General features: G+C 44.1%; 3 protein-coding genes across 8 annotated transcripts; all 3 read left to right on the plus strand.

Annotated features, from left to right (window-relative positions):
• Positions 1-2,381: 2,381 nt before the first annotated feature.
• Positions 2,382-41,163, plus strand: gphna (gephyrin a). 3 transcript variants are annotated; one of them, XM_079752502.1, is made up of 25 exons: positions 2,382-2,528; positions 6,513-6,591; positions 11,676-11,733; positions 12,404-12,496; positions 12,701-12,795; positions 17,709-17,775; positions 18,349-18,744; positions 20,181-20,282; positions 22,050-22,187; positions 22,469-22,511; positions 23,082-23,219; positions 23,773-23,865; positions 24,395-24,450; positions 25,659-25,778; positions 32,961-33,019; positions 33,372-33,525; positions 34,893-35,014; positions 35,549-35,636; positions 35,776-35,849; positions 36,162-36,226; positions 37,013-37,105; positions 38,765-38,868; positions 39,236-39,332; positions 39,747-39,881; positions 40,377-41,163. In XM_079752502.1, the coding sequence occupies exons 1-24, from the start codon at positions 2,465-2,467 to the stop codon at positions 39,878-39,880; spliced, it is 2,532 nt and encodes an 843-aa protein (XP_079608628.1). In that variant the 5' UTR covers positions 2,382-2,464; the 3' UTR covers position 39,881; positions 40,377-41,163. The 3 variants fall into 3 exon arrangements, with proteins under 3 accessions (XP_079608628.1, XP_079608629.1, XP_079608630.1); XM_079752503.1 differs by lacking the exon at positions 37,013-37,105 and having other exon boundaries at positions 36,162-36,229; XM_079752504.1 differs by lacking the exon at positions 37,013-37,105.
• Positions 41,164-42,452: 1,289 nt separating this feature from the next.
• Positions 42,453-92,512, plus strand: pals1a (protein associated with LIN7 1, MAGUK p55 family member a). Its single transcript, XM_079752505.1, has 17 exons — positions 42,453-42,593; positions 66,812-67,106; positions 67,509-67,680; positions 70,729-70,829; positions 72,234-72,341; positions 72,723-72,800; positions 75,419-75,559; positions 75,878-76,039; positions 81,614-81,691; positions 81,798-81,981; positions 83,480-83,551; positions 83,643-83,714; positions 85,780-85,947; positions 86,028-86,117; positions 90,321-90,433; positions 90,537-90,647; positions 90,826-92,512. Exons 2-17 carry the CDS (start codon positions 66,924-66,926, stop codon positions 91,000-91,002), a joined length of 2,010 nt encoding a protein of 669 aa, XP_079608631.1. The 5' UTR covers positions 42,453-42,593; positions 66,812-66,923; the 3' UTR covers positions 91,003-92,512.
• A 25,241-nt stretch (positions 92,513-117,753) lies between these two features.
• Positions 117,754-201,408, plus strand: ccdc88c (coiled-coil domain containing 88C). Of its 4 annotated transcripts, none has more exons than XM_079752495.1 (31): positions 117,754-118,188; positions 119,703-119,815; positions 120,529-120,637; positions 130,908-130,977; positions 132,487-132,545; positions 132,701-132,784; positions 137,565-137,708; positions 138,617-138,849; positions 140,214-140,295; positions 145,866-146,024; positions 147,176-147,322; positions 148,744-148,903; positions 149,324-149,505; positions 155,766-155,903; positions 167,841-168,125; positions 172,479-173,261; positions 174,247-174,374; positions 175,049-175,190; positions 175,893-176,045; positions 181,223-181,384; positions 183,647-183,924; positions 184,659-184,802; positions 186,478-186,664; positions 186,938-187,083; positions 187,826-187,915; positions 191,627-191,886; positions 197,979-198,062; positions 198,279-198,377; positions 199,622-199,759; positions 199,907-200,151; positions 200,327-201,408. In XM_079752495.1, the coding sequence occupies exons 1-31, from the start codon at positions 118,129-118,131 to the stop codon at positions 201,128-201,130; spliced, it is 5,868 nt and encodes a 1,955-aa protein (XP_079608621.1). In that variant the 5' UTR covers positions 117,754-118,128; the 3' UTR covers positions 201,131-201,408. The 4 variants fall into 4 exon arrangements, 3 of the variants coding, with proteins under 3 accessions (XP_079608621.1, XP_079608622.1, XP_079608623.1); XM_079752496.1 differs by having other exon boundaries at positions 148,759-148,903; XR_013812475.1 differs by lacking the exons at positions 199,622-199,759; positions 199,907-200,151; positions 200,327-201,408 and adding an exon at positions 194,877-195,324 and having other exon boundaries at positions 198,279-198,316.
• Positions 201,409-288,358: the final 86,950 nt, after the last annotated feature.

A 288,358-nucleotide genomic window follows, 5' to 3' on the forward strand; every position in this document is an offset into this window, starting at 1 on the left:
ACCTTTTATCTGAAAAATTATCGATAAAAGTTTTTAACCAATTAACTGCTTTTCTATCGTCACATGGTTATTTTGATGAGTATCAATCTGGCTTCCGTATTAACCATAGCACAGAGACAGCCCTTGTAAAGGTGATAAACGACATTCGTCTGAACACTGATGCAGGCAAAACAACTGTCCTGGTACTACTGAACCTCAGTGCAGCATTTGATACTGTTGATACTGAACACCATACACTACTCCATCGACTGAAGCACTGGGTCGGTTTTTCAGGTACTGTCATAAAATGGCTACAATCTTACTTACAGGGCAGGAGCTACTTTGTTGCCATAGAAAACTACACCTCAAAACCAGCAACCTTGATTTGTGGTGTTCCTCAGGGATCGATCCTAGGCCCCTTATTGTTTAATCTCTACATGCTCCCACTCGGCCAGATCCTCAGGAAAAACTCAATGTGTTATCATAACTATGCAGATGACACTCAAATTTACCTTGCTCTGTCTCCAAATGATTATGCACCCCTGGATTCTCTCCATCAGTGTCTCGACCAGGTTGACAAAAATTTCTTCAGTTGAACACAGACAAAACTGAGGTCATTATATTTGGGAACAAAAAGCAAAGATCCAGGGTTGCAACTCTACTTGGCACAAATGGACTTAAGGCAAAGGATGATGTAAGAAATCTTGGAATCATCATTGACAGTGATTTGAGCTTCAATAATCATTTGAAATCAGTCACTAAAATCAACCTTTTTTCACCTGAAGAACATTGCAAAATTGAAGGACCTTATGTCAGAGAGTGACCTAGAAAAACATATTCACGCTTTCATTTCAAGCAGGATAGACTACGGTAATTCCCTTTTAACTGGGATTCCCAAAAAAACTATAAAGCAACTACAAACTATACAAAATGCTGCTGCTAGGGTGCTAACTAGGACTAAAAGGAGTAAGCACATCACCCCATCCTAAGGTCCTTACACTGGCTTCCTGTTATTTATAGAATTGATTTTAAAGCTCTACATCTTGTTTTTAAAGCACTTAATGGCATTGGACCAAACTATATACATGACATGTTCATATATACACTGAGGTCTCAAAACAAAAATCTTTTTGTTCAAACCAATGCCAAAACAAAATGTGGTGAGTCAGCCTTTAGTGTTTTTGCAGCTAAACTTTGGAACAAACTGCGCGAAGAAATTAAAAAAGCTGCCACAACTTCTATTTTCAAACTAAATACTAAGCTCTTCAGTGATGCATACTATTTTACATTTCTAATGTTTCCCTTCTCTTTTCTTTTATTCTAATCGATTTATAGTTTAATGTCGGATTCATATCTGAAAGGTCTGACCTTACTGAAGGTCTTTTAAACTTTTTTATTCCTTTTTATCCCTTTATTTTTTATAGTAGGCCTACATGTGTAATTTCATTAAAGGATGTACTTGTTTGCATGCAATTCTTCACAATAAATGATACTGTTGTCTTTTTCTCTGTAAAGCACATTGAACTGCTTGATGTAAGAAATGCGCTATACAAATAAAATTGCCTTGCCTTGCCTATATTTGTATTAACCTTTTGGTTTATCATTTGCGATACACTGGGGAACATGCAAAAACAAGCCATCAGGAGAGAGAACACATTACACCAAATCATGCTTTGTTAATATGTCTGGAGCACCCAGGTATACAGAACTACACTGTGTTCTGCAACAAAGGCTGTCCACCCTTGGGATCAATTATGTCACGATGGGCCTCAAACATGCATCCGGCTGAATGCTAAGCTTCTGCAATACACGATGTGTGGATCTCCAACAGACCTGACTTTAGCTGATATCTAAAGATGCACAGCACGCTGTTACTCCCCTGATAGCCCCCAGCAACTAATTTCTGACATCTGAATTGGGGTTATATATATGAACAAATGTTTATCGGTTGATGTGAAGTGACTGGTATGGGGATAGCCTGACGTCACCAATACCAACCATGTAGCGTCCTATTTACCTCCTCTTCTGTGGGCAACATGGAAATGACAATTAACACACACATCTATTTGACCAAAAACATACAATCCTATCATTTGAGAGGAAAACCATTAGGGACTTCCCGACACTGATCCCATTCTCTCTTTACCGTCAGGTGTTGAACCTATAAGACATATTGTCATTGTCATGTGAGATTCTATATATTCCGATCATCTGCCTGCCTCTCACAAATTGCATCTGGATTTCCTTTTCATTCCCTGCTCCTCTTATTTAGTAGTCATACGTGCATAAGAGCTGTGCGAGTGTGCACACACAAGCGGTGCGCGTGCACTCCCTCCCCAGCCCCTCCTCCTAAATGTCTTTTATATTCCAGAGGTGCAGCAGCAGCAGCAGCAGCGGGTCCACAGAGCAGTAGCTATAGCCCGTCCTCTCCGCACGCTAGCTCTATGTAGCTAGTGGAGCTAGCAGTACAGAGGTTGGTGTAAACATGGCGGCGGACGGGATGGTCCTCACCAACCACGACCACCAGATCCGAGTCGGGATTCTGACGGGTAAGGGAAACGTTTTCTGGACTGACATCTCTTTATGTTTTCAGGCTTTTCTTTCGACTGTCACGATGCTACGAGCTGTCTCTGCTGCAGAGCTAACGTTAGCCAGCATGATAATCTACGTGAGCCTTAGCATGCTATCCCGTTAATGGCCGGTTGTCGTTACTACGCTGCCTTCACTGGGTTGTACATTTAACCAGAACCAGTGTCCAGCCAGTGAACGGTATACTACTATAGTATGCACCTTTCAAAACCCGTTGAGCTGCAACCATATATATTTACGTGTCATATTTGCATCGAGTACCGATGGCTTTAGTCGTTTTAACCCCCAAATGAACAGTAACAGTGATAGCCCAGTCAGCGTTAGCGCTATCCTACACCAGCTGCATTATTCATGTATTCCTCCACATCTGCTACATCTGGTTTGATCTGATCCACATCTGCTTCATCTGGTTTGTAGTCCTCCTCCACATCTGCTACATCTGGTTTAGATCTGATCCAGCCTCCTCTAAATCTGGTTTAGATCTGATCCAGCCTCTTCTAAATCTGGTTTAGATCTGATCCAGCCTCCTCTAAATCTGGTTTAGATCTGATCCATCCTCCTCTAAATCTGGTTTAGATCTGATCCATCCTCCCCCACATCTGCTACATCTGGTTTAGATCTGATCTATCCTGCTTGAAATCTGCTACATCTGGTTTATAATCCTCCTCCACATCTTCTACATCTGGTTTATAATCCTCCTCCACATCTGCTACATCTGGTTTAGATCTGATCTATCCTGCTTGAAATCTGCTACATCTGGTTTATAATCCTCCTCCACATCTTCTACATCTGGTTTATAATCCTTCTCCACATCTGCTACATCTGGTTTAAATCTGATCCATCCTCCTCGAAATCTGCTAAATCTGGTTTGGATCTGAACCATTTAGTTGTTTTGTACCCAACGTTAGGTCCATGGTGCTGTGAAGTGGCAGACCAATGGTAACACAACATGGAGTTTATTTGTAGAATGATAAATGATTAGTCCTCCCTATTCAGGTTTCTTCACTAACAGTGAGTAGATTATGTTAGGTTATGGTTCATCCATTTGGTTGTGTAGAGGTTGGCAGAGTGCATGGCCTGGGAGTCAGACACCATCAGCAGGGATGGCTCAATGTCAGGAGGTGAAGGGTAAGGAGGCGTCTCAGATACAGCTGGCTGGAACATTTGTCATGGGGTTATTGTTTGGTTAGGGTTTGATCTGAAAACATTTTAAGTGAACCCTTCCAGCTTCAACACATGATAAACAACAATGTCCACCCATCAGAAGCTCCCAGACCATCAGCTTCAACACATGATAAACAACAGTATCCACCCATCACAATCTACCATGTCAACTTTTCACACACTGTGGACCAGGTAGTACAGATTATAGCAAATAAAAAAATATTTGTTTGTCTTTTCAAGGTACAAAATGTACAATGAACAACATATATTGTATCTTTATCTACTTCAACATTGTAACCATAGCCACTAATATCCAACATTTTCAAATATTTCACAAAGTTAATCACTATTATTCACGTAGACATACATATTACGTACATTCTCTTTTGCTCCCTTTCTTGCTTCCTCGCTCTCCTGAGTTTCTTCATCCATGTTTTGAATGTTGTTATGCAGCCGATGGTCGTTACAGAAGCCTGAGGTCGTTATAACGGCCTGTGGTCGCTATAACAGCCTGTGGTCGTTATAACAGCCTGTGGTCATTATAACAGCCTGTGGTTGTTATAACGGCCTGTGGTCGCTATAACAGCCGCTGGTCGTTATAACGGCCTGTGGTCGCTATAACAGCCACTGGTCGCTATAACAGCCGCTGGTCGTTATAACGGCCTGTGGTCGCTATAACAGCCGCTGGTCGTTATGACGGCCTGTGGTCGTTATAACAGCCTGTGGTCGTTATAACAGCCTGTGGTCGTTATAACAGCCGCTGGTCGTTATAACAGTCACTGGTCGTTAGAACAGCCGCTGGTCGCTATAACGACCTGTGGTCCCTATAACGGCCTGTGGTCGCTATAATAGCCGCTGGTCGTTATAACAGCCTGTGGTCGTTATAACAGCCTGTGTTCGCTATAACAGCCTGTGGTCGCTATAAGAGCCGCTGGTCGCTATAAGAGCCGCTGGTCGCTATAAGAGCCGCTGGTCGCTATAACGGCCTGTGGTCGTTATAACGGCCTGTGGTTGTTATAACAGCCTGTGGTCGCTATAACAGCCGCTGGTCGCTATAACAGCCTGTGGTCGTTATAACAGCCTGTGGTCGCTATAACAGCCGCTGGTCGCTATAACAGCCGCTGGTCGTTATAACAGCCGCTGGTCGCTATAACAGCCTGTGGTCGCTATAACAGCCTGTGGTCGCTATAACAGCCGCTGGTCGTTATAACAGCCGCTGGTCGTTATAACAGCCGCTGGTGGTTATAACAGACTGTGGTCGCTATAACAGCTGCTGGTCGTTATAACAGCCGCTGGTCGCTATAACAGCCGCTGGTCGTTATAACAGCCGCTGGTCGTTATAATAGCCTGAGGTCGTTATAACATCCGCTGGTCGCTATAACAGCCGCTGGTCGCTATACCAGCCTGTGGTCGCTATAACAGCCGCTGGTCGCTATAACAGCCTGTGGTCGTTATAACAGCCTGTGGTCGCTATAACAGCCTGTGGTCGCTATAACAGCTGCTGGTCGCTATAACAGCCTGTGGTCGCTATACCAGCCTGTGGTCGCTTTAACAGCCGCTGGTCGTTATAACAGCCTGTGGTAGTTATAACAGCCTGTGGTCGCTATAACGGCCGCTGGTCGTTATAACGGCCGCTGGTCGTTATAACGGCCACTGGTCGCTATAACGGCCTGTGGTCGTTATAACAGCCTGTGGTCGTTATAACAGCCTGTGGTCGTTATAACAGCCGCTGGTCGTTATAATAGCCTGAGGTCGTTATAACAGCCGCTGGTCGTTAGAACTGCCTGTGGTCGGACTTGTTATACAGCATGTAGTTTTTATGCAGCATGCGGTTTTTATACAGCATGTGGTTGTTTTAGAGGCTGTGGTTGTTTCTCTTTTCATCCATTTGGAGTATTATGATCTACTAGATAATTTTACAGCCTGGTTGAGTACTAATAAACATGTTCTTCCCTCCTACTAATTAAATGAGCATTGCAATGGTAGAAGGGCATTTGAGGTTGATAACTCCATGAGAGATAACTTGCGTGATCAAATTAAACATGATTAATGAATGTTTGCAAAATGTTATATGTGCGCTCATCTCTTGAGAAATGCAAGACAAAAATTACATATGTAAGATGCGTTTGTTGGTATGTCTAACCACAAAGCAATTTTAGGACTAGTTTTGGAGTTAGTCAGCATAGTGTATATAATTGTTTTAAAGGAGGATGAAAAAAAAAGGCAATATCAATGCGTTTCATTTTTTGCCAATACCATTTATTGTGTATCAAACTATCGTCAATATCTTTTAGACAACTGTTTGTTTACATCCATGTTACAGCAACAGCTTAAAGTTTAACAACATTTTCTCTCCTACATGAATAACTCTTTGAATGTCTTTAACTTATTAATAGAATATGAATATACATAATATTTTATTGTATGTAATGAACATTACATGCATACAATAAAAAACATCTGTCATCTGTCAAAAAACTGTCAAAACAAAACTGTCAAACTGTCATCATTGGAAGGTAACCCTAGAATATGTCACCCAAATGAAAAAAATAATTACATTTGGTCCAATAATGTACTAAAGAGCGTTGCCTCTTCACAAGTGCTTCTCTTTTATTGTCTAGTTGACTATGATTGATAATCTTATGCAAAAACTGTATTTACTTCCGAATTCATGCGACAGCATTGCAAACCAATCAACATTGCACTGCTCGATAAAGGGAGCGACAGTATTTCCTCAAAATTCTCCTTTTCTTTCTTTTTGTTGTATCTTTATATTCCAGTCAGCGACAGTTGCTTTAGGAACTTGGCAGAGGACAGGAGTGGCGTCAACCTGAAGGATCTGGTCCACGACCCTTCACTGTGAGTTAATACCTACCCACCCTCACCAAGGGGACTCCGTTATGGAAAGATATGAAGGATGAATATAGGAAATCAAGAATCAAAAGTACTCTGGGAAAGCATATATCCCTCAACACAAATCCATCATTTTCTGCAGTAGAAGGCATGTATTATTTACATGGCTAACTTTGTATTAAGGTTTAATCTTTTAGTTTTTTTGGACAGATTATATGCAACACCACTGAGCAATATATTGACAAATTAGCTTATGTTACCTGGGCGAGGAGAGAGCTCTTTATTATATATGGGGTTACCTGGGGAAGGAGAGAGCTCTTTATTATATATGGGGTTACCTGGGGATGAAGAGAGCTCTTTATTATATATGGGGTTACCTGGGGAAGGAGAGAGCTCTTTATTATATATGGGGTTACCTGGGGATGAAGAGAGCTCTTTATTATATATGGGGTTACGTGGGGAAGGAGAGAGCTCTTTATTATATATGGGGTTACCTGGGGATGAAGAGAGCTCTTTATTATATATGGGGTTACCTGGGGGAGGAGAGAGCTCTTTATTATATATGGGGTTGCCTGGGGGAGGAGAGAGCTCTTTATTATCGGGATACAGGAGGTTACCTGGGGGTATTCCATCAACCAAGGTAAAGGCAAAGCCGGGCTTATTTTGCTTAGCCTCGTTACTTTCACATAGAGTTGCGTTCCATTAACGTGACTTATGGGAATCTCCGCTAAATAACCAGGGCAATTTATCCGACCAAACTAACCTGGTCGGTACCAGGCTAACTGTCAGGCTTACTTGATCAGTGTTTCAGAGAAGTTCATCTGTCGGAAACAAGTGTACCATCAGAAGCTTCCGCCAAGCCTAGTCCTCACGGTTTTGTCATAAATTTACATATGAAGTACAAACAGCCTGTATTTTCAATAAGGGCCAAAATTAAATGATGCAAATAAAATAATTTAATTAATTGCTATCTACTGTTATCCAGGATATCTTCTCAACACATTTTTAGACAAATGTATGGGAAACAAGCAGTTGGGTGAGTGGTCTAGCATTAGCCATGTAGTACGGGCGACCCGAGTTTGCGTCCTGAGTGTGTCGTTGAATTCTTGGCGTTGGCTTATTTTTGTAATTCCCTTTATACCAGAGAAATTAGGCCTAACAATTGACTTTTTATATAATAAATATGTCTTACAATATCCCTAGAACCAAAATCGAACTTGCAAAAACCCATGGTAAAGTTAATGTTAATATGAATGTTACTGATAGTGAATCCTTTGTCACAATGACAAAGACACTGCTGCATGGGAAATTGCAGCCACATAAATTCCAGAGTCCACCTCTATTGAGATAAATACTATGGTCAGTCAATTTAGAATATTCAAAGAAATGGATAATAAATGGCATGAAACGTTTTCTGATTTCTCCAGTAATCCTTCCTAAATTACTAATTAGGTGGGGATTGAACCCCGGACGACCAGGTGCAAGTCCGACACGTTACCTCGAGATTATCTCCCTGATTAAAAATCTACGGTCAATATTAAATTTAAATATGTTACGCTTAATACTACTTATGCATTCAAAAGATCAGCGATTTTATTGCCAGGCGGCCTCCCTGTTTTTATTAATGGTTACGGTGTTCCCTTTTTGAGTAATTATATGCTTGAATTCCTCATAGACCTCAACAAGCAGCATCTGTTCGCCGCTGGAAAAAAAATCTGCGCTGTCCTTTTCTGACATTTGATCCATGATTCGACATTCACGGTTCTGGGCTGGTTACATATCTTGTGAGCGCACTTTATCCACGATAACGTTAGCCTGGCTTGAACTAACCTGAGCAAGGCACGGTTGAACTACGTTGATGGAACGGCTTTAGCCTCAAGTGGAAGTTGGCGTTAGTTCTAACCGGGCTTAATCAACTAAGCGATGATGGAATACTCCTCTGGCGAAGGAAAGTGCTCTTTATTATGTATGGGATTACCTGGGGAAGGAGAGGGCTGTTTACTATCGGGATAGAGGAGCATTCACAAAAAGTTTGGTCATTTCATGAGCATGGATGGGTCAAGGTTCCCAACTTTGTCAATATTTTGTGTTGACTGTTTTCAAGGTTGTCGTATTGGTTTGTTTTTGCACACTGTCCAAACGTTTAGGGATGCATGGTAGGTAATCGGAATCAACACTTGAAGTAATATCCACGATTTGAGTTCTCGACAAATGAATTTAGAGAACTATTGAATAAAAAATATATGTCAACAGAAAACATGTGCAATTTGAAATGTATCAAACTTGGTCATTTTAACCAGGCTTCACTTAAGTGTTTGTCAATTTTATATTTTAGAAATCAATAATAAACTCGACCTTTTTATAGATAACCCTATCATGGTAAAACAAATAGTTTTAAACCATCTTTACAAACATTGTTACTAGAATGTATTGGAACATAAAAGCTTATGTTTTTTTTGATGTCTGTATGGATGTATATATTCTTCTAAGACATGATGGGCCTTAAATATATGGAAGTAAATCAGTCATCGGATTTTGAAAATAAAAAGCCATTGAATTCTAAGCACTGAATATTTATGCATTGAGTTAACGTATCTGGATTCTTTGCCTCTGAATTTCACTCAATATATCATATTCAGCTTTATTTTTCAATGTTAAAAAATTCCAAATCAAATATTCAACGTTAAAAAATTCAACGTAAATATTTTCAACATCCCCAAATTCAACATCCCAAATTCAGCTGCAAAATTCAATGTCGGAAAATTTAGTGTTAACATCCGGGGACCCAAGGAAGAGCAATCGATCCTAGATACTAGATCGCGGTCAAAGAAGGAGAGCGGGAATAAGAGCGTCACTCGATTCTTCTTTCTTGATAGAAACGTTAATTCTAAACAGCGTTTTACACAGTAGCCTATAATAGGAAATGCTCAAAGGTAAATCAACGTCATTAACCACTGACTGTAGCTTTTTATGGGGAGAGAAGCCACCGAAAAGTGTGACCCTAGGGGGACGTGTTGCACATTTTCTGCAACATGCACTAGTTTGAAGCGTAGACAGGCATGAAGTTGTTCACGTGCAGAAACATGCTCAAGCTTAAAACTTAACGTTTGTATCTTCATCGATCACTCGGATTGGGGGTATTCTTTTTGTGACACCGGATGCACGTTAAGTGGCTGGAGCAAAACGGTTGATATGCCTCTGTGGTGGCATAACAAGAGCGCAACGAGCGCGCAGAGCCAACACTATTCCTCACCGAGTGACATGATACAGATATGAGGGTGACAAATTAAAAGCAGGTTGCTGTCGGGCGCCTCTTCCCGAGGCACGCCGTGCTTGCACTGGAACTACAGGCTGCTGCCGCTTCAGTTGCACAGTAGTGTCGGCTCTGCTCTCGTTCCACAGTGGGCAGCGGGCTTCAGCATCACATCACAGATCGCCCCAGCATCACACCAAGCGTAGGCAAAGTGACCTCGGCGGATTGCCCCAAATTGGTGCCCTAATAAATTGGGCTCCTTGACCCACTACAATTACTCTTATGTTGCATGCAAATCCAGCCAAGTCACTGCAGTCACACACACACTTCACATACAGGCATTAGTTCATCGTTTACTTCATACTGCAGTAAAAAAAACAAAACGGTGTGCATTATAGCAAAAACATAAGATCCTCCCCCCTCACCTTGTTATTAAATGTGCTTAATAAATACATTTGATTGATTTGATTAGCATTTTACAGGCCGATACAATGGATAGGGCGTTCAGTAAGGTCCACCACCGTTGCTTCTCTCCCCATAAAAAGCTACAGTCAGCGTTAAATGACGTTGATTTAGCTTTGAGCATTTCCTATTATAGGCTACTGTGTAAAATGCTGTTTAGAATTAACGTTTGTATTAAGAAAGAAGAATCGAGTGACGCTCTTAATCCCGCTCTCCTTGCTTGACCGCGATCTATCATCTAGGATCGATTGCTCTTCCTTGGGTCCCCGGATGTAAACACTGAATTTTCTGACATTGAATTTTGCATCTGAATTTGGCATGTTGAATTTGGGGGCTTTGAAATTATTTACGTTGAATTTTTTAACGTTGAATATTTGATTTCGAATTTTTAACATTGAAAAATAAAGCTGAATATGATTTATTGAAAATTGTAAAGAGTTAAATTCAGAGGCAAAAAATCCAGATACGTTAATTCAATGCATAAATATTCAGTGCTTAGAATTCAATGGCTTTTTATTTTCAAAAATCCGCACAGATTTACTTCCTTACAAATATGCGTCCGGCTTTATGGTTAGCTTCTGCAGTCAACAATTTGTGGAACACATTGAACCTGATTGAGCTTGAACTTGGAAAACCCTCAATACTGCCTCTTTTCGACCTATAGTAGCAGCTCAACTCCCCACGACGTAGCATGGAATGACTTGGTTTGGCTCCATGCACGTCGTGTTTCCGTCTAGAATCAAGTACCTCTTCAACGTGGGCGGGTCGTCATAGTACGCATGTACTGCAGTGACGTACTTATCCACCCGACACATTAACAGACAGGGTTACACACAGGACCGCTCCACCTGTGGCACGGTCCACGGCGTGTTCTTGCACGCTGATCCTGCCATGTTCAATAGTCAGTCACTATTGTTGACTGAACGCTGATGCTAGTATTTAAAGATGCTGGATGTCAGGTGTCAGGCTCGGACGTCTTGTCGTCCAGTGGAGTCCCTCTCTGGCTGATCGGTGGCCAGCAGCCTGTTAACGTCACACAAAAGGATCAGAGCAGCTCTCTTGGAGCTTCGACGGATGTGAGACTGAAAAAGAACAAAGTGCCAGGTACCAGATTTTGGTGATCGAAAGAAAAGGCGGGGCAAGTTGAGCTGGTACTGTCGGTGGGAAAGTGGCATGTGCCAGTACATATTCAAATTGTTTCATACTGAAGTTTAGCAGCAAAATGGGACTCGTGTATGAGGGTTCTACTGAATCCCCCCTCCATGGTACTAGTGTTCTCTCGCCTGATTAGACATCATTTCTCATGTAAATTTATGGAGACACGGAATGCACATAATTCCGTCAAACCAAAATCTTCTTCTGTCTGCTGGGACAGGTTAGGAGGAGTTATTGCGGCCTACAAGGTTGTTCCGGATGAGATGGATGAAATTAAGGTGAGTACTTGAGCAAAATACACAAAGTGGTAGGCTGTATAGTTTAACGCTAACGGAGGTTATAGAGGTGAATGGCTGGACAGGGTCCAAAATGTACTTTTCTATTCAAATATGTAATATATTTATAGGCTTATATTTTTGTGAGCCGTGTCCAGTGTGTTTTTTTTAAATTTATTTTTAAGTTACTGAACAGTTCAACCCACTGTTAATTACATAGTATTGCAACTGCAATATTTAAAACAATCAGGCCCTTCAGCCTGATAAAATAACCAAGTATTGAGGTTGCACGTCAAAGAGATTCATAATGATGCATGAAGCAGCAGCAATAGCATGAGTTACAGTGCGTGTACAGCATGTTTTCAAATTTGCTCAAACCAGTAAGCATAGTTCTCAAAGACGGGACTTACGAATATGAACCATTATTAATCAATAACTGGCCAGGCGACCCCTGGAACACTGTAGGACAGCTGTGTCATGTGTGTTTATGACAAAGTTGTTGAGTTTGCAACCTAATTGCTATGCAAATATTTAACATCACCTGATAGCCTATCGGAAGGTTCAGGTGATTTTTCCTGTGTTTTTGCTGTACTTTTTACTCAGTTTAATGTTCTATAAAGGATTTGTTCACTTGTGATATTGTTCAGATCCTTCAATGTTTAAATTTGTGCAGGACATTCTTTTGGACTGGTGCGACGAGCAGGAGCTAAATCTCATCCTCACTACTGGAGGGACTGGTTTTGCACCGCGAGATGTCACTCCAGAGGTACACTCACTCACTCACTCACTCACTCACTCACTCACTCACTCACTCACTCACACTCGCTCTCTTTGGTTGTCATTTTGGCCCGATAAATGTGCACATTATTCTGTCTCCAGTAATGTAACGGAAATTTGTGAGCCTATTGGATTATTTTTTTCAACCTAAATAGATTGTTGGCTGTGTTGATTTCCCTGAACGTTTCCCTAGGCTACCAGGGAGGTGATCGAGAGAGAGGCCCCTGGGATGGCCCTGGCCATGCTGATGGGCTCGCTCAACGTTACACCTCTGGGCATGCTCTCCAGGTACTCCTGTTTTCATACCTTCTGCTGTTCTTTAAAAGGTCTGTGCCACTTTTCCAAATGTATTGCCCCCATTCAGAAATATAAATGCATTGTTTTAAATAGTAACTGTTTTTAAATTGTAGTCAAGCCAATAAGTATTTGCAGCTGAAATTTCTGTTCAGTTGTCATCTCGTATCAAGCAGTCCTACTATAGCCACCTTTCAAGCGAAATGACCCAGAACTCTCAGGAACTACCATTCATGGGATTAAACGCTTCCTTCAGCCCCTTGTCTGCGTTTCCATCGCGTTGTAAAGACCCACGAAGGTTAGGCCAATTAAGGTCTTTTTACATCAGGCAACTACCGAATTAAGGACATGAAAGAGCGAGAAATACTGAGATAAAATCGTGGCAATGCAAAAGACGGATGCATTTCCATACAGCCGGTGAATACCAGCGTATGCTCTTCTATCCAAATATCCACTGTATTAAGAGCAGCGGTTCCCAAACTCTTTTTCCTGCGCATCCCCTTCTACGTCCCAACGCAACAAAGCTTTGTTTTATCGCCACATGTTTAATCATGCGCAAATAACTAGAACACGCATGACAATAACAACATCAGCAAAGTTTCAATATAACGCAACAAAGCTACGCACAAGCTTCCACTTTTAAGAGGATGAGTGACAGACACAGGCTCAGTAACAGAAAGCACGGTTATTTTCAGCCACGTAAAAGAAAAATTGCAGCAATAGGCCTATTAAATGACCGTGGAGCTAGCATCATCATCATAACACAACGGTTATGGAAATTAGAACGACAGTACATTTCATTAAATTGCAATGAAGTTACAAACGATCCACAACATTAAAGAGAACAGGCTCCGAAACAGATAAAATAAATAAAAACGAGGATCAATCTGAAACTTTTCAAGTGCGACAATGAAATTAGCCTACACACGATCCACAACATAATCAAGCAGCAAAGAGCATAGGCTCAAACATAAAATAAAAGACAAGAGAAGACGGCTTCAGACATCTGTTTGCTAGAACCTCACTGCACACCACGCACTGAGGCTTGGGGCAATCTGTATCGCCGATCCAAGCGAAGCCCAGACCCTGATTATTGTCATCATATTTCCTTATTTTTTTCCCCGTCTGGTGTTCACCCTCATCACCTCTTTTTTGCCATCTCCTTCCCTCCTCTTCGGTTTCCTCCGGCGCATCGTCTGACTCTCGCTAATTTTCTTTCTCTATTCTCTCCGTCTCTGTTGCCTCCAAATCCTCACTCTCTTTTGGTCCCTCTCCTCCTTCGTGACTGTTTCCACCTTACCCAACACATTGACTTCCCCACCCATACCAAAGGCCATATCCTGGACATAGTCTGCTCCGCCTCCCTACCCGTATCTAACCCCCATCCTATCCCCTTCCCACTCTCTGATCATCTCTGCATGCTTCTCCGCTCCACTACCTTCACCCCATAGTCCCAAAAAGGGCTCCAATTCCAACCGCAGCATCAAATCAATCAATCCATTCTCATTCTCCCAGCTCATATCATCTGCCTTCCCGCCTGACTTTGCCCCCTCTTCCCCTGATGACTATGCCATCATGCTCAACTCCATCCTTTCCGACTCCCTTGACTCCCTTGCCCCCTGGAAAACTTCCTCCGTCTCATTCACCAACTCCGCCCCCTGGTACACCCCGGAACTCCGCACCATGAAACAGACTGGCCGCCAACTCGAACGACTGTACACACGAACCTGCCTCACCGTTCACACCGAAGCCTGCAAACTTCACATCTCCTCCTACCGCGACGCCCTCCGAGCTGCTAAATCCGCCCACTTCTCCACCCTCATCAACAGCACCAACCGGAACCCCCGCATCCTGTTCTCCACCGTCAACAAACTGCTCCAGCCGCCGGACATCAATCCACCCTCACATGACCTCTGTAACTCTTTCCTCCTCGCCTTAAACAATTAAATCTCCCAAACAAACAGCTCCCTGACTGCCGCCCTCAGTAACCCTTCCACCCCCACCATTCCTGCCCTCCCCTCCTCTCACTGCCTTCTCCCCTGTTGACTCCTCCCACATCTTGGACATCATCACTGCGTCCATGACAACCACCTGCTGTCTAGACCCCCTTCCAACGACTCTAATCAAGGCTTGCCTCCCTGTCCTCATCCCCACCTCACCACCCTCTTCAATCAGTCTCCATCCCTTGGTCATGTTCCCTCTGTCTACAAACTTGCCTCCATCACCCCCATTCTCAAAAAGCCCACCCTTGATCCTGCCGACCTCTCCAACTACCGCCCCATCTCCAACCTGCCGTTCCTCTCCAAAATACTGGAACGCATTGTCGCCGCCCAACTCCACACCCACCTCCAGTCAAACAAACTCTATGAACCCCTTCAGTCTGGCTTCCGCCCACTTCACAGCACCGAAACTGCCCTGGTCAAAGTCACTAACGATCTCCTCACCTCTGCAGACTCTGGTGCACTCAACATCCTGCTATTACTTGACCTCAGCGCAGCCTTTGATACGGTCAACCATTCGGTCCTCCTTAAAAGGCTGCGTCAACAGGGTTACTGGCTCACCTCCTACTTGACCGACAGGCAACAGTTCGTCTCGCTCTCTGGCCACACATCCACCCTCTCTTCTGTCACGCAGGGGGTCCCTCAGGGCTCAGTCCTCGGCCCCCTTCTTTTCATCTGCTACCTCTTCCCCCTTGGTGACATCATCCGCAACCTCAACCTGGACTTCCATTGCTACGCTGACGACACCCAGATCTAACCCACCCAAAATCCTCCCCTCACCCAACTCGAAACCTGCATCTCTACAATAAAAGCATGGCTGACCCTCAATTCCCTCAAACTCAATAGCGACAAAACAGAGCTCCTCCTCATAGGCACCAAATCCACTCTCAAAAAAACTGGACCCATCTCCTCACCATCGACACCTCGACCGTCACTCCCTCCCCCCTGCCCCTCAATCTTTGTGTTATCCTGGACCCCACCCTCTCCTTTGTTCCCCATGTCAGCTCCATTGTTAAGACCTCCTACTTCCACCTCCGCCGCATCGCCAAAATCAGACACTGCCTGTCCCTCCCTGCTGCTGAATCCCTTATCCACGCCTTCATCTCGTCCCGTCTTGACTACTGCTACTCCCTCCTCACTGGCATCACCTCTCATTCCCTCCATAGACTCCAAATGGTCCAAAACTCTGATGCGCGCCTTCTCACTCACACCCGGTCTCGTGAACACATCACTCCTGTTCTCTTCACTCTCAACTGGCTCCCCATCAAACAACGCATCAACTTCAAAATCCTCCTCCTGACTCTCAAAGCTCCCCACCACCTGGCCCCGCCCTACCTGTCTGACCTCCTCATCCCCCATCGCCCCTCCCGAACCCTCAGATCCTCCTCCACTCTCACTCTGACTGTCTGACCATCCAATCTTAAAACCTTTGGTGAGAGAGCCTTCTCAAGAACACCCCCACTCTGGAACTCTCTCCCCCAACCTTTCCGTGACTCTCCCTCGCTTCCCATATTCAGATCCTGTTTAAAAACCTACCTCTTCTCCCAAGCCTATGACCTGCCCTACCCATAACCACCCTTATCCCTATCTACCATCACACTCCACCTTGCTTCTGTTGTGCTGTCTTCCGCTTGTCCCCCCTGATTGTCACCTCCCTCTTCGTGTTTTATGTTAGCGTCTTTGTGTCACTGAAAAGCGCTAAAGAAAAATAATGAATTATTATTTTATTATTGACAACTGTATCATAAGACGTCCTACTTGACAGTTTCTCTGATTTCAGCCAGTTAAGCATATTTATATGCTTAACTGGCATATAAATATGCTTAACTGCATATTTATATATGTATAATATATAAGGAATGAATGAAACGAGTTGGCGTGCATATAGCCTAGCCTGCAGTGCGTAGAAGAAGACAGCAGCTTTCTATTTCTACGTTTCTATCAAAAACTAATAAATTATAGTTTTTTGATTAAAAGAAAAGGGATAACAAAGGAAATGTTTACTGTTCATGTTTTTTTATTGTATGGAAAAATCCCACTTAAAAAAACAGCACTGTAATTGTGTAATATTACATCAGACCGCCATTACATTTTTCATCTCGCGTACGGCTGGTGGCAGCTAGCGTACCCCTGGGGCTGCGCGTACCACACTTTGGGAATCCCTGATTTTGAGTATTATGGAGTTTGATTTGTAATCCAAGTGTTAAATAATGTAGCCAATGTTAGTTCTTGGTTGAGGGGGAATGAGATAAGTGGGTGTGAGATAAGTGGATTCTAAAAGTAGGCTTTCCCTCTTTTGGAGGAATTTGGTATCAAAAACAACTGCGGTCAGGTTATCCAAAGCATCCTGTATTTACATCCCGCAGTGCAAGTAAACATCGGCTTATAGCACTGACTGCTATCGAAATGAATGATCAAAACCTATAACAGAGAGTGATAATTCTATGAAAGAAGATAACCACTATGTATGCAATAACCATGTGATTTACTGCAGCTGCAGAGGTTGAGATGGCTGAAATATAATGTTTTGAGTACTTGACCAATCAGATATGGTTTGCATGAGTGGATAAAGCTCTCAGAAGGGTATTTTAATAACTGCAGATTTACATAGGCCACTTATTTAAAAACTTTACAGACACTTTTTTACAGTTTTTCGACAGATGGCCTACTTTTTGTTCGCCAATTACGTGTTTACCCCCCCCCCCCAGCAACACAAATGTCCAGAAACACCATTCCCTCCAAAAAAAGTGAAAGAAAGTGAAATGCCCCTTTGACCAAGAGCTCCCCGCCGTCAGATCTCGGAACTTAATCTAAAGTATGATTTGGTCGACTAGTTCAGTTTTAATACACATTTCTATTGGAACCAGAGTGCAGATACAATAATCTGATGTACTCTACCCTCCACAGGCCAGTGTGTGGTATCCGTGGCAAAACTCTGATCATCAACCTCCCAGGTAGCAAGAAGGGTTCCCAGGTAAGGCTGCCTGAGGCTTTGGCCTCAGTTGTAAGCACTCCCTCTTCTGCATCCCCGGGTTGAATGGGACTGAAATGATCAGGGTTTTCGGTATTATCGCGGTTAGTTAAAGACTGCGTTCTCCGACGTCTCTGGTACTTCCACAACAAGTACTCGTAGTGGTAGTTATCTAGGTCGTAGTTGAGAAGGAATTGGGGGAATAGAATTTTGGCTTTGAATCCCCGAATTGAAGAAGGAAGGGATTGTTGCCGTTTGCGTGCTCCCGGGCTCTCTCCGGAGCATAGCTCCGGGAGTACGCAAAGTGACAACAATCCCTTTCTCCTCCATGTCGTGGTTCAATCCGGACTTCAGATTGATGTGCAACAAAACGGTGCCTGCGCGGCAACTTCAGGGTACTCGGATGAAATTGGGAAGGATTAAACGCACGGTTTCCACATCGCGTAATCCACCAAGATAATAATATTTATTTGAAATGAAAACAGTAGTTGTTATTGTCAAATTTGAATGGGGGTTCACCGTTACACCGGTAACATCCCCAATACATTGTAAATAGTATTTAAACGATCACCCCAGGAGTGCTTCCAGTTCATCCTGCCCGCCCTGCCCCACGCGGTTGACCTGCTGCGGGACGCCTTGGTCCGCGTCAAGGCCACGCACTCGGCCCTGGAGCAGCTGCCCTCGCCGCCGCCCGGCCTCTCCCAGCTCACCAACTCCCACAACATCAACAATGTCACGCACACCGTGGAGCAGGGGACCCAGTGTGAGGACGAGGAGGAGGAGGACGAGGAGGAGGAGCGGCGGCGAGGAGGGGGAGGAGGAGGAGGCGGGCGACACGCTCACAACCACCACCACCACCAGCACCAGCAGCAGCACCACCAGCAGCAGCAGCCACCACTGCCGCCGCAGCACCACCACCACCACCACCAGCACGGATCCTCCCACATCACTGCCGCAGCCATCGCTGCCAAGGTGACCGCTCGCCGCAGGGACACGCTTACCACGCAGGGTCTGAAAACCAGTCAGACTAGTGATGGGGTCGTCTTCACTTCAATGTGCGATTTAAAATCATTATTCAATTGCATTATCGCACTTGGAATCAGGGACACATGATGTGGAATAAGTCTTCCCTCGGAGAGGAGTTGTTAGGGGTAATGTTGAGGACTACATTATATAGAAACATAGACAAACATAGACTATGTTTGTACTATGTGAACCCACTACTATTTCTGCCTTATTCCACAGTAAAAAAAAAAATCCCCTTGCCAGTGTCGACTCAATCAAAATCCTTGTTAGGGCGCACTCACACTAGGCCATCCGTACCGTGCCCAAGTCCGTTTCACACCTGTACCGTGTTGAAGTCTAGATCGTTTGGCTAGTGTGAGCACGCCAACCGTACTCGAGTACAGTTCAATTCCGTGGCCTGAGCACACTTGGGAGAGGTGTGCTCAGGCCACGGTACAGATGCTAATGAGACGACACGCGCACACGCACGGCTACGCAACCTGAGCTGGATGACGTATAGTCCATGCGACCCATCTTTCCCATTAAACAATAAACATGACGGCAAGCAGTTCACATTGGTGCGATAGTGAAGTTGATGTTTTTAATAAAAAATCCCCCGTTCGTCACGGTGCGGGCTTTCTTGGTCCACTGGAGAAGGCGGGGCTGTGCAGAGTCTAGACCTCTTTAGAATAATTTGCATACTGTTTATATTTTTTTATGAATGAAGACAGCCGCATGCAAGAATAAGTTCACGTCTGAGTGTAGGTTACAAACGTGATTAACTTTTTACAAGTGCAAAAACGCCCAAATATTCCTTATTTTACTGAATATTGCTTATTTTACGGACAGTTCCTCTGCGTCTCTCGCGTAGATCACACCATCTTTCAACGTCTTGGTTTAATACTGCATCACCTTCTGGGGGGGGGGGGTCGTACTTGAGCACGGTACAGGTTGGAAACGGACTTGGGCACGGTACAGATGGCCTAGTGTGAGTGTGCCCTTATTCTAGCTACAATGCGGCTGTATAGTATAATGACTATCACAAATAATTATTTAATGACCTATTTACTTATTATGTACGACTTACTATAGAAACTATTCTAAATTCACTTGGATCAAATGGATTGTTTTCAAACTGTAGTCTTCACCAATGACAGAAGAAAGGCGTTTCCTTCCCTGACCCTAACCCTCTCATGGGTCAGCTCGAGCTGAGGCTGCTTGGTGTCAGAAGCTGCTTTGTCAACTATCTTAAAAGAGGTTGAAAGAGTCATGTAGTTTTCACCTGTAAAAGATCAAACCCATCATCATGTACATCGATATCATTTCATCTGTCTCACATGTCTGTCTTATGTGGACATGTGTGTCTGTGTGTCTGTGTGTGTGTGTGTGTGTGTGTCGATCAGACCAGTCATGCTGTGGTCATGGCTAAGGGGGCACCCTACCTACCCGTCACCACCCCTGCCCTCCCTGCTCATTTCACCTGCTCCTGTAGCCATGACGACCAGGTGAGACCCCCGGCCATCGGCCTTCCCCTCCACCTCATCCCTTCATGGAGTCTGTCCTCATCACCCATTGCCTCTCGTCCCCGTCCACAGGAAGGGGTTAACATTAGACCTTGATTTATAATGGAAGGATGTTCTCCTTTTTATATATTTTTATTTTTCGTCCCGATGGCCACCTTTTGTTACTCCCAAGTGCCTGAAAGGGAAATGTGAGCACAAGGTGGGAGAGGATGGAGACGGTGGGGCTGTCATCACATTCTGAGGTTTCTCTCCTTTGCCATGGGAGGTGGAAGTCTAGCTGCATAATACAAGTTAAAGAATAACCAAACACGCCATAGTATACAAGTCAAAGTGTCACCAAACACGACAAGCAAATGAAAGTTTCCTGATCTGGGTTTTGGGTGTTCCTGTCTTCTGTGGTGGGTTCTGAGCGCTTGTGAAACATACTGGGGACACTGGATGTTTGCATTAGCATTTCATGCTTCCTCCAAAAGTTGTAGTGCTGGGTTTGTTTTTATTACTTCAGCATCATCTGCAACGTCAAAACACTACAGCTGTTTTTCAGTTGATGTTGTACTCTTCACTAAACCAGCCTCACTGTTGTTAATACCCTATTGTCTGCTTTATATTTTGTTTAAACTCTATATGACTTATGAAGCACCTGAAAACAATGAGACATCTATACAGATGTTAACATTCTGTCCCAAGTTCATATCAGTGATTCAAACGGCAATTAAACCTACACTTTTCTACTGCAACTAATTACAAAAAATATCTGAACTAGAAAGTTTCTCAAGAATAAAAATGTTGTATATTGAAATGGATTTGAAGTTTCTTCTGAAAATGTTATAGCTAAAACTTTAGCTCCAAATCTAGCCACTAGAGATTGCTAATGGTAAAACGTTCTTAGTGCAGATTTAAATGTAAGAATATAAAACCGGATAGAGCGCATACCATGTCTTCCCCTCTCTCTCCCATACCTTCCTGTCCTCACTTAACAATAAAAAGGATAAAACCTTCAAAAATAAATCAGAAAGAAAGAATGTAAAATCAATCATTTTAAAGGTCGTGTAGGTAAGATTTGAGTTGTAAAGAGAGAATAAAATGGAATGGAAGATATCAAGATTTTAAAACAACAAGGATAGAACACTTGATAAGATGCCTCAGAGTGACGGACAGTAAGGAAAAATAAAGTGATTTGAGTTTAATTTAAAGAAGGTTTCACTATTTTTGCTACAACTTGCGTTACGATGCAGTTACATTAATATATCTAGTGAGTATGATGGGTCTCTCATCACGACAACAAGATTAGGAAAGGGTCTTTATAGAATACAAGGGTTAGAGATCAAATGGTTTGAATTGTGATTCAAACATTGGTCTTCTTCAATGAACGATGACAAGAAAGGGCAGCCACTCCTTTGGGTGTAGGCCTGTCTGCTGTCTAACCCTAACCCTTCTGATGTCTGCTGTCTAGCCCTGACTCTTCTGCTGCCTAACCCTTACCCTTCTGATGTCTGCTGTCTAACCCTGACTCTTCTGCTGCCTAACCCTAACCCTTCTCTTGGAATCGGATGAGCTCCCCTCAATGATTAAGGACAAATTTCCATTTGTCTTTTTTTATTCATTTATTTTTATTTGTATCACTGATTCTATTCCCTCACTGTGCACGTTGAAACTCTTTCAACATGCTCATTCCGTAGGCATCTGTCAAACCTACTGAAATAATTTCAAATAATGTGTGTCTCTGTGTGTCTTTGTGGTGATGAGTAGATTCCGGACTCCATCATCTCTCGAGGCGTTCAGGTGCTTCCTCGCGATTCCGCCTCTCTGAGCTCCACTCCCTCCGAGTCGCCACGGGCAACGCAGGCCACCTCCCGTCTGTCCACAGCCTCCTGCCCTACGCCCAAGGTCACACACACACACACACACATGCACTCGCGCACGCCCCAGAATCTCTGATACCACGGTGTCCGAGCTCACCTGTATACAACACATTGAAAGGCATTTGGTGGTACAGTTGTTCTATATTCACACAAAAATATCAAAAAAATGGGGAAGGCAGGTTGACGCGAGATGATGCATCTGCAGAGGCTAGCACTCCTGGGTCTGCCATTTACATGCTCATGTAGACCCTTCTGTCATCTCTTGATATGTATGCTATCTTCTCTCCTTTCGTCTCCTCTATCCAGGTGCAGTCGAGGTGCGGCAGCAATGAGAACATTCTTCGAGCCAGTGAGTTGTATTTTTAACCCTTTAGCCCTTAAACAGTGTATTTCGACCACTAATAACGACACCCTGGGGCACCAAAGGTGTTTCCCAAGTGGCAAAGAGTGCTGTACAGTTTATATTAGCGGTGTCAAAATGAGCGCATAATAACGCGTTAACGCAATCTTATTTTAATGTTTTAGTTAAATTAATAAAAAATTACGCATTTACGAACACTCTTTTATTTTTTATTTTTTTATGTGATTTTGAAAGGTTTTGCCCACAGAATGTCGACATTCATATCAGAAATCGTTTTTGTTTTTAGTTACACTTACATTCAATTACACTTGCAGTAAGTGACAGCCTGTTTACAATTCCCAAATATTTGGTGCTACTTATTTGAATTTAACTACACTACAGTGACTGTTGGTTTAAAATTGTACTAATTAACTGCCTACAATCCCCAAATCTGTGGTGCTTACCCTTACGCGCGTGTGTGTGTGTGCGTGCGTGTGTGTGTGCGTGTGCGCGTGTGTGTGTGCGCGTGTGTGTGTGTGTGTGTGTGTGTGTGTGTGTGTGTGTGTGTGTGCGCTCCAGGCCACAGTGCGGTAGATATAAGCAAAGTGGCACGACGTCATCGTATGTCTCCCTTCCCGTTGACATCGATGGACAAAGCCTTCATCACGGTTCTCGAGATGACCCCCATACTGGGAACGGAGGTCATCAACTACCGAGGTCAGCGCTAAGGGCTGGGTTGCTCATCATGTTTCTGTGTGGGTGTTTGTTTTTAGTGGGTGTTAATTATGTTGGAAATGACCAAAATAAAAATCTTTTGTTAAAGGATTGATGGATCAATTATACCAGGGGTCAGCAACCTTTTCAACATGCAGTGCCAGTTTGAAAAAATTGGTAGTAATGATTATGCTGCCGCATTGCAGCGATGAGTTTTTAATATATTTTTTCAAGTGTGCCAATGATTATGGTGCCTAGGGTTGGAGACCCCTGATTTATACCATCCGGTGTGTCAATATAACTATTTAAGTATCTGGCCCTTTCCCCCTCGTCCACTCTATGTTGATGGAGTCTTGACCATAGTGATCACCTTCTCTCAGTGGATCTAGTAGATCTTGTCAAAAGTTGACATTGGGCGAACGCACACAAACACATTTGGCTTCCATGTACCATGCCACTAAAAAATGCTGAGGCATTTTGGAGCATTGAAAACTGATTTAACTTCCAGTGGGTGCTGACTGTGATGTGTGTGTGTGTGTGTGTGTGACTCCCCCAGACGGTATGGGTCGAGTGCTTGCTCAGGACATCTATGCCAAAGACAATCTTCCTCCGTTCCCGGCCTCGGTTAAGGACGGTTACGCCGTACGAGGTGACTGTTTCTTTGCTTACATGCTGTCTTTGTTGTGCACAACCAGTGCTTATATTACACAGAATCATATTTTTCTGTCTTTGTGCCTATTTCGAATGCATATTCGAAGAACGCTATTACAGTATGTTATTAGTTTTCAGACACGTGTTATTTTAACTCACTATACTGGGATGCCGGTATACATTTGCTAGTGTCAATCCGTGTGTAATTTTTTTTATATACTTTTGATAATTGCCCTGATAGACATTTTTATATCGTGCTTGTTTAGACAATCAGCAACAAAGTTGTCTGGTGAATGAGTTAGTCTAAATTAACATATTAAAAATATCACTTACTCATTCAGTTGTCATTCAATACTTAAGTATTGTAGTCTGTGTGGAAACTCTTACTGTAATTGGCATCTGAATGATTTAGATTTTTTGTGCAGGTAAGACGCCAGCTGATGAATACAAATTGTAGGAGATATATTATCTTATGTTCACAATGCTTTATATTCTCGACTGATCGATGAACATGTTGTCATTAACAGCTGCTGACGGCCCAGGTGATCGCTTCATTATGGGAGAGTCCCAGGCTGGCCAACAGGTCAGCAGCCCCCCCTCTGCCCCGCCCAAAGCTCTAGTAGCCACGTAGTAATACTAATACTAAAGCGTCCTTGTAGGGCTGCACAATTAATTGTATGTTAATCGCAATGATGATATCTTTTTGATGGTGGCCGGGGGTGGTTATGTTTTTTTTGTTACTTTTTGTTATTCAATTTGTGACAAGGTGTCTCCAAATCAGAACAAAGGTCAAGTGTATATAAAAACCTTGCTCTGGTGTTAACCCGGAATAACCTGGGTTATTCAATATGTCTGACCAATCACAGGTCACACTACTGCAGGGAGGCTACTGTAGGCTCCTCCCAGCGAAATTGAATACCTAGGCAAAGAGCTACGATGGACAAAGTACAGTTCGTACTGTTTTGGAGGAGCAGAGGAAGGCCAAGGTTTAGTGCTAAATATAATAATATATATAATAATAATAATAATATAATAATGTAATGGGAGTTACTTCAAAAGTGGAATTACCACTTTTTTTTCATAGGTTTATAAAATACATTATTGGCGTGAAGGTAGTTTTCTGCTCAGTAAAAGAAGTTCCCCAAAATGGAGGAAAAATCATGATCACATTTAAGCCATAATCGTGCAGCCCTGAATCCTCGTAGTACAGATTACAGTACAGAGAACAGATTTAAGTGTCCAGCAACTATAAAGTTCTACTTATAATACATCTAAAATATCTAGCAGCCATGTAGTACTACAAATGCATCTTAAATATCTATCAGACATATAGAAATACAAACATTTCTAGAAGCCATATAGTACTACAGCGGAAATCTCAGTATAACCATGGAAGATATGTCTTTTGAATTGCTGTTTAGAAACACCTTAATAAAACCAACACTGGCTGCACCATTATACATTTATTTTTCTACACTCATTTACTTACATTTGCTCCTTTAAACTCCTTAAACCCACCTTTCAGTCTGGACCTTACTCCTTAAACAAACCCTTTAAGCCTTCCCTAACTTCTAAAACAAACCCTTTAAGCTTGACCTAACTCCTTAAAAGATCCCTTTAAGCTTGGTCTAACTCCTTAAACACACCCTTTTCCCTCGGCCAAACTCCTTACAGACCCTTGACTCTCGGCCATTGGAGGTTTGGTCATCTGAAAAATGTTAATAGTGACCTAGTCAATTCACAACAGCTGTTGTTCACGTTCTTTCTTTTCTGTTGTATCTGTGTGTTCAGCCCAGTCACACGGTGATGCCGGGCCAGGTGATGAGAGTGACCACCGGGGCTCCCATCCCCTGTGGAGCAGACGCTGTGGTGCAGGTGGAAGACACCGAACTGCTGCGCGAGTCTGAAGACGTAAGGTTTCTGAGAGCTTAAGTCAGGCCTTAGAGGGATACTTCACCGGTGGGGATGTGAAGGTTATATGAAGTAAATAATCATATGTATTATAGATGTGAAATCGGTTCATCCTAGCCTGAGAAAAGGCAGAAAGTGTCTCTGGCTCAAAAGTAAGAAATCCTCCAACTCCCACAGTGCATTGCGCTCGCTGCACCGCCCGCCTGTTTCCGTTTGGAGGGGGAAGGACCCATGGTCCTAGCACGAGAGGTAGCGTGGGCAAACTGTAAACATATCCCCGTGATACGTTGACTAGTTCTGCCCTCGCTTTTTCAAACGCATCTTTTGTATATTACTGCACGGCATAAAAACATTTGCTAATTACAGTAGCTCAGCATATCAAGTATTTGTACTCAACTTTTTCTCCCCAGTTGAAATAAGTGTTTATCTTATTCAGTAGGCTACTTTAGTATAACAGCACTTGGGTTAGTAAACAAATCACAACAACCATCATGAAAAAATTAGAATATTTACAAAAATAAAATGTGTAGTGTGCGTTTGGTAGAGTCAAAATAGTCACAGCTCATCTTGAGCATCTACTGTCTCCTGGTAGCCACGGTACTGCCCATCTTGTGCTGGGTAATTAGCTCTGATGGCCTGGACAACACAGGTAGCCGATACTGTCTAAGAAAGAAAGAAAACAACATTAGCAAAGCAAAATAAAAATTATGCCTCGAGTAGCCTATACAGCATTACACAGACTTCAAGCTAACGTAACATGGCCTATGCTCTGCCAATAAGATCGGCTACTTTCGGATAGCTACATTGTCACGTTCCCCGGGACTCAAAACTATTGTAGCCAATGTGTTAGTAAATAAAGAAACACTTACTATATGCTCAGACGTCTGTTTCTCCCGGCGGGGTTTGGCTGGCGTTTCCAGTTCACTTTCTGGGTCCGAAAATATGTATCCAATGCCTAACTGTTCAGATGAGGCGTAAAGCCTGGGTGAGAGGTTACACACATGGCCCCGTCCTCGCCAGATTCAGCCATTTATTCTAGAAGAAACTGGCATCGCTGAAATTCGCTGCAGCACAGGGACTCTGTGTTAGTGTCTAGGCGAACAGAGCAAACCGGCGCGCTCTCTGCAACAGGCAAGGCTTATTCAGCCGCAGCAGCCTGCTCCTCTATTTGTGTCAATTCTTCCTGGCTGTATTCTGGCTCGTACTAATAGCCCTGAATGTCCAAATCCAACAGTAGATTTTCAAAATCCACTTCGGCTGTTTCACATTGCAAATTTGTTCGTGCGGTGAAGAAACATGGCGGACATTGTGTTTACATCTCATACGCGAATTCCCACCCCCCCTCGTTCCTTATTGGTGGGCTCACAAATTTGCGGAACCAGTGGTTTGTAGTCCTCAGCCCTTCTAGCAGGCAAGCAAAGTTCTACCGAGATGACGTCAAACCTGTCATTTGACGTCTTCTCAGGAGAAAATTAGATCAGGAAAGCTGGGCCAAGGGAAGACTGGGTTAGACTGAAGGAAAAAATATTTTTTTTTATATTACAATAGCGATTTTATAATAATAGAACGCCGGTTCAGAATGGGGGAAGTATCCCTTTAATGTAGAGTGAAGCAAAATCTTTTAACAAAGATGAGGGTACCATTAAGATCATAATATATTTCTTTTTTTTTTCATTACATCGTCTGTCACGATGTAATGTCATCTGTCATGTTTTTAGTTGTACAAAAATAATTCGGAAATTATTACTGTAGTGGTCCCAATATTTTTAGCAACTTTAAGGTCTGAAGAAATGATGCAAACCCAACTTCTTACATTTTTATGAATCTGCTTCCACCACATACATCATGTTGTCACCAGAAATCGACCAACAATATCAATGTACATGAATTGTGCCACACCAATTGATTAGTATCCTAATGGTTCATTCGTAGCTACGACTAGGCAATTCCTCTGTCCCGCCACCGCTGGGTTTGCTAATATGATGAGGAAGAAAAGAGGCAAACGTGCCTGGATCCTATGCAGAGCTCAGACGAGACACTGCAATCTGCTGTTACCAAGTGCCTGGACGATGCAATGGACGATCTACACTCACGGATTAACTTCCAGCAGACATTGCCAACTGCTGCATGCTTGCGCTTATTCACGCCTCGCTAGACCCGAAGGCGCCCGACTTGGCCACTACCCTGGCTGGATTTTCTGTCTACCCACAGGACCGACCTAGGAGATCAGGTAAAGGCAGAAGTGTTGGGGTCTGCATTAAGGTTGCCTCTCGCTGGGGTTCGGAGGGAGCAGTATTTAAACCACACTGCTCACCAGACCTGCAGCTCCTAACTATAGAAGTCGGCCCTCTAGCTCTTGGGAGTTTGGCTCTGCTTTAATCACAGCGGTCTACATCCCCCTGCAGACCGATGGAGCGAGCACGCTAGAGAAACTTTCCAGATTAGTGAATGGACCCTGATGCAGCATCTGTGGTTGTTAGCCACTTCAATAGGGCTAACATGAGGAACGTTTTGAATATCACCAACACATGAACCTTTTTTACTTGTTATGATCAGACTCTTGATCATTGTTGTTCTCAACAACAGGACAGCTTTAAACCCCTCCCCTGCCCTGCATTTGGTCAAGCAGATCAAATGCCCAAACTTTCATCCTACAGACGACCGGAAGAAAACGCTTCTTCTGGCAGTTCAGCACTGGAGTGAGAAATCCAATGCCACTCTCCAGGGCTGCTTTGAAAAAAAAAGAGACTTACAGCTGATGGGGACATGTATAGTCAGACTGTCTCAGCCTAAATCCTCAAGTGCATTGATACTGTCCTCCCAAAAGTCAATGTTAGGACTTTCCCCAACCAAAAGCCTTGGGTTAAAAGGTCTGTCTGATTGGGTACATTTATGGCCTCAGCCTTGTAAATCCGCCATTTACTTGTTAATTTGGCTGTTTATAAGTAACAAATATCTGTTGGGAAATATGTGGGAGATTGTACTGAATAGTAAAACTGATACTAACGTTAACATTTTTAACCTTTGACGTGATGAAAATATAAATGCCGCAAGGAATTAACAATCAGAATCAAAGAGAAATCGGAATGATCTGAAATCTCTTCAGAATTACACACCGGATTGTCCCCGTAACAAAGAAACCTCCCATCACCTGCCAGTTGGACCACCATCTTGTAGCAATGAGATCCATCATCATGAAGTCCTTCAAGGGATTAGTCTGAACCAACATCTGCTCTGAGCCCACCTGGATGAGATGCACATACCTCTTCCCAAGGTTAGGATCCTGGGTGTTAACACTTCCCTTTGTAACTGGATCCTGGATTACCTTACGGGCTGACCCCATAAGGAAGTCCTCAATGATGACCTCACCTTCTCCAGGCAGACTCGGCAGTAAAAGCTTACCAAAAACACTGTTTCGACGAGGGTGTCATTGACAGCATCCACAAGGAGGCTCAAACAAAAGGTCACAGATGAAGAAGCTGGCTGTTCAGAGTGCTGTATCCAGGAATATTAGTAGAAGGTTGAGTTGAAGGAGAAAGGGAAGTAGACAAAGGTGCTCAAGCAAAGGCCATTAAAAACGCTGTGGGTGCTTCACAAGGAGTGGACTGAAGCAGGAGTCTGCATCAAGAGCCTCCACCCACAGGACATGGGTGGAGGCTCAGGACAAGCCACTCCTGAACCAAGTGTCTTACCTAGGCTAAGTGAACTGGTCTGTCGCTCAGCGGTCTGTCACTCATTTTATTTGGAAACCAAGATCCCAGAGTCTAGAGCAGGGGTGTCAAACTCATTTTCACCGGGGGCCACATCAGCATAATGGTTGCCCTCAAAGGGCCACATGTAAATGTAAAATAGTATGTAACCAAATATAATGTATAATAAATGTAACTACTCCATAACATATTGTTTAATTACCTTCTGCATTTATTACTTATAGAACTTACAAACATAACATATGCATAGATGAGAAAAAAATGTTACTATAACAATAATCCTTTAAATTTGTCTGGTTAAGAAACCCACATTACTCCATTGATCAACGATCAAACTATTCAAGTAAATAAAGAAATATATTATCAAAACACAAGTTATGACATTTACTTTGTTTAACTTTTTTTTTTACACAGTCGGGAGGGTCAGAATAACATACAACCAACAGTATTGAGCTACTAAGAACATGTGTGACAGATGTAGTATTTTACAAAAATAAATGGCTGCACACAGCCTTGCAGAGTAAACATTTGTCTGTCTTATCATAAACACATACACCTGTAAACAACAAATACATTGCTACACATAAAGTAGTATATGTAATAAACTGAAAATAACAAAATAAGTTCACAACTATGAGTCGGAAATGATGAGGATATACTGCCTGTCCATGAACACACCAAGTGGATCCCCTCTCCACCATCCTCATCCATTGATCATGTTCTGAAAACAACAAACACACAAAAAAATGCAAGCACAATCATTAAATTGCACTCAGTTTAACTATTATTATTTTTGATGGAAATACATTTTATTACCATATATTTTAATTCGGTTTTAAAAATGCTTACCTATCTGTTTTCTGGCCAGATATCAGACACCGTTTTCCTTTGACCAGTGTGTCGATGTCTGGTTTTAGCTGTTGTGCTGTGGCAATCCGTAAAACAGCGTGGAGGTTGTCATCAGTGATGCGTGATCTGTGCTTGGTTTTATTTAGATTCATTATTGAAAACATCTGTTCGCACAGATAGGTGCTCCCAAACATGGAGAGAACACGGGCAGCATGAAGTCGAAGCTGTGGCATCTCACCAGGGGGCAGTAGACGGTAAAAGTCCTCGATTGCGGCATCCTGGAACTTTGCTCTTAGGCCACTGTCGCTTTGAAGCTCGATCAACTCCAGCTGAAGGTGATGGGGCACACTGCTGACATCGGTGGTGAAAGGACTGGGAAAGATGGCAAAGCCCGACTGCTGTGCTTTGAAGTCAGAGAAGCGCCGATCAAATTCATCCATTAACCGGTTCAGTTTGGTAGCCAACTTGGCACATGAAAAAACACCGGGAACTGAGGCAGAGATGTTCTGACAAGCAGAAAACTGGGCAAGATTGTCCTGTTCCACTTGGCACTTCCATAAGTCAAGTTTACGCTGGAAACATTGGATCATGTCGGACATCTGCGTGATGACATGGTTGCGTCCCTGCAGCTTCTTATTCAGTTGGGCGAGATGCTCACTTATGTCACATAACATAGCAAAATCAAACAGCCAGTTTGGATCCGACAGTTCAGCCAAGGGTTTTCCTTTACTCTGCATGAAAACAGCAATGTCTTCCCTCAGCTCAAAAAATCGTTTGAGGACGTTGCTCCTACTCAGCCACCGCACTTCTGTATGGTACGGGACGTCTCCGTGCTCCGAGCCCATCTCCTGCAAGAACAGCTGGAACTGCCGGTGATTCAGGCCACGCGCCCGAATGAAGTTCACTGTTTTCGTGACTGTGGTCATTATATTATCCATCCCCAGCACCTTCCCACACAAAGCTTCTTGGTGGATAATGCAATGATAACTTATCAGAGGCGTGTGACAGTTACTTTTTTGCATTTTCTTCTTCATTAGTCCAACCAAGCCCGTTTTTACTCCACACATTGCAGGTGCACCATCTGTAGTTAATCCCACCAATTTTTCCCAGGGCAATCCAGTTTTACTCACAGACTTCACCACCGCTTCATAAATATCCCGTCCAGTTGTGGTCCCATGCATGGCAGCTACATCCAAGAGCTCCTCGGTGACAGAGAGGTCCGACTTCACGCCTCTAATAAAAATGGAAAGCTGTGCCGTGTCCCTGTTGTCTGTGCTTTCATCAACAGCTAATGAAAAAGCTGTGTAACTGCGTGACTCTTCCGCCAGCTGATCTGCTAGGTTTCCTGCTAGCTCCTTGACTCGGTCCGCGATGGTGTTTCTTGACAAACTCACATTTTTAAAAGCCTGCATCTGGTCGGGGCACACCTGCTCACACACCTTCAGCATACACTGCTTCACAAAGGCACCCTCTGAAAAAGACTTGGAAGTGCGGGCGATTTCTTCAGCTACAATAAAGCTAGCTTTCACAGCCGCATCGTTTTTGGCTGTGGCTTTTGTGAACAAATTCTGTTGCGATCGCAGGTTGCCTTTTAACTCTTTAACTATCGCTTGTTTTTCTTGAAGGCTAACTTAACATACTTGGCTCCGTGTTTGGTTTCATAATGCCGACGTAGATTGTACTCTTTGATGACCGACACCGACTCAGAACACAAAAGACATACCGGTTTTTCTCCTTGTAGCACAAACATATATTCGCCTTCCCATCTTTCATGAAACAACCTTCCATCTGCGTCAACCTTTCGCTTCCTGGACATTTTGGGATCATGTGTGGATATTTCTCATGGATATTTCTGCTCAATCTCACTTGTCGCATTAATTAAACACTGTTGTGGACACAGCGATCTAGTGGCAGAATGCCGTCACTTCGCGGGTAAAATATAAAATAAATAAAACAACCTTTTTTTTTAACGACGAATCAAGCACTCGCGCGGCAGACTCGCGGGCCACATGAAATGACGTGGCGGGCCACATGTGGCCCGCGGGCCTTGAGATTGACACATGTGGTCTAGAGGAAGGATGGAGTAGTTATGGGTCGGTCGCGAACGAGCCGGTTCAAAGAGCCGGCTCTTTTAAGTGAACGATGGGAGTCGGTTCCCGACCGCGAGCCGTTTCTTATGGATATATTTTTTCATTTAAAGTTTGCCTAGGCAGAATGATATGAAGATCTCGGTGCTGCAGATGCTCCGTGCATGCTATGTGTGTGTGCAGTGACTGACTGTCACGTGCAGGCATGCAACCAATCACGTGTGGACAGACAAGGATCATGCCATTAAAAATGTATTGATGTTAGAAAAGGTAATTTTTACTTTTGAATACTAATAGGATGTATTGAATAATTTAAGTGATATACAGGCCTACACATATGACTCATAAGTCAAAACGGGCTACATTTGGCTGAATTTAAAAGGTATAAGCGGTAATATTGAAGAGCTGTTTGGGAGCCGAAAGAGCCGGCTCTTGTTGGTGAGCTGATCCAACTGATCCAGCTCCCTAAAAAGAGCTGAAGTTCCCATCATTAGAATGGAGATGCACAGAATCCAAGTGTACTTGTACTTTCCCAGGGCACAGAGGAGCTGGAGGTCAGGATCATGGTGCAGGCCCGACCTGGGCAAGACATAAGGTGAGCTTTAACAACCTGAAGGTCTGGTCCATGAATGAACCTCTTCTGATGTGGAAAGTTTGCCAGTTTTACACAGTGAGGCAGGGATTTTGGCACTTCTGGTATATCACTTAGACTTAGTTTGCACCTAGGGTGCCATCAATGATGTATTTTGCATCACTTTGCTATGTTGTCGGTTGGCGGTAGGAAAGGCATTTTGCCTGATGTTATTGTATAAAGATCATAATCCTTTACGACTGCTTGACATTAAGGTTCAAATACATTTTGGCATGACACCAATACATTTTACAGCTATTTATCCCAAAATAGAAGAATTCTAACATCCCTCCTGTACATTTCTGCGCCGTCACAGACCAATAGGTCACGACATCCGGCGAGGGGAGTGTGTGTTGGCCAAGGGCACCCACATGGGCCCTTCCGAGATCGGACTCCTGGCCACGGTTGGCGTCACCGAGGTCAGCGTTCACAAGTTCCCCGTGGTGGCCGTCATGTCCACTGGGAATGAGGTACGTACACAAACGCACGCACGCACACAGCGAAATGTGAAGCATCTTTAACCACTCATAGAAAACCAACCACCTATATTTTAGCTCTCCCATTACCAAAATATTAAAAGTATGACCCCATGGCCTTTCTGCCTTTCACCACCTGTGGTAGACTGGGTACCCCCAGCCCATTCCTACAGCAGCGGCTGGAGAGAAGCAATACTTTTCTTCCTGTTTCCGATCCGCCTTTACTGGAGCCAATCACCAAGCTGGCTTTTCCCCCTGGTGCGCTATTGGCTGGTTTAACACTATGCCAACAGGGAAGCGATGGCAAGCAGCTTTTTGTCTATTCAACATGGCGTACACCGAAGTGCTGCAACCGCAAGCCTTTGATGCCGCTGACACTGCTGTTTTAAATAATTTCAGTGAAAAGATTTCTTTGAAAACTGAGCAGTAACGCAGCAATTGCAAATTCGTTCCGATTTGCCCGACTCTCGCAAGACCGTCAACCCTATGCATGCAAACCTGTCTGCGATTCGCATAGGCTTCTTAACTTTAAAGTGTAATTCTGGCGAAAATTTAACCAAGTGTCAAGAGGAGACATTGTTAAGTAAAAAATGGTGGCGTCTCTATTATATTATTTACGGTAGCCGGTAATCGACTTGTGTAGACTTCCTGGAAACATGGACCTACCGGAAAGGCACAGAGTTGCAAAACAGTCTATTTTTAATAAACTCCCGGTACGCTAACTAAGTTGTTGCTGATTCATTTTATGTGTAGGGAACCTAGTCATGATACTGCAGAGGTTTGGTGCTATTTTGAGCAATATTAGTAGTTAAAATATTTCGATTTGGAAGAGTTCACACTACCCCTAGCCAATAACATGGAGGCAATTTGGGCTGTTACATTGCTCCGGGCATTCTGGAGGGCTTATTTTATGGGTCTTCATGCCGAAAAAGACCCTGGGTTAAATTTTTGCCGGAATTACACTTTAACAAAAATATTGCTTGAGTGACTGTATATACCCTCCACTTTCATATTCATTTTGTACAACCTGCAAAAAAGGTTTGCTGCCATTGCCACCCCATTGTGCTACAAAACAATCACATTTGTTGACACCTGCCTGGAGTTTTCTTGTCACTCTGCATAGTATGTCATCCGGATCGTTGGTCTGATTGGTTGAAGGAATATCCAATTGTGTACAGAGTCAATTGAACTACGCCCAGAGGGCCCAGAGGGCCTGGATCACCATACCTCACTAAAATGAGGTTGTTTTTCCTTCAAAGTATTGAAACTATGAAATAAAAGCACAGTGGCCTTACCATGGTTTGACCTGAGGTTGGGGTGTCCATTTGGTACAAGGTTCTTTCTAAAACTCTGTTCCCAAGCTGTTGAATCCAGAGGACGACCTCCATCCAGGGAAGATCAGAGACTCCAACCGCTCCACCCTGCTGGCCACTATCCAGGAGCACGGCTACCCCACCATCAACCTGGGCATCGTCGGAGACAAGTAACACTGAGATTTAAAAAGAAAATGCCTTTTGAGTTTGAGTTGGTTGAGTTTTAGGAAAGATTTGGCGTGTAATCCCCATGGTAACGACCTACGGCAACTTTGTGAATCCTTTATAGAACCGTCGTTGTGTACGAGCTTTATAAGGAGCGATGTTGTACATGAATTTTCACCAAACACCGTAGAGTCAAACCAGACGCGGCATTATATATAGGATAGTATATTATAAATATAGCAGAGTAGAACTTCCACGTAGTGTTTTGGGGAGAATGGCAAAAACATTGGAATTTACACCTTTTTTCTATAAATTGGGAACTTATTTCAGTCACGGTTATAAGATGGCATAGATAACTATGTTAAGTACTAGACAAATAACCATGTTATACGAAAACAACGGTTCTGAGCGAAACATCATCTATAATGGGGTGGAAGAACAAAAATGCAGTAATTGCAGATTGTGGATTTGGACGCTGGTACAATATGTGCTAATGGTGAGGTCCATGCTCATAGTGACCATTATGATTCTGCTTTCAGTCCGGACGACCTGCTGTCGGCTCTCCACGAGGGAATCAGCCGTGCCGATGTGATCATTACCTCAGGGGGGGTGTCCATGGGCGAGAAGGTAACTACTAGCCCCTGGTGTTTCATTGGCAGTACAAGGTCTTCAGTTTAGTGCAACTTGTCGACGGTTATGGTTAATATGCCAATCAATTGAAATCAAGGGTCTCTCTCCTTCTCTTTTATTTCCTGACTGCCATCAGGATTATTTGAAACAAGTGCTGGACATCGACCTTCACGCTCAGATCCACTTTGGGCGCGTCTTCATGAAACCAGGGTGAGGTTTGGTCTGTAGGATTAGAGCATGACTACATGTTTCAATCAGTTCCCTCTGGGGGGCACTAATGCATGTGTTAATGCTATAGTGATGTATTACTTTTTAAACTTTGAGGATGTTGGTACAGAGTGCATTTGTTACTTTGGTTATCACTGCAATAGTGCACTGTTATCCTCATATTGGTGTATTTATTGGATTGTTAAAAAAACATTACATGGGAATCACTTCAGAACATTATGCAATGTTGTGCAGAGGAAAATGAACAGGTTCAAATAGTTTCTTTAAAATGTTGTTTTTGTTTTTCTCTTCTAGTCTTCCTACCACATTTGCCACAGCAGACATTGATGGGGCACGGAAACTCATCTTTGCTCTGCCAGGTAGTGTGTGTGTGTGTGTGTGTGTGTGTGTGTGTGTGTGGTGTGTGTGTGTGTGTGTGTGTGTGTGTGTGTGTCCAGCGGACTAATGGCTTAAAGCAGTAGACATCATGAGGGTGTTCAGAGGGGCATCCTCTGTCCTCAGCATGTCTTTGACAGCCTAACAGAACCAGATTAGGTGGAGAAAACCTATCCAAACATTGGAGTTGAATGGTATCGCCTCTGATTTGGGAGTGGTGGGTTGAAACCACACACAATGTCTGGGAGGTGCTCAGGGAGTCAAATGACCAACCAGTGATCATGTATTTTTTATAATAAAAAAAGAGAGTTTGAGACATATTTCCTGCCCTTGTCCCTAAGGCCTTTCTACCAGTCTCCTGTCCTTGGTTGACCAATGTTGGCTCGCAGAATACATTCTTTGCTCTTTTCTTTGGCGCCCTTCTGTCAGGCTCTTTGCAGTAACTCAGTTGTCATATGTGGTGAAATGTTCTGGACAATCTGACAATAATGTCCTCAAGGTTTTGAATGGGACCCTCGTTTTGTAAATTCAGGATGGTCTGTCTTTACTCATCCCAAAGAATAAAAGTATGCGGTTTGCGTGAACGCTATAATAATTAGACGAGTGCGGTTCCCTTTGACGGACAAACTGAATAGAAAGGGCCTGTGATCTTGAAACATAGGGCGCTCGGGCCCTGGGACCAGCAGAGAGCTGCGGCTCGGTGACTGAACGCGGTGCCACTGTCCCAGTATGTGGTCCATGTATCCCTGTTGTTGTGGTTGTTCTTAAAGGAAACTTCAGCTTCAGAGACTCCGGGCCCCCTCTACAGGAGGCTGATGCTGTGAGCGAGAGTGAGGCCAAGCAGCCACTGTCCCATAGAGGAAGTAGGTTTTAACCTTCGACCACTGGAAGACCCTCCTGAAATGTTTCTCCCCCCCTCTCTCCCCTCTCCCTCCCCCCCCCTCCCCCCACACACTCATCCTAGAGAGAGTAACTTAACATAAAAAAAAGTTCTCTTTTGCCATGAGTAAAGTGCAGCTATTGGTCATGAAGGTTGAATCCGCCCTCCCTCATTCCTCCTGTGCCTACACCTTAATGGTGAAATGGCTGACCAACCCCTTTCCTTGAAAACCTTTTTACTTGAGCCAAGACGGCTTCAGTAGTCCTGACAATAGGAATCCTGATCCATATGTCCCCGATCTTTGGGAAGCTTGACAAATGCATACAGACTCGACAAATTAATAGGCATCCTGCCATTTTGTCCATCATTCTGTGTAGATATGGGGAGAAGGTTGTATGGTTTTGTCAAACACAAAATGGGGCAGGATTTGTCTGTGTGCCGACAGAATTGTCCCTACTCCCCCCGAAAGATGTTGGTGCCAAAATGTCCTGCTCAATGTAACACATTTGTTTTGAGCCGCTCACAGAGGTCGCCATTGTTCTAAAGCCTCATTACTCTCCAAAACCCCAAACCCTGGTGATTACCAATGACCTGCCATCCACAACTCAAAGGCTTAGTCCTTGAGTCTTGTTCTGTGTCCCAGGCACACATTAACACATGTCTTCATGAGGGATTCCTGATCGCATGTAGCTCGCCATATAAACCGGACCAGCATTTCACTGTTGGTTTCTAAAGCGTTCACAATGTGAATAGACTGTTGTTGAGATGTTCACTTTGACAATTAATTAAAATTTAAAAAATATATAAAAAAAACAGGAGGATATTCTGCCTCATGTGTCCATATAACACCGGTATAACTTGTTAGTTGAATTAGTTCAGCAGTAATGTCGTTTAGCTGTCCACCAAAAAGGGATTAGACATGTGTACCTGCGTCTCTTTACCACCCGTATTTTTTGCTGTCTGGATGTGATCTTGTCACACCTTAGACATGTTTTAATGCCAGGTGTGTGGACAGTTACATTATGTTTACATTAGAGGGATTACAGGATACAGCTAGAGGGATTATTCCATACTTTTGATAAAGTTTAAAGGTGGGAATAGCACAGTTTACCACTGCTAAAATGCTTAGTCATGTAAGAAGCATATTTTGTAACACATTCAAATATGGTTAGCTGTCCCCATTTGAAAATTATCATAACATCAGTTTGTTAGATTAGTTGACTTTGAATGTAATTGTTTTTGTTGTGGATGGTACTCAAAAGGGGGTTTGAATTCAAGGAGGTGTCACGATTCCTCTTCCATGTATAAAAATGATTAGTCTGTCCGGAGAAATCGAAAATAATAATCTGTTCAAACCAGTCAGGAATTAATAAAGAAAGTTTTGTCATTTTTACAACCATTTTTCACATGGTAATATTATGGGCCGTCTTAAGTTATAACATTTTGACTACTAGGTCTTACTAAAAGATTTCAATTACCCTTTATCATGATATGATCTTGTTTCTTTGCATGTGTCAAAATCAAAAAGCGAGCGCTGGAGAATGAGCTAGAAGTTAAATACCTGGCTGTGCTATCCTATTCTATCTGCTCCATCGCTACTCACCCTATACAAAACCCAGTGTTGTCATGTGCCGTTTCCTAGGTAACCCGGTGTCTGCAGTGGTGACTTGTAATCTGTTTGTGATTCCTGCTCTGCGGAAGATGCAGGGTATTTTGGACCCAAGGCCTACTATAATTAAAGCAAGGGTAAGCCAGTGTAAGATTTGTTCTGTATGTAGAAGTAGCCGAGAATTAGTGGGCATCTCTTCTAACTTCACTAAGATAACGTGAGTACGCCTTGCCACAAACATAAACGATTGTGTTTGCAGCAATTAGGACATTGATTCCTAAAGTTGAAAGTGCTTTTGTTTGCATTTGTGGTGAGAATGTCCTCACGGTAAATGTTTTTGACTCAATGCTATTAAAGGCTATATACCCAGACTGGTGTGCTCCTTTTTAAGTACTTTGAAATGTCTATCCCTTAAACAAGTTATCTGAGACCATCGTTCAAAAAATGCCTATCAAAGTGGTATCTTGAACGCACTAATGATTGGTGTGTGTGTGTGTGTGTCAGTTGTCTTGTGATGTGAAGCTAGATCCCAGACCAGAGTACCATCGCTGCATCCTCACCTGGCACCACCAGGAGCCGTTGCCCTGGGCCCAGAGCACGGGTAACACCAGGAGCCTTGATTTAACCTCCTTTATTTATTCACAAAGCAACCCATCACACACATAATGACATGCATTTATACATTACCCAACAGCAAGCTCCACATTTAGACCACGGTTTGTGTTTATTCTGTATCCATGAGTCCTCACGCCACATATTGCATATCGCATGTCAAAGACCTTTGGAACCTTTCGAGCCTCGTATCTCGTCTGTTTGGAAACCTTGTCTCATTTGACAACAATCAATCTAAATACCAGGATGGCTGTTGAGGGTCGGTCACAAGTCAAGGTTGTCAGACTGCTGTTCAGAGGAGCACACACCTTTTCATCTTTCTCCTCCTCTATATCTCCACTCACTCACTCACTCACTCACTCAGTGTATTATGTCTGTAAACAGCTCTCTGTTCCACCTCCAGGTAACCAGGTGTCGAGCCGGCTGATGTCCATGCGCAGCGCCAATGGCCTCTTGATGTTGCCGCCCAAAACGGAGCAATACGTGGAGCTCCACAAGGGAGAGGTCGTGGACGTCATGGTGATAGGACGGCTATGATGCAAGTACCTTTTATAAAGAGTTTTAAAGAGTACCTCCCCTTTTCCTTATCAGTCAAACTTTTTTATAGGCGCCATGTGTTTATCGCGGCCCATGCTCGCGGCGTGTCATCCGCCTCCTGGATTTGTTTCTTCAGCTCTGCAATGCGCACACAGCTGTCAGCAGCAACATGAAGGCCTTAGCTGATCTTCAATGCGGACTCTATACTATACTGTACTATAAATCCTCCTTTAGGTTTCTGTCATCCAGCTTTTATAACAAGACTGTATTGCTATGTTGCTGTAAACAAAATATATTGAAACCTTGATTATAATCTAAAGGCAAAGAAGTTTGGTAATGTGTAACTATACGTCATCATCACAATCTATTTACTACAGAATAAACAAAAGTTTTTTGTTAGTAACCAAAGCCTTAAGATGGAGGTTCTCCGCAGTTCATTGTTCTGTAGTTTGTTATGTGTTTTAACATTCTGCTCCTGGTTTGTTTGCGTTCCCAGGTTACGATGTCACTCGCTACTGATTTACCTCGGCAGCGCCAGGACTTCCTGTCCGGACAGGGTATCGGCAGCAAGAGCAGGAAGTGATGCATGTCTACCGGGTCAGCATTAGCTGTGATGTCATATGCAACAGCCAATTAGAGCCAGTGAAGGGTAGAGAGCTGCTCCCAGGAGAACACTGGACTCAATGAAGAGAAAAAAAAAAAAACTATATGAAATGAGATTTATTCTGTAATATTATTATTATTATAATTATCCTGCAGATAATGGTTATTAATATTCAAAATTATTATTCTATTATAATTCTTACTATGGTTAAAACGATCATCTCTGTTGTCATCGTGACCTTCCCTGAATCATTGGTACGTCCCTGTAGATATCCATGTGGCCCTCCCCACTTCTTATAGCCCTTGATTCTTCACCTCTCCTCAGTCTTTCATCTCCTTCATCACTCGCCGCTCCCTGCCCTCTCCCTCCTCCTATGTTTCCCTGCTTTTATTCTTATTCCTGCTGTTTATACTATTCATCCTGCTCATTCTCCTTTTCTTCTGTCCCCGTCTTCTCTGACATCAGGCACTTTGTTCTCCCGCTCATATTGGCAGCACTCTGCCATTCAATCATCATATTAATGTTGTTTTTTGTCCTTTTCTTCTGTGTGGTTGTGTGTGGTTGTGTGTGTGTGTGTGTGTGTGTGTGTGTGTGTGTGTGTGTGTGTGTGTGTGTGTGTGTGTGTGTGTGTGTGTGTGTGTGTGTGTGTGTGTGTGTGTGTGTGTGTGTGAAAAATATATCCTGCAACACTGTTAACCCTGACATTACAATCACATTCAGGTGCTCCTTGTAAGCTCGCTTACAGCTTGTAAACTGACACAGGTCAGCTTTCAGGTGGTTGATGAGGTCAAAGGTCGAGAGGTCACCGTAAAGTAGACTATTTCGCGCAAAAAAACATGTTTTTTAATGTACAGGAATAAAATAGCCCTTCTGGTGAGCAGAAGTATATATCAGGGCTTGAAAATGAGATCAGGCCTTCTATTTTTGGTGGTTGGATAACGGATGAGGACCGGTTCTAGAGGTGAGAACCTGCACTAGTGGCATTGTCATGTTCGCTCTCTCGCTTCTAGAAGTTGACATGCTTGGTGCCAAAAGATCCCAGTGTGGGGAGAGGGGGATGAGACCCGACCCGACCCTTGACCTTCAACTTAAAGGGTGTGATCAAATATTAAACACATTAACACACACCCCTGCTCATAACTCTTCCCATATACCCATTCCCGTGGAAGGGAGGAACGTTTGGGCACAGCTACTATTGAAATGGGGTACGTGTTTAACGCTGTTTAAGATGGGCTCATCATTCACTCATTAAAAATCCCTGTGCCAGAGCATGGATTTTCCCAAAGCGGGTGAATTTAAGGGAGGCTGGTGGGGGAAGGGGGCATCTCAAACCATTTTCATTTCATTTGAGTAAAAAGAAGCAGATGATTTGATGAACTGCCTTTGTATTGACTTATTATCAACACTGAACTCGGTGTCACTGCACAGACTTACAACATTATGACCAGCACTTGTAACGAAGCAATGACACAACATTCTCCTACTAGTACTACTGTATAGATATATAACGAAGAGGATGTTTTTCGTTAATATTATTGAAACTGAAGATGAATTATTAAAGATGCTCCAGATTATTCTCTACCTTCATTTTGCAGCGTCTCTATTTATCCAACTCTAATCCATATGTACGTATCTATTCATCTGTCTCTCCCCAGCTTTATTGTCAAGTGAATCATTCTAAGAGTCACGTCCAAACGTGCGTATGGTCACGCACGTACATGTATGTGTGTATATATATATATAATTGTGTATGTGTGTATTTGATAACACTTTGTAATGTTGTTTCGCCATACTTAAGTTTCGATTTTTGTTCTGCAAGAATGGCTGAACACCGCCCCCTGGTGGTATGAGGTAGTCTTCTGATAGAAGGCCTGATTTGATTGGCCCAGAGAGCATTCCTTCCACGATATTAGCCAATCACACGCATTGTTTCATCTGCGAAAGGGAAAACGACCCCTCCCCCGAAGTTCGGGTATAAGTGACAGACGGAGAAGGGTGAGGTCTGCTGTGTTAACCCGTGTAAATACACTCGTAAGTGGATTTATGAAACCGTTTATGACCCGGATCCACAGGTTTAAGGGCCATAATAACGGAACATCAGGCAGTATTGTGAGTATTTCGTGTGTTTTTGTCCGAAGTGTCTTTGTTATCAACAGGTACGTGTGCTGTAGCCAGTGTTGCCAGATTAGCCAACTGCACCCTGCGCGCTACACCCTGGCCGCAGCCAGATTAGGCGGGAAAACAAGCCCAATCTGGCAACACTGGCTGTAGCCCGCTAGCTGGTTAGCCGCTAACCATAGCATGTTACTAAAATAACACTATAAAAAACAATTTTCGTAACTCGGTTCGGATTTTTAAGCGAACTATTACTTTATGGTTGAGCATTTAAAGTAGTTTTAAATCTAATTATCGATGACTACAACAGCAGAGGTGCTGAGCAGGAGCTCTACTAGCTAGCTGTCACTACCACTTGTGAGTGTTTCAATACTTTGTAATTTGGTGAAACGTCCCACAGGTGAACCCTGATCTAGTATAATGTGTGTTTTAGCGTCAGTATGACTTTATCCCCCAGCCAGAGAGAAGAACTGCAGGGTGTGTATAATCATACATACATACATACATACATACATACATACATACATACATACATACATACATACATACATACTATAGGCATCCACATATCAGTGTATAACCACCATCATACACACTGACGGGGGGCATCCGCAATATATCAGTGTAACAATGATGTTGCTGATGTTCACAGATTTAGGCATCAAAATTCAGTGTGTCAAGAGACGACTGCGTTAAAACAATTGTATGAAGTAAGTCCAACAGTTGGAAACAAAATGTTTCCTCAACGACGGTGGTTCAATAATCAAATTATTAAAGGTTATTTAATCAGACATGGTTCATTTTAAGCATGACCACTGGAATTAATCAGTCAAGCATTACTATTGTGACATCAACGTCACACTCTGTGCCAGGTTTTGTTGAGGTATTGATGTGACTTTATAAGAAATGTTTGCTTTACATAATAGATGTTGAATATTCTCAGAATAGTGGTTATTCTATAGAAGGCTAGGCCACTAGTCCTGTTTATTTACTCTGAAGTGTAAATTAAAATGATTGTCAAGACAAAGTGATGAACTGTAATGTGACCAAGTTAACAGTGAAAACAAACTACAAGCAATGCAGTGTCTCTTATGTGTGTCTAGAGATGTCAATAGAGCAATAACACACAGGTGTGAGTGTCCCTTATTAATTCAAGACTGTACCACCCTTTGATATGGGCATAAATCTGTGCCCCAAATAATCCTTTTTTTCAGGGGAATTGGGTCACACGAGACATTAATGGTGGTATCACATTATCAAACGTGGGGAAATACAGTAGTGAAGCCGAGAGGTTAGGAAAGGCACAACACAGTTGTTCTCTGTTCTCTGGAAATTTGTCTCTCTCCCTCAATCTGTCAGATATTCCTCTCCAACTTGTACCGCCGACTAAAGGACAGTTGAAATGCAGGTAGGTCTAGCAGGAGCGGTTAACTGATTAAATGCAGGCCAGACTATTGAGTACACCCTAACCCTAACACCCCTTACCGTAACCAATATGCACAGGAAACTAGAGCCAGATTTTAGGGGTCTTTCTTTATTGCTTGCTGTATTGAGGCGCTGGTGTGAGTGCTATATTTGAAAACTCGGCCCCCTTAAATTTCAATCAAGACTGCTTTGATCATAAAAACGAAAAAAAGTCTTGTACATTGTGCAAGGTTTCAATGGAATTGCACAGCAGCATTAACGCTTTTCAAGAAATGCACTATTCTGGATGACGGATTGCCAGAAATGACAAGCCAACGTGATTGGATTATATGACCCAATTGGCAGCCTGTTGTTGTTACTAGGTGTTTGATGTAGCAGGAGCACAAAGACTTGGGCTGTGAGGAAAGAGATGTCTAGGTGCTGGGCGTACAAATGGACTCCTATGCAATAAAAACATTTTTAAAAGTATTTAAAGTGAATCTGTTCAAATGAATGAACAGCTGGAACATGAAAACATTTTCACATCTAATAAAGGCTGCCACCAAATGTGACTCTTGAGCCCTGAACCAGCCCGATTCTCCAAATCCAAACAAAAGGTTTAAACATTTAGTAGGAACCAAGTATTCATGTTCTGTTAGTTTCTTCTGGCATTTTGTCCTCTCTACCTTGCTAAGATAAAGACTGGTACTGTGTGGGCGTAGGTGTGGAATGTAGAATAGATAAGAGTCGGATTAGCTTCTCAGAAGGACAACACACACCACTTCACTGCAGTTCTCAGTGTCAAGTGTGTCACATGATCTATTTTGTTTACATTAGTAGTTCCCGTAGCTGCACTTTTTACATTCCTCACTCTTTTCCTCCCTATCTCACTTGAGACCATGCAGCTTATCATTTCAACCATTGTCCGGAATTAACTTTTTGGCTCACCTGCCAAGGGGACTGGTAGATCAAATAACGAATGGCCAAGCAAATTCTTTACCAGCCATAATTAATTGCCTTTGTTTTGTCACAAATGCATGTGTTTCAGTACATCACATTGAGGAGTATTGTTATCATGGATTTATCATATTCTGGATTGCTTTTTTTTGGTTTTCACACTAAAGGGTTGGTTTATGCTTATTATTTCTGAAGGAGTATTTGGCATTATGGACTACTTTTAGATAATAGCAAGCACAGATGTGGTCATATTGTTTAGTTGTGATCGTTTTAGATAACTTCCACTCGATGTTGGAAGACTCAATGGTGAAATGAAAGGCAGGAGGCGGAGAGCTACGTTCCAATCGAGACTACGTGCGCTCTGTTTGTACAGTAATCTCAGATCTACCGATGTCAGGACCGCAGAGTCGCTCACCAGCTTCCGCAAAAGACTCAAAACTCACCTGTTCAGAGTTCATCTCGACTCTGCATTAAAACCAATGCACAGCCACCATTGAATGTTGTACGTCCTGGCACTTGTACATTGCACTTATTCAAGGTACTTAATTGTGTAGCATCTACAGTAGCTGCTATCGTTGCTTTACACGGGGAATGGGTTAGCCTAGCGATTGTAATACTTGCACTTGGTTCTATGAACATCTTTAATGTACCGACAGCGATATATTGTTTCACTTCTTATGACAAATGTACTTATCGTAACAAATGCACTTATTGTAAGTCGCTTTGGATAAAAGCGTCTGCTAAATGCCCTAAATGTAAATGTAAATCTCTACGACCTACGTCGTACATTTAACTAACCGCATTTAGAGGTTTCCGGTTGCTAGTCCCGTCGATCAGCACGAGTGACGAGTGGATTTTAAAACCAGTGAGACATCTCTTTTCCATGGGTCTGACACCCTGTATCTCCGTTTCCATATGCCTGCGGCTCAACGAGAGTAGTTAACGTTATGGAGAGATTTGTATTGTGATATTAAGGATAAGATGATGTCAAACGGAAAATTCTGCAGTGATATTGTCGCACCGATCAGTTTTTTTCTCATCTTTTATAAATCTTTATACGTAACTAACTGTATTGCTTCCAATTTAGGTAAAAACTCCCATCCCCGCTTCTGCATCCCCCACCTCCCGGCTTTCGGATCAAATATTTGCAATCTAGAACAACTACGATTGGACAATATGTAAATGGAGACAATCGCCCAACCGGCAGCTCTTTAGCTGGTGGCCAGGATTTATGGAGAACTCTGATATAGCACAGTCAAGAGACAGGATCTTTTTGGGGTGCTTGCCCCTTGAGGGGCCCAGGAGGAAAAAAATTCTGCGACTGCAGCCAGAGTTGGTCTTTCCAAAGTCAGTCGACGGAACTGTTTCGGTTGCACCGATCCGCAATGTTGAGGTTAAGCAATGCTGACAGGTTCCCCCTTGAAGAAATTAACTTCAAACAACAATTATGCATTTATTCATAAGAGACATTTCGCCTCTCCTTTATCTTTGGCTTAACTGAAATGTAGCCAAGCATTTGACTGCTTTTGCGTTCAGCCATCCTATCAAGCAGCCTAAATGACAAGTAAGGCTCTCCTGTTTCTCCTTTTGGTTAATGTATTTTGGAAGCTGACCTAATATATACTGTGGATCTAGGGAACACTCCAGACTGTAATTAGAATTAATGCAGAAGTCTTTAGGTTTTGCGCAGAGGGGTCCATCGGGACCCTCGAGGCAGAGCCTTGGATATTCTAGATATTCTTATTTTATTCATTCAGATTTTCCCTATCTAAACAAAAATGTTTCTGAGGAAATTAACCCTTTTTTGAGAGTCAATTTACTCATTTGCTTTTATTCGCCAAATGCATCAATGGACACACAGGAATTTGACTTGGCATCCAGCGCTTAACACAAAACTAGACAGGCGGAAGGAAATAAAATGAATAATAAATAAAGGAATAATAAAATGGTCCAATTCAGACTCCTGTTAGAAGGAGGGGGGAGGGGTAGCAGTCATCGATTAATGAGGGAAAAAGGGCCTTAGGGAAAAAGCTATTTAGGTGGCGTGAAGTCCTTGTCCTGATGACACGTTACCGCCTACCCGAAGGGAGCAGCTCAAAGGTGTTGTTTGAAGGGTGAGACTGATCAGCAGCAATTTTACCTGCCCTCTTCCTGACCCTTGCCTCATGTAGGTCACTGATTGACAGCTGCCTCTGTCCAGTCAGCCTCTCTGTTGTGCACACGATATGTGCTGAGGCAAACCACACCGAAATGACGAATTCAGAAGGTTTTCCACAGTGGCTCTGTAAAATCTGGACCGAACACAACTGGAGGCACTCAGTTTCTGTAGCTGCCTCAAGAATAACATTCCACTGTGCACCCTCTTAATGATGGAGGAGGTGTTTTCCTCCCATTTCAGGTTGTTTGTTATTGTGGTGCCTAGGAATTTAATTGACTCCACAGCCTTGACACCAGAACTATTGATTTGTTAATGGGAGTAGAGGGGAGGGGGCACGGCAAAAGTTTATCAGCATTTCCACCGTCTTTATTTTGGGTTGAGTTCCAGGTTACGCCAAATAGCCAAATGAGACACTTCCTGCCTATAAGCAGACTCGTCATTGCCCTTGATAAGGCTGACCCAAGGTGGTGTCTGCAAATTGAATCAGCTTGATGAAGTTGTTGTTGGAAGTGCAGTCATTGGTGTACAGTGAGTAGAGAAACGGTGACAGCACGCACCCCTGTGGTGCTCCGATGTTGGTGGACTTGGGATCAGACGTGTTGAAAATCCATAATCCAGTGCCAGATAGTGGGTTCCACCCCCATCAGTGACATCTTCCCCTGCAGCTGCTCAGGTATGATTGTGTTAAAGGAGGCACTGAAATCCACAAACAGAATCTTTACATAAGAGCCAGGAAAATCGAGGTGGTCCAGAGCAAAATGCAGACTAAGGTTAATGGTCCCTTGGCATGAAAATCTCACTTTATGAGGATTTCTAACATTAATGAGTTCCCCTAGCATGCCTGTCATCCCCCAGTGGCTAAAACTGGAAAAACAATGGAAGCTTAGGCGCACTGATTTGGAATGTGGCCCCATATGTCGTAATAAGGGGCCAAGTTACTTCCCCTTTCTCTGCCTTGCCCGCCTAGAGAATTTGGCCCACCAATGAGACAATGAGCTACGACCGTCCGAGTGCCACGTGTGTGTGTGTGTGTGTGTGTGTGTGTGATTACCCACAGTGTAACGCAAGTGTTGTACACTTCTTTGTTATTTGGATAACCGTTCTGCTGTTGATGTTATGGCACATACCACGTCGGTTCTTTAACGTCTCTGGTTTTTCCACAATGAGACTGTAGTTGGGGTTATCTCAGTCATGGTTGAGAAGGAATTGGGCGAAAGGAACTTTGGCTTTGACTCCCTGAAGTACATGAACTGCGACATTGAGGAGAAACGGATTGTTGCCAGCGGGCAGCTGGCAGCTGGCAGCGGGTAGCGCGCTGTTCAGTCTACTTCAGATTGATGATGAAGTGGAAGAAGGAGAAAGGGATTGTTGCCCGCAATTGTCTCCCGCTTGAGCCCCGCTGCCTGCTGCCAAGGGACCACCGCCTCGGCGCTGCCCGCTGCAGGAGTCAGTGGTGCCTAAGCGCTGCCCGCTGCCGAGGCGGTGGTCCCTCGTCAGCGAGGCGGGAGACAACCATGGTCAACAATCACGGGCAACAATCCTTTTCACCCCCATGTCGTGGTCCAGTCTACTTCAGATTGATGTGGACGTGGAAGAACCATTTACATTTACATTTAGGGCATTTAGCAGACGCTTTTATCCAAAGCGACTTACAATAAGTACATTTGTCATAATAAGTGAAACAATATATCGCTGTCAGTACAGTAAAGATGTTCATAGAACCAAGTACAAGTACTAACAATCGCTAGGCTAACCCATTCCCCGTGAACAGCAATGATAGCAGCTACTGCAGAAGCTACACAATTAGGTACTATGAATAAGCGCAATGTAGATTAAGTGCGTACATTAAGTGCCAGGACGTACAACATACAATGGTGGCCGGAAGGGGCTGGGTAGCTATGCAGAGTCGAGGTGAACTCTGAACAGGTGAGTTTTGAGTCTTTTGCGGAAGCTGGTCAGCGACTCTGCGATCCTAACATCGGCGGGGAGCTCGTTCCACCACTGAGGTCCGAAAACAGAAAAGTTGTGACTTTGCTGATCGACCTGCCGATCAAGTCGACCTCGACTTGCTCTTAGCGGTGGCGGTACCAGACGTCCAGCTGAGGTAGTTGAGCGAAGGGATCAAGCTGGGGTGTGTGGCTTTACCAATGCTTGGAGGTAGGCAGGGGCAGTTCCATCGACTGCCTTGTATGCCAGTACCATCATCTTGAATCTGATGCGAGCTACTACAAGGAGCCAGTGGAGGTCCTGGAAGAGGGGGGTCACATGGGAGAACTTGAGTAGGTTCTACACGAGGCGCACTGCCGCATTCTGGATGCGTTGCAACGGTTTAATCGTAGAGGCAGGGAGTCCAGCCAGGAGCGAGTTGCAGTAGTCGAGGCGGGAGATGACCAGTGATTGGACTAGAAGCTGAGCTGCTTCCCTTGTGAGGAAGGGCCGGATCCTGCGGCTGTTCTGCAGGATCGGGATCCTGCAAATCTGCAGGATCGGGCCACCGCAGTGATATTTGCGGTGCAGCATAACTGATTGTCCAGTACCACACCAAGGTTTCTGGCAGTTGGAGAAGAAGATACAGTGATGTTCTCAACAGTGACCAGTAAGTACGTGTGTGGGCAATCTTTCCCTGGCATTAGGAGGAGCTCAGTCTTGTTGAGGTTAAGCCTCAGGTGATGGGCAGTTGTCCAAGTGCTGACGTCTGCCAGACATTCAGATATGCGTGCTGCTATCAGGGCTTTGTCAGATGAGGGGAAAGAGAGAAATAGCTGAGTGTCGTCAGCATAGCAGTGATAGGAAAAGCCGTGGGATGTAATTACAGAGCCCAGAGATCTGGTGAAGAGGGAGAACAGAAGAGGTCCCAGTACAGAGCCTGGAGGGACACCAGTTTCAAGCGTGCAAGGTTTGGACAAGGAGCCATTCCATGTTACCTGATGAGTGCGATTCGTCAGGTAGGATGTGAACCAGGAAAGAGCAGATTCAGCAATGCCAAGTTCAGCGAGAGTGGCAAGGAGGATCTGGTGGTTCACCCTGTCAAATGCTGCAGAGAGGTCGAGGAGAATGAGAACCGATGAGAGAGACGAGGCTCTGACAGCACGGAGGGACTCAGTCACCGCGAGGAGAGCCGTCTCAGTGGAGCGTGCCTTCTTGAAGCCTGACTGGTGAGGGTCAAGCAGGTTGTTAGATTAGAGATAGGAGGACAGTTGGTTAGCGATGGCACGTTCCAGTGTTTTAGAGAGCAATGAAAGAAGAGATACCGGTCTTTAGTTCTGGATGTCGGTGGTATCAAGGGTGGGTTTTTTGAAGAGAGGATTTATTCTGGCAGTCTTGAAAGATGCTGGAACAATGCCTGAAGTGAGGGAGGAGTTGAAAGGTGCGGTGAGAAATGGCAGGATGTCGCTTGAGACAGTCTGGAGGGGAGAGGGATAAATTGGGTAAAGACAGAGGCGGGGATGGAAGGAGGGAGGATGGAGGCAGGGATAAAAGAGGAGCTAAGGTCCTTTTACCTTCTGGGTAAAGTAGGTAACAAAGTCATCAGCAGTGAGGCAGGAAAGGATGGAGGTGGAGGGGAGGGAGGGTTGAGGAGGGAAGAGAACAAGTAAAACAGTTTCCTGGGGTTTGAGGCAGAGGAGTTGATTTTGGTGGGGTAGAAGGCATATTTGACTGTTGACACAGTTGAGGTGAAATCAGAGAGAAGGAAAAGATAGTGAGATAGATCATTAGGAAAGTCTGATCTCTTCTCTTCCATTTCCTCTCAGCTGCCCGCAACTCTGCTCTCTAAGTCCGCAGAGATTCGGACAGCCAAGGGGGGATCGCGCAGGTCTGGATTGGAAGGGACAGAGGGAGTCCAAAGAGGAGGAGAGGGAGGATAGCAGAGTGTCAGAGGATTCCTCGGTGGATAGTTGAGAGAATCGTTCGACAGAAGGTAGTGAAGACAGAACAGCTGAGGCAAACGTAGAGGGAGATTTGAGGTTACGGCGGGTGGTGACAATATGGGGACTAGAGATGAGGGGGGAGAGGACTTCAAGGGGAGAGAAAGAGAGAGAGTGGCGTAACAGAGAGAGCAGAGGTGCCGCAGGACCTTGTGAATATCAGGTCAAGTTGGTTCCCGGCCCTGTGTGTGGGAGGAGAAGGGGATAGTGTTAAGTCAAAGGTGGGAAAAAAAAAAGGTGGCAGGATGTTGAAGTCGCCAAGACACCACTCGTTACCACGATAACGAGTGGTGTGCCATTTTCAGGAAAGCAGCTGAGAAGGGCGTCCATCTCGTCATAGAAGTCACGACGGGGACCTGGAGGACGGTAGATCACCACAATGAATAGCTTGATAGGAATGGTGACAGTGACAGGGTGGAGTTCAAATGCAGATCTGGCCAAGTGTTCTAGTGGAAGGACCTGGTAGCACAACTTTGGCGAGATGAGGAGTCCGGTCCCTCCTCCTCGTCCGGTGGAGAGGGCAGCAGGGGTAGCAGAGTTCTCTGGAGTGATCCAAGTCTCTGTCAGGGCCAGGAAGTGGAGGGTCATGAGGGATGCATAGGCCGAAATGGAGTATGCATTCTTGACCACTGATTGGCAGTTCCAGAGTCCTCCCATCACTTCAAGGTCAGTGTAGGCAAGGGTCGGTGGATGGCACGGATTGGATGGGTTGCTGCGCCGAGCAGAGGATCTATGGTGGCGTCGTCTATGAGTGGAAATCCTGACGATGAGTGAAGTACGTCACATAGCTACTATAGGGTGGCTTCCCTGGTCTTCCTCGAGGGACTCCCACAGAGAGACTCCCTTAGTTTTTGTTTCCAGGGTCCTGATACAGCTGACGCGAATAATAGCTAGCCTTTAAATGCTCAAGGTAGCTCAGGCAGCCTAAGCTCCGCCCAGTAATCAAGCCTATTGTTGTCACCTTGTGACTGAAACTAGCCAGAGAACCAGAGACGTTGGAGAACCCGACGCAGTCTTTTGAGATTCATAGTATCGTCGCTAAAAGTAGTGTGCGCCTCGCCATTGCGATACATCCACTGTAAACAGAGCGCATGGTACCGTTGTCGCAAGCTGCTCAGGGCCACACCCCCAGCCTCCTCCTTGACCCGCCTCTTTCCTCCTCATTTACATTAAAGCTACAGACAGCGAAACTGCGCATTTTTGGAAAGCTCAATGTGCGACTGTTTCGTAGTGGCTGTAATTCTGCACCGCGGCTGAATTTCGGGAACGTCTTCAATTGCTGCGTTAGGGGCCCACTAATACCTATATTAAAGCATCCTTAAAGTAGCATGCCATGGGACCTTTAACTGCAACTGGTCCTGGGCCCTGCTCTTCTTCGGGACTGGGAAAATGATGGAGGATTGAAAAACGGGCAGGAAACTTGGATTAAACAACAGACTGATTGAAAATATCTGTAAAGACTGCAGCAAGCTGACTGGCGCAGTGCTTCAGAGTGGCAGGCGAGATCCCATCTGGGTCCCCTGCTTTCCCTGCATTCTGCTGGCTGAATAGCCAGTGTACGTGTATTCACCTCCATGCTTAGGTGGAATCCACGGCTATGGGTCTGTGTGGAAACGATACCCTTATCCAGCCTGGGAGGGGAGGGGGGGGAGGAGAAGAAGACCTCTCAATTCGGGTATAAAGTGCATTAAAATCATTTGCCAGTTTAGAAGATGGGGTGGCTGGTTGTGTTTAATTTTTATAGCCTGCTAAGTTCTTCAGTGACCTCCAGGCTGAAGAGGAGTCATTGGTGCTAAATTGTTCCTCCATCGTCACCTTGTAGGTAGTTTTTGCTTACCTAATGCTAATTCTCTTGCTTTCCTTTCCCTAATAACTTTGTTAAGCTTTTGTTTGGCAAGTAGGGGTGCAACAGATCACAAAACTCACGGTTCGATCGGGTCACGGTTTTTGAGTCCGGGTCGGATCATTTTCGGATCAACAACAACAAAAAAGATAACAAGACAAATGTGACTTTAAATAAAATTTTCAAATGTGTAAAAACAAAATAAAGTTAAAAAAAACTAAAACTAAAAACTAAATTTGGTAATAATCCTGCTTCCTTTCCGTGTCCACATAAAATAAAAAATTAACTGAAGATGTCCTTGAGTTAATTTTTTTAGAACAATTTATAACAATATAAAGTGCAAACTGAGGCATTATTCCTTCTTTTAAACATGGATAATAAATAAAATAAAAAACCTGTGTCCAAAGGAAGCACAGCAGACCTGGATTTACAACTTTAAATTCAGGATGTCTGCATAGCCTGGGGAGAGTTGAGTCTACACTCTTCCCAGGCAATGCAGACATCCTCATCTTTTTTATTTTTTATTTTTTCATTTCAAATGTCCTAACCCTGTCGTGGCATTTTGTAAATCCATTGATATCTGTTGGAAGACTCAATGCTCGTTGACCGGAAACGGAAGGGGGCCTAGAGTTGTAGTCTTTTCGCTCGGTTCTAGCCCTACTGGTGATACGGAGAACCGAGCGAAAAGACTACAACCAAACATAAACAGCCCCCTTTCCGTTTCAATGGGATTTATAAAATGCCAAATAAAACACGACAGAAACTGTATTTCACTACGATACTTGATTAGGAACATCAACAAACACCACTAACCAGTCGGTGAGTTGCACATTTCTGAAAACGAACGTTTAAGGTTGTTTTAAGGACAGGTTTGTGAATGACCATAGCCAGCCCTTCTGAAGCAGGCAGGGGCGATTCGAAATGAGCCAAATACCCAAGACCGGACCAATAGTCAACATTTCTGTGTCAACCACTATATTTCATCCTAGACAAACCAGAAAGGGGGCTCAATGTGCTAAATACCGGAATTGTCCTTTAAACATGCGCTGATCACGTGAACGCACAACTTTCTTCTTTTCAGCCGATCCGCGGATCACTTGCGTCCCGAACAGTGAGGGCTGATCCGTACGGATCACGGGTAACGCCTATATTAATCTCTATTCCCCTCTCTGTGGGCTCCTTGGTTTACCATCCTTAGTGATTCTGTGAACCAGGGCTCGCTGTTATATTTCACCACAGTTTTGGTGGGAATACAGGTTGCTCACAAAAAGAAATGTATGCATACACAGTGACTGTGTATCGGTCAATGGAGTCACAGGTGCGGGCTGTCACTTTCGCGAAAAATCTAGTTTGAATGGATATCTAATATCAAGCAATGTATTAGAATATACAGTATTATTATTACCCCCCAAATTTTTTTTTTTCCTCAAGGCTAATTTGATAAAAAGGTGGCCGAGAGCTACGCTTGTTTTATATTATTCGGAACATGTTTTTACATAGCTGATCTCCACCCAGCCACATTTTGTATCAAAACATTTAATTCAGTATCACATAATCGAAACATAAAATAACACTTGACATCATCACTTTCCTTCGCTTCATTGTCTGTAGTTCACATGCATTCAGTCTTTTCTATAGTCAGTGAGACGAATGGCACTGCATGCAGTCAACAAGAGAGGTGTATGCTGGAGTGTATCAACTCAGGTTCACACTCATGGACTCATTTAAATGTTCAACTTCCAGACTTGTTCTGAGCTTGATGTCAGAAAAAACTGCCTCACAAGTAGGGTTGAACGATTTATAGTTTTCTGATCGAAATTGCGATTTCAGACAACGCGATCACGCGTTTTTTCCCGTGTTCCTGACTGACCCGAGATCTGTTGTCAACTATTTTACACGTGGCCTGCATACCGTCCCCCTACCATCCTGCCAACCAATCAGAAGCGGCTTGCTGCTCGTGGACAGGTCATGCTAACCAATGAATCAGTATAACCTGCTCCACCTGCTCCTTAATTTCTGAAATGGCTTCAGCTGGACCAGAAGCAGAGTTAGGGGATTTAATCCCGAAGAAAAATAGCACGCCGGTCATTTGGGAGTATTTCGGGTTTGAGGCTGCCGACGTGCACCAGAAACACGTACTGTGCAAAACCTGTCGCGCTAAAGTTACAACATCCAGCGTAAACACAACCAATTTATACCGGCACTTGAAAAATCACCACAGGCATTTGCACGACGAGTGCATGACGAAAAAGTCTGGTGAAAAGTCTAGCGGAAAGGATACGCAGGCCCATAGTAGCCAACAGACTACAATTACAGCGTCTTTTGCCAGTGTAACGCCGTATGATAAGAGCAGCCGAAGACACCAGGAGATAACGACTGCCATAACACACCACATTGCCAAGGACATGGTGTCCATTAACACGGTCACCAAAGACAGATTTAAAAATCTCCTCCGCACGCTGGACAGAAGAGACGCGATCCCCTCCCGCACCTACTTCAGTCAGGTTGCCATCCCAGCTGTACGCAGAGTGTAAAGAAAGAGTGGAAACAGAGCTGAGGAGTGTGGAGTATTATGCCCCAACTACTGTTATGTGGTCCAGCAGAACGACCGAGCCGTATCTTAGCCCGACTGTGCATTTCGTAAATAACAACTTTGAGTGGAAAAGTCGCTGCCTGCAGACAGCATACTCTCCCACTGACCACACCGGAGAGAATATTGCGCTGGGATTGAGAGAGTGTCTGTCAAGCTGGGGTCTGAAAGAAGAGGACCAGACGTGCATCACAACCGACAATGCAGCAAACCTCATCAAAGCTGTGGAACTTAATCAGTGGACCAGACTTCCATGTTTTTGACACAGGCTGCATCTTGCAATTGGTAAGTGTCTGAGTGTGTGTGTGTGTTTGTGTGCGAGTGTGTGTTTTGTGTTTTTCTTAATTCATTCATTCATACAGATTTAATCTGTGTGTGTGTTGTCTTCAGTATAGTCTGCATAGTTTTTTTTGAACCCCTTACAAATACCTAGTTTGAATAATTAATATTATAACAGATTATTTATCATCAATGGTAGATAATGAATACTGTGTTATGTGCTTTTGGTAATCGATTTCCTTACTGTTGTCTGTAATATGGCTTTCTTGGATTTACTTTGTTCTCTTGCTAGAAAATCTGCCTTGCAAAGTTTAACATTATCCTTACATTTTCAGCCTGTAATTCTCATTTAATGTTATGTTCTCTTTTTTTGTCCAGAAAATGCTGTTAAAGATGACACCAGAGTTAAACAGACTTTTTAAACAGATGGTTGGTGTCTTCTCTCACAGCTGGAAAAAGAAGACGCACTGAAAAAGGCACAGTAAGAATTACATTTTCCAGAGCACTCACTGATAACAGAGAGTCCAACAAGATGGGACTCAAGGCAAAAAATGATTGGTAGGGTGTTGGAGCAGAGCAAGGCGTCTCAGGTTCTGTCTGAAGACAAGAAGACACGTCACCTGGTCCCCACTTGGCAGGACACGGATGTCCTAGAATCGATAAACAACGCCCTTGGTCCTCTTCAGGAGTTTACAGATGCCCTGTCCGGTGAAGCCTATTTAAGTGTGTCATACCTGAAGCCAGTACTCCATCTCCTGAGAACATCAACCCTGACTACTCCTAATATTGACGGAGAGGAAGATCCACTGGCCTGGTGGAGAGTGCACCATGTTAACTTTCCATGGCTGAGCAAACTGGCTCGTAAATTCCTATGCATACCAGCTACCAGTTCGCCATCAGAGAGATTGTTTAGTGCTAGTGAAAATGTTGTCACATGTCAGCGCTCATGTCTAAAACCATCAACGGTTGACATGCTGGTTTTCTTGATGAAAAATCTGTAAAGAGTGATGTAGAGATGTCAGGGAAGCAAGTGTTATTGTTGATTTATTACTTTTGAGATATAATTTGTTCTGCACTTCACCCTGACTTGTGGTGTCAGCCTTTGTTCAAAAAAGACATTTGCTATTTTTTGCTATGTTTAATGCTATATTGTTTACAGAATAGATGTGCAATATTTGGGTGCTGCTGAGCCATAGCCCACCTACTTATGTCTGACATATTTTTCAGAAGGGAAGAGGTAGGTTCATTTCATTTTAGTAAGAGTTTCTTTTATTACCATTACTTTTCAATTTCATTTACTGTAAGGTTTCTTTTGTATTTTGTTTAACTTTTTTAACTTTTTTGCTGTACTTTAAGTTAAGACAGTCAAAGATGGCTCTTTTAGTTCTTCAGTTGTAACAACTGCCGTTGGTCCAGGACTTTAGTTTACATGCATGTTTCTTAATAAATACATTTGAAATCAATTCTTAACTTTAGGTTTCATTCCTGCATGAGAGTAATGGCATTTAATGTTTTAATGGTATGTCATGTTTGTAAATATTACTGTACATCGTGAATATTGCACTTAAGCTTGATTTGAAGAAAATCATGAATCAAATCGAAATCGCAATATCTGCCAGAAAAATCGCAATTAGATCTTTTCCTGAAATCATTCAGCCCTACTCAAAAGGTATTTTGACCCAAACAAAGCAGAAATTTTCAAAGGTGCTTCGTGAAGGTTTTTCTTACTTTTATGGTCCTTGAATAGCGTTTCAGCCACCGCAGTCATCTTATGATCCTTCCCTAGTTGAAGGGCTTTTTGTGCCTCACGTGTTAGGATGTGCGCCTCTTTGAAGGAAGCCTCTGTTTCTGCGTTGGCCTTCTTCATCGGTTTGATGAACAGAGACTGTTGTCTTTGTTGTTTCCAGCTCCTTTACCTTCTCTGTACGTTCACTTTGAAGTGCCGCTCAATGTAATATCGTTTTCAGACGGACAGCTTGTACCGCAATCAGACACAAACACAAAAAATCCTTGTCTCCCCTTCTTCATGGAAATAATGTTTTTAGCCTTTAAATTGCCTGGCTTTTTTCCGTGGTCATTGTCAGAGCTGGTGTTTGCCTGCTTGCTTGTTAGCGGACCTTGCCTCATTCGACCGTTAGCAGCGTAACTCCTTTAATTGACAGCTGTATGGAAAATATTAATTTGTGTCAGAAGGGGGCGGGATGTCTGTGAATTTGATTGGATGGACTTTTAAAACAGGTTTACCAAATGACTGTTACCAAATTGATGTACTGGTAAATACTCTTTGAACCTTTAGCGAGCTACTTAGAAACGGGCAGCGAACTACTTGTAGCTCACGAGCGATGTGTTGGAGATGGGGGTAATCATCACTTTTATCCAAGTTATCTACTTCTTCTACTCTTGTGCTATTAACTGGATTGGGTCATATGAATATGACCCTGGATTGGGTCATATTCATATATATATTAAATAGGTCAGTTTGTGAGAGTGAAAGACCATCACTCACAATCTCTTGGTACGCCTATAGGTGTTCCACAGGGCTCCATATTGGGTCCGATCTTATTCTCAATGTAGTTAAATGATCTACCAACTGTCTGATGTCAATACTCAATGTATGCAAATGACAACGATGATCATTGTGCACGGTAGCAGTGCAGCTCAGGCCGCATACCAGCTAACAAATTGAATGCAACATATCACTGTATGGTAAAATCAAAATAGTTTACAACTGAATCCGTCCAAAAAATTAATAACAACCGGATGTATTTGTGGCAGGAGAGAGACTGCAAGTAGTCTCAGAGTTTACGTATCTTGGAGTGCGTATTGATAATTAGCTATGATTCGAAGCTCACATAAAAAAGGTCTGTCAACGAGTCTAATTCAACCTGGCAAATTTCAGACCCATCCTCAAATGCGTCTGCAATCATGTACATGCACTCAATGATTTTCTCCCACATTACATATTGTTGAACAACTTGCTCTCAGGCAGGTTGAACTTCTCTTATTTATATTCACTCTTTAAAAACGGACACAAAAAGCAAAATTTCATCACCACTGTCTAATTTAAAAAATATATTAATTGCTAAATTGGGGAAATCTGGTCAAATACACAGACTCCTGCTTAGTGTATAAAATCAACGATCTGGCTCCGCCAGTGTTCAGTCAATATGTAAATACTAATCCAGAGAGAATCCAGCTGAGAAAGAGCAGTTTTGACCAATCAGATGCAGCATTTTCTATTAGAGCTGCACATGAACACAATCTTACATTAGAGAAATTGAACTTTCAAATCTAAATAATTGGCTCATTAGTAACCAGACCTATCAACATTGAACAAAATAACCACACCGCTCACATTAGCACACACTACTATACTACTCAATTGTATCTGGTTACTGTCATATTTACTCCATCCCTGCCCCATACTGCTTTCTTTCATTTTATTTTGGCTGATTTATTTTGCTCACTTTCAATATATGTTTTATGTGTAATGGGTCATTGAATCTTGACTTTCACAAAGATGTGTGCATTGTTGTTTTAGTTCTTGTGTTTATAATTTGTTTTGTTGCATCTGGCCTGTTGACATCGACCCATAGACAACAGCTGCGAAATAGCCATTTTGGCTATTTCTGGCACATAGACATTTTTCATGTTTATCAATGTGCACTGTCCATCTAAATAAACGTTATGTAACCCTTTTCTCACTGGGTGGCAATGCCAAGCAAAATTAAATCAGGAAAAGCCTAATGCTACCAGTTAGTAAAATATTACAAAGCAAACACTGTGGCGAAACAAAATCCTGAGTTCTCAGTGGTGATATGGTGAGCTGGCTGACCCTCCTGTGTACTAGTAGGCTAGTGCCGAGGGAGAGAGAGAGAGAGATCGATCGATAGATCTAAACAGGCTGGTGCTTGCAACCCAACAATCAATAAACCTCAACTATTAACAGTTAAACTGTGACATACATGAAAAACCCACACCCAAAACAAAGAGGGCACTCAACTTCACTCAAGGTCTGCTCTCAGTGGAGAGAACCAGAGTGCCTCAGTTGGCTACGATGCCCGTTCAAATGTCACAGTCCGAGGGTGATACTGTGTGTGTATGTCAGTATACACTGTGCACAATTATTAGGCAAGTTGTATTTTTGAGGATTAATTTTATTATTGAACAACTACAGTGTTCTCTGTCAATCCAAAATGTTAATGAACCTAAACCTGAATGTTTAAGAAAGAAAAAGTGAGGATTTGAGGATTATATGTGTGCACAATCATTAGGCAACTATTAGTGTGCAGAATTATTATGCAACTAAATGAAGAAACTGACATTTTCCCATCTCACTTGTTTATTTTTTCATCTGTTAAAGTAAGAATAATAAAACAACTCGAAATTTACAAATAAACCTTTGACATGTCCAAAAAAAAATCAGTGACCAATATAGCCGCCCTTCTTTTCAATAACTGTCACAAGCCTTTCATTCATGGAGTCTGTCAGTTTCTTGATCTGTTGACGATCAACTTTTTGTGCAGCAGCAACCACAGCCTCCCAGACACTGTTCAGAGAGGTGGACTGTTTTCCTTCACTGTAAATCTCCCGTTTAAGCAGGGCCCACAGCTTCTCAATAGGGTTTGGGTCAGGTGAGGAAGGGGGCCATGTCATTATTTTTTCATCCTTAAGGCCTTTACAGGTTAGCCATGCAGTGGAGTACTTCGATGCATGCGATGGAGCATTTTCCATACAAATCATGGTCTTCTTGAAAGATGCAGACTTTTTCCTGTACCACTGCTTGAAGAAAGTGTCTTCTAAAAACTGGCAGTAGGTTTGGGAGTTGATTTGGAGGCCATCTTCAACCCGAAAAGGTCCAACTAGCTCATCTTTAATAATACCAGCCCATACCAGTACCCCACCTCCACCTTGCTGGCGTCTGAGTCGAAGTGGAGCGCTGTGTCCGTTACTGATCCAGCCACGGGCCCATCCATCTGGTCCATCAAGAGTCACTCTCATCTCATCAGTCCATAAAACCTCTGAAAAATCTGACTTCAGATATATTTTGGCCCAGTCTTGACGTTTCAACTTGTGTGTTTTGTTCAGTGGTGGTCGGGTTTCAGCCTTCCTTACCTTGGCCATGTCTCTAAGCACTGAACACCTTGTACTTCTGGGCACTCCGGGTAGGTTGCAGTTCTTGAATATGGCAGCACTTGAGGATAATACGCTTCTTTTCTGTGGTCACACCCCAATATCTTAGCAATTTCAAGAGTGCTGCATTCATCTGAAAGACTTTTTACAATTTTTGACTTTTCAGAGTCCGTTAAATCTCTTTTTCAGCCCATTTTGCCTGAGGAAGAGAAGCTGCCTAATAATTATGCACACTTTGATATAGTGTTGATCTCCTTAGGCCACACCCTCATTCATTACGCAAATACACATCACCCGGTGTGCTTAAATACAATAAGCGCTCAAGTTTATACAGCTTGATGTTGGAAAACATGCATAAAAATTATGATATGGCCAAAATACTCACTTGCCTAATAATTGTGCACACAGCGTAAGGCCCAATCCCGTTACATCCCTTGTCCCAAACCCTTAACCCTACCCCTCAACCCTTCCCCTACGAAATTGGAGGACAACCCTTCAAGACCCAGTTACAGTACGTCATTAGTAGTCGTTGACAGGGTTTTGATCTTTATTTTATTTTTATTTTTTGGATCTTTTGATACAATATCTGTCTCTGGAATTTTACTGTATAGTTTGAATGTCTTAGGAATGCAAACTTACCCTCATGGAAAAACCCGGTATGATTAGATAAGAATATTATTCATGCTCACAATCTGTTAGAAACTGCAATATTGCACTTTATTTTGGGTCAAACATTATACAAGATCAAAATATATAAAACCAAAATAAACATAGAACTTGAGGTAGTATGCCATCCATGTAAAACATAAATATCATACAAACAAGAACCAGTGATATAATTGAATTATTATTGCACCTTACAAAAATGCAATTCCCCAATCACATTTTATCAATAACTTTTTCAAAGGGGCCCCAAAAACTGTTGGTTTTAAACCATCAGTGATTGGTCAATCTTTCTGTCTTCCTGGGGGTTTGGGGACTTAGGGCTACCAATGCAGAAGAGGTGCTTGAGGTGGAGGGATGGGCTCTGTGGTGGCAGCCGCCTCAATGATCTCCTGAAAGAGCCCGGCTCGCGGCCAGGGGCTCCCCGGCCCGCGGCTCCCCAGCCAGAGGCCAGGGGCTCCCCGGCCAGGGGCTCCCCGGCCAGAGGCCAGGGGCTCCCCGGCCAGGGGCTCCCCAGCCAGAGGCCAGGGGCTCCCTGGCCCGCGGCTCCCCAGCCAGAGGCCAGGGGCTCCCCGGCCAGGGGCTCCCCGGCCAGGGGCTCCCCGGCCAGAGGCCAGGGGCTCCCCAGCCAGAGGCCAGGGGCTCCCCGGCCAGGGGCTCCCCGGCCAGGGGCTCCCCGGCCAGAGGCCAGGGGCTCCCCGGCCCGCGGCTCCCCAGCCAGAGGCCAGGGGCTCCCCGGCCAGGGGCTCCCCGGCCAGAGGCCAGGTGCTCCCCGGCCCGCGGCTCCCCAGCCAGGGGCTCCCCGGCCAGGGGCTCCCCGGCCAGGGGCTCCCCGGCCCGCGGCTCCCCAGCCAGAGGCCAGGGGCTCCCCGGCCAGGGGCTCCCCGGCCAGAGGCCAGGGGCTCCCCAGCCAGAGGCCAGGGGCTCCCCGGCCAGGGGCTCCCCGGCCAGAGGCCAGGGGCTCCCCGGCCAGGGGCTCCCCAGCCAGAGGCCAGGGGCTCCCCGGCCAGGGGCTCCCCGGCCAGGGGCTCCCCGGCCAGAGGCCAGGGGCTCCCCGGCCAGGGGCTCCCCGGCCCGCGGCTCCCCAGCCAGAGGCCAGGGGCTCCCCGGCCAGGGGCTCCCCGGCCCGCGGCTCCCTAGCCAGAGGCCAGGGGCTCCCCCGGCTGCAGGGCCCTCGGCGTGAGTCCGGGAGTTCTGCTCCAGGAGTTTTGGTGGTTGTGCTTATAAAGAAAATGCCTATGCAACATTCAAACGGCATAATGATAATGCAATGGTCATCATCATTTATTTAATGATTATTAACATAGAAAACACTTACTTTTGTCGTTTTCGATCCTGTCGCATCTTTTCACTTGCCGTCTTGCCTAGGATTTTTCTTGATTTTCCATTTTCCCGCAATGTATTGCGGGAGCAAGTCTCAACTGTAGCATTGCAAGGGTGCCCATCGAAAATCGTAACTTTAAGGGAGATGTTAGCCCTCCCCTTACCCCACCTTAAAATGGCTTTCGGGACACGCCTCGCTGCGCGTGAATGCCCAACAGCAAGGCGGAGGGTTGAGATTTTGGTTGGAGCAAAGAATCGGGATTGAGCCTGTCTATGTCTACTCACGATCCATCGGTAATGAGTACTAGAAACCTGTGCGATCCCAGGCGTTGTCCTGAAACAACTTGGTCCCAACCCGCTGGCTAACAAATCTGGCGATGAGTCTTCCTGGCCGATGATCCCGGAGGTGGAAATATCACGCAAGCGGCAGTCTCTAGCGATACGGGTCCCACGTCCAACCCAGCAAGAAAGCGCAGCTAGTGTACTACTATCAGACACTCAGCCGTCCGTGGGCCTAACACATAACACTAAATGGCAGAAAGGCCGGCACTGATATAGAACAAGGCAAGGACCAGGATTTGGCCAACCGCTCTCACATCGAACTCCGGAGACAGACCGCCCACAAAAACTAGTAGGGTCTGGCTGCAGCCTGTAGGACATGGCTATCCACATCCAACTGCTACGTCACTCACTCCCGTCCAATTGCCACGAACACTGCCGTCACTCTGGCGAGGCGTGTAACAACAAGTATGGATGCCCGCAGGGTCCTCTTTGCACTTCTTTGCTGAATCAGATGAATCAGTTATTAGAACTGCTTGCGATGGTTGAACATGAGCAAGAATTTATCAGGTGATGTTTAAAAATTTAAGCCATACTGTATCGTAATACAAATGTAAGAATGGGTGTTAAGTTCGCCTCTTAGTGCTTGCTGCAAGTTCCCTTTAGTCTTTCTGAAGATGAGGTTTTGGGAATGCCTAAGTGCTGGCTTGAGACCAATTGGGGTGTCGGTGAGAACACAGGCTTACAGCTCTACAACTGCCCACCAACATGTAAATAAAGATACAAAGAATCAATACATTATATTATGCCTGCAATTTCCGAGATTATGCCCGCGATTTGCTTTGTGTAGGCACACACACGCGACTGTGACTGACTTGATTAAACCATTTCAAACTTTATCAGAACAGCTCAGCTATTCTATATTTGGGGTTGACACTTAGGTTTCAAAAGCACTTGCCCATCGGGCAAGTACAGGTCATCTTCAACTTGCCTGAATGTGATGTTCACTCAACCAAATTATAATCAGAATCGTGAACGGGCCTCTTTTTGCCAGGCACCCGGCCTGGTTTTGGGGGGGCTCAGAAAACTCATCCTAGCTCAGACTGAAGCTGAACGTTAGCTTCCACACATGTTGTGTTTAAAAATTAACAAACTTCTCTTTGTTTACTTATTTATCGAACGGTCACATCGTGCCATTAAGTAAATTCAGTCCACCGTTGCAACCTATTAAAGCTATCGCCCAGTTATATGTAGACCTGCATGATTTTATGCAAATGTACATAACTAAATGTCCAAGGTAGTAGCAAAGATATGTCTTTTTAAACTTTCACGTTTCTTGTAGCTCGAACTGAATAATCACAATCGCGTTTCTAGTAGTGTTGTCAGTCATGATACTGGATTTTCTAACTTTGATACTATACCTGGTAAAATATCGATATTCTATACCATTTTCGATGTCAGGGGAAAAGTTTTTTTCAGAAAAGAACGTACCCAAATTAAATAAGAGTAAATCTCCACAACTGCAAGCGCGATAATGTCATCTTTGTGCCAAAAGAAAGATTGTTGTGCAAGTGAAATACTCAATGTGATAATACTTAGTTATAGTGAATAAAGCCATGGAACACAGCATAAGTGGAAGATAACATTTCCACCTGAAATAATTATCAGTTGGTCGTTATCAGTTGGGAGCGCCGTCTTACTATGAGCCACAAATAAAGGTAGATATCTTACAATTTTGATACTTGACACCTCTATCTAAAGTTCAGGGCAAATATAATCGAATGCACCAAGCCAAACACTCGCAAATACACATATGGCCAGTAGATTGCGCAGAAGAACATGTGTTCTGATTGAAGGCAATTTACCTTTTTCCTAAGAAACCTTCTCTTAGTCATTGATTGTAAACACCATGTTTAGTTGCAAAATTTGGCCCAGACACTGGATTATCTGATTATGGTGGTTTTATGCGATCAGAATCAACTCAAGGTAAAACATTTTTGGTTGTTAAAAGAAAGGGGACGTTTCTTTTTAAGTTGTTATATGCAAATTTTTGTTACAGAATGATATGGTTTGGACTGTCGGAATAAGTGGAGGCTCAGCTTTCACTAATATTCAGAGCTCTCAAGTCTCACGCATTCGGCGTGAGACACACGCAATTCAACCCATGCCCACGCTCACACACCACACTTCGAATTTCTCACACAGAGAAATTACCAGGATAACGCCCACCAATTCGGGCCGCTATTTAACAGCGGAACAGGTAGGAATCAAATGGGTTTCCCGTACGTAGGCTAACCAGACGTCCTCTTTTGCCCGGACATGCCCTCTTTTTGAGACACTTTCAAAAAAATGTGTGGCGGAATTTCAAAATCGTCCGGGATTTTATTAAAGCCTCATACATGTTCAGATTGAATTTGCGTTGCGTTTCTCCGGGTCGGTCACAAACTAGTTAGGTTACGCCCTCCCCTACTCAGCTCTGTTCGCTTTGCATTGGTGGAGGTGAGTAGGGGGAGTGGTTAAGTAGAGCCTTCAGATTGGACGGTTTGACTTTAGAGTTACCGTCATGTTTTGAATTTTTTTTTTACCATTATTGTTTTATGGGGACAAACATTAACACGTTTCTCCTACAGGGGATTGATAAAGTTCTATCTATTGAACAGAAAGAAGCACTAGGTCATACTTTACACACTTTACCACAGCATTGGCCTACTGAATGCCACAGATATATTTTAAGCATTGGACTGAATGCCACATAAATATATAATTATGTTTTTGCACGTTTGCAACGTTTAAAAGTTCAGGGAAAAGTATATGCCTCTACTGGTGTTGCTTAAGCCAATAGCCTTTTGAGGCAGTGTTGTTTCTGAATATTAGTGTTAATGGCCAATAATGCTTACTATCATACATTAGTCACCATGTCTGTGGACACATTTATATGCAGTTACATGTTAACATATAAAAAAAAAAGAGGACGTCTGGTTACCCTACGTACGGGAAACCCATTTGATTCCTACCTGTTCCACTGTTAAATAGCGGCCCAAAGTGGTGGGCGTTATCCTGGTAATTTCTCTGCGTGAGAAATACGAAGTGTGGTGTGTGAGCGTGGGCATGGGTTGAATTGCGTGTGTCTCACGCCGAATGTGTGAGACTTGAGAGCCCTGTATTAACATCCACCCAAAATCCACTTACCCGTTCGGGCAACCAGAAATTTATCTCAACTTGCCCAAATATTACTTTTAGTTGCCCCGGTTTAGTTGCAAGCGGGCAACCATTAGTGTCAACCCCTGAAATTTTCTGTATTCAAACTTTATCACTCTAGCTATTTAACTCTTCTCTTTATTTGTTTCCAACCATTTAAAAAAATAAATAATGGTGTGCATGTTTACATCGTTTACTCCATTTAGACCTTGAACTCTGTTGCATATTTTCAACCTCACTTTGCACTACAGCATTCCTGCAATACTGCAGGAAATGCATATTCTAGTTTTTCTCTATTTCCCCAATGACTTCCTATTGCCTTTTACTACTATATGTTGTTGCTTTGTGCAGGCATTTGTGTCAAATGCATTTGTCTGCTTTGATTTTGGTGGCTACAGAACGGTCCAAGGCTAATAAATGCATCATGATTCATGTATTCTATACTTGATGTGTTCTCAGGTGTTGTGCAGCTGACCGTGCCATGGCCACCCTGTTTAAGGAGCTTCCCTCCTAGACACGCCCAGTTACATAAGAAAAGCGCACGCACACAAACACGTGTGGGTTTGCGTGTATGCATGAGATGACGAGCTCCCATCTTAACGGTCACGTTGGCGACGGGGAAGGCGGAGGAGAGGATGAGATGAGGGGAGGGTCTCAGCACAGAGAGATGGCAGTGGACTGTCCTGGGGAGCTGGGAAGCAGGACCCTGCCGGTACGAAGATCTGCTCAGCTGGAAAGGATAAGGCAACATCAGGTAGAGTATGGTTATTTGGCTCGTGGGCAGACTTCCAATAGGACAGGGGAAACCTTTTCAGCTAGTGTAAACAAACAATCGGGTTAACCTTCTTTGAGACTCACAGCAGTGCTGTTATTAATACAGTGCAACACTGGACTCTGTTTGGGTTGAGTGAAAGGACTTTCTTTTCTGCTTGACCCCCAATGTTGAAACTGTGTAAACAGCAGTAAGGTTAAACATTCATATGATGAGTGAACATTTGGCCTGACTTCTCTGCCTTGCTTGGGTCAGACATTTTTGTGTCTTATGACCGAATATATCAGGATGTATGTTCTTTCAAGTATTAAGGGGGGGGATGTCGCATTTCCGTGTGACGAGCACACCATCGTCCTGGTAACTGGTGCATGTTTGTGTTGTCAGGAAGACCTCCGACGACGCCGTGAGGAGGAGGGGAGGCAGGTGGATCTGAAGGCGTCCCTCAGGCTCCGCGAGCTCTCCCAGAACCCCCCCGTGGGGACCGACAACCCCGCCTTCCTGCAGGACTCGCCCCAGCAACCCGCGCTGGGAAGCCAGCACGCACAAACAGTGTTGGGTAAGGCCCTGGCTCCTCCCCCTAACCCTAGTCAGTGTTGGGTAAGGCCCTGGCTCCTCCCCCTAACCCTAGTCAGTGTTGGGTAAGGCCCTGGCTCCTCCCCCTAACCCTAGTCAGTGTTGGGTAAGGCCCTGGCTCCTCCCCCTAACCCTAGTCAGTGTTGGGTAAGGCCCTGGCTCCTCCCCCTAACCCTAGTCAGTGTTGGGTAAGGCCCTGGCTCCTCCCCCTAACCCTACACAGTGTTGGGTAAGGCCCTGGCTCCTCCCCCTAACCCTAGTCAGTGTTGGGTAAGGCCCTGGCTCCTCCCCCTAACCCTAGTCAGTGTTGGGTAAGGCCCTGGCTCCTCCCCCTAACCCTAGACAGTGTTGGGTAAGGCCCTGGCTCCTCCCCCTAACCCTAGTCAGTGTTGGGTAAGGCCCTGGCTCCTCCCCCTAACCCTAGTCAGTGTTGGGTAAGGCCCTGGCTCCTCCCCCTAACCCTAGTCAGTGTTGGGTAAGGCCCTGGCTCCTCCCCCTAACCCTAGTCAGTGTTGGGTAAGGCCCTGGCTCCTCCCCCTAACCCTAGTCAGTGTTGGGTAAGGCCCTGGCTCCTCCCCCTAACCCTAGTCAGTGTTGGGTAAGGCCCTGGCTCCTCCCCCTAACCCTAGACAGTGTTGGGTAAGGCCCTGGCTCCTCCCCCTAACCCTAGTCAGTGTTGGGTAAGGCCCTGGCTCCTCCCCCTAACCCTAGTCAGTGTTGGGTAAGGCCCTGGCTCCTCCCCCTAACCCTAGTCAGTGTTGGGTAAGGCCCTGGCTCCTCCCCCTAACCCTAGTCAGTGTTGGGGTAAGGCCCTGGCTCCTCCCCCTAACCCTAGTCAGTGTTGGGTAAGGCCCTGGCTCCTCCCCCTAACCCTAGTCAGTGTTGGGTAAGGCCCTGGCTCCTCCCCCTAACCCTACACAGTGTTGGGTAAGGCCCTGGCTCCTCCCCCTAACCCTAGTCAGTGTTGGGTAAGGCCCTGGCTCCTCCCCCTAACCCTAGTCAGTGTTGGGTAAGGCCCTTGCTCCTCCCCCTAACCCTAGTCAGTGTTGGGTAAGGCCCTGGCTCCTCCCCCTAACCCTAGTCAGTGTTGGGTAAGGCCCTGGCTCCTCCCCCTAACCCTAGTCAGTGTTGGGTAAGGCCCTGGCTCCTCCCCCTAACCCTAGACAGTGTTGGGTAAGGCCCTGGCTCCTCCCCCTAACCCTAGACAGTGTGAGTAAGAGGTTGCGGGCGCACAGCTTAGGCTGCCGGACGGCGCTGCAAGGAACTTTTATAAACGCAATATTGTTATCCCGCAGTGATCAGCCCGGCGGCCCCAAAGCGTTAACGGCCCACCGGGAATTCTCCCGACTCTCCCGATTACCACTCCGCCACCGTGTGTGTGTGTGTGTGTGTGTGTGTGTGTGTAGGCATTATTCAATAGCCTGGTAATGTGTATAGGCCTACGTACCGTATATTCATACTGGTTTAAATAATACATTTTATAGTATTTCCCATCTTTGCTGAGCAAGAGTTTTGTTCGAAAGTTCAGTGATTGAAACAAATAAAAGCCTGGGCTATTGAAGTTTTACGGTAGGCCTACCACTGTCATGCACCTACCCGATGTCAAGTGGACCGGGTTGAATTCACTACGGGTCTCTCTTCTTATATCCATTTTACCAAATATTTTATTACTGTCCTTCTCAACACTCTCTGATCTCACTAGAAGGCTAGCAGCACGAAATCAAGGGAAATTTAGAATAGAAAAAAATGTGTGAGTTAACTGACATTAATCGCGATTAAATATTTTAATCACTTGACAGCACTAAAGTATATAATAATGTAAACCATCACAGTAATAATATGATTTTGTGTGTCAGAGTTCTGACACACTGGCCTCCTGGTCCTCTTAGAAGAGTGCAACCATTTGGCGTCTGCTTGGCTAGGGTTGCATTGCTTGAGACTGGCATCTCAAGTATTTCAGCCAAGTGCAGGAAGCAAGCTAGTTAGCTTTCAAACGTGAGCAAGGAAAATTCCTTTTCCACTCTGCGCGAAAACTGTACATTTACGCCCTTTGTTTGAGTCAGTCTTATTCGCGGGCACATTCTGGGTTTTGGTTTAATGAAAATACAGCTTCATCTTCTCGTTATTCAAATTGGCGATCAACAAAGTATAAATCCTGTTTCATAATGTCTATAGGGATTTTTCGCTTTGAATTGTGGGATTTGGAGTTGGAAGTTATGGATTCTTCATAGGCAGGGACAAGGTTTTTAATTGCATGGAATAGTGCTGTGTCATCCATTCACCTCACTCTAACAAGTGGCTCTCTCTCACATATCTGTATCGCATAGTTGCTATTGCAGAAGATTTTCTCAATGCAAAGATTTCTTTGTGGCAGCCCTGTACAGTGCACTGTGACCAATTTAGTCTAGAGATAACCTGGATATGTTTTTGAATATATCTATTTCAAGCCTGAATGTGTCCATAAAATACACATTTCCTCTTCCAGTAGTTTTGCAGAAATGGTTGCATGGAAGTTAGGTTTAAGACACAGTGGAAAACAGGGGACATTGATGGTAAAGATGAAGGCAATGTATGGAAAAAGAAAGTAAAATAAAGGTGAGATCAAGAGCGAAAAAAGTATTCAGGAAAGGGCTTTCTGCAGTCCAATTAATTTAAACTGTTTGGGATCACCATGAAACAAATACACATCGATGCCTTTCGAAGATGTAGTTGCAATCAGTAGGGAACACATTGTTCCTCCTGCGGCTGCCGTTGTCTTTCGCAACTAAAAAAAAGTTCTGTAAGATTTTCCTTGATTGTATTACTGAACACAAGGTGACCTGTGACAAAGTGTTCTTACACCGAACCATACGCAGTTAAAAACCTCAACCATATCGATGTTTCACAAATACCTCTGAGAAATTGCTTGGGTATAGGTTTTTAAATTGATTATGTGAGGCCTCATCTTCACACCCCTACGTCGTACTGAACTATTTCTTCATATGGTTTGATTTCTCTTTGCCTCTCTAATTGTCTTGTCTGTATTTTCCAGAGCTGGAGGAACTGCTTCAGTCCCTCAAGCAGGTGAAGGGCTGCCTGTCTGACCCCCAGAGTCAGAGAGACGTGGAGCTTGTGCTCTCACTGCTCCAGAAGGTAATGTGAAGAGGCTTGCTTATTACCACGTTGTTATTACAATGAGCTGGTGAACCGGCTCGTGAACCCTTTAGTGGTCCACTAGTCTGGTAGACCTTTGTTCTCCTGGGTCTTTAGTGATCCACTAGTCTGGTAGACCTTTGTTCTCCTGGGTCTTTAGTGATCCACTAGTCTGGTAGACCTTTGTTCTCCTGGGTCTTTAGTGATCCACTAGTCTGGTAGACCTTTGTTCTCCTGGGTCTTTAGTGATCCACTAGTCTGGTAGACCTTTGTTCTCCTGGGTCTTTAGTGATCCACTAGTCTGGTAGACCTTTGTTCTCCTGGGTCTTTAGTGATCCACTAGTCTGGTAGACCTTTGTTCTCCTGGGTCTTTAGTGATCCACTAGTCTGGTAGACCTTTGTTCTCCTGGGTCTTTAGTGATCCACTAGTCTGGTAGACCTTTGTTCTCCTGGGTCTTTAGTGATCCACTAGTCTGGTAGACCTTTGTTCTCCTGGGTCTTTAGTGATCCACTAGTCTGGTAGACCTTTGTTCTCCTGGGTCTTTAGTGATCCACTAGTCTGGTAGACCTTTGTTCTCCTGGGTCTTTAGTGATCCACTAGTCTGGTAGACCTTTGTTCTCCTGGGTCTTTAGTGATCCACTAGTCTGGTAGACCTTTGTTCTCCTGGGTCTTTAGTGATCCACTAGTCTGGTAGACCTTTGTTCTCCTGGGTCTTTAGTGATCCACTAGTCTGGTAGACCTTTGTTCTCCTGGGTCTTTAGTGATCCACTAGTCTGGTAGACCTTTGTTCTCCTGGGTCTTTAGTGATCCACTAGTCTGGTAGACCTTTGTTCTCCTGGGTCTTTAGTGATCCACTAGTCTGGTAGACCTTTGTTCTCCTGGGTCTTTAGTGATCCACTAGTCTGGTAGACCTTTGTTCTCCTGGGTCTTTAGTGATCCACTAGTCTGGTAGACCTTTGTTCTCCTGGGTCTTTAGTGATCCACTAGTCTGGTAGACCTTTGTTCTCCTGGGTCTTTAGTGATCCACTAGTCTGGTAGACCTTTGTTCTCCTGGGTCTTTAGTGATCCACTAGTCTGGTAGACCTTTGTTCTCCTGGGTCTTTAGTGATCCACTAGTCTGGTAGACCTTTGTTCTCCTGGGTCTTTAGTGATCCACTAGTCTGGTAGACCTTTGTTCTCCTGGGTCTTTAGTGATCCACTAGTCTGGTAGACCTTTGTTCTCCTGGGTCTTTAGTGATCCACTAGTCTGGTAGACCTTTGTTCTCCTGGGTCTTTAGTGATCCACTAGTCTGGTAGACATGGTTACCACCTGTGATGTTAACCACTACGTTACCCTGTACCTCAGAGTTGGGCTTTAGTGCTTAAAGAATGTTGATTCTTTTGACACCCATCTCCATGTCCAGGCTGACTTCCAGTCTGCGCTCAGGATCCACAATGCTGTGGCCAACAGCATGCACCGGGCCTCCCCGCCATACCCACACACACACCAAGCGCTGCAGCTGACCATGGAGGTAACAATCACTTCCTCATGCACACGCAAGAACTTTGCTTCTCTTGCTATTGTTACTAAGAATGGAAATAGTTGAGAGCAGTGGTTCTCTTTATTACACGTACCACCTCAGAATTATTATTTTTTTTGTAAATATTATACAAAAGTAAAAAATAATCTAAACTTACTGTAATTTGGGGGGTTAATATCCCTTCATTGTCTCGAGTGCTCAAAACAATTATCCATTTAAGTGTACAGACATACATAGACAATTAAATGCACTTTACAACCTACTTTGTAGCTGTAGGGTAAATAAGAATCCCAGACTTACGGCACCAGCCTAAAGGTAAGTGTCTTTCTGTGTATTCTGTTATTGTCTACGGTTTGTCTCCGTTGGTAACAGGTGGAGGGTTTGGTCCAGTCCAGTCAGAATAAAGATGGCTTAGAGCTGCAGAGTCTACTGTCTGACACACGTGTGCAGGTAAATACTCACTCACTCACCCACTGACACTCACTCAAGCACTCACTCACTCACTCACTGACACTCACTGACACTCACTGACACTCACTCACTCACTCACTGACACTCACTGACACTCACTGACACTCACTGACACTCACTCACTCACTCACTGACACTCACTGACACTCACTGACACTCACTGACACTCACTCACTGACACTCACTGACACTCACTCACTGACACTCACTGACACTCACTCACTGACACTCACTGACACTCACTTACTCACTCACTGACACTCACTCACTCACTCACTCACTCACTCACTGACACTCACTCACTCACTGACACTCACTCACTCACTCACTCACTCACTGACACTCACTGACACTCACTGACACTCACTGACACTCACTCACTCACTCACTGACACTCACTGACACTCACTCACTCACTCACTCACTCACTGACACTCACTCACTCACTCACTGACACTCACTCACTCACTCACTGACACTCACTGACACTCACTGACACTCACTCACTCACTCACTGACACTCACTGACACTCACTGACACTCACTGACACTCACTCACTCACTCACTGACACTCACTGACACTCACTGACACTCACTCACTGACACTCACTGACACTCACTCACTGACACTCACTGACACTCACTGACACTCACTTACTCACTCACTGACACTCACTCACTCACTCACTCACTGACACTCACTCACTCACTCACTCACTGACACTCACTCACTCACTCACTGACACTCACTGACACTCACTGACACTCACTCACTCACTCACTCACTCACTGACACTCACTCACTCACTCACTGACACTCACTGACACTCACTCACTCACTCACTGACACTCACTCACTCACTCACTGACACTCACTCACTCACTCACTGACACTCACTGACACTCACTGACACTCACTCACTCACTCACTGACACTCACTCACTCACTCACTGACACTCACTCACTCACTCACTGACACTCACTGACACTCACTGACACTCACTCACTGACACTCACTGACACTCACTGACACTCACTCACTCACTCAAGCACTCACTCACTCACTCACTCACTCACTCAAGCACTCACTCACTCACTCACTCACTCACTCACTCACTCACTGATTCTCACTCACTCACTCACTGACACTCACTCACTCACTCACTCACTCAAGCACTCAAGCACTCACTCACTAACTCACTCACTGACACTCACTGACACTCACTGACACTCACTCACTCACTCACTGACACTCACTCACTCACTGACACTCACTCACTCACTCACTCACTGACACTCACTCACTCACTCACTCACTCACTGACACTCACTGACACTCACTCACTCACTCACTGACACTCACTGACGCTCACTCACTCACTCACTGACACTCACTGACACTCACTCACTCACTCACTGACACTCACTCACTCACTCACTGACACTCACTGACACTCACTCACTCACTCAAGCACTCACTCACTCACTCACTGACACTCACTGACACTCACTCACTGACACTCACTGACACTCACTCACTCACTCACTCACTCACTCACTCACTCACTCACTCACTGATACTCACTCACTCACTCACTGACACTCACTCACTGACACTCACTGACACTCACTCACTCACTCACTCACTCACTCACTGACACTCACTCACTCACTGACACTCACTCACTCACTCACTGACACTCACTGACACTCACTGACACTCAGACACTCACTCACTCACTCACTCACTCACTGACACTCACTCACTCACTCACTGACACTCACTCACTCACTCACTCACTCACTCAAGCACTCACTCACTCACTGACACTCACTCACTCACTCACTGACACTCACTGACACTCACTGACACTCACTCACTCACTCACTCAAGCACTCAATCACTCACTCACTCACTCACTCACTCACTCACTGATACTCACTCACTCACTCACTGACACTCACTCACTCACTCACTGATACTCACTCACTCAATCACTGACACTCACTCACTCACTCACTCACTGACACTCACTCACTCACTCACTGACACTCACTCACTCACTCACTCACTGACACTCACTCACTCACTCACTCACTGACACTCACTCACTCACTCACTGACACTCACTCACTCACTCAAGCACTCACTCACTCACTCAAGCACTCAAGCACTCACTAACTCACTCACTGACACTCACTGACACTCACTGACACTCACTCACTCACTCACTCACTCACTCACTCAAGCACTCACTCACTCACTCACTCACTCACTCACTCACTCACTCACTGATACTCACTCACTCAATCACTGACACTCACTCACTGACACTCACTCACTCACTCACTGACACTCACTCACTCACTCAAGCACTCACTAACTCACTCACTGACACTCACTGACACTCACTGACACTCACTCACTCACTCACTCACTCACCCACTGACACTCACTCACTCACTCACTCACTAACTCACTCAAGCACTCACACACTCTCTCTCACACACACAACCACACACACACACACTATACTAGACCCATGAACTCAAACACTGTTCCGTTCAAAGTGTATTGTGTGCTTGTATGTGCAGGCTCTGCTCCTGGCTCATGACGGCGTGGCAGAGAGGGAAATGCAGCTGGAGCCGGTGTCCCCTGCAGGGGAAACTCTGGCCCAGTGGGGCGGGGAGACAGTGAAGATAGTGCGCATTGAGAAGGCCAGGGACATACCACTGGTAAGAATGTGTGAGGGTCGAGGCTGCTGAGCCTTCAACACACTTTGATACAATGGCAATACGCAGAGCTGATGGCTGCTATGTGGAAAGCCTTCGGAAATCAATTCTGACACATAGCATTTGGGCAAGGCTCCAGTAGGTTTGTTGGTCACTGGCTCACACTCACTCTTTGGCTGGCTGGATCATTTTAAAAAATTGAAGTTAAATACATAATTCATATGTATGGCACAAAATACAAATATTGTATAATATCATGTTTTAACATAAAAACAAGCTGGTCTGTTGTTTCAGAATGGTTGTTTGTGTTGTGACTCCCAGGGTGCCACGGTGCGTAACGACATGGACAGTGTGGTGATCAGCCGTGTGGTGCGCGGAGGAGCGGCAGAGCGCAGTGGCCTGCTGTCCGTGGGCGACGAGATCCTGGAGATCAACGGGGTGGAGATCCGAGGGAAGGACGTGAACCAGGTGTTTGATATACTGGTGAGAAGGCTGGCTTATTACCACATAAAGCACTGACCTGTTAGTGGTTAATGTCCATAATGGTTTATTAGTGTGGTATACTGGTGAGAAGGCTGGCTTATTATCACATAAAGCACTGACCTGTTAGTGGTTAATGTTCATAATGGTTTATTAGTGTGGTATACTGGTGAGAAGGCTGGCTTATTATCACATAAAGCACTGACCTGTTAGTGGTTAATGTTCATAATGGTTTATTAGTGTGGTATACTGGTGAGAAGGCTGGCTTATTATCACATAAAGCACTGACCTGTTAGTGGTTAATGTTCATAATGGTTTATTAGTGTGGTATACTGGTGAGAAGGCTGGCTTATTATCACATAAAGCACTGACCTGTTAATGGTTAATGTTCATAATGGTTTATTAGTGTGGTATACTGGTGAGAAGGCTGGGTTATTATCACATAAAGCACTGACCTGTTAGTGGTTAATGTCCATAATGGTTTATTAGTGTGGTATACTGGTGAGAAGGCTGGCTTATTATCACATAAAGCACTGACCTGTTAATGGTTAATGTTCATAATGGTTTGTTAGTATGGTATACTGGTGAGAAGGCTGGGTTATTATCACATAAAGCACTGACCTGTTAATGGTTAATTTTCATAATGGTTTATTAGTGTGGTTGCAAAGCAAGCCACACTATTGTTACCTTGTGTCTTATTATTTTCCTTTCTCTTCTTCCCTATTTTTCGTAATTATCTACTCCAACTTTTACGAAGGACCCATAATGTCCTTCGGGATAGATTTCGCTGTACCATGAAAGTTTTGGAAAACCCCAAACTGTAAACCAAAATGACCAAAATAATATTATGCCAATTAGCTTCCAGTGTTCAACTCATCACAAGTCCGCTTCAGAGAACTCCAGAGGCCTAATCAAGACAACCCCCACCCCCCTTAGGGAAAGTGAAAGGTGTTTGATAGCTAACAAAATTACGTCACTGGGTCAATTTCAAATACCCACTGTTGGTTAGTTTTTATATTGCAAGTCTATTTGGGAAAAAACGCTTACTTCAACCCTGAGTTGTTGGCCTTTGGAATGGTTGTTTAAGTGGGTAAACTAATATAAACCGCTCGTAACCAGGCCTCCAGAAAGAAAAGGACCTCTTAAGCCACAGGGGGCGATGTGCCACGGTCATGTTACTGAACACTCGCTCACTAAATAACGAAGCCCTACTCATTTCTGATATTATTTTGGATGAAAAGCTTGACTTCCTATGTCCGGCAGGACTTTGTGACCCTCAACCAAGCCACTCCCCCAGACTATGTGTACATTCAAAAACCCTGTAGCCTCGGCCGTGGTGGTGGGCTAGCTGTCATTCACAGATCTAATTTACAGGTCAAAGAATTCCCAGTTAGCTCCACTTGATTTGAGTGTCTCCATTTCGCACTGACAGGTGCTACACAGCTTCAAGTTCTGCTCATCTACCGGCCCCCTAAAGCCTCCACCCGCTTCTTGTCAGAGTTTTCTGGGTTGCTCGCCACCATCTGCCCTTTGTACCCATCCACCATTCGGTTGGGTGACTTTAACATCTATGTAGACTCGCTTAACTGCCCCTTTGCTTCTGATTTTATGTCACTATTGGACTGTTGTGGTATTGCCCAACATGTGCTTGGTCCAACTCATACCAAAGGGCTCACCCCCTGTCATCTCCAGTGTGATGACCTTCCTATATCTGACCATCTTGCTATCTCATTCTCTGTTCCTGTGCCCCTACCCAGTCAGCCCAGTAAACAAACCATCACATTCCGGAAAACCAAACAGGTGTGCGCATCCCTGTTGTCTTCCACCCTAGCGACCCACCTGGCCACCCCTCCTAACACCTCCGTGGATGTCCTGGTGGAACATTACAATACTGCTCTCTCCCTCAGCGTGGACTCAGTCGCCCCTCCCATAACCTGACTGGTCTCCTTCCCACGCCCCGCTCCCTGGTTTACTCCTGAGCTCCGCCTCAGGAAGGCAGCTGGCCGCCGGCTTGAGAGGCGCTTTAGGACATCTGGCCTCACCGTACACCATGAGGCCTACAAAGACCATATCAGGGACTACAAGGAGGCTCTGGCTAAGGCAAAGACACTCTACTACTCCATGCTTATTAATAACCAACAAAACCACCCCAAAAAGCTTTTCAAAACCATCAACAGACTCATGCGCCCACCCGATGCTCCCCAACCCACTGACGCCGTAGACCTGTGCTCCAGGTTCTTGGATTTCTTCCAAAACAAAGTGGAATCCATTCACAAGCACCTTCTGCATCACTCTACGCCACCCTCTTCTACTCCCCCCCCATCCTGGTGCCGAAGCCCCTACTCCCTGTCCTCTGCAGTGCTGTTTCTCCTCTTTCACCACACTGGACTCTGACCAGGTGCTTGACTTGGTGTCCAAAGCTAAGACCTCTTCCAGCAAGCTGGATCCTATGCCTACCACCTTGGTGAAGACCTGCCTCCCTGTCATCTGTCCCTGAATTGCCACCATCATCAACTGCTCGCTGGACTCTGGTAAGGTGCGTTCAGGCTTCAAAATAGCAGCAGTTATTCCCACCCTGAAAAGGCCTGGTCTGGACCCTGACGACCCAAACAACTATCGTCTGATCTCCAACCTTCCTTTTCTAAGTAAAATCCTGGAAAGAGCAGTGGCTTCCCAGCTCCAACATCACATGTCCCACCATGAGCTCTTTGAACCCCTCCAATCAGGCTTCAGAATTCGACACAGTACTGAGACCGCCCTCATTTAAATCACCAACGACCTTCTCACTGCCGCCGACAATGGCCTCATCTCCATTCTCATCCTCGATCTCTCTGCAGCCTTTGACAAAGTGTCCCATTCCATCCTCCTTACCCGTCTCTCTCAGCTCATCGGCCTCAGGGGCTCAGCTCTCCCCTGGTTTCAGTCCTACCTTTCCAACCGCTAACAATATGTCACCCTGAAAGATGCCAACTCCACCCTGGCTCCAGTCAATCATGACGTACCGCAGGGATCTGTGCTCGGCCCTCTCCTCTTCACCAGATACATGCTCCCCTTGGCCGAATTATTCGTCACCACAGTCTCAGTTTCCACTGCTATGCTGATGACACTCAACTATATGTAGCGGTTGGGTACTCTCTGTCTCTCGTTGCATCGTGAATGAGACGATGAAACCATTGGCAGCCAGCTGTTTATTCTGGTTGTATTTTCAACAGGGGAAAATCATGGATGAGAACCCTTAAAATGGCAGCTTCTCCCAGCCAGGGTACACGTTGACTGACCATTTGCATGAAAATAAATGCATCACACTAAACATTAAACAACCCAATAAATATATATAAATGATATGTTTATATCTTCTCCTGGAAGTGGATGGCTGCTCCATCACTCCATCACCCGTCTGACCTCCTCCACCCCTACAGCCCCCTGCGGTCCCTCAGGTCCTCTGACAAGGACCGGCTGGCAATTCCCCGCACGAGACTCGAGCCCTCTGGGGACAGGGCCTTTTGCGTGTCCGCCCCCACTCTGTGGAACCAGCTCCCTCCCAACATCCGCTGTGCCCCTTCCATGGACACTTCCAAAAAGTACACGAAAGCACCCCTTTTCTCTGAGGCCTATGGCCTCTAACTCATGACCCCACCCAGCGCCTTGCGCATTTTGCACTCTCACTCAGCTAAACACACACCCTCACCTCGCACTCTTGTGAAGCGACCTTGAGTATCCTGAAAGGCGCTATAGAAAATCAATTTATTGGGGGTCAAGAAGCGAAGCTGCGAGACAACCTATTGTTTTAATATGAATTCCTATTATTATTATTATTATTATTATTATTATTATTATTATTATTATTATTATTATTATTATTATTATTATTTTACCTCCATGGGAGTCTATGGCAGCCCATAGAATGCCTTGGTCAAAATTTGTGAAATTTGGCACAGATTCAGGACAGTTACATGATCCCATGAAGCAAATTTGGGGTCGCTATCCCATGAGCTCTAGCGCCACCAACAGGTCAAAGTTGGACATGCATTCATGTTTATAACTTTTGACCCATTCGTCCAATATTCACAGACATAAACCGCCATCTTGGTTTATTTCAAAAACCTTCAAAATGCATCTACTATCACAAATTTTGTCCAATCATCGCAAATCTTGGCAGACATGATCATCAGGCCATGCTTGATAAAACATATTGGACTGATTTATCAAATTCAAAAGCGTTTGGCCTGGACAGCCAATCAAATTCGACGCAAAGCTGCCAAACAGGAAGTAAGCCAATATCTCAGCAGCCCTTTGACATATCATGACCAAACTTGGTACATAGACCCATGACATCATCATGGAGACTTAATTAATTTAGTGACCGTCGACCTCTAGGGGGCGCTGTAATTAACGAAGATGTGTTTTAACTCCTCTCTCTTCACATGAGTATATTTCAAACAAATTTCCAATGTCTGGTGATACTATCAAACCACCCCATGTAGCTAATAAAATATTTCCAATGGCAACATCAGAATTTGGCCGCCATGTTGAAAATTGTCAAAATCAATAGTAAATATGCACAGGACACAAATTATGTCCAATCATTATGAAACTTGCCATATATGATCTTCGGACCAAGCTGAACAAATGTGCAAAACAGCTTTCTCAGATTCAAAACCGTTTGGCCGTGACAGCCAATCAAACTTGACGGTAAAGCCGCCAAGCAGGAAGTAAGCCTGTTCTCATCATCTCGTGGTTATGGCATTACAACTTTGCTCATAGTCTTATGACCCAATATCATCATGTAGCCACCTAACCGATGACGTCTGTCCAGCAAAATTAGTTTATTGTGTTCCATTCTGCTTGACCCCCACATTGCTGCTCGCAGCTATATTTATTATTATTATTATTATAATAACTCACAACCAAAAAAAAAACAATCATTGTTCAAGCAATCTCATTTCTGCTTCAAAGCGGCCCAGGGACTTGAAACTCGGCGTGCTCGCTCATTAGCCTTGCTATTATTAGCACGTCAGCATGCTCACTGAATATTACACACACGAGTTGGCAGAACCACACACATTTTCTTGCACACATTTCTAGTTACATATGTTGCCCTTGAAATGTTGGTGGACAATGGGGTGGTTCGTACCCTACACTACTATGATGTTAGCTTAATGCAGAGAAGGAAGGACATAGCTGACGAAGCAGTATAATAAAATGTCATACATTTTTTGACATACAAACATGTATCTTAGATTTATCTTCACGTAAGCAAAAGTCCCCAACTCCATGTATCAGAAAGAAGCAATGGCGTCGTACTTTGAAGAAAGGAAGGGGAGAGAGTTTTTTTATCACGACCCGACGTTCACGACTTTGGAACATTTTGAACCACTACCTACGAACAGTCTTTGATAGTGGTCTCATTCACATTATACGATAGTTTCAATCAGACATTTTGAAAGCAACTTGTAAGCCTTTGTTCTGCAGACAAAATATTGTCTGTAGAATAATAATTGGTTGACTTCAGGTGTTCAGTCAGGTTGGTTTTGAAGATCCAGGGTACATTTGAATACTGTCCCGTGTGTCTCACAGGCTGACATGCACGGCATCCTGACCTTTGTGCTGATTCCCAGCACAGAAGGTAAACCCCCTCCCATCAAGGAGACAGTGGTGAGTTTACAACCGGCTCTGAAATGTCTTTAAATCGGTGGCCTGAAATGTCTTTAAATCGGTGGCCACATCTATATAACCATCCCTCTTATATCCCTTTGCCCAGATTCACGTGAAGGCCCATTTTGATTACGACCCCTCAGATGACCCCTACGTACCCTGCAGAGAGCTTGGACTTTCCTTCCAGAAGGGAGACATCCTCCACATCATCAGTCAGACGGATCCCAACTGGTGGCAGGCGTACCGTGATGGAGACGAGGAGAACCAGCCCCTGGCCGGACTTGTCCCCGGTAAGGCCACGCCCCTACAATCAGAACGCCAAATCTGGGGTCATTTAGCTGACCTTAAACTGTGCCATCAAAGAAGAGAATACCATTTAGAGGCATCAACCAGGGCATTATGGAAGGCAATAGTGCAATATGGAAATATGTTGAAGAGGGAGCAGTGTTTGTTTTATTTTATCATTAGCATTATACTGTCCTGTAGCGTGGAAAAGCAAAATTAGACTTTGTACTGTTGAGCTTTCTTTTACACACCTTATTACAGTTTTTCTCAGTCGCTTAAGTACATTTCTCAGATCAGAATTGAAATTTGCAAAAAAGTAAGTGCATTTCTCAAAACAATTCGTACAAATAGCAAATCACCATGGATTACCTGCAAAAGCCAGTCGCCTGCTCAAAATCCTTAGTGTGTTTCTCAAAAGTAAATATCTGTGTCAATAAACATGTCAGTGCCATCAGAATGACAAGTCCTTGTGTCATTGTGTACGGATAAGACAGTCAAATTTCGTAGTCATGTTGTCAATATAACAGTGTACTCTGGAGGGATGTTCTGATGTAAACTATGGCTAAAGTTTTGAAGACAATTATTGTAAATTGTAAGTTACACCTTAGTGTATGTGGGAGATTGATTGCAAGATTCAGATTGCATTGATTGGACAAGATTCACATTTACACTTTGACTGTTGGTACTGTAATTTGTTGACAGACCATGTCGTTACTAGAAATGTGAACATAGGAAAATCTCCTTAGGGTAAACTGTACATGCATTGCTGTAGGAATTACAGTGCAGTCTTCCTACACCTCCTGACGTTCCTGTCTGTTGGGCCACAAATTCTCAGGCAGCCTCACTCCTCTTCCTCTTCTTCTTCTCTCTGGCTTTTGACCCCGTCCAATTCCTTGTCCTTCCATTGTCAGACAATGTAAGAAAGTCAAGATTCACCTGGTAGCAATTTACCAATTCAGGGCAGATTTAGAAAAAAAGTTTAATGGAAATGTATAGAAATATGCTTGACATATTATGACAACTTGTTCAACCATTTTGCATGTAAAGACTTATGCAATGAACTAATGCCTAAATGTTGTGGGGGTCAGAGTATTCAATAGAGACCCATTTCAATACATTTTGATCAACATGACATAAGCAATTGATAATGTAGGAAAGAGCAGAGAATTGTACATAATCATTTGCATGAATGGACCAAAGCATTTGCAACTTGTTCAAAGCAATGAGAAACTGTTTTTTTGATGTGCACAAGTGACACAATGATGTGAAGATTAAACGGGTAGTTTTGAGAATTTCAATTCTGATCTGAGAAATGTACCAAAGCGACTGAGAAAAACTGTAAAAGGCCCCAGTTTCCTGCTAAACGTGGTATGTACCAAAGTATGTACTTTGTAGTATGTACCAAATGTGTTTCTGTATCTGTAAGCACCATTTGTCTCTTTGTTGTCTGCGTTCACCAACACAACAATGTGACTGTATGGTTTTGCTTTTCCGTTGATGTAGGCAAAAGTTTTCAGCAGCAGAGAGAGGCAATGAAGCAGACTATTGAGGAGGACAAAGAACCAGAGAAGTCTGGTGAGTTTTAAAGACAAACCATTCAACTGATAATAATACTAATAGATATAATGAATGAAGTAAGTATGTAATCCATTTTGGGATCCTATAGGAAAGCTCTGGTGTGCAAAAAAGAACAAGAGGAAGAGGAAGAAGCTGCTTTACAATGCCCACAAGAACGAAGGTATGTCTGCTGGCTCCTTGTGTGGCATTTCTTGTTCCTTGTTTCTAAAGTTGTCATGTGCAACATTTCAACTAGCTCATAGCTGCAAGTAACCCAAACATATAAATAGTCAAAGCTAATTGAAGGGGAAAATGGGAATACAATTCACATCCTGTCCTCACATCCTATCCAGCTGATTGGATTAGTTTCAGCCACTCCTATCCAGCTGATTGGATTAGCTTCAGCCACTCCTATCCAGCTGATTGGATTATCTTCTGCCTCTTCGATCCATCTGATTGGATTAGCTTCTGCCTCTTCGATCCAGCTGATTGGATTAGCTTCAGCCTCTTCGATCCAGCTGATTGGATTAGCTTCAGCCACTCCCATCAAGAGGGCCGTACTCCCATTAGCAAACTTGTCTTCAAATAAGAGTTATTGTAGAAATGTAAAATGGCATGGCCTGTGGCCTGTACTACGAACCTCGATTAGTGGGTTAGCGAGGTACGTTGCGCTCAAAGCCTGGGTTAGCTGGGACACGAAAGTTGATCTTGTTTAGCGTTGCTGTATCACCATGGTGACTTATGCTCTCAACCAAACCTGGTCGGGAGCAGGTTTTCAGCTAAGTCAGCTTCCTAGCGCCTCCTCTGACAATGTTGTCACTATTTGTGGCTGGTCCCGTGGACCTCGGATCCCGTATCGTACAGGGGTCTCTCCGATAGAGGCTCTTTCGGGACCGATCCCTTGGCGTTGCCTGAGAATATTCTTTATGAGAGAGACAGGTTCTCATTAGAGCGTATTTGCTATTTGATCGTCCTTGTTGGACCTTATGTAGACAATGCGTGTGTGGAGGTAGTCAATCTTGAATTTCTGCGAGGGGGGCTTCGACTCCCAAGTGACGCATATATGTGAAGCTTAAAAAGTCCTAATTCTCATGCATATGGAATACTTATTCACTAAAGGTTATGGAATTATATTTTTGTGCTTATTTCGAACTTGAACCCATATTTTCAAGGCCGTGCTGGCACCACATATATGGGGGGTAAAAGGCATGATGATAGACCGGCGAGATTTGAACCCCGGTCGTTGGCGTTCGGGTCTTATACTAATCCACTACGCCACCACTGCTACCTTTCAGCGGTTGAAAACATATGCAATACATTTCTTACATAGGGTGTATTTAAAGTGAATTCCCTAAATTATAGAATAAGGCAGGTTGGACGTTAATTATGCATTTTGAAATCATCATTCTATTGGGTTTAATGGCGAACAATTCTGAATTTGGCATAGTTATTTTATAGACAACATGCAGAATCTTTTCACTTATACGCATTTATATAAACTGCTTGGGCTATCCAGTTTGTAAAGTAAGTTGAGTAAAATGACACGATAAACGCCCCTTTCACGTGATTGAACCTAAAGCGGAAAACCTGGCTCGACTAATCGAATCCTAAGTGAGCTTCATAGTAGCATTTAACTCTGATTGCGAGTTGCGCCTCTTGTCGACCCAGGCTTTCCCAAGAAAGCCTGGGTGTGTTCAGCAAGGTTCGTAGTACAGGGCACTGGTGTCATCATCTATGTAAACTAGGGTTCCCTGATTGGCCGGCTGAACGTTGTTCAGAGGTGCCTTTTCCAGCATAATATCTAGAGGCTAAAGGCCAATTTCCACCAGAGCCGTCACGGCAGCGAAGCGGCTTTGTTCGTACTGCAATCCCCGCTAGAAGCGGTCCAGACTTGTTCCGGCTGATGGTTCAAGACGTGCATGATTATAAGAATGTATGAATTGTAAAAATAAGTATCGTAAACAAAGTGCCGGTTTTGGGACGGTTCCGTGCCGCTACCGTATCCAGTGGAATAGCCTACATTGACTATAATTGTTTCTCTTGTCTTCGGGGACCGTTTTACTGTCGTGACGGTTCTGGTGGAAATTGGCCTTAACTTGGCATGGTTGAGGGTTCTGAATGGGAACAGCACATGGGTAGCTCTCCCGGGTCTGCTTTAATTCTACTTCTTTATATTCCTTCCTTTAATTTCTGTGCCTTACTTTGTTTTTGTTTGGATTTTAAATTACATTTTTGTTACATTTTAGATAATGACATTGAAGAAATTCTCACCTATGAGGAAATGGCCCTGTACCATCAACCAGCCAACAGGAAGCGGCCGATTGCACTGATTGGTCCACTGAGCTGTGGCCAGGCGGAGCTTAAGCAGAGACTGGTCAACAGCCAACCAGAGCGCTTCGCTGGGGCTGTCCCTCGTAAGAAAAACAACCAGATTCTTTTCAAGCTTTAACTGATGATGTCAAAATAAATTGCCATTTTGTTTTGTATGTTCCAGACACTACAAGGAGTCGTCGCGATGGAGAGTCGGGTGCGCGAGACTACCATTTTGTGTCTCGTCAGGCATTTGAAGCGGAATTAGCCGCCGGTAAGGGCAGTATGCAATTTAGATAATAATAATCTCATTGGTCGAACTCATAGTAGTAATCTTTGTCAAAAATCTCAAGCTATTATTTTCAATGTAAATTTTGTTACACACTGACCGCAGAGTAAGATCCCGCATGATATACGTGTCCTGTTTGACGTGAGGAGAGAGGTAGGGACAATAAAGAGCGCTGGGGTAGCGTATGATGTAGGCGCGACTTCAAAAAAGAAAAAACTAAGCTTTTGCCGTTGTCCAGGATACCAATGATCTCCATCATTAGACACGCCATCCAAGTTCAGTTCCACTACTGCCGTCCCACAACCCTCTAGTGTGGAATTACTCCTGCTCAACCACGGCGCACTACAGGGCACACTGCAAATCAAGGGTTTTCTTTCATGAACAACAATTGACACGAGGGTCACCGGTTTAATCTGGGCCTTCATTGGGACCTATATGGCTTCCCTTCTTACAATAAAACCACTTGGGCAGATCAGAAGCGTAGTACGGTGTATGTGCAGGGTTAGGTCGTACGTGCCTTACCTCCGGGGAACGGGGTAAAGTAGAACAGTGGCCGGGGCTCTCCTTTTCTTCTGTTTCTTTGTGGACCAATTCGTAATCAGCTTCCACCATACCTTTTCTCAGGGAATACATTCTATTAGGGGCCAGGGTACCGTTTTAATTAGCTGTTTTCACAACATCATAATCAGTTGAAGCTTCTTCTCCTAAAGATGAACACTCCTCTTGAGCCTGTCCGGTAACACACTCAATTAAATACCTAAAGATGAACACACCTCCTAAACCTGCCCGGTAACACACTCAATTAAATACCTAAAGATGAACACACCTCCTAAACCTGCCCGGTAACACACTCAATTAAATACCTAAAGATGAACACACCTCCTAAACCTGCCCGGTAACACACTCAATTAAATACCTAAAGATGAACACACCTCCTAAACCTGCCCGGTAACACACTCAATAAAGGACCTAAAGATGAACACCTCCTAAACCTGCCCGGTAACACACTCAATAAAATACCTAAAGATGAACACACCTCCTAAACCTGCCCGGTAACACACTCAATAAAATACCTAAAGATGAACACACCTCCTAAACCTGCCCGGTAACACACTCAATTAAATACCTAAAGATGAACACACCTCCTAAACCTGCCCGGTAACACACTCAATAAAGGACCTAAAGATGAACACACCTCCTAAACCTGCCCGGTAACACACTCAATAAAATACCTAAAGATGAACACACCTCCTAAACCTGCCCGGTAACACACTCAATAAAGGACCTAAAGATGAACACACCTCCTAAACCTGCCCGGTAACACACTCAATAAAATACCTAAAGACGAACACACCTCCTAAACCTGCCCGGTAACACACTCAATAAAGGACCTAAAGATAAACACCTCCTAAACCTGCCCGGTAACACACTCAATAAAGGACCGAATTGTTTGGCTCATTCTAACTGAACACTTTTTAAATTCTAAAGAAGACGGCCAGTCCCTGCTTGTTTAAATGAGGGACCAATCGAAGATCACGCGCTGAATCAAAACCCATCGCAGACGGTTTTCTACTCTACTCAAGGGCCCTTATTTCCCGTTTGTGATGGAGATTACTTTTTTTTCTCAGAATCTTAATTTTGTCTATTTATATAGGTATTCACTGCAACTTTGGATACCTATTGTTATTGTAGGAATTATTTTTAGGTATTCACAGTTTCACTGAAGTTGTTATTGACAGGATTCTTCCTATTGGGTATTCAGTGTATTTTTTAACATATATTATTAGAAGAATTATTATTAGATAACATATTATTGTCAGGATTCTGATTTTTACTTTAGAGAGCACATATCCCAGCGGAATGTTAAAAACATTCACCAAAAAGTTTATTGCCGAAATTTCCAGGGGGGCAAAATAAAACGATCAGCATGGCTCCCCCGATGGATTCAAAGAAACTTGGTTTTCACGCCTTATTTTGCATGCTGAACGTGTTTGTATCTTGGAACCATAATGGAGTGAAGGATTCATGATCCGGCCCCACGAATCGCTTTGAAATGGCAGTCGCTGGCCTCTGCTGTGCGTTGGCTGAGAATACCTTGTGTGATTGCTTGAAATCCTTGTTTTTATATGAGAACGCCCAAATCGCAGCGGTGGAATGGTAAAAATGAAATTCCTCCACCATACTTTTTTTACCAGAAGTGCTCTCTAGGTCTCTCTGATGTCAATTCGCTTATTTGTGGTCGAAGTCAAACGATTAGCCCCACCGCCTTGATTGCTTAAAGGTGACATATTATGAAAACACTTTTCCTTGGAATTAGGGGTTTTGTTTTGGATCTCTGGTGCTCCCACACGCATGCAAACTTTGAAGGCCAAAGTTCCTTTCCCCCAATTCTTCTCAACCATGGCTGAGATAACCCGCACTACAAGTCTTTACTTGTTGTGGAAGTACCAGAGACGTCAAACGCATTCTTTATGATTCATAATATCATCCGTGATATTAGATATAATACTATATAAATACTCATATATAATATTATATTATATAGATATAGAGCTCCGGGAGTCCGCAAACGGCAACAATCCGTTCTCCTCCATGCTGTGGTTCAGTCTGACAGCTCATTGGTCAATGGGCAGCAGCTCATTGGTCAATGGGCAGCAGCTCATTTGCATTAAAGCTACAGACACCAGAAACAGCGCATTCTGAAGGGGCTGATTCAGAGAGGAATAGCGGTATGTGAGAATTTCTTTACAGCTTCAAAAAAATGTTTTCTGGAACACAGATACTATGTTTACTTGTTGGGAAAACATAATTTGTCTCCTTTAATGTTATAAAAACTTTTTGAAAAATGTCCCTTCTTGGATCAATAATGTTCGTCTGTTTTTATCTGTACAGCAACAATTTTCAAAAATCTTTAAAAGGTTCTTCTTCAGTTCCAAAGCTTAACATTAAACACAATTTGCTACAAATGATCTATGGACTTCTCAGATCTTAAATTTAGTCAATATTTTTGATAGCATAAAATAATGGCAGATTTATGTGGAAATCTAAATCTATCAATATTCAATCAATTACACTCTGTCCATCGCACATCTAGGTGGACACGCCTACTTTGTGATGTCGGAAGAAGCAGATTTTTGAAACGGCTTGTTACGACTAATCTCGCTCACGCCTGGTGGTATAATAGGTCACCTTTAACACGTGGATAAAGTTTTGCATCAATATCCAATTTATGACGTCAATGTCAATTACAGTATTTGCCCTTAAGTGTAATGCAGATCTTAACCTATAGGGGTTGACTCATTCAACGTGACTCATTCGCACTTTGAGTACAAATGCCCTCTGACTATAGGAAATAAAGAGTGCTGGAGAAGCATATTATTGTGCTACTCACCAGGCGTAGTCCAGCTCTCTCACCAGGGCTAAGGGGTGCAGCTCTCTCACCAGGGCTCAGTGGTGCAGCTCTCTCACCAGGGCTCAGTGGTGCAGCTCTCTCACCAGGGCTCAGTGGTGCAGCTCTCTCACCAGGGCTCAGTGGTGCAGCTCTCTCACCAGGGCTCAGTGGTGCAGCTCTCTCACCAGGGCTCAGTGGTGCAGCTCTCTCACCAGGGCTCAGTGGTGCAGCTCTCTCACCAGGGCTCAGTGGTGCAGCTCTCTCACCAGGGCTCAGTGGTGCAGCTCTCTCACCAGGGCTCAGTGGTGCAGCTCTCTCACCAGGGCTCAGTTGACCTGGTGAGAGAGCTGCACCACAGCTGCACTGCACTCAGTTGACCTAATTTTGCCATGTTTATCTACGTGTACAAGAGTCCTGCCTTGGTACGTGTAATCATTTCGGTTAACTGTTGATCCTCACCAACACCCAAACACTGTCAAATATTAGTGTTCCTCTAAATCCACTCGTTACGATTAGATCCCATAAGGTAAAGACCAGTTTAAAATGAAATCGTTCCAACAACACATCCTCCTCTCTCTGTGTCAATACTGTCTTTGAGTTTGATTCTAGCGCCAGGAGGGTGAGTTCAATCACTGGATCCGTCCCATGGTGGATCAGCCATTCCATCATCGCTGTCATTTAGTCATACACCACATACTTATCCCCAGTGTTCAGATAGAGTAGAATGAAAAGAAGGAAGATGTTTTTGGACAATAGCTCATACCTTATAACGATTTCAATAACCTCCTGAATTCCAGGTAAACTGATAGAATCTGGCGAGTTTGAGAAGAACTTGTATGGGACCAGTTCGGACTCTGTGAGACAAGTCATCAACACTGGAAAGATCTGCCTTCTCTGTCTGCATACACAGGTTGGTCTGATGGTTCAAGACGTCATGTGGTCATGTCATCACGATCATTGGCTGATTATGACTACTTTGTGTTTATATATTTTTTTTGCTCTTACTTTCTCAGTCTCTGAAGATATTGAGGAGTTCAGACCTGAAGCCCTACATCATCTTCATTGCCCCACCTTCACAAGAGAGACTGAGGGCCCTCTTGGCCAAGGAAAACAAGAACCCCAAGGTAGCCGTCCGTCAGTGTGGCCATTTTCATCCTCCCCAACTCTAGTAGAAAATGCTCTGTCCTGTATCAGGAGACTCTGATCCACTCATGAAGTGTCTCCTAATTATAAGATGTCCAGATCTAAATGTGAGTGTAAGACGTCCATTTTAACACGTTGTCTGTGTTGTGCGGCCGGCAGCCCGAGGAGCTGCGCATCGTGATCGAGAAAGCACGGGAGATGGAGCAGAGCTGCGGCCACCTGTTTGACGCGGTCATCGTCAACACAGACCAGGATAAGGCCTACAGCGAGCTGCTACGCCTCATCAACAAGCTGGACACAGAGCCGCAGTGGGTCCCCTGCTCCTGGCTCCGTTGATCTCCTCCTGCTGTCCAAGCATCTATATATATAGATATATATATAAAATACACACACAGGCTGTCCTATTTAGATCAGGAGACTCGCTCACTTCTTTGAGTTGGTTTGTACGGAGATGCACTTGGCCATTGAAGCAGCCTGCTTCACGAGGGCTAGAAGGACCGACCTCAGACTGATGTTAGACGACAGCAGAGGGCCACGCTGCCCCTTTAGTTATCTTGTTGCCCCAGGAAGAACCGAACAGGGTGTTTCTAATGCTGACCGTTTGAAAGAAAACGACGTGATGCATTTTCACTTCAAATTGAGGACATACTAGAAATACTTTCTCAAATGATCCTCATTTCCACTGAGGGAGTGGCCTTATCCTTAACTTTGCGTCTCTGAAATAACTGTTTTCACGTTAGCACACAAATATTGATTTGATAAAAATGTAATGCCTTTAGTGTTACTTCACTTCACCTTTCTATTTTAGATTCACAGACATCTTAAGTCGCAAGTAATCTTTGTAAAATCCAATTTCTTTTAAAACAATATTAGTAATTACAACGGCAACCTGGATTTATTCCACATTGTTGGGTTAGTCTTCTCCATAAAGAGGCCCTGTAGTGCACAGGAAATGTGAAACTCTTAACTCACCACTTTTTTGTTTTTGTTTTAGTCTGTTTTGTGGAATGAAAGCAGATGCTGCTTAATCTGTGAATACACAGTGTTTGCCGGCATGTTGCTGGCATGCTTGTCAAACCCCTTATTACTACTTGCATAAAGCCTGAACACGCATCCGTGCCTGATATCATTCTCTTGCACTACAATGTCTTTTTTTCCTCAATTCACAAACAACACTGCCATCTTGCCTGGACAGACACACTTATGTTCACACACAACTCAGTCTAGGACCCAGGATACAGCACATCTATTTATAACCATAGGATTTAGATTAATTTGTCATGATGGCAGTCGCCCTGACCTGAGCAGTGGTTTGTCTTATATTGCAATATTCCTCTTAATTGCCTTCATTCGTGTCATGCCCCGAACCCCTCTCTATGAAATGCATACGTTTACCCTGGGTGGGAAGTAGTAGTATTGAAATGTTTGATCCTTACTATATTCTGGGAGTTTGTATCAATGTGTCACTGTGTGGAAGTTGTCTGTTTGTCCTGTGGAAATGTGGGCGCGTGTCTCCTCGTCTGTCTCTGTTGAAGTATTACCTGAAGTAGATCTGACACCTTATCACTGTTGTTATCACTGAGTAGAACATTTATATATTATATATATATTATATATATATTTATATATATTTGTAATAATAAATAGATTCATGAAGTTGTGTTATGCATGGATTGCTGGCTCCGTCTCACTGGCTGGTTTGTGTCCAGATAGGGGGGCTGGGCTAAGTGGAGTTTAGCTGTTTTGAATGTAAAGTAGAATATTCAAATCACTTCCTGTATATTGGACATCACATTCTTTTTTCTATGAATATTCACAATAAATAGATGATCGCTAGTAAACCTTGTTTCATTGCATTAACTTATTGGAAATTGGGTAATGTGTCTTGTTGCTGTTAACTGTCTTTTCAATGTAGATTATACATAATAATTACAAATGATTAATTGATAAATAAACTGAGGTATGACTTAAAAAAAAAGATAGACCTACATGTAAAGAGTGCATAGGTATGGATACAGCCAATAGCACCGCCAAACAGAATCCTGAAGCCGTTTCAAGGAGACGCCGTAGGTGGACTCTCCCGACGTGTATGGTCCCACAGCCCTATATCCCACATTTCTACGGTTTTTTTCTCAAAATTAGGCCCTATGTTCTCAGATTTCTACGAATGTATCGAAACTAGGCCCCATGTTCGTACATTTCCAAGATTTCTACCCCTGCCTGGTAGTTAAGGGTTCGGCACTCGTCCCGCGGCGGACGGTTTGAAGGAGCGAGCTAGCTTCGCAAAATTGGCCCGTGCAACAAGCAACGCCTTTAAGGTGGGAACAGTCATGCGGTTCCTCTCGTCAGTAGTATTGTTCATTATGGGAAATATCCGCTCAACGGGAGCATTTGTGCCAGGCGGACAGACGGCAAACTGGCAATTAGACAGATTTTTGTACGGAATCTCCCTGCTTCCGAAATGCGCGAACATCTCCGCCCAGCGTTCGCTGGTTTCCATCAGCATTCCACTGCGACCATCCCTGTTGTGTTTGAGTAAATTATCGGGCTATTATAAGACCACGTTGGCTATGTTATGGCTGACAACAGGAGACATTTCATAGTGGGCGGTGGAAACCGGGACATTTTAGCGTCCCAACCGGCTTTCGTCGGGACACGCAACTCAAAATCGGGACGTCTTGTCAACGTATCTGAACCACCTAAACTTTATTTATCGAACTCTCTCTTAACTTTTCACACGCAGCTGACGTATCAGGTGCAAGGTTTTCAGACAACAATCAGAGAATACTGCAGTGAGAATGTTGTAAGCAGATGTTAAAAGCTGTTACAGCTGTGGGCCTTAAACTCCTCGCCTGTCATTAAAGGAGACATATTATGGTGTTTTCCCAACAAGTAAACATAGTATTTGAGTAATACGCTGTGGTCTGATCTGGTCTAGTCATCAACAGAAAATTAACGGGAGGACATTTTATTTTGGCGTGACATTTCTTGCGTGTGCGTGTGATTGATGCTAAAAGCGTGAGTGTCACGCCAGATGCGTGAGAGTTGGCAAACCTGGGGGGCAGTCCTGTCTGCTATGCTTTTTACCAAATAATGTGGAAAGAAATTACTCGTTCATTATAAAGTGCTTCCAAAAAATCTTGAGGGAGGATAGGGCATAAATTGAAGGGAATTATAAGGAACACATACCTAATTTTGAAAATGTCCTAGAAATATTGGACCATAGGGTTTAATTTTGAGAAAAATCTTAGAAATAAGACGTCTTAGAAATGTGGGAACATAGGGCCGAACACGTGAATTCCAATAAAAACAGTTTATTAGTTCATCCCAAGTAATGGGGGTAGATTACTGAACAAAGAGACAGGTTGAATGTCCTGATAAAGTAAACTAATAAAAAAAGAAAGGGTTAGGCACAGAAAAAACCAACATACAATTATCTTGCAATAATGTGGCCTTACCTGAGGTTCAGCTGATGGTTTTGTCACACACACACACACACACACACACACACACACACACACACACACACACACACACACACACACACACACACACACACACACACACACACACCAAAAGCACGAAAAGACAAGACAAAAGCGCAAACAGAGGTCCTTTTCAGATTCTTACTCTTTTTTTATGAATGATGGGGCAAAGTGTCAAATGGAGCTGTAAAGGAATGATTTTGTGCAAACAACTAAGTACAAAACCAAAGCAATAAACAGCACACAGAGCATGCAGAAAACCACCACCAAATAAAATGACATATATACTTATACTTACTATATATATATACACACGTGGACAAAATTGTTGGTACCCCTCTGTTAATGAAAGAAAAACCCACAATGGTCACTGAAATAACTTGAAACTGACAAAAGTAATAATAAATAAAAATTTACTGAAAATTAACCAATGAAAATCAGACATTGCTTTTGAATTGTGGTTCAACAGAATAATTTTAAAAAACAAACTAATGAAACAGGCCTGGACAAAAATGATGGTACCCCTAGAAAAGATTGAAAATAATTTGACCATAGGGAAATGTTAAACTAAGGTGTGTCCTCTAATTAGCATCACAGGTGTCTTCAAACTTGTAATCAGTCAGTCTGCCTATTTAAAGGGTGAAAAGTAGTCACTGTGCTGTTTGGTGACATGGTGTGTACCACACTGAACATGGACCACAGGAAACGAAGGAGAGAGTTGTCTCAGGAGATTAGAAAGAAAATTATATGTAAAAGGTAAAGGCTATAAGACCATCTCCAAGCAGCTTGATGTTCCTGTGACTACAGTTGCACATATTATTCAAAAGTTTATGGTCCATGGAGCTGTAGCCAACCTCCCTGGACGTGGCCGCAGGAGGAAAATTGATGACAAAATGAAGAGACGGATAATAAGAATGGTAACCAAAGAGCCCAGAACCACCTCCAAAGAAATTAAAGGTGAACTCCAAGGTCAAGGTACATCAGTGTCAGATCGCACCATCCGTCGTTGTTTGAGCCAAAGTGAACTTCATGGGAGACGATCAAGGAGGACACCACTGTTGAAAGCAAATCATAGAAAAGCGAGACTGGAATTTGCCAAAATGCATATTGACAAGCCACAAAGCTTCTGGGAGAATGTCCTATGGACAGATGAGACAAAACTGGAGGTTTTTGGCAAGGCACATCAGTTCTATGTTCACAGACGCAAAAATGAAGCATACCAAGAAAAGAACACTGTCCCTACTGTGAAACATGGAGGAGGCTCAGCTATGTTCTGGGGCTGCTTTGCTGCATCTGGCACAGGGTGTCTTGAATCTGTGCAGGTTACAATGAAATCTCAAGACTATCAAGGCATTCTGGAGAGAAATGTGCTGCCTAGTGTCAGAAGGCTTGGTCTCAGTCGCAGGTCATGGGTCCTCCAACAAGATAATGACCCAAAACACACAGCTAAAAACACCCAAGAATGGCTAAAAGAAAGACATTGGACTATTCTGAAGTGGCCTTCTATGAGCCCTGATCTAAATCCTATTGAACATCTGTGGAAGGAGCTGAAACATGCCATCTGGAGAAGGCACCCTTCAAACCTGAGACAACTGGAGCAGTTTGCTAATGAAGTGGGCCAAAATACCTGTTGACAGGTGCAAAAGTCTCATTGACAGTTGCAAAAATCGTTTGATTGCAGTGATTGCCTCAAAAGGTTGTGCAACAAAATATTAAGTTAAGGGTACCATAATTTTTGTCCAGGCCTGTTTAGTTTGTTTTTTAAAATGATTCTGTTGAACCACAATTCAAAAGCAATGTCTGATTTTCATTGGTTAATTTTCAGTAAATTTTTATTTATTACTTTTGTCAGTTTCAAGTTATTTCAGTGACCATTGTGGGTTTTTCTTTCATTAACAGAGGGGTACCAACAATTTTGTCCACGTGTGTGTGTGTGTGTGTGTGTGTGTGTGTGTATGTATGTATGTATGTATGTATGTATGTATATATATATACACACACATTCATTATATAGGGGAGGCCCTCTTAAGCCCATCAGTTCCTTGGCTCCGCAGTGCATCAGTGTCCCTCTCTATGGCTCCCTCTCTCTTTTCCACTGTTTCGTGAATTCATATCGATATAACGAGAAAGACTATTGATAATGGCAAGAAAATAAACGCTCCATGGTCATAATAATTTAAAAAGTTAAATTAAAGCGTGTAACGAGCAAATGAGACAATCTAGTTGTGGGCCAGCAGAGGCTGAATTTTAACCGAATTCGGCCCATAACCTGATTTTTTACATCGTTTTTATATTATTTACATTTACATTTAGGGCATTTAGCAGACGCTTTTATCCAAAGCGACTTACAATAAGTGCATTTGTTACAATAAGTACATTTGTCATAAGAAGTGAAACAATATATCGCTGTCGGTACAGTAAAGATGTTCATAGAACCAAGTGCAAGTATTACAATCGCTAGGCTAACCCATTCCCCGTGTAAAGCAATGATAGCAGCTACTGTAGATGCTACACAATTAAGTACCTTATGAATATATTTTATGAATATTTTAATATTGTCTGGTATACCTGAACCACACATAGGCCTACACATTGGTGGAAGTGCAGATAGGCTACAGATCTTGCTATAACGATAATTGAATAAAAGCTACATGTCTACTTATAATATAACTAAATAATTTTATATTTATGTAACCCCCAGGGGGTGCTGAAGCTCACAATTTGTACCACTAAGCTAGAAAACCAAACAGCACTCCCTTTCAAACTATCTATGCAGGTTATGTCCAATGAAGAAACAGAAATGGGACTGATGTTATCAAGAATGTAAATTTATTAGACACTAAACACAATAACGGTCATATATAGGCAGCAGCAGCAGCAGCAGAATCCCACAACACAAAAGTCACAGTAAATAATGTTGAATAAATAGGTACGATTCGCATGCACAGAAAAGAAAGACTTGACATCAAATAGGCCGTACACACACGGACACAATTGTTTAACACACACACACACACACACACACACACACACACACACACACACACACACACACACACACACACACACACTAATGAACACTGCAAACGGGATGCTGGCCCTACAAGAAGTATTGCACAATGCCCATAGGCCACACACATATTAACCAAAAAAACAGACAAAGACACACACAAAACAATTAGGCGAACAGGCTACTACTAGCAGACCTTCCCCCTAGACCCGCTTAAGTCTTCAGGTCAGCCAAAGACAATTGTGGCAAATATTCGAGGCACTCATACATCAGAGTAAATAAAAATAAACAATTAATTAAGCTCAGGAAATACAGTGGCTGGTGAAACAGACGAAGACAATCCTCCTCAAGTCATTCAGAGGGCTGCAGTCAGCTGTTTATGCTTCTGGACTGCTTCTGAATCCTAGTGATAATTTAGACATGTTTAGATCTGATTGAAAAGACTGTCTACGGAAATGGAATGGATAAACTTACGTTGCTGCACGCCCGTGTAGACTACTCGCTATTATGCAAGCAAAGCTTAGGTGCGTGTACCATTTACTGGTCACCATACGCACAGACACCAAGCCGCAAAAGACCAACAAACGCAACATTCCAACAAGACTCCCGTTCTCCTGTCTGCACAGCTGAGACATCGAGGGGATGTCGCTTCAATCTACACCGCAATATTATTCTCCCGTCCATGGCTCTGTGCGTTCACACCAAAAGCGAATTGAGCTGCCAAATCGCCGGAAGTCATTCACTTTCTATGGGCAAGAGCGACACAAGCGTCAAACGCTACCACCTGCAAAAGGTGAGCAACCAGAGCGGCCAAAACAAGTTGAAGACGGCTGAACTTTATTCAAATTACTATGACGCGTTTCAGCGGCAAAACACTGACAGCCAATCGGAATGTAGACGCTCTTCGCTTGCTTGGATCCCAGGGAACACCGAACACCGGCACTACTTTTTTGGTTCCTACTGACTGTACAAAATGTCGACTGAAAAGTGAATCGCGGCTGTAACTGGGCACCGGTGTTGTGCGATCCGAGCCCTTTTCATTTCAGAGATCGCAACAAAAAGGCTCTGGCCTGGGCGGAGGTGTCACGCGTGGTTGGTTGGTCTGGTGTGTGAGTTAATGAAACGTTTGAGATTATTGTAAAATAGGTAAGATACATGCCTGCCAACCGAGATCCTAGCTGTTAACCTTCCTTGCTCTGAATGGGACGATATCGTTTTCAAATATCGAAAATAAATATGTTGTGCAAAGGAATAATACGTTGTGCAAAGGAATAATCCACGCATAATAATGCAAATGAATAATGCACGGAAAAATCTTGTCACTTCAATGCAGTTTAATAGTCAATTTCATTTGCTCTCCATGCCACCAATCTAACCAACCAATCGCGTGTAGTCATGCTTTAAACAAAACACGTTTTTAAAATCGTCACAAACACAAACTAATCGACTAGACGAGGGATAAATGACAAGGGATATATCTCTTGTCTTTTATCCCTCTATTACCGCTATTCCCCACTATTCACAGAGCCTGAGGTGAATCATTTTTAATTAAATAGTCTAGATAGATAGCCTAGTCAAGTCTTTATTAATAGCAAACGACACAAATAGTCGGGAATTCATTTAGGTCATTCAGCTCACACAGTATAGCCTACAAGACCACACAGAACAAGGGAGACAAGTCTGACTGGACATACACAAAATACATCACATTAAAACTAGACACCCGTTGATAGATAGATAGATAGATAGATATGTTCCATTATTTGCCTTGCGGAGCCAGCCAGTCCTGTGCCCGTATGCAAATTAGCCATGTGCGCCAATGTCAATTTGTTTGAGTGAGCGACGAATGAGTGCAGATCAGTAAAACATGTTTTAACTAGCCTACTACAGCACGCAACGTTTTTTTGTTCTCGGTTGTAATTACATTTTAGGAGGTTTATTTCTATATATATATATATATATATATATATTGGAGGGGAATCACTGTCCTACTTGCTGTCTAAGCGCTTTATCCAACTAGCAAAACCGTCTCTGCAATAGGGCCAAAGTGTATGGGAGTTCACTCTTTGATATGGCTGTCTGTACTAAAAGCATACGGCTCCTTTAAATGCGTCTGTAAAATTGAACTGTACGTCATGAGCGACTTGAGCGACTAAAGCGAACAGAAATATTCGCAGCGATACTTTATGAGCGACCAAAGCGTCTTTGCAGCGCAATTCGCTTCTGGTGTGAACTTCTCTTTCTAAAGGGAAGCGCCACCTGTGTCACCTGATCAGTGCCAGTGGGCGGGACCAAGCTGCACTTCCCATCATAACCGTCCTACCTGCAGCATTTGTATATAATATATATTTTAATATTTAATTAATTCAATATTAAACAATGCATTTTCGACTTCAGAAGGGGGGGGGGGGGGGGGGGCTGGGCAGTGCACGCTCTTTACAGATCTTGTTATAACGATAATTTATTAAAAGCTACATGGTCTACTAATAATATAACGAAATAATTCTATATTTATATATGTATAATCTATATTTTAATATTTAATCAATTTAATATTAAACCAATGCATTTCAATCGGGTGATTCTGTTCGACTTCAGAAGGGGGGGCTGCGCATGGCACGCTCTAACAGATCTTGCTATTGAATAAAAGCTACATGGTCTACTTATAATATTATAACTAAATAATGTTCTATTTATATTTAAATATAATATATAGCCTATATTTTAATATGTAATTAATTCATTATAGAACCAATGGATTTCAATCGGGAGCGGTTTTTCGACTTCAGAAGGGCGGCTTAGTGAACGCTCTAGTTATGGATTGGTCACAACAACAACCGATTTTTGCAGCAGACTCCCTCAAAAACTGAAACTAACCACGTCCCTTAAACCCAGTCTCACACCTTAATGTAGTATAACTATGTTGGTCCACCGCGGAAAACGCATTACAATAGCGGCTCTAATCATGACATGCCCTATTCTTTTCAATGGGGCTGCGTCCACGTCACTTGACCGTCATGGTTGCTATGGTGGTCGCCAGAGTGATAGCTGTAACGGAGCGGCGACTCTTCCATTGGGCTCCGTTGTAGCGTTTTCTGCCGCCTACTTCCGGGGTATGGAGCCTCGCATAGTTCCAAACATCCATGTACTGCGTAGGAGATCATTCATTTCCATTGCTGGCCGTCGAGTAACTTCTGAGGTAAGTGCATTAAATAGCAGCCTCTTATGAATTCTCAGCTGTCTATATTGTATCAGAGGCCCTTTATGATGCATATACTGATATTTATTTGTATATGCACAGTGTAATTATGTATATTTTTTATCTTTGTAGACGACAGATTGCCTGCTAGTTTGTTAGCTCGGCTTTGCCATCTGTGAGGTTATCTCCGGGGGTAAATTGATTAAATTGCTGCCTCTTTTGAATGGTCAACTCTCTATATTATATCAGAGGGGCTTTATGATGCATATACTGATCTTTATTTGTATGTGCACAGCATAATTATATCTATTTTCTATCTTGGTAGAGGACCGATTTTCAGTCATTGCCTGCTGTCAGCTCGATTTCGCCAGCTGTGAAGGTATCACTGCACCAGAAGTTAAGTAGTGAATCTCTGACAACTTTTATTTAGTTGGTTATTGATGTAGGATTACTAGGATCAATAAGGTTGATTAACCACGGGTTTAACCTGCTGAACCTGACGGTGTTAGCTACGGTGTTGGAGTACTGTGTGCCTGATGCTATAGCTAGTAGAAATAAGGTTGCTTTTGTTTAATTATACCCTAGAAAAGGCTGTTGGATTACATATATGAATAGAAATGATTCCACACAAAAAATATAAGCCATAATGACGAGCTTTCAAATGTTATTGCAGACAGTAGTGTCATTCTTTTTTTTTCATAATGTAAGCTTCTGTCCACCCCTTCCCCAACTTGGCAGCAATTTGGCCATGTGTGGGGAAACTCATTGACCTACAGGCTATTCAAGGTCTTGTAGTCAGCTACTGGTGCTGGTGGCTGCTGCTGCTGATGGTGGTGGATGCTGATGGTGGATGCGGCTGATGGTGGATGCGGCTGATGGTGGATGCTGCTGATGGTGGATGCTTATGGCGGTGGCTGCTGCTGCTGGTGGCTTCAGCTGGCTGGTGCCGGCAAACACTGCTGCTGCTTGAGGCGATGGCTGCTTGAGCTGGCTGGTGGTGGCGAAGGAGATTGGTGTCGACTTCTGCTGTTAGTGGTGGCGGCTTGTGCTGGCGACGGTGGTGGTGGTGGTGGTGGTGGCGACTGCTGCGATTGTTGTCCTTCCTTTCGACCTGATGCACTTTACTATCCTTAACCTCAGCCTGATGTATGTGGAGTATTTTCTTTGTTTATTAATAACTTATAATATTCCTCCCTGTTCCTTCTCTTTGTTCTTGTTTTTCAAGTTAGACATACACGCACACCTGTTCACACATTTGTTGTTCTTGTTCCACACATGACTAACTTTGTTTTATTTATTGATACGCCCTGGCTCTACTTTGCTGTTCTTGTTCACACTGACTGTATGTTTGCTTCGTTGTTCTTAGTCATAGTTGTTCCCACTCGTTTGGGTTCCACAAACCTCAGCCTAATATATGTGGAGAGGATTCTTTTTCTAAACACTCTTTTACGATTCAAGACGGGGTGGACCCAAACGCGCGGCACAAATGACCACAGACGAGAGCGGTAACAGTTGAACAGTTGAACTGGTGCTGGTGGTTGCACCCGTTAGGGATAATCGTGAATCCACGGACCGGGTAGTCCGAACCGGGGTTGGATGAGTCGGCTGGCAGCCGAACCGACAGCCACACCCGACGATTCGTTGATGATGGTAACTCCGGCAGTAGAGCAGGGTTGAAGTATAGTCGTGATGGTGATGACTGGTAGAGAGACAGAAGTATTAGGAATGCGCAAACTTGAACACGAGTAGACTAGAACACTAGGAATACAGGGTATGAAGAATCAGGAAGCTACTCAACAGGGTATGTACAACTTGACATTCTGGCAAAGAATGGTTGGAAGGCTGGGGTAGATATACTGGTGATCCTGATTGGAAATGACTGTCAGGTGCGGGTGATCAACGTGGCTGGATCGGGGAACTGCGCTGGAATGCGCAGGCCACGCCCCCGCACACGAAACACTGAGACAGCGACAAACAGGGACAGACAAGACTGAAAAAGAGCGGTACTAGCAGAAGCTAGGATCTGGTGGAAGAGACCGTGACAGTACCCCCCCCCTCTACTGACGCCAACCCTCCCAGTCCACCAGGTACTGAAATCCGTGCCCCCTAGGGCGGACATCCAGCAACCGCCGGACTGTCCACACCGGGTGATTGTCAATGATCAATGTGATCAATGTCAATGATGCGCGGTGGAGGTGGAGCAGGCGTAGCGTCCGCCAGAGGACAGGAGGAGACAAGTTTCAGCAATCAGACATGAAAGGTGGGATGAACCCGAAGAGAGGAAGGGAGCCGGAGACGCACAGCACAAGGATTGATGATGGCCTCGATCTCAAAAGGACCAACAAACCGGGGAGCGAGCTTCCGAGAGGCTACCTTCAACGGAATGTCCTTCGTTGAAGGACCTTCTGGCCGGGAACGTACTGGGGCGCCGGTGTCCTGTGGCGGTTGGCCTGTCGCTGGGAGCGGGTGGACGCCCGAAGCAGCGCAGCTCGAGCCTTGTTCCATGTGCGTTGGCAGCGTAGGATATGGGCCCGAACCGAGGGAACAGCGATCTCTGCCTCCTGCGAGGGAAACAGCGGGGGCTGGTAGCCCAGAGAGCAGAGAAAGGGGGACATTCCGGTAGTGTCATTACGGTGTGTGTTGTGTGCGTACGCTACCCAGGGAAGATGAAGGCTCCATGAGGCGGGATTGGCGGCTGTGACACAGCGCAGCATGCCTTCCAATTCCTGGTTTGTCCGCTCCGCCTGGCCATTGGTCTGGATGATAACCAGAAGAGAGGCTGGCTGTGGATCCCAGAGCCAAACAGAATGCTCGCCACACCTGGGAGATGAACTGGGGACCCCGGTCAGAGACGATGTCAGCGGGGATGCCATGTATGCGGAAAACCTGGGATACCATGAGCTCTGCGGTCTCTCTCGCGGAGGGAAGTCCGGGCAGTGCGACAAAGTGGGCTGCCTTCGAAAACCGATCTATAATGGTGAGTATGGCGGCGTTACCTCTGGATGGGGGGAGACCGGAAACAAAACCTGAAATACTGCAGGGGCATTGGTAAGTCCAAAAGACATCACCAGATATTCAAAGTGACCTAACGGAGTAGTGAAGCCCGTCTTCCACTCATCCCCTTCGCGGATGCGAACCAAATGGTAGGCATTACGGAGGTCCAATTTAGTGAAAACGGTAGTGCCCCGCAGGGGAACAAAGGCTGAGTCCATGAGAGGCAACGAATATTTGTTCTTTATCGTAATGTCATTGAGTCCCCTATAGTCAATGCAGGGACGAAGGGTCTTGTGCTTCTTTGCTACGAAAAAAAAACCTGCCCCTACCGGTGAGGATGAGGGACGAATAAGCCCCGCAGCAAGAGAGTCCCGGATATATACCTCCATGGCCTCTCGTTCAGGACGCGAGAGGTTAAACAGGCAGCTGCTAGAGAGAGAGGAACCAGGAAGTAAGTCAATAGCACAATCGTACGGGCGATGTGGTGGCAGAGATAGTGCGTGTTGTTTACTGAATACCGGGCCCAAATCATGATAATCCTGGGGCACCAACGTCAGGTCCGGGGGTTCCGGAACGGGCTGTGGAGCGACTGCCGCAAGTGCTGAGGCGGAACGTAGGCAGTTCAATAAGCAATGGGTACTCTAGGCAGAGATCTTACCGGAGGTCCACTCTAAACTGGGGTTATGAAGACGAACCCAGGGATGACCCAGTACCAAAAGAGTCTGGGGCGAGCCAATGAGGTGAAACGAAATTTGCTCCTGATGGTTCCCGGAAAGCAGCAGGGACAAGGGAGCAGTCTTATGCTCTATCCTGGCCAGGTGCATTCCGTTGAGAGCACTCACCTCCATTGACAAGTCGAGTGGAATGATGTCTACTCCCAGCTGTCGTGCCACCTCTCGGTCCAAAAAACTCTCGTCTGCTCCGGATCAACGAGGGCGGAGAGGTGTAATGAGCGGTTCTGCCACGATAGTGTGGCCTTGAGCAAGGTACGGGAGTTAGCGTAATTGGGAACGCAGCTCGATCGGTAAACTCCCACTGCGACCGAGCTGGTCCGTTTCCCGGACGCAGGGGGCAGTGGAGGCGGATATGACCAACCCTCCCGCAATACATGCAGGAACCCGTCCAAAGCCGCTGGTCGCGTTCCTCCGTGGTTAGATTTGCGTGCCTCAGCTCCATGGGCTCTGGCTCGGGAAGACTCTGAGACTCTCGGAAGGTGTTGGTGATCCGCTGCGTAGATCTCGCTGTCGTGGACTTGAAGGGGACGGATGGCGGGGTCTGGATGGAACTCTCCCTCCTTCGCTCCCGAATGCGATTGTCTATTTGCATAGCAATAGTTATGAGCGCCTCTAAATCAGACGGCTCGTCCTGCAACGCGATCTCATCCCGTAGGTGATCGGCCAGAGATCGCTGAAAAAAGTCCCTCAATGCGTTGTCACGCCAACCACTCTCTGCCGCGTAGATCCGGAAATTGATCACAAGCTCATCCACGCTGTGGCAAACCTGGCGTAGATCAAGAAGGCGCTGAGCGGCCTCTCTCCCCGAACTGGATGGTCGAAAGTCTGCCGCATCGCCTTCGTAAAAGCCAGGTAGTTAGAGGCCTCGGAACCCCCGCGGTCCATCTCTGCTGAAGCCCAGGTTAGCGTTCCCCCCTGAAGGCAGGCGATGAGGTAGGCGATGCGGGAGGTTTCGGTGGCGTAGGTAAGCGGCTGTTGCTGAAAACCTGGAGAAGAAAGCCATGACAAGCATGGTGCTCGAGTTGGAACGTAGGGCTCCCGGCGAACGACAGGAACCGTAGGGAGGGAACCAGCGAATGAACCAGAGGACGGAATCTTTGCTAGAAATTAATCTAAATTAGTTGACAAGTGATAGAAACTTGTCCATTAGACTGGCTTCAACCAGGGTGCATCTTGGGATTACTCTGTGAAAATTGTAGGTCTCTGGGAAAAAGCCGGCCCTAACCCTAACCCGAAACCTCAGACCCCTACCTCCCTGCCCTTGGGGTCCGACCGGGCCAAGTTTCGGTGCGGGGGTCCCAGTTAGGCCCTAGAATAAGGTATTCAAGTTTCAGGGTGGTAGGACCTTCCTATCTCAAAAACTGTCTTTCCACCACATTCTGAACCACTAGGTCTTACAGGCAACACTGTCGTTCTTGGGACCCCAGGAAATGTGCGTATACATTTCGGCATCTCAAGCTATCTCGAAAAGGTTGGAAAAGGGGCGTGACCTCCAACAGTAGAGTAAATGTATATTAGACAGAGGTTAGTTTCTAGTTCTCACTTTTTGTGGGATGTACATTTGTGGCTTAAAGTGTGTACACACAGCTGGCCTGTGGACACGTTTTTGAAGTCTGGGGTCAAAAGGTCAAAAGGAGCCGGCACCACGCCGCTTATGAGATAACAAAAAGTTAATGTGCATTCTCTCATAACTTTTTGTCATTATTAAAGTGAGGCCTGATTCTTAGAATGCATGTTGGATGGCTAGGGAGAACCTCAGGCCAAAATCTTGCAAGTGAGCCGCTGGGTGAGGTGCAACAAAATGGAGCACTCGCTGATTCATTTCTTGTAGTCACCTATTGCATCACTTCCTTTAGGGCTTCGGCCTCCTAATTGATCATTGTAGTATATTTGAATGCCCTCTTTCATATATATGACACCACCACCACTGGGACGTGGCAACAATTCTCCATATCCATATGGGGAGGGGGGGGGATTCTTGTGGGCAGTAGGTGTGTACACTATATAGGAAGCACAACCAGGAGGAGGAATGACCTCTCACATATATTTAATTAATTGTTTCAAATAACCCTGCCTCGTTAAATCAATGAGCTTTGTGTTTTGCTTGCACAAATAGGTTAAAGGCTGTGTCAAATCTGTCCATGCGCATCTCTCACAGTGACGTAACAAGCCACCAGACAGCGATTAAAAAAAAAAAAGTCAAGTAGTCAATTAAGTAACTTAATAATTAAGAGTCCAAACTGCGGAAAATAGAAACATATTCCAAGGTGCCTTTTGAAGGACTCCTTGGAGTATTTTCTAACCAGCGGAATATTTTCTAACAAGCCGTTATTGTATTTAATTAATTAAATATTAAAATATATATTATATAGATAAATATACTATTATTTAGTTATAATATTATAAGTAGACCATAGCTTTTATTCAACAAGATCTGTTTCTGACCATTGACCATTGACTCGGAAATTCTATGAAGGAAATACATATTGACGTACTGGCACTATATCCCTATACTAGGATATAGTGCCTATTGGCACTATATCCCTATACTCCCATCTTGAATTTAATAGACCATTGTCGTTGCTTCGAGGAAGTCTGGTGGTCTCTGTATATAATAAATAAATCAAATAAATGTATTGATTTATTACACGGCTCTTCTCAATGCTGTGGAAAGCTCCGTTCACTTGCATGGGCCTTCCCGACTTCCGGCAGTGAATTATCTTTTCCTTCCGGGCTTAAAGTTTTTTTTTAAGTTGTTAAATGAAATAACATCATTACACGGTTACATAAAATAACATAATCAGCAAAGAAAATGGTTTTATAGCCATGATTTAAATGGCATGCGAGCTGCTGGTTTCATGTCCATAGCAACCATCATAGAAATCATGTTTTTCGGTCGAGACCTGAAATATTCTTTGTCATAACTGTCAAACCAAACATCCTTCACATTCACAGAGCGAAGATTATGGAAGGAAATGCACATTTCTCGCTAAAAATGTTTACATTAACACTTTAAATGGCGTAACTATACTAAAATATCATATTTTCCACCCAGAATAAAAAGTTTGTCCGCCATTTTCACAGAAAAGTATCCTATTACCTCCTGCAAACTGTAGAGGCCCTCATTCGCTCATTTTGGGTAAGTTCCAATTGGTCGTAATCTGTGGTGGGACAAACCACCTGTGCTGTTCTGATGTTTATTTGGAGAAAAGGAGACCTCTAGTGGTCAACTTGTAAAGAAATGTTTTTGTAATAGCAGTCTTGCCGTAGTTTGACGATGCATGGTGAAGCAACAGTGACATGTTTTTCTCTTTTATATTGGTTGGCCAGAAAACACGTTTGCCTGTAACTACATGTCATACAGTTATCTTGACATTGAATACTAGTAATGAAAACCCTTGTTAATGGAATTAAGTTCGTTCAGAATGTATATTTTGATCCTTTATGCTAATCGCGAGCATCTTAATGTAATTTCCCATAGACGTTAGCCCTAAGCTAACGCATGTGCTATTTGTTTGTTATGAAACGTTTTAAACAGACAATATATGAATATTGTTCTTGAACAACGTCTGAATGAGATGCTGAAAGGTGTATTTTGTATCTGTCCAGTTTTACAGTGCTTCCTGAGTAAAGTTTGGAAAGGAAACAAGCTGCTTCATTCTTTATGAGGGAAAACTGTTAGCTATCTGCCGACCTGATGTACCAGGCTAGATTGCGCCACACACACAAAGAAGCGGGGGCAGAACAGTAAAAAGGCAGCTCTACCAACGGCCAGCGTTCGTCCGATCTGCAGGTAAAATACCATCTATAACAATCACCATGTCACTCAGAAGAAAAGAAGAGGATTGTGATGAACTAGAAACAAGATCACTCGTATCCAACTGCTCCAGAACCAGCAGACAATCTGTAGCTAATTCTATGGCAGTGCAAGCACGGGCTAAAGCAGAAGCCGCACGTGCTGAGCTCGCATATGCTCGACAAGAGGCAGAGCTACTTAAACAGCAAGCCATTCTAAACTTCAGTCTGCACGAACTGAAATTAGCAAAGGCAGCGGCGGCTGCAAACGCTGAAGCTGTAATCCTAGAAGCAGCCGCTGAAGAATATGATTATGAACTGTCAAGCCCAATTAAAATGAGAGCAAATGAATACACAAAACCTCTAACCCAAGTCTAAATGCTGAATACAAATGCTGAAATGCAGACTCCTGTTACAAATCCAGGTCACCAGTCCTATCAGGGTGAAAAAGCAGCCTGCATGGTAAATACAGTCACAGTCTCACCATCAGATGCAAAGCCACAGAAAACTTCACATTCACCAGAGCGCCAGCCTACCATGAACAGCGGTGAAGCAAACAAATGTGAAAACCAGGGCCATGCACATCTGAGTGAAAGCAGTGACCATGAATTGAATGAGCTGCCTCAACCCCACACACTCACAGGAGAAGTCCCCTGGATCCCAAATCAGGCAACCAGCCCTGCACAGAAAAAAATCATACAGCTACAGAGAGCTCTCCTACAACCTGAAACCAACCAGTGATGATTTCAAACCTTCCCAGCCTTACCACACACAGCCATTCCCTATGTCCAACACAAGCTCATCCAGCGCTGTGGCTGCAACAGACCTAGGGAGGTACCTGATGCGACGTGAGCTGGTGAGTTCGGGCCTGCTGAAGTTTGAGGACAAGCCGAAGAACTACTGGGCCTGGAAGGCATCTTTCATCAGCTCTACCGACGACCTAAAACTCCTAGAGAGGAGCTTGATCTGCTGTGCAAATGGCTTGGGCCTTCGTCGTCTGAGCAAGCTAAAAGAATCAGAGTGGTGCACATTCCCTATCCACCTTCAGGCCTCAGGATGTTATGGCAAAAGACTGGAAGATGTTTATGGCACACCAGAGGTAATTGAAAACGCTCTTCTAGGAAAAGTTGAAGATTTTCCTAAAATCTCAGTCAAAGAAAACCACAAGCTAAGAGAACTGGGAGATATTCTCATGGAACTTGAAGCAGCCAGGGTAGATGAATACTTACCTGGTCTCGCATACCTCAACACCTCCCGTGGAGTAAACCCAATAGTCCAGAAACTCCCGTCCAACCTGCAAGAGAGCTGGATCACTGTAGGATCACGTTACAAGGATCAGCACAGAGTGCCATATCCTCCTTTTGCAGTCTTTGTCAACTTTGTCTGTGAACAAGCAAAAACGCGCAACGATCCTAGCTTCGCTAACATAACAGAAGCATGGCGTGCAACAAAGACAGAAAAGAGTGTTTTCCAGCCATCCAGTCATCACACAATCAGTTGCTGTGAGAAGGACTGAAATCTCAACAAGTGGCGACGATAACAACACAGGAGTCAGGAAACATGATGACCCAGACAAACAGTGTCCACTACATAACAAGCCTCATCCATTGAGAAATTGTTGTAGCTTCAGAAACAAAACTCAGGAAGAAAGAAAAGCGTATCTGAAGGAAAAACACATCTGTTTCAAATGTTGTGCGTCGTCCACTCATGTTGCTAAGGACTGTGGGAAGCCTGTGCTGCGCCAGGAGTGCAACAGCAACAGACACCCAGCAGCACTACATCGAGGTCCCACTCCATGGAAAACCGAGGCACATGTGAGTACTGTGGATCACAGCGGGGAGCGGCAGACGCTGGAAGCCATTCCGTCTGTGACATCAAAATGCACGGAAATCTGTGGAAGTGTGAACACGTCAAAATCATGCTCCAAAATCTGTATTGCATTAGTGTATCCTGCAGGTCAAAGACACCTAGCCATGAAGACCTACATTGTTCTTGATGAGCAGAGCAACAAGTCGCTAGGCAGAACAGAATTCTTTGAACACTTTGGAATTCAAGGCACAGGAAGAAAATACACTTTGAAGACGTGCTTAGGAGTGGTGGATACGGCCGGAGGGCGAGCCAGCAACTTCATGGTGTGGTCATTAGACGGCAACATCCACATTCCCTTGCCTACGCTGATTGAGTGTGACATGCTGCCAGACGACAGGTCTGAAATACAGTCACCAGATGCAGTCAGATATCATCCTCACCTCAAACACGTGGCAGACAAAATCCCAGTCCTGGACCCAGAAGCGTCCATCCTCCTTCTCCTCGGCAGAGACCTAATTCAGGTGCACAAAGTGCGAGAACAATGTAACGGGCCACACAAAGCACCGTTTGCCCAACGACTCGACCTGGGATGGGTGATAATCGGAGATGTGTGTCTGGGAAGAGCACACAAACCCACCACTGTCAGCGTCTTCAGAACCAGTTTGCTGATAAGCGGGCGCCACTCCCTCCTCAGCCCATGCAACAGCAGCTTAACAGTCAGAGAGAAGATTGACAGCGCTGTGCCACCCCACACCTCTCCATGTGCGTCTCCTGCAATCAATGAAATAGACAGCCTGGGCAGAAACGTGTTTCAAAGAACATAGCGCGGCGACCAAGTTGGCCTGTCCATCGAAGATGAGTTGTTTCTTGACCTCATAGATAAGGAAGTCTACATGAACAACGCAAACTGCTGGGTAACATTGCCGCCATTCAGGCCAAATAGGCAGCGTCTGCCCAACAACAGACAGCATGCTGTCAACCGTCTCGCCTCCCTCCGTCGCATGCTGGAGAAGAAAAGTGCCATGAAAGAACACTTCTTCAACTTCATGCAAGCCATGTTTGACGCAGACCAAGCAGAGCCTGCTCCAGAGCTGAGGCCTCAACAATAGTGCTGGTACCTACCAATATTCAGTGTTTATCACCCACAGAAAAAGGACCAGATACGGGTAGTGTTTGATTCCAGTGCGAAGCACGAAGGCACCTCCCTCAATGACATCCTTCTCAGTGGGCCTGATATGAAGAACACCTTACTGGGGGTGCTGATGCTCTTCCGCAGAGAGCCTGTAGCAGTAACAGCCGATGTGCAGCAGACTTTCTACTGCTTCATCATCCAGAAACAGCATCGAGATTTTCTGAGATTTTTTGTGGTTTGAAGATAACAACCCAAACAAACACATCACTGAGTACCGCATGAAGGTACATGTTTTCGGCAACTCTCCTTCCCCTGCGGTAGCCATCTACAGCCTGAGAAAAGCATCCCTGCATGGAGAAAAGGAACCCGGCAGCAAAGCCAGACAGTTTGTCATGAGAAACTTCTATGTTGATGAAGGGCTTTCCTCATTCCCCACTGACGAAAAGGCCATTGCCATCCTGCAAAGTACAAAAGAAATGTTAGCAGAGTCAAGCATTAAGCTACACAAAATAGCCTCTAACATCCGCACTGTGATGGATGCCTTTCCCCCTGAGGAGCAGGCCAAAAACTTAGTGGATCTGGAGCTAACTGCTGACCCCTTGCCACTGCAGCGCAGCTTGGGACTTACTTGGAACTACTTGGAGTCAGACACATTCACTTTCCGCGTATCCAGAGAGAAGATCCATTTACTAGAAGGGGAATCCTGTCTACTGCAAATGGGCATTATGACCCCCTGGGCTATGTGGCACCTGTCACAATTCAAGGAAAGGCCTTAGTCAGGGAGCTGTCTGCCGAACAAGCTGAATGGGATGCTCCCCTGCCAGCACTAAAAGAGGGACAGTGGAAAATGTGGACCGACTCACTCCATGAGCATGAGCAGCTTCAGATTGAAAGACCTTATGTGCCTGTTTCTTTGTGCTCCACCAAACACAGAGAACTCTGTGTCTTCTCTGATGCTTCCACTATGGCCATATCAGCAGTGGCCTATCTTAAAGCAACAGATGAAAATGGACACACTCACATTGGATTCGTCATAGGCAAGTCAAAGCTGGCCCCTCATCCTCCACACACTGTACCACGGCTCAAACTTTATGGTGCTTTCTTGGCTGTTGAAATGGCGGAGTTAATCACAGAAGAACTCAACACAGACATCCACAAGGTCACATTCTACACAGACAGCCGAATCGTATTGGGCTACATCAACAACGATAGCAGACGATTTCATGTATATGTAACCAACAGAGTCACTCGCATCAGGAAGTCCACAAGCCCTAAACAGTGGCACTTTGTCAGCACTGAACACAACCCTGCAGACCATGGAACTCGTTCAGTGCCAGCAGCCATGTTGAAAGACACCAACTGGCTCAAAGGTCCAGCTTTCTTAGCCAAAGACACCCCACAGCCAGAGGCATTTGAGCTAATTGACCCTGAAGCGGACATAGACATACGTCCACAGGTCCAAGCCTTTATAACCAAGGCCTTTGAAGGTCAGCTGGGGTCAAACCGATTTGAACGCTTCTCCAGCTGGAAGTCACTCAGTCGAGCCGTTACCAAGCTCATACACAAGGCCAGGTCCTACACAAAGGACTCAATCAACAATATGAATGAGATGACACAAGCAAAACTAATAATCATCAGAAATGCTCAACATGATGCGTTTGCTGAGGAGATGAAATGCCTTTCCAGAGGTGAAGTTGTCCCAAAGTCCAGTCTTCTGAGGAAACTAAATCCAATTGTGGACGCAGACGGCCTGCTAAGAGTTGGAGGACTGATTCCTTTGGCCGACTTACCCTGGGAAGAGAAACACCCAATCATCGTCCCCAAAAAGCACCACGTAGCAACCTTATTGGTGAGGCATTACCATGAAAAGGTTGCTCTTCAGGGAAGACATCTGACAGAGGGCGCTGTTCGCTCTGCTGGACTGTGGCCAAGAGGGTCGGCTTTCCCACGCCTCTTTAGCCAGGTCCAGGAGTCCCCTTGACCGCCGTCCATATAGTAATTGGAATTGGGAGAACCCTGTGGAGGCCTGGGGTACCTCTCCAACGGCGAAGAGGACGTGGGGGAGTAGCTGGTCCCAGTTTTTCCCGTCCGTCTCCATGGCCTTCCTCAGCATCTGCTTAAGGGTTTTGTTGAATCTTCCAACAAGCTGTCCGTCTGGGGGTGATATACCGACGTCCTCAGCTGCGTCACCTGTAGGAGACTAAGCAGCTCCTTTAACACTCTGGACATAAAACATGACCCCTGGTCCGTTAAAATCTCCCGTGCTATCCCCACCCGACTGAAAAGCAGCATTAGCTCCCGGTTAGCGGTTGCGGCGCGGAGGCGCAGAGCTTCTGGGTAGCGGGTGGCATAGTCCACCATGACTAAAATATATCGGTGGCCCCTTCTGGTCTTCGGGAGAGGCCCCACAATGTCTAGTGCCAGTCGGTCAAAGGGTACCTCTAGGATGGGCATGGGTATTGACGGGCTCCGGGTCGAGGGTCAAGGGGCAGTGCGCTGACACTCCGGGCACGACTGGCAGAACTCTATGATGTCCTTTTTTATCCCGGGCCAGTAGAACCTGTCTAGGATCCGATCCCTAGTTTTGTCCATGCCTAGGTGGGCCCCTAAGACGTGCGTATGGGCCAAGAAGAGGACCTTACTGATGTACAGCCGAGGCACCACCAACTGTTCTATTATCCCTCCCCCCCTCTCTGCTACCCGATAAAGGAGGCCTGTCCTGGTGCAGAAATGTGGGTGCGGTAGGGTACTCACCGAGTCCCTGGCCTGACCGTCATGGGAGAGGACGTGGCTCCAGGCGTGTATCAGAGCGTCGTCCCGTAGTTGGGCGGTGGCGAACTGTCCGGGCTGGTCTGACCCCCCCCCGGTAGGGGGAAAGTCCGAGAGCTCCGTGAGGGGAGAGCTCTCGGCCATCCCTAGGCTGGCAGACTGTTCGGTTGCTGTCATGGTGTCGGGGGTCCCTGTCCCCGTCGGTCCCTACGGGTCTCGATTGGTTGGACCGGGGGCCGGGCGGCGCCGCTCAGCTGTCGTTCCACCTGCCAGTTCTCCAACTGGCGGATCAGCTCGTCCACCGTGTTTGGATGGTTGGTGGCGGGGGTTCTCTGGGCGTCCGGAGGAAGCTGGCGGATGGTGTTATCCACTAGCACCCGAACGAGAGCGCTGGGACCGTCGTCTCCCTTGAGCCACCTTCTGATGAGGCTAGCGTGCTGCGCGATCTGGGATCTCACGGTGCCCCTGGGGTCGAACTGCCAGTTGTGGAACCGCTAGGCCCGGGCAGCAAGGCTGTGGCCATAATACGCCAGAACCGCCTGCTTGAGGACCCGGTACTGGCTTGCCTGTTCTGGGGCTAGGTCCTGACTCGCCTGCTGGGCAGGTCCAGTGAGGAAGGGGGCTAAAATGTGGGCCCACTGGTCCTCTGGCCATTCTTCTCTCCGGGCCGTCCTCTCGAAAGTTTCGAGATAGGCCTCCACATCGTCCTCGGGTCCTAGCTTGGTGAGGTGGCTGGTTGGCGCCGAGATCGGCGAGGCCACCGTTGCACGCATTTCCAGCCGTAGGACCGCCTGTCGGAGGAGGGCCCTTTCCTCTGCTGCGTCTCTCAGGGCGGTGGCCGTGGCTCCATCGGGGTTCTGCATTTTGGGGGTCGGGCGTTCCAAAAACAACTCGCGTTGCCCGCATCCTCCACCATGTGTGGCAACCCGGTTCCGTCCTGTCCCGCCTCCCCCCAATCAATACACGTCTCTGTTGCGAAAGCAGCCGGCAACGGCGCATTTATTCAAGGTAAATTATACAAAAGGGGGATTCTCCCATCCCGGCAGAACTAGAAATCAAAGTCTGGGCTCCCTGAGCCTCTGTGGACGTTCCGGTCCTCGCTCGTTCACTCTCCCTCGATCTTGTCCCGATCGTGGGAGGCGGCGATCCGTCTGGGTGGCCCGATGGCCTCCTCGGGTCCTGGTCTCTCGCGCCGTGGTCCGTCCGGGAAGCGAATCTCGATCCGGTCCGCGACCCTATACTGGACCCACACGGTTTTCTCATTAGCCCGTCTCTACTGCCCTTTATCTGTCTCACCTGCTTCTGGTCCCTCTGCCTCGCAGGTGTTTCCCCTTTTCCTTGAGTGGGGCCGCAACGATGCGGTCCCCGGCGCCCTCTGGGGGAGAAGGGTGGTAGACCCCTGCACCACCTGTCCCCTGGGCTTCCATGGCCGCTGTGTCGGGACCGGGTTGCCACAGAACAAAACGTGTTTATCACATGCATCAACAGATTATTACCAAGAGAGAAAAATGCCGCGAGTCAGAAGAAGAAGCACCTCCCGTGGGCTGGTTCCTGCAGGGGGGTATGCCAGGGCCTGCAGCCAGGTCTGTTCTGGGAGCTCAGTGGGGCAGGCAGCATTGGCCAACAACATTAACCATGTCACGTTGTCATGCTACCTCAAGCGGAGGGCAGTGAAGCAGCTAGGTCCCCTGGCTATAACCGGCACAATAGATTTTGTTTGAAATAAATAAAAGGATGTTCAACTGTGTATCCCTAAACATGATTTAGGACAGGGAAATAAGTACATTTAATGCAAATTTAGTCGTCCAAAAGAAGAAAAGTGAGTTTTAATCTAAATGTGCATCTTGACAATTACGCAAGGGCCAAAAATATATTTTGACCTATTTATATTATGCAGAATTATGTGCAATTTTAGCAATGACGAGTACACTAGTATGTTGTCCGGTATGTTACATAAAAACAAGAGTAAGGTCAATAGTTTATTTTTAAAATATGCTGTTTCATTCGTCCCGCATGTGTGGGACGAATGTCTACTTACGTTCAAAGGTAAAAAACAGCTTGATCATCCAACATATGTATTAAATTACACTTGTAACTAAGAGAACACACATGTGAGTTGTTGATCACATGTTAGAATTATTTATATACGTAACGTCATCTTTGAAAAAGACGTTTAACTGAAAAGTGTTTCAATCGACCCGGCTCTCCCCTACCTTGACAATGACAATGTGTTATCGATGTTTAACGTAGCCTACTGAGGATACGTTTAAATGAAATGTAAATTATCCAAGAGGTAGCCTTAATAAATAACAAAAAATATGTTGAGAACGAACCTATTTGCAATATGTTCAATAAGACGTAATCAAGGACAAAATACGTTAAATGAAACGTTCCCCGAAAGGGAAATATGCCTTAATGACAATAATGTGTGATATGTTGACATTTAACATATCTGGGATACGTTTCAACCAAACATAATCCTAGAGGTAAATAAACAGCAAAAAATAGGCTGAGAACGAACGTATTTGCGATATGTTCAATAAAACGTAATCATGGACAAAATACGTTTTTCAGACAAACGTAATTGAGAATGCCGAATAGTTCTCTGGGAACGTAATTTTGATGAGACACAGTTGAACACCAAGCTCATTGATTTAACGAGGCAGGGTTATTTGAAACAATTAATTAAACATGTGTGAGAGGTCATTCCTCCTCCTGAGTGTGCTTCCTATTTATGTCTAGTGTACCCCTACTGTCAACAAGCACCCCCCCCTCCCCATATGGATATGGAGAATGGTTGCCACCTCCCAGTGGTGGTGGTATCATTTATATGAAAGAGGGCATTCAATTATACTACAATGATCAATTAGGAGGCCGAAGCCCTAAAGGAAGTGATGCAATGGGTGACTGAGTCGAGAACATTTACAAGTAAGCTATGCATTGGGGTCTTATATATCAAAGGGGGTCTCAAAGGACGCATACGCATCAACCTGTTGCTCCAGCCCTACAGGAAATGACTCCGCAAGTGCTCCATCTCGTTGCACCTCACCCAGCGGCTCGCTTGCAAGATTTTGGCCTGAAGTTCTTCCCAGACCTACAGGGTTGTGTCTACACACCTTAAGCCACAAATGTACACCTCCATCCCACAAAAAATGGGGACTAGAAACAAACCTCTGTCTTATGTACATTTACTCTGTTGGAGGTCACGCCACTTTTCCTGCCTTTTCGAGATAGCTAGAGATGCCAAAATGTATACGCACATTTCCCCGGGAAATGTGCGTATACATTTTGGTATTTCGTATACATTTTACATTTTTTCCAGTCACATACGAGGCATGTATATAGTCTTTCTCATTGTGTTTTCTCTACAGCCTTGAAGTGAACAATTGCACAATAAACAGTCAAACTCTTGACATGAAAAATTATCATTTAAATCCACAAATAACACATGTGTAATCCGGGGCATATAAAAGACTGGGACCAGAAAATAATTACTTTCTCTCCATTGAAACCCATTCATATTTTTCGATCTCATAGGTCCCATGGGCTCTATCGGAAAGGGCGATTTCTGCTCCACTTCACCCCTTTTTTCCAAGGGGAGGATAAAAGCATCGAAAGAGTTGAAAACCATTATAAGTTGGGGCATGTGGAGAGTTTCAGTTATGCCAATGGGGATATTGTCGGTCTTGTCCACACCAGTCGCAGGGAGCGTGACGTCACAGACGAAGCGTGACGTCACTTGAAGTCTTTCTCATTGTGTTTTCTCTACAGCCTTTAACTGAACAATTGCACATTAAACGGTCAAACTCTTGACATGAAAAATTATCATTTAAATCCACAAACAACATATGTGTAATCCGGGGCATATAAAGACTGGGACCAGAAGATAATTACTTTCTCTCCATTGAAACCCATTCATATTTTTCGATCTCATAGGGCCCATGAGCTCTACCGGAAAGGGCGTGACTTCGCCGCTCCATATCATCTGAGAGACGGACTACCATCTCTCTGCTCTACATTGGCCCTCACCCCTGTCCGTCAAACCCGACCTCGTTCAGGGTAACTGATTGGCTATTTTATCCAAGAGGCGGGACTACAGCTTTCTGCACTGCATTGGCCCTCTTCCCTGTCCGTCAAACCCGACCTCGCTTAGTGTCACTCTTCCTCGTGTAGCATTGACTATACAATGACACTCCAAACAAAGGATATAGGAATAGGGAAATAACGTGTAAAACCCGCCAACACGCTTTGATTTGGTTTAATATCGGTTAATCCTGGCGTTTTATTGAGCTTTATGACAAAAAAAACTTTCAACAGGTCTTCTTACGGTTTGAATCGGATCTCCTTGGCAACACAGAAGTGTCGTGCGAAGTTCGGACCAACGGTTGCTTTCGTCGCAGTTACTTTTACGATGTTTCGGGAACCGCTTCAGAGCACAGTTTGTGAGCTGAAGCGGTGACGACCGATGAGGACCGGCGAGGACCAGTGAGGACCAGCGAGGAACGTGTGAAAGCATCGTTCTGTAGACAATCAACATGGATCTGACTTTATCAGAGTTGTTGGTCCAATTCATGGAGTCGCCGTTGGTGGTGTGGGTGAGTGGTGTTTCACTCTTATGGGTGAGGGGTGTTTCACTCTTATGGGTGAGGGGTGTTTCACTCTTATGGGTGAGGGGTGTTTCACTCTCATGGGTGAGGGGTTCGTCACTCTTATGGGTGAGGGGTGTTTCACTCTTATGGGTGAGGGGTGTTTCACTCTTATGGGTGAGTGGTGTTTCACTCTTATGGGTGAGTGGTGTTTCACTCTTATGGGTGAGGGGTGTTTCACTCTCATGGGTGAGGGGTTCGTTACTCTTATGGGTGAGGGGTGTTTCACTCTTATGGGTGAGGGGTGTTTCACTCTTATGGGTGAGGGGTTCGTCACTCTTATGGGTGAGGGGTGTTTCACTCTTATGGGTGAGGGGTGTTTCACTCTCTCACTCAGTCAGGTCAATGACCTTATCTCTGAAGGGCTCTAGGTCAGCTCCACTGTATCTGTAAGCACTAGTACATTTCACTGTACCGGTGTATTCATGTTCAACTTTATCCAATTATATTTCTCAATACATCTGAAGAATCTATGGGCTTTTCAACATGGGGTTGTGTTTTACATCTCCTGTTTCTACTATATACTGAATATGCTTCTCCTGGCCGGTCCATCAACAGTCAGTTCAGTGGATGTGTCAACTTTTGTCCTTCTACGTGTTTAAAGGTATTGGAGACAGTGGATGTTGTGCCACAACGTTTCAGTTCAACACCGTAGGAGGTCACTACTGAGGTTCTCAGACCTACGGTTCATAACTTCCTCTAGTAGGAGTTCACTACTGAGGTTCTCAGACCTACGGTTCATAACTTCCTCTAGTAGGAGTTCACTACTGAGGTTCTCAGACCTACGGTTCATAACTTCCTCTAGTAGGAGTACACTACTGAGGTTCTCAGACCTACGGTTCATAACTTCCTCTAGTAGGAGGTCACTACTGAGGTTCTCAGACCTACCTCCTAGGTGGTAAACCCCTCATACGTTTAATGATTATGTGTTGACCCAGATGGTCTGATCTTGATGTCTGCATTGTGAGCTTGGTGTCATGATGCAAAGCGAGATACTGTGACCCTAATCCTGAATCCATGATGTTTTCATGTTGATTCACAAATACCTTTTTTGGTTTAATTTGCACTGCGTCAGGTTCTTTTATTCCCCAAAGTCGTCAAGTCCATCAGCGCAGGTCATTGGACTTGATGTAGGCCTACTTCCTGCTTTTCCGTGACCTCTTATCCTGTTAGGCTAGCTCACAGGCCAGACAGCCAGCCATCCATCCACATTTTCCTGGCTTTGTTATTATTTGCACAGCGATTATCATGCACACAGCCGCACATTAAAAAGTGTCGGGAGTTTCCCCTGACGTGTCAGTGAAGGTTTTCCATGTTACACTTTTTAGAGTCATTGTTTGATTTCATCCTATGATGAAAGTAGTATACTATTGTTTGATTACATTTTCATCCCTCCCTCTCTGTCTCTGTCTCTCTCTCTCTGTCTCTGTCTCTCTCTCTCTGTCTCTCTCTCTGGTTGCTAGATCCAGACGTTGGGTCCGTTGGGTTCCCCAGACGGGGTGAGCTCGGAGGAGCGGGTCAACCTGTTCATGGAGTTGGTGGACGGCGTCTTTCTACACAAGATCATGACACAGATGTAGGTAGCGGCACACAGTGTCGAAAGAGAGCTTGCTTTGGTGTGCAGGTGCATTGAGGAGTCCAGATAGTATGAAAGGGTTGAGTGAGTAAACGTTTCCTGTGTGTGACCACATCCTTGCTAAAGGTTTTGCTATGCATCCTTTCTAACTGATTTGATACTTAGTTATCAGTGCCTTATGTATTTGTATTCTCCTGTAACTTAATTTGCTTTGCTGCTTTTCGTGTCCTATTGATGTACTTTATGCACTCTATTGAACCATTATAGGCCAACCCAACGCTTTTATCTGGAAAGAAGAACTAAACACCTAAGCACTGCCAAAAGAAACAATTATGACAGCCATGTTTGGAAGTGGCCTGCTTCATTTTAACATTGAGCAACAAAGTAATTGTTCTCCATGGTGTCTGTGAACAGGAGATTCAAATGGACCTTAAACAACCAATCCTCTTGCATTAGTAGGTCAACCATGCAGACAAAGCCCCTCCCTGCTCCCTCCCCTATGCAAATCAGTTATTAGGAAAACACACACACAACCTTGTGGGTGTCTAACTGTTTTTGTTGGTGTGTGTGTGTGTGTGTCTAGGTCAGCTCCACTGTATCTGTAAGCACTAGTACATTTCACTGTACCGGTGTATTCATGTTCAACTTTATCCAATTATATTTCTCATTACATCTGGGTGTTAATAAAGACTGCTCTTTTTGTGTCTCCATAGTGACCCTAGCCCAACCAATCAGCGCCTGAATAAGAACGTGAACAATGATGTGTCCCTTCGTCTCTACAACCTGACTGTACTCACCAGACAAATCCACAGTTATTACCAGGTAAGCACACCCTGCTGCCTGTGTATGCCTGTTACGATTACCAATTTTTAATAACCAGAAATTAATGCGATAAGCGATAATATTGCCGTTTTTCAACTAATATAATGATAATGGCATAATAATGCAAGTACACCCTTTCGAAGATCAATAAACTTTTATTTTTAAAGAACACTGGAACTGGACGTCTGGAAGACATTAAAAATATCCAGAATAAATTAACAAAACAACCAAAAACAATAAATAAAATGGACTCAGTCTATTTTAACAAAAAATGCTGGAGGTGCCCTGTAATTATGAGCCGGCGCCCGATTTCAACCCGACAATTGTTACTTAGGCCTACTCTGCTAAATATATATAATAAATATATAATGTATAGAACGGCTGTCATTATTGGGAAAATAAGCCCCGACAGGGCGAGCCGGTGTCTTGCTTCGCCCTGAAGGGGCTTATTTTCCATAATGACTGGCGACGTTCTATACCTCATCCCGCTTATTACACGGCTACTTGCCAAAACGAAAAAATAACTTCACACGGTATCTTTTTACAATTTATTCGTTAGCAGCATTCGTAGTGTTGATCAGCAGAGCAATAGTCCGCCAAAGACGTTGACGTTGCTTAGCAACCGAAGACGCTGGGGTTGACAAGTTACCGGACTACTATCTATGCAAGTGAACGGAGCGTTCCACGGCATTGAGAAGACCCGTGTAATAAAGGCCTATAATATTTCTGTTTATGGCATAGATTTCTTCGCAGATTAGGCCTATAAAGCAATGATTTAAAAAAAAGAGTGTGAATGGAAATTATTGCGGCCGGCAAAAAATTAGCGCTCATTTTAATTTATCGCGCAATTAATTGATTTATTGCTTATCGCGACAGGCCTATGCCTGTGGAGTAGAACCCACCTTGGCTCTGACTGCACGGTGCACGTTGGCAGGTAGCATTCAAACGGGAGCTGCGCTGCACTGCTATTTTTTACTGAAGCAGAAGAACTTTTACTTTACTGTCAACATCCAAAGAACATCAACACCTAAAACCACAATGACACCGGACTAAACTTTCTTCTATGGATTGGATTACGTCCAAGGCCCTCGCATTTAAAGCCAGGCACTTCAATGTGCGCAGGGCAAGTGGAGCAGTTCCACAATCGCATTATTGAACTTTAGTTTGAACTGTTCAATTTTCCCCCTGTCTTGTATATCGTCTGGATTTGCGAAGGTTGGTAGATGATTGATCTTGGGGATGAGGAGCTGTATTGGTGGACGTTTCACAGGCGTCATGGGTATAGCTTTGAAAACATGAGCAACAAAACACCATGCTTATGTCCATGAATGGTAAAGGACATGCTACTTTTGTGTCAACAGACACATGCTTATGGCTATGCATTGACTCTTGAGGGGACATGCTATTTTTATCTAGACAAACACACGTACAACACAAAAGCCGTTTGCTGTAAAAGCGACTGCTGATTCTGTCTCTATACATAATGCGTTTTCATGCATACATCAACCAATATTTTTTCTATACAACCCTTTCCCCGGAGAAAATTGTCTTTCAATACATGAGTGAAGACCAGGAGCCAACAGACTGGAGATATTATCCTCAGGCCTCTCACTATCAGTGAAGACCAGGAGCCAACAGACTGGAGATATTATCCTCAGGCCTCTCACTATCAGTGAAGACCAGGAGCCAACAGACTGGAGATATTATCCTCAGGCCTCTCACTATCAGTGAAGACCAGGAGCCAACAGACTGGAGATATTATCCTCAGGCCTCTCACTATCAGTGAAGACCAGGAGCCAACAGACTGGAGATATTATCCTCAGGCCTCTCACTATCAGTGAAGACCAGGAGCCAACAGACTGGAGATATTATCCTCAGGCCTCTCACTATCAGTGAAGACCAGGAGCCAACAGACTGGAGATATTATCCTCAGGCCTCTCACTATCAGTGAAGACCAGGAGCCAACAGACTGGAGATATTATCCTCAGGCCTCTCACTATCAGTGAAGACCAGGAGCCAACAGACTGGAGATATTATCCTCAGGCCTCTCACTATCAGTGAAGACCAGGAGCCAACAGACTGGAGATATTATCCTCAGGCCTCTCACTATCAGTGAAGACCAGGAGCCAACAGACTGGAGATATTATCCTCAGGCCTCTCACTATCAGTGAAGACCAGGAGCCAACAGACTGGAGATATTATCCTCAGGCCTCTCACTAGCATTGAAGACCAGGAGCCAACAGACTGGAGATATTATCCTCAGGCCTCTCACTATCAGTGAAGACCAGGAGCCAACAGACTGGAGATATTATCCTCAGGCCTCTCACTATCAGTGAAGACCAGGAGCCAACAGACTGGAGATATTATCCTCAGGCCTCTCACTATCAGTGAAGACCAGGAGCCAACAGACTGGAGATATTATCCTCAGGCCTCTCACTAGCATTGAAGACCAATCTGTGAACAAAACAGTAAACCTGCTGTATGTGGCTTTTTCCACTGCCTATCGTACTCCGCCATGGCCAAGTACACACGCTGATATTCCCAAATTACCATTTATAGCTGAATAACAGAATCGGATCATAATCAATTCTAACAATATGCCAGCTATTCACTTTCAAATCCTAGACCACAGCTCTTTCTGCTGTTGACTTCTGAAGGTTCATTCTTGTTTTGTGTGTGGATTTTCTGTGCCTTACTATCAGGGTCCAAAACTAACACTCGCCACTCGCCAATTACGAGTAGATTTTGTCTCTGGCTGGTAAATGTTTAAGACCACTCGCCACTCTGGCGAGTTATTATTTTTTTTACCGGCGAAAATTTAATTTTTCGTTACTGGAGGAGAACGACGCTGGTATCTGCTAGTTTCCTGACAGAGTAATGTGTCTTTTCAGCAGAGACGATCTTTTGGCACGTAAGCGCGTGATGCCACCATTCAGCGTACTCATTGGTGTTGTTTGGCGCGCCCAGTAGAACTGCTAGTTTCCTGACAGAGTAACGTGTCTTTCCAGCAGAGTTCTCCAAGTACGTCTCGCTGCGGCCTGCGGGAAGGCGGGGCGTGACATCACGCCCCGCCCACATCACGGGCGAGTGCATTCTGGGATTGTTTGCGCCCGAATATATTAATAATATTTTAACGGTAAATTACGTAAATATATATATATATAAAACGGGTGGCATAAATCAAGCGATCTGATTGGTTCCTAACTGCTGTATATTGAGCGTATAGTTGTCTGAACTGAGTGAAGTGAGTTGTCGTTCTGAGTTATCAATATTATGGCTTCGTTCGCTCGTTATCAAATGGAAACCATCCATCGTAACGTTACAACTTACTCCCTGTGATAAAATAATGTATAGACTGTGTGCTAGACCGATCTAACGGGGTCATCCCTATGTTCCCCGCTTTGTATGTGACCGGTGTTTTTCGTAGGTGGAATCCGGAAGAATGAATATTAGGGTTACGGTTATGGTTTTACATGAATTAAAAAAAAAGAACTTTCACTTAAGTCATGTCTTTGAATACTTTGTCCACCACTGGTCAGATATTCATGTTTATATAGGGCTGTTGCAGTCTGGTTGAGCTAAAATCAGAAACAGTGATTCATATTTTAACATACATTGCTACTAGTATTAGTGCATATACAATAAAATATTGATTGAGAATCGCATATTAGACCCAAATGACATGTTAAATAATACTGATAGCAATTCACAACACTTAAAAGCAATTTTTATTTGGTTGGCTGGTAAAATATCTGCCTGGCTGGTAAAAAATTTCACTTACCAGCCAGCCTGGCTGGTAAGTGAAAAAGTTAGTTTTGGACCCTGCTTACTATTGCCTTTTAAATATAAATGGGAAATTGCTTCCAATCCCAATGGTGAATATATGATTAAGATAACGATTAAGCTGTCATCCATTTAAAGCTAAACAGAGTCATTAGCGAAAGCCACAAATCCTGTGTATTTATGGATTTGGCTGCTGCTATGCTGGCCCCCTATATCTACATGTAACACTCTGTTAAACATCCTGGTGATAAGAAGATGAGAATACTCCCTAGACACACACATTTCCTCTAAGACTAAGCTCTCACTAACCCGACACACACTTTGGAAAACATTTCAAAGTTTAAATATGACCTTTATAATAGGATGCATGATGTGCTTGTGTGAGCTAAATATTTATGTCTAGAATAATTGGTACATTTCTTGAACAATGTGAAAGCGTTAGAACCTCTTGCGACTGAACTTCAACGTTATATTATAAAAAGAATATAAAAGGGCTAGAATTGATTCCACAATCTAAAACCTGACTACATTGATTTGTACTTAATTGCCAATAGGATGAGACAATTACGATTTTGACTTTGTTAGCTGCCGCCATTGAACATTGAACCGGAACAATTGACCTGCCAAGACGGTAAAAAAAATAACAACACGATTTGTGAATTGAATGGATTGTTATTTGCAGACAAAACCTATTTTATGTTGTTGAACATTCTTGAACTATTTTAAAAGATTGAAGAAATGTTGCATGTGCTATAAAGAGCACTTTAGCCTCCCTCTGGGTGATCTGACTTCATAGCTCTCTAGTCTAAGAGCAAGATGCCACACACGCTTCTTCAGGGCAGTTTACATTGTCTAAATCAGACTAAGATGGACAACATGGCCAAGATCTTCTTTATTCAGTGTGTGTGTGTGTGTGTGTGTGTGTGTGTGTGTGTGTGTGTGTGTGTGTGTGTGTGTGTGTGTGTGTGTGTGTGTGTGTGTGTGTGTGTGTGTGTGTGTGTGTGTGTGTGTGTGTGTGTGCGTGTGTGTGTTACACATTCTTTAAAGTGGGTCATGCTTGGCAGAAGGGTAAGTTAATCTGTTTGTTGATGGTTAATGACAGACAGATCTAGAAGAACTTCAACAATCAAACCTCCCATCCGGTCATAAGGATGAGATGTGGAAGTGCTGGTTTTTACCATGTGGGCAGGCTGTCTCTTCTCATTGGGCTGGCAGAAAGGGCTCTGGTCTCTGTAGGGTGGGGTGTGGGAGGGTGACCTACTGGGCAAACAATAGCAGAAGGGCTCGCTCCCTTGTGTGTGTGTGTGTGTGCCCTGCCTCCCAACGCACCCTAACCCTCTTCTATTGTGTAAATGCATTGTAACCTGACACTGGCTGATTCTGTGTGCCTCGCTGAAACACTGCACAGAAGTCTTGACTTCCAACAGACTTCAGGTTTCTTATTTAGTTTACACTCCCAATATGAATTGCCAAGGTTTTAGATTTTATGAACTAACAGCAGGCAAGAGCGGAATGGATCTGCAACAAATAGAATACTATCAGGAGGGATATGTTTGGATATTATTATTTTGGTCACTGGCATTTTCTTATCAATATGGGCCTTTTTTGGAACTATTATCAATGTATATGATGATGATTTAGTCAATCCTTTCTTCACTCTATTCTTGCCATGCCCTTCCTTTTGGTTCCTGCTCCTTTCTGTCACTGGCTCCCCCCCTAGGCCCCTATAGGCCTGTTGCATTACCCCTCCTTGGTAACCATGGGAACAGGAGAACAAAGCCCCCCCCGTGCCTGCCTAGGATGTTTGAAACTTCACATCCTCTGGGCTCATTCTTGTTTGTGCGTCCGTGTTTATTCACATTCACTGCATCAGTGCACCTCAATATCTTCGATGAACGTACACTTGGGTTTCAGTATAAAATCCATTTTTTTAAGTTTTGTTGTGTTGCAAAAGGCAAGGGTCCAACAGAGAAGAGGCTCGTCCAACCCTGGTATTCTGCTGGGTAGTAAGGGAGTTTTTGACTACATTACAACTCTTGCTCCTGTCTCAGCAGGCAAGAGTAAAGTGGCTCTGCAACAAGATTTCCGGGAGACTAATCTTTTAACTGGGTCAGTTAAACCTTGTGTTAGGGTTAGGGTTAACGTTGAGTGACGCATCCATATACCATCATGTGCCTTTGTCTTGATCCATACCTGTTCAACTGCCCAAATTAACTGAACTTAGGGGGCTCTTACTTTGATTCATTTTCAAAACAGTCTGATCATAAACGCTAGGACTTCCAACAAATCGATGCTAGCAATCTAAAATAATCAATTTTGTCTCCAGAAAAAACATACATGATACATGTACATTCTACAAATGACATCTTTTCAATAATAACAACCGATTGTTATCATGCAAAACTTGCCTATACATGGTATCTAGTAGGGGTGTAACGGTACACAAAAGTCACGGTTCGGTACTTTCCTCGGTTTTGAAGTAACGGTACGTTACAGTACAGTACGGTTCATAGTTGAGAGGAAAATGCAGCTTGTTTGTCAACAAAGAATGGCCGTAGATCAGCAGCAATGAAAACACCAATAAACTTGGTTATGATATTTGCATTTCTGAATTCCCACACGGGGGTTGTTGAAATAGTGTCGTGAGCTGGGTTTGCACAGCTCGTTTTTTTTTCACAGCAACGGTGATAGTAACACCTGGAATGTTGCCTTTTCAAATGTGTGTGCATGTTAAAGTTCTGTACGTAGACACGATGAGCCCTCTCCATAGCCAGAAAGCCTGTTGGAGACCCTCTCCGTAGCTTACGTGGGCAGTCAATATTTTTAAACTATCTGTCGACGCCATGGACCAATTGGTCGACGCAATGGAGATGGCAAGGGCTTTGATTGGTCCTCGTAGCAAAATCATTTCCGGAATCACTTCTCCGGTTCGACTTTGCACCTTAATTGCCTTGTACATTGTTTACTTAGCACCTTAAAGACCAATAAAACACCAAATAAGATTTGAAAAGCTTTGTAAGTTTATTTACAACACTGCTTACATGGTTTGTAGTCAACATATAAGATCGATCGGGCGGCGAATTGCATTGCGTATCCGACATCCCGACGGAGAGCTTCTGAGGGGTCTCCGTAGTTACGGAGTCGGATTACGGAGTCGGAGTAGTATACTTTGGCTAAACGGTCCGGGGGGAACTCCAACTTCAAGTTTTAAATTCCGCATTGCAAAACAAGCCTTTACATTTGCCATATTAACGCTATGTACGCCACATTTACGCACTGCGGTCCACCTCTGTAACCACACCGAAGTGCCTGTACTGTGACGGTTCGGTACAAATACGTGTATCGTTACACCCCTATTATGTAGAGGTGATAGAGGTGAAATAATAAAAACCCAAATGTGCAGGTTATGCAAGAAATCTGCTTTTTCAGTGAACAAACCATACTAGACTTTAATAAAAAATGTTACCGTGCATTTTCGACCAATGGATGCAAGGTGTTCAGCACCTCAGCATGACTAGCATTGTGGCGGGAGTGGGTATTAGACTGGTAAGGCTGTGGTTTAGTGGAACATGAAGCATCACCTTATTGGGGATACAAGAAAGTGGCTGGTTATGCCGGACGACAAAGTTATATGAAATTGCTTCTTTTCAATGTTGTGATTGATGTATTTCTTAATATACATATGTTAGAGCATTATTTACTCATTCATTAATTGATCAACTACTTGCATTGTCCTTCCTAGCTTCAGGTCCTGTATGTTATTAATGAGGGAAAGGAACCAAGAGAGTCCCATTTCTCTTGATGGCTAATGGCCCTGATCAGTCAGTGCGTTTACATTCAGAGTCATTATCGGATAAACAAACGAATAAGACCTCAATCAGACTTTTAAAATGCATGGAAACACCTTTACCCGATCTACTTCGGACCGAAATCGGTACATGAACAGACAAGCGAGGTCGGATAAGAACACCTCGATAACTTGATCATAGTCCGGTTTCTACCCGCGTCAGATTTTGCGTTCTGTGCATGCTGGAGATCTAGCGGCCGCGGGACGTGAGCCGGAAGTACAAGACGGTAGTCGTGTTGTTGTCGTCATAGACATATAAACAATTCTTATTTCTTTATAAATATTTAAATATTTGTTTTATTGTTGTCGCCATTGGAAAACGAGAAACTGCGATTTATTTCAAAAGGTGACACAGAAGATGGAGGAAGCTGGTGTCTTGCCATTACCCCTATAAAGTGAAACCCCCATCATCAACATGCATTCAGTACACACTACGCTAAACGTTGGTCATCAATGCTTAATACTACTTATTCATTCAGAAGATCGCCGATTTTATTGCCAGGCTGCCTCCCTGTTTTTAATGGTAACGGTGTTCCCTTTTTGATTGATTATATGCTCGTACTCCTCATAGACCTCCACAAGCAGCTTCTGTTCGCCTCTGGAAAAGATCCCGCTCGGTCCTTATCGGACATTTGATCCATGATTCGACATTCACGGTTCTGGGCTGGTTACATATCTCGTGAGCGTGCGTAATCCACGATAACGTAAGCCTGGCTTGAGCTAACCTGAGCAAGGCGCGGCTGAACTGCGTTGATGGAACGGCTTTAGCCTCAAGTGGAAGTTGGCGTTAGTTTTAACCGGGCTTAATCAACTAAGCGCCGGTTTCGTTAGGGACTTTAATGGAATACCCCTCATGCCGTTCCTCCGACGCTCCATTGTTCCGACCTCTCGGTCGTATGCGGACTCCTCCCGCTGGACTCCTCCCGCTGGACTCCTCCCGCTGGACTCCTCCCGCTGGACTCCTCCCGCTGGACTCCTCCCGCTGCTCCGCCGCCGGAGGAGTCCGCATACGACCTCTCGGTCGTATGCGGACTCCTCCCGCTGGACTCCTCCCGCTGGACTCCTCCCGCTGCTCCGCCGCCGGAGGAGTCCGCATACGACCTCTCGGTCGTATGCGGACTCCTCCCGCTGGACTCCTCCCGCTGGACTCCTCCCGCTGGACTCCTCCCGCTGCTCCGCCGCCGGAGGAGTCCGCATACGACCTCTCGGTCGTATGCGGACTCCTCCCGCTGGACTCCTCCCGCTGGACTCCTCCCGCTGCTCCGCCGCCGGAGGAGTCCGCAAACGACCGAGAGGTCGGAACAATGGAGCGTCGGAGAAATGACATGGACCCAAAGTGAACTGACAGCTGTCTCCTGAAAGCATCTTTCTCGATTGCCGCCTGTGTTTGTTGTTGCTGGGACGTAGAGGCCAACCGGGAGTGGCTCTATAACCACTTGTTGAAAGGGCTACAGCGCCACCTAGGGTAGTGGATTCAGCCACGCTCCGGCCATTATCCGATCTCTTTAAGGCCATGTACGTTCGGATAATTGACACGGTCGAGTAGCAAAATCGGTATAAGGCTTAATCCGATCTAGCTGTCTCATGTAAACGCATTAACGAGTGTTAATGTTGACTCGTCCAAGTGAAATGGAAATATCATGGAAAAGATATGATTCAGGCTTTATCATAATGTTAATAATGTAACAGTATTCAAAATCCAAGAACCTGTCTAGTCTTCAGCATTCCAACATTTGAGTGTTTATATGTTCTGCTGTACTTTCCATTCTCTGCCTTATTTTTAATTCAAAAGGTCTTATATTACCTGTTCTTTGTTGGAGCAGGACACTATTGCAATACTCCTATATCTTTTTTTTCCGACTCTCGTCTCTTGAAAGACATCTGTGAGCCGGCTCCCATGTTTAATTTACACTGTGTGTGTGTGTGGTCACCAAGGGAGACTAGTGATCAGGTTCCCTGTTGGTGTAACAGTATCTGAAGGTATTACCTGGTTCTCCACAACACACCTGTACTCGTTGTCCCTCACCTGAGCAGAAAGAAAAGCGTGTGTGTTAATGTGTGCATGCATGATCTATTCGATTTTTTTATCATAAAGCTTTGCGTCGACATGGTGAGCAAAGGGTTTTAATTAATCGGGTCATTTTGCCAACCGTACCCCTTCTACAGGAAGATGTATTTTTGTAAGTATTTAAATGCTGTGTTAAAAGACAACAATTTAGAGATATCGCTGAGGTGTGTGGTTGTTTGCATTTTATTCCAGTATACTTGACTTGGTTTATTTATAGGTTTTTTTTTGTGCAAAGATTCCTTCCTCATGGCATGTTGCACTTGTTCTTCTGGCCCAGATTATCTCTTTTCAAATAGAACACCCAAGAAATGATCAAAACAAAGTGTGTGTGTGTGTGTATGTTACACACACACTCCGCTAACCACATATGTTTCCTGTTGGCTAGCAGCCAACACACACGCCCTGATAACCTGGTACAGAGTCAGCTGACTGAGTCACTTCCCATTGGAGGTCAATGAATCCTTTCTGATGGAAGTCTTAACCTACAGCTACACTCTGCTTCCTTCTCTTTTTGAACAATCATAGTTTGCTGTTAAATCCCTTGTTTGTCTTTTTCCCCTCCTGTGCTTTAGGAGACTTTACGGCAGTTAATAGTCATGACGCTTCCAGATGTCCTCTGTATTGCCAAGGACCCGCTGTCAGGTAACGCAGAGACACACACTCTCACACTGTCAGGTAACACAGAGACACACACTGTCACACTGTCAGGTAACACAGAGACACACACTGTCACACTGTCAGGTAACACAGAGACACACACTGTCACACTGTCAGGTACCACACTCTCACTCTCACACTGTCAGGTTACATTCACACCCTAACACTGTCAGGTTACATTCACACTCTCACACTGTCAGGTAACACAGAGACACACACTGTCACACAACACAGAGACACACACTGTCAAACTGTCAGGTTACATTCACACTCTCACACTGTCACGTAACACAGAGACACACACTGTCAAGTAACACAGAGACACACCCTAACACTGTCAGGTTACATTCACACTCTCACACTGTCAGGTAACACGGACACTGAGACTCTCACAATGTCAGGTAACAAGTACACTCTCAAAATGTCAAGTAACACGCACAATCTCACACGCAGACACACATAGACGCACGCGGGCATGAACAGCTAAACACACTTTTTTAAACAGATGTTACAAAGCACTTGGGCGAATACAATCCAATGATTCTCATGGCAATAAAGCAAATTACAAAATTATCAAGAAAAACACCTGCCTGACAAGTATGTCCTTAACTATTTCAACTGGGGTCAGTCTCACACACTTCATTTATTCACACACACTCAGTCATGTAATGCGCTTTCATGGGCCTATGCATTTCCGGAGGGTGTATGTATTCAAGTACAATAGCCTGCGCTGTTCAGAGTTATTTTTAGCAATTGTTGCTCATGTGTTTATTCCATATGATGGTTTAAGGTCTGCGACCTTTGGATCATAGCCATGTAGAAAAACGGATATATATAGATAGTCTAACCTCGTATTAATAAAGTGAGATGTCATGAAATTCTGCGTTTTATCAAGTGAATTGAAACTCTATCCCTTAGAGGTAGGACGCTGCCCTTGATGAAATAACGGGGGTTGTGGTAGAGAGTTTAATCTTAAGGGTTTAAAGTGGCTGCAGATCGATCAGAGAGCCCAAGATTGCAAGTCCTTGCAAATAAACCACCGTAAGAAATGCCCCGTCTCTCAGTTCTTCACCCCTTCACCCATGTGGAAGCCATGATAATGGTGTGTAGGCACATGGGACGGAAAGGCAAGATGAATTACCCAAGTGTTCAAAAGGCGGCTCACACAGAGCCAGGCACAGTTAACCAGATGAGGTTCTTACCCATCATTTCACCCTGCTGAAGGATGGCTATGGCATTTCTAATAAGTTACACTCAAAGTATAGCTCTTAACTACAGCATCTTGTAAAACAGCAAAGTGACTTTTAGTGCTTGTGCTAGCAATCTAACTTTCATTATATAAAACTCAATATTTTTCTTGCATACATTGTTGAATAACTGAATAAAAATACTTCACGAGATGAAAAAGTAAAATTGCATAAGTTTTCATAATGGCTATATATTGCACTTGTTTCAAAGATGTAACGTAGTTTGCAACCTGTTGTTGTCCTTTAGCCAAGAGCATGGAGGAGATGAAGAGAATGCTACTGCTTATTCTGGGATGTGCTGTCCAGGTAACACACACACACACAGAGAAAAGAAGGGATTGCCTCTGAGATGAGTATTCCTCAGTTGTTGATGTACAATGATATTATCCATGTTTAGAAGTGTGTGTGTGTGTGTGTGTGTGTGTGTGTGTGTGTGTGTGTGTGCGCGCGTGTGTGTTCAGTGCGAGCGCAAGGAGGAGATGATTGAGAAGATAAAGCTGTTGGACATCCAGACCCAGGCTGCCATCGTCTCTCACATCCAAGAGGTCGGTGGATGTGTGTGTGTTGCGTGCATGTGGTCCAGATTTTTTTGGTTTCATATATTTACTCAAACTATAATATCAAGTAAACCAAGCATTCACATCGTCAGTCATAGTCCCAGACACAACAGTTTTGCTATTGGCAAAATGGGCTGCGGGCACCCAGTCTAGTCCATCCCCATACAGGGGTTGACACTTAGGTTTCAAAAGCACTTGCCCATCGGGCAAGTACAGGTCATCTTCAACTTGCCCGAATGTGATGTTCATCCAAATTATAATCAGAATCGTGAAGGGGCCTCTTTTTGCCAGGCTCCCGGCCTGGTTTTGGGGGGCTCAGAAAACTCATCGTAGCTCAGACTGAAGCTGAATGTTAGCTTCCACACATGTTGTGTTTCAAAAAATAACAAACTTCTCTTTGTTTACTTATTTATCGAACGGTCACATCGTGCCATGAAGTGATTTCAGTCCACCGTTGCAACCTATTAAAGCTATTGCCCAGTTATATGTAGACCTGCATGATTTTATGCAAATGTACATAACTAAATGTCCAAGGTAGTAGCAAAGATATGTCTTTTTTAACTTTCACGTTTCTTGTAGGTCTAACTGAATAATCACAATCGCGTTTCTAGTAGTGTCGTCAGTCACGATACTGGATTTTCTAACTTCGATACTATACCTGGAAAAATATCGATATTCTATACCATTTTCGATATCAGGGGACAAGTTTTTTCAGAAAAGAACGTACCCAAAGTAAATAGTGTATATCTCCACAACTGCAAGGGCGATAATTTCATCTTTGTGCCAAAAGAAAGATTGTTGTGCAAGTGAAATATTCAATGTGGATAATACTTGGTTAAAGTGAATAAAGCCATGGAACACAGCATAAGTAGAAGATAACATTTCCACCTGAAATAATTATCAGTTGGTCGTTATCAGTTGGGAGCGCCGTCTTACTATGAGACACAAATAAAGGTAGATATCTTACAATTTTGATACTCGACACCTCTATTCAAAGTTCAGGGCAAATATAATGAAATGCACCAAGCCAAACACTCGCAAATACACATATGGCCAGTAGATTGCGCTGAAGAACATGTGTTCTGATTGAAGGCAATTTACCTTTTTCCTAAGAAACCTTCTCTTAGTCATTGATTGTAAACACCATGTTAAATTGCAAGATTTCACCCAGACACTGGATTATCTGATTATGGTGGTTTTATGCGATCAGAATCAACTTTGTGGACAAAAATCACAAAGTTAAAACATCATTTTTGGTTGTTAAAAGAAAAGGAGACGTTTCTTCTTAATTTGTTACTTGCGAGTTTTAGTCACAGAATGATATGGTTTGGACTGTCGGAATAAGTGGAGGCTCAGCTTTCATATAATATATAGTTTGTGAGGGTCCAATTTCGTGAAAAAGATCGCTATTGCTGTGCATGTGCACAGTCATGAAACCCAAAACCGTGTTCTTGCATATGACTTTCCTTGGTAATTTGCCTCAATCCAAAGTACTTCCAAACCGCACTCCTCCATCACTACTCCATTTTCCTTCTACCTAAACCGGTCGCGAAGGCGCTGCACTTGAGATGCTAGCTGTGTTGGCTAACCTTCAGCTAACACCGTCGAATCACTGCCAGAGACCGCACTGCGCGTGAGTGACAGGAGGCGGGGCTATATTCGCGCTGAAGCGATGCGTGTCTGTTAACTCGCTGTCCGAGAGAAGAGAAGACAGCGCGCTGATCAATTGCAAATACATCTATTTTGTGTGATTTGGCGGAACAAAAGGTTGTTCTGCAGTTTTTAAAAACACTTGAATAAATAGCCTTTATATTAGCATCCACCCAAAATCCACTTGCCCGTTCGGGCAACCAGAAGTCAATCTGAACTTGCCCATATATTACTTTTAGTTTCCCCGGGCAAGCGGGCAACCGTTGTGGTCAACCCATGGCCATAGAAACTGTGACAAATGCAGTGAGTAAGAATCGTAGCATGACGTTCCGACCCGTTATTGGAAAATGCTGAACGACATCATTATGAAAATACTGTAAAACATAACATTGTCCCTTTTATTTCCAATAGGGAAAACCCCAGAGTGGTTTATACCCCTAATACCACAGTTACTAATAATGGTTAGATATTAGTTGGTTTCACCAATGGTATTATTTCATCAGATAAATGACTTATTTAGTTAAAATTGTTCTTCTTTGTTGCTTTGAGTATATTGTTTTTGCATTATCAAGAATGGACGCTAGTTAGTGTGGTTGCTTCCTTAAGCACATCTACTATTCTCCTTAAGTTTTCTTTATTCCGTTTGACCGTTTTGTTTTTTGTGCAGTTAACTGCTCCTGCATACTTTCAGCTACAGAAACCATTAAACTATCAAAAGGTCCAGCTCTTTAACGACATGATGGCTATCTCTCTGCGTTTTTCAACTTTCAACTTTTTAAACTATTAAGCTTTTTCGGCTTTTTTTTTTACACTGCAAGTTGATGGCTTACATTGACTTATATTGTCAATGTCTTACATTGACCTACCTTCTCTGACACTTCAACTACTTCAGACATCGTAACTTAGTCAATTTTCAACGTTACCCTTCGTTCAAACCATTTAACAAATCAACACACTTATATGTGTATCTTCAATAATCTGAAAACCGAATTTCGATTACCCTTTTACATTTTTCAGAATCACATTTTAAGTTCCATGTCGGCTTCGTTTTCAGTTGGTCTCATTGATTTATGCAATGAGATTTTAGTTGTATTTACTGCTGTTTTTGCTGTTTTGTTTGGTTGCTGTTTTTGACCAATCAGGATAAATTATCTAACAATGCTGTGGTACAAATAGAAGACATTTGCTCTGATACTTTGGCTGTTTCTATTGGGATTCAATCATGTTTTTATTTTGAATAAAGTAATACATTTTAACTTAAAAATGCATATCCTGCAGAAAATGCGGTGAGTGCTATCGCACAAAGTGAGGTTGAAAATATTTTTTAATAAAGCCACATAGATTAAGACATAAAGAAACATTAGATGGTTTGAATCAAGTTAAGGGATTTTAACAAAAGTTCCAAAGTCTAAATGGAGTAAACAATATAAACATGCACACCAGAAAAAGCTAATGGTTGGAAACAATAAAGTTAATGCTGAATGAAAAGCGCAAAGCATTGCTAAAAATGCAGAAATATAAAATAAATATAACTGAAGAATCTGAAACGTCAAATGTATTGCCCTGCAGTGTGTGTGTGTGTGTGTGTGTGTGTGTGTGTGTGTGTGTGTGTGCGTGTGTGTGTGTGTGTGTGTGTGTGTGTGTGTGTGTGTGTGTGTGGTGTCTTTAAGAGAATAGCGAGGTGGTGCGTGGTTAAAAGTAGCTCAATAGAGTGGGAAAAACCGCCCAATCTGGCAACACTGCCTGAACGTCCTCCAAATGTAGCCCAATCTGGCGGGAAAGACCGCCCAATCTGGCAACACTGCTGAACGTCATCACGCTCCAGCATCAACGTAAATCAAGGAGACCAACTGAAAATGAAGCCGGTGTGGGTACCAGATTGACTCGGCAGCCTGATCGACTCGGGGCCCTGCGCTTACAGATGACGTATCGACACTTGACGTATCGACAGTGTCGATGTCTGGAAGTGTCTGCGTGTGCGTCGCTGTTTTGACTCTGTGTTGGAAGCGCTGGGAATAAAGTGGATCGCCCCGTTCAGTGAATGGAGTTAACCGATTCTTCTTTTATATATTACCCAAGTATAGGCAACAATAAAACGCTTGGTTACACATATATTTTTGTCTTCACATATGTTAAAGTAATTATCACCTACAAAACTAATCCTATATTGATGAAAGCACCCCCCCCCCCTAACTTTTATTAGCTCACGTTAGCCATCAATCTAAAGCCACAAATATTATCTGATCAATCTTTGTATATTAGATTATTATTCATAGATTAGAAAACAAAAGGAGATCGTCAATACTTGGGAATAACATGGGAATGAATGAAACGAGCATTTAAAAGACAGCGTTTACAAGTAGTGCGTCATTATTGCGCATCTAGGACCTCGAGTCGATCTGGCTGCCGAGTCAATCCGGTACCAACACCGGTATGAAACTAAAACTGATTCTGAATAAAGTTTAAATGATATATTCCGTTTGGATATTATTGAAGATACAAGTGTGTAGATTTGTTAAATGGTTTGAACGAAGGTAAACGGTTGAAATTAGACCGAGTTACGATGTCTTAAGTAATTCAAGTGTCAGAATGGGCAGACGGCTTCAATGGGACCAACTGTAGAATATGATGGTTTGAAACTAAAACTGTGATTCTGAAGAAAGTTCAAATGATATCGAAATTCCGTTGAGATATTATTCAAGATCCAAGTGCGTAGATGGTTTGAAGGAAGATAAACGGTTGAAAATTGATTTAGTTACGTCTTAAACAGTTGAAGTACCAGAGGACGGCTCTGCCGTCCTCCCACTGACTCCCATGTTAAAAAAAAGATAATATTGTAAAAGTAGAATATCTTAAAAAGTATAAAATATTAAAAAAATCGGAAAAGAAGCGCGCGATTCCAAGCTATACTGAATATTTAAAAATTTGAATGCAGTCTCTAGGTGAAAAATTGAGGAAGGAGATAGGTCCCAAAGTTTGTAGAGAATAAGAAAGAAAGAATAAAACTTAAGAAGAACAATAGTTGAGCTGCAGATTTTTATATCTGAATAAAAAAACAGCATATAATAGTATATTTCTGTTATGTAATTGTGTTTGTGGCGATGCTTGTGTATCACAGGTGACCCATAACCAGCTGAATGTTCTGGACTTGTCCTGGCTGGAAGAAGGGGCAGAGTTGACCCCGGATGACCTCGATCCTCTCTCCCGCAACATGGCTGTTTCGCTACGGCAACTGATTGAGCAACGGGAGAAGGCTAACGAGGTACTGAGTAGGGATGGGCACGGCTATTCGAACATTAGATTATTCAAAATGAGTGGGTATTCGACTTTAGCTGTAGCAGATTTTTTTAAAGTTTTGCCTAAAGTTAATTAAATATATTCATTAGCTAAATTAATTATATATTGTTCATTAAATGTGTATACTTATGCCATTTCATACTTGGAATACTTCACTGTACCGGCAACCTCCGTTCCAGACGGTGATTGTAAACCGCCTCCGTGCTATCCCCCGAGCGCGTAGATATGCTCATTCTTTTGAACAAGAATGAGTGATGCAGTGGGCTTATGTGTTATGTTAACTGGAAATGTTTTAGACATACTGTATTTCCGTCTTACACATTATATATTTTGTTGATGTTCTGTTATATGTGCTTCATGCATAATGCGAGGCGGGCCCGTGCACTGCAAGTGGAGTTCTGTTGATACCCACCAGTACTTATACTTTCTGCTGTTGTGCTTCAGTTACGTGAATCTATTCAGTTGGTGCCTTCAATTTACTTTAATCTAATTTCAGTTTGTGCCTTAAGTATGCAATAGTGTTCATTCATATTCTTGTCAAAAATGATCATTATGCTGATTTTGATTCAGCATACTGATTTCGAGTGTTTTTTTTTCCTTCTAAAATGCTCAATAAATTGAACAAATTTTGATTTCCTTATTTATTTGACTAATAGATGGAAAACGAATACATTTGTTTAGTGAAGGCCAGATCACAGAAGAACTTCAGGCTACATTATCAGTGCGCTACACTTTTTTTTTTCTCGAAATTTTTTTAATCGAATATTGATATGCCTTCAAATGCCCATCCCTAGTACTGAGTACATGGAGTACGCTCAAACATGCCTGTGACTTGAGTGGGTTTGTTAATTACCTTCTGTTTTGTGTTTCCAGGTCATTCTGGACCTGACTCAGGAGCGGGACTTCCTGAGTAGCCAGCAGCCCCGGGACGGGTACAGGTCTCTGGGGGTGCACAGCCCAGAACAGAGGCTTCCCTCTGGTGGGCTGGTGGTGGCCAATGGGGGCCCAGTGTTGTCGGGCCCCGAGCACACCAAAGAAGAGAAGCACCATCTTTCAGTGGAGTTAGCCGACAACAAGGCTAAGCTGCGCAGATTCAGGCAGGAACTGTGAGTGTTTCCAGTTCTTCATGGCTAGAATCTGCTCTCTGGAGTCTGTATAACAGACACATCCTGGATGGATGACAACTAGTAAAAAGACAAAGCGAGATCCCTCACTTTCCATTTGGCTCTTCCTGGGGCTGTGGAAAAAGTCCATTGTAATTCCAGAAGCCTTTTTTGCTATATTCATACTTTGCACGTGACGTCACGACGACTGGCTGGCGGGCAAGAACAACGTTCTCTAGCAACTTAGTAACCTAATCAAGGATCTGCCAGGACGTCGCCAGTTTTACCATACGAACGAAAGTTGGTATTTTGAGGTGAAAACGATGTGCCAGATAGTTGCTGTGCGATTGGATGTATTAACTGCCGAGGAGTGAAGCTGGGGTTATGTTTTTACCGGATCCCATCCCAAAAGGAGAAAAATTGTATTATTGTCTATAAGATTAGAATTTGCCATAAGTAATATACATTGTTTAATTGCACATTATAATTAAGATTATTTCAAAATGAAAATAACCCTCCCTCTGCCGTTATGGGGAAAGCCCGTGTTGCCAGATTGGGCGGGAAATCTGGCCCAATCTGGCAACACTGGTGGAGGCGTCACTAAATGATCCTAAGCAGTTTTATTTCAGAGTGCAGCAAAATGCTCTGCTGCGCTGGAACTTCGGAAATGCTTGAGAAAATGTAACTTGTGTGGACGCTACCGCATTACTTGGTCAATAAAAGAGTTACTTATAAGTTACTTGATTCAGAAAAAAGCTATTTGTTGATCGTTTTGCGGGTAGCTAGATAGTACTCACTGAAGATATTCCGTTTTTCACCTCCCATACGACAACGTTGTTAATCAACCCACTCTTGAAAAAAAGTTAGTACTTTTGTAGGCTTTCGTTGTATTGGCAATATCTCCAAACTCCACGTCTGGTCGAGACGTTACCAACTTCAAAGCAATGAACACATCAGCGGGTGCTGTGTATGGATCACAAGTTCCGAGTATGTTATCTTTTCTTGATATCTAATTTGAACATTTATGGTCTAAATAGCTGATTGATTGTAGTATTGGAAATCTGCAAGGCTGCAAATCCCCTGGCTGGCCGATGTTCGTCGCCATTTTGTCGGCGTCTGTTGCCCTCCAGGTAGCCATGGTAGTCACGTGACTGCAAAGTATGAATTGAACTAAGACGCTCAAGGTTAGCTGTCATGACAACCAGGGCGTGGCTCTGAACCTGCAGCAGTGTTAGTGTTGTATTTAATCAACTGATCATTACCACCGGTTCACTGCTAACCAAACATTATCATGGCTGACTATACATTTTGCATTGACAGATTTGACCTTTGTGTGTGTGTGTGTGTTTGTGCGTGTGCGCTGACAGTGAGGAGAAGACGGAGCAGCTGATGGACTCCAAACACGAGGCAGGGCGTCTGAACCAGGAGCTCCAGAGACTGAGACAGGAGGTCAGGATTGTGTGTGTGTGGGGCCCATAGACTTTTTAAACAGCTTAGGCAAGGGAATGCATAAAAAGAAAAATACACCATTTCTTGGCTATTGAGTGAAGGTTGCAGTAGAAATAATATTGCCAGACAATAATGAATGTTAGTACACCCAGGTTATACTGGGTGTGGGTCTACACACTGTTTATGTGTGGGTCGCTATCAGGGATCGATATTTTAAGAAATATCCTTGAACGATCATCGATAAAATTAAAGATAAATTATCGATTTCATCGTTATTTTTCTGAAGGCAAGATAAAATTTGCTGTTGATAGAAAATACAGCATGTTTTTCTCAATCATTTTTTTATAGGCCAACAATAATACAATAATAAAAAAAAGATTTTCTATAGCGCCTTTCAGGATACTCAAGGTCGCTTCACAAGAGTGCGAGGTGAGGGTGTGTGTTTAGCTGAGTGAGAGTGCAAAATGCGCAAGGCGCTGGGTGGGGTTGTGAGTTAGAGGCCATAGGCCTCAGAGAAAAGGGGTGCTTTCGTGTACTTTTTGGAAGTGGCCATGGAAGGGGCACAGCGGATGTTGGGAGGGAGCTGGTTCCACAGAGTGGGGGCGGACACGCAAAAGGCCCTGTCCCCAGAGGGCTCGAGTCTCGTGCGGGGAATTGCCAGCCGGTCCTTGTCAGAGGACCTGAGGGACCGCAGGGGGCTGTAGGGGTGGAGGAGGTCAGAGAGGTAACGGGGGCCAGAGCGTGAAGGGACTTGTATCTGAGGAATAGAATTTAGATTTTAATGCAGATCTTGACTGGTAACCAGTGGAGCTGCATCAGGGTGGGGGTGATGTACAAGACAGTTAACGTATAGACCTACAACTGTTAACAGTTTTTAAATAATTATAGGCCTTATGGGCTATAGGCCTATGGAGTGCTTGTAAAGCCAAACAATGCGCTCTTAATCCCGGGAAACCATTCAAAAACACAATATGTATAACATATTAAGAAATTATTCTGTTTGTTTTTATTTCTTGTGTAATAAAGATTTGGTCTTTTTTAATGGTTTCCCGTGTTTGAGAGTGCATTGTTCGACTTTTACAAGCACCAAATAGGCCTATAGCCTATAACAGAGATGAGCATCACACCCGCATAGTGCTTTGTAATTTGGAGGAAAAACACCCTGCCTTTATCTGACCCGCGGTCCTGTTATTAAGAGCAAGTCAACCGATGTCGCTGTGTTTGTCTCCCTGAAGTCAAGACTGAACCGCGACATGGAGGAGAAAGGGATTGTTGCCGGTGCAGACTCCCGGACACCTGCAGGCCCCCAGGGCTGAGCTCCTCCCAGGGCTGAGCTCCTCCCAGGGCTGAGCTCCCCCCAGGGCTGAGCTCCCCCCAGGGCTGAGCTCCTCCCAGGGCTGAGCTCCCCCCAGGGCTGAGCTCCTCCCAGGGCTGAGCTCCTCCCAGGGCTGAGCTCCCCCCAGGGCTGAGCTCCCCCCAGGGCTGAGCTCCTCCCAGGGCTGAGCTCCTCCCAGGGCTGAGCTCCTCCCAGGGCTGAGCTCCTCCCAGGGCTGAGCTCCCCCCAGGGCTGAGCTCCCCCCAGGGCTGAGCTCCTCCCAGTCCGGCAGCAATCCCTTTCTCCTCCATGTCGCGCTTCAGATTGATGTAGAAGTGGAGGAACCAGAGGCGTCGGAACCCAACGCCGTCGTTACCATTCATAATATCCGGAGGCGCACACAGGTTTCGGCCGTGATATTATATATTATATGGATATCTATATATTATATGTCTTATATTATTTAGATATAGAGCTCCAGGAAGCCCGCCGGATCTCCCAGAGAATATTTTATAGAACACGGCAAAAAGCTGTGTGCGCCTCTGGATGATATTATGAATTCTAAACAACTGCGTTGGTTTCTCTGACGTCTCTGGTACTTCCACAACAAGAAGAGACAGGCCATGGTTGAAATTGGCAGAACAGAAACATAGTTCTAATTTCATGAAATATTTAAATTAAATATTATAAAAATAATAATAATAGAAAAAAAGAATAATCCCAACTGAAATCAGCTGGATATTGTTCGTTCAGTGATGAAGGTCTCCCTCTAGTAGCCTCCATTAAATTTGATGACTTAAGGCCAGATTGCCTTAAGTCCGTATGTTAATGTAACCTGCACACATACATTTGCAGTTCTGTTAATAGTTATCTATCTTGAAGAGCTACAGGTGGTATGAATAAACAATATGCAGGGTAGTGTAGTCAATGAATCCTTGAAAGTAAATCCAGTTATTGTAACCTTAGAGTAGCCAAAGTCAGATAGGCCTAGCACAAAAGTAAATGTCAGGCCTTGAAATAGGCTGGCAAAGTTGAGGCAACTGTAAAGTAGCCTAATACATAATTTGAATCGAATTCATTTGCACCATTAAATCGTGCTTGTTTAATTACAATCTTCCAAAGTGTGGCCATCCGCTTACTTTGCCAAAGTAACTCTGGCCCTCAGACTAAAACTGTTGCCCACCCAGATTTTTGTTTAGGAATATTAGCATGTTAACATGCTCGGGGGTCAGACGCAAACGCAGCCTTGTGACTGTCAGTCCAGCTGCTGGAAACACCCACTCTGACGGGACCGAAGTTGCGGGGATGAAGAGGTATAGTGGGATTATCAGTCTACGTCACTCTACGTCACTCTACGTCACTCCTCCTCTACGCGCATGTCGTTGGCAGAAAGCGACGAGGGCGTCAAGAGCCGCAATCATGTCTTGTGCGGTTGGTTGCACAAACCCTTTTAATAAGACTGATTATCCCATTTATTCTACTTCTTGCTTGCCAACATAATAAAACAATTCAAATACTTTAATAATTATGCTTTTTCTTATTCGTATTGCATGCTTATTAAATGTATACTCTGTTGAGTTCATCTCCGTCAAAAAGTATTTCCCTTTAATTTCGATCGATCAAACATGTTTTTGACACCTCGAAGGGCATTATCCCGCTTATACCACAGTCACTTGCCAAAGAAAAGAAATTAAGATCATTCATCATTCAGTTTTTCACATAAATAGGACGGACCTTAGCTACGACTTGGCAACGGGAGGTATTCTAGTCCGCTGAGCTATGAGCCAGAGAGCTAACGTTATGGATTGTACATATTTATAATTTGAAATTCGTCCCAGCCTTTATACCACAGATACTCTAGGGTCTATAGCATATAACCGCGTTGTCTGATTACAGTTTAATGTAGCGGTAAGCTGACAAAATCCCTAATTAACACCGCAACTGCAAATTAACCCCACAGAGATAACCATGGCAACCGGTCAAACAATTTTTCTTTTTGCCATCTTTCTGCGCTCGCATCCGCCGTATTGATAAACCAATAGAATACTAAAGTGTGACGTCACGTTTCCATAGCAACCGGTTTTCGGGGAAATCCTATTCCACACGAATATTTTATAGAAAAGGAAAGATTTTATTGTGAATTGATTTGCGAGTTTGCTTTACCAATGATGTAATTAATATTGAGAATAGATTGTCTTCATATAAAAAAAAACCTAAACTAACGTCGTGTTAACTTTTAATTCCCCAGGGAAATACATGAACGCCTCGACATGTTTGGATTGTTAGTGATTTTCACCTCTTGAAATTGATTTATTTTCCTTTTGAAAGAAACAAAGCATGGAAGCAATGGAAAACGCCACCTCTCATTCGGTTGTTTAGAACTGAAAATCCGGTTGCCAGGACACTTTAGTACTCTATAGACCTCTGAAGAATAAGGGTTGCTGTTGCAACGGAACGCTCTGAAAGCCCCTTTCCCGCTGCAAGGTTAATTGTGTGAGCCGTGCACGGGATATCCGTGATCGTCAAGTACCTCTCTACACTATTGACATAGGTGGTCGCATTATCAGTTGTGATGGCAAGCACAGACTCCCGCTCCAGTTGGTACTCTTGTAGAATGCTGTCGATGCATGTAGAGACATTCGCTGCTGTGTGAGCAGTTTGAAGCTTCTCATGTCCCGGTCCTCATCGAGGAAATGGGCTGGGACCGTACCATAGGACTCAGTAGCCAAAGAACTCCACCCATCAGTGGTCCCCAGTTTTCCTCCACGCAGCATTCCCCTAATGCCATCTTTGATTGGCGCACAGCTTCGTTATTTTACCACTGATGGTCCGGAAGCAGGGGATCTTGAATCTTGGCTCTAGCTCGTGGACAAAAGCTTGAAACCCGCTCTCGTATATAACGTCAATGGGCCTCATATCTTCGCAAACAAACCTTGTCAGCAAATCTGTCGCTCTTTGTTGACGGGCATAGGGAAGGCCTCGTGAAGGTAGCATGGTGTCGATTCTGGCCTGCCTCGGCCCAATCCCTCCCCCGCCTCCACCTCCAGCTTGCTGGGATGGAGTGTAGACAGGTGGGCTCCTTACCGCTTATTTTCCCCTGCATTTTTGGAACCCAAAGTAGCGCCACACTTTGCTTTAGAAATGGTCAGGGGGTGTAAATTTCGATCTCCTCCTCGGGGGCTGTTGTCGGTGTTGAGGCGGCCATTGTTTTGCCATAAAATACAAAATTGGCGCAAACCAGGACGCTATAACGCCACCTACAGGAGCCCAGATGACCAATAATAGCCTTGCTAATGCGACTCACAACTTCACCAGGCGTGAAAAAGCCTCGGAATCTGAATTGAAAACAACGTTCAAGCAAAGACTTCTACAAAAATAATGCCCATAACAGGTTCGAATATTAAGGGCTGCCTAATATTTGTTCGAATGTTGATTTATTTTTTGATATTCTAATTATATTCGAATAACGAAGTTCGGAGTCTAAGCCCTAGTCGAAATACTGGTTATGTGTGGGTCTATACTAGTAGTGTAAATCCTCATAAATCGTTTCATCACGGTACGATATTAAATTGATTCATCGGACAAGGATACAATATTTGCCGATATCAAAAGTCGTGATACGATTTCGATTCAGGGTCCTGCGATCGATATGAGAAGATATCATAGCCCATTTAACACAACCTGTTACATTCACATTAACTCACAAAACTCACAAAAAACAACTTAATTATAATTTCATCATTTTACTTCTTTGCTCTTCCAGATATTTAAAACAAAAACAATACATTTTTTAAACCAAAGAATAAAGTGCAAATGTTTTTTTATGGCTTAACTTAAAGAGCTTAATTGACTTTCATTTTGAACATAGACCATTCCCAATCCATCTATCTGGATAGTTTTCTTCTAAAAACAAAACATCACTTTTGTAAAAAGTTAAATGTAACAGTCAAATCTGTCCTCAAGTGTCCTTTGCGAGTTTTTTCTTACAAAACAACTGGTCAACATGCTCAAGAGACAAAACACGGTGTTCAGAAGGGACAATGTCTCCTGCAGTGCTGAAACACGTTCTGAAGGTACACGTGCAAGTGCAAGGAATACACAGGTAGGGTTTGGCATGGTTTGCCAGGAGGGGAAACTCAGTCTGATGTGTTTTCCACCACTGCAACACATTACCTTCCAGGGGCAAAGGGGCAGTCTCTTTAAACTTAGCAATAAGTTGTGCGTCTATACAATGGTTATGTGTGGGTCCATACAGAACCAGTCTCTGTCCACGGAGGCGCGCTTCGTGCGGGCGTACCAGGACGAGATGGACTCTATGAAGGAGCGAGCAGCCCGTGTTGACCGGTTGGAGGCGGAGCTGACCCGCTGCAAGGAAAAACTCAACGACGTGCACTTCTACAAGAGCAGGGTGGAGGTACGTTGGTCCTTTCTACAAGAGCAGGGTGGAGGTATGTCGGTCACACCTCCAGGGTGGACTTCCGTTGGTCATTTCTACAAGAGCAGGGTGGAGGTATGTCGGCCACACTTCCGTCATACAACAGGGGACCTGCTCCAGGAAGGAAGCAGCTCACCAAAACATTTGGTTCAAGAATGACAAAAGTAAATCCCCCAAAGAAATACACATTAATGGGCTTTATTCACCTTGCGGCCTGCAGAAATCAACATTAAGTTCCCCTAACCAGCTAGCATTTAGAAACAGAATGGAACCAAGATGGCTACCCTGTGACTAAGGCCCATGGCAGCCTTTTAAAAGCCAGCCTCAGTCAAACCCAGAAAATGAGATGGAGTGGAAAAGACCACCAAATCATAGCTCATTTATTTGTGTGGCTGCAAGAATTCCCAGTCACCATCTAGATACCAGGTCTGAGATGGACTGAGTTTCTATTCCCACACAAAGGCAACTTGTTCAATGTACTCATGACCTTGAAGAGCGTAGCAGACAGTATGTGATCATCTGTTAGTCCTGTACCTGAGGAATGAGTTACAGAGGAACTGCCACGCTCATAAACACTTTCTGTAAAAGCAACTTTTTTATGATTTGCTGTTGCAGGCAAGGCTTCTTTTTCCACAACACTCGTATGAAGCAGTACTCCAATATTAGAAAAATGGCAATCGTGTCAGTTTGCCCTTCAAAAGTTATTGTGTTTTCATGGACTTTTGTTTGTTTTATGTTTTGTTTACCAAATTATATTAAAAAATGCTTTTTATAGTAAGGATTATCAAAGGGCTTCACGGAAACACAGAGTTAAGGTCCTATTTCCTACTTTTCCACTGGCGGGTACGCTTCGGACCCAGCTGGTCTCGGCCCAGTAGTGAGGGTGTGTATAGCACAGCTCAGCTACGGCTCGCATTTCGCCCGCAGACAGTCCCCTTATGGTAGGGCGCGGTTAAGCCGGACGGCGATAGCCGCGGCAGCTACGTAAGCATCGTGGCCTCATAGCAGCCCTACAACAGAGCTGCACCTTTGAATACTGAACCGACCCGCACACCATTTGACAAGTGGATCTAAGCAGCTGCCACTGGCAACTCAGTGAACGAGTGTGTGTGTGTGTGTGTGTGCATTAGGAGCTTCGTGGGGACAACCTGACTCTGATGGAGACCAAGGTGTTGCTGGAGGACCAGCTGTCGGCCTCCAGGGGGCGATGTGAGAAACTCCATGCAGTAGAGAAGGACAACCTGCTGCTGCGGGCCAAGATCCATGACGTTGAAATGGTGAACCTCACTTTACATTCACTTCACCGCATTTATTGACCATGGGAAGGAAGACTGAGCAGTGTGCTCAGTCTTCAGCAATGCCCTGCTAAACTCGACTAAGAAGCTACAATATGATGACTATATGACCGTAATTAGCACAACATTCCAAATAAAATAAGGAACCCCATACATAACTAGACATGATTAAAATGCATGTGGTTGGGCCAACTTGTCGTGAGCAATGCTCCGTGAGCATCGAGTTCAGTAGCAGTAGTCAACGAAGACTTCCGAACACAAAGACGTTGCGTTACAATGTAGGATTATTGGTTTCAAATGACATTGTGATTAAAAAGTGTTTTTCTAAAAACTAGAAGTTAACTTCTCTTACTTGTGGCTTCTCCAGGAGCATATTTCATAGTTTCACAATATAACTGTGCGTGGTAAGTACTTTGGATGGTTAAGACATTACGGCTTTAATCAAATCCTCTATGGAGAGAGTGAATGGGATCTATATATTTTGTGGAGCTTTGGTCCCCCTTGTTGCTGAAGCGGTACTTTACTTTCTGGACTCCTGCTTACACACTGTTTATAGTCCTGGACCAACTTTGATAGCCGTGAGGTGTTCGCCTTCGGAATGGGTGAAATCAGTTTCCACATTGACATCCATTATAAAAAAAACCTTGGTGAGCACCTGCAACAGTGGTAATTTGAAATGAATTAAAATTACTTAATTTACAGACGATTACTATAGTGCCACCTTTGGCCCAATCTGTCTAACTTTTCTTCTCTGTTAATATTTAGTCATCCTCTACAGTTCTTCACAGTTTCATAAAGAGTGACACAGCGTTTTAGGCTGTGTAGATCAAACGTGTCGGAATCATAATAAGCAGCACGGTTGCATTTAATAAAAACAATTCAATCTCACTTGTGGTTGATTGAATGTTCGCAAATTAGCGTGTATTGAATTAGCCATTACCAATTCTCGATTTTAGTCCATAGTTAATTTATATGAAAACTGTTGATCATTTGAAGCTAGGGTTCTGAAGTAAATGTTTTACGTTTTTTTTTATTTTTTTTCACTGTATAGACAAATCTATCTTGACGGACATTATAGGGACCAATCGCAAAAATGTTCGTGTCAATCGCGTATGTCCATGTTTGAAAAACGCAACTCTTCAAATGATCGTAGTGATACAAAAATAAGGTGCCTCAGAGGCATCTAAACATTTGATCATGTATTTTGTTAATTTTGATCTGACTTCCAAAGTATGAGGAGCGATGATTTAGCGATACTGAAATGCCCAAGCGACAGTCTCTTTGAACCGCTCTGACAAAGAAGTTTTGGAGCTCTGTCTGAATTCCTGTGCTTCAGTTTTGGAAGTTGTAGAGCAGATCTCGGAGGCTGGTGTGACTGGACCTTCCTCATTACTATGACTTAGTGTTTGTGTGTTGAGGAGCGGGACGGTGAGCGGCGCCGGCAGGAGGAGCTGCTGGAGGAGAACATGCTGTTGGAGATCGGACAGAAACAGAGCATGAATGAGTCGGCCCATCTGGGCTGGGAGCTGGAGCAACTGGCAAAGAACCACGACGACACTGAGAGTATGCCACCCACTGGTTCTCTTTCTGTTGAGTCACTCGGGGGCCATCAAGGGCCCGGTAGCTTTAATGACAGTTCATTTTTAACAGTTAAAGATATCGAGGAGCCCAATGTTTATATTTTCACACCATCGCTACAAATTTCGTAACAATGCATATTCACTTCTGGAAGGATTCTTCTGGTAGGAGTCAAATCTCAATTAACTTTGCAGAGTGGGTTTGGAAAATCTGGACAGAAAGTGCATTTAAATTCAAAGTTAGATCAAATGAACAGCGAGAAAGTAAACTTCTGAAATACCTCACACTGTTGTTTCAAAATTCAAGATGGCCACTGAGTGAATCAAGCAACAAAAAAAAAAGACGGAATCCGTTATCGTCAATGCAGTCAAACACACTATCGGTTCTCTCTCTCTCCTTCCCTAGCCCGTAAGTCTCTGATACATGAGATGAACGAGGGGGTGTCTAGTCGGCTGCTGAAGCTGGAGAAGGAGAACCGTGAGCTGCAGGACTCCGTCGAGAAGCTCCGCGAGGAGAAGAACCAGCTGCAGGGGCAGCAGCTCTCAACCCAGGAGCTGGAGAGAGAGAATCAGGGCCTGGGCAAAAAGGTACACACGTCAACACACATACACACTCCCGCATGCACACACAAACACATACGCACGCATGCACACACACCTCTATTTAAACAGATGTGCTTAACAGAGCAAATATAATCAGTTGTTTACATGGGATGAATATAATTGGGTTTTAAAGCGGGTAGCAAACCAGACAAGGCGTTGCATAGTAGACAACCCACGTCAGATGATTTGATTTGAGGTTGTGTTCTTTGTTTAATATAATGGGTCCACATGGATTAGCCTTTGATTCGTGCTAAGGTGCCAATCTGATATGTTCACGCTCAAAGCCTTTCAAGAGTTAAACTCAAAAGCTGACCGAGAATCCCAAACATGAAAAAAGTTTTAATTGCATTACATTTTTTTGATAAAATGCCTACGTACTTTTACTTACTTTAAAGTCTTTTTTTGCCGTCCTTTAATAAAAAATGCTGTCAGATTGACAACTTAGTTGAGTAGTATCCGTTAAGTAACGAAAAGCAGTCTTCCTTAGGTTGGGCGAGTTCAAAGTTTTGAAAACTTTTGACCTCCGGTCACCTCAGTCGATACGATTATTAAAACAGAAACTACGAAACTTTCCTGATGAAAGTTACCCCAGCAATTTGTCCAACTATAGAGAATATGGTCAAGCAAATGCATATCCACCAACCAATTTTTCGTAAACCAACCATTTAGATAATGTACAAAACATTAGGGATGGGAATTGATAAGAATTTAACGAATCTGATTCTGCTTATCGCTCTGATTCCTTATCGATTCTCTTATCGATTCTCATTGGGTGAGAAAATAAGTACAAATTTGTTTGTTTGTATTAACTCTCTTTAATATCTGATCAGAAGTGTGTCTAGTTTAGGAAATTGTACATTTTCACATTAATTGGTATAGACAAAAAAAAAGATATGTTTGGCTTTTTAAGCCCAAATGCCATCATTATGTCCCATAACACTAAAAACACAGACTGAAACCAGTCAAGTAAGAGCTTGTGCCTTTTGGAATATTAACAGTGCTCATTTGCATTCTACTTGTAACAAAATTCAACTGACATAAAAAAAAATATAAGTCTCCTGTAAAGATAAGAACACAAAATTAAAAAAAATTGTGCAGAAAAATGATCATGTTTGCCCTCTCAGGAAGGATATGAGATCCTTCTGGACTTGAGGTGTCTCCAGCATTGGAGAACACCCTTTCAGAAGGGGTGGGGGACGTTTGGACACTGAGATACTTCTCAGTAAGAGCTGACAACACTGGCAATGTGTCCCTCTTCCTCCACCACCAGAGGCTGGCACTGTCTTTGGTTGGAATGGGAGGAAGGCTTCTGTAAAGCTAGATTCCTTGATCCACTCTCTGGGCTGTGGACGCAGGGGGCAGCTGCCGTGGAAAGCAGCTTGCCGTCCTCTTCTTCAAAAAGTTCCTCTAGGGCTGTCAACTTTTTCTGCTTTACAGGTGGCATCTGAAATTATGACATAACAAGGTTTAGTTTTAAACTACCGTATTTTCCGCACTATAAGGCGCACTTAAAAGCCGGTAATTTTCTCAAAAAACGACAGTGCACCTTATAATCCGGAGCGCCTTATATATGGATCAATTCGTGTTTACAAATGAACAAAGTTGTCAGAACGCTTAATAAAGTTTGACTTTGTCTGACTGTTTTGTTGACATTCCCTTTATGGCTGGTTCAGACCACACGACAGATATTCCTCCACTATTAGGAAGGTCACACTATACGATCACAGAGCCAGGAAATCGGGCGGAAGACTGGCCACACTACAAGATTCGAGGGTGCGATTCTCTACTTTGTATCATTCACGTTTGCAAGATATTTAAAAAATCTAAGGTTTGGAACTGCGTAATTGTGTTTTACTTTTTTGTCATAAAGGTTCCAGTTTTATATCTGCTAAATGCAGCAACTCGTCCTCACAGTTGCGTTGCGCGTGACGAGCTATACAATTAGCACAGCTCCATCTAGTGGATGCATAACGCATCCCCAGTCAAATGTTTGACTGCAGTATCTTCTATGCTATGCGCCTTATAATCCGGTGCGCCCTATTTATGAAAAAAGTTCTAAAATAGGTCATTCATTGAAGGTGCGCCTTATAATCCGGTGCGCGTTATAGTGCGGGAAATACGGTAAATAGTGTAATAGCTACATTAAACTTACGTAGTCTTCTTCTTCTTCATCCACTTCTTCTGCCTGCCCCTGTGTCTCTCTTGGCTCTGACAGCTTGATAAGGAATGTAAAGAGTAAGAACCACAGAGCAAGAAGAAAAGGTCTCACAACAGAAATGTGCTAAAGGCATTGTCAAATTCAAATCATCCTTCTCAACTGCCTCTGTGTTTGCAGCCACTGCTGATGCCCTGACCCTGTCCCAGATTTCATCCATGTCCATTTAAGATTTAAATATGGGATCTAACACAGTGGCTTCCTCCAGGAATGCCGGGATATCACCATCCTTCATTTTAAAATGGAGGACAAACGACACCAATTAAGGAGAAAATGTGACAATGAATAACCATTAGTGTATATGATTAATTGTCATATAGTAATTAATTGTTTCATGTCAGTGACTGTACCTGGTAACGTTTGGAAAGATTCCAGATGTTCTCCTTGACGCTCCTGACGAATGCAGAGTCATCTGCCTGCACAGTGTAACGTTTGCGCAGTTTCTGAAGGATGGGCAATATCTGGCCACAGGTTGGAACTTTTTCCAACCTGTGGATGTGTAATGCATCCTCATCAGCAGCACAAAATCCTCTGCTTTCCTCAGGTCCTCATTGCCCATTCTGGCCAGTCTGCAACATAAACAAAACCAAAAAAAAAAATTGCATAAACAACAAACATAACCTTTTTAATGTGGCTTTAGTTAACCAAGTTTTATATAAGTCATTTTCATTTTTTACTTCTCCTTCTCCATGGGCTTTCTAAGCCGTTGGTCTATGGCTGCAGCTTGGATGGCAGGGAACTGTTCACAAAATCTCTCCATCAAATACAGGGAGTTCCATCTTGTCCTCACATCTAAAAGGAGCAAGTGCTGGGGCAGCTCTGCACACACACACACACACACACACACACACACACACACACACACACACACACACACACACACACTAAACAATGTAATATTACCATTACTTTATACATTTTAAATTTATCCTAATCTGTTCATTTATGTTACAATTTGTATCTCGTTAGCTTGCAATTTAAGTATTTAAACAGTAGGCCTATTAATTACTGAGGAGTTGTTGCTTTTCCTTTAGGACAACTTTAGCCATGTGGGATCTCCTCATCCATACCACACATAACGAATCCTGGCTGCCCAGTTGGAAACTGTATTGCAGTTGTACAGCTTCTGAGCTCCAAGGTTAAGTGTGTGCGCAAAACATGGAAACTTGATGTTAAGCTTTTTGACAGCTACATCCATGTTTGCTGCGTTATCCACAGTTGCTGCCACCACCTTCTCTTTCACTCCAAACTCCTCCAGGATCCCCTCAATCTCCTCCGCAACAGCTGTCCCTGTTTGAGCTTGGTACACTGCTTTGGTTTTAAGGACTTTTTCTTTACTCAGACCTTCCCTGACCTAGAGCAATGTTAGTGAGGTAGTGGTCTTGACTGGAACTAGTCCAACCATCTGCTGTGATGGCTGCATTTGTGACATGTTTCAGGTCTGTGATCAGATTGCTCTTTTCAACCCCATTCCAAACAGGAATCTGATGATTTGTTTAACTGTCTCTGTTTGGGGCTTTGTATTTTGAGTTGAGAGTCTTTATCATCTCCCTACAGAAAATATATGACTAGGAATGAATAAAACAGAACTATACTGACATAAAAACTTTGAAATTTGTTATTTCCACTTGAAATGAAAAGCTGGACGAATTACTACCGAAATTCAAAGGAATTTACTGTGGCAAACAGGTGCAAACCCTTTACCACAAACTGAGTCACTGCTCGGTGACATTTGGTTATCCTTGCCTCGGTCATTTTATTCCTCCCTGCCTCTGAACGGAGTAGCTGGAGGTGCTCGACACCTACTTGCTGCAGACTCTGAGCCAGTGTGAGAGCCAGCTTCTGAGCCAGCCAGACTCTGGCCGTCATCATCTTCTAAATTTGATGGGCAATGGAGATTATTCATATAGTATACATTACACAATGAAATGACACTCACATTAACTAAGTAGACAGGGCCTGTCCTGCCTGTAGTTTATAGTTACCTTCGGCATTTATATCAGATAGCGTCCCGATGGCTGTAATGAGTCAAGTGCTGCTTGACTCACTTGCGTCGCTAGTTAGTAGTGTATCAAACATGCGACATTCCTGCAAATGAATTGCATGCTGTGTAGCCAAATGTTTCTGCATATTGGAGGTAGTTCCCCCCTTTGACGAAATGGAAACTTTACAATTGTTGCAAATGGCCATATTGTCGTCTTTTCGTGTGAAGTACAACCAAGCTTTAGAGCGCTTCTGCCTCGGCGCAATGTTTGCTGCGTTCTGAACCTAAACAAAGCAGCGCGTGTGTGACGTCATGACGCATTTGGAACGACCGGAACCGTTAAGCGGAATCGTTAAGCAGGCATGCTAACGATTGCAAGGAATTGGTTCACTGGGCACCGGTTCTGAACAAGAACCGGTTCTCGATTCCCATCCCTACAAAACATGCATTCTAGTCAGGTTCCATTGCTACCTGCCTTAACAAGCTTTGAATGGTTTCACTGTTTTTACCTGTTTCAATTGTGCTCATTCTGCCATTGATCAATCAAGCAAGGCAATATGATGATGTCAACTTGATGTAAATGTATACATGAACTCTAGGGGTGCAACGGATCACAAAACTCACGGTTCGGATCGGGTCACGGTTTTTGAGTCACGGGTCGGATCATTTTCGGATCAACAACAACAAAAAAGATAACAAGACAAATGTGACTTTAAATAAAATCTTCAAATGTGTAAAAATAAAATAAAGTGAAAAATTAGGTAATAATCCTGTTTCCTTTAAGCATAGTAAATATTAAAAAAAATTGCTTGTGTCCACAAAAATAAAAATTAACTGAAGATGTCCTTGAGTTCATTTTTTTTTAGAACAATTTTTTTTTTAGAACAATTTATAACAATATAAAGTGCACTGAGGCATTGTTCCTTCTTTTAAACGAGGGTAGTAAATAAAATAAAAAACCTGTGTCCAAAGGAAGCACAGCAGACCTGTATTTACAACTTTAAATTCAGGATGTCTGCATTGCCTGGGGAGAGTTGAGTCTACACTCTTCCCAGGCAATGCAGACATCCTCATCTTTTTTATTTATTTTGTTTTCATTTCAAGTGTCCTAACCCTGTCGTGGCATTTTGTAAATCCATTGATTTCTGTTGGAAGACTCATTGCTCGTTGAGTTGTGGTCTTTTCGCTCGGTTCTAGCCCTACTGTTGATACGGAGAACCGAGCGAAAAGACTACAACCAAACATAAACAGCCCCCTTTCCGTTTCAATGGGATTTATAAAATGCCAAATAAAACACGACAGAAACTGTATTTCACTACGATACTTGATTAGGAACATCAACAAACACCACTAACCACTCGGTGAGTTGCACATTTCTGAAAACGAACGTTTAGGGTTGTTTTAAGGACAGGTTTGTGAATGACCATAGCCAGCCCTTCTGAAGCAGGCAGGGGCGATTCGAAATGAGCCAAATACCCGAGACCGGACCAATAGTCAACATTTCTGTGTCAACCACTATATTTCATCCTAGACAAACCAAAAAGGGGGCTCAATGTGCTAAATACTGGAATTGTCCTTTAAACGTGCGCCGATCAAGTGAACGCACAATTGTTATGATTCTTTTGCATAGTCAGCCAATCCGCAGATAACTTGCGTCCCGAACCGTGAGGGTTGATCTGTACGGATCAAGTTGCACCACTAATGAACTCTGAGAAAGAGGTGAACTGGTGCCTCGACTGAATAAATCTGGAGTCTTAAGGGACTCTATAGTTGATGTGCCGTTGGTTAAGTGAGCACTCACTCAATGTTAAGGCCAACGGACATTAACATTTCTAGAGGTGCGCGATGTGCGACCAATCACATTGAACCGTGGCCGTTGGCGAGCAATAAGTGGTACACATATTCAATGGAAGGTGCTGTACTGCCCGACGTGTTCCGTCTGATAGCCCTATCCAAGCTATAAAAAAGGTCTTAAGTTGGGGAACGCTCAGCCCAACTCACCATAAATGACGACGTGTGTGTGTGTGTGTGTGTTTCATTGGTTAGCTGGAGAGTCTTCAGGGCATGGTGAACCAGGAGAGGCTGACCAATCAGGACATGGAGTCCTTGGGGGAGGAGCTTCTGAAGGAGAAACAGACTCTGGAGAGAGAGCTCCAGGTCCTGAGGGCAGAGAAAGACGGACAGGTGATTAGCAAAATCTTTTTTTCTCTGCTGTTATGTGATATTACAATTTTTTGAGATACTGAATTTGGGTATTCATGAGCTGTAATCCATAAAATCAATCATCACTGTTGGTGGATCAGGGACGCGGGAAGTCCGTCCAAGTTGGGGGTGCTGAGAGAAAGTCCATAATAAATGCTGCCCCACATTCATGGTTTACGTATTAATGGCAGCAACATTTTACACCAGTTGTAAAGATCCAATGGAAGGAAAATTTCACTTTCTGAGGTTTTCTAACATTAATATGAGTTCCCCTAGCCTACCTATGCTCCCCCAGTAGCTAGAAACTTTTGTGAGTGTAAAACGAGAACTAGGCATTCTGCTCCGCCTTTGAAAAACGAAGCTCAGACGTGCCGTTTTGGAATGTTCCCTGTATGTCGTCATAAGGGGAGATGCCACCTCCCCTTTCTCTGCCTTGCCAGCCCAGAGAATTTGGCCTGCCAATGAGACACGATCGTGCGAGCGCCGTGTGTGTGTGTGTGTGTGTGTGTGTGTGTGTGTGTGTGTGTGTGTGATTATACACACTGTTACGCAAGTGTTGTACACTTCTTTGTTATTTGGATAACCGTTCTGCTGTTGGTGTTATGGAGCATAACACGTCGGTTCTTTGACGTCTCTGGTATTTCCACAACGAGACTGTAGTTGGGGTTATCTCAGCCATGGTTGAGAAGGAATTGGGGGAAAGGTACTTTGGCTTTGACTCCCTGAAGTACATGAACTGTGACATGGAGGAGAAAGGGATTGTTGCCCGGGTTGTCTCCCTCCGGAGTCCCGCTGCCTGCTGCCCGCTGCCGCGAGGCACCAACAACACAAAGCACCACCGCCCGGCAGCCGGCAGCAGGCGCAACGCGCGGTTCAGTCTACTTCAGATTGATGTGGAAGTGGAAGAACCAGAGACATCGGAGAACCCGACGCAGTCGTTTGAGATTCATAATATCGTCTGGAGGCCCCGTCTGGATGTATAATATGTTATTATTTGGATATAGCGCTTTAGGACTCCTGCCGGAGCACCCGGAGTGTTCTAGAATATTACAGAACACGGCCAAAGGCTGTGTGCCTCGCCATTGCGATACATCCACTGTAAACAGAGCGCATGGTACCGTGGCAGCAAGCTGCTCAGGGCCACACCCCCACCCTCCTCCTTGACCCGCCTCTCTCCTCCTCATTTGCATTAAAGCGACAGACACCGAGACGGCGCGTTTGGGGAAAGATCATTGTGCGACGGGCTCTTAGTGGCTGTAACTCTGCACCACGGCTGAATTTTGGGAAAATCTTCAAATGCTGTGTTAGTGGCCCACTAATATCTTGCTACTATAATAGCAGGCCTTTCGCACCAGTTACCCAAGTGCGCGTGTGCCAAGCGCCAACGCATATATATACCGCAAGCACGCACAAGCGCACGAACACACACGGAAACGCACACACACTCCACACACACACAAGCACAAGCACGCTCTGTGTTGCTGCCAACACAAAGGCAGCGACAAATACACGGAAGCGCACGCACACACACACACACACACACACACACAGGTAAGCCGTTTAAGGGCTCCGCCATCGGCACACGCACAAGGAAGAACACACACGCACACACCGCAGCGACACTCGCCCAGGTAAGACGTTATGTTTGTAAACACGTCGGCAAACTCTGCCAGGTAACACGTTCCGTCTATAGACTGTAGAAATTGCGATAAAATAAGGGAAGAGACTATTTCTCACCTCTACAAGCAACGGCGGGTCGTTCATTTTGTCATATAAAAACCGTTGAATTCAAACATCGCACCGACCGCCATATCAACACAGAAGTAACGTGATTCTTAAAGAGACAGTGTTCCTATAACACAGAACGAAAACATGTCAATAACACAGTATGGTGAATTATGTCTATAGAGTCCACCACAAGACTACACTTGTTTCTCAAATGTAATATTACTCTCCTCCTTGAGCCTCCCAAAATGTCTTTACACTTTGTTGCTCAAACTTAATATTGCTCTCTCCTCCTTGAGCCTCCCCAAATGTCTTGCGATATTGATATCCTCCCCGCCCCCCTGTGGACTGTTTTAGTTGTTTTATTTTTCTTATGTTTTGTGTGTATGCTATGTGTGACTGTAGTCTACTGCTGCCTGTCTTTGACAGGACACTGGAATAGATGTTTAATCACAATGATTATTATTTTTCAACTAATCAATAGTAGTTGCCTTGCATTTTAAAATGTCAATGCACTTTTCAGCCCTGAATTACAGTAAAGGCTATTTAATAATTGATTTGCATGCATAGTTTTCTACACTTTCCATTGAATAATTACCCATTACCATAAATTGACAAATTTTATAATGTAATCAAATGCTCACACACTAGCTGCTTTCAGACACACGTGTTAGTCCTGATATTCTCCTGATGGGCCGTATGTGTGAACAACATATCCTGACATTTGTACCCTGAAAATCTCCTGAATAATACTACCCCTGAGGTAGTGTTTTCTCTGTAGGAAATGTATATTACCTTATGTGTGAATAAGGAGTAGAAAGTCTGTGTTTCTCACACTACTTTAGTGGGCGTGTTGATGACGGTTCTGCATGTCATTGAGTGGCCCCCTAAATGATAATCAGCCTGTTCCCTTTTGTTCGCTGAATGGTAAAAAAAATATTTTAATGTTGGCACTGCTTTTAAGAGTCATTTGTGGTGAACGAAGGTTATATGTTGTAAAATTATAGGCAAAATATTATTATATTATGCGCTCAGAAATTTGTTACATTATCGACTGGGGTTTCCACATGATTACTATGGGTTTAATTACTAGAGGTTGAGTGCGCGCGCGAAAACTCTAGTGCAGGGGTCTTCAGCGTTTTCCAGGCCAAGGACCCCCAAACTGATGGAGAGATGGAGCGGGGACCCCCTACTTAGATATTGTATCATTTTGTTTTTAATATTAAACTGGTCCTATAGTGCCATGTATGTACGTTGTTATTTTGCATTCAATACTAAGATATTCAAATAATACACAGGTTCATATATTCATGTTTGTATTTTAAACATGTGCAAGGGGTAGGGTGGCCATGCCACTGCCATTCATAAATATAACATAATAAACTGATGCCTGCCAAGATCAACAATGTCTGTCAATTGCATGTAATCATGCATAAAAGCTATTCAAACTGACATTTTTAAAACATAAATGTGGAAAACGAAAATTAGTGATGTTTGTTAGTGTCTTCTTAAACACTCCGGTAACTTATCAACCCCAGCGTGTCCGGTTGCTAAGCGACGTCAACGTCTTTGGTGGACTATTTCTCTGCTGATGGCTTATTTTCCCAATAATGACGGCGTTCTGTACATTATCCCAACAGCACTCTCTACTTGGTATTGAGAAACAGCTGCGCACTCTCATCCAAATACGTATGTTAGCGGCGGAGGAGGGGGTAGATATAAAGAAGGGATGAGAAACTGACGTCGCTGTGCTGTCCTTCTTCTTAACTGAAGGAGCAGGCAAAGAAAAGCTCTCTCCTGCTGGGCTTTCATTAAAATGAAATGCATAAAAATGTCGCAGCCAGTCCAGATGGGTCAGGTGTGCGCGAGAGACATACGAACGTACGCTTACCACCTTTGTAAATGCCATATATATAGTACATTTGGATCGCATGATAGGAATAGATCTATTACGATTAGAAATTGGATCAAAAGTGTCCATGTGAACAAGGCTAGTGTGTTGGATTCATGTTAATGCGTATTTAAAGACATTTCAATTTGTGGAAAAAAAAAAAATATATATATATATATATATATTAAAAAAAAGTCTAATCAACCAAAACATTTGCGACCACCCTGCAGTACCTCAGCGGACCCCCTAGGGGACGCGGAGCCCCTGTTGAAGACCTCTGCTCTAGTCTATATTAAAGCATCCATAAAGTAGCGTGCCATGGGTCCTTTCAAATGTTTTACACTACAACAGAAATGTTGAACACCAACATGCTTTATGTTCAAGCAGCATAGTACCATATTCAGCTATGGACAGATCACACTTCTGATTATTTCTAATGAGAAGGCGATTCATTATTGACGCAGTCACAATGACACTATACGGGTAGCAGCAGAACGAGGCACTTGAACTTAACCATAAGACACACACACACACACAGAGCGCCTGGCTGGGAAGTCAAACTCCTTTGGCGGGCAGGGCTCTTCCCCAACAGTGAAGGTGAGGAAGGTGGCGGGGCTGACGTTAGCCAACATAGGATCGACTGGAGGGGGGTTAGCATTGGTGCAGTCTTTTCCTCCGCTCCCTATCTGCTCTGAACCCTCACCCTCAGGGGTGCTGCAGGGACGGGGGGCCGCTGGCAGGGAGTTTGCTGTTTTTTGGGGCCAGTATTAAAAAGGTCGTTTCAAATTTCAGCGTTACCGATCTTTCGCGCATAGCGTGTTCTGCGTTGTGCCGGCGTTATAAGTCAACCTACACAGACAATGTTCTAAAATGAAATAATAACATGAGTATGAACTTGCAGGGGGGGGGGCCGCAGCACCCTCACCATCCCCCCCGTCCCTGTGGTGGAATCAGTCTATGTAATAGGAAAAATATTAAATTGAATTATTGAAATTAATGAACTTTTCCAAGATATTCTAATTCATTGAGATGCACCTATGTGTATATATAATATCATATTTATAATATCACGGCCAAAACGGCTGTGTGCGCCTCCGGATACTAATATGAACCTGTAAACGACGACATTTGGGTTCTCCAATGTCTTTGGTACTTCCACAACAAGTAAAGAAAAACATGAAAGAAAAACATGTGTTATTGGCGATGTCATTTAGAACCACTACACTACCCTACTCGCTGTTACATGGACACGTTTATCCGCACCCCCGAAAGTCAAGTCCTCAATGATGCTACTGAACTCGATCGCTCAACACAGCAACCATGATTTCCCATACATTAATGGAAAGTTAGAGCTGTTGTTAGAGCTGTAGAGGAAATGAGCTCTACATGTTGAAAAATGTTAATATAGAATATGAAAAAGGTTCAAATATATGATATAGCACTAGCAGTGCTTTTTTGTAGTTTTGGTAGTATAAAAGCTAGGAATACATAATGTTAATTGAGTACGTAACTGGAATACGAGACTGAATTCACATGTATTAAAAACGAGTAACGTAGTTATTGCAGTCAGGAACGAAGGAACGTACGCTATACGAAACAATATACATAAACATACCTACACAAAATATTGAATTAAGAGTATAAACAATATAATAATGAAAAAGGTTATAGGATGCAAGAAGCTTGCTCAACTACTGGGTGGTAACCATTTTGGAAAGGTTTGCAATGGTTTATGGGATGAGTAGTTCCTTCACTCATTCACAAAAAGGAATGTACACAGTCTTGTACCTTCTTTCTTTTCTTTCGCCCTTTTTTTGGCCCCGAATCAAATGTTTTATGGTCACGACTAGCCTTAAGGATGATCAGCTTGGTTCCAGGCTTAAAACTCTTTATATTAAGATTATACGACAAGTCAATGGAGAAAATGAAGTTGTTCAAAAAAGGGGCGGTCACATGAGGAAAAAGAATCTTGCCTACCGCTATTCCCCTCTGTTTCAGTCCCTTCAGAATGCGCTGTTTCTGGTGTCTGTAGCTTTAATGCAAATGAGCTGCTGCCCATTGACCAATGAGCTGTCAGAGTGAACCACAACATGGAGAAGAAGGGATTGTTGCCGTTTGCGGACTCCTGGAACTCTATATATAATATTATATAATATAATAATATTATATAATATCTAGGTATTTATATAATATATATAATATCCCGGCAAAAAGCTATGTGTGCCTCGGATGAGGCATACATACGTCTGACGTCTCTGGTACTTCCCACAACAAGTAAAGACTCGTAGTTGGGGTTATCTCGGCCATGGTTGCGAAGAATTTGGGGAAAGGGGAGCTCGGCGGGGTACTTTCAGAAATGCATATCTCACTCAAAAATTCATGTACAGTTTGTATGCGTATGGAAGCACCAGAGACCCAAAACAACACCCCAAATCCCAGGAAAGTGTTTTCATAATATATCCCCTTTATAAATAAATAAAAAAAAGTATAAAAATATTATTAAATTAGAATATGTAGACCGGGTGTACGAAGGTCTTCAAAAAGCTGCCACCCACTATGACCACAGGAGGCGCCATAACTAGTGGTCAAACCTATACGACTGGGAGCCACACCCCGTTTTATAAAAAAATCTGAAATTTGCTTTCTGGGCCATCTTTGGCATGCTCAATCTTTTTGCAGGTCCATCAGGATAGATTTTGTTTTACCAATTTGGAACACATACTCCTTAATAATCCACAACCTTTTAGTATGTTTAAAAAAGAAATGTCTTAGTTACAGATGATTTATGAAATAATGTCATGCAAATAAACCATCATTGTTCAACGAATCCCAAGTCCGCTTCAGAGAACAACAGAGGCCTGAAGGACTCCCCTCCCCCACCTTAGGTAATGTGGAAAATTTTGTTTTGATAGCCAGTGTTGGGAAAGTTCACTTTCTACGTGAACTAGTTCAAAGTTCAGTTCACAAATTTTAAAATGAACTAGTTCAGTTAAACGTTCATAATTCAAAATGTTGAACTAAGTTCACAGTTCCAAATAATGAACTAGTTCATAGTTCTTTTTTTCAATATGTTGCTGTGACTTATTCGTTTTTTCCGGTATTTCGAACATTGAGCCCCCTTTGTGGTTTATCTAGGATGAAATAGAGTCAGTTAATCAAGTATCGTAGCAAAATACAGTTTCTATCGTGTTTTATTGCACATTTTAGCATTTTGTAAATCCCATTGATTTCTGTTGGAAGACTCATTGCTCTTTGGCCGGAAACGGAAAGGGGGGTAGTTCACGTTTGGTTGTAGTCTTTTCGCTCGGTTCTAGCCCTACTGATGCGACGGAGAACCGAGCGAAAAGACTACAACCAAAGGTGAACAGCCCCCCTTTCTGTTTCCGGCAACAAGCAATGATTCTATGAGGTATTCTAGTCCGCTGAGCTATGAGCCAGAGAGCTAACATTATGGATTGTACATATTTATAATTCGAAATTCGTCTCAGCCTTTGTACCACAGATACTCTAGGGCCTATAGCATATAACCGCGTTGTCTGATTACAGTTTAATTAATTTCCCACAATTTAACAGCTCTCGTTTTGAAGAATAATCACCGCGCCATTCGTTTCAATGGGAATCGCGCCGGTCTATACTTTCAAAATAAAGTGTACATATGTATAATTTGAGATTCCTCCCAGCCTTTATACGACAGATACTATAGGGTCTATAGCATATAACCGCGTTTTCTGATTACAGTTTAATGTAACAGTAAGCTGTCAACACCGCAACTGCAAATTAACCACACGGAGATTACCATGGCAACCATTCAAACAACACGGCGATCTGCGCGCGCATCCGCCGTGTTGATAAACAAATAACCCCCCCATATTGAACGAAGTTAAACCAAGTGAGCGTGCCGTTCACAGACACCAGAATGAATGAGTTCACAGTAACGTTCATCAGGCAGTCATACAATACGTTCAGTTCACGTTCGCCCAAAATATGAACGAGTTCAAGAACTATCGTTCAATGAACGCGTTCAGGCACAACACTGTTGATAGCTCACCAAATGGCGTCACAGGATCAATTTCAAATTAGCACTGTTGCAGGTGCTCACCAAGCAATTTTTTTATAAAAAAGACTTCAACCATTCCGAAGGCGAAAAACTCAGGGTTGGTAAACACGGTACACCTATAGCAGGGCTATTGCAACTAATATTTTTCATAGGTCGCACTGGTGCACCTGACGCTGCCCGGGTGAAAAAATAAATTTCCTTCGCAATGGTATCATCTCTCTGTGTCCTCCTGTAATCAAACTCACACTCATGGTTAAGGATGGGGATCGAAACCCGGTTCTATCAAGGACCCGGTTCCACTTTTTTCAAAACCCGAAAATCTTTAGCGTTTGGGCTTATCAATACCACTATCGAGTCCCGTCGTTCATTTATAAAAAAATTTGTCCCGTAGGTCATGTAACGTAATGTTGTGTCCCTCAAGTCGCGTCACAGCATTTAAATCAAATCAATCCAATCACTGCAGCATGTCCATCAATGTTTTTGAATGGAATTATAAGCAAACAGGCATTACAAGTAAAACAAGTGAAGTCTGGCAGTTAACTTTGCTCGCGAGGATGGCTGAATGGGTGAAAAGGGCGAAAATCATTTAATGTAAAGGGGGGAAAAGAACCTCAATGGCCAAGCACATAAGCATTGTGCATCAAATAAAGACCAAATGCAGTACCTTCGACAGTTGAAAAGACTCTGTCTCCTCCTTCTCCTGTCGCACCACAGACGGGCCCCGTCTTAATCATCCACTCAAACTACGAGCGGTAATCGCACACACATTGTCGCTAGTCCCATCAGTTAAAAATAGCAATCCAATTGTGAAATCAGTGTTGTAATCAGCAGCATACAAGCTAGTTATCTTACAAAGTAAATAAAGTTTCAGATGTGCTGCGTGATGATGTGTTGAGGTTGGCTCAGTAAAAAATTAGGTTATCATGATGCGTTCAAATGTAACATAAAGAAACGGTAAATTGTGTTTTTGGTGAGAAACATGAGTAATACTGTATTACTCATGTTTCAGTATTACTAATACAGTTGTATAGTGCTCTAATCATTTTAGTTTATATAACTAAAACTACTGATGTCAATATTTATTAAGAATTACATATTTAATTTAAAATGCAATTATTTATTTCCTAAATATTTTCCTCATCACTAAAAACGCTTTGTATCTCCACCAATTAATAGAAAAGTATCGATAGTGGTAACGATAAGACTCGGATCGTTAAGGAGTATCGAAAATTGTATCGATGTCAACACATTTTATTTAGAAAATTCACATGCGGCGACATATTTTGTTAAAATATGTTCTTGCTAAGCAGTGAGCCTTTCCTGAAATTACTAATTCCTTGGCATTATTTTCTAATAAAATACATTAAAGTGCATCCCATTCTTCAACCAGCATTTGTCACAAGTGAGGCAACGTGGTTGTGTTGGTCACTCTGGCACGAACAGCATGCCCAAGCTGATCCCACAAATGTTCAATGGGGTTGAGGTCAGGACTGCTAGCAGGCCATTCCATCCTGTCCACTCCCACCTTCTGGAGGTAGTCTGTGATAAACCCCGCCCTGTGGGGGCAAGCGTTGTCATCTTGGAGGATAGAGTTCGGTCCCAGACTGGGGAGATATGGGATTGCTACTGGTTGCAGAATCTCATCTCTATATCTCTCTGCATTGAGATTGCCTCCAATGATGACAAGCCTCGTTTTTCCAGTGAGGGAGAATCCGCCCCACACCATCACACTGCCTCCACAAAAATATGTTATTCTATCGGTGCAGCAATCAGCATTGCGTTCTCCACGTATTCTCCACACTTTGACCCTACGATCCAACTGCCAAAGGTAGAATCTGGACTCATCACTGAACATGAGGTTCCTCCACATGTTCAGGTTCCAGTGCACGTGTTGCTGACACCAGGGCCTGACGGTGAAGGGCAGTCATGGCAGGACTCCTGGCAGCACTGTGAGACCGGAGATTGGCTGAGTGTAGTCTGTTCCAGATTGTCTGGGCAGAGAGCCGTCGGCCATATCGTCCTGCAAACCTTGATTGCAAATCTGTAGAAGACAGCCTACGGCATCTAAGTGCTGACAGGGTGATTAAATGGTCTTCTTGAGGTGTCGTCTTCTTGGGACGCCCACTTCGCGGCCTGTGTTTGACATCCCCCGTTATATGGAACTTGGCCTTCAGTTTGGAGAGGGTACTAGGGCTCACCCCAAATAATGCCGCAACTTGGTTTTTGCGGAACACCAGCAAGGGCCCTATCCAGATCAGTCAAACGCGGCATGCCGATTCTTGGAGCAGACACTTACTGACTGTAGCTGTACTTACAGCAGTAGGGCCCATGCTCACAGGTGCTGCCAATTAGGTGCAATCAGGCACCTGATCGGCAGCACCCGGGGGTAATAGAAGCTCAAAACAAGTGTCAATAGCAACAGCAAAATAACCTGTTTGGCAATGGCAGAAAAGATTTGGCAAATTTTTCATGCGCAACCCACATACTCAGCGCTGGTGCTCATCCTACAAATGCAGATTCCTTACAAATGGGGCACCATTTGAAAGGGAACTAAACAGGCTTTCCAACGGTATAAGATTTATTGCCAAAAAGCTTTGTTACCACAGAGGAATAATCTACCAAACACAAATTTCCTTACTTTTTGTGCTAAGTTTAGATATTAGTGTGCCCCTAACACAGTATTTGAACGTTCCCGAAATTTCTCTGTGGTGCAGAATTACAGGCACTACGAGCCAGTCGCACATTGAGCTTTCCCCAAACGGACTGTTTCAGTGTCTGTAGCTTTAATGCAAATGAGGAGGAGAGAGGCGGGTCAAGGAGGAGGCTGGGGGTGTGGCCCTCAGCAGCTTTCGGCCACGGTACCATGCACTGTTTACAGTGGATGTATCGCAATGGCGAAGCGCACACAGCCTTTGGCCGTGTTCTGTAAATATTCAGGAGTCATGGAGCTCTATTTCTAAATATCATATTATACATAGATATCTATATCATATCATATATATTATCACGGCCAAATTCTGTGTGCGCCTCCAGAAGATATTATGGATCTCAAACGACTGCGTCGGGTTCTCCGACGTCTCTGGTTCTTCCACGTCCTCATCAATCTGATGTAGAATGGACGACGACATGGAAGAGAAAGGGATTGTTGCCCGCGATTGTTGACCTCGATTTTCTCCCGCGGGAGCCTAGCTGCCTCGGCAGCGGTTAGCGCTTAGGCACCACCGCCTCCTGCAGCGGGCAGCGGGCAATGCCGAGGCGGTGGTCCCTCGGCAGTGGGAAGCGGGGCTCAAGCGGGAGACAAAAGCAAAAAAGTTCCTTTCCCCCAATTTTTTCTCAACCACCGCTGAGATAACCCCCACTACGAGTCTCATTGTGGAAATACCAGAGACGAGAATCCGACGTTTTATGCACCATAACACCAACAGCAGAACGGTTATCCAAATAAAGTAGTGTAGGCCTACATCACTTGCGTTACACTCCTGGTGCTCTATATCTAAATAATAGCATATAGCCTAATAGGCCTACATATCATATTATGCATATTATGACGGCCAAAAGCTTTGTGCGCCTCCAGACGATATTATGAATCACAAACGATTGCGTCGGGTTCTCCGACGTCTCTGGTTCTTCCATGTCCACATCAATCTGAAGTAGAGTGAACCGCGCGCTGCCGGCTGCCGGCTGCCGGGCGGTGGTGTTTCGCGGCGGTGGTGTTTCGCGGCGGTGGTGTTTCGCGGCGGTGGTGCTTCGCGGCGGTGGTGTTTCGCGGCGGTGGTGTTTCGCGGCGGTGGTGTTTCGCGGCGGTGGTGTTTCGCGGCAGCGGGCAGCGGGGCTCAACGATGGCTGAGATAACCCCCACTACAGTCTCGTTGTGGAAATACGATACGTCAGAGAACTAACGTGTTATGCGCCATAACACCAACAGCAGAACGGTTATCCAAATAACAAAGAAGCGTACAACACCTGCGTTATAGTGTGTGTAATCACACACACACATGTGGCGCTCGCAAGGTCGTAGCTCATCATCTCATTGGCTTCCATCTTTTCAAAGGCGAGCAGGAGACCTAGTGCTCGTTTTACACAGACGCAAGTTTTAGCTACTGGGAGACCATAGGCAGGCTAGGGGAACTCGTGTTAGTGTTAGAAAACCTCATAAAGTGAGATTTTCATGCCATGGGACCTTTAAAAACACCATAAGGTCAATTCAAGCGGAAGCACCCCCCACTCATTCTCCCCGTCCAATCAGATTTCCGAGCTGGAGCGCGAGCGGCAGCACCTGTCCGAGGCGGTGACCTCACTGCGGGAGCGGGCACAGGCCAACAGTGAGGCATGCGTCCGCGAGGTGGAGGCGGAGAATCGGCAGCTGCATCAGGCCTTGACCGACGCAGGCAGGCAATTGGCCAGCCTGGAGAGCCAGCTGAAGTTGGCCAATGAGGAGGCGGGCTGTCTACAGGAGAAGGCCAGACGATGCGAGGAGGTGGAGCAGGAGGCGGTGCGACTGGAGCAATGCCGAGACGGGCTGAACAGAGAGGTAGGAGAGGGTTCTTCTGTTCTATAATATAATGTTATTATTACCCAGGACTCCATAGTAATTGTCGCCCTCACATCCTTTAACATCGACCTTGCACAGAAAACATCATTCCATTTTATGTATTTTATTTTGATACACTTGAACTTTATCAGAACAGCTCTGCTATTTTATATTTTATCTCAAACTTTATTACTGAAGCTATTTGTTTAACTCTTATTCTTGATTTTTTTCCAGCCATTTGACATTTTTTAAATAGTGTGCATGTTTACATTGTTTACTCCGTTTGAACTCTGTTTGAATCTTTTCACTTGATTTAAGCTGTTCCACAATGTTTTACGTCTTAAACTATGACTTTATCAAAACATTTGAACCTCACTTTGCAATAAAGCCCTCACCGCATTCTCTGCAGGGAATTCATTTTCTAGTAACATATTACTATTATTTCATATCAAATTTGGGATTCATAAATATATATATTTATTTAAATGTAATTGCAGGATTAATTATTCCAGAGGGAAGCAAAACCAACCCTTCTGTTTTTTGACCACTTAGGAGTTTACAACAATCTTCCCTGACCCCTTTGTAAAAAAAAATAATAAAAAAGGCGATCAAACAAGCTCCTAGCTTGATCCCCAAATTTGATTTCCTAACCTCAATCTGTAAAGACAAAAAGTGTTAGCACTACAACCAAAAACAGATGCAGTGTACATACAAGTGTGTGTGTGTGTGTGTGTGTGTGTGTGTGTGTGTGTGTTTGTGTGACCCAAAAACTTCAAACATTAGATGTAACTGCAATTAACATGGAAAAAGCTGATTAAGGGGAAAGCAGAAAAACATACAAAAGTATGCAAATCTGCCGCTATAAACGTATAACAGGAACTTAGCTGTAATGCAAAAATATAGCGTAACATCAAACATCCCTTTGCAAAAAAGGGATAACGGGAAAATGTATATGTATGTATTCTATATCGGCCAACTGTGGCTTTGTGACCGTTATACCTTTGACATTATGGTAATAAATTGCGACACCTTCTTGCCCATGTAGCTTAAGTGCCTGTGTGGTCAGGTTTTTTGGCATGTAACAATTTAAATGGGGATTGTGTTTCAATGTGAATCCCTTCAGTGACCAGGATTTAAGAGGAGTGTCTGGTTGTAGCCTCTGTTATATAGGCAATCAGAATTTAAATGGAGCTGGTTGGCCTCTAGGTCTAGATCTCAAATTTAAACCTTGAATGTTTTGGTAAACCAATCAGAATATCCCTTGGGGTTGCCCCGGCTGCATATGAGGAGTGAATGTGGTCTTTTCAGTTAATTTGGCGTCACTCTTTGCATCCGCATAAATGAAAGTGAGAGTCCTCGATTGTCATTCTGTCAAGACTGGGGACGCAACTCAAAGCGATTTATGCGTGTCTGGCAACAGATATCACTTTTTAGCAAGTCCTTGCACCTTATTTACCGTCACAGGCCATGACAATCTGAGGGGTAATTCCCTTCGCCCCCATTGTTCATGTTCATGATCATGTCTTGTACAAATTTGAAAATGGTTTCTTAGTAGTAGGTTAGACTTATGATTTTGAATTTGATAATTCCAACAAAGTACGTAATGTGGGCTTGATTTATGAGGTAGGTAAAAATTATGTGTCTATTAATTGTAAAGGTCAGATTAACACACACACACACACACACACATACACACACACCCACAGAAGATCAAAAGTGTCTGTCATTTAAAGCTATGACTCTAAAGAAGAAAATGTCCCAAAATGTTCAGTCTAGCCTACAGCAAAATCTATCCTGACGGACATGTGACATACGGGCAATGTTCCCCCTAATCTTTCATGTGTCTGAGCATACACACAAACCCCCTGAGAATGACTTGGACCACTGGGAGCCACATCAGGCATGCACACTGTGGCCACACCAGTATCACACCTGTCCAAACCTAACACCATAACAAGTAACATGGCTTATTAAAAGAATCAAATTACAGCAGGAATTTCCGTTAGTTTACTTTTAATATGAGTGATTTGGCCCACTTACAATGAAAAAGACAAATCTTGTTTTTCATGAGCTGTTTAGTATGTACATCATAAAAAAAGTGACCAGCTGTATAGATAGATACACAGTAAAGAAGGTCCACTTTAGACAGCTTCTCTGCCTGAACTTTACTCTGCAGCTGTTCAGAGGAAGTCTCTCTAGCCTGGACCATCTCTAGGCTGAGGCTGTGATGGTCAAGGTGCACAGAGAGAACTGCTGCCACTTCTGGGTCCAGGTCTGCACACTGGGACTCCAGCTAGAGCAGGAAACCCACCAGCAGACAGACACAGACAAGGATGGATAAATTAACACACAAAAACCTGAAAGTTACAGGGCTTATTAAAAGAATCAAATTACAGCAGTAATGTCCGTTAGATTAATTTTAGTATAAGTGATTTGGCCCACTTTGAATGAAAAAGACAAAAAATGTGTTTTTCATGATCTGTGTAGCATGTTGTATGTCAGGGTGAGGGTCCTGCTCTGGAAGAATTGAGTGTTGAATGTACACCTTTCAGAGATCAAATTTTGTTCACATTAAAACATTCACATTTTGCACAATGAGGTGTGTGCTGTAGCACAAGCATGTGATACAGTGTAAATTTATGTCGCTCTTTGTCTGTATATATAATATATAATTACAGCTTTTTATTTGAATTTCTACTAATCATAATCTAGTAACAGCATTTGATTAATATCCACAAATAAAAATTCTTAATAAATTACACTAGAATAAGCACAAATCTGATTAGGGACTTAAATTTCTCCTTATTTTTCCCGTCTGTCCTTCTCACTTTTCCAGTGGTTGTAGACTTTGTCCAGGTTGATGGCCCCGTCTGCTTCTTGCTTTGACTTTATGCGCATCAGCTGGTCCAAATTTGCCACTTCAAGACGATTTCTGGATGCTGTTTTGATATGATTCATCAAACTAAAGCCTCTCTCACAATCTGCACTGCATGCTTGAAATGTGGCACAAATATTCACAAGCTGCGAGATCTCCTTTAGCTCCTCACATCTAAGTGCTGCAGCCACCGTATCTGAAAATGTGCTGATTGACCCTTGTTTCAGTTTTTGCTTCACTATTGTACTTGAATTCAGCATATTCACTGCATATTCACTTAATGGCCTCCATATAATGTGGGTGGTGGAGAATGGCCTCATACTTTTTTGCCAGTGTAGCAATGTCTGTTGATCCATACTCAAAACTGATGTCTGAGCTCAATGCTTCAAAGTCAAATGAAGACCACTCCTTTCATTCATCCTCTGGAAAATGAGCATCCAAGTGATCACAGAGCTTACGAATAAAAAGAGTAATCTCACCGGTATTTCTGGCATCAGGTCACTCCTCCACCGAACATCCATCTCATCGTTCAAGTATTGGGAACGCAACTTATCAATCTTTGCTCTTGCAAAGCAGTGTCCTTCCATCAAAACTCGCTCGTTACTTTGGCTTCGCAGCATGTTTTGCAGAGCAGCCCTTTCTCGCTCGAAAAAGAAAAAATCTCATCCAGTTTCATCTCTTGTTCTTCTGTTCGCACATACTCCGACAGCCATTCCATCTTAAAAGAACCGCGTTTCTTTTTGACTTTGGCTTGGTGAGTGGATGTGCCACTACCCTTTCGTTTCAACATAGTAAAGGGTAAACTAGCTTAACTTCGCCGCCGCACCATCAGCTATACGCTAACCTGCTAAACAGAGGCACGTACGCATAAAGCGCTGTTAATGACATTGATTGGCTGCGTAAGTAAATACGTGTGAGCCACATCATGTCATTGGCTGGACACAGCGTTAGTCATTGTTTTACTGTCACCTGTCACTCACTGAGTTGCATTGCAAAATGGACCAGAATAAATTGTTATGCGTTTATTTTATTTCCAGTTCAGGTTGGATTTTATTTTATGCGCCGCATAGATTTGCTGTGCACAGAGAACGCGGGAGTGGTGCGCGATTGCGCAGGGCGCAGCTTAGAGGGAACATTGCATACGGGTCCAAGAGGCAAAACTGTTCAGCATGCGAAATACGCAAAGGACATGCCGATCGTTTAACTTTGACCATTGACATAGCGCCCCCCTATGGGACAATTGGCACCAATCCTTTAAGAAGTCCACTGCTGAGATATAGGCATTAGCAATCTGGAATATTAATGATAAACCCTAGAATAACAATAGGTTACCACAGATACTCTCTGAATACCTAACTTCGATGAGTCTTCCTAAAGAAATGTATTATGTGTGAGCCCCAAACCAGCTCAAATCATATGGGACATTGAAACCTTCACCAACTCACTAATGCTCTTCACTCACTTCTCCCCTTCTAAAGCTGGCCTCCCTGCTCTCCTCCAAAGAGCGTGCCGAGGCCCTGGAGAAGGAGGTGGCCTCCCTGGAGCAGGAGTCCCGGCGGCTGAAGCGGGAGGCGGAGGAGGTGGCGAGGCTGGGGGCTCAGCGCACTGTCCGGCGCGAGGAGGAGAGCCGCCTTCTGGCACAGGAGAACAGGGAGCTGCGACGGTCCTCGGAGGGCCTGCGCTCAGCAGCGGCGCGGCTGGCCGCGCTGCAGGAGGAGCACAGCCGCGTGCAGCAGGAGCACGAGGAGCTGGCGGGGCGGCTGGAGGAGGCTCGCGAGGAGTCGCGAGTGGAGCGCCGACAAGCCGAGCAGACCATGGCCGCGCTGTCGCAAGAGAAGGGCCGGCTGGAAGAGGCGCTGGAGCGCACCCAAGATGAGAAGGAGGAGGCGGAGAGGACGCGGCAGGAGGAGAGAGAGGCGAGGCGACGCGAGGCCGGCGAGTTTCGGGAGGAGAGGAGAAGGAGGGAAGAGGCGGAGGAGGAGCGGAGGAGGATCGTGACAGACCTAGAGCAGTCGGAGAAGGAGCGCAAGGGGATGGAGAAGGAGGCGTGGCGGCTCCGCAATCAGCTGGAGGCCAAGGAGGCGGAGCTGGAGGAAAAGGAGGCGTGTCTGACCAAGGCCAGGAAGGAAAGCGGGGCACAGGGGAAGGAGCTGCAGCGGCTGAAAGAAGCCTCGGTCAGGGTGAAGGAGCTGGAGAGGGACAGCAAGGAGCTCCAGAAGCAGGCCACTATCGACCGGAGGACCCTCGCGACGCTCCGAGAGGTAAGGGCAACTGGATGGCGCTACTGGTAAGAATGGTGTAGTTATATTTCAACTTTATATTATTTCTTGTTTGGTGAAAAAAAAAGAACAAAGTGCATCATGGGTCACCGAGCGACACACGGTAGTGCACATGCTCCCAATCGGGGAGGAGTGCAGGGCCGCTGATCCCCAGTCTATTCCTGGGGCTGGGATACAGGCCGCTGATCCCCCTATTCCTGGGGCTGGGATACAGGCCGCTGATCCCCCTATTCCTGGGGCTGGGATACAGGCCGCTGATCCCCCTATTCCTGGGGCTGGGATACAGGCCGCTGATCCCCCTATTCCTGGGGCTGGGATACAGGCCTCTGATCCCCCTATTCCTGGGGCTGGGATACAGGCCTCTGATCCCCCTATTCCTGGGGCTGGGATACAGGCCGCTGATCCCCAGTCTATTCCTGGGGCTGGGATACAGGCCGCTGATCCCCAGTCTATTCCTGGGGCTGGGATACAGGCCGCTGATCCCCAGTCTATTCCTGGGGCTGGGATACAGGCCGCTGATCCCCAGTCTATTCCTGGGGCTGGGATACAGGCCGCTGATCCCCAGTCTATTCCTGGGGCTGGGATACAGGCCGCTGATCCCCCTATTCCTGGGGCTGGGATACAGGCCGCTGATCCCCCTATTCCTGGGGCTGGGATACAGGCCGCTGATCCCCAGTCTATTCCTGGGGCTGGGATACAGGCCGCTGATCCCCAGTCTATTCCTGGGGCTGGGATACAGGCCGCTGATCCCCAGTCTATTCCTGGGGCTGGGATACAGGCCGCTGATCCCCCAGCCTATTCCTGGGGCTGGGATACAGGCCGCTGATCCCCAGTCTATTCCTGGGGCTGGGATACAGGCCGCTGATCCCCAGTCTATTCCTGGGGCTGGGATACAGGCTGCTGGGGCCGCAGACTGAAGGAGGGAACCGTGGGGCTGGATTCGACCTGTCTTCCTCTCTCACAACAGGAGCTGGTTTCGGAAAAGCTGAATGGTCAGCAGCAGAACCTGGAGCTGGAGAGCCTCAACCAGGAGCTGGAGAAGGTGGGACTGAACCGGGAGAGACTTCTGCAGAAGGAACACAGCCTGGAGGACAGGTAACTCACACAGAACAGGAGAGTCTAATGAGTCCACAGGGGTTGGGTTGTGTTGCGCATTTTGGTAACGCTTGCAAGCTTATCTCAGTGTTTCCCCTATATGCACCTAGCAGCGGTGGTGCGTTGCTAGACCAGTATAGCGGCGCCATTATTGACTCTAGAGCCCCAAAACGTATTCAATAGAGGCATGGCCTCTTTATGGTCCTACTACAACCTTTGTGATGGGGAGAGGGGAGGGAGTGGGAAGATGCATGGGTTGGAGGCACAGACCTTTTTGATTGTTGTGGTATTTGTGTTATGTGATTTAACTGTATAGGGTGATTGTTGATATAGAATATTTTTTGTTAAATAATTGTTTTAAAGATTATACTTGTATAACGTTAAATCTCTCCATATTTCCCCTGCTCATTACTGTGCACAAGTGTACTGTATGTACTTAGGCCTCAAGAGCCCTTCCGGTGCCGGCAGACACACAGAAACCTCCCTGCAGGGCGCACTTTGCAAGCACACAAAACATTTGCGAGCGAAAATAAACAACATTTCACCTCCGCTGCTGCAGCTCCATCCTAGGGGAAACACTGTATCTGCATTGTTTAAAACACACAATGTGAATGAACGGAAAGCCATTGAATGTTACTTATCAATGTGTAGATAATGTATATCATGTATTCCAGTAAGTACAGACTGCTGGAGTCCCGTCTGGAGGAGACGGTGCAGCAGACCATGGAGCTCAAACAGCAGAAGATCTCCAGTCTGAAGCAGAAACTGGAGGAGAGCAACACACTCAACACCACCCTGCGGTCCCAGCTCACCTCTGTGAGGACACACACAGGCTGCTAGTCGTTTATACATTTGATTGAGTTCAGAATCAACCTAGAAAACCCAAATCTGAAGCTCAGATTCAGGGTACTGAAGGTCGCAACATGCTTCATTTCAACTACTAGCTGGTAGCTTCAAATGACCTGGACATATCTGTAATCCATGCTGGCTTCCCTCAGCTCTCTCTTTTTTGACAACAATCGTTCTATCAGGACTCCCCTCTCCCAATCACACCAACTAGCCAGCCCAGCAACACTCGTTTGCACTACACAGTGGCAAAGCCAGTTAAATCTGAGTGGCATAGAACACTGTTATTTAGTTCACTCACTGGGAGGGGCTCAGTATGACCCATTGGGACGTTAATCCTGACCAGACTAGTGACTGTTAAAATTAGTCTGCTAAATAAATAATAATAAAGAAATAGTGAATATAAATAAAGTTAGTTAAAAAAAAGAAATTTGACCTAAAAGGATATAACTATTACTTACTGTATATTGCCCATTTTTAGCTTTGGTTTTGAATATGGACTTTGTGATTACCCGATTGTCTGTGTCCAGGTTCTGATTATTTGCCCTACCTGGACTGGGTAGTACCTGTCCCTCTTTTTAATGCATCCCATAGTGGGCCTCTTCTGCCTAGTAAGAGGCCTCTTCCGCTTAGTTTATTAAGTGTATAACTGAATCTGTTTTTGTGCTTTAGACTCGCCAGACGGTGTCGTCTCTTCGGCAAGAGAAAGAAGAGAACTACAACCAGAACTTACTGCCGCAGACCTTAGGCCAATCTCAGATTCCGGTGTCAGCCACAGCCGAACTGCTCCGGGTGAAAGACCACCTTATTGATCTGGAGAAGAACGTAAGTCGAGACAAAGTGAAGGCAATTGTATCCTCTGCTTTAATCACAGTTCAATTTGCTTTAAAGCAGTGTTTCAAACTTTTCGTCATATGCACCAGCAAAAGCCGTAGCCCTTTAAGACCATCATGATCTCCAAGGACACATGAAGAGCTGTCCTGGCTCCCTTCAAACCCAACAAGGGGACGAGCCAATCAGCTCCAGGGAAAGGGGGTTCATGGAGCACAGTGCCACAGTCCGCAGAACGGGAAGCAATCTAAACTGTTTTAATTTAAATAGATCAAAGACTGACGTTAAAAGATGACCGACACAAAGGCCTTACTCAGAGGAGATGATGTTTTTAACTTCTGACCAGATTTAGGAAGAGAGCATCACAGGCCGCACCAATATGTGGAAATCAATTTCTGCCCATCCATGGCCTGACTCGTTATGAACTTAAATTCCTCCCCCTAGCACTGAATGGTCAGTTCACTTTTTGGCTTTTAAATGTTGGTTTCAACATGATGGAGGCCAGACTGCCCTAACATCAGGGTGGTCTCACAGGACGTCCACAGCCCAGCACCATCAGTACAGCTCAGGTCTTCATCCACTCCAAAAACCACACCTTTTTCTCATAGTATCCTTTAAGATAAGATAAGTTATACTTTATTCATCTCAGCAGAGAAATGTAGGTATTCCAGCAGCCAGCATACATACACTTAACACAACACAACACAACACATGTATGCATACATATCCCACCTAAACAAATCCATGAGCCCACAATACCTAGCCTAGGATAGAAAAAGTGCAATCAAGATCGATAGTGCAGTGGCCTAGGCATTGAAACAACTATCAGTGATCAGCTAAAATCCTCATTTATAATCAACCATCATATTTCTGTGTAGCAATGCCAGTGCTAGACACTACCTAGGTGGCGGCCACCCTCCACCTTCTGGACTTGAACTCCTCAAGACAAGAAATTATGGTGGTGGTGTTGGAAGGCCGCTTTATTGTAAAAGTTTGAAGACAATGATCGATAACCTGTGGCTCCATGTTGCCATCCATGAGTGTTTGTGGGGATGGCTGGTTTAACCTGTGCTTCTAGCTCAGCCAGCCCCAGAGTCCAATCAGTCTCATTCGGGCCAGGTGAGGCTGCTTAGAGGAGAAATCCAGTGTATAATGGATTTGGGATATGTTTGGTATGGTAACGAGTTTGAATGTTTGTTTGGGAGCAAAAAAAAGCATATAGACGCTTTCTTAAGTTGGCTCATACGATTCTACCAAAACGCCATAAACTTGGAATGATAGGGGCATGTCTCATGGTAAAAACTAAATCGCTATTTTAAACCACTTACAAGGCTAGAAGTAGCCCGACACTACTTTGGTAGTATAATAAGGGTCTTAACATACAAAACGAGGCATTGATAACATTGTAAGTGTACAGATTGTTTATTAAAAAGGACATTTTATACAAACAATACCATCAGTAGTTCACCCTCAACGCCTTGTCTTTAAGACTTGATGAGTAGATTGACAAGCACAGAGCTTGTGACATCCGTCGTCAACACGCAAGCTCTGTGTTCGCCAATCTACTTATCGAGCCTTAAAGACAAGATGGCATTGAGGGGTGAACTACTGATGGTATTAGGGGATAACCCCTCCCTCCTGGCTGTTTCACAGCCAGGGCTCCTGCTTATTGGTTCATAGCGAGAACAGACCTAGGCCGGATCCAGATCCATTAGCTAGTCACACCCCACTCAGAGGAGGACTTTCCTCCTCTCTCCCCTCTCTCCCGAGTCAACGGAGGCTGAGGACGTTCCTCCCTCAGCATCCAATGACCCCCATTCATTTCCCCGAAAGTACTGGCGGCCGGTGAATAACATGGGGTTCAATGGGAGAGAGGAGGAAAGTCCTCCTCTGAGTGGGTGTGACCTTAAGGCGTCTGATTCGCGCAAAAATCTAGTCGCGCTGCGCTATGAACCAATAAGCAGGATCCCTGGCTGGTGAGCAGTGTTGCCAGATTGGGCAGATTTCCCACCCAATTGGGCTACTTTTAACCACGTTAGGCTGGGAAAATTATCATTGGGCGGGAAACCTGCCCAATCTGGCAACGCTGTCGATAACAAACCCGCTCTGCCTGCATTGCCGCTCAGTCTAAGAGACGCAAAGCAGGTGAAATCCTCTGAAGGATAACGAGATTCTAACATTTACAAAAAAAGTGTACAATGGAAACATTGGAAACAGAGGACATTGTTCATGTTTTATTACAGAAAGTATTCCATACATTGAGTTACAGTGCTAAGTTAGTGACCAAAGAAAAAGGTAGACCAATTTGCAAAATCGAGAGTACCAAAAGTAATGGCAACGTCAGTGTTGTGGGTGCTACATGGTTTGCTAGGTACTCATGGCTTACTGTTAGCATTACTAGCTATCGACTGTATTGCTGGCCCTGTTTGCTAATGAATAATGGCAAATCTTTATGGTTCATGGTTCATTATTCAAGAGCAAACAGGGCCAGCAATAAACTTGATTGCTAGTAATGCTAACAGTAAGCCAAGCGTACCTAGCAAACCATGTAGCACTTACAACAATGACGTTGCCATTACTTTTGGTGATCTCAATTATGGGAAGTGGTCTACCTTTTTCTTTGGTTTGTTATCGACAGCGTTGCCAGATTGGGCACATTTCCCGCCCAATGATATTTTTGTCCAGCCTAACGTGGTTAAAAGTAGCCAAATTGGGTGGGAAATCTGCCCAATCTGGCAACACTGCTCAACAGCCATGCTTATAAGTTAATTGCGCAGCGCGAATATATTTTTGCCGAATCAGACGCCTTAAGGTCACACCCACTCAGAGGAGGACTTTCCTCCTCTCTCCCATTGAAACCCATGTTATTCACCGGCCGCCAGTACTTTCGGGGAAATGAATGGGAGTCAACGGAGGCTGAGGGAAGACCTTCCTCCCTGAAGTAATTGTTAATAGGCGATAGGGGGTGCTAATGTCCCTTTACCCAGGGAAACGAACATCATATATTCAAAGGCATTAAAGTAGTCATGTTTAAGGGCATTAATTCATTACATTAGTCTGGGCAATCTACATTTTTTATTCTCAACAATGTTAAGGAGGATCTTCCTCCCTCTCCTCAATGGAGAAGCCTCCACTGATATATATATATATTTATATATATATATATACAGTGGGGCAAAAAAGTATTTAGTCAGCCACCAATTGTGCAAGTTCTCCCACTTAAAAAGACGAGAGGCCTGTAATTTTCATCATAGGTAAACCTCAGCTATGAGAGACAAAATGAAAAAAAAAATCCAGAAAATCACATTGTCTGATTTTTTAAGAATTTATTTGCAAATTATGGTGGAAAATAAGTATTTGGTCACCTACAAACCAGCAAGATTTCTGGCTGTCACAGACCTGTAACTTCTTCTTTAAGAGGCTCCTCTGTCCTCCACTCGTTACCTGTATTAATGGCACCTGTTTGAACTCCTTATCAGTATAAAAGACACCTGTCCACAACCTCAAACAGTCACACTCCAAACTCCACTATGGACAAGACCAAAGAGCTGTCAAAGGACACCAGAAAGACGATTGTAGACCTGCACCAGGCTGGGAAGTCTGAATCTGCAATAGGTAAGCAGCTTGGTGTGAAGAAATCAACTGTGGGAGCAATAATTAGGAAATGGAATACATACAAGACCACTGATAATCTCCCTCGATCTGGGGCTCCACGCAAGATCTCACCCTGTGGGGTCAAAATGATCACAAGAACGGTGAACAAAAATCCCAGAACCACACGGGGGGACCTAGTGAATGACCTCCAGAGAGCTGGGACCAAAGTAACAAAGGCTACCATCACTAACACACTACGCCGCCAGGGACTCAAATCCTGCAGTGCCAGACGTGTCCCCCTGCTAAAGCCAGTGCATGTCCGGGCCCGTTTGAAGTTTGCTAGAGAGCATTTGGATGATCCAGAACAGGATTGGGAGAATGTCAGATGAAACCAAAATAGAACTTTTTGGTAAAAACTCAACTCGTCGTGTTTGGAGGAGAAAGAATGCTGAGTTGCATCCAAAGAACACCATACCTACAGTGAAGCATGGGGGTGGAAACATGCTTTGGGGCTGTTTTTCTGCCAAGGGACCAGGACGTCTGATCCGTGTGACGGAAAGAATGAATGGGGCCATGTATCGTGAGATTTTGAGTGAAAACCTCCTTCCATCAGCAAGGGCACTGAAGATGGCGGGCTGGGTCTTTCAGCAAGACAATGACCCCAAACACACCGCCCGGGCAACGAAGGAGTGGCTTCGTAAGAAGCATTTCAAGGTGCTGGAGTGGCCTAGCCAGTCTCCAGATCTCAGCCCCATAGAAAATCTTTGGAGGGAGTTGAATCTCTGTGTTGCCCAGCGAAGGCCCAAAAACATCACTGCTCTAGAGGAGATCTGCATGGAGGAATGGGCCAAAATACCAGCAGCAGTGTGTGAAAACCTTGTAAAGACTTACAGAAAACGTTTGACCTCTGTCATTGCCAACAAAGGGCATGTAACAAAGTATTGAGATGACCTTTTGTTATTGACCAAATACTTATTTTCCACCATAATTTGCAATTAAATTCTTAAAAAATCAGACAATGTGATTTTCTGGATTTTTTTTTTTCATTTTGTCTCTCATAGCTGAGGTTTACCTATGATGAAAATTACAGGCCTCTCTCGTCTTTTTAAGTGGGAGAACTTGCACAATTGGTGGCTGACTAAATACTTTTTTGCCCCACTGTATATATATAAGTCTTAAAGGGCCCCTATTATATGACCAGGTGTGAGTGTGATTAGCCATTTCAAGCCATTTGAAAATCTCCCCTTCCCTCTTCCTTAATGACATCACAATTGGGATTGTCCGTCTAGATGTATGTTGGATAGATCAGTCTTCCAGCCTACCAAGTGGACTATAGCAAATGTTACTTATCCATCCATCATGCATCTTTCACTTGTGATGTCACTAAGTCAAAGGAGAAGGCATGATTTTCCAACGGTCGTAATGGAAGATCACACTAACACCTGGTGGTTTTATAGGGCCCTTTAACAAAGTACCCACTGGAACCAGTATCAGTTTTTATGGGCCCGTTTTCCTTCCTGTGTCACATTTTAATAACTTTGAAACAGCTTTAATTTCAACCTATCTTCTCCCGCCAGAACTCGTCCTTGCAGACGGAGAGCAGCCTCCTGAAGGAGCAGCTGAAGCAGCTAAACAACCAGAACAGCTCCCTCAACGGTCAGATGGCAGCCCAGCAGAGACACGCCGTCTCACTGCAGGAGCAGAACACCAGCCTGCACACACAGACGGCCAGACTACAGGTAGTAGTGCTGGTGTTATTGTAGAGTAGTGTTGTCCCAATACTAGATTTTCTAACTTCGATACAATACCTTTTTTTTTTTTATAACATACCCAAAGTAAATAGAGGATATCTCCACAACTGCAAGGACAATAATATGTCCTCTTCAGGGTTTCCAGCAGAACATTATTTTTCAGGTGGACCATTATGCTTCCTTTCATTCAGGCTGTTGCCCTGCTGTCTGATCTATACACAGAGAATGATTGAAATCTCCATCAAGACTCCCGCCGCGGCTCCTCCTCCACCCAAAAAATCCCTCTTTGAACATTGAACCTTTTACGCCTAGCAGTTATAAAAAGCTTTAACAGCTACAAAATGACTCCATCAATGCAGGCTATGTGATGAATGCGCCGACGTTGGCTGCCGTTGAGTATGAAAAGTGAATATCAAGCCACACACACGGTTTGAGCGTTTTGTCTACACCATCCAGGTCCTTTCAGTACATTTCCTTTCCCCTCGATCTTAATTGGAACGCCCTATGTACTCAAACTCAGTTTAGTAAGTACGGGAAGTGTGGATATCGGAACACTGCACTGTTGGTCCATGTTGACATGCAGGTGATGGACTTGAGTTGGTGGGGTGATGTCTGGTTTAAAGGGGAAATCCGGTGTAAAATGGATCTGGGATATGTTTAGTATGATACAAGTTCGAACGTTCATTGAGGAGCAAAAAAACGTCTATACGACGCATTCTAAAGTTGGCTGTTTGAGCCGATTCTACCAAAATGCTATATGTTGGAGTGCTAAGGGCATCTCTCATGGTAAAAAAGAAATCGCTATATTAAACCACTTACAAGGATGGAAGTAGCCCGATACTTCTTTGGTAGTATAATGAGGGTCTTAACATGTAAAACGAGGCATTGTTAACTTTCTAAGTGTACAGATAGTTAATAAAAAAGGAGATTTTACACCTTCAGTAGTTCACCCGTCGACACCATCTTGTTTGTAAGACTCGTAAGTCGATTGACGAACACAGAACTAACACCCCTAGTTCCCTTGTTCACGTGTACAGCCCTACATCCGTCAACAACATGCCATTCTCTGTGTTCGTCAACCGACTTATCGAGTCTTAAAAACAAGATGGCGTCGACGGGTGAACCACTGAAGGTGTTGTGTGTATAAAATGTCATTTTAATAAACTATCTGTACACTTACATGGTCATCAATGCCATCTGCTAAAAAAGCCAACTTAAGAATGCGTCGTATAAGCGTTTTTTTGCTACCCAACGAACGTTCAAACTCGTTATCATACTAAACATATCCCAGATCCATTTTACACCGGATTTCCCCTTTAACAGGTGTGCTACTTCACCCAGCCCAAGAGTCCAATCAGTCTTACTCGGGCCAAGTGATCATCCACACGCTCCCAAAGTCACACAGCCGTATCAAGTATAACAGTTTATTACACAGCTCTTCTCAATGCCGTGGAACCCTCCGTTCACTTGCATGGGCCCTTCACAACTTCCAGCAGTGAATTATCTTTGATAATTCACTGATACAAGTTCGATCGTTTGTTGAGGATCAAAAAAACGTCTATACGACGCATTCTAAAGTTGGCTGTTTTTAGCCGATTCTACCAAAATGCTCTACGTTGGAATGCTAAGGGCATCTCTCATGGTAAAAAAGAAATCGCTATATTAAACCACTTACAAGGATGGAAGTAGCCCGATACTTCTTTGGTAGTATAATGAGGGTCTTAGCGTGGCAGGGCCGTGAATTATCTTTGATAATTCACCGTTGCTGAGTTTAATTGGCCGCTATCAAGGAAAGTGGACTTTTTGCCGTCTTTCGTATCACTCCGCAAGTAGTCCGGTAACTTATCAACCCCAGCTTACTCAGTTGCTAAGCGACGTCAACGTCTTTGGCGGACTATTTCTCTGCTCCACTACGAATGCTGCTACCAAATAAATTGTAAAAAGACACACCGTGAAGTTATTTTTTCGTTTTGGCAAGTAGCCATGTAATAAGCGGGATAATGTATAGAACGTCGCCGGTCATTATCGAAAAATTCAGGGCGAAGCAAGACGCCTCCTCTTCGCGTCGGTGTCCTGTCCGACCTGTCGGGGCTTATTTTCCCGATAATGACCGGCGTTCTGTACATTATCCCTTACATAACAGCGCCCCCTCAGGGTTGCCCCAATGCCCCTGATGTCATACCACCATAGTTAATTAGTATAGGTCATTCAGTTTGTTGTGCTAAACGTTAATACTCCATGTGTTCTCAGGTGGAGAACTCCACGCTCTCCTCACAGAGCGCCTCCCTCATGGCCCAGAATGCCGTGCTTCAGGGGCAGGTGGTAGCCCTGGAGACAGAGGTGGAGTCGTGGCACCGTCAGCGCGACGAAGCGTGGCAGGGCCGTGAGAACGTGCTGAGTGACCACGAGCGTCTGCTCAACGTCCACGAGCGGCAGGCACACGAGTACGAGCAGCTCATCAGCCAGCACGCCGCCCTGAAGGTCAAGCAGAGGGCCCTGGAGGGCGAGCACAGAGCGCTTCACAACAAGTGAGTCAACAGGCGTCCTACGTGGACCATGCCAGTTCAGAGTTCCCTCGAGTTCAATCATTTCAACTCCCCCTAGAATTTCGCTTGATGCTGAATCACTCGTGCGAGAGTTTGTGGTTTGCACGCCCAAGTAACGCTAGTAGACCTTTACGTAAAAAAACAGATTTTAATCCGAAACTGATTATAATCCGAAAACCGACTTCTATGTAGTTTTTATGTCTTTAAACATCGTTATTGAGTTTATTTCTGATAAAAAACAGTTTTGATTGATCCATAGATCTGAACTTCCCATTTCTTTATTTTCTTGGTGAAATGCAGTGGTCCTTGTTCGTCATGAGCCAAACCAATGTGGCCACTTTCGTTTTCACATTTTTGGAAAAGGCTTTGAACATCTGAAAGCCAGACTCTGCAGAGAGACACAGAATGTGAGATCAGGATGGTCTCACGTGGCTAGATATTCTGTAGTTGTAATTTGGTTTCTACATTGTTCTGAGCCCCTGTTGGCAAGTAATTGTAATGTACTATATTCTGTAAGTGTAATTATGTGATAAAATTCGATTCTCGAGGCATTACTCCTATAATCTAGCGACCGCTGTTTTAACTTGATTTATTAGCGTCAGTTAAATTAAGCGCTCTTTATTCAGGTCAATTAATAAAATTCATTTAAAAATTGCTTTGCTTGTATTCAAGATTTCTCTTTTATTCTCCTTTCCCCCTTATATCTCCAACCATAGGTACTGTTCCTTACTGCAGCACAAAGAGAAGTGGGAGGCACAAGAGGGGCGTGGCCTGAAAGAGAAGGAGGAGCTAAACCAGGAGGTGGAAAAGAATCGGCTCCTGCAGCAAGAGAGTCTGCAACTTAAGGCAGAAGTAGACCGGTATGTTGGGACCTGCGCCTAAGTATATATTTAATCGATAGAAATCCCCATTCTATCTGTAGTGGTTGTCTTATAGCATAAGACCACTCTCTCCCTGCCTCTCTGCTCCTCCCTCACCCTCCCTTCCTGCAGCCTCCATCTCTGCTCCCTCCTCCCTGCTCCATCCTTCATCCTCCCTCTCCTCCTCCCTCTCTTCTTCCTCCTCCCTGCTCCATCCTTCATCCTCCCTCTCTCCTCCTCCCTCTCTGCTCCCTCCTCCCTCCTCCATCCTTCATCCTCCCTCTCTCATCCTCCCTCTCTTCTCCCTCCTCCCTGCTCCATCCTTCATCCTCCCTCTCTCCTCCTCCATCTCTGCTCCCTCCTCCCTGCTCCATCCTTCATCCTCCCTCTCTCCTCCTCCCTCTCTCCTCCTCCCTCTCTTCTCCCTCCCTCCCTGCTTCTTCCTCCCTCACCCTCACTCTCTCCTCCTCCCTCTCTTCTCCCTCCTCCCTGTTCCCTCCTCCCTGCTCCATCCTTCATCCTCCCTCTCTCCTCCTCCCTCTCTCCTCCTCCCTCTCTTCTCCCTCCCTCCCTCCCTGCTTCTTCCTCCCTCACCCTCACTCTCTCCTCCTCCCTCTCTGCTCCCTCCTCCCTGCTCCATCCTTCATCCTCCCTCTCTCCTCCTCCCTGTCTTCGCCCTCCTCCCTGCTCCATCCTTCATCCTCCCTCTCTCCTCCTCCCTCTCTTCTCCCTCCCTCCCTGCTTCTTCCTCCCTCACCCTCACTCTCTCCTCCTCCCTCTCTTCTCCCTCCTCCCTGCTCCCTCCTCCCTGCTCCATCCTTCATCCTCCCTCTCTCCTCCTCCCTCTCTGCTCCCTCCCTCCCTGCTTCTTCCTCCCTCACCCTCACTCTCTCCTCCTCCCTACCTGCTCCATCCTTCACCCTCACTCACTCCTCCTCCCTCTCTTCTCCCTCCCTTTCTATCTGCTCCCTCCTCCCTGCACCCACCTCCCTCCCTCTCTGCTAACGTAGCTGCCGCGGCTATCGCGGTCCGGTTTAACCCCCCCCACCATAGCTGTGCTGTCGGTGGTGGAAACGCGAACCATAACCGAGCTGCGCCGAACCTCACCTTCACTTCTCCACCAAGCCGCTCTGAACCGACCCGCACCCTCCGGTGGAAATGCGCGAATTCTATCTACTTTGCAGTTTCATAAATAACACATGCTAAATTTTCAGTTTTATAACTGGTTGTCTTATTTTGTTTACAAGTTACGGATGGAGTCTAAGATCTAAGATTACACAGTTCAGGCTGTGGCAGCTAGCTCAGGGGAGAGACTGTATGCACTAGTTGGTACAACCTGAGACAATGAAAAAGAATCGCCTTCTGCATTTTTGTTTTTTCTTTTCCCTTCATTGTACCGAACCGTGATGTCTGAACCGAGGTATGAACCGAACCCTGACTTCAGCGTACACGTCTTGACAGAGAGCCACGCTCCCCACAGCTGTTAGACACAGAAGTATAATTCAGCCTTTAAGGAACAGCAACGCTGCCTATCCTTCTGTATTTTCAGAGACTCTGGGATTTACCATTCTTTGTCTGTCTATACGTTGATTTGAATCATGTTTTGTTTATGTGTGTGGAATGACAGTCCTCTAACCATCATTCATTACTTTTGACTTTAAATCCATCTCACCAGAATGACACAAAGCCAATCCCAGCATTATGAGGAGTTTGAGGGGCTGCAGCAACGAACCAATGAGCTGAAGAGCTTGCTAAGCTCCGCCAAAACAGAAACAAGCCAATGTATGAAGCAATACGATTCGCTGATGGAGCAGAACCGATTTTTGGACCTATCGATGGTCAAGGTGGATAACCATTGTGAGGTAATGACATGTGTTTGGGTCGTCACTTGGTTGTTCCTCGTTTTCGAGTATTTTATGGGGGTTTATGTGGCTCAGTTGCATGATAACTGCTATTATATTTATTTGTTCTAGTGTCGTTTTTCCAAGGAGATCAAACCTTATGCACAGGTCCTTGTCTGGTTAAATACAACCTGTGGAAGACAGCATGTCCCCGCTGTCCTATTGTGCTGTTGGCCTTCTCTCTTTATACATCAAGATTATGTCTTTTTAATGGTGTGTTCCGTGTGCGTGTAGCTGCTGACTCGATTGAAGGGGAACCTGGAGGAGGAGAACCACCACCTGCTGAGCCAGATCAGCCTGCTGAGTCAGCAGAACCACACACTGCTGGAGAGGAGCATGGAGAGCAAGGAGCTGTACCACGCCGAGCAGAAGCTCTACATGTAACTACAACTGTGCTCTGTGGATGGTCTCTGCTGGGGGCCCCTATGCTCTGCTGGAGGCCCCTGTGCTCTGCTGGGGGCCCCTATGCTCTGCTGGAGGCCCCTATGCTCTGCTGGAGGCCCCTATGCTCTGCTGGGGGCCCCTATGCTCTGCTGGAGGCCCCTGTGCTCTGCTGGAGGCCCCTGTGCTCTGCTGGAGGCCCCTGTGCTCTGCTGGAGGCCCCTGTGCTCTGCTGGGGGCCCCTATGCTCTGCTGGAGGCCCCTATGCTCTGCTGGAGGCCCCTGTGCTCTGCTGGAGGCCCCTGTGCTCTGCTGGAGGCCCCTGTGCTCTGCCTCAAGGCCTCTGCTTTAGGCACTACCCTGGTCTTGGGGGTTTCAACCATGTGTGATGTACAGCAGGGTTTATATCCTGAAGTTGTGGATCTAGTTCACCACGCCTCTTCCCTTTTCTCCTAACCGTTTTGCCCTGTTTAAGTTTGAATGACATTACCTTTTATGAATGGTTTTCATCGTCACATCCTAAAGATCAAGTCGAGTGTTCTGCCTTCGACGACTCGACATCTGCAGTGATTGATATAACCGCTTTGTCCAAATGACTTCTCCTGCTTATTATCATATGTAGATGGGTTTACAGTATCTTTTTGGAGCAACATGGTATCTACTGATCTACTGCATGTAGCTTAATCCTGTTATCAGTGTAACTACTGGAGTCATGTTGTGTTTTCTAACCCTTCACTTCAGTGATAAGCTGAATGCTCTGCGGCGCCACAAGGAGAAGCTGGAGGAGAAGATTATGGACCAGTACAAGTTCCATGACCCAACGCCTAAAAAGTAAATACATGGAGATCTATCTTTAGTGTTTAAACACTATATAATTAATGTGTGAAATCTCGCTCTTAATCGCTCTAATATAAAGCAACCATTTCCGAGTCTCTATCGTACAGCATTTCATCATTTTACAGAGCAGAAGGAAGTAGAAATAGTGTGGTATGAAATAAAGTTATTTGAAGTGATAACAACAAAAACATTGAGATGAGTCCCAGAATGACGAGTCCCAGTGAGACGAGTCCCAGTGAGTCCCAGTGAGACGAGTCCCAGTGAGTCGAGTCCCAGTGAGTCCCAGTGAGACGAGTCCCAGAATGACGAGTCCCAGTGAGTCCCAGGGAGACGAGTCCCAGTGAGACGAGTCCCAGAATGATGAGTCCCAGTGAGACGAGTCCCAGTGAGACGAGTCCCAGTGAGTCCCAGTGAGACGAGTCCCAGTGAGTCCCAGTGAGACGAGTCCCAGTGAGTCCCAGTGAGACGAGTCCCAGTGAGTCCCAGTGAGACGAGTCCCAGTGAGTCCCAGTGAGACGAGTCCCAGTGAGTCGAGTCCCAGTGAGTCCCAGTGAGACGAGTCCCAGAATGACGAGTCCCAGTGAATCCCAGTGAGACGAGTCCCAGTGAGTCCCAGTGAGACGAGTCCCAGTGAGTCGAGTCCCAGTGAGTCCCAGTGAGACGAGTCCCAGTGATTCCCAGTGAGACGAGTCCCAGAATGACGAGTCCCAGTGAGTTCCAGGGAGACGAGTCCCAGAATGACGAGTCCCAGTGAGACGAGTCCCAGAATGACGAGTCCCAGTGAGACGAGTCCCAGTGAGACGAGTCCCAGTGAGTCCCAGTGAGACGAGTCCCAGTGAGTCCCAGTGAGACGAGTCCCAGTGAGTCCCAGTGAGACGAGTCCCAGTGAGTCCCAGTGAGACGAGTCCCAGTGAGTCCCAGTGAGACGAGTCCCAGAATGACGAGTCCCAGTGAGTCGAGTCCCAGTGAGTCCCAGTGAGACGAGTCCCAGTGAGTCGAGTCCCAGTGAGTCGAGTCCCAGAATGACGAGTCCCAGTGAGTCCCAGTGAGTCCCAGTGAGACGAGTCCCAGTGAGACGAGTCCCAGTGAGTCCCAGTGAGACGAGTCCCAGTGAGTCCCAGTGAGACCCAGTGAGTCCCAGTGAGACGAGTCCCAGTGAGACGAGTCCAGTGAGTCCCAGTTAGACGAGTCCCAGTGAGATGAGTCCCAGTGAGTCCCAGTGAGACGAGTCCCAGTGAGACGAGTCCCAGTGAGACGAGTCCCAGTGGGTCGAGTCCCAGTGAGTCCCAGTGAGACGAGTCCCAGTGAGACGAGTCCAGTGAGTCCCAGTTAGATGAGTCCCAGTGAGATGAGTCCCAGTGAGTCCCAGTGAGTGAGTCTCAGTGAGTCCCAGTGAGTGAGTCCCAGTGAGTGAGTCCCGGTGAGTCCCAGTGAGTCCCAGTGAGATGAGTCCCAGTGAGACGAGTCCCAGTGAGACGAGTCCCAGTGAGTCCCAGTGAGTGAGTCCCAGTGAGTGAGTCCCAGTGAGACCCAGTGAGTCCCAGTGAGACGAGTCCCAGTGAGTCCCAGTGAGTGAGTCCCAGTGAGACCCAGTGAGTCCCAGTGAGTGAGTCCCAGTGAGTGAGGCCCAGTGAGTGAGGCCCAGTGAGTGAGGCCCAGTGAGTGAGTCCCGGTGAGTCCCAGTGAGACCCCGTGAGTGAGTCCCGGTGAGACCCAGTGAGTCCCAGTGAGTGAGTCCCAGTGAGACGAGTCCCAGTGAGATGAGTCCCAGTGAGTGAGTCCCGGTGAGACCCAGTGAGTCCCAGTGAGACGAGTTCCAGTGAGATGAGTCCCAGTGAGTCCCAGTGAGATGAGTCCCAGTGAGTCCCAGTGAGACGAGTCCCAGTGAGACGAGTCCCAGTGAGTCCCAGTGAGTGAGTCCCAGTGAGACCCAGTGAGTCCCAGTGAGTCTCAGTGAGTGAGTCCCAGTGAGTGAGTCCCAGTGAGACCCCGTGAGTCCCAGTGAGTGAGGCCCAGTGAGTGAGGCCCAGTGAGTGAGGCCCAGTGAGTGAGGCCCAGTGAGTGAGTCCCAGTGAGTGAGGCCCAGTGAGTGAGGCCCAGTGAGTGAGTCCCAGTGAGACCCAGTGAGTCCCAGTGAGTGAGGCCCAGTGAGTGAGGCCCAGTGAGTGAGTCCCAGTGAGTCCCAGTGAGTGAGGCCCAGTGAGTGAGTCCCGGTGAGACCCAGTGAGTCCCAGTGAGTGAGGCCCAGTGAGTGAGTCACAGTGAGTGAGGCCCAGTGAGTGAGTCCCGGTGAGTCCCAGTGAGACCCAGTGAGGCCCAGTGAGTGAGGCCCAGTGAGTGAGTCCTAGTGAGACCCAGTGAGGCCCAGTGAGTGAGGCCCAGTGAGTGAGTCCCAGTGAGACCCAGTGAGTCCCAGTGAGTGAGGCCCAGTGAGTGAGGCCCAGTGAGTGAGTCCCAGTGAGTGAGGCCCAGTGAGTGAGGCCCAGTGAGTGAGTCCCAGTGAGTCCCAGTGAGTGAGGCCCAGTGAGTGAGTCCCGGTGAGACCCAGTGAGTCCCAGTGAGTGAGGCCCAGTGAGTGAGTCCCGGTGAGTCCCAGTGAGTGAGTCTCAGTGAGTGAGTCCCAGTGAGTGAGTCCCGGTGAGTCCCAGTGAGACCCAGTGAGTCCCAGTGAGTGAGGCCCAGTGAGTGAGTCCCGGTGAGTCCCAGTGAGACCCAGTGAGGCCCAGTGAGTGAGGCCCAGTGAGTGAGACCCAGTGAGTCCCAGTGAGTGAGGCCCAGTGAGTGAGGCCCAGTGAGTGAGACCCAGTGAGTCCCAGTGAGTGAGGCCCAGTGAGTGAGGCCCAGTGAGTGAGTCCCAGTGAGTCCCAGTGAGTGAGGCCCAGTGAGTGAGTCCCGGTGAGACCCAGTGAGTCCCAGTGAGTGAGGCCCAGTGAGTGAGTCCCGGTGAGTCCCAGTGAGTGAGTCTCAGTGAGTGAGTCCCAGTGAGTGAGTCCCGGTGAGTCCCAGTGAGACCCAGTGAGTCCCAGTGAGTGAGGCCCAGTGAGTGAGTCCCGGTGAGTCCCAGTGAGACCCAGTGAGGCCCAGTGAGTGAGGCCCAGTGAGTGAGGCCCAGTGAGTGAGGCCCAGTGAGTGAGTCCCAGTGAGACCCAGTGAGTCCCAGTGAGTGAGGCCCAGTGAGTGAGGCCCAGTGAGTGAGTCCCAGTGAGTGAGGCCCAGTGAGTGAGGCCCAGTGAGTGAGTCCCAGTGAGTCCCAGTGAGTGAGGCCCAGTGAGTGAGTCCCGGTGAGACCCAGTGAGTCCCAGTGAGTGAGGCCCAGTGAGTGAGTCCCAGTGAGACCTAGTGAGTGAGTCCCGGTGAGTCCCAGTGAGACCCAGTGAGGCCCAGTGAGTGAGGCCCAGTGAGTGAGTCCCAGTGAGACCCAGTGAGTGAGTCCCGGTGAGTCCCAGTGAGACCCAGTGAGGCCCAGTGAGTGAGGCCCAGTGAGTGAGTCCCAGTGAGACCCAGTGAGTGAGTCCCGGTGAGTCCCAGTGAGACCCAGTGAGTCCCAGTGAGTGAGGCCCAGTGAGTGAGTCCCGGTGAGTCCCAGTGAGACCCAGTGAGGCCCAGTGAGTGAGGCCCAGTGAGTGAGTCCCGGTGAGTCCCAGTGAGACCCAGTGAGGCCCAGTGAGTGAGGCCCAGTGTGACGGCCGTGTGTGTTTTGACCAGGAGGAGCCACTGGGCAGGGGCCAAGGCGCTCGCTAAGCTCATCAAACCACGGAAGGAGAGCGGCAGCAGGGACAAGGATGAAGACTGGGAGAGGGCCAGGGGCGCCCCAGACATCCCCCTGCCCTCGCCACCGGCCCTGCTCCTGCCCGACGACGACCACCCGCCACCGCTCCCCCCGCGGATGGGAAGTGACACGCCAGACAACGGCAGCCAAGTCTTCAATCAGCACAGCAGTCCAGCGCTCACACCGGGCAGCCGAGGTAACAGCATGCTCTCTTTCTCTCCCTCAGACAGACAGACAGACAGACAGACAGACACACGTTCCCCCCCACCCAAACAAAACTTTCAGCATTGCCCAGCAAACTACCTAAAGCCTTTGAGCGGTTGTAGTTTGAAGTAGTGATGGTAGGTAGAGGGTAGACTGTGTGGTGGCCTTCTGCTGCCTGGGAGTTACTCGGGATAATCATATGACTTGTAGGTTTGTCAGATCTATAGCTCTCAGTGCAAAGCCAAAATAAATTATAAGTTATAACTGTGTGCTTATTTCAGCATCGTCAAATGGGAATGTTTTAGCCTGACTTCATTATCCTATACATCTGGGTCGATTCATGTCTATAAGTCAAATATAACAATACAAATATCGGTAGCTGGTACACTGTGGCGGTAATCAATGCTACAGTACTCCCAGAGCCTCCCATGTGTCGATGCCTGCTCTCCCTCTTAACCCCAAGTACTCCTGCTTAAAGCAATACTTCACCGATACAGAACTGGCGTTTTACCATTATAAAATCGCTATTATAATATTAAAAAAAAGATTTGTCTTCCCTCCGTCTACCCCAGTCTCCCCTTGGCCCAGCTGTCCTTACATTTCTCCTGACCTGACATCAAATGACAGGTTTGACGTCATGTCAGTAGAACTGTGCTTGCCTGCTAGAAGGGCCGGAGAACCGGACGCAGTCGTTTATTCATAATATCCTCTCCAACGACTGCGTTGGGTTCTCCCACGTTTCTGGTTCTTCCACTTCCACATCAATCTGAAATAGACTGAACTGTGACATGGAGGAGAAAGGGATTGTGGCCCGCGATTGTCTCCCGCCGAGGCCCCACGGTCCGCGCCGAGGGCCCACCGCCGCGCGCCGAGGCCCCACTGCCGCGGACCGTGGGGCCTCGGCGCGGACCGTGGGGCCTCGGCGCGGACCGTGGGGCCTCGGCGCGGACCGTGGGGCCTCGGCGCGGACCGTGGGGCCTCGCCGCGGACCGTGGGGCCTCGCCGCGGACCGTGGGGCCTCGGCGCGGACCGTGGGGCCTCGCCGCGGACCGTGGGGCCTCGGCGCGGACCGTGGGGCCTCGCCGCGGACCGTGGGGCCTCGGCGCGGACCGTGGGGCCTCGGCGCGGACCGTGGGGCCTCGGCGGGAGACAATCACATACCACATCAATCTGAAGTTGCAGTTCAATCTGGACTTCAGAGAGTCAAAGCCAACGTTTCTTCCCCAAATTCTTTCTCCACCATGGATGAGAATCAATACACGGGTCTTATTTTGGAATCCCGCACCCCCCCATACCCGAGAATTCCATTCCGTACCCGACCAGACCCGCTATAAATTGAAACGGACGCCGATGTGTGAAAGCACATCATCCACTGTGGAAGGTTTTGTTTACCCCTCTGCTCCTGAATAACGTCTCCCGCACCGGAGTAGTCTCGCTCGCAATCGCAAACCCACGACCGAACCGCGCTGTCCAGGCGTCCGACCCGACCAGCACCCGTGTCCCACACAGTACCTACATTATTTTTTCATCGAGATTGTGCGGGTCACCCATCGGGTACCTGAACCTGTGCAGGACTCTGACCGAGATAACCTCCACTACGAGTCTTTACTTGTTGTGGAAGTACCGTGACGAGAACCCAACGCAGTCTTTAATTCATAATATCATCCGGAGGCGCACACATCTTTTGGCTGTGATATTATCTATTATATTATATAGATACCTATATATTATATTATTTAGATATAGGTATTGATTATGCCAAACAGTTGATGGATCTAATTTGCCACATTATGAACGTGAACATGCTCTGAATGCAGTAGCTTATCTTAAAGCAGTTACTACACTGAGATTATGAACGTGAAGATGCTCTGAATGCAGTAGCTTATCTTAAAGCAGTTACTACACTGAGATTATGAACGTGAAGATGCTCTGAATGCAGTAGCTTGTCTTAAAGCAGTTACTACACTGAGATTATGAACGTGAAGATGCTCTGAATGCAGTAGCTTGTCTTAAAGCAGTTACTACACTGAGATTATGAACGTGAAGATGCTCTGAATGCAGTAGGTTGTCTTAAAGCAGTTTCCTACACTGAGATTAACATGGCTGCTCATACTTAGTTTTGTTCTTTTATTGAATCTGCACAAGCCTATTGCTTGTCCGTCCTTTCAGAGCTTGACATTTTGAGGTATTTGCTGTGTCTCAGCACCAGTGTTATATTCCTGGTAGTAGGCTACGGCAGCGGCGAACTGATACCTAGGTTATATTCCGCTGCTGCTGAGAAAGTGGTCCCTCAAAATGCGATGATTCATGCAAGGTTAGTTTTATAACATTATTCTATCAACACAGACATTTACATCTATAGTCTGGCGTTATAATTGATTTACCTCGGGTGTACTGTGAAAGGGGGGTAACACTGTTTTATTAGCAGGCTAGTATTGCCCGTTGCCGTGCACTAGCCTGAATGAAAATGTGTTGATGTGTCTCCAATGATAAAGAACACCAAGGCTAACTTGGGAATCCGACCCTATGTCCAAAATTCCGAACTACCCATATAAGTGACAGCACTGTTCCCACTTCTTCTCACTAGACTATTTTTTTTTCATTTTTGTGTTCGGTAATAATCTAAACAGTTCATATCACGATATTATATTAATATTGACTCCAGTTTGTTGCATGTCTCTTTCTTCTGGGTTTACTCTTTACAGAATCGTATTGCATTCTGATTTTATTCTAATTGCATGTTTCCTTATAGTCTGTAGTCTGTCAATATTAACTCAATTCATTCCCATTTTCCCATTTCTCTTTATGCCTCTAAATTGCAACTCCACTATCCATTGTGCTGGAATTTCTCCCTTATATTACCTCTCTCTATCTTATCTGTCATTTCTTATCTTCCTTTTGTCATCTTCCTCTCCTGTCATGTTCATTGTATTCCTATATTTTCCCCTTTTTATTCCGACGCTCCGTTTCTCTCCCCCTCAGTACCTTCCAACCTGAAAAGCTTCAATTTCCTGCGCAGCAAAAGTCAAGACAAGCTCCTCCCCTCATCCACCTCTCACCCCGCTATGCGCCCGCCACGCCTCTCTCTTTCTAGACGACTCCGACTGTGGTCCTCGGCTGACCACCCCAACGTCGACATCATCACTCAACCAATCACTCCCGTCACGCCCATCACTCAGCCAATCACTGCAGGGGGAGGGCTCTGATGTCATATCCAGAGCATGCTCCTCATCACGTTGACCTCCAACCACCAGACCCTCTACAAGAACACTAACTCGAATTATTTTTTAGGTGACCCTTTTTAGCTTAGACAGATATATGTATACACAGTACACATCGACAACCGACTTAAATACTTGAACTGAAGTGTTTCAATTAAAGCACACTCAGGACCAAACCAGGTGCTAATCCTCAGCCAGCCAGTAGGACAGTAAGTAGGGGGGGAGTGTAATGCATTGGCTCGGCTGTATGCAGACTGTACGGCACCTCTGACAGCTGCTCACTGGTCCACTGACCTCTGCTCACTGGTCCACTGACCTCTGACAGCTGCTCACTGGTCCACTGACCTCTGCTCACTGGTCCACTGACCTCTGACAGCTGCTCACTGGTCCACTGACCTCTGCTCACTGGTCCACTGGCCTCTGAGAGCTGCTCACTGGTCCACTGGCCTCTGATAGCTGCTCACTGGTCCACTGGCCTCTGAGAGCTGCTCACTGGTCCACTGACCTCTGACAGCTGCTCACTGGTCCACTGACCTCTGAGAGCTGCTCACTGGTCCACTGACCTCTGAGAGCTGCTCACTGGTCCACTGACCTCTGAGAGCTGCTCACTGGTCCACTGACCTCTGACAGCTGCTCACTGGTCCACTGACCTCTGAGAGCTGCTCACTGGTCCACTGACCTCTGAGAGCTGCTCACTGGTCCACTGGCCTCTGAGAGCTGCTCACTGGTCCACTGACCTCTGAGAGCTGCTCACTGGTCCACTGACCTCTGAGAGCTGCTACCGGGTCCACTGACCTCTGAGAGCTGCTCACTGGTCCACTGACCTCTGAGAGCTGCTCACTGGTCCACTGGCCTCTGAGAGCTGCTCACTGGTCCACTGACCTCTGCTCACTGGTCCACTGACCTCTGCTCACTGGTCCACTGACCTCTGAGAGCTGCTCACTGGTCCACTGACCTCTGCTCACTGGTCCACTGACCTCTGAGAGCTGCTACCGGGTCCACTGACCTCTGAGAGCTGCTCACTGGTCCACTGACCTCTGCTCACTGGTCCACTGACCTCTGAGAGCTGCTCACTGGTCCACTGACCTCTGCTCACTGGTCCACTGACCTCTGAGAGCTGCTCACTGGTCCACTGACCTCTGCTCACTGGTCCACTGACCTCTGAGAGCTGCTCACTGGTCCACTGACCTCTGAGAGCTGCTCACTGGTCCACTGACCTCTGCTCACTGGTCCACTGACCTCTGCTCACTGGTCCACTGAGCTCTGAGAGCTGCTCACTGGTCCACTGACCTCTGAGAGCTGCTCACTGGTCCACTGATCTCTGACAGCTGCTCACTGGTCCACTGACCTCTGAGAGCTGCTCACTGGTCCACTGACCTCTGCTCACTGGTCCACTGACCTCTGACAGCTGCTCACTGGTCCACTGACCTCTGAGAGCTGGTCACTGGTCCACTGACCTCTGCTCACTGGTCCACTGACCTCTGAGAGCTGGTCACTGGTCCACTGACCTCTGCTCACTGGTCCACTGACCTATGCTCACTGTTCCACTGACCTCTGAGAGCTGCTCACTGGTCCACTGGCCTCTGAGAGCTGCTCACTGGTCCACTGACCTCTGCTCACTGGTTCACTGACCTCTGCTCACTGGTCCACTGACCTCTGAGAGCTGCTCACTGGTCCACTGACCTCTGAGAGCTGCTCACTGGTCCACTGACCTCTGAGAGCTGCTCACTGGTCCACTGACCTCTGCTCACTGGTCCACTGACCTCTGCTCACTGGTCCACTGACCTCTGACAGCTGCTCACTGGTCCACTGTAGAAGCTGTGCTGCTGTATATATTCTCTGATGGACGGAACATAGTATCCTCTGTTATGTTAACTGCTCTGAAGTGCTAACCCTTTAAGCCTAATTTATAGTTGCCGTGCAACTATGACCCGTGCATAATTCTTTCTGCACAGTTCATACGGCGGATGGTGCATGTTGCACACTTCTGAAAATGTTTAGCCCCGTGAACAGAGTGTGGGCAGTATGCATACACAATCTGAATGCCAAGGCCTTGCATGGACTGCTAGTGCACTTGAAAAACGGCGCATCAAGACTATAAATAATGCTTCGGGGCCATGTCTGGCATCCAACACATGTCACACCTGCCTCAAACCGACATCTTCAGTAACCACTTTCAATCAGATGTGTTCCTTCATTGCCCAATAGTCAGTGGTATATACTGTGCAGTAGAAGCTTTCTCCAAACAGTTTTTGTTTTGTTGAAAACAGAGGTATTCCTTCTGTTGAATGAGATGAGCGCTGGTTGCCATGGCATCGTGGAGAACCATGTGGTGAATGCTTCCTTTTATTTCTGTCAAGGACCTACGTGTTGTTTTGAATTGTATTCCCATGGCCACTTCCCTTTCTGGTCTCTGTGATCTGAGCTTCCGTTTTGGAATGGGTCCTGTGTGTTTCCTTAGATACTCTGGATCCTGTCCTCAATCTCCTTCTGTGCTTTACCTAATAATAACATGCTTCCAATCAGCCAACCGGCACTACTTCCGTCATGCCATAATATGGGCACTTGAGTCCTGCTTGGATAGAGAAAGTGCTTAAGTCCTGTATCCAACTGTTAATAGCTGTCTCTGTCTCTGCCAGACTAACTCTGGTCCTCCGAACATAAAATAATTAACTGTTTAAGTGCAGACTTACGCTTTCCTATGGATTTTCAACACACACAGTTCCACACACATTATTTTTGCTGCCATGGTTCTAAGCTTCTACCCATACAGTGCTGCGCTTTTGCTGTTTGGGCCTAAAAGTGTCTGTGGAGTAGGATGATAAATACTCCTACATCTGAATCACATTGTGTTTTTCTACAGGTTTTAGTGACAGGGGACGCGGCTTGTACCGTAATAGTACACCAGGGGGCAGCAATGAGAATGTTACTGAAGGAGAGGGACAAGGTCATCATTTTATATTTGTTTGTCTTTCGTTTCAAAATTGGTATAGCTTGAGTTGCAAACTTGGCAGTTTATTAAATATGGTAATGTAAATGTTGCTAATGTCTAATGATAGTAATACGTTTGGCTGACGTAGCCTTCCATTGTTCATTCAAAAATAATAACAAATAGGAGAAGACAAAGTTGAGTCAGCTGATTGTATGGATTGAATCTTCTCAGGGCAGCAAGCTCTCCGTTCTACTCCCAGCCAACAGGCCCTGGGCCTGGCGGGTAACTCTAGCTCCAGGCTGGCTCAAGGAGCTGGCTGCAGGCCCAGAGGTAAGGCAACAGTGCTTCATTTCTCTATTGTAGAGTTGCATTCATGGAGGAAGAATTGGGCCACAGAAAGAATGAATGAAGGACTAATAACTTACCCATTTCAAGACTTTTAACACATAACGCATTAAGCTTATCAAAAATGCATTTTTATGGATCATTAAAGCCACCTTGTGGCCATATTAGAAGGTTGTATGGGGAAACTTAGACTCATTGGGGAAATCCAATAAATGAAGAACACTAAATCGAAATGTGTTTTAAATGCTATCTGCGTTAATCGATTAAAGACAGAAAAAAGAATGTGTTGGGTTTTCATGGTTTCCAAAAATGATACAAGGTTTCCCCCACCCAACTCGCCAATATGGCCGCTAGGTGAATGTAGTCTACCGATTACACTCCATTTCCTTCATATTTTTCCACCAAGCTCAAGCGTACTTACATATTTGTTGAACCAGTGTTGAACTCATTCAAAGGCATACTCAAAAACAAATGATGAGAGCCCAAATACCAAAAATACAATTAATCTATCTCTGCCGCCCTTCTAAAAATAGATTTCCAAAACTCTGAGTCAACCTGATTGAAGTTTATATTTAAAACCAGAATATCTTGGAAAATAAATTCACACATTGTTAAAAGTATCCCAACATTACCCAGCCACACCTCTTTGTTGATACGTGAGATCAACCTATTCCAATAATTGTAATTATTACCATCCTGGTATAATTAAATAGAATGGGGGTCTCTGGTATAGCCATTCTCAGTGTTGAAATACCTACATAGACTACCTACATACTACATTATCTCTTTTGAAAGCATTTTTAAAGACCTCTTTTAAAAGCAGTTTAATAATGTTTTTTAAATCCAACTATAAATTGACTCTTTGACGGGTCAATTTAATACTTTTTCCTTTATCAGTTTAATTGAATGCTCCGTAAGAAGCGCCTCTGATAACTGTTCTAAGAAAGCATGCTTTAAACAGTGTTTTAATTTGGTCGATTATTAAACATTCATCAAGCTTTTCTATGACCCTATTTGTCAATCTTCCAACATTAAAAATGTTTGTAGTTTCATGTTGTGTTCAACAACCAAACACTGAAAGCAAGATTAAGATTGACTGATCTGTTGCAATAAGCGACAGAACCTTGCAGGAGCAGCATTTCCTTTTTAAACGTGTGTCCCTAGTTAAAAGCATTGGATTTATGTAGGTTATTCCTTAACTACCATGTGTATTTGTATTTATTTTCCAGGTTTGGTTTTCAATGAAGACTTGCATCTCAATTCCCCAGACTCCATTTTGGGTCACCGTGGCCACCTGAATGGTCGTCCAGGATCGATTGACTTGAGCCACAACACCTCCGGCTCCAACTCCCCAGTCCACTATAGGGGTATACACAGTAACACACTCACTCACTCAACCATATGTCATTGATTGTGATGTTATTTTTGGACTAAACTTTGTACATAACATTTAAAAGTCGATGATTAAACAATAGCCCTTGATCACTACTAATCAACACTCTATCTCTGGACAGAGACCTCAGATCGCCAGTGTCGCTCTTCCAGCCTCTCTAGCGACGATGTCATGGCTCTCAGCAAATCACAGCCCTCCCTGTCGCGTAGCTCCACCCTCCCTTATGACCACACACCTCAAAGAGCTCAACCACAGCGTGGGACCCCTGGGTTCCGGGCAAAGCCTCCCCGCTCCTCCTCTCCAGGAAGTGAGATGGTGTCCCTGGAACAGTTTCTACAAGAGAGTAACATACAGTCCCCTCCGACGGTAACTTAACGTTATTTCGCCGTAAAACTGACGCATAAATTCCCCTCCGTGTGTGGGCCATTCACTCTATATGCAAATCAAGCACACCAATATAAGAAAAATACTGAACTAAAATGAGCCGATGTGAACAATACTGAACGAAGTTGTATCTTATTTGAATCTCCATTTCCAACAGGTCTCCACCGGCAGCAAGGAAGAGTTGATGGCCGACTATTTCACCAGAAGTCCCGCCCTCTCGGCTCCGGCTGAGCGGGAACAGGCCACTCCCACCAACTATGTCACACCCACCGTCCAGCCGGCAAATCAGAGACCAGGCCAGACCGTTAAGCCTTTTCCCCGCCTCCCTGTAGGTCAAACTCCCAGCCAATCACCGAGCAGGGCCTACAGCCAATCACCGAGCAGGGCCTACAGCCTGGCCTCGGCCGATCTGCTCCGTTCCAACGGACCGGACGTCTACCGTGCAGACGACAGCCCCCCCGGGCAACCGGAGGTCCTGCTCAGAAGACCAGGGGGGCCGACCAATGGCAGCCAACGTCCTCTTTCTGCACGAGTCGCCGGCTCAGGCAGCTTACCGGGAGAGGGAGGGTGTCCGACAACTCCTCTCCACCATTCATCCTCTCTCAACCTGCAAACGGAGAGGTACGCAGAGAGGGAGAGGGAAAGAGAGAGGGAGAGGGAAAGAGTCCCAACCTCCATCTCTCACAATGGCCCCGCCCCCTCTACCACTTCACTCTCCTATCACCACCGAGGAGAGGTTGCCATGGTGTCGCCGGTGAGGGCGGTCCAAGCACAACGCTCGGATGACATGCCCGAGCAGAGGGAGGGGCTGAGGGAAGGCAAGCCCGCTGACCCTTCCCACACCGATGAAGACGGTGAGATAGCACGGTGTGCTTCTGCCGAACGTCGCGATAGCAAACCAGCCTCCCCGGACCCCAACAACGACCCCCAGACCGTTTGGTACGAGTACGGCTGTGTCTAAGTCCTGGAGTCAACTGGGATCGTGTGCTGATCTTCTTGAGTTCTTGTCTTTAACTGCAATGGCCCGTGAAATAACCAGAAGCATACACTCATGTGATGGGGGGAAGGGGGGGCAGGATATGTCCTGGAACTCATGGAAACACCCTGCTCCAACCCTCCTGGCTGGGCTCCTTAAACCACACCCTGCTCCAACCCTCCTGGCTGGGCTCCTTAAACCACACCCTGCTCCAACCCTCCTGGCTGGGCTCCTTAAACCACACCCTGCTCCAACCCTCCTGGCTGGGCTCCTTAAACCACACCCTGCTCCAACCCTCCTGGCTGGGCTCCTTAAACCACACCCTGCTCCAACCCTCCTGGCTGGGCTCCTTAAACCACACCCTGCTCCAACCCTCCTGGCTGGGCTCCTTAAACCACACCCTGCTCCAACCCTCCTGGCTGGGCTCCTTAAACCACACCCTTCTCCAACCCTCCTGGCTGGGCTCCTTAAACCACACCCTGCTCCAACCCTCCTGGCTGGGCTCCTTAAACCACACCCTGCTCCAACCCTCCTGGCTGGGCTCCTTAAACCACACCCTGCTCCAACCCTCCTGGCTGGGCTCCTTAAACCACACCCTGCTCCAACCCTCCTGGCTGGGCTCCTTAAACCACACCCTGCTCCAACCCTCCTGGCTGGGCTCCTTAAACCACACCCTGCTCCAACCCTCCTGGCTGGGCTCCTGAAACCACACCCTGCTCCAACCCTCCTGGCTGGGCTCCTTAAACCACACCCTGCTCCAACCCTCCTGGCTGGGCTCCTTAAACCACACCCTGCTCCAACCCTCCTGGCTGGGCTCCTTAAACCACACCCTGCTCCAACCCTCCTGGCTGGGCTCCTGAAACCACACCCTGCTCCAACCCTCCTGGCTGGGCTCCTTAAACCACACCCTGCTCCAACCCTCCTGGCTGGGCTCCTGAAACCACACCCTGCTCCAACCCTCCTGGCTGGGCTCCTTAAACCACACCCTGCTCCAACCCTCCTGGCTGGGCTCCTGAAACCACACCCTGCTCCAACCCTCCTGGCTGGGCTCCTTAAACCACACCCTGCTCCAACCCTCCTGGCTGGGCTCCTTAAACCACACCCTGCTCCAACCCTCCTGGCTGGGCTCCTTAAACCACACCCTGCTTCAACCCTCCTGGCTGGGCTCCTTAAACCACACCCTGCTCCAACCCTCCTGGCTGGGCTCCTTAAACCACACCCTGCTTCAACCCTCCTGGCTGGGCTCCTTAAACCACACCCTGCTCCAACCCTCCTGGCTGGGCTCCTTAAACCACACCCTGCTCCAACCCTCCTGGCTGGGCTCCTTAAACCACACCCTGCTCCAACCCTCCTGGCTGGGCTCCTTAAACCACACCCTGCTCCAACCCTCCTGGCTGGGCTCCTTAAACAACCCACCCCTGCATACAGAAAACTATGCACCTGGATATTGTCATTGTACCGAACCGAACTGAAGATTCAATTAGTTCATCCAAATGCTATTATTTTATTTATATATCCCGAGTTCTTCAACATTCAGCTATTGTTGAACCTGGAGGTGTAAGGATGATTATTTATTGGCCCTTTCTTCAGACCCTCTGACCCTACATGTCTCATTCCACCTGGCACAATATGCCTACTGAAATGCTGAATGGCCTACCGGAGTCCGTTTTGGTAACGCCGACGTGAACTTCCAACTGGATACTTGCTACTGACTCCTTGGGCGCGGTCGGCCATCCACAACGATCCACTGCTGAACTTCATTTCCTGCTCACTCTCATCTTTCGAGAGAGCAGATACATTACAGTGTATATATATATATATATATATATATATATATATATATATATGCTGTTAGTCTTTCCATTGACAGCTCTATGGCTAGACTTGAAGTCACAGGGAACCCACAGTAGAGGTTGCGCTGGCTTGATTGTTCTCAGTGCTTGATGTATCCTGACCTTACTTTCAAAGTGGACCAAAAACGACCATTAGATACGCTGTGTGGATGTGTGCTCTCGACCAAAGAATTGCCGTCTTAATGAACAGAAAGGAGGGGGAGCTTTTAAGAAATATGCAACAAGAGGATACTCATGTAATTTTGAGCTCCCCTCTGAAGGCGAAAACCAATGATGTGGTTATTGGTTATTGGTTTACAAACTAGAGTTTGGTGGTTTCACTGTGAAAACCACCAACATTTTCCATCCCGGGTTACACTGGCTCAACACTTGTGAAACACAACATACCAGGTTGCATATCAGTTTGGTTTGAGGTTTTCATTGTCAGGCCGCTACTGGGTAGATGGATAAAAATCAACATGACATTTCCTCATCCTGTGCTGTGTTCGATTCTAATAACACAACTGGAGGATGGAAAGGGTCTGGCCAGAGAGAGAGGGATGTACAGGAAGATATGAAGGAGGAGGATACTGGGGTACAAGGGGGAGGTGACAGACGGAGGAGGATACTGGGGTACAAAGGGGGAGGTGACAGACGGAGGAGGATACTGGGGTACAAAGGGGGAGGTGACAGACGGAGGAGGATACTGGGGTACCAAGGGGGAGGTGACAGACGGAGGAGGATACTGGGGTACAAAGGGGGAGGTGACAGACGGAGGATACTGGGGTACAAAGGGGGAGGTGACAGACGGAGGAGGATACTGGGGTACAAAGGGGGAGGTGACAGACGGAGGAGGATACTGGGGTACAAAGGGGGAGGTGACAGACGGAGGAGGATACTGGGGTACAAAGGGGGAGGTGACAGACGGAGGAGGATACTGGGGTACAAAGGGGGAGGTGACAGACGGAGGAGGATACTGGGGTACAAAGGGGGAGGTGACAGACGGAGGAGGATACTGGGGTACAAAGGGGGAGGTGACAGACGGAGGAGGATACTGGGGTACAAAGGGGGAGGTGACAGACGGAGGAGGATACTGGGGTACAAAGGGGGAGGTGACAGACGGAGGATACTGGGGTACAAGGGGGAGGTGACAGACGGAGGAGGATACTGGGGTACAAAGGGGGAGGTGACAGACGGAGGAGGATACTGGGGTACAAAGGGGGAGGTGACAGACGGAGGAGGATACTGGGGTACAAAGGGGGAGGTGACAGACGGAGGAGGATACTGGGGTACAAAGGGGGAGGTGACAGGCGGAGGAGGATACTGGGGTACCAAGGGGGAGGTGACAGACGGAGGAGGATACTGGGGTACAAAGGGGGAGGTGACAGACGGAGGAGGATACTGGGGTACAAAGGGGGAGGTGACAGACGGAGGAGGATACTGGGGTACAACAAGGGGGAGGTGACAGACGGAGGATACTGGGGTACAAAGGGGGAGGTGACAGACGGAGGAGGATACTGGGGTACAAAGGGGGAGGTGACAGACGGAGGAGGATACTGGGGTACAAAGGGGGAGGTGACAGACGGAGGAGGATACTGGGGTACCAAGGGGGAGGTGACAGACGGAGGAGGATACTGGGGTACCAAGGGGGAGGTGACAGACGGAGGAGGATACTGGGGTACAAAGGGGGAGGTGACAGACGGAGGAGGATACTGGGGTACAAAGGGGGAGGTGACAGGCGGAGGAGGATACTGGGGTACAAAGGGGGAGGTGACAGACGGAGGAGGATACTGGGGTACAACAAGGGGGAGGTGACAGACGGAGGAGGATACTGGGGTACAACAAGGGGGAGGTGACAGACGAGGAGGCAGGGAGACGGAGGACTGCGGGAGAGGGAACACAATACTAATTACAATCTTATAGGTTCCCTCCATCTTTATGAGCTATCCACACTGACTAACACCACTTACCCTACCCTTATGTATAACACGGTGCATTACAGTACAAACAAACACATGGTTCTTCATATGTCAAGCACCATCTTGGGAAATGTGTGGCTGGACTAATGGTTGATGGACAGCCCCCAGACACAGGCTCATACACACACAAAACCGTTTTGAACTCGGTAACAGCACTAGGTCAACTTTACTCTGTTGGTCGGTTCACTGTATTGGTGGCTATAGAGAAGGTTATAAGGATGCTTTTACACATGTTGGGGGAGACATGAGTGTTGAGTGTGTTTTGTTTTAACGGCAATCAAATAACATTGACCACAAACTACAGCGGAACCACAGGGCGAACTCTTGATTAAGACCAACATAATCCACGGGGCACCAATTCAAGAAGCTGCATTTCCACACAATTCTGTTGTTTTGAGTCGTTTGATGTGGTGGGTTATCTGGTTCAACTAGGAATGCTCCGATTCCTAAAGAGAGGTCAGATTATCAATAAGGTTGTTGATGAACTTTCAGTGGCCTTAATGGTCCGTTGTGTGTGCTACAAATGAACTGTGAAACTCGCATGAAACCGCACCTAATATGTCCTGATGAACTGGACTATCAGGAAATGTACACTGGAGTACTTTTGATCTGATTAAGCTTTAGCTGCAAGAACTAAAAAATGATTCATATTAAAGTAGTCAAAGCATTTATGTTAAGGTACATTACCTTATGCAAATATCAACCAATATTTTGTTTATGAAAAAAAGCTGAGGGTATTTTTGTTTGTGCTGTTAAATGCATGGGAATGCTAACAGTAGTACAAATTTGTAAGAATGTACAGTACTTTAAAACAATTCAATAAAGATAGTTGAGTATCATCCTAAATCTAGTTTAAGATCCCACTGTTTTTCAAATTGTTTTCATATTTTTGTGTACTTTACAAATACTATTTCACATTTTCTCAGCTCGTAAACTGGCCCATGAAAAACCCATGCGTGATGAAATGGAGGTGGCCGACGTCTGTCAGTCTGCTGACCTGCTATACATGGATGTGTGAAGCCTAAGGATTGTGGTTGTTCTTCTCCCATTTGCACTTGGACCAAGAAAAAGGTCCAGCCGGGGAAAAGGGCGATGACCCCCGAAGAGGGACTGTGTGCGAGTGATTTTGTGGCGTGAATAAAATGTTTGAAACTTTATGCACCCTTATGATGTCAAGTTCATTGAGACAGATACATTTTTTACCAGTTTTTCGCAAGTACCTCTATTATTGCTAGCCAAGAGGGTGTGTTGCCATAAATCCTGCGGTCCGCTTTTTAAGAAACAAGACACAAAACAAAGCTTTCATTAGTCTCGATCGCAAGATTTATTCCGCACACGGACATTTATTATTAATCTTGACTTTGACTTTGACTTCATACTTATAACATTGAACTGACACATTAACGATTGACATCAACTTTTGACTTCAGAGATATGCAACTTAACGGTATTATATTCTTCTTTGCCGTCTTTTGTATCACTCCGCAAGTAGTCCGGTAACTTATCAACCCCACCGTACTCGGTTGCTAAGCGCCTTCATGGCGAAGCAAGACGCCTCCTGTTCGCCCTGTCGGGGCTTATTTTCCCAATAATGACCGGCGTTCTGTACATTATCCCTTACATAACAATCAGTATAAACATAAAAAATAAGTATGCCTATAGCTTCTTGGTTTTATTGCTTGGAATGTTCTTTTATATATATTTATAACGCGCATTTAAAAGACGCTCACAGGAAGTGCGTCATTATTGCACATCTAGGACCTCGAGTCGATCTGGCAGCCGAGTCAATCCGGTACCCACACCGGTAGGAAACTAAAACTGATTCTGAATAAAGTTTAAATGTTATATTCCGTTTGGATATTATTGAAGATACAAGTGTGTAGATTTGTTTATCCTTTTATATCAAAACCCTTGAAATAATATATTCAACTCTTCCAATAGTTGAGTGCTGCATGCAGCACTCAACTATTGTTCTTCGTATGTTTTATTCTTTCTTTATTTATTATTCTCTACAAACTTTGGGACCTATCTCCTTTCTCAATTTTTCACCTAGAGACTCGCGCGCTTCTTTTCAGATTATTTAAATATTTTATACTTTTTAAGATATTCTACTTTTAAAACTTTTTAACATGGGAGTCAATGGGAGGACGGCTCTGGTACTTCAAGTCCTCTGGTACTTCAACTGTTTAAGACATAACTAAACCAATTTTCCACCTTTTATGTTCGTTCAAAACGTATAACAAATCTACACAATTTTATCTTCAATATCTAAACGGAAATCAATGTCATTTGAACTTTCTTCAGAATCACAGTTTTAGTTTCAAACCATCATACCATCATTCTACAGTTGGTCCCATTGAAGCCGTCTGCCCATTCTGACACTTGAATTACTTAAGACATCGTAACTCGGTCTAATTTCAACCGTTTACCTTCGTTCAAACCATTTAACAAATCTACACACTTGTATCTTCAATAATATCCAAACGGAATATATCATTTAAACTTTATTCAGAATCAGTTTTAGTTTCATACCGGTGTGGGTACCGGATTGACTCGGCTGCCAGATCGACTCGAGGTCCTAGATGCGCAATAATGACGCACTTCTTGTAGACGCTGTCTTTTAAATGCTCGTTTCATTCATTCCCATGTTATTCCCAAGTATTGACGATCTCCTTTTGTTTTCTAATCTATGAATAATAATCTTATGTACAAAGATTGATCAGATAATATTTGTGGCTTTAGATTGATGGCTAACGTGAGCTAATAAAAGTTAGGGGGGGGGGGCTTTCATCAATATAGGATTAGTTTTGTAGGTGATAATTACTTTAACGTATGTGAAAACAAAAATATATGTGTAACCAAGCGTTTTATTGTTGCCTATACTTGGGTAATATATAAAAGAAGAATGGGTTAACTCCATTCCCTGAACGGGGCGATCCACTTTATTCCCAGCGCTCCCAACACAGAGTCAAAACAGCGACGCACACGCAGACACTTCCAGACATCGACACTGTCGATACGTCAAGTGTCGATAAGTCATCTGTAAGCGCAGAGCCCCGAGTTGATCAGGCTGCCGAGTCAATTTGGTACCCGCACCCATTGATATATATATAGAACACTAGATAAGTCACGGCAATGTTGAGCTCCGGTCGCTGATGGCACACCGCGGCGGCCATCTTGAAGGGGTCAACCCGCTGCCTAGAACATTACAGCATATGGAAAATTCATACAAACATGTAGCAAATTTGAGCCGTGATGGCTCAGTGGATGACACTAAAAACATCATAGTTGATATTCCATGTTTGATTCTAAGTGGTAGGAAGATTTTTTTCCTCTATGTTACACAAAAAACACACTTTTTAACACATGACATTTAACTTGCCACTGATTATATCTACTATCAGGAATGTTTCTGCTGGACTCAGATGAACATTTTATTTCTCAAAAAGTATATATCTTCTTATCCATTTAGCTTTTTGGCTTATAACTCTCGAACCACTCTAACACTGCATCACACTGGACTAGAACCAGCAACCCTCCAGACTGAGATACAACTGGAACTATTGATTGAATTTATTTCAGACATATCAAATACAAATTAAACATGAAAAATACAAAACAAAATGAAAAGCACAATAATAAATATTTAATAAATTTACTTCCTGTGTTCCTCATATTTTTATATATCTATATACAATTTTCTTTATTTGTGATACTATATTGATATTTACAATCCATACATATACAACTTAAAATACTATATATTGTGGCGACCACGGGTGTGGACGCCATGTTCCGGAGCCGCGGGGGATTCTGGGAGTTGGGGTTGGGGTTGTCAGTTGACAAAAGGGGTTTTGTTGATTTGTTCTGTTGTTGGGGTTAAGTGGGGTTAACGGGTTTGGGGTCTTTATTAATTGTGTGTTGTTCCATTGTTGTGTGATCGGGACCATTAGTGAGAGTGTTGTGTGTGTTGGTCAGGTGTCCCGTGTTTCTGTTATGTTCGCTGTTAAAATAAAGAACCAACTGTCGCAGTCGTGCGGTGTAAGGGGCGCGAGAGTGGTACTAGCGGTTGAAACCTGTCTCCCGTCTCATTCTTCCGTCTCTCCCTGACCGGCGCTACATTGGTGTCAGAAGTGGGATTATGGAGAATAACACGTTATTCAAACTGGAGCGTCCGAAGGAGGAAGACTCGGAATGGCCCTGCTCGACGGCGGCGCAGTGCCACACAGCGGCCGTTGGGGATGCCACAGGATCGGCGGCGATCGGCCGCCACCTGGTGGCCAGGCTGCCCAAATTTTCCGGGGCGACACCGCTGGAGCCTTACCTGGCGCAGCTGAGGATCGCCGCGCAGTACTACGGCTGGGCTATGTACGAGTCCGCCGCCCAGCTTGCCCTAGCCTTGGAGGGAACGGCGTTGCAGGTTCTGCTGGACCTGGCCCCAGCAGACCAGCAGGACCTCCGGGCCCTGACCCTAGCCTTGGAGAGGCGTTTCGGACAGCGGGGGGTCGTGGCCCACAGCCGGGAGTTGCTGACCAGCCGCCGCCGCCGGGAGGGGGAACGGTTGGGGGCTTACGCAGCCGATGTACTGCTCTACGCCCAGCGGGGCTACCCCGACTTCCCTGCTGCGGCCAAGGAGGAATTAGCCCTTCAGTCGTTCCTCCAAGGGCTTGCCCCGCCGCGGCTGGGACGGCACGTCCGCCTCACCGGGCCCCCGAACCTTGAGGTGGCTCTCGAGGTGGCGGAACGGGCGGAGCGGGAGCTGTCCGACCTGCAACCGTCCAGTGCCTCCCGACCTCACGTCCGGCAGGCGGAATACGAGCGGGACGAGGACGACGTCGGGGAGGAGTGTTTTCAGGCATGGACGCCCCAGCGTCCCCGACAGCGTCCACAGCAGCGTCCACCACCCGACGACAGACGAGGGTCCGGAGCTGACCGGCGCTGTTTCCGGTGAGGTGAACCAGGCCATCTAGCCCGTGACTGCCCGGCACCGGCACCACGGGCTAGACCATCTCGTCCGGCGGAAAACTGCGGCGGAGCGGCCCAGTGAGGGGAACGCCATTCCGGGTTCCTGCCCCTCTCCACGGTCGGTGCGCTATGGTTGGCGGGCCGGGCCGCGCCACCTTTACCTCAGCTGCAGGATCGACGGCCAACACTGCACGGCCCTGGTGGACACTGGGTCGACCATCTCCCTGGTGCGTCCGGGCGTTTTTCCGGGCACCGCCGGCGCACTCTCGGGGGGGTGGACGGCGACCAGCGTCCGCCTGACGACCGTTACGGGACAGGAGACCGGAATGAGGGGAAGGAAGCGGCTGGCCGTCCGAGTGGGTGACCGGGAGGTCATGCACGAGTTTTGGCTCGCCGACATCCGGGACTCGTGCATAATCGGCCTGGACCTACTGAACCGTTGGGGTGCCAGGTTGGACATGGCTGGAGCGACCATCACCGTCGGCGCGGAGACTGTGGCGCTCCAGTCCGGACGGGGGGGGCACGGGGGCTCTGGCGGCCAGCGGAGTAGTCGCCAGGTTATGCCCCGGGAGCCTCAGCCTCTGCCCGGTCCCTGCATTCCCCGCGGCACTGTGTCTGCCGCTTTTCCTTCCCCTGAGACCGCCGAGGCCGTCAATGCGCTGCGGCTGCGCAGTGGAGCTGGCCTCGACGTACAGCAGAGTTGGCAGCTGAGGCTGTTACTCGAGGAGTACGGGGACATTTTCGCGGCTCGGGATGAGGACTGCAGGCGGACAGGGCTGGTGCAGCATACCATCGACACCGGCTCTGCCCGGCCCATCCGCCTGCGGCCCCACCGATTAGCACTAGCCAAGCGCCAGGCGGCGGAGGACAAGGTCCGCGAGATGGCTGCCGGGGGAGTGATCGAGCCCTCGTCCAGCCCATGGGCGGCATGCCCATGGTAAAAAAAAAGGACGGTAGCTGGAGATTCTGTGTGGACTACCGGCGCCTTAACGAGGTCACTCGGAAGGACTCGTACCCGCTTCCACGGATCGACGACGCCCTGGACTACATCGGGGGGTCTAGCTGGTTCAGCTCCCTGGACCTGCGTAGCGGCTACTGGCAGGTGGAGTTGGCGCCCGAGGCCAGACCTAAGACTGCGTTCACCATTGGACAGGGGCTGTGGCAGTTTCGCGTCATGCCGTTCGGACTATGCAACGCGCCGGCGACGTTCGAGCGGATGATGGAGAGGGTCCTGGCGAACGTCCCCCGGAGTCGTTGTGTCGTGTACCTGGACGACCTGTTGGTGCACGCACGCGATTTCGGCGGGGCGCTGGCGAACCTACGGGAGGTTCTTGGGGCCATCCGCCAGGCCGGGTTGCGGCTGAACCCTGCCAAATGTTCCCTGCTGTCCAGGGAAACGCTGTTCTTGGGGCACGTGGTGAACAAGCATGGCGTAGCCACTAACCCGGCCAAGGCGGCTGCGGTCCGGGACTGGCCGACCCCCACCAACGCCGGCGAACTGCGGAGTTTTCTGGGCCTGGCGGGGTACTACCGCCGGTTCGTCCGGCACTTTGCTACAGTCGCCAGCCCCCTCCACCGTTTAACCGAGGCGGGCCGGCCGTACGTCTGGGACAACGCCTGCGCCACGGCCTTCGCCCGACTTCAGGCGGTGCTCACCGAGGCCCCGGTCCTGGCTTACCCTGACGCTGGTCGGCCTTTCGTCCTCGACACCGATGCCAGTAACGTGGGGGTCGGTGCGGTCCTCTCCCAGGGAGTGGGGGAGGGGGAACGTCCCGTCGCCTACTTCAGCCGCACTCTCAGTCGGGCGGAGCGCAATTACTGCGTGACCCGACGGGAGCTGTTGGCTGTGGTTCTGGCCGTGCGGCATTTCAGGCCGTACCTGCATGGCAGGCGCTTCCTGATCCGCACCGACCACGCGTCCCTCACCTGGCTCCTCAGTTTTAAGAACCCTGAGGGCCAGGTGGCTCGATGGCTGGAAGTTTTGCAGGAGTACGACTTCGAGATCCAGCATCGGGCAGGGCGGCTCCACAGCAATGCTGACGCACTCTCCCGACGGCCCTGTGCAGTCCTGGAGTGTCGCTACTGCCTGCGCCAGGAGGAGCGGGCCCACGAGTCTCCGATGGTGGCGGCTCTCCAGACCACCGAGGCTGACCAGACTATCGGGGAGGCGGAGGGGTGGCTCCTGCTGACGGCGAGTCAGCTGGAGCAGCAGCAGCGGGCCGACGAGACCCTGGCGTTGGTGAGGGACTGGCTGGAGGCGGGGCAGCGCCCCAGCTGGCCGGAGGTGTCGGCACGAGGGCCTGAGGTGAAGGCCTACCACTCCCAGTGGGGATGCTTCCAGCTCCACAACGGGGTGGTCCACCGCCGCTGGCGGGACCCTAGGGGGAAGGGCGACATCCTGCAGCTGTTGGTGCCCCGTGTGCTTCGTCCCCAGGTGCTGCAGCTGGTCCACGGCTCGGTGGGGGCGGGGCACTACGGAAACGCCAAGACCCTGCATCGCCTGCGTGGGCGGTTCTACTGGCCGGGCTGTCGACGGGACGTGGAGCTGCACGTCCACTGCTGCGACACCTGCACGGCGCAGAAAGGACCTGCCCAGCGTTCCCACGACCCGCTCCAGCAGTACCTGGTGGGAGCACCGATGGAACGGGTGGGGGTCAACGTCCTGGGGCCGTTTCCAGTCACCGACTCTGGCAACCGCTACGTCCTCGTGGCCATGGACTACTTCACCAAATGGCCAGAGGCGTATGCGGTGCCGGATCAGAGCGCTGCCACCACCGCGGAGAGGCTGGTGGAGGAGATGTTTGCCCGTTTCGGGGTCCCTGCTGAGCTCCACAGCGACCAGGGGCGGAACTTCGAGTCCCAGGTCTTTGGAGAGGTCTGCCGGCGGCTGGGGGTGCACAAGACGAGGACGACGCCGCTCCATCCCCAGAGTGACGGGTTGGTGGAGCGGTTTAACCGCACCCTGGCCACCCAGCTCGCCATCCTCACCAGCCAGCACCAGCGGGACTGGGACCGTCACCTGCCCCTGGTCCTGTGGTCCTATCGGACGGCGGTGCAGGAATCCAGTCACTGCACTCCGGCTGCCCTCATGTTCGGGCGGGAGCTCCGGACACCGGTGGACTTGGTGTTCGGGTCCCCGCCTGAGCCTGAGCTCGCCGGGGGTGCGGCTATGGACTATTTCCGCAGGCTGAGGGATCGCCTGCTGGTGGTCCACGACTACACCCGCCAGGCTCAGGCTGCCTCCGGGGTGAGGCAGAAGAGGGGCTATGACACTCGCTGCCGGGGACGAGCGTTCACACCCGGGGACAGGATGTGGGTGTACTGCCCCGTCAGAAAGAGGGGGGTCTGCCCCAAACTGCGGAGCCACTGGCAGGGGCCGGGAGAAATCCTCGACAGAGTGTCCGAGGTGGTGTACCGGCTGCGGATGCCGGGCGCTCGGGGGCGGGTGGTGGTGTTGCACCAGGACAGACTCTCGCCGTACCGCCCCCTCGCCCCGGTTGTTGCTGGTGAGGAAGGAGGAACGCCTCGCGGTTCCCCTGGCGGCTCCTCTGTCCCTGCCGGCTCCCCGGGTGGGGCCGTTGGCCCCGCGGCTGCCGCCTCTGGGGGGTTTCAGCGGCCGAACCGGCGGCGCCGGCCCCCTGAACACTTAAGGGACTATGTGACGGATCATGGGGTCGTCGGGACGTCTGACCCCTGAGGTGGGGGCTGTGTGGCGACCACGGGTGTGGGCGCCATGTTCCGGAGCCGCGGGGGATTCTGGGGGTTGGGGTTGTCAGTTGACAAAAGGGGTTTTGTTGATTTGTTCTGTTGTTGGGGTTAAGTGGGGTTAACGGGTTTGGGGTCTTTATTAATTGTGTGTTGTTCCATTGTTGTGTGATCGGGACCATTAGTGAGAGTGTTGTGTGTGTTGGTCAGGTGTCCCGTGTTTCTGTTATGTTCGCTGTTAAAATAAAGAACCAACTGTCGCAGTCGTGCGGTGTAAGGGGCGCGAGAGTGGTACTAGCGGTTGAAACCTGTCTCCCGTCTCATTCTTCCGTCTCTCCCTGACCGGCGCTACAATATTTTATAATTTATATATTTATACAATCCATATATCTATATATACACACATGTCTATTTTTATAATTTGATGTACTATATTTACACTTTATATATTATTTTTATTGATTTATACAATCCTTATGTACAGTTTGGTACAGTATGTTTACAATTATGCATTTAATACTATATATATATATATATATACATACATACATACATACATACATACATACATACATATACATATATACATACATATATATCTACTGTCATTTTCAAAATCCTTGAAACAGGATGGTTTTTCCGAGTTTCTTTCAGGAATTTCCTCTCTGCCAGGTAAGCAAGGTTAATTTGGCGATATGATGCAGCCGTATTCCCATAAAGACAGACACAACCAGCGACAGGAGGAGGGACAGGTGATTGGTCGATGCCAAACTGGCTTTCTTGGACATGGCTCCCCAGTGCAAAGACGTCCTCTATCCCGATTTCCTCTCTGACGAAGTGGGCTACAACAACCTCATCAGGGGCTTTCCCTGGAGAGTGTTGACGTATTGCCCTCTCCGCAGCTCTCACCACCTTCAAAAAGAGAATTAGAAAATGTTAAAGCTGTGACTGTGTATGAGAGGATGGGTTGGGCTGTTGGTCATTGTTGGGCAGCATGCTGTATACAGAGGAGCTGGTGGATGTTTTTACTGACCTTTACAGTTCCTTTTGAAGGAATCATCAGCCCATCGTTATTCCGAAGTTCCAGTAGATGGTAGCTCTGGTCAAATGGTACAGCATCTGTCACCAAGCTGGCACGGCACACATCACAGGACAGGCTGCGAAAAACTCTTTGCCCTCAGTTCACGCTTCCTTGTATCCCTCTTTTCCCTCTGCAGTCTGATTACATTGTCCCTTGCCTTAATGTACCCCTCCTTTAGAGCAAAAGGGCAACTGGACAGAGCATAGGTGTGGTCCTAGGGAGGAAAAAACACCTGCTGTCTTATCTAACTCCAAGTGTTATTTCTGTTGGCTTGAAAACTCCCCATTGTATGTGAAAGTATTTATTACTACTCTATGAAATAACCCCAACACATGTTAAAATAATACTTGGAGTTGAATTCAACTGGGAAATGTTTAACCCTGAAATGTTAACAATCTTGTCATAGGCAGACATCAAAGCAAAATAATACAATTAAAAAAAACGTACATTTGAACAGATTTATTTGTAAGTAGCGCTTTATCAAGTTTTGATTATTTTATGAACAATTAATAATGTCACTGAACTACAAAAAGATGAATGTTGAGGAAAGTATTACTCATCTGTCTGATCCCATCTATTCAAATAAAATGTCACCCCCCCCCACCCCCATGTGATGGAGGAATGCACAGTGCATGTAGGGGGCGTAAGTCATTTTTCAACCCTACTCACAACAAGCTGAGACTGAGGCAGAGCTGCAGGTTCAACAGGGGCATCTTGAGGGATGTCCATTGGAAGGCTCTCCTTGGCTCTCCTTGAATTCGAGGTGGTCCGGTGAGTGCTGGCTGTTGACTTTAGTGAAATAACAGAATAAATCAATAAGTTTCACTGACATACAAGAAAGCCTAAATAGTATACCTACTTTTAGAAGATGAGCGGGGAAGGCAAAGATGGATGGGACAACACCATGTCTGGTCCTGACAGTTTGACCAGTCCGGTCAAAATGCTCTGGCTTGAAATGTTTACTGCAGAGCATGGTATCCTCACTGGCTGCAAAACCCTCTCTTTTAAGAGCGACTTCCCATTTTCTTCGCTAGTCACCATCTTTGGGAAACCTTAAGGAATAAGAAAAAAGGCAAGATAAGTTACCATTTAGGTGATGCCATTTACCAAATCCAATTTACATTTAAACTCAAGCTAGGGTTAAGGGGGAGCAAATCATTTCACATTTTAACATTCACACCCCTAAACCATACATAGTTAAATTGGAATAAAGGTTACCAAACTTAAGTTACAGAGGAAATTGAATTGTGTAAATAATAAAGTAAGCAGACGTTTAACCAGCGATACAGTGTTACTAGCACGAACGATTCTCTTTCACCGTAGTTCTCCACAATGTAAGGGGGTCGTCCCTATGTTCCCCAGGTCCTATGTTCCCCGGGTGCAAAGGGTTAGGGTCAGGTTTAGGGTTAGGGTTAGGGTGAGAGTTAACCCTCAACCTAACCCTAACCATAACCAATCGGAGGAGAGACATTTTAGAGAGACAACCAATTACAGGCGAATCAGAGGCGAAAAAGGCGGTACTTGCCCATAAGATCCTACGAAAAAAATATTTGCTCACAGGGTCCTATGTTCCCCGGTCACATAGGACACGGGGAACATAGGAAAAGACACACACACACACACACACACACACACACACACACACACACACACCAGCAGTGCAGGGCAATCCATTTGACCTTTTACATTTCAATGTAATGCTTTGCGCTTTTCATTCAGCTGTCACTTTATTTGTTTCCAACCCTTTACATTTTCTTAAATGGTGTGCATGTTTACATTGTTTACTCCATTTAGACTTTTGAACTATTGTTCAAATCAAATTCTTTTGTTTCTTTATGTCTTAATCTATTTGGCTTTATTGAAATATATTTTCAACATGACTTTGTACTACAACACTCACCGCATTTTCTGCAGGAAATGCATTTTCTAGTTTTACTTGTTACTCCTTAGTCATCAAAAGACATACAAAAAATGCACTAATTTTGCTGTTAGCTTATTCATCAAAACATCTTGACATTAGAGAATGCAAGTGTAACAGATTAAAGAATGACAAATATTTTTGTATCCTTTCATTTTATATTTCGTGGTTATGTGAGTTTTATTTCACCCAAATCTTGTATTGTTCATGGTAGTTTTTAGGTATTGGGAGATTTATTTGTTGTGTAACTGCGCCATCTATTGGATAGTGGTGGCTATATGCTGGATTTTTGCGTTCCTTTCTCAGTTTGCATTCCACTTGATTGAGAGAGGTACGTGTCCACAGCAGTGCAATGTGAACTTGAAATATACCTGTTCTAACTTTAGTTTTAGTCCATATGGTAACTTGTATATGTATTTCAGGATGAGTGCACTTGAATTTAGTCATGTTTTGTCGAGAACATTTATGTTTTGTGAGCTTTAGATTGTCAACATATAGCTAACCTCGTGGTTTGCGCTCGCCATTCTATCTTTGTGTAGTATAGCCCAAATGTTTCAGTTGTCCTTTTTCTTATGTTAGGCTGGTTCATTCCGTGAAGATAGAGTCCTGAATCTTTGCTCTCATTGAACTTGTACAGGTATGTGGCCTACTCCCAATACCAGGTTTAGAATGTGTTAATTGAAATGTTTTCTTGTATTTTATTTTCGGGTTTTGAAGTACTATTAGTGCTAGTTTGCGTTCCACTGGATTGAGAGTGTCTGGTTCATTCCGTGACGATAGAGTCCTGAATCTTTGTTCTCATTGAACTTGTACAGCCTACAGAATAAAGTGCCATAAGAGAACGTCAGCGTCCTGTCTTCAGTGCACCAGAACACAACGCAGTAGTCAGCGATATGCAGACCGCGCCGGCTACACAAGAAGTGTGTGTGCGGACGCCATAACACATTTCACGGACCCACGTTTTGAATAAACTAATGGCGCGTTCCAGGCAACCCATGTCTTTCAAAAGTTTCTGTAGACTCAGCCGATGTTGCTGACATGGAGGAGCATGAAGTCACTACTGACCACAACACTGACCACAGCTATTCAAGAGACACAGGCCCTGGCATTGTAGAACCATGCGTGAATCCATCCTGACAGGCTACAACATTTGCGAGTGGAAAGTGAGTGTGCCGAGCTGAGGTCAGTGAGTTAAGGGCTGGGGTAGAGGAGCAGTCCTTGAATGAGGACGCCTTCAGGGACAATGACACCAGGTCTTCCAACCTTCGCCAAATTAATAGTTTTGTTTAATTTTGTTATCGAGTTTTTAAAAATTGGACCATCAATCACCCCATTCCAATGTTTGATCCTAACATTAAGGAGACAGGCTTAATGTGCCTCTTCAATTTTTAGCTATTTTTTGGGGGATTTTTTGGATTTCTTTTTGTCACCCCCCCTCCCCTTTGTATCCCAGTACTATTTTCACTCACTTCCTGTCAGAGTGTTTAATAGCACGTTAGATGTATTGTTTTTCATATTATCAGAACTAATCCTATGGCCACCTAAAGTTCAAGTTAGTCTCCCAATGTGTTTTCGCAATAATTTTAAAAACTGAACCTCCAAAATTGATTGTTTTAAAATATTTATAGAAAAGCCAAAGGACCTGAGATGCCATGCACAGACACACTCACACTGTAAGCACCACAACACCGCAAAATTTCTGATCTCAATTACACCACAAGGTGTTATATCCTATGTGTCAAAAGGTTGGGGGGGTCGCACAAGCGACTAGCACATAACAGAAAATTGTGGATATCTTGATAAATTGTCACCAGGAGATGTCATTCTAGCTGATAGAGGTTTTAATGTTAGGGATACAATGGGTCTGTATTGTGCTCAGATGAAAATACCGGCATTTACCAAAGGCAAGACACAGCTGCATCCAATGGAGCTAGAGGCAACAAGGGGACTGGCAGCTGTCACGATCCATGTGGAGAGTCATTGGCCTGGTGAGGAATAATTACACTATTCTTCAGACCACCATCCTTCTGACCCTCTGCCAAGCCGCTTCGCATGGACAGCCTACCTCCATTGACAAAATGGTGACAGTTTGCTTTAATATTTGCCCATCAGTCATCCCTACAGAGTAGAGATATGATACAATTGTTTACTCTGAACTACATAAACCAATTACTATACATAGTTATTAAAAAACATTAATGTATGTATGGATCACATTTATTTGTCACATGACTACATACACAAGGATAAAAAAAGAAAGAAATTGAATAAATATTAATTCATTTATAAAAAGCATTTCTGGATACCAACCTGATTTCTTTGTTGTTTTTTACATTCTACACATTTCCAACTCTTTGTCACCCTGCTCAGCTTCAGACATGACTTGTGGAACTTCTTTCGTTTGCATTGCTCAGATGTGCAAAAAAGAATGTCTGCTTTATCAACAGGGTTTCCACAGTAACATCCCTCAGGTGCTGTCTCAAAATTAGCACTTGAGGAGGGGCGTGGCACAGTAAACCATTCACCCACCTGCTCAGGCAGCACCCCTGTTCTAATGAATTCTTCCACCCTCCAGTAGGCCTCATCAAAATGGACCCGCTGCATAAAAAGTTATTGTGGTGTCCACACAATAAAATCTCTGTACATTACCTCAGCTACACACATTTGGGTCTGTAGTTGGTACATGTAGCTATGATGTTGATTGAGGGCCATACCTTTTGCAGTGATGGTGAGGCAGAAACGTGGGTCGCTGACACAATCCCTGAGAGCGCAGCCATTTGCATTGAAAGGGCATTTTATTTCAAGCACACCAGTCCCATGACAATCACAGGTCACCACAATTCAATTCAATTTTATTTGTATAGCCCTTAATCACCATTACAGTCTCAAAGGGCTTAACAGGCAAAATATTTATGACACCCCCCTTTACCCAAGCCCCCACAAGGGCAAGAAAAAACTACCTTGAAATTAGCAAGGAAGAAATCTTGAGAAGAAACACAAAGTAGGGGATCCCTTCTTCCAGGGATGGTCAGGAGTGCAATGGGTGGCATAATTGACTTACAGGTAAATACAAAGGCTTGTGGAAATTGCATTAAATGGAAAAAGACAATTTCTCACGTTGAGCACACGAATGCGTGACTCGTTTATTTCGTTAGAAAAACAGGAAGTCAAAACGCGCTGCAAGTAGAAACAATCCCGCATGGGGCTCTACGTCATGAGACGCTCCTAACATTTAAAGGGATCCCTGAACAACCAAGACAGTAAACGATATGCCTACAACAGTGTATAGAACACTTAACAACATAGGTGAATTATGATAGGTTACACTCACTACACACATCCCCCCAGAATTTCCCAACAGAAGAAAACAAAAACAAAACAGTCACCGTGGAGGCGGGCGTATTAACCGGCCACAACGGCGGTGTCGTACAGGAGGTCGAGGAGCCACAACTGCGGCAGGTGTCCCGCCATGACACGGATGTGGGGCATGGAGTGAGGGGAGCAGGGGGCGGGGGCAGAGCTGGAGGTCGTCCGCGTCGTGGGGGCTGGGCCAATTCAATGGGCCTGGCCACGTCCAAGTGAGCTGGCTTGAGGCGGTCGATGGAGAGTCGCTCCGGTTTGCCGCCCATGTCCACCACAAAATGTTTGTCCCCCGTCTCCAAAACCCGCAACGGGCCCTCGTAGGGCAGGCGTAGCGGTCCCCTGTGGGCGTCGTGGCGAATGAAAACATAGTCAGCTGTCGACAAAAGCGGTGAAGTGTCGACCTTCCAACAGGGAACGAAAGTGTCTGATGGCGAGGTAGAGACCAAGCAGCTCCCGGTCGAAAGTGCTGTACTTCCGCTCACTGGGGCGCAACTGACGGCTGAAGAAGGCAAGTGGCTGCCAGGCCCCGCCCACCCACTGCTCATAGACGGCACCGACAGCGTAGTGTGAGGCGTCAGAGATGATGGCCATGGAGGCTGTGGGAGAAGGATGTGCCAGCATGGTGGCGTTCGCCAGGGCTGCTTTAGTGGCAACAAAAGCCTTGTCCCTGTTCTCAGTCCAGTCAACAGAATGCTTGGGCTTACCTTGCAAGGCCTCATGCAAGAGCCGCATGAGCTGGGCGGCTAGAGGGATGAAACGGTGGTAAAAATTCACAATGCCGAGGAACTCCTGCAGGGACTTGACCGTGAGCGGGCGCGGGAACTGTGCGACCGCCTCCACCTTCAATGTGAGAGGGGCCGCACCGTCGTTAGTGATTCTGGAAATTGATGATGGAGAGACCAAACTGGCACTTGGCGGGGTTGATAATTAGCCCATGTTAGCTGAGCCGCTCAAAAAGTGTCCGGCGGTGCGCCAGGTGCTGAGATTTGGACGTGCTCGCCACCAGGATGTCAAACACGTACACAAAAAGAAAAGGCAGCTCCCGTAAAACAGAGTCCATGAGGCGTTGAAAAGTTTGAGCCGTGTTTTTAAGGCCGAACGGCATTCGCAAGAACTCAAACAGACCAAACGGCGTGATCACTGCTGTTTTGGAAATGTCCAGTGGGTGTACAGGCACCTGATGATATCCCCGGACGAGGTCCACCTTGGAAAACATCCCCAGAAAAAAGTATCAGCCTCTTCAGCCAGTCTCCGACAGTCAGTGATCGTGGTGTTGGCTAATGCAGCTCTAACTTGGGAAGGCAGCTGACGCAGGAAAAGCTGAACGAAAAGAAAATCGGGTTTGTGCTCACCCATGAGATCCAGCATTCGGTCCATGAGCTCAGACGGTTTGCTGTCACCGAGTCCTTGAAGTGAGAAAAGCCTGCTTGCTCTCTCAGCGCCCGACAGTTCAAACATCTTCAACAGGTGGGCTTTGAGTGCCGCATACTTCTCCCTTGCCGGAAGATTTTTAAGGAGGCTCACCACTCTGGATGCTGTTGAATTTCCGAGAGCTGACACAACGTTGTAGTACTTGGTCGTATCCACGGTGATCTCCCGCAACGCGAACTGCGCTTCGGTCTGGGCGAACCATGCCGACGCGACGATTCCCAGAATTCGAGGAGTTTGAGAGTAACAGCGTTCGCGGTCATGGTCATGTCGTGTCTCTGGATATTCATAATCATCATATCATGAATTTCTCTTCTTCTTTAATTTTCTGATTAAGGCCAATCAGCCATGAGGGCAGGGGAATGTTACTTCAGCCCTGGGCCCAGAAGAGACTAAACTGCCCCCAGACAAATAATGATTAGGGTTAGGGTTAGCCTAGGGTTACCCTAACCCTAAATAACCATTGTTTTTGAATACAAGTACAGTAAAGCTTGATTAGCTTTACTAGCAGTCTAGCTATCTTAACATGTATCACACATTTAAGCTAGCACACATGTGCTCATCTATCTTAACATGTACCACACATTGAAGCTAGCACACATGTAATCACACATAGCTGCACATACTATCCTCCATTTCACAGAAAATTGCTCACCTTGCTCCAAACTTTTGACGGTGGATTCAAATGGTGGCTCGTTCCGTTGTTGAGATTGAAATTCGGCGGCCCCGCCTCCACAATACTCTCCTGTCTTGCGATTGATTGTCAGATTGAACCAATCAAAAAAGTTTCTGCCCTCAGGACAACTTTGAGTTAAGAAAATTCCCACGAGCAAGTTGCTCACACTCATATTCCGTGGCACACACACAGATCCTGGTCTCAACGTTGACCACGGGCTCTTAACTCAAAATCCATGGTGGCCTCACAGAATCACTTCAAATGTCCCTGATATGCCAACGGAATTTGCTCCAATGGAAGTTAATGACACTCATATTCCGTGGCACACACACAGATCCCCGTTTCAGCGACCAAGTCAACCTGGTCTCACAGGGATCTGTGAAATGACCATATCTATCTATCTATCTATCTATCTATCTATCTATCTATCTATCTATCTATCTATATATATATAAACATCCTTAAAAATGGTGCCACATTTGTAAGGAACATGCACTTGTGGGATGAGCAGCAGAGCTGAGCATGAAAAATTTGCCAAATCTTCTCTGACAATGCCAAACAGCTTATTCTGCCATTGACTCAATTGGTGAATTGGATGATTGAAGTTTGAAGAAACAAGACATATTGACAATTTAACAATTGATTCATTTCACAAACAGGAGTCTCAGTAGCGTGTGGAAGAATCATACACAGCAACAGCAGCCTGGCATCTCCTCCTCATGCTGGTCACCAGCCTGGTCACACACTGCTGTGGGATGGCATCCCATTCTTCAACCAGCATTTGTCGCAAGTCAGCCAACGTGGTTGTGTTGGTCACTCTGGCACAAACAGCGCGCCCAAGCTGATCCCACAAGTGTTCAATGGGGTTGAGGTCAGGACTGCTAGCAGGCCATTCCATCCTGTCCACTCCACACATTCTGGAGGTAGTCTTTGATAAACCCCGCCCTGTGGGGGCGAGCGTTGTCATCTTGGAGGATAGAGTTCGGTCCCAGACTGTGGAGATATGGGATTGCCACTGGTTGCAGAATCTCATCTCTATATCTCTCTGCATTGAGATTGCCTCCAATGATGACAAGCCTCGTTTTTCCAGTGAGGGAGAATCCGCCCCACACCATCACACTGCCTCCACTAAAAGATGTTATTCTATCGGTGCAGCAATCAGCATAGCATTCTCTGCGTCTTTTCCACACTTTGACCCTACGATCCAACTTCTGTAGGCAGATTCTAGTCTCATCACTGAACATGAGGTTCCTCCACATGTTCAGGTTCCAGTGCACGTGTTGCTGACACCAGGGCCTGACGGTGAAGGGCAGTCATGGCAGGACTCCTGGCAGCCCTATGAGACCGGAGATTGAGAGTGTAGTCTGTTCCGGATTGTCTGGGCAGAGAGCCGTCGGCCATATCGTCCTGCAAACCTTGATTGCAAATCTGTAGAAGACAGTCTACGGCATCTAAGTGCTGACAGGGTGATTAAATGGTCTTCTTGAGGTGTCGTCTTCTTGGGACGTCCACTTCGCGGCCTGTCTTTGACATCCCCCGTTATATGGAACTTGGCCTTCAGTTTGGAGAGGGTACTAGGGCTCACTCCAAATAATGCCACCACTTGGTTTTGTGGAACACCAGCTTGAAGTTGCCCAATCAGGTGTCAATCAGGCACCTGATTGGCAGCACCCGGGGGTACCAGAAGCTCAAAAAAAGTGACAATAGCAACAGCAAAATAACCTGTTTGGCAATGGCAGAAAAGATTTGGCAAATCTTTCATGGGCGGAACATACTCAGCACTGCTGCTCATGCCACAAATGCAGATTCCATACAAATGGGGCACCATTTGAAAGGGAACTAAACAGGCTTTCCAACGGTATAAGATGTATTGCCAAAGAGCATTGTTACCAAAGAGAAATAGTCTACCAAACACAAATTTCCTTACTTTTTGTGCTAAGTTTATATGAATGAAATTCATGTTGACGGTATGGCACTATATCCCTATTCTTGCCCATGCACCCATCTTAAATTTAATACAACATTTTCATTGCTTCAAGGTCTGGTGGTCTCTGTATATAATAGATAAATAAATAAATATCTATATATAACGAAATAAATAAATATCTATAAATAAGTTGGTGTATTTATGTATATATATATATATATACATATATGTATATATATATATATATATACATATATGTATATATATATTTATAACTATGCATGTGTATATATATACATACATACATATTTATATTTATTTATTTATTTGTTTATTTATTATGTACGGAGACCACCAGACCTCCTCGAAGCAACGAAAGTGGTCTATTAAATTCGAGAAGGGCTGGCGAGAATAAGGAAATAGTGCCATACCGTCAATATGAATTTCATTCATAGAATTTCCGAGAGGATGGTCAATGGTCGGGTAGCGATCTCGTTATATCAATAATTTATATTGATGTATTGATTTTATGAATGAGAAAGGATGTTATGATAACACCAATAAAATTAATGCTACATGGTTATAATAATTTAAATATATTTAACGGTAACGCTTTATATTAAGGTCCTTGTATTAAGCCTTAGTTAATATGTAATAAGACCTTATTATATGCTAATTAACATTAATTTGTGTTAATAAGACTATCAATAAGTGTTAATAATAACATAATAAACATGTTTATTGTGAGATTATTGTAAGATCTTTATAAGCACCATTTATCGATTGCTTGATAAAATTAATAATGGTCTTATATATAATAATGAGATTCTTATAGTTGTTAATAAACGCATTACAAACCCAAGGATTTTTTATGCTTATTTAGGTTAATAAATCCTTTATTAAACTGCCACTTATGCATTTTGCAGGTACGGGATCTAAAGCGGGAACCATGCTTATTAAGGTTAATAAGTCCTTTAATATACACTTAATAACAGTTAATGAGTACTATATATTATCAAGATTCATAAAAGGTAAAATAAAAAATACATATAGGCTACTGTAAATACAATGGCGCTGAAGCACATCTTTTGAAAAATATAGATATTTTTAATTTTAAAAACTTCATAACGCGTTCTTGAGCATCAACATCCAGTGTTTCCCACAGCCCAGGTAGCAATGTGTGGCGGGGGGAGGAGGGTTGGACAAGGAGTCCAGCCGGGGAGGGGGGGCATTTCGCGATTGCTCATTTGTGTAATCGAGCAACCGCGCACAAAATACATTTCAACGTGGACCGGCCGACCGGGAGACCCCCCGATCTTCCCGATCTCCAGCCTCTGCTGCAGAGCGAATTCAAATCGCCGGCAGAACGGCATAATATATATAAACTATAACCGCATTTCACATTAATCACAATTATTACACGGGTCTTCTCAATGCCATAGAACGCTCCGTTCACTTGCATGGGCCCTTCACAACTTCCGGCGGTGAATTATATTTGATAGTTCACCGTTGCTAGGTATAATCATGAGTATAATTGACCGCTGTCAAGAAAAGAAAGGATTTTTTGCCTCTGATGACGTTTTTGGTATCACTCCGCAAGTACCGGTAACTTGTCAACCCCAGCGTCTTCGGTTGCTAAGCGACATCAACGTCTTTGGCGGACTATTTCTCTGCTGATCAAACACTACCAATGCTGGTAACAAATAAATTGTAAAAAGACACACCATGGAAGTTATTTTTTCGTTTTGGCAAGTAGCCGTATAATAATAATAAGTGGATAATGAGCGGGATAATGTATAGAACATCGCTGGTCATTATCGGGAAAATAAGCCCCTTCAGGGCGAAGCAAGACACCCGCTGCTCGTCGGTGTCCTGTTCGCCCTGTCGGGGCTTATTTTCCCGATAACCGGCGTTCTGTACATTATCCCTTACATATCCCGCTGCTTCGGGTTTGCCTTTGAAGGCGCGTTGAGAGGAGGAGCGGGCGAATCCACTGTCGGTGCGTGTGCATGTATGATACGCGGGTATATCCAATAGGTGGTAGTGTAGCCGCGCACAATTGGCATGTATGCGCGCTTGTCTCTGTGTGCGTGTGTGACCGAGAATGACAGGGAGAAAGAATGCTATGCGGAGATGAATGAACGGAATGATATTTATATTTAAAAATCACAAAAAAAACCCATTTGTGGCACTCAGTGTTGATTCTGTGGCGCTGCGCCACACATTGGTCTATGTATGGGAAACAATTGCATTTAAAAAAACGGACTAGAAATCCGAGTCCGGCTCCTCAGTGGTCTCGGGATGGTGGGGGATTCATCTGGCGGGTCTTTCTTGTTTCTCTATAAAGAAACACGAAGAACACTGACCACAACAGACAGTTAGCAGACAGGGTACAAGAAGCATTAAAGGGGACATCTCATACCACCAGCTGTGAGTGTGATTAGCCATTACAAGCCGTTTCCAAAATGTGCAGCATTGTGACATCACACGTGGGCGTGTCCATCTAGATGTGTGACGGATAGATGGACATGCCCACCTGTGATGTCACAATGCTGCACATGTTCAAACCTGCTTGTAATGGCTAATCACACTCACACCTGGTGGTATGAGATGTCCCCTTTAAGACATGTAGACATGGATTCATGACACAACTGTTAGAATTAGATACGTGTGGTTACCTAGTTTCATATGATAGCATAGGCTAAACGTTAGCTCAAATGTAGCACGCCAAAGCCTGTGACAGAAAGTAATGTAAGCCAAAAAAGTTTGCTGAAAAAGTAAACATATAAAAAAATGACGCAGTGTGTAATACATTCTCTCTTTAGATGCAAAGAGCTAGCTAGAACCAGCTACGGGCAGTACAGCATCACATCCTTAACCTTACCACCGGAGAGTCATCCTCCAGTGCGGACCTCTCCCTCTTCTCCATGTTGTCTGTTCCTGTCTTTGGTCTGTCAGTTGTTGGTCTGGGGTGGCGTGCCGACAATTCCGACATGTTCTCCAAACATTCGACAAACACTTCATCAAGCATATGCGTCAAGCCCTCATCCACTTGCATAAACATTACTTCCGGTTTAAAACGACCTTCAAAATAAAAGCATTTTAAGGGTATTATATGAGGCACAAAACAGATCACACTCGCTCAACATGTGCAGATTTATTTACCTTAACAAGCATAATAAATGCTTCGTAAAGTTTATACAATGACATAATAGGTAAGTTAGTAAGACTCAATAAGTGGGTTTGTAATGCTTTTATTAACAACTATAAGAAACTCATAAGACTATTATTAATATTATTAAGCAATCAATACATAGTTAACACGTTTCTTATAAGCGCTTTTAAAAGTCTTATAATATCACAATAAACATGTTTATTATGTTATTATTAACAATTATAGATAGTCTTAGCACCAATTACTGTTAATGAGCATATAATAAGTGTCTTATTACAAGTGTCTTATTACCTATTAACAAAGGCTTATTACAAGGACCTTAATATAAAGCGTTACCTAATTAACTTATAAAGCGTATAACGAGACAACAAGACGATCTAGTTGTGGGCCAGCAGAGGCTGCATTTTAACCGAATTCGGCCTATAACCTTATACATATAATAGTCTAACTCTATGTGTCAAATGTATGATATGCTGTAGACCTACGCATAGGCTAGTTTTTTATAAAAATTGTCATACCTGAACCACATTCCCGATAGAAAAAGTACACGTGTTAGTTCGTGTTACAACCCTCGTTGATTGGATTGGTGGAAGTGGATTGTCAATGGTCAGATACAGATCTTGTTATAACGATAATAGCTACATGGTTTACTTATAATATTCTAACTAAATGATTGTATATTTATTTATGCATAATATATATTTCAATATTTAATTAATTCAATATTAAAGCAATACATTTCAATCGGGAGATTATTTTCGACTTCAGAAGGAGGGGCGGGCTGGATTCGTCAAAACAAAATCCTATGGTGGTTGACATCGACCGGCCCCTTCCACCCCCCCAGGAAGATTAATCTACACAATGTATGCACAATGTTCAAACATCTCTGCTCTGAACCACGTTAACCACTCTGAGAGATGTGCTTGGACAGATTTTGTAGGGACACAGCCTATGCCTATAACCTATTAGAGAAAGCAAAACACCAAGCTCATTTGTACCCCTGTATAAAAACCAGAAGTTACAGAGCATAAAAAATAATTAACAGTATAATAAAATGCTGTGTTAAATGTTCATAAATAAATAGAGTTCATAATAATAAAATGGGTTAAAATGTGTGCGCGTTAAAAGCATAAATATAATACGTTTAATAAAACTATTTACAGTTAAAAGATAAATTAATATAAAGGTCTTTAAGTTATCAAGTCTAAAATATTTGTGAATTCAGGATATAAAAGAGAGGAAGAAGCCGTGTACTTGTTTAACTTAACCTGTTGCCTGTCACACGTAAATCATTTAATTTCTGTTTTGTCTTTGGTTGTATTAAAACCTCACAAGCCAATCCGAATAAAGTCTCACCGTGTAACGGGCGGGACTAGTGCAGCAGGTTAGTGTGGGGAGTAGTGAGCACATGTAGAGAAAGAAACCTGACCTGACCTGAGAGCTAAGAGGAGGCATCGTAGTGTGGGAAGCAGTTAAGTTTTATCGTGAGGTCGACTACTCGTGGTCCTGATTTAAACTTCTTTGTGACCTGCAAAAGGTGAATACGATGTGTATGCCTCCATTGTGCTATATGTAACTGTTATAGTAACGAAGAGTACTGGATTTGTAACGCGGTTAGCGACGTGCTAGTTAGCGGTAGCATTCTGTGCTAATGTGCCCGCATATCGTAGTTTTGTAATGTAACTTAAGTTAACGCAAAGCTAATGCTAGTTCGATATGAAATAGTGTTTGATATTGTGGCTCATCGGATAATATGCTTAAAGGAGCTGGACGTTGGAGAGAGAGGGTTTTCCAGCAGATGGCCCTGCTGTTTCTGTGTTTTTCTGCTTGTGACTTCGCCACCGCCATTGCCCGCGTGTGCGTTTGGATTGCCACCGCCATTGCCATTATCTTTGTGAGAATATCATCCCCCAATCCCTTTCTGCCCCTACTAATTACACCCTGGATTTCGTGAGTACTGACCTACACATGCACGTGCTTTTATTTTGAGCTCAACGCTGAGTGAAGCGGCCAGTACAGTTTTTAGGCCCCACCGCACACAAGCTTTAAATAACAGGCCTGCAACGGGTTAACCTCATTTAAAGTGTGTTGTTAATTTGATTGTGAGTGGTACATTGAGTTTGCATTGTTGTAAATTGGAGAAAACCGTGCATCTGATTTTATTTGTTTCTTTTCCTAAAATACATTCAACTAGTATTTAATTTTGTGAATAAATATGTGAATGTATACTTTTACATTTAAAATACAGTTTTGGTGGTCATTTATTAAAATTATCTAACAGTAACATACGAATCAAAGTTGTAGTTTCCTACAACGAGCCCAGGCCCAGTGTTATTGTATTAACCACTCTAGATTTATTATTTAACTACATGGGACAAGGGTTACAATTGTAAAAGTCAAATGGCTGCCAATATGTATCCCCTTTCAAAGGGGACCCTTTCAGATCCCCTTTTATGCATTCTCAGGGTTTACAATTGCAATTGGGGGGATTACTAGAATAGGGTTAACAGCCAGTATTGTAAAAATACCCGTTTTTGTTCTCAAACTTAATCTGCCAAACCAATTCCTGCATCTTTCAGAAACGTCCGTTTTTGTTTCATGGCGCTTTAAGGCCCCCCTCCCGAGTAGCCAAGACTGCTGTGATTGGTCAGCACACCCACTCTGTTGCTATTGGTCAAACGCTTTGCGCGTGAGTCGGCAACTAACACCCCCAAGAAAATGTAAACATTGCGGCTAGCCTGGGAGAGTATTCGTACTCGGTGGGAACGAATACTCCCCATGGATCGGGCTTAGATTTTTCTCGCTTTGCAGACTTAAAACATGTCTACATACGTCATTTAACAGTCTAAAGCAAAGGGAAAAGTAATATAGAATGATATCACCCCTTTAAATTCCTTGTTCAACCTCTATTGTTCATTGTGAATCTCAAATGTCTACCTTTAGAGTATTTAGGGGCGGTGCATGTTATTCTTTGGATTAATAAGCCAACATACTTTTTTTTGGCATTTTGAAATTTTGCGAGCTAGCCAGGAGTCGAACCTGGAATCTTCTGAGCCGTGGTCAGATTTTTCTCCCGTAGCAGACTTGAAACATGTCTACATACGTCATTTAACAGTCTAAAGCAAAAGGAAAAGTAAAATAGAATGCTATCACCCCTTTAAATTCCTTGTTCAACCTCTATTGCTCATTGTGAATCTCAATTGACTACCTTTCGAGTATCTAGGGGTGGTGCATGTTATTCTTCGGAATAATAACCCAACATACTTGTTTTGGCATTTTAAAATTTTGCGAGCTAGCCAGGAGTCGAACCTAGAATCTTCTGATCCGTAGTCAGACGCGTTATCCATTGCGCCACTAGCCCTCCACTTTATGTATCGACCTTCATTCAATGACGTCCAACAAGAAAGGACGCTTGCTTTAAAATCCTTATTCCCAGCCCATTTTTTCATTGTAAAAGTCAAATTGCTGCCAATATGTAGGTAAGAATGTGGCCCATTCTATCTGGTTGGGGAAATTGGCTTTTTTTTTTTTGAATAACACATTTACCTATTTATGACGTTGAATCTCTTTGGAGCATGCCAGGACCTGGACCTAGAAACTTCAGATCGGCAGTCGAGCACAAGACCCATTGACCACTAGCAATGAAAAGCTGAATTTAAGCCCTCATGAAATTGGATGAATCGGAAATGATGATGTCTCCAAGATCCCGGTATGCAATGCTTTTGTTCTTTCTGCTCAAAGCTATACAAGCCGAAAAGATGCCGTGACACTGTTTTTCATTCTGTTTTTATTCATTTGAAAGAAACAGGGTTTGAAATGTCTTTTGATATTTTTGAATTGTTCAAAAAACGTATGCAGGGTTACTTAGGGATAGTTAATGGTGTTCTTTGGTATAATAACACAACATCAGTTTTTGGGCCTTTTAAAAAACATTCGAGCAAGGCAGGAGTCAAACCTGGAAAGACGCGATACCCATTGCCCCACTAGCCCTGGGGTATTGGTGAACACCTTCATTCAAATTCCTCCAATAAGAAAGGTTGCTTGCCTTAAAAATCCCCTTTTATGCATTCTCAGGGTTTACAATTGCAATTGGGGGGATTACTAGAATAGGGTTAACAGCCAGTATTGTAAAAATACCAGTTTTTGTTCTCAAACTGTTAATATCTGCCAAACCAATTCCTGCATCTTTCAGAAACGTCCGTTTTTGTTTCATGGCGCTTTAAGGCCCCCCTCCCGAGAAGCCAAGACTGCTGTGATTGGTCAGCACACCCACTCTGTTGCTATTGGTCAAACGCTTTGCGCGTGAGTCGGCAACTAACACCCCCAAGAAAATGTAAACATTGCGGCTAGCCTGGGAGAGTATTCGTACTCGGTGGGAACGAATACTCCCCATGGATCGGGCTTAGATTTTTCTCGCTTTGCAGACTTAAAACATGTCTACATACGTCATTTAACAGTCTAAAGCAAAGGGAAAAGTAATATAGAATGATATCACCCCTTTAAATTCCTTGTTCCTTCCTCTATTGTTCATTGTGAATCTCAAATGTCTACCTTTAGAGTATTTAGGGGCGGTGCATGTTATTCTTTGGATTAATAAGCCAACATACTTTTTTTTGGCATTTTGAAATTTTGCGAGCTAGCCAGGAGTCGAACCTGGAATCTTCTGAGCCGTGGTCAGATTTTTCTCCCGTAGCAGACTTGAAACATGTCTACATACGTCATTTAACAGTCTAAAGCAAAAGGAAAAGTAAAATAGAATGCTATCACCCCTTTAAATTCCTTGTTCAACCTCTATTGCTCATTGTGAATCTCAATTGACTACCTTTCGAGTATCTAGGGGTGGTGCATGTTATTCTTCGGAATAATAACCCAACATACTTGTTTTGGCATTTTAAAATTTTGCGAGCTAGCCAGGAGTCGAACCTAGAATCTTCTGATCCGTAGTCAGACGCGTTATCCATTGCGCCACTAGCCCTCCACTTTATGTATGGACCTTCATTCAATCACGTCCAACAAGAAAGGACGCTTGCTTTAAAATCCTTATTCCCAGCCCATTTTTTCATTGTAAAAGTCAAATTGCTGCCAATATGTAGGTAAGAATGTGGCCCATTCTATCTGGTTGGGGAAATTGGCTTTTTTTTTTTTGAATAACACATTTACCTATTTATGACGTTGAATCTCTTTGGAGCATGCCAGGACCTGGACCTAGAAACTTCAGATCGGCAGTCGAGCACATGACCCATTGCACCACTAGCAATGAAAAGCTGAATTTAAGCCCTCATGAAATTGGATGAATCGAAAAATGATGATGTCTCCAAGATCCCGGTATGCAATGCTTTTGTTCTTTCTGCTCAAAGCTATACAAGCCGAAAAGATTCCGTGACACTGTTTTTCATTCTGTTTTTATTCATTTGAAAGAAACAGGGTTTGAAATGTCTTTTGATATTTTTGAATTGTTCAAAAAACTTATGCAGGGTTACTTAGGGATAGTTAATGGTGTTCTTTGGTATAATAACACAACATCAGTTTTTGGGCCTTTTAAAAAACATTCGAGCAAGGCAGGAGTCAAACCTGGAAAGACGCGATACCCATTGCCCCACTAGCCCTGGGGTATTGGTGAACACCTTCATTCAAATTCCTCCAATAAGAAAGGTTGCTTGCCTTAAAAATCCCCTTTTATGCATTCTCAGGGTTTACAATTGCAATTGGGGGGATTACTAGAATAGGGTTAACAGCCAGTATTGTAAAAATACCCGTTTTTGTTCTCAAACTGTTAATATCTGCCAAACCAATTCCTGCATCTTTCAGAAACGTCCGTTTTTGTTTCATGGCGCTTTAAGGCCCCCCTCCCGAGAAGCCAAGACTGCTGTGATTGGTCAGCACACCCACTCTGTTGCTATTGGTCAAACGCTTTGCGCGTGAGTCGGCAACTAACACCCCCAAGAAAATGTAAACATTGCGGCTAGCCTGGGAGAGTATTCGTACTCGGTGGGAACGAATACTCCCCATGGATCGGGCTTAGATTTTTCTCGCTTTGCAGACTTAAAACATGTCTACATACGTCATTTAACAGTCTAAAGCAAAGGGAAAAGTAATATAGAATGATATCACCCCTTTAAATTCCTTGTTCAACCTCTATTGTTCATTGTGAATCTCAAATGTCTACCTTTAGAGTATTTAGGGGCGGTGCATGTTATTCTTTGGATTAATAAGCCAACATACTTTTTTTTGGCATTTTGAAATTTTGCGAGCTAGCCAGGAGTCGAACCTGGAATCTTCTGAGCCGTGGTCAGATTTTTCTCCCGTAGCAGACTTGAAACATGTCTACATACGTCATTTAACAGTCTAAAGCAAAAGGAAAAGTAAAATAGAATGCTATCACCCCTTTAAATTCCTTGTTCAACCTCTATTGCTCATTGTGAATCTCAATTGACTACCTTTCGAGTATCTAGGGGTGGTGCATGTTATTCTTCGGAATAATAACCCAACATACTTGTTTTGGCATTTTAAAATTTTGCGAGCTAGCCAGGAGTCGAACCTAGAATCTTCTGATCCGTAGTCAGACGCGTTATCCATTGCGCCACTAGCTCTCCACTTTATGTATGGACCTTCATTCAATGACGTCCAACAAGAAAGGACGCTTGCTTTAAAATCCTTATTCCCAGCCCATTTTTTCATTGTAAAAGTCAAATTGCTGCCAATATGTAGGTAAGAATGTGGCCCATTCTATCTGGTTGGGGATATTGGCTTTTTTTTTTTTGAATAACACATTTACCTATTTATGACGTTGAATCTCTTTGGAGCATGCCAGGACCTGGACCTAGAATCTTCAGATCGGCAGTCGAGCACATGACCCATTGCACCACTAGCAATGAAAAGCTGAATTTAAGCCCTCATGAAATTGGATGAATCGAAAAATGATGATTTCTCCAAGATCCCGGTATGCAATGCTTTTGTTCTTTCTGCTCAAAGCTATACAAGCCGAAAAGATGCCGTGACACTGTTTTTCATTCTGTTTTTATTCATTTGAAAGAAACAGGGTTTGAAATGTCTTTTTGATATTTTTGAATTGTTCAAAAAACTTATGCAGGGTTACTTAGGGATAGTTAATGGTGTTTGGTATAATAACACAACATCTGTTTTTTGGGCCTTTTAAAAAACTTTCGAGCAAGGCAGGAGTCAATCCTGGAAAGACGCGATACCCATTGCCCCACTAGCCCTGGGGTATTGGTGAACACCTTCATTCAAATTCCTCCAATAAGAAAGGTTGCTTGCCTTAAAAATCCCCTTTTATGCATTCTCAGGGTTTACAATTACAATTGGGGGGATTACTAGAATAGGGTTAACAGCCAGTATTGTAAAAATACCCGTTTTTGTTCTCAAACTGTTAATATCTGCCAAACCAATTCCTGCATCTTTCAGAAACGTCCGTTTTTGTTTCATGGCGCTTTAAGGCCCCCCTCCCGAGTAGCCAAGACTGCTGTGATTGGTCAGCACACCCACTCTGTTGCTATTGGTCAAACGCTTTGCGCGTGAGTCGGCAACTAACACCCCCAAGAAAATGTAAACATTGCGGCTAGCCTGGGAGAGTATTCGTACTCGGTGGGAACGAATACTCCCCATGGATCGGGCTTAGATTTTTCTCGCTTTGCAGACTTAAAACATGTCTACATACGTCATTTAACAGTCTAAAGCAAAGGGAAAAGTAATATAGAATGATATCACCCCTTTAAATTCCTTGTTCCTTCCTCTATTGTTCATTGTGAATCTCAAATGTCTACCTTTAGAGTATTTAGGGGCGGTGCATGTTATTCTTTGGATTAATAAGCCAACATACTTTTTTTTGGCATTTTGAAATTTTGCGAGCTAGCCAGGAGTCGAACCTGGAATCTTCCGAGCCGTGGTCAGATTTTTCTCCCTTTGCAGACTTGAAACATGTCTACATACGTCATTTAACAGTCTAAAGCAAAAAGAAAAGTAAAATAGAATGCTATCACCCCTTTAAATTCTTTGTTCAACCTCTATTGCTCATTGTAAATCTCAATTGACTACCTATCTAGGGGTGGTGCATGTTATTCTTCGGAATAATAACCCAACATACTTGTTTTGGCATTTTAAAATTTTGCGAGCTAGCCAGGAGTCGAACCTAGAATCTTCTGATCCGTAGTCAGACGCGTTATCCATTGCGCCACTAGCCCTCCACTTTATGTATGGACCTTCATTCAATCACGTCCAACAAGAAAGGAAGCTTGCTTTAAAATCCTTATTCCCAGCCCATTTTTTCATTGTAAAAGTCAAATTGCTGCCAATATGTAGGTAAGAATGTGGCCCATTCTATCTGGTTGGGGAAATTGGCTTTTTTTTTTTAGAATAACACATTTACCTATTTATGACGTTGAATCTCTTTGGAGCATGCCAGGACCTGGACCTAGAATCTTCAGATCGGCAGTCGAGCACATGACCCATTGCACCACTAGCAATGAAAAGCTGAATTTAAGCCCTCATGAAATTGGATGAATCGGAAATGATGATTTCTCCAAGATCCCGGTATGCAATGCTTTTGTTCTTTCTGCTCAAAGCTATACAAGCCGAAAAGATGCCGTGACACTGTTTTTCATTCTGTTTTTATTCATTTGAAAGAAACAGGGTTTGAAATGTCTTTTTGATATTTTTGAATTGTTCAAAAAACTTATGCAGGGTTACTTAGGGATAGTTAATGGTGTTTGGTATAATAACACAACATCTGTTTTTGGGCCTTTTAAAAAACTTTCGAGCAAGGCAGGAGTCAATCCTGGAAAGACGCGATACCCATTGCCCCACTAGCCCTGGGGTATTGGTGAACACCTTCATTCAAATTCCTCCAATAAGAAAGGTTGCTTGCCTTAAAAATCCCCTTTTATGCATTCTCAGGGTTTACAATTACAATTGGGGGGATTACTAGAATAGGGTTAACAGCCAGTATTGCAAAAATACCAGTTTTTGTTCTCAAACTGTTAATATCTGCCAAACCAATTCCTGCATCTTTCAGAAACGTCCGTTTTTGTTTCATGGCGCTTTAAGGCCCCCCTCCCGAGTAGCCAAGACTGCTGTGATTGGTCAGCACACCCACTCTGTTGCTATTGGTCAAACGCTTTGCGCGTGAGTCGGCAACTAACACCCCCAAGAAAATGTAAACATTGCGGCTAGCCTGGGAGAGTATTCATACTCGGTGGGAACGAATAGTCCCCATGGATCGGGCTTGGATTTTTCTCGCTTTGCAGACTTAAAACATGTCTACATACGTCATTTAACAGTCTAAAGCAAAGGGAAAAGTAATATAGAATATCACCCCTTTAAATTCCTTGTTCCTTCCTCTATTGTTCATTGTGAATCTCAAATGTCTACCTTTAGAGTATTTAGGGGCGGTGCATGTTATTCTTTGGATTAATAAGCCAACATACTTTTTTTTGGCATTTTGAAATTTTGCGAGCTAGCCAGGAGTCGAACCTGGAATCTTCCGAGCCGTGGTCAGATTTTTCTCCCTTTGCAGACTTGAAACATGTCTACATACGCCATTTAACAGTCTAAAGCAAAAAGAAAAGTAAAATAGAATGCTATCACCCCTTTAAATTCTTTGTTCAACCTCTATTGCTCATTGTGAATCTCAATTGACTACCTATCTAGGGGTGGTGCATGTTATTCTTCGGAATAATAACCCAACATACTTGTTTTGGCATTTTAAAATTTTGCGAGCTAGCCAGGAGTCGAACCTAGAATCTTCTGATCCGTAGTCAGACGCGTTATCCATTGCGCCACTAGCCCTCCACTTAATGTATGGACCTTCATTCAATCACATCCAACAAGAAAGGACGCTTGCTTTAAAATCCTTATTCCCAGCCCATTTTTTCATTGTAAAAGTCAAATTGCTGCCAATATGTAGGTAAGAATATGGCCCATTCTATCTGGTTGGGGAAATTGGCTTTTTTTTTAAGAATAACACATTTACCTATTTATGACGTTGAATCTCTTTGGAGCATGCCAGGACCTGGACCTAGAATCTTCAGATCGGCAGTCGAGCACATGACCCATTGCACCACTAGGAATGAAAAGCTGAATTTAAGCCCTCATGAAATTGGATGAATCGAAAAATGATGATGTCTCCAAGATCCCGGTATGCAATGCTTTTGTTCTTTCTGCTCAAAGCTATACAAGCCGAAAAGATGCCGTGACACTGTTTTTCATTCTGTTTTTATTCATTTGAAAGAAACAGGGTTTGAAATGTCTTTTGATATTTTTGAATTGTTCAATAAACTTATGCAGGGTTACTTAGGGATAGTTAATGGTGTTCTTTGGTATAATAACACAACATCTGTTTTTGGGCCTTTTAAAAAACTTTCGAGCAAGGCAGGAGTCAAACCTGGAAAGACGCGATACCCATTGCCCCACTAGCCCTGGGGTATTGGTGAACACCTTCATTCAAATTCCTCCAATAAGAAAGGTTGCTTGCCTTAAAGATCCCCTTTTATGCATTCTCAGGGTTTACAATTGTAATTGGGGGGATTACTAGAATAGGGTTAACAGCCAGTATTGCAAAAATACCAGTTTTTGTTCTCAAACTGTTAATATCTGCCAACCCAATTCCTGCATCTTTCAGAAACGTCCTTTTTTGTTTCATGGCGCTTTAAGGCCGCCCTCCCGAGTAGCCCAGACTGCTGTGATTGGTCAGCACACCCACTCTGTTGCTATTGGTCAAACGCTTTGCGCGTGAGTCGGCAACTAACACCCCCAAGAAAATGTAAACATTGCGGCTAGCCTGGGAGAGTATTCGTACTCGGTGGGAACGAGCAGACTTGAAACATGTCTACATACGTCATTTAACAGTCTAAAGCAAAGGGAAAAGTAATATAGAATGATATCACCCCTTTAAATTCCTTGTTCCTTCCTCTATTGTTCATTGTGAATCTCAAATGTCTACCTTTAGAGTATTTAGGGGCCGTGCATGTTATTCTTTGGATTAATAAGCCAACATACTTTTTTTTGGCATTTTGAAATTTTGCGAGCTAGCCAGGAGTCGAACCTGGAATCTTCCGAGCCGTGGTCAGATTTTTCTCCCTTTGCAGACTTGAAACATGTCTGCATACGCCATTTTACAGTCTAAAGCAAAAAGAAAAGTAAAATAGAATGCTATCACCCCTTTAAATTCTTTGTTCAACCTCTATTGCTCATTGTGAATCTCAATTGACTACCTATCTAGGGGTGGTGCATGTTATTCTTCGGAATAATAACCCAACATACTTGTTTTGGCATTTTAAAATTTTCCGAGCTAGCCAGGAGTCGAACCTAGAATCTTCTGATCCGTAGTCAGACGCGTTATCCATTGCGCCACTAGCCCTCCACTTTATGTATGGACCTTCATTCAATCACGTCCAACAAGAAAGGACGCTTGCTTTAAAATCCTTATTCCCAGCCCATTTTTTCATTGTAAAGGTCAAATTGCTGCCAATATGTAGGTAAGAATATGGCCCATTCTATCTGGTTGGGGAAATTGGCTTTTTTTTTAAGAATAACACATTTACCTATTTATGACGTTGAATCTCTTTGGAGCATGCCAGGACCTGGACCTAGAATCTTCAGATCGGCAGTCGAGCACATGACCCATTGCACCACTAGGAATGAAAAGCTGAATTTAAGCCCTCATGAAATTGGATGAATCGAAAAATGATGATGTCTCCAAGATCCCGGTATGCAATGCTTTTGTTCTTTCTGCTCAAAGCTATACAAGCCGAAAAGATGCCGTGACACTGTTTTTCATTCTGTTTTTATTCATTTGAAAGAAACGGTTTGAAATGTCTTTTGATATTTTTGAATTGTTCAATAAACTTATGCAGGGTTACTTAGGGATAGTTAATGGTGTTCTTTGGTATAATAACACAACATCTGTTTTTGGGCCTTTTAAAAAACTTTCGAGCAAGGCAGGAGTCAATCCTGGAAAGACGCGATACCCATTGCCCCACTAGCCCTGGGGTATTGGTGAACACCTTCATTCAAATTCCTCCAATAAGAAAGGTTGCTTGCCTTAAAAATCCCCTTTTATGCATTCTCAGGGTTTACAATTACAATTGGGGGGATTACTAGAATAGGGTTAACAGCCAGTATTGCAAAAATACCAGTTTTTGTTCTCAAACTGTTAATATCTGCCAAACCAATTCCTGCATCTTTCAGAAACGTCCGTTTTTGTTTCATGGCGCTTTAAGGCCCCCCACCCGAGTAGCCAAGACTGCTGTGATTGGTCAGCACACCCACTCTGTTGCTATTGGTCAAACGCTTTGCGCGTGAGTCGGCAACTAACACCCCCAAGAAAATGTAAACATTGCGGCTAGCCTGGGAGAGTATTCATACTCGGTGGGAACGAATAGTCCCCATGGATCGGGCTTGGATTTTTCTCGCTTTGCAGACTTAAAACATGTCTACATACGTCATTTAACAGTCTAAAGCAAAGGGAAAAGTAATATAGAATATCACCCCTTTAAATTCCTTGTTCCTTCCTCTATTGTTCATTGTGAATCTCAAATGTCTACCTTTAGAGTATTTAGGGGCGGTGCATGTTATTCTTTGGATTAATAAGCCAACATACTTTTTTTTGGCATTTTGAAATTTTGCGAGCTAGCCAGGAGTCGAACCTGGAATCTTCCGAGCCGTGGTCAGATTTTTCTCCCTTTGCAGACTTGAAACATGTCTACATACGCCATTTAACAGTCTAAAGCAAAAAGAAAAGTAAAATAGAATGCTATCACCCCTTTAAATTCTTTGTTCAACCTCTATTGCTCATTGTGAATCTCAATTGACTACCTATCTAGGGGTGGTGCATGTTATTCTTCGGAATAATAACCCAACATACTTGTTTTGGCATTTTAAAATTTTGCGAGCTAGCCAGGAGTCGAACCTAGAATCTTCTGATCCGTAGTCAGACGCGTTATCCATTGCGCCACTAGCCCTCCACTTTATGTATGGACCTTCATTCAATCACATCCAACAAGAAAGGACGCTTGCTTTAAAATCCTTATTCCCAGCCCATTTTTTCATTGTAAAAGTCAAATTGCTGCCAATATGTAGGTAAGAATATGGCCCATTCTATCTGGTTGGGGAAATTGGCTTTTTTTTTAAGAATAACACATTTACCTATTTATGACGTTGAATCTCTTTGGAGCATGCCAGGACCTGGACCTAGAATCTTCAGATCGGCAGTCGAGCACATGACCCATTGCACCACTAGGAATGAAAAGCTGAATTTAAGCCCTCATGAAATTGGATGAATCGAAAAATGATGATGTCTCCAAGATCCCGGTATGCAATGCTTTTGTTCTTTCTGCTCAAAGCTATACAAGCCGAAAAGATGCCGTGACACTGTTTTTCATTCTGTTTTTATTCATTTGAAAGAAACAGGGTTTGAAATGTCTTTTGATATTTTTGAATTGTTCAATAAACTTATGCAGGGTTACTTAGGGATAGTTAATGGTGTTCTTTGGTATAATAACACAACATCTGTTTTTGGGCCTTTTAAAAAACTTTCGAGCAAGGCAGGAGTCAAACCTGGAAAGACGCGATACCCATTGCCCCACTAGCCCTGGGGTATTGGTGAACACCTTCATTCAAATTCCTCCAATAAGAAAGGTTGCTTGCCTTAAAGATCCCCTTTTATGCATTCTCAGGGTTTACAATTGTAATTGGGGGGATTACTAGAATAGGGTTAACAGCCAGTATTGCAAAAATACCAGTTTTTGTTCTCAAACTGTTAATATCTGCCAACCCAATTCCTGCATCTTTCAGAAACGTCCTTTTTTGTTTCATGGCGCTTTAAGGCCGCCCTCCCGAGTAGCCCAGACTGCTGTGATTGGTCAGCACACCCACTCTGTTGCTATTGGTCAAACGCTTTGCGCGTGAGTCGGCAACTAACACCCCCAAGAAAATGTAAACATTGCGGCTAGCCTGGGAGAGTATTCGTACTCGGTGGGAACGAGCAGACTTGAAACATGTCTACATACGTCATTTAACAGTCTAAAGCAAAGGGAAAAGTAATATAGAATGATATCACCCCTTTAAATTCCTTGTTCCTTCCTCTATTGTTCATTGTGAATCTCAAATGTCTACCTTTAGAGTATTTAGGGGCCGTGCATGTTATTCTTTGGATTAATAAGCCAACATACTTTTTTTTGGCATTTTGAAATTTTGCGAGCTAGCCAGGAGTCGAACCTGGAATCTTCCGAGCCGTGGTCAGATTTTTCTCCCTTTGCAGACTTGAAACATGTCTGCATACGCCATTTTACAGTCTAAAGCAAAAAGAAAAGTAAAATAGAATGCTATCACCCCTTTAAATTCTTTGTTCAACCTCTATTGCTCATTGTGAATCTCAATTGACTACCTATCTAGGGGTGGTGCATGTTATTCTTCGGAATAATAACCCAACATACTTGTTTTGGCATTTTAAAATTTTCCGAGCTAGCCAGGAGTCGAACCTAGAATCTTCTGATCCGTAGTCAGACGCGTTATCCATTGCGCCACTAGCCCTCCACTTTATGTATGGACCTTCATTCAATCACGTCCAACAAGAAAGGACGCTTGCTTTAAAATCCTTATTCCCAGCCCATTTTTTCATTGTAAAAGTCAAATTGCTGCCAATATGTAGGTAAGAATATGGCCCATTCTATCTGGTTGGGGAAATTGGCTTTTTTTTTAAGAATAACACATTTACCTATTTATGACGTTGAATCTCTTTGGAGCATGCCAGGACCTGGACCTAGAATCTTCAGATCGGCAGTCGAGCACATGACCCATTGCACCACTAGGAATGAAAAGCTGAATTTAAGCCCTCATGAAATTGGATGAATCGAAAAATGATGATGTCTCCAAGATCCCGGTATGCAATGCTTTTGTTCTTTCTGCTCAAAGCTATACAAGCCGAAAAGATGCCGTGACACTGTTTTTCATTCTGTTTTTATTCATTTGAAAGAAACGGTTTGAAATGTCTTTTGATATTTTTGAATTGTTCAATAAACTTATGCAGGGTTACTTAGGGATAGTTAATGGTGTTCTTTGGTATAATAACACAACATCTGTTTTTGGGCCTTTTAAAAAACTTTCGAGCAAGGCAGGAGTCAAACCTGGAAAGACGCGATACCCATTGCCCCACTAGCCCTGGGGTATTGGTGAACACCTTCATTCAAATTCCTCCAATAAGAAAGGTTGCTTGCCTTAAAGATCCCCTTTTATGCATTCTCAGGGTTTACAATTGTAATTGGGGGGATTACTAGAATAGGGTTAACAGCCAGTATTGCAAAAATACCAGTTTTTGTTCTCAAACTGTTAATATCTGCCAACCCAATTCCTGCATCTTTCAGAAACGTCCTTTTTTGTTTCATGGCGCTTTAAGGCCGCCCTCCCGAGTAGCCCAGACTGCTGTGATTGGTCAGCACACCCACTCTGTTGCTATTGGTCAAACGCTTTGCGCGTGAGTCGGCAACTAACACCCCCAAGAAAATGTAAACATTGCGGCTAGCCTGGGAGAGTATTCGTACTCGGTGGGAACGAGCAGACTTGAAACATGTCTACATACGTCATTTAACAGTCTAAAGCAAAAGGAAAAGTAAAATAGAATGATATCACCCCTTTAAATTCCTTGTTCAACCTCTATTGCTCATTGTGAATCTCAATTGACTACCCTTAGAGTATTTAGGGGTGGTGCATGTTATTCTTTGGAATAATAAGCCAACAAACTTTTTTTTGGCATTTTGAAATTTTGCGAGCTAGCCAGGAGTCGAACCTGGAAACTTCTGAGCCGTGGTCAGATTTTTCTCCCTTAGCAGACTTGAAACATGTCTACCGGCGTCATTTAACAGTCTAAAGCAAAAGGAAAAGTAAAATAGAACGCTATCACCCCTTTAAATTCCTTGTTCAACCTCTATTGCTCATTGTGAATCTCAATTGACTACCTTTAGAGTATCTAGGGGTGGTGCATGTTATTCTTCGGAATAATAACCCAACATACTTGTTTTGGCATTTTAAAATTTTGCGAGCTAGCCAGGAGTCGAACCTAGAATCTTCTCATCCGTAGTCAGACGCGTTATCCATTGCGCCACTATCCCTCCACTTTTTGTATGGACCTTCATTCAATCACGTCCAACAAGAAAGGACGCTTGCTTTAAAATCCTTATTCCCAGCCCATTTTTTCATTGTAAAAGTCAAATTGCTGCCAATATGTAGGTAAGAATGTGGCCCATTCTATCTGGTTGGGGAAATTGGCTTTTTTTTTTTAGAATAACACATTTACCTATTTATGACGTTGAATCTCTTTGGAGCATGCCAGGACCTGGACCTAGAATCTTCAGATCGGCAGTCGAGCACATGACCCATTGCACCACTAGCAATGAAAAGCTGAATTTAAGCCCTCATGAAAATGGATGAATCGGAAATGATGATTTCTCCAAGATCCCGGTATGCAATGCTTTTGTTCTTTCTGCTCAAAGCTATACAAGCCGAAAAGATGCCGTGACACTGTTTTTCATTCTGTTTTTATTCATTTGAAAGAAACAGGGTTTGAAATGTCTTTTTGATATTTTTGAATTGTTCAAAAAACTTATGCAGGGTTACTTAGGGATAGTTAATGGTGTTTGGTATAATAACACAAAATCTGTTTTTGGGCCTTTTAAAAAACTTTCGAGCAAGGCAGGAGTCAATCCTGGAAAGACGCGATACCCATTGCCCCACTAGCCCTGGGGTATTGGTGAACACCTTCATTCAAATTCCTCCAATAAGAAAGGTTGCTTGCCTTAAAAATCCCCTTTTATGCATTCTCAGGGTTTACAATTACAATTGGGGGGATTACTAGAATAGGGTTAACAGCCAGTATTGCAAAAATACCAGTTTTTGTTCTCAAACTGTTAATATCTGCCAAACCAATTCCTGCATCTTTCAGAAACGTCCGTTTTTGTTTCATGGCGCTTTAAGGCCCCCCTCCCGAGTAGCCAAGACTGCTGTGATTGGTCAGCACACCCACTCTGTTGCTATTGGTCAAACGCTTTGCGCGTGAGTCGGCAACTAACACCCCCAAGAAAATGTAAACATTGCGGCTAGCCTGGGAGAGTATTCGTACTCGGTGGGAACGAATACTCCCCATGGATCGGGCTTGGATTTTTCTCGCTTTGCAGACTTAAAACATGTCTACATACGTCATTTAACAGTCTAAAGCAAAGGGAAAAGTAATATAGAATGATATCACCCCTTTAAATTCCTTGTTCCTTCCTCTATTGTTCATTGTGAATCTCAAATGTCTACCTTTAGAGTATTTAGGGGCGGTGCATGTTATTCTTTGGATTAATAAGCCAACATACTTTTTTTTGGCATTTTGAAATTTTGCGAGCTAGCCAGGAGTCGAACCTGGAATCTTCCGAGCCGTGGTCAGATTTTTCTCCCTTTGCAGACTTGAAACATGTCTACATACGCCATTTAACAGTCTAAAGCAAAAAGAAAAGTAAAATAGAATGCTATCACCCCTTTAAATTCTTTGTTCAACCTCTATTGCTCATTGTGAATCTCAATTGACTACCTATCTAGGACTGGTGCATGTTATTCTTCGGAATAATAACCCAACATACTTGTTTTGGCATTTAAAAATTTTGCGAGCTAGCCAGGAGTCGAACCTAGAATCTTCTGATCCGTAGTCAGACGCGTTATCCATTGCGCCACTAGCCCTCCACTTTATGTATGGACCTTCATTCAATCACGTCCAACAAGAAAGGACGCTTGCTTTAAAATCCTTATTCCCAGCCCATTTTTTCATTGTAAAAGTCAAATTGCTGCCAATATGTAGGTAAGAATGTGGCCCATTCTATCTGGTTGGGGAAATTGGCTTTTTTTTTTTAGAATAACACATTTACCTATTTATGACGTTGAATCTCTTTGGAGCATGCCAGGACCTGGACCTAGAAACTTCAGATCGGCAGTCGAGCACATGACCCATTGCACCACTAGCAATGAAAAGCTGAATTTAAGCCCTCATGAAATTGGATGAATCGAAAAATGATGATGTCTCCAAGATCCCGGTATGCAATGCTTTTGTTCTTTCTGCTCAAAGCTATACAAGCCGAAAAGAATCCGTGACACTGTTTTTCATTCTGTTTTTATTCATTTGAAAGAAACAGGGTTTGAAATGTCTTTTGATATTTTTGAATTGTTCAAAAAACTTATGCAGGGTTACTTAGGGATAGTTAATGGTGTTCTTTGGTATAATAACACAACATCAGTTTTTGGGCCTTTTAAAAAACATTCGAGCAAGGCAGGAGTCAAACCTGGAAAGACGCGATACCCATTGCCCCACTAGCCCTGGGGTATTGGTGAACACCTTCATTCAAATTCCTCCAATAAGAAAGGTTGCTTGCCTTAAAAATCCCCTTTTATGCATTCTCAGGGTTTACAATTGCAATTGGGGGGATTACTAGAATAGGGTTAACAGCCAGTATTGTAAAAATACCCGTTTTTGTTCTCAAACTGTTAATATCTGCCAAACCAATTCCTGCATCTTTCAGAAACGTCCGTTTTTGTTTCATGGCGCTTTAAGGCCCCCCTCCCGAGAAGCCAAGACTGCTGTGATTGGTCAGCACACCCACTCTGTTGCTATTGGTCAAACGCTTTGCGCGTGAGTCGGCAACTAACACCCCCAAGAAAATGTAAACATTGCGGCTAGCCTGGGAGAGTATTCGTACTCGGTGGGAACGAATACTCCCCATGGATCGGGCTTAGATTTTTCTCGCTTTGCAGACTTAAAACATGTCTACATACGTCATTTAACAGTCTAAAGCAAAGGGAAAAGTAATATAGAATGATATCACCCCTTTAAATTCCTTGTTCAACCTCTATTGTTCATTGTGAATCTCAAATGTCTACCTTTAGAGTATTTAGGGGCGGTGCATGTTATTCTTTGGATTAATAAGCCAACATACTTTTTTTTGGCATTTTGAAATTTTGCGAGCTAGCCAGGAGTCGAACCTGGAATCTTCTGAGCCGTGGTCAGATTTTTCTCCCGTAGCAGACTTGAAACATGTCTACATACGTCATTTAACAGTCTAAAGCAAAAGGAAAAGTAAAATAGAATGCTATCACCCCTTTAAATTCCTTGTTCAACCTCTATTGCTCATTGTGAATCTCAATTGACTACCTTTCGAGTATCTAGGGGTGGTGCATGTTATTCTTCGGAATAATAACCCAACATACTTGTTTTGGCATTTTAAAATTTTGCGAGCTAGCCAGGAGTCAAACCTAGAACCTTCTGATCCGTAGTCAGACGCGTTATCCATTGCGCCACTAGCTCTCCACTTTATGTATGGACCTTCATTCAATGACGTCCAACAAGAAAGGACGCTTGTTTTAAAATCCTTATTCCCAGCCCATTTTTTCATTGTAAAAGTCAAATTGCTGCCAATATGTAGGTAAGAATGTGGCCCATTCTATCTGGTTGGGGAAATTGGCTTTTTTTTTTTTGAATAACACATTTACCTATTTATGACGTTGAATCTCTTTGGAGCATGCCAGGACCTGGACCTAGAATCTTCAGATCGGCAGTCGAGCACATGACCCATTGCACCACTAGCAATGAAAAGCTGAATTTAAGCCCTCATGAAATTGGATGAATCGAAAAATGATGATTTCTCCAAGATCCCGGTATGCAATGCTTTTGTTCTTTCTGCTCAAAGCTATACAAGCCGAAAAGATGCCGTGACACTGTTTTTCATTCTGTTTTTATTCATTTGAAAGAAACAGGGTTTGAAATGTCTTTTGATATTTTTGAATTGTTCAAAAAACTTATGCAGGGTTACTTAGGGATAGTTAATGGTGTTTGGTATAATAACACAACATCTGTTTTTTGGGCCTTTTAAAAAACTTTCGAGCAAGGCAGGAGTCAATCCTGGAAAGACGCGATACCCATTGCCCCACTAGCCCTGGGGTATTGGTGAACACCTTCATTCAAATTCCTCCAATAAGAAAGGTTGCTTGCCTTAAAAATCCCCTTTTATGCATTCTCAGGGTTTACAATTACAATTGGGGGGATTACTAGAATAGGGTTAACAGCCAGTATTGTAAAAATACCCGTTTTTGTTCTCAAACTGTTAATATCTGCCAAACCAATTCCTGCATCTTTCAGAAACGTCCGTTTTTGTTTCATGGCGCTTTAAGGCCCCCCTCCCGAGTAGCCAAGACTGCTGTGATTGGTCAGCACACCCACTCTGTTGCTATTGGTCAAACGCTTTGCGCGTGAGTCGGCAACTAACACCCCCAAGAAAATGTAAACATTGCGGCTAGCCTGGGAGAGTATTCGTACTCGGTGGGAACGAATACTCCCCATGGATCGGGCTTAGATTTTTCTCGCTTTGCAGACTTAAAACATGTCTACATACGTCATTTAACAGTCTAAAGCAAAGGGAAAAGTAATATAGAATGATATCACCCCTTTAAATTCCTTGTTCCTTCCTCTATTGTTCATTGTGAATCTCAAATGTCTACCTTTAGAGTATTTAGGGGCGGTGCATGTTATTCTTTGGATTAATAAGCCAACATACTTTTTTTTGGCATTTTGAAATTTTGCGAGCTAGCCAGGAGTCGAACCTGGAATCTTCCGAGCCGTGGTCAGATTTTTCTCCCTTTGCAGACTTGAAACATGTCTGCATACGCCATTTTACAGTCTAAAGCAAAAAGAAAAGTAAAATAGAATGCTATCACCCCTTTAAATTCTTTGTTCAACCTCTATTGCTCATTGTGAATCTCAATTGACTACCTATCTAGGGGTGGTGCATGTTATTCTTCGGAATAATAACCCAACATACTTGTTTTGGCATTTTAAAATTTTCCGAGCTAGCCAGGAGTCGAACCTAGAATCTTCTGATCCGTAGTCAGACGCGTTATCCATTGCGCCACTAGCCCTCCACTTTATGTATGGACCTTCATTCAATCACGTCCAACAAGAAAGGACGCTTGCTTTAAAATCCTTATTCCCAGCCCATTTTTTCATTGTAAAAGTCAAATTGCTGCCAATATGTAGGTAAGAATATGGCCCATTCTATCTGGTTGGGGAAATTGGCTTTTTTTTTAAGAATAACACATTTACCTATTTATGACGTTGAATCTCTTTGGAGCATGCCAGGACCTGGACCTAGAATCTTCAGATCGGCAGTCGAGCACATGACCCATTGCACCACTAGGAATGAAAAGCTGAATTTAAGCCCTCATGAAATTGGATGAATCGAAAAATGATGATGTCTCCAAGATCCCGGTATGCAATGCTTTTGTTCTTTCTGCTCAAAGCTATACAAGCCGAAAAGATGCCGTGACACTGTTTTTCATTCTGTTTTTATTCATTTGAAAGAAACGGTTTGAAATGTCTTTTGATATTTTTGAATTGTTCAATAAACTTATGCAGGGTTACTTAGGGATAGTTAATGGTGTTCTTTGGTATAATAACACAACATCTGTTTTTGGGCCTTTTAAAAAACTTTCGAGCAAGGCAGGAGTCAAACCTGGAAAGACGCGATACCCATTGCCCCACTAGCCCTGGGGTATTGGTGAACACCTTCATTCAAATTCCTCCAATAAGAAAGGTTGCTTGCCTTAAAGATCCCCTTTTATGCATTCTCAGGGTTTACAATTGTAATTGGGGGGATTACTAGAATAGGGTTAACAGCCAGTATTGCAAAAATACCAGTTTTTGTTCTCAAACTGTTAATATCTGCCAACCCAATTCCTGCATCTTTCAGAAACGTCCTTTTTTGTTTCATGGCGCTTTAAGGCCGCCCTCCCGAGTAGCCCAGACTGCTGTGATTGGTCAGCACACCCACTCTGTTGCTATTGGTCAAACGCTTTGCGCGTGAGTCGGCAACTAACACCCCCAAGAAAATGTAAACATTGCGGCTAGCCTGGGAGAGTATTCGTACTCGGTGGGAACGAGCAGACTTGAAACATGTCTACATACGTCATTTAACAGTCTAAAGCAAAAGGAAAAGTAAAATAGAATGCTATCACCCCTTTAAATTCCTTGTTCAACCTCTATTGCTCATTGTGAATCTCAATTGACTACCCTTAGAGTATTTAGGGGTGGTGCATGTTATTCTTTGGAATAATAAGCCAACAAACTTTTTTTTGGCATTTTGAAATTTTGCGAGCTAGCCAGGAGTCGAACCTGGAAACTTCTGAGCCGTGGTCAGATTTTTCTCCCTTAGCAGACTTGAAACATGTCTACCGGCGTCATTTAACAGTCTAAAGCAAAAGGAAAAGTAAAATAGAACGCTATCACCCCTTTAAATTCCTTGTTCAACCTCTATTGCTCATTGTGAATCTCAATTGACTACCTTTAGAGTATCTAGGGGTGGTGCATGTTATTCTTCGGAATAATAACCCAACATACTTGTTTTGGCATTTAAAAATTTTGCGAGCTAGCCAGGAGTCGAACCTAGAATCTTCTGATCCGTAGTCAGACGCGTTATCCATTGCGCCACTAGCCCTCCACTTTATGTATGGACCTTCATTCAATCACGTCCAACAAGAAAGGACGCTTGCTTTAAAATCCTTATTCCCAGCCCATTTTTTCATTGTAAAAGTCAAATTGCTGCCAATATGTAGGTAAGAATGTGGCCCATTCTATCTGGTTGGGGAAATTGGCTTTTTTTTTTTAGAATAACACATTTACCTATTTATGACGTTGAATCTCTTTGGAGCATGCCAGGACCTGGACCTAGAAACTTCAGATCGGCAGTCGAGCACATGACCCATTGCACCACTAGCAATGAAAAGCTGAATTTAAGCCCTCATGAAATTGGATGAATCGAAAAATGATGATGTCTCCAAGATCCCGGTATGCAATGCTTTTGTTCTTTCTGCTCAAAGCTATACAAGCCGAAAAGAATCCGTGACACTGTTTTTCATTCTGTTTTTATTCATTTGAAAGAAACAGGGTTTGAAATGTCTTTTGATATTTTTGAATTGTTCAAAAAACTTATGCAGGGTTACTTAGGGATAGTTAATGGTGTTCTTTGGTATAATAACACAACATCAGTTTTTGGGCCTTTTAAAAAACATTCGAGCAAGGCAGGAGTCAAACCTGGAAAGACGCGATACCCATTGCCCCACTAGCCCTGGGGTATTGGTGAACACCTTCATTCAAATTCCTCCAATAAGAAAGGTTGCTTGCCTTAAAAATCCCCTTTTATGCATTCTCAGGGTTTACAATTGCAATTGGGGGGATTACTAGAATAGGGTTAACAGCCAGTATTGTAAAAATACCCGTTTTTGTTCTCAAACTGTTAATATCTGCCAAACCAATTCCTGCATCTTTCAGAAACGTCCGTTTTTGTTTCATGGCGCTTTAAGGCCCCCCTCCCGAGAAGCCAAGACTGCTGTGATTGGTCAGCACACCCACTCTGTTGCTATTGGTCAAACGCTTTGCGCGTGAGTCGGCAACTAACACCCCCAAGAAAATGTAAACATTGCGGCTAGCCTGGGAGAGTATTCGTACTCGGTGGGAACGAATACTCCCCATGGATCGGGCTTAGATTTTTCTCGCTTTGCAGACTTAAAACATGTCTACATACGTCATTTAACAGTCTAAAGCAAAGGGAAAAGTAATATAGAATGATATCACCCCTTTAAATTCCTTGTTCCTTCCTCTATTGTTCATTGTGAATCTCAAATGTCTACCTTTAGAGTATTTAGGGGCGGTGCATGTTATTCTTTGGATTAATAAGCCAACATACTTTTTTTTGGCATTTTGAAATTTTGCGAGCTAGCCAGGAGTCGAACCTGGAATCTTCTGAGCCGTGGTCAGATTTTTCTCCCGTAGCAGACTTGAAACATGTCTACATACGTCATTTAACAGTCTAAAGCAAAAGGAAAAGTAAAATAGAATGCTATCACCCCTTTAAATTCCTTGTTCAACCTCTATTGCTCATTGTGAATCTCAATTGACTACCTTTAGAGTATCTAGGGGTGGTGCATGTTATTCTTCAGAATAATAACCCAAGATACTTGTTTTGGCATTTTAAAATTTTGCGAGCTAGCCAGGAGTCGAACCTAGAATCTTCTGATCCGTAGTCAGACGCGTTATCCATTGCGCCACTAGCCCTCCACTTTATGTATGGACCTTCATTCAATCACGTCCAACAAGAAAGGACGCTTGCTTTAAAATCCTTATTCCCAGCCCATTTTTTCATTGTAAAAGTCAAATTGCTGCCAATATGTAGGTAAGAATGTGGCCCATTCTATCTGGTTGGGGAAATTGGCTTTTTTTTTTTTGAATAACACATTTACCTATTTATGACGTTGAATCTCTTTGGAGCATGCCAGGACCTGGACCTAGAAACTTCAGATCGGCAGTCGAGCACATGACCCATTGCACCACTAGCAATGAAAAGCTGAATTTAAGCCCTCATGAAATTGGATGAATCGGAAATGATGATGTCTCCAAGATCCCGGTATGCAATGCTTTTGTTCTTTCTGCTCAAAGCTATACAAGCCGAAAAGATGCCGTGACACTGTTTTTCATTCTGTTTTTATTCATTTGAAAGAAACAGGGTTTGAAATGTCTTTTGATATTTTTGAATTGTTCAAAAAACTTATGCAGGGTTACTTAGGGATAGTTAATGGTGTTCTTTGGTATAATAACACAACATCAGTTTTTGGGCCTTTTAAAAAACATTCGAGCAAGGCAGGAGTCAAACCTGGAAAGACGCGATACCCATTGCCCCACTAGCCCTGGGGTATTGGTGAACACCTTCATTCAAATTCCTCCAATAAGAAAGGTTGCTTGCCTTAAAAATCCCCTTTTATGCATTCTCAGGGTTTACAATTGCAATTGGGGGGATTACTAGAATTGGGTTAACAGCCAGTATTGTAAAAATACCCGTTTTTGTTCTCAAACTGTTAATATCTGCCAAACCAATTCCTGCATCTTTCAGAAACGTCCGTTTTTGTTTCATGGCGCTTTAAGGCCCCCCTCCCGAGAAGCCAAGACTGCTGTGATTGGTCAGCACACCCACTCTGTTGCTATTGGTCAAACGCTTTGCGCGTGAGTCGGCAACTAACACCCCCAAGAAAATGTAAACATTGCGGCTAGCCTGGGAGAGTATTCGTACTCGGTGGGAACGAATACTCCCCATGGATCGGGCTTAGATTTTTCTCGCTTTGCAGACTTAAAACATGTCTACATACGTCATTTAACAGTCTAAAGCAAAGGGAAAAGTAATATAGAATGATATCACCCCTTTAAATTCCTTGTTCCTTCCTCTATTGTTCATTGTGAATCTCAAATGTCTACCTTTAGAGTATTTAGGGGCGGTGCATGTTATTCTTTGGATTAATAAGCCAACATACTTTTTTTTGGCATTTTGAAATTTTGCGAGCTAGCCAGGAGTCGAACCTGGAATCTTCTGAGCCGTGGTCAGATTTTTCTCCCGTAGCAGACTTGAAACATGTCTACATACGTCATTTAACAGTCTAAAGCAAAAGGAAAAGTAAAATAGAATGCTATCACCCCTTTAAATTCCTTGTTCAACCTCTATTGCTCATTGTGAATCTCAATTGACTACCTTTAGAGTATCTAGGGGTGGTGCATGTTATTCTTCGGAATAATAACCCAACATACTTGTTTTGGCATTTTAAAATTTTGCGAGCTAGCCAGGAGTCGAACCTAGAATCTTCTGATCCGTAGTCAGACGCGTTATCCATTGCGCCACTAGCCCTCCACTTTATGTATGGACCTTCATTCAATGACGTCCAACAAGAAAGGACGCTTGCTTTAAAATCCTTATTCCCAGCCCATTTTTTCATTGTAAAAGTCAAATTGCTGCCAATATGTAGGTAAGAATGTGGCCCATTCTATCTGGTTGGGGAAATTGGCTTTTTTTTTTTTGAATAACACATTTACCTATTTATGACGTTGAATCTCTTTGGAGCATGCCAGGACCTGGACCTAGAATCTTCAGATCGGCAGTCGAGCACATGACCCATTGCACCACTAGCAATGAAAAGCTGAATTTAAGCCCTCATGAAATTGGATGAATCGAAAAATGATGATTTCTCCAAGATCCCGGTATGCAATGCTTTTGTTCTTTCTGCTCAAAGCTATACAAGCCGAAAAGATGCCGTGACACTGTTTTTCATTCTGTTTTTAATCATTTGAAAGAAAGAGGGTTTGAAATGTCTTTTTGATATTTTTGAATTGTTCAAAAAACTTATGCAGGGTTACTTAGGGATAGTTAATGGTGTTTGGTATAATAACACAACATCTGTTTTTGGGCCTTTTAAAAAACTTTCGAGCAAGGCAGGAGTCAAACCTGGAAAGACGCGATACCCATTGCCCCACTAGCCCTGGGGTATTGGTGAACACCTTCATTCAAATTCCTCAAATAAGAAAGGTTGCTTGCCTTAAAAATCCCCTTTTATGCATTCTCAGGGTTTACAATTGCAATTGGGGGGATTACTAGAATTGGGTTAACAGCCAGTATTGTAAAAATACCCGTTTTTGTTCTCAAACTGTTAATATCTGCCAAACCAATTCCTGCATCTTTCAGAAACGTCCGTTTTTGTTTCATGGCGCTTTAAGGCCCCCCTCCCGAGAAGCCAAGACTGCTGTGATTGGTCAGCACACCCACTCTGTTGCTATTGGTCAAACGCTTTGCGCGTGAGTCGGCAACTAACACCCCCAAGAAAATGTAAACATTGCGGCTAGCCTGGGAGAGTATTCGTACTCGGTGGGAACGAATACTCCCCATGGATCGGGCTTAGATTTTTCTCGCTTTGCAGACTTAAAACATGTCTACATACGTCATTTAACAGTCTAAAGCAAAGGGAAAAGTAATATAGAATGATATCACCCCTTTAAATTCCTTGTTCCTTCCTCTATTGTTCATTGTGAATCTCAAATGTCTACCTTTAGAGTATTTAGGGGCGGTGCATGTTATTCTTTGGATTAATAAGCCAACATACTTTTTTTTGGCATTTTGAAATTTTGCGAGCTAGCCAGGAGTCGAACCTGGAATCTTCTGAGCCGTGGTCAGATTTTTCTCCCGTAGCAGACTTGAAACATGTCTACATACGTCATTTAACAGTCTAAAGCAAAAGGAAAAGTAAAATAGAATGCTATCACCCCTTTAAATTCCTTGTTCAACCTCTATTGCTCATTGTGAATCTCAATAGACTACCTTTCGAATATCTAGGGGTGGTGCATGTTATTCTTCGGAATAATAACCCAACATACTTGTTTTGGCATTTTAAAATTTTGCGAGCTAGCCAGGAGTCGAACCTAGAATCTTCTGATCCGTAGTCAGACGCGTTATCCATTGCGCCACTAGCCCTCCACTTTATGTATGGACCTTCATTCAATGACGTCCAACAAGAAAGGACGCTTGCTTTAAAATCCTTATTCCCAGCCCATTTTTTCATTGTAAAAGTCAAATTGCTGCCAATATGTAGGTAAGAATGTGGCCCATTCTATCTGGTTGGGGAAATTGGCTTTTTTTTTTTTGAATAACACATTTACCTATTTATGACGTTGAATCTCTTTGGAGCATGCCAGGACCTGGACCTAGAATCTTCAGATCGGCAGTCGAGCACATGACCCATTGCACCACTAGCAATGAAAAGCTGAATTTAAGCCCTCATGAAATTGGATGAATCGAAAAATGATGATTTCTCCAAGATCCCGGTATGCAATGCTTTTGTTCTTTCTGCTCAAAGCTATACAAGCCGAAAAGATGCCGTGACACTGTTTTTCATTCTGTTTTTATTCATTTGAAAGAAACAGGGTTTGAAATGTCTTTTTGATATTTTTGAATTGTTCAAAAAACTTATGCAGGGTTACTTAGGGATAGTTAATGGTGTTTGGTATAATAACACAACATCTGTTTTTGGGCCTTTTAAAAAACTTTCGAGCAAGGCAGGAGTCAATCCTGGAAAGACGCGATACCCATTGCCCCACTAGCCCTGGGGTATTGGTGAACACCTTCATTCAAATTCCTCCAATAAGAAAGGTTGCTTGCCTTAAAAATCCCCTTTTATGCATTCTCAGGGTTTACAATTACAATTGGGGGGATTACTAGAATAGGGTTAACAGCCAGTATTGCAAAAATACCAGTTTTTGTTCTCAAACTGTTAATATCTGCCAACCCAATTCCTGCATCTTTCAGAAACGTCCGTTTTTGTTTCATGGCGCTTTAAGGCCCCCCTCCCGAGTAGCCAAGACTGCTGTGATTGGTCAGCACACCCACTCTGTTGCTATTGGTCAAACGCTTTGCGCGTGAGTCGGCAACTAACACCCCCAAGAAAATGTAAACATTGCGGCTAGCCTGGGAGAGTATTCGTACTCGGTGGGAACGAATACTCCCCATGGATCGGGCTTAGATTTTTCTCGCTTTGCAGACTTAAAACATGTCTACATACGTCATTTAACAGTCTAAAGCAAAGGGAAAAGTAATATAGAATGATATCACCCCTTTAAATTCCTTGTTCCTTCCTCTATTGTTCATTGTGAATCTCAAATGTCTACCTTTAGAGTATTTAGGGGCGGTGCATGTTATTCTTTGGATTAATAAGCCAACATACTTTTTTTTGGCATTTTGAAATTTTGCGAGCTAGCCAGGAGTCGAACCTGGAATCTTCTGAGCCGTGGTCAGATTTTTCTCCCTTAGCAGACTTGAAACATGTCTACCGGCGTCATTTAACAGTCTAAAGCAAAAGGAAAAGTAAAATAGAATGCTATCACCCCTTTAAATTCCTTGTTCAACCTCTATTGCTCATTGTGAATCTCAATTGACTACCTTTAGAGTATCTAGGGGTGGTGCATGTTATTCTTCGGAATAATAACCCAACATACTTGTTTTGGCATTTTGAAATTTTGCGAGCTAGCCAGGAGTCGAACCTGGAATCTTCCGAGCCGTGGTCAGATTTTTCTCCCTTTGCAGACTTGAAACATGTCTACATACGTCATTTAACAGTCTAAAGCAAAAGGGAAAGTAAAATAGAATGCTATCACCCCTTTAAATTCCTTGTTCAACCTCTATTGCTCATTGTGAATCTCAATTGACTACCTTTAGAGTATCTAGGGGTGGTGCATGATATTCTTCGGAATAATAACCCAACATACTTGTTTTGGCATTTTAAAATTTTGCGAGCTAGCCAGGAGTCGAACCTAGAATCTTCTGATCCGTAGTCAGACGCGTTATCCATTGCGCCACTAGCCCTCCACTTTATGTATGGACCTTCATTCAAGGACGTCCAACAAGAAAGGACGCTTGCTTTAAAATCCTTATTCCCAGCCCATTTTTTCATTGTAAAAGTCAAATTGCTGCCAATATGTAGGTAAGAATGTGGACCATTCTATCTGGTTGGGGAAATTGGCCTTTTTTTTTTAGAATAACACATTTACCTATTTATGACGTTGAATCTCTTTGGAGCATGCCAGGACCTGGACCTAGAATCTTCAGATCGGCAGTCGAGCACATGACCCTTTGCACCACTAGCAATGAAAAGCTGAATTTAAGCCCTCATGAAATTGGATGAATCGAAAAATGATGATTTCTCCAAGATCCCGGTATGCAATGCTTTTGTTCTTTCTGCTCAAAGCTATACAAGCCGAAAAGATGCCGTGACACTGTTTTTCATTCTGTTTTTATTCATTTGAAAGAAACAGGGTTTGAAATGTCTTTTGATATTTTTGAATTGTTCAAAAAACTTATGCAGGGTTACTTAGGGATAGTTAATGGTGTTCTTTGGTATAATAACACAACATCTGTTTTTGGGCCTTTTAAAAAACTTTCGAGCAAGGCAGGAGTCAAACCTGGAAAGACGCGATACCCATTGCCCCACTAGCCCTGGGGTATTGGTGAACACCTTCATTCAAATTCCTCCAATAAGAAAGGTTGCTTGCCTTAAAAATCCCCTTTTATGCATTCTCAGGGTTTACAATTGCAATTGGGGGGATTACTAGAATAGGGTTAACAGCCAGTATTGTAAAAATACCCGTTTTTGTTCTCAAACTGTTAATATCTGCCAAACCAATTCCTGCATCTTTCAGAAACGTCCGTTTTTGTTTCATGTCGCTTTAAGGCCGCCCTCCCGAGTAGCCCAGACTGCTGTGATTGGTCAGCACACCCACTCTGTTGCTATTGGTCAAACACTTTGCGCGTGAGTCGGCAACTAACACCCCCAAGAAAATGTAAACATTGCGGCTAGCCTGGGAGAGTATTCGTACTCGGTGGGAACGAGCAGACTTGAAACATGTCTACATACGTCATTTAACAGTCTAAAGCAAAAGGAAAAGTAAAATAGAATGCTATCACCCCTTTAAATTCCTTTTTCAACCTCTATTGCTCATTGTGAATCTCAATTGACTACCCTTAGAGTATTTAGGGGTGGTGCATGTTATTCTTTGGAATAATAAGCCAACATACTTTTTTTTGGCATTTTGAAATTTTGCGAGCTAGCCAGGAGTCGAACCTGGAAACTTCTGAGCCGTGGTCAGATTTTTCTCCCTTAGCAGACTTGAAACATGTCTACCGGCGTCATTTAACAGTCTAAAGCAAAAGGAAAAGTAAAATAGAATGCTATCACCCCTTTAAATTCCTTGTTCAACCTCTATTGCTCATTGTGAATCTCAATTGACTATCTATCTAGGGGTGGTGCATGTTATTCTTCGGAATAATAACCCAACATACTTGTTTTGGCATTTTAAAATTTTGCGAGCTAGCCAGGAGTCGAACCTAGAATCTTCTGATCCGTAGTCAGACGCGTTATCCATTGCGCCACTAGCCCTCCACTTTATGTATGGACCTTCATTCAATTACGTCCAACAAGAAAGGACGCTTGCTTTAAAATCCTTATTCCCAGCCCATTTTTTCATTGTAAAAGTCAAATTGCTGCCAATATGTAGGTAAGAATGTGGCCCATTCTATCTGGTTGGGGAAATTGGCTTTTTTTTTTTTGAATAACACATTTACCTATTTATGACGTTGAATCTCTTTGGAGCATGCCAGGACCTGGACCTAGAAACTTCAGATCGGCAGTCGAGCACATGACCCATTGCACCACTAGCAATGAAAAGCTGAATTTAAGCCCTCATGAAATTGGATGAATCGAAAAATGATGATGTCTCCAAGATCCCGGTATGCAATGCTTTTGTTCTTTCTGCTCAAAGCTATACAAGCCGAAAAGATGCCGTGACACTGTTTTTCATTCTGTTTTTATTCATTTGAAAGAAACAGGGTTTGAAATGTCTTTTGATATTTTTGAATTGTTCAAAAAACTTATGCAGGGTTACTTAGGGATAGTTAATGGTGTTCTTTGGTATAATAACACAACATCAGTTTTGGGGCCTTTTAAAAAACATTCGAGCAAGGCAGGAGTCAAACCTGGAAAGACGCGATACCCATTGCCCCACTAGCCCTGGGGTATTGGTGAACACCTTCATTCAAATTCCTCCAATAAGAAAGGTTGCTTGCCTTAAAAATCCCCTTTTATGCATTCTCAGGGTTTACAATTGCAATTGGGGGGATTACTAGAATAGGGTTAACAGCCAGTATTGTAAAAATACCCGTTTTTGTTCTCAAACTGTTAATATCTGCCAAACCAATTCCTGCATCTTTCAGAAACGTCCGTTTTTGTTTCATGGCGCTTTAAGGCCCCCCTCCCGAGAAGCCAAGACTGCTGTGATTGGTCAGCACACCCACTCTGTTGCTATTGGTCAAACGCTTTGCGCGTGAGTCGGCAACTAACACCCCCAAGAAAATGTAAACATTGCGGCTAGCCTGGGAGAGTATTCGTACTCGGTGGGAACGAATACTCCCCATGGATCGGGCTTAGATTTTTCTCGCTTTGCAGACTTAAAACATGTCTACATACGTCATTTAACAGTCTAAAGCAAAGGGAAAAGTAATATAGAATGATATCACCCCTTTAAATTCCTTGTTCCTTCCTCTATTGTGCATTGTGAATCTCAAATGCCTACCTTTAGAGTATTTAGGGGCGGTGCATGTTATTCTTTGGATTAATAAGCCAACATACTTTTTTTTGGCATTTTGAAATTTTGCGAGCTAGCCAGGAGTCGAACCTGGAATCTTCTGAGCCGTGGTCAGATTTTTCTCCCTTAGCAGACTTGAAACATGTCTACCGGCGTCATTTAACAGTCTAAAGCAAAAGGAAAAGTAAAATAGAATGCTATCACCCCTTTAAATTCCTTGTTCAACCTCTATTGCTCATTGTGAATCTCAATTGACTATCTATCTAGGGGTGGTGCATGTTATTCTTCGGAATAATAACCCAACATACTTGTTTTGGCATTTTAAAATTTTGCGAGCTAGCCAGGAGTCGAACCTAGAATCTTCTGATCCGTAGTCAGACGCGTTATCCATTGCGCCACTAACCCTCCACTTTATCTATGGACCTTCATTCAATGACGTCCAACAAGAAAGGACGCTTGCTTTGAAATCCTTATTCCCAGCCCATTTTTTCATTGTAAAAGTCAAATTGCTGCCAATATGTAGGTAAGAATGTGGCCCATTCTATCTGGTTGGGGAAATTGGCTTTTTTTTTTTTGAATAACACATTTACCTATTTATGACGTTGAATCTCTTTGGAGCATGCCAGGACCTGGACCTAGAATCTTCAGATCGGCAGTCGAGCACATGACCCATTGCACCACTAGCAATGAAAAGCTGAATTTAAGCCCTCATGAAATTGGATGAATCGAAAAATGATGACGTCTCCAAGATCCCGGTATGCAATGCTTTTGTTCTTTCTGCTCAAAGCTATAAAAGCCGAAAAGATGCCGTGACACTGTTTTTCATTCTGTTTTTATTCATTTGAAAGAAACAGGGTTTGAAATGTCTTTTTGATATTTTTGAATTGTTCAAAAAACTTATGCAGGGTTACTTAGGGATAGTTAATGGTGTTTGGTATAATAACACAACATCTGTTTTTGGGCCTTTTAAAAAACTTTCGAGCAAGGCAGGAGTCAAACCTGGAAAGACGCGATACCCATTGCCCCACTAGCCCTGGGGTATTGGTGAACACCTTCATTCAAATTCCTCCAATAAGAAAGGTTGCTTGCCTTAAAAATCCCCTTTTATGCATTCTCAGGGTTTACAATTGCAATTGGGGGGATTACTAGAATAGGGTTAACAGCCAGTATTGCAAAAATACCAGTTTTTGTTCTCAAACTGTTAATATCTGCCAAACCAATTCCTGCATCTTTCAGAAACGTCCGTTTTTGTTTCATGGCGCTTTAAGGCCCCCCTCCCGAGTAGCCAAGACTGCTGTGATTGGTCAGCACACCCACTCTGTTGCTATTGGTCAAACGCTTTGCGCGTGAGTCGGCAACTAACACCCCCAAGAAAATGTAAACATTGCGGCTAGCCTGGGAGAGTATTCGTACTCGGTGGGAACGAATACTCCCCATGGATCGGGCTTAGATTTTTCTCGCTTTGCAGACTTAAAACATGTCTACATACGTCATTTAACAGTCTAAAGCAAAGGGAAAAGTAATATAGAATGATATCACCCCTTTAAATTCCTTGTTCCTTCCTCTATTGTGCATTGTGAATCTCAAATGCCTACCTTTAGAGTATTTAGGGGCGGTGCATGTTATTCTTTGGATTAATAAGCCAACATACTTTTTTTTGGCATTTTGAAATTTTGCGAGCTAGCCAGGAGTCGAACCTGGAATCTTCTGAGCCGTGGTCAGATTTTTCTCCCTTAGCAGACTTGAAACATGTCTACATACGTCATTTAACAGTCTAAAGCAAAAGGAAAAGTAAAATAGAATGCTATCACCCCTTTAAATTCCTTGTTCAACCTCTATTGCTCATTGTGAATCTCAATTGACTATCTATCTAGGGGTGGTGCATGTTATTCTTCGGAATAATAACCCAACATACTTGTTTTGGCATTTTAAAATTTTGCGAGCTAGCCAGGAGTCGAACCTAGAATCTTCTGATCCGTAGTCAGACGCGTTATCCATTGCGCCACTAGCCCTCCACTTTATGTATGGACCTTCATTCAATCACGTCCAACAAGAAAGGACGCTTGCTTTAAAATCCTTATTCCCAGCCCATTTTTTCATTGTAAAAGTCAAATTGCTGCCAATATGTAGGTAAGAATGTGGCCCATTCTATCTGGTTGGGGAAATTGCCTTTTTTTTTTTTGAATAACACATTTACCTATTTATGACGTTGAATCTCTTTGGAGCATGCCAGGACCTGGACCTAGAAACTTCAGATCGGCAGTCGAGCACATGACCCATTGCACCACTAGCAATGAAATGCTGAATTTAAGCCCTCATGAAATTGGATGAATCGAAAAATGATGATGTCTCCAAGATCCCGGTATGCAATGCTTTTGTTCTTTCTGCTCAAAGCTATACAAGCCGAAAAGATGCCGTGACACTGTTTTTCATTCTGTTTTTATTCATTTGAAAGAAACAGGGTTTGAAATGTCTTTTGATATTTTTGAATTGTTCAAAAAACTTATGCAGGGTTACTTAGGGATAGTTAATGGTGTTCTTTGGTATAATAACACAACATCAGTTTTGGGGCCTTTTAAAAAACATTCGAGCAAGGCAGGGGTCAAACCTGGAAAGACGCGATACCCATTGCCCCACTAGCCCTGGGGTATTGGTGAACACCTTCATTCAAATTCCTCCAATAAGAAAGGTTGCTTGCCTTAAAAATCCCCTTTTATGCATTCTCAGGGTTTACAATTGCAATTGGGGGGATTACTAGAATAGGGTTAACAGCCAGTATTGTAAAAATACCCGTTTTTGTTCTCAAACTGTTAATATCTGCCAAACCAATTCCTGCATCTTTCAGAAACGTCCGTTTTTGTTTCATGGCGCTTTAAGGCCCCCCTTCCGAGAAGCCAAGACTGCTGTGATTGGTCAGCACACCCACTCTGTTGCTATTGGTCAAACGCTTTGCGCATGAGTCGGCAACTAACACCCCCAAGAAAATGTAAACATTGCGGCTAGCCTGGGAGAGTATTCGTACTCGGTGGGAACGAATACTCCCCATGGATCGGGCTTAGATTTTTCTCGCTTTGCAGACTTAAAACATGTCTACATACGTCATTTAACAGTCTAAAGCAAAGGGAAAAGTAATGTAGAATGATATCACCCCTTTAAATTCCTTGTTCCTTCCTCTAATGTTCATTGTGAATCTCAAATGTCTACCTTTAGAGTATTTAGGGGCGGTGCATGTTATTCTTTGGATTAATAAGCCAACATACTTTTTTTTGGCATTTTGAAATTTTGCGAGCTAGCCAGGAGTCGAACCTGGAATCTTCTGAGCCGTGGTCAGATTTTTCTCCCTTAGCAGACTTGAAACATGTCTACATACGTCATTTAACAGTCTAAAGCAAAAGGAAAAGTAAAATAGAATGCTATCACCCCTTTAAATTCCTTGTTCAACCTCTATTGCTCATTGTGAATCTCAATTGACTATCTATCTAGGGGTGGTGCATGTTATTCTTCGGAATAATAACCCAACATACTTGTTTTGGCATTTTAAAATTTTGCGAGCTAGCCAGGAGTCGAACCTAGAATCTTCTGATCCGTAGTCAGACGCGTTATCCATTGCGCCACTAGCCCTCCACTTTATGTATGGACCTTCATTCAATCACGTCCAACAAGAAAGGACGCTTGCTTTAAAATCCTTATTCCCAGCCCATTTTTTCATTGTAAAAGTCAAATTGCTGCCAATATGTAGGTAAGAATGTGGCCCATTCTATCTGGTTGGGGAAATTGCCTTTTTTTTTTTTGAATAACACATTTACCTATTTATGACGTTGAATCTCTTTGGAGCATGCCAGGACCTGGACCTAGAAACTTCAGATCGGCAGTCGAGCACATGACCCATTGCACCACTAGCAATGAAATGCTGAATTTAAGCCCTCATGAAATTGGATGAATCGAAAAATGATGATGTCTCCAAGATCCCGGTATGCAATGCTTTTGTTCTTTCTGCTCAAAGCTATACAAGCCGAAAAGATGCCGTGACACTGTTTTTCATTCTGTTTTTATTCATTTGAAAGAAACAGGGTTTGAAATGTCTTTTGATATTTTTGAATTGTTCAAAAAACTTATGCAGGGTTACTTAGGGATAGTTAATGGTGTTCTTTGGTATAATAACACAACATCAGTTTTGGGGCCTTTTAAAAAACATTCGAGCAAGGCAGGGGTCAAACCTGGAAAGACGCGATACCCATTGCCCCACTAGCCCTGGGGTATTGGTGAACACCTTCATTCAAATTCCTCCAATAAGAAAGGTTGCTTGCCTTAAAAATCCCCTTTTATGCATTCTCAGGGTTTACAATTGCAATTGGGGGGATTACTAGAATAGGGTTAACAGCCAGTATTGCAAAAATACCAGTTTTTGTTCTCAAACTGTTAATATCTGCCAAACCAATTCCTGCATCTTTCAGAAACGTCCGTTTTTGTTTCATGGCGCTTTAAGGCCCCCCTCCCGAGTAGCCAAGACTGCTGTGATTGGTCAGCACACCCACTCTGTTGCTATTGGTCAAACGCTTTGCGCGTGAGTCGGCAACTAACACCCCCAAGAAAATGTAAACATTGCGGCTAGCCTGGGAGAGTATTCGTACTCGGTGGGAACGAATACTCCCCATGGATCGGGCTTAGATTTTTCTCGCTTTGCAGACTTAAAACATGTCTACATACGTCATTTAACAGTCTAAAGCAAAGGGAAAAGTAATATAGAATGATATCACCCCTTTAAATTCCTTGTTCCTTCCTCTATTGTGCATTGTGAATCTCAAATGCCTACCTTTAGAGTATTTAGGGGCGGTGCATGTTATTCTTTGGATTAATAAGCCAACATACTTTTTTTTGGCATTTTGAAATTTTGCGAGCTAGCCAGGAGTCGAACCTGGAATCTTCTGAGCCGTGGTCAGATTTTTCTCCCTTAGCAGACTTGAAACATGTCTACATACGTCATTTAACAGTCTAAAGCAAAAGGAAAAGTAAAATAGAATGCTATCACCCCTTTAAATTCCTTGTTCAACCTCTATTGCTCATTGTGAATCTCAATTGACTATCTATCTAGGGGTGGTGCATGTTATTCTTCGGAATAATAACCCAACATACTTGTTTTGGCATTTTAAAATTTTGCGAGCTAGCCAGGAGTCGAACCTAGAATCTTCTGATCCGTAGTCAGACGCGTTATCCATTGCGCCACTAGCCCTCCACTTTATGTATGGACCTTCATTCAATCACGTCCAACAAGAAAGGACGCTTGCTTTAAAATCCTTATTCCCAGCCCATTTTTTCATTGTAAAAGTCAAATTGCTGCCAATATGTAGGTAAGAATGTGGCCCATTCTATCTGGTTGGGGAAATTGCCTTTTTTTTTTTTGAATAACACATTTACCTATTTATGACGTTGAATCTCTTTGGAGCATGCCAGGACCTGGACCTAGAAACTTCAGATCGGCAGTCGAGCACATGACCCATTGCACCACTAGCAATGAAATGCTGAATTTAAGCCCTCATGAAATTGGATGAATCGAAAACTGATGATGTCTCCAAGATCCCGGTATGCAATGCTTTTGTTATTTCTGCTCAAAGCTATACAAGCCGAAAAGATGCCGTGACACTGTTTTTCATTCTGTTTTTATTCATTTGAAAGAAACAGGGTTTGAAATGTCTTTTGATATTTTTGAATTGTTCAAAAAACTTATGCAGGGTTACTTAGGGATAGTTAATGGTGTTCTTTGGTATAATAACACAACATCAGTTTTGGGGCCTTTTAAAAAACATTCGAGCAAGGCAGGGGTCAAACCTGGAAAGACGCGATACCCATTGCCCCACTAGCCCTGGGGTATTGGTGAACACCTTCATTCAAATTCCTCCAATAAGAAAGGTTGCTTGCCTTAAAAATCCCCTTTTATGCATTCTCAGGGTTTACAATTGCAATTGGGGGGATTACTAGAATAGGGTTAACAGCCAGTATTGTAAAAATACCCGTTTTTGTTCTCAAACTGTTAATATCTGCCAAACCAATTCCTGCATCTTTCAGAAACGTCCGTTTTTGTTTCATGGCGCTTTAAGGCCCCCCTTCCGAGAAGCCAAGACTGCTGTGATTGGTCAGCACACCCACTCTGTTGCTATTGGTCAAACGCTTTGCGCATGAGTCGGCAACTAACACCCCCAAGAAAATGTAAACATTGCGGCTAGCCTGGGAGAGTATTCGTACTCGGTGGGAACGAATACTCCCCATGGATCGGGCTTAGATTTTTCTCGCTTTGCAGACTTAAAACATGTCTACATACGTCATTTAACAGTCTAAAGCAAAGGGAAAAGTAATGTAGAATGATATCACCCCTTTAAATTCCTTGTTCCTTCCTCTAATGTTCATTGTGAATCTCAAATGTCTACCTTTAGAGTATTTAGGGGCGGTGCATGTTATTCTTTGGATTAATAAGCCAACATACTTTTTTTTGGCATTTTGAAATTTTGCGAGCTAGCCAGGAGTCGAACCTGGAATCTTCTGAGCCGTGGTCAGATTTTTCTCCCTTAGCAGACTTGAAACATGTCTACCGGCGTCATTTAACAGTCTAAAGCAAAAGGAAAAGTAAAATAGAATGCTATCACCCCTTTAAATTCCTTGTTCAACCTCTATTGCTCATTGTGAATCTCAATTGACTACCTATCTAGGGGTGGTGCATGTTATTCTTCGGAATAATAACCCAACATACTTGTTTTGGCATTTTAAAATTTTGCGAGCTAGCCAGGAGTCGAACCTAGAATCTTCTGATCCGTAGTCAGACGCGTTATCCATTGCGCCACTAGCCCTCCACTCTATGTATGGACCTTCATTCAATCACGTCCAACAAGAAAGGACGCTTGCTTTAAAATCCTTATTCCCAGCCCATTTTTTCATTGTAAAAGTCAAATTGCTGCCAATATGTAGGTAAGAATGTGGCCCATTCTATCTGGTTGGGGAAATTGGCTTTTTTTTTTTTGAATAACACATTAACCTATTTATGACGTTGAATCTCTTTGGAGCATGCCAGGACCTGGACCTAGAAACTTCAGATCGGCAGTCGAGCACATGACCCATTGCACCACTAGCAATGAAAAGCTGAATTTAAGCCCTCATGAAATTGGATGAATCGAAAAATGATGATGTCTCCAAGATCCCGGTATGCAATGCTTTTGTTCTTTCTGCTCAAAGCTATACAAGCCGAAAAGATGCCGTGACACTGTTTTTCATTCTGTTTTTATTCATTTGAAAGAAACAGGGTTTGAAATGTCTTTTGATATTTTTGAATTGTTCAAAAAACTTATGCAGGGTTACTTAGGGATAGTTAATGGTGTTCTTTGGTATAATAACACAACATCAGTTTTGGGGCCTTTTAAAAAACATTCGAGCAAGGCAGGAGTCAAACCTGGAAAGACGCGATACCCATTGCCCCACTAGCCCTGGGGTATTGGTGAACACCTTCATTCAAATTCCTCCAATAAGAAAGGTTGCTTGCCTTAAAAATCCCCTTTTATGCATTCTCAGGGTTTACAATTGCAATTGGGGGGATTACTAGAATAGGGTTAACAGCCAGTATTGTAAAAATACCCGTTTTTGTTCTCAAACTGTTAATATCTGCCAAACCAATTCCTGCATCTTTCAGAAACGTCCGTTTTTGTTTCATGGCGCTTTAAGGCCCCCCTTCCGAGAAGCCAAGACTGCTGTGATTGGTCAGCACACCCACTCTGTTGCTATTGGTCAAACGCTTTGCGCGTGAGTCGGCAACTAACACCCCCAAGAAAATGTAAACATTGCGGCTAGCCTGGGAGAGTATTCGTACTCGGTGGGAACGAATACTCCCCATGGATCGGGCTTAGATTTTTCTCGCTTTGCAGACTTAAAACATGTCTACATACGTCATTTAACAGTCTAAAGCAAAGGGAAAAGTAATATAGAATGATATCACCCCTTTAAATTCCTTGTTCCTTCCTCTATTGTTCATTGTGAATCTCAAATGTCTACCTTTAGAGTATTTAGGGGCGGTGCATGTTATTCTTTGGATTAATAAGCCAACATACTTTTTTTTGGCATTTTGAAATTTTGCGAGCTAGCCAGGAGTCGAACCTGAAATCTTCTGAGCCGTGGTCAGATTTTTCTCCCTTAGCAGACTTGAAACATGTCTACCGGCGTCATTTAACAGTCTAAAGCAAAAGGAAAAGTAAAATAGAATGCTATCACCCCTTTAAATTCCTTGTTCAACCTCTATTGCTCATTGTGAATCTCAATTGACTACCTTTAGAGTATCTAGGGGTGGTGCATGTTATTCTTCGGAATAATAACCCAACATACTTGTTTTGGCATTTTAAAATTTTGCGAGCTAGCCAGGAGTCGAACCTAGAATCTTCTGATCCGTAGTCAGACGCGTTATCCATTGCGCCACTAGCCCTCCACTCTATGTATGGACCTTCATTCAATCACGTCCAACAAGAAAGGACGCTTGCTTTAAAATCCTTATTCCCAGCCCATTTTTTCATTGTAAAAGTCAAATTGCTGCCAATATGTAGGTAAGAATGTGGCCCATTCTATCTGGTTGGGGAAATTGGCTTTTTTTTTTTTGAATAACACATTAACCTATTTATGACGTTGAATCTCTTTGGAGCATGCCAGGACCTGGACCTAGAATCTTCAGATCGGCAGTCGAGCACATGACCCTTTGCACCACTAGCAATGAAAAGCTGAATTTAAGCCCTCATGAAATTGGATGAATCGAAAAATGATGATTTCTCCAAGATCCCGGTATGCAATGCTTTTGTTCTTTCTGCTCAAAGCTATACAAGCCGAAAAGATGCCGTGACACTGTTTTTCATTCTGTTTTTATTCATTTGAAAGAAACAGGGTTTGAAATGTCTTTTGATATTTTTGAATTGTTCAAAAAACTTATGCAGGGTTACTTAGGGATAGTTAATGGTGTTCTTTGGTATAATAACACAACATCTGTTTTTGGGCCTTTTAAAAAACTTTCGAGCAAGGCAGGAGTCAAACCTGGAAAGACGCGATACCCATTGCCCCACTAGCCCTGGGGTATTGGTGAACACCTTCATTCAAATTCCTCCAATAAGAAAGGTTGCTTGCCTTAAAAATCCCCTTTTATGCATTCTCAGGGTTTACAATTGCAATTGGGGGGATTACTAGAATAGGGTTAACAGCCAGTATTGTAAAAATACCCGTTTTTGTTCTCAAACTGTTAATATCTGCCAAACCAATTCCTGCATCTTTCAGAAACGTCCGTTTTTGTTTCATGTCGCTTTAAGGCCGCCCTCCCGAGTAGCCCAGACTGCTGTGATTGGTCAGCACACCCACTCTGTTGCTATTGGTCAAACGCTTTGCGCGTGAGTCGGCAACTAACACCCCCAAGAAAATGTAAACATTGCGGCTAGCCTGGGAGAGTATTCGTACTCGGTGGGAACGAATACTCCCCATGGATCGGGCTTAGATTTTTCTCGCTTTGCAGACTTAAAACATGTCTACATACGTCATTTAACAGTCTAAAGCAAAGGGAAAAGTAATGTAGAATGATATCACCCCTTTAAATTCCTTGTTCCTTCCTCTAATGTTCATTGTGAATCTCAAATGTCTACCTTTAGAGTATTTAGGGGCGGTGCATGTTATTCTTTGGATTAATAAGCCAACATACTTTTTTTTGGCATTTTGAAATTTTGCGAGCTAGCCAGGAGTCGAACCTGGAATCTTCTGAGCCGTGGTCAGATTTTTCTCCCTTAGCAGACTTGAAACATGTCTACATACGTCATTTAACAGTCTAAAGCAAAAGGAAAAGTAAAATAGAATGCTATCACCCCTTTAAATTCCTTGTTCAACCTCTATTGCTCATTGTGAATCTCAATTGACTACCTTTAGAGTATCTAGGGGTGGTGCATGTTATTCTTCGGAATAATAACCCAACATACTTGTTTTGGCATTTTAAAATTTTGCGAGCTAGCCAGGAGTCGAACCTAGAATCTTCTGATCCGTAGTCAGACGCGTTATCCATTGCGCCACTAGCCCTCCACTTTATGTATGGACCTTCATTCAATGACGTCCAACAAGAAAGGACGCTTGCTTTAAAATCCTTATTCCCAGCCCATTTTTTCATTGTAAAAGTCAAATTGCTGCCAATATGTAGGTAAGAATGTGGCCCATTCTATCTGGTTGGGGAAATTGGCTTTTTTTTTTTTGAATAACACATTAACCTATTTATGACGTTGAATCTCTTTGGAGCATGCCAGGACCTGGACCTAGAAACTTCAGATCGGCAGTCGAGCACATGACCCATTGCACCACTAGCAATGAAAAGCTGAATTTAAGCCCTCATGAAATTGGATGAATCGAAAAATGATGATGTCTCCAAGATCCCGGTATGCAATGCTTTTGTTCTTTCTGCTCAAAGCTATACAAGCCGAAAAGATGCTGTGACACTGTTTTTCATTCTGTTTTTATTCATTTGAAAGAAACAGGGTTTGAAATGTCTTTTGATATTTTTGAATTGTTCAAAAAACTTATGCAGGGTTACTTAGGGATAGTTAATGGTGTTCTTTGGTATAATAACACAACATCTGTTTTTGGGCCTTTTAAAAAACTTTCGAGCAAGGCAGGAGTCAAACCTGGAAAGACGCGATACCCATTGCCCCACTAGCCCTGGGGTATTGGTGAACACCTTCATTCAAATTCCTCCAATAAGAAAGGTTGCTTGCCTTAAAAATCCCCTTTTATGCATTCTCAGGGTTTACAATTGCAATTGGGGGGATTACTAGAATAGGGTTAACAGCCAGTATTGTAAAAATACCCGTTTTTGTTCTCAAACTGTTAATATCTGCCAAACCAATTCCTGCATCTTTCAGAAACGTCCGTTTTTGTTTCATGTCGCTTTAAGGCCCCCCTCCCGAGAAGCCAAGACTGCTGTGATTGGTCAGCACACCCACTCTGTTGCTATTGGTCAAACGCTTTGCGCGTGAGTCGGCAACTAACACCCCCAAGAAAATGTAAACATTGCGGCTAGCCTGGGAGAGTATTCGTACTCGGTGGGAACGAATACTCCCCATGGATCGGGCTTAGATTTTTCTCGCTTTGCAGACTTAAAACATGTCTACATACGTCATTTAACAGTCTAAAGCAAAGGGAAAAGTAATGTAGAATGATATCACCCCTTTAAATTCCTTGTTCCTTCCTCTAATGTTCATTGTGAATCTCAAATGTCTACCTTTAGAGTATTTAGGGGCGGTGCATGTTATTCTTTGGATTAATAAGCCAACATACTTTTTTTTGGCATTTTGAAATTTTGCGAGCTAGCCAGGAGTCGAACCTGGAATCTTCTGAGCCGTGGTCAGATTTTTCTCCCTTAGCAGACTTGAAACATGTCTACATACGTCATTTAACAGTCTAAAGCAAAAGGAAAAGTAAAATAGAATGCTATCACCCCTTTAAATTCCTTGTTCAACCTCTATTGCTCATTGTGAATCTCAATTGACTACCTTTAGAGTATCTAGGGGTGGTGCATGTTATTCTTCGGAATAATAACCCAACATACTTGTTTTGGCATTTTAAAATTTTGCGAGCTAGCCAGGAGTCGAACCTAGAATCTTCTGATCCGTAGTCAGACGCGTTATCCATTGCGCCACTAGCCCTCCACTTTATGTATGGACCTTCATTCAATGACGTCCAACAAGAAAGGACGCTTGCTTTAAAATCCTTATTCCCAGCCCATTTTTTCATTGTAAAAGTCAAATTGCTGCCAATATGTAGGTAAGAATGTGGCCCATTCTATCTGGTTGGGGAAATTGGCTTTTTTTTTTTTGAATAACACATTAACCTATTTATGACGTTGAATCTCTTTGGAGCATGCCAGGACCTGGACCTAGAAACTTCAGATCGGCAGTCGAGCACATGACCCATTGCACCACTAGCAATGAAAAGCTGAATTTAAGCCCTCATGAAATTGGATGAATCGAAAAATGATGATGTCTCCAAGATCCCGGTATGCAATGCTTTTGTTCTTTCTGCTCAAAGCTATACAAGCCGAAAAGATGCTGTGACACTGTTTTTCATTCTGTTTTTATTCATTTGAAAGAAACAGGGTTTGAAATGTCTTTTGATATTTTTGAATTGTTCAAAAAACTTATGCAGGGTTACTTAGGGATAGTTAATGGTGTTCTTTGGTATAATAACACAACATCAGTTTTTGGGCCTTTTAAAAAACATTCGAGCAAGGCAGGAGTCAAACCTGGAAAGACGCGATACCCATTGCCCCACTAGCCCTGGGGTATTGGTGAACACCTTCATTCAAATTCCTCCAATAAGAAAGGTTGCTTGCCTTAAAAATCCCCTTTTATGCATTCTCAGGGTTTACAATTGCAATTGGGGGGATTACTAGAATAGGGTTAACAGCCAGTATTGTAAAAATACCCGTTTTTGTTCTCAAACTGTTAATATCTGCCAAACCAATTCCTGCATCTTTCAGAAACGTCCGTTTTTGTTTCATGGCGCTTTAAGGCCCCCCTCCCGAGAAGCCAAGACTGCTGTGATTGGTCAGCACACCCACTCTGTTGCTATTGGTCAAACGCTTTGCGCGTGAGTCGGCAACTAACACCCCCAAGAAAATGTAAACATTGCGGCTAGCCTGGGAGAGTATTCGTACTCGGTGGGAACGAATACTCCCCATGGATCGGGCTTAGATTTTTCTCGCTTTGCAGACTTAAAACATGTCTACATACGTCATTTAACAGTCTAAAGCAAAGGGAAAAGTAATATAGAATGATATCACCCCTTTAAATTCCTTGTTCCTTCCTCTATTGTGCATTGTGAATCTCAAATGCCTACCTTTAGAGTATTTAGGGGCGGTGCATGTTATTCTTTGGATTAATAAGCCAACATACTTTTTTTTGGCATTTTGAAATTTTGCGAGCTAGCCAGGAGTCGAACCTGGAATCTTCTGAGCCGTGGTCAGATTTTTCTCCCTTAGCAGACTTGAAACATGTCTACATACGTCATTTAACAGTCTAAAGCAAAAGGAAAAGTAAAATAGAATGCTATCACCCCTTTAAATTCCTTGTTCAACCTCTATTGCTCATTGTGAATCTCAATTGACTATCTATCTAGGGGTGGTGCATGTTATTCTTCGGAATAATAACCCAACATACTTGTTTTGGCATTTTAAAATTTTGCAAGCTAGCCAGGAGTCGAACCTAGAATCTTCTGATCCGTAGTCAGACGCGTTATCCATTGCGCCACTAGCCCTCCACTTTATGTATGGACCTTCATTCAATCACGTCCAACAAGAAAGGACGCTTGCTTTAAAATCCTTATTCCCAGCCCATTTTTTCATTGTAAAAGTCAAATTGCTGCCAATATGTAGGTAAGAATGTGGCCCATTCTATCTGGTTGGGGAAATTGCCTTTTTTTTTTTTGAATAACACATTTACCTATTTATGACGTTGAATCTCTTTGGAGCATGCCAGGACCTGGACCTAGAAACTTCAGATCGGCAGTCGAGCACATGACCCATTGCACCACTAGCAATGAAATGCTGAATTTAAGCCCTCATGAAATTGGATGAATCGAAAAATGATGATGTCTCCAAGATCCCGGTATGCAATGCTTTTGTTCTTTCTGCTCAAAGCTATACAAGCCGAAAAGATGCCGTGACACTGTTTTTCATTCTGTTTTTATTCATTTGAAAGAAACAGGGTTTGAAATGTCTTTTGATATTTTTGAATTGTTCAAAAAACTTATGCAGGGTTACTTAGGGATAGTTAATGGTGTTCTTTGGTATAATAACACAACATCAGTTTTGGGGCCTTTTAAAAAACATTCGAGCAAGGCAGGGGTCAAACCTGGAAAGACGCGATACCCATTGCCCCACTAGCCCTGGGGTATTGGTGAACACCTTCATTCAAATTCCTCCAATAAGAAAGGTTGCTTGCCTTAAAAATCCCCTTTTATGCATTCTCAGGGTTTACAATTGCAATTGGGGGGATTACTAGAATAGGGTTAACAGCCAGTATTGTAAAAATACCCGTTTTTGTTCTCAAACTGTTAATATCTGCCAAACCAATTCCTGCATCTTTCAGAAACGTCCGTTTTTGTTTCATGGCGCTTTAAGGCCCCCCTTCCGAGAAGCCAAGACTGCTGTGATTGGTCAGCACACCCACTCTGTTGCTATTGGTCAAACGCTTTGCGCATGAGTCGGCAACTAACACCCCCAAGAAAATGTAAACATTGCGGCTAGCCTGGGAGAGTATTCGTACTCGGTGGGAACGAATACTCCCCATGGATCGGGCTTAGATTTTTCTCGCTTTGCAGACTTAAAACATGTCTACATACGTCATTTAACAGTCTAAAGCAAAGGGAAAAGTAATGTAGAATGATATCACCCCTTTAAATTCCTTGTTCCTTCCTCTAATGTTCATTGTGAATCTCAAATGTCTACCTTTAGAGTATTTAGGGGCGGTGCATGTTATTCTTTGGATTAATAAGCCAACATACTTTTTTTTGGCATTTTGAAATTTTGCGAGCTAGCCAGGAGTCGAACCTGGAATCTTCTGAGCCGTGGTCAGATTTTTCTCCCTTAGCAGACTTGAAACATGTCTACCGGCGTCATTTAACAGTCTAAAGCAAAAGGAAAAGTAAAATAGAATGCTATCACCCCTTTAAATTCCTTGTTCAACCTCTATTGCTCATTGTGAATCTCAATTGACTACCTATCTAGGGGTGGTGCATGTTATTCTTCGGAATAATAACCCAACATACTTGTTTTGGCATTTTAAAATTTTGCGAGCTAGCCAGGAGTCGAACCTAGAATCTTCTGATCCGTAGTCAGACGCGTTATCCATTGCGCCACTAGCCCTCCACTCTATGTATGGACCTTCATTCAATCACGTCCAACAAGAAAGGACGCTTGCTTTAAAATCCTTATTCCCAGCCCATTTTTTCATTGTAAAAGTCAAATTGCTGCCAATATGTAGGTAAGAATGTGGCCCATTCTATCTGGTTGGGGAAATTGGCTTTTTTTTTTTTGAATAACACATTAACCTATTTATGACGTTGAATCTCTTTGGAGCATGCCAGGACCTGGACCTAGAAACTTCAGATCGGCAGTCGAGCACATGACCCATTGCACCACTAGCAATGAAAAGCTGAATTTAAGCCCTCATGAAATTGGATGAATCGAAAAATGATGATGTCTCCAAGATCCCGGTATGCAATGCTTTTGTTCTTTCTGCTCAAAGCTATACAAGCCGAAAAGATGCCGTGACACTGTTTTTCATTCTGTTTTTATTCATTTGAAAGAAACAGGGTTTGAAATGTCTTTTGATATTTTTGAATTGTTCAAAAAACTTATGCAGGGTTACTTAGGGATAGTTAATGGTGTTCTTTGGTATAATAACACAACATCAGTTTTGGGGCCTTTTAAAAAACATTCGAGCAAGGCAGGAGTCAAACCTGGAAAGACGCGATACCCATTGCCCCACTAGCCCTGGGGTATTGGTGAACACCTTCATTCAAATTCCTCCAATAAGAAAGGTTGCTTGCCTTAAAAATCCCCTTTTATGCATTCTCAGGGTTTACAATTGCAATTGGGGGGATTACTAGAATAGGGTTAACAGCCAGTATTGTAAAAATACCCGTTTTTGTTCTCAAACTGTTAATATCTGCCAAACCAATTCCTGCATCTTTCAGAAACGTCCGTTTTTGTTTCATGGCGCTTTAAGGCCCCCCTTCCGAGAAGCCAAGACTGCTGTGATTGGTCAGCACACCCACTCTGTTGCTATTGGTCAAACGCTTTGCGCGTGAGTCGGCAACTAACACCCCCAAGAAAATGTAAACATTGCGGCTAGCCTGGGAGAGTATTCGTACTCGGTGGGAACGAATACTCCCCATGGATCGGGCTTAGATTTTTCTCGCTTTGCAGACTTAAAACATGTCTACATACGTCATTTAACAGTCTAAAGCAAAGGGAAAAGTAATATAGAATGATATCACCCCTTTAAATTCCTTGTTCCTTCCTCTATTGTTCATTGTGAATCTCAAATGTCTACCTTTAGAGTATTTAGGGGCGGTGCATGTTATTCTTTGGATTAATAAGCCAACATACTTTTTTTTGGCATTTTGAAATTTTGCGAGCTAGCCAGGAGTCGAACCTGAAATCTTCTGAGCCGTGGTCAGATTTTTCTCCCTTAGCAGACTTGAAACATGTCTACCGGCGTCATTTAACAGTCTAAAGCAAAAGGAAAAGTAAAATAGAATGCTATCACCCCTTTAAATTCCTTGTTCAACCTCTATTGCTCATTGTGAATCTCAATTGACTACCTTTAGAGTATCTAGGGGTGGTGCATGTTATTCTTCGGAATAATAACCCAACATACTTGTTTTGGCATTTTAAAATTTTGCGAGCTAGCCAGGAGTCGAACCTAGAATCTTCTGATCCGTAGTCAGACGCGTTATCCATTGCGCCACTAGCCCTCCACTCTATGTATGGACCTTCATTCAATCACGTCCAACAAGAAAGGACGCTTGCTTTAAAATCCTTATTCCCAGCCCATTTTTTCATTGTAAAAGTCAAATTGCTGCCAATATGTAGGTAAGAATGTGGCCCATTCTATCTGGTTGGGGAAATTGGCTTTTTTTTTTTTGAATAACACATTAACCTATTTATGACGTTGAATCTCTTTGGAGCATGCCAGGACCTGGACCTAGAATCTTCAGATCGGCAGTCGAGCACATGACCCTTTGCACCACTAGCAATGAAAAGCTGAATTTAAGCCCTCATGAAATTGGATGAATCGAAAAATGATGATTTCTCCAAGATCCCGGTATGCAATGCTTTTGTTCTTTCTGCTCAAAGCTATACAAGCCGAAAAGATGCCGTGACACTGTTTTTCATTCTGTTTTTATTCATTTGAAAGAAACAGGGTTTGAAATGTCTTTTGATATTTTTGAATTGTTCAAAAAACTTATGCAGGGTTACTTAGGGATAGTTAATGGTGTTCTTTGGTATAATAACACAACATCTGTTTTTGGGCCTTTTAAAAAACTTTCGAGCAAGGCAGGAGTCAAACCTGGAAAGACGCGATACCCATTGCCCCACTAGCCCTGGGGTATTGGTGAACACCTTCATTCAAATTCCTCCAATAAGAAAGGTTGCTTGCCTTAAAAATCCCCTTTTATGCATTCTCAGGGTTTACAATTGCAATTGGGGGGATTACTAGAATAGGGTTAACAGCCAGTATTGTAAAAATACCCGTTTTTGTTCTCAAACTGTTAATATCTGCCAAACCAATTCCTGCATCTTTCAGAAACGTCCGTTTTTGTTTCATGTCGCTTTAAGGCCGCCCTCCCGAGTAGCCCAGACTGCTGTGATTGGTCAGCACACCCACTCTGTTGCTATTGGTCAAACGCTTTGCGCGTGAGTCGGCAACTAACACCCCCAAGAAAATGTAAACATTGCGGCTAGCCTGGGAGAGTATTCGTACTCGGTGGGAACGAATACTCCCCATGGATCGGGCTTAGATTTTTCTCGCTTTGCAGACTTAAAACATGTCTACATACGTCATTTAACAGTCTAAAGCAAAGGGAAAAGTAATGTAGAATGATATCACCCCTTTAAATTCCTTGTTCCTTCCTCTAATGTTCATTGTGAATCTCAAATGTCTACCTTTAGAGTATTTAGGGGCGGTGCATGTTATTCTTTGGATTAATAAGCCAACATACTTTTTTTTGGCATTTTGAAATTTTGCGAGCTAGCCAGGAGTCGAACCTGGAATCTTCTGAGCCGTGGTCAGATTTTTCTCCCTTAGCAGACTTGAAACATGTCTACATACGTCATTTAACAGTCTAAAGCAAAAGGAAAAGTAAAATAGAATGCTATCACCCCTTTAAATTCCTTGTTCAACCTCTATTGCTCATTGTGAATCTCAATTGACTACCTTTAGAGTATCTAGGGGTGGTGCATGTTATTCTTCGGAATAATAACCCAACATACTTGTTTTGGCATTTTAAAATTTTGCGAGCTAGCCAGGAGTCGAACCTAGAATCTTCTGATCCGTAGTCAGACGCGTTATCCATTGCGCCACTAGCCCTCCACTTTATGTATGGACCTTCATTCAATGACGTCCAACAAGAAAGGACGCTTGCTTTAAAATCCTTATTCCCAGCCCATTTTTTCATTGTAAAAGTCAAATTGCTGCCAATATGTAGGTAAGAATGTGGCCCATTCTATCTGGTTGGGGAAATTGGCTTTTTTTTTTTTGAATAACACATTAACCTATTTATGACGTTGAATCTCTTTGGAGCATGCCAGGACCTGGACCTAGAAACTTCAGATCGGCAGTCGAGCACATGACCCATTGCACCACTAGCAATGAAAAGCTGAATTTAAGCCCTCATGAAATTGGATGAATCGAAAAATGATGATGTCTCCAAGATCCCGGTATGCAATGCTTTTGTTCTTTCTGCTCAAAGCTATACAAGCCGAAAAGATGCCGTGACACTGTTTTTCATTCTGTTTTTATTCATTTGAAAGAAACAGGGTTTGAAATGTCTTTTGATATTTTTGAATTGTTCAAAAAACTTATGCAGGGTTACTTAGGGATAGTTAATGGTGTTCTTTGGTATAATAACACAACATCTGTTTTTGGGCCTTTTAAAAAACTTTCGAGCAAGGCAGGAGTCAAACCTGGAAAGACGCGATACCCATTGCCCCACTAGCCCTGGGGTATTGGTGAACACCTTCATTCAAATTCCTCCAATAAGAAAGGTTGCTTGCCTTAAAAATCCCCTTTTATGCATTCTCAGGGTTTACAATTGCAATTGGGGGGATTACTAGAATAGGGTTAACAGCCAGTATTGTAAAAATACCCGTTTTTGTTCTCAAACTGTTAATATCTGCCAAACCAATTCCTGCATCTTTCAGAAACGTCCGTTTTTGTTTCATGTCGCTTTAAGGCCCCCCTCCCGAGAAGCCAAGACTGCTGTGATTGGTCAGCACACCCACTCTGTTGCTATTGGTCAAACGCTTTGCGCGTGAGTCGGCAACTAACACCCCCAAGAAAATGTAAACATTGCGGCTAGCCTGGGAGAGTATTCGTACTCGGTGGGAACGAATACTCCCCATGGATCGGGCTTAGATTTTTCTCGCTTTGCAGACTTAAAACATGTCTACATACGTCATTTAACAGTCTAAAGCAAAGGGAAAAGTAATGTAGAATGATATCACCCCTTTAAATTCCTTGTTCCTTCCTCTAATGTTCATTGTGAATCTCAAATGTCTACCTTTAGAGTATTTAGGGGCGGTGCATGTTATTCTTTGGATTAATAAGCCAACATACTTTTTTTTGGCATTTTGAAATTTTGCGAGCTAGCCAGGAGTCGAACCTGGAATCTTCTGAGCCGTGGTCAGATTTTTCTCCCTTAGCAGACTTGAAACATGTCTACATACGTCATTTAACAGTCTAAAGCAAAAGGAAAAGTAAAATAGAATGCTATCACCCCTTTAAATTCCTTGTTCAACCTCTATTGCTCATTGTGAATCTCAATTGACTACCTTTAGAGTATCTAGGGGTGGTGCATGTTATTCTTCGGAATAATAACCCAACATACTTGTTTTGGCATTTTAAAATTTTGCGAGCTAGCCAGGAGTCGAACCTAGAATCTTCTGATCCGTAGTCAGACGCGTTATCCATTGCGCCACTAGCCCTCCACTTTATGTATGGACCTTCATTCAATGACGTCCAACAAGAAAGGACGCTTGCTTTAAAATCCTTATTCCCAGCCCATTTTTTCATTGTAAAAGTCAAATTGCTGCCAATATGTAGGTAAGAATGTGGCCCATTCTATCTGGTTGGGGAAATTGGCTTTTTTTTTTTTGAATAACACATTAACCTATTTATGACGTTGAATCTCTTTGGAGCATGCCAGGACCTGGACCTAGAAACTTCAGATCGGCAGTCGAGCACATGACCCATTGCACCACTAGCAATGAAAAGCTGAATTTAAGCCCTCATGAAATTGGATGAATCGAAAAATGATGATGTCTCCAAGATCCCGGTATGCAATGCTTTTGTTCTTTCTGCTCAAAGCTATACAAGCCGAAAAGATGCCGTGACACTGTTTTTCATTCTGTTTTTATTCATTTGAAAGAAACAGGGTTTGAAATGTCTTTTGATATTTTTGAATTGTTCAAAAAACTTATGCAGGGTTACTTAGGGATAGTTAATGGTGTTCTTTGGTATAATAACACAACATCAGTTTTTGGGCCTTTTAAAAAACATTCGAGCAAGGCAGGAGTCAAACCTGGAAAGACGCGATACCCATTGCCCCACTAGCCCTGGGGTATTGGTGAACACCTTCATTCAAATTCCTCCAATAAGAAAGGTTGCTTGCCTTAAAAATCCCCTTTTATGCATTCTCAGGGTTTACAATTGCAATTGGGGGGATTACTAGAATAGGGTTAACAGCCAGTATTGTAAAAATACCCGTTTTTGTTCTCAAACTGTTAATATCTGCCAAACCAATTCCTGCATCTTTCAGAAACGTCCGTTTTTGTTTCATGGCGCTTTAAGGCCCCCCTCCCGAGAAGCCAAGACTGCTGTGATTGGTCAGCACACCCACTCTGTTGCTATTGGTCAAACGCTTTGCGCGTGAGTCGGCAACTAACACCCCCAAGAAAATGTAAACATTGCGGCTAGCCTGGGAGAGTATTCGTACTCGGTGGGAACGAGCAGACTTGAAACATGTCTACATACGTCATTTAACAGTCTAAAGCAAAAGGAAAAGTAAAATAGAATGCTATCACCCCTTTAAATTCCTTTTTCAACCTCTATTGCTCATTTTGAATCTCAATTGACTACCCTTAGAGTATTTAGGGGTGGTGCATGTTATTCTTTGGAATAATAAGCCAACATACTTTTTTTTGGCATTTTGAAATTTTGCGAGCTAGCCAGGAGTCGAACCTGGAAACTTCTGAGCCGTGGTCAGATTTTTCTCCCTTAGCAGACTTGAAACATGTCTACCGGCGTCATTTAACAGTCTAAAGCAAAAGGAAAAGTAAAATAGAACGCTATCACCCCTTTAAATTCCTTGTTCAACCTCTATTGCTCATTGTGAATCTCAATTGACTACCTTTAGAGTTTCTAGGGGTGGTGCATGTTATTCTTCGGAATAATAACCCAACATACTTGTTTTGGCATTTTAAAATTTTGCGAGCTAGCCAGGAGTCGAACCTAGAATCTTCTGATCCGTAGTCAGACGCGTTATCCATTGCGCCACTAACCCTCCACTTTATCTATGGACCTTCATTCAATTACGTCCAACAAGAAAGGACGCTTGCTTTGAAATCCTTATTCCCAGCCCATTTTTTCATTGTAAAAGTCAAATTGCTGCCAATATGTAGGTAAGAATGTGGCCCATTCTATCTGGTTGGGGAAATTGGCTTTTTTTTTTTTGAATAACACATTTACCTATTTATGATGTTGAATCTCTTTGGAGCATGCCAGGACCTGGACCTAGAATCTTCAGATCGGCAGTCGAGCACATGACCCATTGCACCACTAGCAATGAAAAGCTGAATTTAAGCCCTCATGAAATTGGATGAATCGAAAAATGATGACGTCTCCAAGATCCCGGTATGCAATGCTTTTGTTCTTTCTGCTCAAAGCTATAAAAGCCGAAAAGATGCCGTGACACTGTTTTTCATTCTGTTTTTATTCATTTGAAAGAAACAGGGTTTGAAATGTCTTTTTGATATTTTTGAATTGTTCAAAAAACTTATGCAGGGTTACTTAGGGATAGTTAATGGTGTTTGGTATAATAACACAACATCTGTTTTTGGGCCTTTTAAAAAACTTTCGAGCAAGGCAGGAGTCAAACCTGGAAAGACGCGATACCCATTGCCCCACTAGCCCTGGGGTATTGGTGAACACCTTCATTCAAATTCCTCCAATAAGAAAGGTTGCTTGCCTTAAAAATCCCCTTTTATGCATTCTCAGGGTTTACAATTGCAATTGGGGGGATTACTAGAATAGGGTTAACAGCCAGTATTGCAAAAATACCAGTTTTTGTTCTCAAACTGTTAATATCTGCCAAACCAATTCCTGCATCTTTCAGAAACGTCCGTTTTTGTTTCATGGCGCTTTAAGGCCCCCCTCCCGAGTAGCCAAGACTGCTGTGATTGGTCAGCACACCCACTCTGTTGCTATTGGTCAAACGCTTTGCGCGTGAGTCGGCAACTAACACCCCCAAGAAAATGTAAACATTGCGGCTAGCCTGGGAGAGTATTCGTACTCGGTGGGAACGAATACTCCCCATGGATCGGGCTTAGATTTTTCTCGCTTTGCAGACTTAAAACATGTCTACATACGTCATTTAACAGTCTAAAGCAAAGGGAAAAGTAATATAGAATGATATCACCCCTTTAAATTCCTTGTTCCTTCCTCTATTGTGCATTGTGAATCTCAAATGCCTACCTTTAGAGTATTTAGGGGCGGTGCATGTTATTCTTTGGATTAATAAGCCAACATACTTTTTTTTGGCATTTTGAAATTTTGCGAGCTAGCCAGGAGTCGAACCTGGAATCTTCTGAGCCGTGGTCAGATTTTTCTCCCTTAGCAGACTTGAAACATGTCTACATACGTCATTTAACAGTCTAAAGCAAAAGGAAAAGTAAAATAGAATGCTATCACCCCTTTAAATTCCTTGTTCAACCTCTATTGCTCATTGTGAATCTCAATTGACTATCTATCTAGGGGTGGTGCATGTTATTCTTCGTAATAATAACCCAAAATACTTGTTTTGGCATTTTAAAATTTTGCGAGCTAGCCAGGAGTCGAACCTAGAATCTTCTGATCCGTAGTCAGACGCGTTATCCATTGCGCCACTAGCCCTCCACTTTATGTATGGACCTTCATTCAATGACGTCCAACAAGAAAGGACGCTTGCTTTAAAATCCTTATTCCCAGCCCATTTTTTCATTGTAAAAGTCAAATTGCTGCCAATATGTAGGTAAGAATGTGGCCCATTCTATCTGGTTGGGGAAATTGCCTTTTTTTTTTTTGAATAACACATTTACCTATTTATGACGTTGAATCTCTTTGGAGCATGCCAGGACCTGGACCTAGAATCTTCAGATCGGCAGTCGAGAACATGACCCTTTGCACCACTAGCAATGAAAAGCTGAATTTAAGCCCTCATGAAATTGGATGAATCGAAAAATGATGATGTCTCCAAGATCCCGGTATGCAATGCTTTTGTTCTTTCTGCTCAAAGCTATACAAGCCGAAAAGATGCCGTGACACTGTTTTTCATTCTGTTTTTATTCATTTGAAAGAAACAGGGTTTGAAATGTCTTTTGATATTTTTGAATTGTTCAAAAAACTTATGCAGGGTTACTTAGGGATAGTTAATGGTGTTCTTTGGTATAATAACACAACATCAGTTTTTGGGCCTTTTAAAAAACATTCGAGCAAGGCAGGAGTCAAACCTGGAAAGACGCGATACCCATTGCCCCACTAGCCCTGGGGTATTGGTGAACACCTTCATTCAAATTCCTCCAATAAGAAAGGTTGCTTGCCTTAAAAATCCCCTTTTATGCATTCTCAGGGTTTACAATTGCAATTGGGGGGATTACTAGAATAGGGTTAACAGCCAGTATTGTAAAAATACCCGTTTTTGTTCTCAAACTGTTAATATCTGCCAAACCAATTCCTGCATCTTTCAGAAACGTCCGTTTTTGTTTCATGGCGCTTTAAGGCCCCCCTCCCGAGAAGCCAAGACTGCTGTGATTGGTCAGCACACCCACTCTGTTGCTATTGGTCAAACGCTTTGCGCGTGAGTCGGCAACTAACACCCCCAAGAAAATGTAAACATTGCGGCTAGCCTGGGAGAGTATTCGTACTCGGTGGGAACGAATACTCCCCATGGATCGGGCTTAGATTTTTCTCGCTTTGCAGACTTAAAACATGTCTACATACGTCATTTAACAGTCTAAAGCAAAGGGAAAAGTAATATAGAATGATATCACCCCTTTAAATTCCTTGTTCCTTCCTCTATTGTTCATTGTGAATCTCAAATGTCTACCTTTAGAGTATTTAGGGGCGGTGCATGTTATTCTTTGGATTAATAAGCCAACATACTTTTTTTTGGCATTTTGAAATTTTGCGAGCTAGCCAGGAGTCGAACCTGGAATCTTCTGAGCCGTGGTCAGATTTTTCTCCCGTAGCAGACTTGAAACATGTCTACATACGTCATTTAACAGTCTAAAGCAAAAGGAAAAGTAAAATAGAATGCTATCACCCCTTTAAATTCCTTGTTCAACCTCTATTGCTCATTGTGAATCTCAATTGACTACCTTTAGAGTATCTAGGGGTGGTGCATGTTATTCTTCGGAATAATAACCCAACATACTTGTTTTGGCATTTTAAAATTTTGCGAGCTAGCCAGGAGTCGAACCTAGAATCTTCTGATCCGTAGTCAGACGCGTTATCCATTGCGCCACTAGCCCTCCACTTTATGTATGGACCTTCATTCAATTACGTCCAACAAGAAAGGACGCTTGCTTTAAAATCCTTATTCCCAGCCCATTTTTTCATTGTAAAAGTCAAATTGCTGCCAATATGTAGGTAAGAATGTGGCCCATTCTATCTGGTTGGGGAAATTGGCTTTTTTTTTTTTGAATAACACATTTACCTATTTATGACGTTGAATCTCTTTGGAGCATGCCAGGACCTGGACCTAGAAACTTCAGATCGGCAGTCGAGCACATGACCCATTGCACCACTAGCAATGAAAAGCTGAATTTAAGCCCTCATGAAATTGGATGAATCGAAAAATGATGATGTCTCCAAGATCCCGGTATGCAATGCTTTTGTTCTTTCTGCTCAAAGCTATACAAGCCGAAAAGATGCCGTGACACTGTTTTTCATTCTGTTTTTATTCATTTGAAAGAAACAGGGTTTGAAATGTCTTTTGATATTTTTGAATTGTTCAAAAAACTTATGCAGGGTTACTTAGGGATAGTTAATGGTGTTCTTTGGTATAATAACACAACATCAGTTTTTGGGCCTTTTAAAAAACATTCGAGCAAGGCAGGAGTCAAACCTGGAAAGACGCGATACCCATTGCCCCACTAGCCCTGGGGTATTGGTGAACACCTTCATTCAAATTCCTCCAATAAGAAAGGTTGCTTGCCTTAAAAATCCCCTTTTATGCATTCTCAGGGTTTACAATTGCAATTGGGGGGATTACTAGAATAGGGTAAACAGCCAGTATTGTAAAAATACCCGTTTTTGTTCTCAAACTGTTAATATCTGCCAAACCAATTCCTGCATCTTTCAGAAACGTCCGTTTTTGTTTCATGTCGCTTTAAGGCCGCCCTCCCGAGTAGCCCAGACTGCTGTGATTGGTCAGCACACCCACTCTGTTGCTATTGGTCAAACGCTTTGCGCGTGAGTCGGCAACTAACACCCCCAAGAAAATGTAAACATTGCGGCTAGCCTGGGAGAGTATTCGTACTCGGTGGGAACGAATACTCCCCATGGATCGGGCTTAGATTTTTCTCGCTTTGCAGACTTAAAACATGTCTACATACGTCATTTAACAGTCTAAAGCAAAGGGAAAAGTAATGTAGAATGATATCACCCCTTTAAATTCCTTGTTCCTTCCTCTAATGTTCATTGTGAATCTCAAATGTCTACCTTTAGAGTATTTAGGGGCGGTGCATGTTATTCTTTGGATTAATAAGCCAACATACTTTTTTTTGGCATTTTGAAATTTTGCGAGCTAGCCAGGAGTCGAACCTGGAATCTTCTGAGCCGTGGTCAGATTTTTCTCCCTTAGCAGACTTGAAACATGTCTACATACGTCATTTAACAGTCTAAAGCAAAAGGAAAAGTAAAATAGAATGCTATCACCCCTTTAAATTCCTTGTTCAACCTCTATTGCTCATTGTGAATCTCAATTGACTACCTTTAGAGTATCTAGGGGTGGTGCATGTTATTCTTCGGAATAATAACCCAACATACTTGTTTTGGCATTTTAAAATTTTGCGAGCTAGCCAGGAGTCGCACCTAGAATCTTCTGATCCGTAGTCAGACGCGTTATCCATTGCGCCACTAGCCCTCCAGTTTATGTATGGACCTTCATTCAATGACGTCCAACAAGAAAGGACGCTTGCTTTAAAATCCTTATTCCCAGCCCATTTTTTCATTGTAAAAGTCAAATTGCTGCCAATATGTAGGTAAGAATGTGGCCCATTCTATCTGGTTGGGGAAATTGGCTTTTTTTTTTTTGAATAACACATTTACCTATTTATGACGTTGAATCTCTTTGGAGCATGCCAGGACCTGGACCTAGAAACTTCAGATCGGCAGTCGAGCACATGACCCATTGCACCACTAGCAATGAAAAGCTGAATTTAAGCCCTCATGAAATTGGATGAATCGAAAAATGATGATGTCTCCAAGATCCCGGTATGCAATGCTTTTGTTCTTTCTGCTCAAAGCTATACAAGCCGAAAAGATGCCGTGACACTGTTTTTCATTCTGTTTTTATTCATTTGAAAGAAACAGGGTTTGAAATGTCTTTTGATATTTTTGAATTGTTCAAAAAACTTATGCAGGGTTACTTAGGGATAGTTAATGGTGTTCTTTGGTATAATAACACAACATCAGTTTTTGGGCCTTTTAAAAAACATTCGAGCAAGGCAGGAGTCAAACCTGGAAAGACGCGATACCCATTGCCCCACTAGCCCTGGGGTATTGGTGAACACCTTCATTCAAATTCCTCCAATAAGAAAGGTTGCTTGCCTTAAAAATCCCCTTTTATGCATTCTCAGGGTTTACAATTGCAATTGGGGGGATTACTAGAATAGGGTTAACAGCCAGTATTGTAAAAATACCCGTTTTTGTTCTCAAACTGTTAATATCTGCCAAACCAATTCCTGCATCTTTCAGAAACGTCCGTTTTTGTTTCATGGCGCTTTAAGGCCCCCCTCCCGAGAAGCCAAGACTGCTGTGATTGGTCAGCACACCCACTCTGTTGCTATTGGTCAAACGCTTTGCGCGTGAGTCGGCAACTAACACCCCCAAGAAAATGTAAACATTGCGGCTAGCCTGGGAGAGTATTCGTACTCGGTGGGAACGAATACTCCCCATGGATCGGGCTTAGATTTTTCTCGCTTTGCAGACTTAAAACATGTCTACATACGTCATTTAACAGTCTAAAGCAAAGGGAAAAGTAATATAGAATGATATCACCCCTTTAAATTCCTTGTTCCTTCCTCTATTGTTCATTGTGAATCTCAAATGTCTACCTTTAGAGTATTTAGGGGCGGTGCATGTTATTCTTTGGATTAATAAGCCAACATACTTTTTTTTGGCATTTTGAAATTTTGCGAGCTAGCCAGGAGTCGAACCTGGAATCTTCTGAGCCGTGGTCAGATTTTTCTCCCGTAGCAGACTTGAAACATGTCTACATACGTCATTTAACAGTCTAAAGCAAAAGGAAAAGTAAAATAGAATGCTATCACCCCTTTAAATTCCTTGTTCAACCTCTATTGCTCATTGTGAATCTCAATTGACTACCTTTAGAGTATCTAGGGGTGGTGCATGTTATTCTTCGGAATAATAACCCAACATACTTGTTTTGGCATTTTAAAATTTTGCGAGCTAGCCAGGAGTCGAACCTAGAATCTTCTGATCCGTAGTCAGACGCGTTATCCATTGCGCCACTAGCCCTCCACTTTATGTATGGACCTTCATTCAATTACGTCCAACAAGAAAGGACGCTTGCTTTAAAATCCTTATTCCCAGCCCATTTTTTCATTGTAAAAGTCAAATTGCTGCCAATATGTAGGTAAGAATGTGGCCCATTCTATCTGGTTGGGGAAATTGGCTTTTTTTTTTTTGAATAACACATTTACCTATTTATGACGTTGAATCTCTTTGGAGCATGCCAGGACCTGGACCTAGAAACTTCAGATCGGCAGTCGAGCACATGACCCATTGCACCACTAGCAATGAAAAGCTGAATTTAAGCCCTCATGAAATTGGATGAATCGAAAAATGATGATGTCTCCAAGATCCCGGTATGCAATGCTTTTGTTCTTTCTGCTCAAAGCTATACAAGCCGAAAAGATGCCGTGACACTGTTTTTCATTCTGTTTTTATTCATTGGAAAGAAACAGGGTTTGAAATGTCTTTTGATATTTTTGAATTGTTCAAAAAACTTATGCAGGGTTACTTAGGGATAGTTAATGGTGTTCTTTGGTATAATAACACAACATCAGTTTTGGGGCCTTTTAAAAAACATTCGAGCAAGGCAGGAGTCAAACCTGGAAAGACGCGATACCCATTGCCCCACTAGCCCTGGGGTATTGGTGAACACCTTCATTCAAATTCCTCCAATAAGAAAGGTTGCTTGCCTTAAAAATCCCCTTTTATGCATTCTCAGGGTTTACAATTGCAATTGGGGGGATTACTAGAATAGGGTTAACAGCCAGTATTGTAAAAATACCCGTTTTTGTTCTCAAACTGTTAATATCTGCCAAACCAATTCCTGCATCTTTCAGAAACGTCCGTTTTTGTTTCATGGCGCTTTAAGGCCCCCCTTCCGAGAAGCCAAGACTGCTGTGATTGGTCAGCACACCCACTCTGTTGCTATTGGTCAAACGCTTTGCGCGTGAGTCGGCAACTAACACCCCCAAGAAAATGTAAACATTGCGGCTAGCCTGGGAGAGTATTCGTACTCGGTGGGAACGAATACTCCCCATGGATCGGGCTTAGATTTTTCTCGCTTTGCAGACTTAAAACATGTCTACATACGTCATTTAACAGTCTAAAGCAAAGGGAAAAGTAATATAGAATGATATCACCCCTTTAAATTCCTTGTTCCTTCCTCTATTGTGCATTGTGAATCTCAAATGCCTACCTTTAGAGTATTTAGGGGCGGTGCATGTTATTCTTTGGATTAATAAGCCAACATACTTTTTTTTGGCATTTTGAAATTTTGCGAGCTAGCCAGGAGTCGAACCTGGAATCTTCTGAGCCGTGGTCAGATTTTTCTCCCTTAGCAGACTTGAAACATGTCTACAT

This window comes from Pollachius pollachius, assembly GCF_949987615.1.
Source record: "Pollachius pollachius genome assembly, chromosome: 15".
NCBI lineage: Eukaryota > Metazoa > Chordata > Actinopteri > Gadiformes > Gadidae > Pollachius > Pollachius pollachius.

Bases quoted from the DNA above. Each gene is read 5' to 3' on its own strand.
- gphna (XM_079752502.1), top strand. From the start codon at position 2,465: ATGGCGGCGGACGGGATGGTCCTCACCAACCACGACCACCAGATCCGA. The intron at 2,529-6,512 runs GTAAGGGAAACG...TTTATATTCCAG, and splicing joins CCGAGTCGGGATTCTGACGG to TCAGCGACAGTTGCTTTAGG. The intron at 23,866-24,394 runs GTGACTGTTTCT...TGTCATTAACAG, and splicing joins GGACGGTTACGCCGTACGAG to CTGCTGACGGCCCAGGTGAT.
- pals1a (XM_079752505.1), top strand. From the start codon at position 66,924: ATGCATGAGATGACGAGCTCCCATCTTAACGGTCACGTTGGCGACGGG. The intron at 75,560-75,877 runs GTAAGAATGTGT...TGTGACTCCCAG, and splicing joins AGGCCAGGGACATACCACTG to GGTGCCACGGTGCGTAACGA. The intron at 86,118-90,320 runs GTAAGGGCAGTA...CCTGAATTCCAG, and splicing joins TGAAGCGGAATTAGCCGCCG to GTAAACTGATAGAATCTGGC.
- ccdc88c (XM_079752495.1), top strand. From the start codon at position 118,129: ATGGATCTGACTTTATCAGAGTTGTTGGTCCAATTCATGGAGTCGCCG. The intron at 175,191-175,892 runs GTGAGGACACAC...TTTGTGCTTTAG, and splicing joins TGCGGTCCCAGCTCACCTCT to ACTCGCCAGACGGTGTCGTC. The intron at 187,084-187,825 runs GTAACTACAACT...CCTTCACTTCAG, and splicing joins GCCGAGCAGAAGCTCTACAT to TGATAAGCTGAATGCTCTGC.